Here is a 288,358-nt window from a genome sequence, read left to right as displayed (position 1 = left end):
TCCTGTGCCAATGAATTCAAGGGTATTCCCCACTTTTTCTTCTAAGCAGTTTAGTGTGTCTAGTTTTATGTTGAGGTCTTTGATCCACTTGGACTTTAGTTTTGTGCAGGGTGATAAGTATGGATCTATTTTCATTTTTCTACATGTAGACTTCCAGCACCATTTGTTGAAGATGCTGTCTTTTTTCCATTGAATGGATTTGTCACCTTTGTCAAATCAGGTGTCCATGAGTGTGTAGATTTATTTCAGGGTCTTCTATTCGATTCCATTGATCCACAAGTCTGTTTCTATGCCAGTACCATGCAGTTTTTAGTATTGTTGCTCTATAGTACAGCTTGAGATCAGGGATGGAAATACCTCCTGAAGATCTTTTAATGTAGAGAATTCTTTTAGCAATTCTGGGTTTCTTGTTGTTCCATATGAAGGTAAGAATTTTTCTTTCAAGGTCTATAAAGAATTGTGTTGGTAATTTGAATGAATGGATGCACAAATTGTGGTATATCTACACAATCGAATATTACTCAGCAATAAAAAATAAGGAAATCATGAAATTTGCAGGTAAATAGTGGGATCTGGAAAAAGTCATCCTGAGTGAGCTATCCCAGAAGCAGAAAGATGTACACAGTATATACTCACTCATATAGACATATAATATAGGATAAACCTACTAAAATCTGTACACCTAAAGAAACTAATCAAGAGGGAGGACTCTTGCTAAAATGCTCAATTTCTATCCAGAAAGGCAAAGAGGCTGGACATCAGAAGAAGGTGAAAAGAGGGAGCAAGTTAGGAGCCTGACACACAGGACCTCTGAAAAGCTCTGTCCTGCAGACTATCAATGTACATACCAAGACTTATGGGCAACCTTTGGACAGAGTACAGGGAATCTTAGAAAAGAAGTGGAAAACAGTAAGATCTGGAGAGGACAGGAACTCCATAAAGAGAGCAACAGAACCAAAAAATCTGAGCACAGGGGTCTTTCCTGAGACTGATACTTCAACCAAGGACTATGCATGGAGATAACCTAAGACCCCTGCACTGATGTAGCCCATGGCAGTTCAGTATCCAAGTGGGTTCCATTGTAATAGGAACAGGGACTGTCTCTGACATGAACTGATTGGCCTGCTCTTTAATTACCTCCCCCTGAGGGGGAAGGAGCATTACCAGGCCACAGAGGAGGACAAGGTAGCCATTCCTGATGAGTCCTAATTGAGTAGGATCAGAAGGAAGGAAAAGAAGTCCTCCCCTATCAGTGGACTTGGGGAGGGGCATGCATGCAGAGAGTGGAGGAAGGGACGGGACGGGAGGAGGGAGGAAACCACGGAGGGGGGGGATACAAAGTGAGTAAAGTGTAATTAATAAAGAAAAATAGAGGCAGGGACAAGATGGCTGCGCCAGGAGAACAGGGCATCTGAGGAGCAGGAAAACTTTTCCTGTACAGCGACCAAGAGACTGAACCCTTCGCCCTAAAACAACAGCGATCGTGTTTTTCAGGTGAGAGGAAACCCCCACGGCATGGGAATCGGTCTGTACCACTCTCAGGTACCCCAGCCAGAACCCGGAAGAGATCCCTGGTCGTGCAGGCACTAGGTCTCCAGACCAGAGCCACACGCCTATGCATCCTGATCAGATTCCCAGGCTGATCGGTGGGCACAAAAACACCAGAGACTGGGAGTCCCAGTTGCGAGAGACTCCACAGGGAAGGAAGGAAGCTGTACTGACTTAAATCACCCACTCCTTCCCTGGAAAAAGTCTCGCAGACAGGCAGGTCCGAGCCGACATCACTGAGCTGTGGTCCAGACACAGGCAGTTTCTGCGCACCAGCTAGCTGGCAGAGACTGAGCAGTGCGCCCCAAGGCAAAAAAGAGACTGGGAGTCCCTGTCTCTAGAGAATCCACAGGGAAGGACGGAAACTATACTGACTCAAATCACCCAGTCCTTCCCTGGAAAAAGTCTCGAAGACTGGCGGGGCCAAGCCGACAACACTGAGCTGTGCTCCAGACACAGGCACAAACAGTTGCTGCGCACCAGAGATCCAACTGTGTCACTACATCAGATCATTAAACTCACAGCAAGAAACCCAGAAACAGGGCAGCTGTCTTCAGGACTTCCCTGGGTGAGAGGAGAACCCTCTCAACAAACAAAAACCACAGTTACCACTCAGGTCTCTATCCCTGAGGTGAGCAGCAGCAACTCCTGAAAAAATGCCAGCCATCCAGGGACTATACGCAAAAGGCTGAGAAGACTTCCTACAAGAAAAACCAGCTTTCTGCCAAAGGGATTCTCTCCACCACAGGATCCCCAGAAAACACCAAAAGATAACCCCAAACACCAAAGACAGCCCAATGGGTAGAAGCCAGCGTAAAAGCTCAAGCAACAATAGACAGAGCAATATGGCATCTCCAGAACCCAGTAACCAAGGGGCAAGTAGTGCTGTACACCCCAGCATAACTGAAATCCAAGAAGATGACCTAACAACTATGCCCATGAAGATGATAACAGAGGAAACAAATCAGATACGTAAAGACATAGAGGAAGATAAACTCAAAGAGATTATTGCCATCTGTAAAGAAATAGAGGAAGTTGCAGCCAAACAGGTTTCAGCCTTTAGAAAGGAAATGCTTAAAGCACTGAATGAAATAAAAGAAACAAAGGTTGGTTCAAACAAACAGCTAAAAGAAATGATGGAAAAACAGGAAAATACAGTCAGACAGGGGAAGGAAATCAACAAAACTGATCAAGATCTGGAGATAGAATTGGAAAAATTAAAGAAAACACAAATGGAGGAAACTGCAGAGAGAAAGAACTTAGGGAAGAAAACAGGAACTACAGAGGTAAGCATAACCAATAGATTACAAGAGATGGAAGAAAGAATCTCAGGTGTGGAGGATACAATGGAAGAAATAGATGTATCTGTCAAAGAAAATGTTAAATCCAAAAAATTCTTAACACAGACCGCCCAAGAAATCCAAGACAATATGGAAAGACAAAACCTAAGAATAATAGGTATAAAGGAAAAAGAAGACTCCCTTCTCCAAGGCGCAGAAAATATTTTCAACAAAATCATTGAAGAAAATTTCCCCAAGTTAAAGAAGAGGCCAATAAGAATACATGAGGCCTACAGAACACCCAACAAATTTGACCAGAAAAGAAAATCCTCCTGCTACATAATAATCAAAACAGTAAGTATACAGAACAAAGAAAAAATACTAAAAGCTGCAACAGAAAAAGGCAAAGTAACATATAATGGCAAACCCATTAGAATCACACCTCAATTTTCAACAGAGACTATGAAAGCCAGAAGGGCCTATACAGAGATCATGCAGACCTTAAGAGAACACAGATGTAAGCCCAGGCTAATATACCCTGTAAAACTCTCAGTCCTCATAGACGGATAAATCAAGATATTCAATAACAAAAACAAATTTCAATACCTATACACAAATCCAGCATTACAGAAGATACTAGAACAGAAAATACAACCCAAAAAAATAGCTACTTTCAAAAAACACAGGAAATAATTAACCCTACTACATTAAAACAAAAAGCAACCAAGCACACAACCTTATGACCACAACCAACATCAAAATAAAAGGATCTAACAGCCACTGGTCATTAATCTCTCTCAACATCAATGGACTCACGTCTCCAATAAAAAAGACACAGACTAACAGAATGGATGCATAAACAAAACGCAGCAATCTGTTGCATACAAGAAACACACCTAAGGCACAAAGATAAACATTACCTGAGAGTAAAGGGTTGGAAGACGACTTTCCAAGCAAACAGACCCAAGAAGCAAGCAGGAGTAGCCATTCTAATATCTGATAAAATAGACTTTCAACCAAAATTAATTAAAAGAGATGAGGAAGGACACTTCATACTCATCAAGGGAAAATTCCACTAGGAAGACATCATAATCCTGAACATCTATGCCCCAAATACAAGAGCACCCACATTTGTGAAAGAAACATTGATAAAATTGAATGACATATAGATTCCCACACATGAATACTGGGAGACTTCAACACCCCACTCTCAAGAAAGGACAGGTAAACAAAACAGAAATTAAACAAAGAAACAATGTCTCTAACAGAGGTCATGAATCAAATGGACTTAACAGACATTTACAGATCTTTACACCCAAACACAAAAGAATTTACCTTCTTCTCAGCACATCATGGAACCTTCTCCAAAATAGACCATATAATTGGTCACAAAGCAAGCCTCAACAGATACAAGAAGATTGAAATAATCCCTTGTATCTTGTTTGATCAGCATGGAATAAAGCTGGACCTCAACAACAACAGAAATATCAAAAAGCCTACACACACATGGAAACTGAACAACTTGTTACTAAATGACAGCTGGGTCAGGGAAGAAAAAAAAGAAAGAAATTAAAGTCTTCCTAGAACTAAATGAAAATGAAGACAAAACATACCCAAACTTGTGGGACACAATGAAGGCAGTGCTAAGAGGAAATTTCATAGCACTAAGAGCTTTCAAGAAGAAATTCGAGACAGCTCATTGAAGCAACTTAATGGCTTACTTAAAAATGCTAGAAAAAGAAGAAGCAGACACACCAAAAAGGAGTAGACAGCTGGAAATAATCAAACTCAGGGCTAAAATCAATCAATTACAAAGAAATCAAACAATTCAAAGAATCAATGAAACTAAGAGCTGGTTCTTTGAGAAAATCAACAAGATAGACAAACCCATAGCCAAGCCAACTAAAAGGCAGAGAGACACCACCCAAATCAACAAAATCAGAAATGAAAAGGGGGACATAACTACAGACACTGAGGAAATCCAAACAATCATCAGGACTTACTTCAAAAGTCTATATGCCACAAAATTTGAAAATCTAAATGAAATGAAAAATTTCATGACAGATTCGACTTACCAAAGCTGAATCAGGACCAGGTAAATCAACTAAATAGTCCTATATCCCCCAAAGAAATAGAAGCAGTCATTGAAAGTCTCCCATCCAAAAAAAGCCCAGGACCAGATGGCTTCAGCGCAGACCTTCAAAGAAGAGCTAACTCCAGACCTTCAAAGAAGAGCTAACTCCAATTCTCTAAACTATTTGACAAAATAGAAACAGAAGGAACATTACCAAATTCATTCTATGAAGCCACAGTCACCTTGGTACCTAAACCTCACAAAGACCCAACAAAAAAAGGGAACTTCAGGCCAATCTCCCTTATGAACATTGATGCAAAAATACTCAACAAAATACTTGTAAACCGAATACAAGAACACATCAAAGATATCATCCACTATTCCCAAATGGGCTTCATCCCAGGTATGCAGGGGTGGTTCAATATACGGAAATCCATCAATGTGATCCACCACATAAACAAACTGAAGGAGAAACACCACATGATCATCTCCTTAGATGCTGAAAAAGCATTTGACAAAATCCAACATCCATTCATGTTTGAAGTATTGGAGAGATCAGGGATACATGGCACATATCTAAACATAGTAAATGCGATATACAGCAAGCATATAGCCAACATCAAACTGAACGGACAGAAACTTAAATCAATCACACTGAAATAAGAGACAAGACAAGGCTGCCCACTCTCTCCATATCTCTTCAACATAGTGCTGGAAGTCCTTCTTAGAGCAATAAGACAGTTGAAGGAGATCAAGGGGATACAGATTGGAAAGGAAGAAGTCAAATTATCACTATTTGCAGATGATATGATAGTATACATGAGTGACCCCAAAAATTCTACCAGGGAACACCTACAGATGATAAATACCTTCAGCAAAGTGGCCAGATACAAAATTAACTCAAAAAAAATCAGTAGCACTCCTGTATACAAAAGGCAAAAGGGCTGAGAAAGAAATTAGGCAAACAACACCCTTCACAATACCCACAAATGATATAAGGTACCTCGGAGTAACCCTAACCAAGGAAGTCAAAGACTTGTATGAAAAAAATTTCAAGTCTCTGAAGAAAGAATTAGAAGAAGATATCAGAAGATGGAAAGATCTCCCATGCTCATGGTTTGGCAGTATTAACATAGTAAAAATGGCCATTTTACTAAAAGCAATCTACAGATTTAATGCAATTCCCATCAAATTGCCAACACAATTCTTTACAAACATGGAAAGAAAAATTCTCAACTTCGTATGGAATAACAAGAAACCCAGAATTGCTAAAACAATCCTCTACAATAAAAGATCTTCTGGAGGTCTCTCCATCCCTGAACTTAAGCTGTACTATAGAGCAACATTAAGAAAAACTGCATGGTACTGACATAGAAACAGAATGGTGGATCAATGGACCCAAACAGAGGACCCAGAAATAAACCCACACACTTATGGCTACCTGAACTTTGATAAAGATGCCAAAACCATACAATGAAGAAAAGATAGCATCTTCAACAAATGGTGTTGGTTTAACTAGATGTCTACATGTAGAAAAATGAAAATAGATCCATACTTATCACCCTGCACAAAACTAAAGTCCAAGTGGATCAAAGACCTCAACATAAAACCAGACAAATTAAATCAGTTAGAAAAAAAAAAGTGAGGAATACCCTTGAACTCATTGGCACAGGAGCCAACTTCCTGAACAGAACAACAACAGCACAGGCTCTAAGAACAACAATCAATAAATGGGACCTCATGAAACTGAAAAGCTTCTGTAAAGCAAAGGACACCATCATCAAAACAAAACGACTGCCTACAGATTGGGAAAGAATCTTCACCAACCCTTTATCTGACAGAGGGCTAATATCCAGTATATATAAAGAAGTAAAGAATCTGAAAACCAGCAAACTAAGTAATCCAACAACCCTGAGATTTCACCTTACACCCATCAGAATGGCCAAGATGAAAACCTCAAGTGACAACACATGCTGAAGAGGTTGTCGAAAAAGGGGAACCCTTCTCCACTGCTGGTGGACATGCAAACTCCTACAACCACTCTGGAAATCAATCTGGCACTTTCTCAGAAAACTAGGAATAGTGCTTCCTCAAGATCCAGCCATACCATTCCTAGGCATATATCCAAAAGCGGCTCACATACACAATAAGGACATTTGTTCAACCATATTTTTAGCAACTTTATTTGTAATAGCCAGAAGCTGGAAACAGCCCAGATGCCCCTCAACTGAAGAATGAATGCAGAAATTGTGGTACATCTACACAATGGAGTATTACTCAGCAATGAAAAATAAGGAAATCATGAAATTTTCAGGTAAATGGTGGGACATGGAAAGGATCACCCTGAGTAAGCTGTTCCAGAGGCAGAAAGACACAAATGGAATATACTCACTCATATAGACATATAACATAGCATAAACCTACTAAAACCTGTACATCTAACGAAACTAATCAAGAGAGAGGACCCTGACTAAAATGCTCATTCCCCATCACAAATAGCAAAGAGGATGGACATCAGAAGAAGAAAATAGGAAACAACCTAGGAACCTGCCACAGAGGACCTCTGAAAGGCTCTATGCTGCAGACTATCAAAGCGGATGCTGAGACTTATAGCCAACTGTATGGCAAAGTGCAGGGAATCTTATATAAGAAGTAGGAAATAGTAAGAGCTGGAGAGGACAGGAACCCCACAAGGAGAGCAACAGAACCAGAAAATTTGAACACAGGGTTCTTCCCAGAGACTCATACTCCAACCAAGTACCAGGTATGGAGATAACGTAGAACCCCTGCACAGATGTAGTCCATGGCAGTTTAGTGTCCAAGTGGGTTACATTGTAATGGGAAGAAGGACTGCCTATGACATGATCTGATTGGCCTGATCTTTGATCACCTCCCCCTGAGGGGAGAGCAGCCTTACCAGGCCACAGAAGATGACAATGCAGCCATTCCTGATGTGATCTGATAGACTAAGATCAGAAAGAAGGAGAGAAGGACCTCCCCTATCAGTGGACTTGGGGAGGGTCATGCGTGAAGAAGGGGGAGTGAGAATGGGACCGAGAGGGGAGAAAGGAGGGCCTTATGGGGGGATACAAAGTGAATAAACTGTAATTAATAAAAAAATAAATTAAAAATAAATTAATTAATTAAAAAAGAAAAAATATGACCATAAAATTAAATGACAGTACTTAAAATGTTGCTATCTTGTAAAATATACAATGGAGAATCAGTCTTATTCATAATATTTGATGTAATAATTCTACTTTTTCATCTGTAAGGTAAAATATCCATTATTAAAATTTAGCAGCTTTCAATTTTGATTGATACAACATAGTATTATGTAAAACTAAACTTACCAAATACAAAACTAATTCAAGAAATTAGTGAAATAGCATGAAATGACTAAAATCGATAGTTACAAAGAATTCAATAAAAACAATTTAAATGTCCATTTAAATGAGAAAAGATTAACAGAATATGGTTTGTTGTATGAAAGTCATAATAAATTAAATAGCATTATGTGATAAAGAACACTGTGATTAACTCTTTGTGGTAACATTATTAAATTAAAACTGATTGCCCAAGAATAGAACACTCATAAAATCACAATTTCTGTCAGGCTCAACTTTAATAGCCTCAGATAAAATGAGTGCCACAAATAAACTGTTTGCCACTAACAAAATAAAATATATTTTAAACTCATTCGTAAAAAAATAAATTTTAATAAATATTTGTTATATTAATGTGCTATATGTTCCTTTTCTTTCCTCTTTAAGTTTTTCTAAATCATATTAATTTACTGTTGATAAATGCTTAGAATTCATCAAAAATTGTTATCTAAAACAATGGGTCTATATATGAATAAAATTTTATAAGCATGAAAAAAATAAATTAAACAAACTAAAGTTGACTTGCCTGTCAGAAAGCTCTTGACCATTCTTTGTAGCTGGAAGAAATATAGTGTCCATGCTGGGTTTAAACTTGCAATTCTGCTGCCTCACAATCCCCTGTGCCAAGATCACAGGTGTGCACCATCATGTCCGGTTTCCCCTATCTTTACTGATTGAAAAATTAAAAGAAAGTATTTTGTTACAGGATCATTCATAATTTCTTGTTAATCAGATTTTATACTCAAAAGTTTTGGGTTTAGTTTCTTTGAGAGCTTTTGTTTTTCAAGGCTCTGCTTGTCAACAATAGGCATAAATGACCAGATGAAGCACAGGCCAAGTCATAAAACAAAATTTGCTGAGTTTATACCCAGCAAGATATTAAAGTAGATGCTGAGACTCATAACCAAACTTTGGGCAGAGTGCAGGGAATCTTATGAAAGAAGGGGGAGATAGTAAGATCTGGAGGGGGCAGGAGCTCCATAAGAAGAGCAACAGAACCAAAAAATCTGGGCACAGGGGTCATTTCTAAGACTGATACTCCAACCAAGGACCATTCATGCAGATAACCTAGAACCCCTGCTCAGATATAGCCCATGGCAGCTCAGTCTCCAAGTGGGTACCCTAGTAAGGGGAACAGGGACTGTCTATGACATGAACTCCATGGCTAGCTCTATGACAGCCTACCCCTGAGAGGGGAGCAGCCTTGCCAGGCCACAGAGGAGGACAGTGGAACCAGTCCTGATGAGACCTGATAGGCTAGGGTCAGATGGAAGGGGAGGAGGACCTCCCCTATCAGTGGACTGGGAAAGGAGCATGGGAGGAGAAGAGTGTGGGAGGGTGGGATTCGGACGGAATGAGGGAGGGGGCTACAACTTGGATAGAAAGTGAATAAATTGTAATAAATAAAAAAATTAAAATAAAAATTTCTGAGTTTAAATCGTCACATTAGAAAAATGACATAAATTTTCCAAACTTCATTTTCCTAACACATGGTTAGAAAGAAAAAGGCAGTCTCTTTATTTAACAAATAAATGTCTATTTAAATAAGGAAAACTTTTTATTCTCATATATACATATATATATAGCGTCATACACATATATACACACATATATATGTGTATATGTGTGTGTGTGTGTGTGTGTGTGTGTGTGTGTACTAGAGTATTGAATTTGGAGCTGAAATCTCCCCCTGACCACCATGTAGCACTGTTTACACCATGTAGCCCTCTCACAATGTAGCACTTTGTTTACAGCATGGAGCACTCTGTACACACCTCTGTTTATACCATGTAGCACTCTCACAATGTAGCACTTTGTTTATTTGGAAGCACTAAATAAAGGTTGTAGTTGTTCTTATTTTCCCAACAAAGAGAGTACACATTTGGGCTTAGGCACTGAGCCAAGGCAGTGAAAGGTTTCTTCCAACAGTCAGACCACATGTATCTAGGTGTCTGTATGCACACTGACATAAATATATACAGATAGGTGTGAGTTTCAAGATACACCGTGTCACAAAAGGAAAAAGAAACAACAAAAGTGAGTGCTGACATTAGAACACATCTTACTTCATTTCTGCAAATCATGTTTCAAAAGACGAATTGTTTTGAAACTTTAAAACACTCAGTTAATTCATGTTTATGTGAAATAAATAAGTGGAAAGAAAAAAGAAAAAAAACCATACTCTTACCACATGAAGCACTATTGGCCATATTTCCAATATAACTGCTATCAGCATTTTATTGAGTATTTTTCTAGGATTTTTTTTTTCAGAAACTTAAATGAAACAAATTCATCTTTAAAGCAGAATGAGAGTAGATAGTTGTTTTACTAACTGGTTTAATCCTTTAGTCATGTGTCATCTGCATACCAGGACATGCACAGATTAAGCCTGTGATTTGATAATAGGATAATTTTACAAGTACCAAGCTCAAGGGAGATATTGGGTCAGAAATGGGTCATTAGGCAGTGTTGTCATGTGATCACCATAGGGATACTTATACAACTAAGACATTGCTGGGAGAGGCAACAGTGGAGACCACTCATCAGTCTCACTATGTCAGTGGCATGTCACTGACTCAACAATCACTTTGCAACACATCGATATTTGGCTGACCATTTGTTCCTAAGTTTTCAGATATTCTAAGTGATATTCCAATGTTCGTTCACATCTTCATCTTTAGGAATTTATATGATAAATGAGAAAAAATGCTTGGAAACTGAATTTAGGAGACAAAACATTCTATCTTTTAAATTTTTGAAACATTTCTGCTTCTTGTAAACAATGTTAGGTGCATAGTTTAGTCTCTACCATTCTGGCCATTTTTATCTTTACCTCTATTTGTTTCTTTATGTGTTGTGTTTCTGCGTGTGTAAATTCCCTTAGATGTCAGAAAAGATTGTCAGCTACCTTGGAACAGAGTTACAGGCTTTTGTAATCTTCTAAACATGGGTGCTGAGAACAGAACCATGTTCAGAAATAGCAATAAACCATATTACCTAACTAATCCCTAAGCCATCTCTCTAGCCCCTCATTTTTTTTTTTCTGAGACAAGTTTTCTCTGTGTAATCTTGGCTGGCCTGGACTCACTTAGTAGACCAGGCTGGCCTCGAGCTCCCAGTGATCCACTAGCTTCTGCCTCACAGATTGCTGGGATTACAGGCTTGTGACACCATGCCCAGTTTACTCCAACCCCTCTTTGATAGATTATAATTGATGAGATCACAAATAGTCTAGTGACTATGATTATGTTTTATTGTATTTTATAGATTTTTAATCAAAGACTGTTTCTTATATTTTAATTTGCTTATGAACATACCATAGCTATAATGACTTGTTTACTGTTATATTGATGTGAAGAGACATAGTGATCAAGGCAACTCTTATAAAAGAAAGCATTTAATTGGAGATTTGATTACAGTTTCAGAGGTTTAATCCATAACCATCATGGTATAGAACATTATGCCATACACTGTGTTAGAAAATTAATTGAGAGCATCCTGATTCAGAGGCAGAAAGAGAGACAGAAACAGACAGACAGACAGAGATCTGAAACCTCAGAGCTCACTTTCAGTGACACACTTCCTCCATCAAGGCCATGCTTCCTAAAGCTTCTCAAAGAGTGACACAGCTCCTCCATGAAAGCCATGCTTCCTAATGCTTCTCAAATAGTGTCATTCCTTGCTGACTAAGCATTCAAATATATGAGTATATGGGTTGGAGGCATTCTTATTCAGGCCACAACAGAAACATTTAATTGGGTACTTATTTAGAGTTTGAGAGAGTTAGCACATGACCATCATGACAAGGAATATGGCAGCAGACTGGCAAGAATGACCCTAAAGCAGTAGCTAAGAGCTTACATGCTGATCTGGAAGAGGCAGGCAAAAAAGAAAAAAAGAGAGATTGGGCCTGCCACGGAGCTTTGAAAGCTCAAATGTCACCTCTAGTGCCATACCTTCTCCACCAAGTTCCTATCTTCTCCAACAAAGCCCCACCTCTAATTCTTCCCAAACAATTCTACCAATTGAGAACAAAACCTTCAAACATGATCTTAGGAGAGGTATTCTCATTCAAACCAGCGCAACTAAATTTAACAACTTAATAATTTGATAATTTATATCTTGTACTTAGTTTACTATATTTATTTCAATGAAAATTTGTAAGATTTTTACATTCATAACACATTCTCTGTCACACATATTTATATTTTTATTTGTTTTTTTCACTTAATTGCATTTTCCTCACAAAAATGTCTTCACATATTTATTCTATTACTACTTTATTTTTGCCTTGTGTTTCTTAATATACTTCACTATTTTTTTACTAATATTTAATTCATTTGTAGAATTTATTTTATATTAAGATAGGTTAAAATCTAAATTTATTCTTCACAGGTTTAAATGATTGCCCCATCATTTGCTTTGGAAGAATGAAATTGCATATTTTCTGACTGATTTTAAGTGTTCTTGTTTATATACTGCACTCTGGACACTGTTATTGCATTTCTATTCATCTTTCTACTTTGGCACAACTTCGATGTATTTTGGTCTTTGAAGCATCATAATTTGTTTCAAACGTTTAACAAGTTACAATCCTTTGTTTCAAATCTTTCTTGACTCACTGACATATTTTTGATTTACCAGCTTAATTTTAAGAACATTTTGTTAAATTCAAAAAATGTTTTAAAAAAACAATAGCAGTTACCTTAGACTTTCAGGCCACATGACTTTTTAAGAAGAGTCAAAGAGATAAAGGACATAGAATTAAAATGGAACCTGTTGGAGAGAGGGGTCCAGTAAGAGGGATTAAGCAATAGGAAAGGTGAGAGGAGCATGAATAAGAACAAAGTATGAATGAAAACATGCAATGAAGCACATTATATATAAAAAAAAAAAAAAACAGTTAAAGACAGGCAGTGGTGGTGCACTCCATTAATCTCAGAACTCAGGAAGCAGAATCAAGTGGATCTCTGTGAATTCAAAGCCACCATGTCTATAAAGTGAGTTCCAAGAAAGCCAGGGCTACACAGAGAAACACTGTCTCAAAAAAACAAAACAAAACAAACAAACAAAAAAAAAAACAGGGCGGGGAGGAGATGAGAGAAGGAGGGAGGGATTAGAAGGGAATGAGGAAGAGCGCTACAGCTGGGATACAAAGTAAATAAATTGTAATTAATATAAAAAATAAAAATTTAATTAAAAAACATAAATGGAAGAGTAAACTGGGTCTTTCAAAACTATATTAGTTTTCTCTACACAAAGATATTATCTTTAACATCTCTTGAGAAAATGCGGTACATCAAAATATTTTATATACAGTTTGTATGACACTTTGTAGGGGCTTTTCCTTTTACATTCACTTGTTTATCCAATAATTGATATATTATAAAGTAGGGTTGGAGTCAGTCTGGTACTTTAGAGACACCAATGGCTAAGGATCACTGTCCAATAAAAATACCATGTGAACTAAATTTGTAACTCTAGTATCTACCCTAAAGATATAAAAGAAACATGGAATTGATTTTAATAAGGTATTTTATTTACTCAATATTTCAAGTCATTTTAATATATAATCTATTTAAAATGATTGAGGCAATTTGTAGTCTTTTATCTATGTCTTGTAAATTCAGTATGTACTTTATGACTATACAAATCTTAATTTATGCCATCCATATTCCAAGTACTTAAAAGCCATATGTAGCTAATGGCTTTGCTATTGAACCTTGTAGGACTAGGAAACTTTTCTCATCACTAACAATGTAATAGTTGAAGATTTTCTGGTGGAGTTGGCCAAAGTAGAGCTATATATCAATATATAATATAATCTTATAGCAGAATTTTTAAAATAATGAATTAGAAAATACTCTGCCCCTCAGGAAAATTAAAAAGTAAAACAAAGGACCCTGAAAAAAAAAGGACTATGAAAGACTGGTTTAAGATAGGATGGAGAAAAGAGAAATCTGAAATTTAGAAGCTAAAAGGAGAGTGGAAAAAGCACAGTGTTGCTTACAGAATTGTGTTTCTTTAATATTATTTAAAAAATATTTTTTTTAAAAATTATTATTGTATGTCTCTGACTGTTTGCCTACATGTATGTCTGTGCAGCCAGAGGAGGGCATTGGATATCCTGGACCTGGAGTTAGAGAGGTAAACATTTCTGTGCTGCTGGGAATTAAACCTCAGCCTTCCAGAAGAGGAACCAATGGGACCTCATGAAACTGAAAGCTTCTGTAAAGCAAAAGACACTGTTGTCAGAAAAAAAAAAAAAACGACAACCTATAGACTGGGAAAGGATCTTCACCAAACCCATATCTGACAGAGGGCTGATATCCAGAATATATAAAGAACTAAAGAAGTTAAAAAAAAACAATAAATCAAGAAATCCAATTAAAGAATGGGGTACAGAGCTAAACAGAATTATCTGTAGAGGAATATAGAATTGCAGAGAAACACTTCAAGAGATGCTCAATGTCCTTAGTCATCATGGAAATGCAAATCAAAAAGACCCTGAGATTTCACCTTACATGATCAGAATGGCTAATGTCAAAAACTCAAGAGACAACACATGCTGGAGAGGTTGCAGAGAAAGGGGAACCCCCCTCCACTGCTAGTGGGATTGTAAACTTGTACAAACACTCTGGAAATCAATCTGGTGATTTCTCAGACGATTAGGAATAGTGCTTCCTCAACATACAGCTATAACACTCCTAGGCATATATCCAAAGTTGCTCACGTGCACAACAAGGACATTGGCTCAGCCCTGCTTGTAGCAGCTTTATTTGTAATAGCCAGAACCTGGAAACAACCCAGATGTCCATCAATGGAGGAATGGATACAGAAATTGTGGTACCTTTACACAATGGAATACTACTCAGCAATTAAGAACAAGGAAATCATGAAATTTGCAAGCAAATGGTAGGATCTAAAAATGATCATTCTGAGTGAGGTATCCCAGAAGGAGAAAGACACGTGCACATTATATACTCATTTATAAGTGGGTACTAGGTCTATAAGATAAGATAAACACACTGAAATCTGTACACCTGAAGAAGATAAATAAGAAAGAGGACCCTGGGTAAGATGATCAACCCTCACTTAGAAAGACAAATGGCATGGACATTGGATGTAGGAGAAAACAAATAATAGAACAGGAGCCTACCACAGAGGGCCTCTAAAAGACTCTACCTAACAATGTATCAAAGCAGATACTGAGACTCATAACCAAACCTTGGGCAGAGTGCAGGGAATCTTATGAAAGAAGGGGGAGTTAGTATGACCTGGAGAGGACAGGAGCTCCACAGGGACCAAATATATCTGTGCACAGGGGTCTTTTATGAGACTGTATCTCTAACCAAGGACCATGTATGGATATAACCTAGAACCCCTGCTTGGATGTAGCCCATGGTAGGTCAGTATCCAAGTGTGTAAGGGGAACAGGGACTGTCTCTGAGATGAACTCACTGGCTGGCTCTTTGACCTCCCCCATCCCCTGTAGGAGGAGCAGCCTTGCTAGGCCACAGAGGAGGACTTTGCTGCCAGGCCTGGAAGATACCTGATAAGCTAAGGTCAGATGAAAGGGGAGGAGGTCCTCCCCTATCAGTGGACTTGGAAAGGGGCAGAGAGAAGGCAAGGGAGGAAAGGAGGGTGGGATTGGGAGAGAACGAGGGAGCAGGATACAGGTGGGATACAAAGTTAATAAACTGTAACTAATATTAAAAAATAAAAATTTAATTAAATAAAATAGAGTAATTGATATCTCCAGAAATATTTTCTATCACCAGAATTTCCAGTAACATTTTAACAATCCCAGTATCTTCACATTTAAAAGCCCTTTCAGATCTCATTTTCTGAACCCATAATCTATTGCTTATGGTGAATTCATAAGCATTGAATTCATTTCCTGACTTTGTGTGGACCCCATGCAGTATTCCACTCCAAGACAAAGTGATCATTTCACAAAATCAGTCAGTTCTTGTCAGTTTTCTGCTGAAAGCCTATGAAAGACTTACCATCCTTTCCCTTTTTCTTCTTTTCCTCCTCCTTTTTCTTCCTCCTCTTTCTCCTTCTCTTTCTCTTCTTTATTATAAAATAATTTCACATATAAAACCTTTTAATTATATTTTCTCCTTCTCAGATACTTCCCACATCTCTACCCAAATTTAAATTGTTCTCTCTTTCTTTCTCTCTTTCAAAAAGAATAAAACAAAACAAAAATACACAGCAATATACAACCATCAAAAATAAAAAAATGAAATTCAAAAGAAACAAGCAAAAAAATAAATAAGATAAATACATTTTCAAATAAGACAAGATGAAACAAAAAGTCTTCAAATACTGAATTTGTTTTGGGTGGACCAGCTTCTCCTGGGCATGGGGCTTGACCTGAACTGTGACAGATATACCCAGTGAGACTGAATTAAAAAAAAAAAAGAAAAAGAAAAAAAAAACATATCCACTCTTCCTTTCAGAACTGGGACTCCATCTTGCTTACAGCTGTGTGCGCTTAATGTCTCGGTGACTTCATGTGTGCATAAATCCTGTTGTATCTGTTTGCTTGGAGTCACCCAACACCTCCAGCTGTTACAGTCTCTTGGTCTCCTCTTCCAAATAGATTCCCAAGCCCTGAAGGGAGGGCCTTGATAAATAAATTCCATTTATGACTGAGCCTTCCTGATGGGTCATTGGACATAACTTGCCAGTTTTTATTTCTGAGCTTCTCCCTCACATTTTTCAAGTCTTAGCTCACACATCCATTTTTCTAAAAGACTTAACGGGCCTAATATTTCAAGCAGCTCCCTTTCTTCATCTCAAGTGAGTTTTCTTCATGGTACTTCCTCCCTTTAACCTGCTTTTCTTCCTTCCCTAGCTCTCCCTGTGCATGCCCTCTCCCCACTCTCCCTCCTTCTTATTCCATCTCCCATCTTTCAGTCATTTCTACTATACACAAGCTCCATGAGTGCAACAGATTGCTTTTACTCAGTATTTATTTTAGTTATTTTTGTAATGCAGAAAAAACACACCTGAAATAAACACAAGGAAGGAAAGATTCATTTTGGTTAGTGGTTTCAGAGACTTCGTTTATGGTTATTTTGGCCAGTGTGCTTGAACAGAATATCAGAGTCCAGAGAGTAAGGCAGAGGAGATTCAATACCTCATAGCAGAAAGAAGCAGGGAAGGAGCCAGGAGCTAGCCAAGGACAAGATACCTACAAGGACATACTTCTAGCTAGGTCTTATCTTTTAAAAATTTCAAAACCTTCCAGAAAAGCATCACCAATGGGGAATGAAGAATTAACTAAAGTTAGTCCAGTTCCTGTTTAAACTGTATCACTGAAATCTCAGAGCTCAAAATAGAGACTGGCATTATGGAGATGTTATGGCAAGATTTGCTTGAGTCCCAGCTCCACTTCTTTTTAGCTAAGCTTCATTGACATGCATAAATGCACCCACATCACACACACAATGGAGTACATATTATAAGACAATTGTGGCAACTTCTAGTCATATACTAATCTTTTTTCTTCACTTGTGGACCTATTACTCATATTTTCTGCCCCTATGTTTGCAACTTATGTTTTATTTCTCCCTATTTCATATTACCCTACAAAGAAACAAAGTTGAAGGTAAAAGAAAATAATGCAGTACAGGATCCCTGGAGAGATCAAAGTTTTGAAAGCAAGTTTCTTGTGCCCAGAGTAAAGCTATTTAGGGGATGGGGCTCTAAATCTGAGAGTGAATCCAATTTCACAAATGCTCAGTTTGTAATTCATTGAGTTAATAAAAAAAAAAAATCAGGTCCTTAAATGTTTGACTTCCTCAGGTAAATCTGATTCAAACTCTGTCCTTGCATTTTTTTATTAAGAACATAATTCAGTAATTTTTCCTCAAAATATTTGTATATTTTCTATATTACATTTGGCAAAACCACTGGAATGATAACATATGCTGTAATGACTGCTATCACAACTTTAGCTACTTCTGTAACCTGTATGTGATATGTTAATTGTCCTATTTGATTGTGATCTTCACACAATTAGGTCTTCCAGTCTTTAGTAATTCCCTGAAGAGGTAAGAACAACAATCAGCAAACATTTGTATGTACGTGTGTGTGTGTGTGTGTGTGTGTGCATATGTGTGTTCGTGTATGAGCATATGTGCACGTGTATGTATGTAAATGCAACAATGAAACAAGATTACTCAGAATGTCATCTCTCTTTCAAATACCATTTTTAAATATTATCTGTTTCCTAAAAGTAAATTTCAATAACGAAAAGATTATCTTCCCTATTTAAATTACTTGATATGATTTCTTCAGTAAGGTGATTTCTCATTTGCCATGATCTCAGGCATGCTTACTAGCTGTTCACAGTCTAAATGTCTTCTCCCAAACTCCAAGAGCAATCAGGACTAGCTATTCAATTTAACTGGGCAAAATCTTTTTTAAGGATAAAACATAAAAGAGTGATATGGCATAATTCTTCCTCAACTCTGCCCTGAGTATTCCATTCCAATATTCAATGGAATATTGTCAATGCATATCACAGAAACAGAAAGTGACATCTAATGGATTGCCCCAACTGTACTGAGCTGGCCAGACTGGCAAAAAGTTGGACTCTGAAACCTTTTTAGGCAGAAATAATCAGTAAGAAAGTATGTTCTCATATGAACCCAGAAAAGCATGTAGTGTTTACAAAGTGGGGTGGAAGAAAGGTGATGGAAAATCTTGTTCAGGGTATATTTGCAGATCCTCTGTTAACTAGACATGGATCTTAAAGCTATGTTTGCAACCTTTGTTTCTCCCTAATCTCTTCAAAAATTATTTCGCTTTTTTTTTTTCAGACAAATTTCAGGGTATCAGTTTGAGGCAAAGAACTCATGAAATTTTACATTTTTTTTCTTCTTTTCAATATTAAAGGATTTGATTTTTTGAGAATAGAGGTAGTAAATATGAAAAAATTAAAATATGTAACCAGAATTTATTATAATAGAAGCTAGTGCTTTCTATTTTCGAGCGTAAGTATACACTCTAGAGAAATTACTATATTCTACTTTTTCTTACTATTATTTCCTTTTTGTAAGAAAGTATCACCATGAAAATAGTCCTTAAAGTCATCATATTTTTGTAAAGTATAATTGAAATTAACTAAACGAAAAGCAATTCATTGTTTTTGTCATTTGTAAATTTTTTTTCTTTTTCTGAAATTGAAATTAAATACTGTCAAGACCCCCAGAGAATCATTCCTATATACAATTGTGTAGAAAGCAGAAGATGAAGGGGTAGATAAAGAGGCTTTCTAGGTTCCCTGCTTTATTTTTTTAATGTGTGTCACCTAGTAAAAATTCTGTATCTTAACTTTAAAAGAAAGGCATTGATGCAAGATTTAGAGTGGATTGGGGAAAAAGAATGAGAAAGAAACAGGAATTGAGAGAAATTTATGGCTGAAACTGATTCTGAGTGAAAATTTAGAGTACATGGCTAGCATGTTTGTGCTTCCTTTCTTCCAGGGGGGAAGGACACTTTACATTCCCAGGGATGCTGAAACCACATGCAAAAAAAAAAAAAAAAGGATGGGCAAATTTGTCATTCAGAATTTATGAAGGATATTTTTTCTTCTCACTGACTAAAAAGAACAAATCAAACACTGGGTTTCCAATTCTGAAAATTAGTAGACTCTGGAGAGCCAATTAAACATTATTCCCCTATCTCGACTGTGTTTTAACATCCTTCTTTATTGCAGACTGTTTCTTTCGCTCACAGGCAGGTAGATGGTTTTATCAGGCTAATTTAGGGACAGTTATCATTATAATGTAATTTTTTGCAATTATGTGGTAGACCAGGTGGCAAGACAGCATGGCTTTGCATTGCCAAGGTGCAAAACAAATTCAGTGTTCAATCAGCCTGAGAGAGAAAGGACAATTCTCATTTGCATAAACATGTAGCCACGGAAACGAGATGCACGGAGGTATAAGGGGAAAGAGACCTATTTTACATGATGTGCATAGAATATTTGACAGTTTAGATTGGAGGCGTCATTGATGTGGGTTGGAATGGTACGGTTGGTTACCATGGATATGGTTTTCCCTACTGGCAGTGCAGAGATTGGCAGGGATGGATACTGAAAAAAAGAAAAAGAAAAAAAAGAAAGAAAGAAAGAAAGAAAAAAGCCTAAACCGCTGCAACAATCTGGCAGCCTCATTCTTTTCTTTTGTTGAAAAGCTATGTATCGTTTCTGCACTAATGACAGCTCATCAAGTATGCAGTGTAATCTAGAAACACTGTTATTTTTGTAATAAATCATTCATGTAGAAGATATGCATTTATAGATTCTATGCACATATATATGTAGCAATCTACATGTATATATTTGGAATAACATGTATGCAGATTAATAAAAGATTAGATTCAGAAGAAAAATATTTACTCTTCTATTTAATATTAATTTGATAAATCCTTAGATATTAATATTTCTTGAATAAAATAAACAATATATAAACAAACTGAATTATTATTTTAGTTAGGGAAAGAGGACTGCACAATATGCTTTTGTGGATGAGGCAAACAATGAAAGGAAAAAGGAGTGGCTTGTACCTGCAGCCCAGTCTCTGGTTATTTGGCCCTTATTTGACTGTATTGCTGCATTATAACGAGGAAAATGGTGTTCATCCATGAAAAAACAAGGCCGTTTGTATTTCCTTTGCAGGGCTTAGCACAACATTTACCATAATATAAAGCCAAACAGACTGTTTTTGCTGCGTTTCAGAAGAGCTGAAGGTACTTTGATTTCCTTTTATAAAAGCTCACTCATTCATTATCCTGCTTTCATACACTTATTGAGAACCCTGACTTAATTAAAGATTTCAGGGGTGTCTTTAGTCTTTACGAATTCATTCAGTAACATATTATGTGAGAAGGGTCTGAAGGCACTTAGGCTGCCCAGTCCTGCAGGGTGAGAACTAAGGACCTTTGTTTGTGCTAATGGGCAGCACATACAGCCATACTCTGTACTCAGGAGACTTGAATTCCATTACACATGTTTCTGTGACCTTGTGGATTTCCCCTTACCATCTTCTAGCCTGTGAAGGAATGATGGGTGGCCTGGCACTTGTGGAAATATCTTCCTGTGAGATAACTGGAAATTGAGGAAAGAGAAAGAGAGCAGCAGCTACTGTGCAAACACAGCATCCCTTCTGAAACATGTCTTCTGTATAATGTTTATCTTTTCTGTTCAGAGCCAAATTATGATAAATACTTATAACCAACTAATGTCTATTTGTGCATATTATAAAAATATGTCGCAGAAAGAGCAGTTAAGACAGAGCAGTTGTTCTTCAACAAAGTCTTTTAGACAGAAAGAAGAGAGCCACATACTGAGAAGTAGGTTGGTCACACAAATTACAAGCTAAACTGACTATAAAGTGACATTCTATACTAAAAGAAAGAAAAAAGTCGAATAAAAAATTCTGTTTCAATATGTAACTTTCTTTTTCTTTGCATTTTTAAATTTTGTATCAATTACAGTTTATTCACTTTGTATTCCTCCTGTACCTCCCTCCCTCATCCCCTCCCCATCCCACTCTCACTCTTCCCCACCTTGTCTCTCTCTCAGTGCACTGAAATGGGAGGTCCTCCTCCCCCTTCCCTCTGTTCCTACTCTATCAGGTCTCATCAGGAGTGGCTGCATTGTCTTCTTCTGTGGCCTGGTAAAGCTGCTACCCTCTCAGGGGGAGGTGATCAAAGAGCAGGCCAATCAGTTCCTGTTAGAGACAGTCCCTGTCCCCATCACTTGGACACTGAACTGCCATAGTCAATCTCTATGCAGGGGTTCCAGGCCATCTCCATGAGTAGTCCTTGGCTGAACTATCAGTTTCAGAAAAGAACCCTGTGTCCAGACTTTTAGGATCTGTGGCTGTCCTTGTGGAGCTCCTGTACTCTCCAGGTCTTACTATCTCCCACTTCTTTCATAAGATTCCCTGTACTCTGCCCAAAGTATGGCTATGAGTCTCAACATCTGCCTCGATACCCTGCAGGGTAGACTCTTTCAGAGGCCCTCTGTGGTAGGCTCCTGTCCTGTTCCATTTTCTCCCTACTCTGATGTCCATCCTCTTTGCCTTTCTAAATGGGGACTGAGAATCTTAGCGAGAGTCGTCCTTCCTGATTAGCTTCCTTAGGTATATATATTTTAGTATGTTTATACTATATTATATGTCTAATATCCACTTAGGAGTGAGTATATACTCTGTGTCTTTCTGCTTCTGGGATATGCTCACTCGGGATGATCTTTTCCAGTTCCCACCATTTACCTGCAAATTTCATGATTTCCTTGTTGTTTTTTTTTTTATCGCTGAGTAATATTCCATTGGATAGATGTACCACAATTTCTGTATCCATTCCTCATATGAGGAACATCTGGGCTGTTTCCAGCTTCTGGCTATTACAAATAAAGCTGCTACAAACATGGTTGAGCAGATGTCCTTGTTATATACTTGAGTGTCTTTTGCTTTATGCCTATGAGTGGTATAGCTGGATCTTGAGGAAGCGCTATTCCTAGTTGTCTGAGAAAGCACCAGATTGATTTCCAAAGTAGTTGTACAAGTTTACATTCCCACCAGCAGTGGAAGAGGGTTCCCCTTTCTCCACAACCTCTCCAGCATGTGTTGTCACTTGAGTTATTCATCTTAGCCATTCTGATGGATGTAAGGTAAAATCTCAGGGTCTTTTTGATTTGCATTTCCCTGATGACTAAGGATGTTGAACATTTCTTTAAGTGTTTCTCTGTCATTCTATATTCCTCTATTGAAAATTCTCTGTTTAACTCTGTACCCCATTTTTTAATTGGATCACTTGATTTGTTGCTGCTTAATTTCTTGAGTTCTTTTTAAATACTGGATATTAGCCCTCTGTCAGATAGAGGGTTGGTGAAGATCCTTTCCCAATCTGTAGGCATTCACTTTGTTTTGATGACAGTGGTAACTTTCTTTTATTTTACATCTTTGTTAAACATTGACTTTTTATTGCTAAAGCTATGAAAAGCACTAGTTACTTTAGTTAATTCTTCTCTATACTATAAGGCACACTAGAGTTTCAGCTCCTGCTCACAATCCATGGTCCTACAACACACTGTGCCATGAGTGCTCTCAAGTATTCATTACAGCTCACTATATGAGTGATCAGTGTCATGTCTATGATAAACTAGTCAGTGACCCTGATCAGGATACCAGCTACAGGCCCACTGTGTTTATTTGTGCAGTGTCCTTAGTTCTGAGTTTGCTTCTTTCTGTGTTCCCTTGAAGTGATAGGTTCTTATTTATTACTCAGAGTCACTTGGTTCCATTTGTGCAAGACAGTCATTAATAAATATTTGTTGAGAACAAGTAAAGGAGAAAAAAAGAGCTTCTTTAACTTTTGTGTTTCATTAAATATTAAGTTTTAAGACAAAATAAGAACTTTATGTTTCCTCAGATATGTGAATTTATTATCTAAGGCCAACTTGTAAATAACGAGATTCGGAACAAATTCAGACAAGTTTAGTGAGTTCAAATCTTCATATAGAAGTCAAGACAATGTGGAAGGTCAGTGCAGGTTCACCACTCTGTCAATGGTGTCTCCTTCAGCATAGGCATTCTTTTTTATTTATACTTTATTGTAATCTGGCATTTTACTTAGTATGCTCTATTCTATTTTCTTTTGTTTGTTTTGAGACAGAGTATCTCTGCTTTGGCTAAGTTGGTTTCACACCTGTGATCTTCTTGCTGCCCCAGCCTCACAAGTACTAGAATTGCATGTGAGCCTATAATGCCACTTTATTACTTTTGATTTTTATTTTCTACATTTCTTCTTCCAGTGTGTGTCCTAGTCCTTGCACTGAAGAAAAGTTAAGTTATGGTTGAAGCACATTCGCCATTGCCTATCCCTCTTGTGACTACTGCAAGATAAAAGCAAGCTCCTTTGTCATGTATTAAATACTGGGGTGCTGTAGTACTGAGCATCTCAAATGTAATTACAGAAATAGTAATGAAGAGCCACGATGTATCATACAAAGAAACAAAAGGTTTACATTTTGGAAGTAAAAATGCTTGCTTGCATTAAAAATTGACATTTTAATCCTGAGGAAATAAAGAAATAAGAGAGTGGTTATTTTATGAGCAGAGACTTGATTATTTCATGCTGTGAGTGTGATTCTTCAGTGGTCAGAAGGAGAGTTCTGGAGAGCTCTACTTTGCTTGGGCAAGTGAGCACTTGCCTCAGTCTCACTCATAAGCCAGAAGAGAGTCACATGTTCTGGGCCTTAAATGTGTTCATTTCAAATCAAGCATGAAACCTGACTCAGACCCACATTTCTCCAGATTAGCGTCTCCACATCTGTATGCGTATACATGCAGATGCTTCCATTTCTGACACTGTGATGGTTTCAATACTATGTTCTGTTTAAGAATTTGTTTTTGCTGATTTTTCATGTTATTAAGATATATTATCTTTTGAATTTTAGTTCAGTGAACTAATAAAATACAAATTTACACCATGTCACCTTTCCTCTCTGAAAAGTGATTTTTTTTTTCCCCTTGAAATACAGGCACTGTTCCTTCCTTGAAGGGGAAATGAGGCAGCTAGCTGGTGTTTGTTGTGATCAAACTTATTAAAACAGGACAAAAGCCAGAGTTTGCAGAGATTTGCCATTAAGTGATCCAAGAGGCATAATTTCTCTTTCTTTATTATGTTCCACACTTGCATAATTATGTGCTATAACCTTCATCAGCACACCTTGGCTCAGGGACTCAGTAAGGCTTTCAGACTTTACCAGTTACAGAATGGGTTTTCCTCTGTGTACATTGTCTTCAGGCTCTGTCGTGGTAGGTATGCTTACTTGGTCATAATGGAACTCCTCTCCTGACACAGGTAGTAGCAGGGCAAGCCAATGGCCAAAGAGCATCATGGCTAGAAGTTGCTGCCTTAGACTGGATGGGGTCAATGCCTCATCATTCTCATCTTAGGATTTCACATAAGAAAAAAGGCTCCACCCAAGAGGGGATTGAAGCAGATCCAGAGACTTACAGACAAATTTTGGGCAGAGTGCAGGGACTCTTATGGAAAAAGGGGGGATAGAAAGGTCCAGAGGGGACAGGAGCTCCACAAGGAGACCAATGAAGCAGAAAAATCTGGGCCCAGGGATCCCTGCAGAGACTGATGTGCCAACCAAGGCCCATGCATGGAGAGGACCTTTACCCTGCTCAAATATAGTCCATGGACAGCTCAGTCTCCATGTGGGTTCCCGAATAAAGGGAGCAGAGGCTGTCTCTGACACGAACTCAGTGGCTGGCTCTTTGATCACCTCCTCCTGGAGACAAGGCCTTGCCAGGCCACAGAGGAAGAGGATCCAGGCAGTCCTGGTGAGACTTGATAAGGTAGGGTCAGATGTCAGGGGAAGAAGTCTACTCCTTTCAGTGGACTAGAGGAAAAGGATAGAGGGGCAGAGGAAAAAAGGGTGGGACTGTGTGGAGATGAGGGAGGGGACTACAATCAAGATATAAAATGAATAAATTGTTAAAAAATAAAGCAAAGAATCTTATGAAATAAGGTGGAGATAGTAAGATATGGAGAGGACAGGAACTCCACAAGAGCAACAGAACCAAAAAAATCTGGGGACAGGGGTCTTTTCTGAGACCATTCATGGAGATAACCTAGAACCCCTGCACAGATGTAGCCCATGGCAGTTCAGTGTCCACAGTTCAGAGTTCCACAGTAATGGGAACAGGGATTGTCCCTGACATGAACTCAGTGGCCTGCTCTTTGATCACCTCCCCTGAGGGGGGATCAGCCTTACCAGGCCACAGAGGAAGACAATGCAGCCACTCCTGATGAGACCTGCTAGACTAGGATCAGAAAGAAGGAGAGGAAGACATCCCCTATCAGTGGACTTGGGGAGGGACATGGGTGGAAAAGGAGGAGGGAGGATAGTATTGGGAGGGGAGAGGGGAGGGAGCTACAGAGAGGATACAAAGTGAATGAACTGTAATTAATAAAAATTAAAATTAAAAATACAAATAAATAAATAAATAAGGCAATAAGTACTGTCTTCTATTTGGAAGGAACCGTAATTTCCAATGAAGATGTCATGTCATTATAATGGCTTTTATTTCATTCTGGTAAAATCTTACTGTCTTTAAATTCCTAGTCACAAACTGGTCACCTGATTCCTACAACTAGCATGATCCCATGTCCTTGCCATCAAATTTGCTTTCCTTTTAGACAACTTCTAGGAGAAAGAAAGAAAAACAGCTTTACATTTAAGAATCATTAAACAGTGTTAATGTTTGGTTTGGTTTGGGTCTCCTGTTTGAGAAAGAAAATTAGCCCCCCCACACCTTTATTTATTTATTTATTTTTCATGGACAACCTCAAATTTTCATTTCCCAAGACTTCAAAATTCCACATGTAATTTTCTACTGCATTACTGTTCCATATCACTCACAACGACATCAAACCATGTGCCAATATGAACTTACCCTTATCTAGTCTGCTTTATAAGATGATACCCTTCACCATTCAAATTAAATCTGAACCTGTGTCACTGCTCCTAAGCTGCTATTCATCAATGTTCTTCATGTTGTCATGCAGCCATGCTGTGGCTTCTTCTAATGTCCTTATCTTGATCATTAATTTTACCTTCTGAAAGAGCAGTACTGAATGATATGATTTACAACTTAATAAAATGAGTTTTTAGAACATTAGATAAACTAGTAAATCAATTTTCATAAGAGTAGCACTCTGGCATTCCAAAGGTAGACTTAATTGACCTCCTTTGCCTGATTTCATCTCAGGTGAGCTGATGGCACTGGAGGATGCAGGGCACAGTAAATAGTGCAGTCATGCATAATACATAGCAGTTGAATTCAATTTTGATGGTTCTCCTAAAGGTGTCCAGGAGAGACAGGGTGGGAGTCGAAACCTTGATAGGTGTGTTCAGGCATCTCTTTGACTTTGAAATCTGTTTCATACTCTCTTTTGACCTTTCTGCCTAAGAATAAAATGTTTCTCAATGGTCACAAATCCTAAAGGGAAAGTAGGATTTTTATTTCTTGTAATACACAAATTTTTAAAAGAGCATACTCAGATAAACTAAAATAATTAAGTTAAGATAATAAAGGATATTAGTAGATAATTTTATCCTGTTTTCTGCTTTTAGGTAGGTACTTAGCCAAATTACTTAAGGCAGGTGTTTACAACAGTCTAAGATACTTGTGTTCTGAGTACAAAAATAATTAATTTGTTTTTCTTTTTCATCTAGGTACCCATGTAAGGTACTAAGTTATTTTCAGGTTTCCCTAAATAAATCAGTTTGGCTGTGTGAATCTATGTATAATGGTAGATTCCAAGGAAACAAATAAAACACAGTCTATTAAGAGTTGCATGTTTCTCTAGGCGTGTAACAGGTTGGTGTATTTTCCTTAAAATTCAATACAAAATTAATCATCTTGAAGACTTTTTGCTTCTATCTGGGCAGAAGAAATAGCACTGAGGGTTTTTCTTGTTGTTTGTGGGTGGGAAGGTGTTGCTGTTTAATCAACCAGCTGTGTTGCTCAGGACTGCTTCACTCAGACTCAAGCGGTCCTCCTGTCTCAGTCTTCTGAGTAGCCAGGCTTATAAGCATAAGCACAAAGCTCGAAAAGAAGAACTAAAAGTAGCCTAATAGTCATGGTGGAGGGAACCCCCCATTTGCCACCCCATGCTGCATGTACTTTTTCTTTTCTTAATTTTCAAAGTCCACACAGAAACATGAAATTCAAGTAGGCACACATTGTTCAGGTAAAAATAAAGAGAAGCAACAAATAATCTGTGCATTAAACAAGAGCTTGTGACCATTGTTCTAGCAGTGAAAAATGATGGAAGCTGTGTTTATAAGGGCTGTGTGCTAAGAAGACACAGGGAGAGAAGCTGAGAAGCTGGCGTCACTCTAAGTTCCTGCACCAACATTTTTAATTAATTACAGTATGTTCATTTTGTATTCCAACTGTAGCTCTTCCAAGTCCCCTCCCAATTCCACCCACCCTTCCTTATCTCCTCCATACCCCTCCTCCAGTTCACTCATAGGGGAGGTCTCCTCCCCTTCCCTCTGACCCTATTCTATCAGGCTTCATCAGGACTCGCTGCATTGTCTTCCTCTGTGGCCTGGTAAGGCTGCTCCCCCCTTAGGGGGAGTTGAACAAAGAGCCAACCACTGAGTTCATGTCAGAGACAGTTCCTGTTCCCATTACTAGGGAACCCACTTGGAAACTGAGCACCAATTGTGCCATGGACACCAATTGTGTGAATCAGAGGCAACAATTTCAACATTGCTTGCAGGATCAAAAACAAAAAAATTACTGAGTCTTAATAAGAACCCCGCTGGTAATTGCATAAAGAAAATAGGACCAAATTAATGGTCCATCTACATTTAGACTTTTTTTGTATACTGTATTTTGGGATGTGAAAAACCAAAATCTTGCATAGATAATACTATTTTTTTTTAATTTTGAAAAATTCAAATCTTAGTGTCACCATGACAATTATATTTATGACATATTTATATTAATTATTCATAAAAATAAAGGTATGTTTGTCACATAAGCCTACCAGAGAGTGTTCTAGTGAATGCAAACTAATTGTCTCATCAGATCCTGATATAACAGAAAAATTCAATGTCATTAAAATGTGAAGAACTTAATCTCAGTCTGGATCAGCACAGCAGCTTATTACTATCATCTGTGTCCAGAAAACGCTCTTGATGGCATATCACATAAGGTGTGACTCACAGAACCAAGTACAGTGGTCCACAGGCACTGAAATTTAGGTCAGTTAAGAAGTCTCAATGCCTGTACCTCAAGATACCAACCAACTTGGTACATTTTATATTATTCTTATTTTAGGACAAAATAGTACATACTATGCCTTCCCATTACGTTCCTACTATTAGGTTTTGGTATATTAACATAGTTCAAGTTCTACAGAGTCAAGCAGTAAATTATGTAATTTTGCTCCGTGAATTATTTTACACATTTAATTACACATAAGACATTTATTGTTGCTAGTAAATTTAGGTATGCCCTGGTTACTCGCATGCCTCACTGCGTGCCTGTGCCCGTTGATGCCCCTCACGCTATGACTCTCTTCAGACAGAAAAGGGATCTTGGAACTACAGCCACCATTGTTACTACCATCTCATTGGCGGCTGTTGAAGCTACCACCGGGGCATTAGCCATGAGTCATACTGGGCAGACTGCTCAGACCCTGAACAATCATTTAGCCAATGTAGCTCATGCCTTAATTGTACATAAAGGAATTAATGCTCAACTAAAAGGAAGCTTGATGGTGTTCAATCAGAGGATTGACCTCGTGCAGGAGCAAATTGATACCCTATGGCAAATCGCTCAACTTGGCTGTCAATGAAAATATGCTGGACTTTGAGTCACTAGCACATAACATGAGAATTTTTCCTGTGCTGCAAATCTGTCTAAACAATTGTTGAGCTATATTTTAGGTAATTGGACTGGAGAATTCGATACTACGATGGAGCAGCTGAGAGTGGCCATTGTCACAGTAAATTCTACCAGAGTGGACGCAGGACTAGCCACAGGATTATCATCATGGATTGCTGCAGCCATGAATCATCTGAAGGAGTGGGCGGGCATGGGAGCGTTAGCAGGCCTTCTGGTGTTGGTCTCCTTGGTTTACCTGTGGTATATATGCAAGATTAGAGTCTCACAACAGTGTGATGCAGCCACGATCATTCAGGCCTTTACAGCCATTGAAGCAGGACATTCTCCCCAAGCATGGTTGGATACCATAAAAAGCTAAAATGTTATGCTCAGGATGCAAGGCTAAGCACTGCACTCAGGGTCAGCCGCTTTGGACCCAGAGAAGAGCATGTCTGGTTGCATGCGGGTTGATGCCCCAGGTCCCGCCTCTGAGAAAAAGGTATCTGATGGGTCTGATGCTCTTTGGGTGGATGACACCTAAACGAAAATCGGTACAAAGTCCCAATTTATTTCTAATATCAGAGATCAGACCTCTACTCTTGCCTGATGCGTCTAAAACAAAAAGGGGGAACTGTAGAGAGCTGCGGAATGCTATGCCTTAAAGATGGAGCTGGTTTCCACCTTCCACCTTCCCGATGGTGAATGCTCTCTGTCAGGAACAATTCCACATTTGGCTAAGGCTGAGGATCTGGCTTGCTTCCATGTATGTGGACCTATCTGCATTGCCCACGTGGCACGCCTGGGTTGGCTACCCAGAGGCTATTTAAGCTGTGGGCTGGCTTTCCCCAGGGTCCGAGGATTGTTCAAGGTTCCTGAATAAACTGCATTGAAAAAAAAAAAAAAAAGACCCACTGAGGACTAAGCAAACATTTACTTTGGTGAGATGAAATCTTTGATGCTGCTTCTTAGAATTGACTCTGTCTTGAAGCTGTCAATGTTTTTAAGAAATGTTTCTTTCAATAGTGGCAAAAAAAAATGGTTACGTTGTAATCAGAAATTATATTTAATTCAATAAAATATATAAATATATCCATATGTTGTTGAGAATGATCCAATATAAAAGAGTATTGTGCTAATGAGAAAAAGAGCATAACTTCTAAAATGAATTGATTTATTAGAAGAGAAGATAGTGGAGGTTAACTTAATAAACTGCTTAGAGGGGAACAAGAAAAAAATCATCCTGTTATATTAAGGATGGAAACATAATATATTGGTAATAACATAAAGAAAATTACAGACTTTTAGCTTTACTTATTTAGTTCTACACTTAACATTCCAATTGTGGTTTCTATTCTCCTCTTCTACTGGTCCCACCCTCCCTCTCTCTTTCGCTCCCTCCACCTCCCCTCCTCTTCAGGAAATCCCCCCCAACCCACCCAGCACTTCAAGTTGGCTCATGACTGAACATATTCTCTTTCATGGTGGCCTGGTAATGTCCCCATCCACCCACTAGGGGGGAGGTGTTGAAAAGCATGCAACAGAGTCCAGAAACAGCCCTGATCCCCCTACTAGGGCACCCAAAAGAAGACCAAGTAACCCAAAAAAAAAAGACATTTATTGTTTTTCTGATTCTCTTTTTTTTTTTAAGAAATTGTATTCTTTTTATTCAGAAAACTCTGGATTTAAAAAAGAACACACAATTTATAGGAATACTATGAAATTGCAACTGAAGTTTAAAAAAAAAAGCCAAGACTTGATCTGTTTTGAAAAATATAAAATTTGGAATGACAATCAAGAGTGTAGTTGGCCCATCTAACTTGTCTATATATGGTTTTTAGTAATGACTGTTTTTTTAGGCATTTAGCCTAGGCGATACTTATAGGCATATACACAAGAATAAATCATTAAAATATATACAAGTACTAATAATACCTATAGAAAATAACTGCAAATCCTTCAACAGCATATAATCTGATAATCCCCCTTACCTAACATTGTTCTGATATTGGATTTGTCTGTAAGAGCTCCATGCTTACTGTGAAAAAAATTGACTGGAAATTAATAGTATAAACTGAGGCACTTTGGTCTAGGTCCACCCTGTCTTTTTCAGGCTAAAGTATATTTTCTAAAGGCTTACTTTCAAGCAATAAATAAACGTAAGTATTCTAAGTTTTATTTATAGCACTCTGTCCATGTCCAGGATCAAGTTTTTCATGAATGTCAGTGATAGAGCTCTCAAGTCTGTAATTAGGATAACTGTTCACGCTACTTTCTGTCCAGCCTACCGCAGAGTCTCACAGTACTCTTAGAGGGTTTTTGAAGCTTCATAATTAGCTACTTAGGACCATAATGACAAAGAGAAAGCTTGAAGGTGAACGTTCCAATAGAATGAAATTCATAAAAGTTCCTTTTTTTTCTATCATCAGTTTGCTGCTGTCCTCCACTGTGAACATTTGACAAGAGTAGCCCTCAGAATTTCATGAGTTCTCACCCATGACATTTTGGTTAAATTTAATTAAAATAAAAATTTTGATGCAGAAGTTTTGAGACCAGCCTCAAATTTTAGTTTTCTGATAAGAGCAATTACCAAGAGCACATAGGCCAAAAGGCTTGTGCAACCCTGAAAACTTAGTAATTTTTAGCTCACTGTGCTGACTGGTACAGGAGTAAGGGATTTCTGTCAAAATGCCTTGTTCTGTGGACAGTCCTCAAAAATCAACACAGCTAGAGAAGCATTTGTTTGAAAGAACAGGTTAGGTGGGTTGTTTGTTGTTGTTGTTGTTATCATTTTTGCTTTGTTTTGTTTTTTTTCAGATAACTTGCTGATAATTTATATGTTTTCATATAAAAATCTAATTTGTGCCAGCTAACTCTGATAGTGTTAATTTTTTTCATTCCGTGTAAACAGTTCCATGACCATAACTTCCTTTGCAACAGACCACTCATTAGCTATAGCCCAGAGCAGTTAATTTCTTGCTACTCTCTCCCAGCACTTCACTTATTTGTTTAGCTGACAGACTTTTGAAGCAAGCCTGCTAAAGTCTGCAAGAATTCCTGGTTTTTCTCCCCTTTAATTCTTGTTATTATTAGAAATATGGACAAGGTGCTAGTGTATATATTCCATCTGAAAACTGTGCAGGATTTTCTATCTCTTGGGAAAGAATAAAATTGCTTCTTATTCGTCCAGGACTCAATTCTGTAACTATTCATAGGCAAAATTCTTGTTAGTGCCAAGGGGATTTTGCCCTCATTTAAGGTTACAGGATCAAGTGGTAAAGGTATTTATAGCTACCTCATTCTCTCCAGGAAAATAATTTAAACGTGATATATGGAAATGGCTAAATATGCTTTAGACATCTTTCTGTTTGCTTGAACAGTTTCTCCTAAAATAATTCAATGAAAAGATTCACAGAGAAGAAAAAGTAACTGGTGATGGTAACTCACAGATGTTTTCCTCCCCATTTTACCTAGTACAACATACATTTCCCTTGCAGGGCACAAAAAAATATAAAATGTACCAGATTTCACAGCTGAATGAAGAGGCCATATTTTCATGATTTTTCTCTCCTAAAATCATGACTCTTTGGAAAACTAGAAATGTTATTAGACCTTTGAGAGTCAGGCCCAATCCAACAAACCTAGTTTAAAATCTACTGTCCTTAATATTATGAAAACTTAGATCCTTTTATGGTAGTTTCTGACTTTCTCAGTATGTTTTCCCTCCTCCATTTTTCCATCCAAAAAGCATGTAAAATAGTAGAAACATCAAAGTTCAAGGCAGACCCACATAAAGATCAGACTCTAGTGGGTAGGTACATAGGAAAGAAAAATAGTTTAAAAAAATTGGAATAGTTCTATTCCAATTTTATAACTATCCCTCTGTGAAAAGTGTTTGGCCCTCTGCTTTTAATTTTATCATTTATAACTGAGTGCAGTGAATTGGTTATTCTTCGGTTTCTTCTAGATAAAAATTCCTATGATGCACACAGACTAAATTTTATGTAAACATTAAATTTTATTTGCATAATAGTGAAACTAAGAAGATTAAAGGCAATCGGTATATTTTCATTTTCTATACAACTCTATGGACTTGCTTATGATTTTTCCCTAGTTAAATAACTAGTTCAGCCCCAAGAAGAAAGATTTTTGTATTAGCTTATTGGCTTTGTAGTATGATGCTGGGCAAGTGATTTCATCTCAAGACAGAAATTTATACTAGACTTATCAATAAAATAGAAATATTATTCTCTCTATTGAAAGACTGCTGAAACAATAAAGCAAGTATGACTTCCTATGCCTCCTATAAAACAACAAAAGAAATGGTAGTTATGTAGGTTATATTGAGCTCTCTAAATATAGACGACATTAAAAAACATTAACAGTGATTTGGATCTTGGGAGACTTGGGTACTCCACCTGCACCCTGTCTTGTCAGTAGCCTATGCTCCTTCTAGCCATAAGTTTTCGGTTTTGGTAGGTTCAAGAATGTGATGCTGGGTTTTTGTCACCTAATATACAAATATTCTTTCCTTAAAAGTTTTAATAAACCTGATAGTTTTCAGAAATTTATTACAATAGTTCTTGCATACTTTATTAATAACTAGACTACCTTTTCCTCTGGTGTCTGCATTCAATGTACTTATAATTAATTTAGTTTTTTTTCAGGAACAAACAAATTGACCTACAGGAAAGAACTAGACCCTTCCATTTTATAGCACAAAAGCCATTAAAATGATAAAGTATGACTTTGGTGTTAATATTCAAATCTATCTCTTTGTAATTTGACTAAAGAAAATCACAAGAAATGAATTTTAAAAGACCTCAGTGGAGTAATAACTATTTACACACAGAAATTTCCCTTGGATTAAGAGTACTGTGTGTTCTTTTCCTATTCAAAATGTGTCTGCAATAAATAAGCTTAACTGGATTTTTATTTCAGTGTTGTTTTAAAGAGAATCACAAATTATATTATCAAGCTCAAACTATTTTTCTTCCCTATGTACCCACTAGGGTCTGATCTTCATGTGGCTCTTGGTCCCTTCTATCACAGGAGAGCCCAATAGGAGAGATAACTGTTTGTGCTAATAGTGATCCCTTGAGTTAAGGTTCAACAACCTAATCCTTTTAATGAGTGACGGTTTATACCTCATGCATTTCTTCAAAATACATAGTTACCCAGAAGTACCTGTGTTTTCATAGATGAATTTTACAGAAACAAAGATTGCAGGGCTTATACAGTGCTAAAAAGATTATAAGAAATTTTACTTTTGAAACGACCAAACCATCAATGATAGATTAATGTCCAGGTCTATTTGTTTCTTTATCTCTGGAAGAGATAAATCTCCCCCCAGAAAGAATGCTTTGAAATTTATAACAATTTTAGAGAAAAAAATACCATTAAATTATCAATGAACTTTTCAAGAGTACATGAATAAGAAGGGTATTGATTGGTGCATGACCTTAAAATAACAATGGAAGATTTAAGATTAAATATATTATATAATGAATTTATATATTTATTCCTAAAGGTATCTTAAACTACCATCAAATTTTATTTGTGTTGATTTTTATCTTAAATAAGGATTGCAAATCAAAATGCTTCCAGGCCCTAAGCAAGTATCATAACTGTATAAAGTCAGAAACGAAGAAAAAAAATGGTGTTGCAATCCTGACTTATAGAATAGCATATGTTTTATCTAAAATCCTTCACTAACATTAAAAGCAATCATTTATATAAAAAATAATAAAGTTAAACAGAGAACTTGTAGAAGTCTCATAAACCAATAAAGATGTCAGATTCATACAAGTGATTTGGAGCTGCTGTGTTTCTGCTTTCACTGAGAGATAGTCATAGAAACAGAATACATGGGAAAGTTAATTGAGAAGTGAGGATGGACTAGGGCTGAATAGACAGTGACTTAAATTCATTCAGATGTCAAGGGTCTCCCAGGGGATAGACATGACACTTTCCGAGCAAAGGAAAAGGAATTTGGGGCACTAGTGGTCATGTCTTGATCTTTGGCTCTAATAAAAAAATCCTAACAACGAAGTCTCCTGGGAGAATGATGCCAGTTTTAAAGGTTTTCCATGTCTCAGTGTAGGGTCTTCAGTGGAGAACGAACAATGAGAAAGTAAGCTAGAAAAAAAAAGAGACAAAGGGCAAGATGGAGACATGCTTTTTGTCTGTTTCTTGTTGTCTTGGTGGTTTTGTTTTGCATTGTATTTTGTCACCATAGATATAACAGACAAATATGGAAGATAAATTTGGTCAGCATTCTGAACAAGTAGTGATAAAAGCGAGTGTTCAAAATGTCCTCTTGCCTACATGCTCTCATCCAGCATACTCATTCATTTTAACGTCCAGAAACAAAGTTATTCTCCTGATTTCTAATCAGGAAATCTGCCTAAACCCCTTAACCTCATCTTAATTGGTTATTCTAAGTAGTGTTTTTCATATGAGAGGTGGTCTCATCTTAATCTCTTTTCCATTTGTGCTTTTTTCTTATTTTGCTGAGTTTTATGTGGCTACGTGTTAACTGGATGAGATTCTAAAGAAAAGAACTCAACACACCTTTTCCAAGAGCTCTGAGGCAATCTGGAGATATATTTCAGATCCTGCCTCACCTTTCTCTAGCTTAAAGACCTTAGCAGACCTACTTGATCTCTCTGAGTTGTAATCTCTTGGTCTTCAAAATGCACTTGAGCACAGTTCTTTTCAGGTGTTGTTGAGATTACACTAATATTGCTCTAAGACCTAAAAGAACTGTGGCCTGTAGAGTACTGAGATCCCCATAAGTGCATGAGCCTTTCCACATTCCTTTCACCAGCTACCAACAATTACACTTTCACTACATCTCTTTGATTACTGGTATCAATGTACCTGGTTTCAGAAATAAAAGGTGCTTAACAAAGAGTATTTAAGTTAATGACTTATAGGAATTTGTCTGTTCAGAAATAAAAGGTGCTTAACAAAGAGTATTTAAGTTAATGACTTATAGGAATTTGAGAAATGAACAGAAACATGAATAATATTTCTTAAAAATATGAAGACTATGTTTGATCTGAGCAGTCCTTCTTGGTAGCAGATAAGCAAGCTCTATAGAGCAGAAATGCTTTCCTGAAGGAAGTCAAGGTTGAGGTTTTGGCTATAGCTTAGAGGAGGAAGGCTACAACTTTCTAATGAGCGAGTCTTTCCAAGATAGGCTTGGCAACTAACTGTAAGGTTGCCTTTGGTTACCAATCATAGAGCTGGTCCTAAAATATGCTTAACACATTTAATTTCAATCAGTAATCATCACACTGTTAAATTTTATGATCAGAAATACCAAAAGACCTTTGATATCCCAGTCAAGTGAGTAAATGCTGGCAAATTACCAAAATCTGAACTTAATAAAATTATATTAGTTACCTTGCAAGGTGTCATCTCAGAGTTATGTTGAGATCAAATGCACAATCTGAATATGCAAAGCCAATTGCAAGACACAAGTGGTTCTGAGTCAAAAAGAGTTGACTAGCATAATGCTTTATGGAATTTTGTTGCTCTAAAAGAAAAATGTGTATTTGCCTTTATGAGTCAAGGCCCAGGCATATCCTTCTTCTATAGTCTGATCTCTCAGGTTCTGACCTATATTTTGTGCTTATACACAATCATCAATAAGCAACCCAGTAAATGTTTTAGGTTACAGATTAAGCAAAATCTTTGAGAACACTGATCAGGTAACCAATAGAGAGCAAAATAATAATAATAACAATATAATAAATTAATTCAATTCATGACACATCAAAAAATCTCTGGCCTCATAGTTGAAATAATAAAAAAATTACTTATTATTATCTAGATAGCAAGATAGCTTTAAAGACATGAATTGCCCAATGCATGATGCATCCTGTAAAACACTATATAAATTAAATATTTATTAAAGACTAGTTATTATAAGTATGCAATGTTACAAGTGCTTTTTGGGGCTTCTTAAGTAAATCAAAGAGGAGAAATGGAATAATTTTGTGCTCTTGAGGCTGTAGAAATGGCTCAGTCATTAAGTGCACTTATACTCTTAAACAGGATCTAGACTGAGTTCCCAGATTCTTCCTAGCAGCTTCCCAAAACTATAACTCCAGTTCCAGAAGATCTGACATCTGACTTCTACTGGTTCCTGTAGAAGAATATCATGCATATTCTTATACTCAAGGATACACACATACACATAAAATAAAACAACAACAACAAAAAAAAACTAAATCCAAAACCACTTTTAAATTAAAAAACCAAAACCAAACTGTTTTCTAATGAAACTGTCATGTCAGCAAAGGAGATGACAACAGGAAGTAAAACAAAAGGACAAAAGTAAGTAAACTTAAATGCCTCTAATATATGCTAAAGCATATAGAGGTAATGAAAAAAAAATAGGGCCCTGTAAAAATGCTGCAACTGGGAAGAACATTGGGAAGTGAACCAAGGATGTCAGGTAGGGCTGATCTTTTTGAGAGTGTTGATATTTGAGCAATGACTGAAAGGCAACAAAGATATGCCAGAGGAAGTGCTGCAGGTCCAAGGGGCAGTCCTAAGGTAGAAACAAATAATAGAGTTTAGACATTTTGAGGGTTATTTTGAAAACTTTATAAACTGTTATTCTAAAATTAGAATGAAATGGCAATGGATGAACAAGGCAGAACCAGGCAGAAGATGATACTTACCACTTGGTCCAGGATAACAGCAGTACAGGTACTTAGAAGTAATAATTTCTGAGGTTTATCTGATAGCACAGTCAACAGGATTTTCTAGCATGTTGATTATGGAGTGTAAAGAGAAAAAGAGAGAGAGAGAGAAACCAAGATGACTTGAAGGGTTATGGCTTGATTTTTTGAGAGAGGGTATGAATTCAGGGCATGGAAGGCTGAGTTTGGATGTGCCAAATTAAGATCTCTATCACACCTCCAACTAGAAATGTTGAGTAGTCAATTAACTGTGTGAAACTTACTATGTGATATGGAGATCAGAAGAGTATAGAAATTTAAACTTGATAGCAACATTTAATAGCATTTAAGGACATGAGACTAGAACAGATAAATCTCATGGAGTTAAGTAAAATAAGGAACTGATCTGTAGGTAGTGCTGACATTTAGTTAGAGTTTCTGAGGAACCAGCAGTGAATATGAAGGAAGAACAACCACATGACCTGAAAGAAAATCAGGAGATGTCTAATACTGGGAGTCAAGTGAAGAACAAAGTTAAAAATGTGCTCAAAGTCTTAGTAAGATATGAATGGAAGACTGGCTAGTGGATTTAATAACAAAGAGATCATGGAAAGTTAACAAAATCATATCTTTTTATGGTTTAAATAGAGTCTGAGTATGTCTCTCCAAGTTTCCTGTGATAGAAGGTTGGTCCATGCTGTGACAATACATAAAAGCAATTGAACCTTTAAGATGTAGGTCTTAGTGGGAGTTCGCTGGACAAGAAAACATTGTTTGGTTTGTGGTTAAATGTGGTAGCAAAGAGTGAATTAATTCTTGAAAGGGCAGTTTGCTGCAAAGCCAGCCAGCTTCTACAGTCAGCCATTTCTTCTGCTCCTCTACCATGCTATGATAAGAAGCCCACTGCCAGAGCTGGTGTAAACTCTTCAACCTTCAAAATTATAAGCCAAATAAAACTCTTTAATTGTGTGTTTTATTTTGTGTTTGGTATTTAATTAACAAAGATTTCTCTGGAGATAAGGCAAGGATTATCATAAACTTCATAACTCTTCATTGTCCTCTATAATGGAACTGAGGACTTCTCAAAAAACTACATATAATTTCTAATGTTTGTGATCTATTAACAGGGGCTGAAGCCCTTAGAGATAGTGCAGTTTCAAAAAGATGGAAGGCATCGCTTCAAAGAATATGTTAAGGAGGTACCCGCAGGAGAAATAAGTATGTGTCAGCCTTCCACACAAGACACATTTCATTCAGCCTCAGAGTAACAGTGGAGGAGAATTAGCCATCTCCATCATAAACAAATGATATCCTTGACTATTGTCTTTCACATTTCTATCGAGCCTGATACCTGTGTAAGAATTTTCATGGTTGTTTTTCTTGTAAATTTGCATGCTTACAATGGATTATATTCTGTTAGAAAACATATTTTGTAAGAGTTACTGTATGTTTTTCTAAAGTAGCTACTATAAAGCCTGACTTTTAATGTTCATTGATTGGAGGGTTTATCAGTTCAATCTTTTTCATTCAGTAACTGTGGGTGTTTACTCTGTCTACATTTTCTCTTCTTTGTCCAAGTTGGGTGATAGAATCTAATTTTATTTTCATCTTTAACTTATCATACAAGCAGTGGAAAAGGTTTTTTCCATGATAGCTTTACTACTTATAAACTTTGGATATGTAATACTTTTATTTGAGTTATTGAATATGGCTTAATATTTTAGCAATTTACTCCAATTTAGTCATTCAACCAAATCATTAAAAGCCCTACGCAGTGATTAAGAAGTTCTGAAGTTAGACAGCCTTAATTTAGAATCTTGTTTTCACAAATGTGAACTATGTAAATTTAGGCAAATGTCTGACTCTTCGAAGATTAGGCATCTTCGTGGATTACACATGAATAATAATGCCAACTTCACAGGATTCCTGAAAGTATTAAGATAAACACTGTGAAATCCTAAAGCACAGAGCCTAAAGAACATGCATTTCACTAAATGTTAACTAGTATTACTATTATTATAATTTATTATTTAATTCAAAGCATAGTGGACAAAAGAAAAAATAAATGTGACCTGTTCCCTAAACAGCAAGAGGCATGTGTGTCCTTGAGGAAATGCACACATAAAGCTACAGTGGGCAATATTTACTTAAACACAATCTAGGTCTGTTAGGGTCCAGAAGATGCTGGAAGAAGGACCCTAAGCTCAAGTAGCATGTAAGCAAGGAAACGCCTTTCTTTACTCTGCAGACCAGCAAGCTGGGACTGCCATCCAGGCAAAATGGAGACTCTAGACAAAGGTGCACAGGTCTTCTTATAGGGAACGTTGGGAATTTCAGGGACAGGTAGGTGGGAAATTCAGGGACAGGTAGGTCAACCTTATTGTGATTAGAGCAGCTCAAAGGCAAGGGTAAGAGTGCGTCTATGATTGGCGAGTGCCTAGCTAGGCTTAATGAGGGGTTGGGTGGTCTCTTAAACTGGTCCAAACCAGCCCAAACTGGTGGCTGGCAGGGAAGTCACTAGGATTAATTCCTGACTGGCTTAAGTCTGGATGTCAGAGGGCTACATTCTTGTAAGAATGTTCTACTACAAGATAAGATAAGGCTGTCCAGAACTGAAGTCCCTTCCCATTTTTGTGATTATCTCCAGGCTGTTGCTTGGGTGGGAGATTTTATGATCTTGTTCCTGGAATTGAAGGTTTGGTCCTCTCAGGTCAAGAGCAGGGGAGGAGGAAATCCCTAAACAATGAGGTAAAGTTTGGGATGAGGTGTGCGGTTCGTTCATAGTTCTTAAGCTAAATAATAGCCAAAAGCTGAGCGTCAATAAAAGTAAATCTAGCAATTATAGGATGACTTACTGTAACAGCAGCTACCCAGTCCAGGAACAGAGCTGTGACAATCTAGGGGAGAACTGTGGCTTCACAAAAAAACGTTAAAGTGGTTTGAAAGAATCAAAGCTAAGGAACGAAGTCAGATGAAGAGCCTGAGAAGCAAGCTAAGGTGTCAATAGGTACAGCTTTAAAGAGAGGGACTCGTGTTTAGCCCTGTGAGTCCTTGCCTCACTGTACTTCTGAAGGAATTCAGGGGAGCTTCCCTGTCTTAGTAATCCTCGCCTCAACTCCCTAGCCCTACCCCTGTAGCGTTTGGGGAATTCCACAGGAGACGAAGAAAGGGAGTTGGAAAAGCATGAAGGAAAATGGTCTTTCTTTTTTGAAGAAATCTGGGATTCGGAGAAGAATGTAAATCCTTTGTGCAAAGTAAGATGATTTGAATCAAAATGAGAATTTGAAGATCACTGTGCAGTGTGACTTAAATTGTATTTTGGAGTTGGTAAACACTGGTTTGTGTTTTCTTAGCCTCCGTGCCCATTAGATGTGGTTATTTTTGCCTTGGAGTCATTAAAGTACTGGCAGGGTACAGGCTCTAGCTTCTCTTGAAAGTGTTGTGCGGTAATATAAAAGTAAGGCTCTGTCAGCGCTCTGAGCTCTGAAATGGACCTCCATTACTTTAGCCCTGAGAATGTCACCATTGTGCAGGAGTTCTGACAGCAATGACAGGGAAACCCACAGGTGGGGCTTCATCCATTTGTTCTCATCTTGAAGAATGTAGAACACAGTAATAGTAGCTGGAAGCTCTCCCAAAGACAGCAAATGCTCTTAGAATTGAAGTTTTATTTCAAACCACAAAGACAGCTGATTAGAAAAGCCCATTTAAGATTAGGGGCAGGCTTGCCTTCTGGTTAAAGCAAAGGAGTGAGACCAGCCTAGACTGGATGAATTCCAAGTCAGGGAAGCCAGCTGGACACTAAACCTTAGCTTTGCACTTGTAAGGGAAAGCTGCTGGCATGATTCTGATTTGTCTCTCCTTGTAGCCTAAGGTTTACAAGTTTAAATGATGCTTATATATAGTAGAGAAATCTGAAGGGAGTTCCACTTAGGAAACCCAAAAGACTGAAATCATTAAGGCAAGAACATCAGTGAAAAAAGACATCAACCTATTTAGGCAAAAGCAGTGTAGATTAGGGGAAAGGTGGGTCCTTAATCAGTTGGAGGCAAATTTCTGTTATTATTTAAAATGATAGAGAGAATTAATTGTTTGGCTGCAATATATTTTGAATGAGAGTGCAGCAGCAGCTTCTCAGATATGTCAATTTATTCATAAGACACAATAATATGAGGCGATTTATTTTTCAGGCACTTAACGCTTTCAGACATCCAATATTTATCAGCCCTTCACAGTACAAGTAGTAAAAAGCACATTAAAACAAATAAGAAACAAGAGCTGAGAAATAATGAGTCTCTCGGCCCTCCCCCATGACCAAAATTAAAACTCCAGTGTGATATTAGTTTTCTATAGGCTTTAATTCCAAGGAATCTGTATCTCTGTCCTCCATCCAGCTTTCCATTTACCTTTGGTGCCAGATGTAATTTTTTTCCCTCATGTGTTTATTATGAGATTTTCCTTTTAATCACTGGAGTGCAGCCCTCCTGTTTAGCCACAGAAGATGTCAGATACTAGTATTAATTATCAGTATTTTCGAGTGAAATTTAGACTGTGATTCATGTAAAACAATGGAATCGATTATATTTTTCTCCTTACAAACAATGCCATTTCTGTGCTTTCTTACTTTCTTGGAGTTGAGTATTTTTTAGAGTTTAATGATAAAATATTGTGATAGATGGCAGTTCTCTTCTCCTAAATGCACAAAAAGCAAAACATTTATTCCTAAGGAATAGTTGTGGCTTATACAAATTCAATGCTTTTTTTTTTTCTTTTCAGTGTAGAGTAAGTCATTCTCCATTTAAAGGATCAGCCCGTGTGCAATCACAGTCCCTGGTAGCCTGCCAAACACAATAGGGCATTAATTAACATGTGCTTGGGGACTCATCAACATGCACAGTGGTAGCATGCAATTGGAGCCTTTTTCCCCTCCCCTTTTCCACTCTGCGCTGACAGCATTCATGAAAGATCTACTCCAGTATGTAAATCAGTTCTTGCTAAACTCCTTGTAATGGAGTCCCTTTATTTTTCAAAGCTGTTGTCAGAGCTACTCCCATATCTTAAAAAGACACTCACTCTGTCTCTTTCTCTTGTTTAAAAATCCAACTACAGTGGGCAAAAATAACATTTGTTTACTTGTCAGTAGACTGCACTGTAAATAAATCATGTGATAAATTACTTCCCCAATATGAGCAGAATGAGATTCATTTCCCTTAATTTTGTACCAATAGGAATGACAGAATTACTTTCCCTGTTAGCTCAGGGTGACTGTGTGCTGGCCTGCAGTGTTATGACATCCGGCTTTTGCCACCTAGTGCAAGCAGGTGAACAGCAAAACGAACAGAAGTGAATTGAATTTCAGCTCCTTCTCAGGTGTTCTTTGTGCTTCTCACTTTGCTGAGCCTTGTTCACTGATTCATCACCTTCTGCGTGTTCTTTGGTGTAGGTTCACTTTAGATCTGGGTGAACCAGGCTTTGGACAATAGGAAATCTTGAAATAACAGATAGAAGGAAAGAAACAGAAAGTAGTGTCCTTATCGTCACTTTAAAAATAGAACATGTGTTTCAATTTTATCTGAGTTCTAGATAGTAAAATTTATGGCTACTTTTTTTGGGTAAAATAATATGTGAAAAGTGCTTAGCAAAGTACTGAAATAAATGGCAGAAGAAATCATTCTAGAGAGTAGAGTTACAGGTATTATTGTTATTATTATCATTTATTGTCTTTTATAGCCCAGAAATTATAGGTGTTATAAAAAGAACAATGTAATTTTTATATTTTAATCATTTCTGAAATATATCAATAAAACTCTTATTTGGGCAAGCAGAAAAGATGTATAAGTTGAAGGCTTAGTCTGATCCTCCCAGCTGTTCTGTAAGCGTGTACCTTTCATGTCATTGCTTTAAAAAGAGCAGCTTAGAGATTCAAATATCATGTTCTTCCTTCCAATCCTATTCTACTGTCATGTGTCCTTGAGAAAATTATGTAACTGCTAAAAGACTCTGTTTCCTTTTTGGAAAATGGGAGATGACTCCCAGAATACAATGAGATGATATATAAAACATTTGACAACATGCTACCTGCAGAAATGATTGAACGGTAGATACACTTTTGTGCCCGATAATCGCCATACCCCAAAAGACCACCACCAGAAGCCGAGGCCATTGCAAATCACATGAGGATCTTTTTATTACAAATTCAAGCTGCAGCTTGGGCTCACACCCCCAACCACTGAAGCGGTGAAAGCTGAGAGCCCTGTGCTCAGGTTAGTTGGGTGATTTAAAGATTCTGGTCCATCCCAGCATGCCCAAGGCAGGGGCAATTCCTGCCTGGCAAGCATCTATTGGTCAAAATGCTACATTTTTGAATTGATTGACTATAGGAAGGTTCCCAGACCTTAATGACCTGGTGTCCCTCCCTAGGGAGATGGGCCAGTTTCCTAGCAACTGTATCTCTAGTGGGTGGGGAAAGAATGCAGTAAGGTGGTCCTTCTCCTCAGGGCATTACTAGTCTTCTCTACCCATCTACTTCAGGCCTTAATTAATAATAGCTGCTAAGTTTTAATCTTTTTGGTCTCTCAACACAACCAATATGCTCCAGACCTCCTTTCTGTGGAGTGATCTTCAGTCTAGTTTGGGGGCAAGACTATCTCCTTTTCCCTTTGTCCCACTTACTGGTGCTCTGAGAAGCTCAAGAGCAAACTGTTGAGCCTTACTGCGGTCACTTTCCTGCCTTGCTTCCCTTATTACCACTCTCTCATGAATAGTAAGAGCCAGGTGCTTCCAACTGGCTTCACTGAAAATGGCCTAAATGATGGCTTTTAATACATAAAATATTATAACATTTAAAATTTAAATGTTAAATGAAAATATCTCCCTATAAATATACATTTTTCACTTACTAAAGGTTTCTTGGAAAATATTTCCATTTTGTCAACATTCTTTCTATCAACATTCTCTCAGAATTATTTTTTAAAATCTCGCTTGAAATAATAAATTTGAGAAAATGTTCATACAGTAATTTCTTTAAATATAAAAACATTAGTTCTAATGCCATACAAATTGTTTTTCACTGAGAATACTTCTTTGGCTATTGGTAGATGTTTTGATGTATCCATGAATTAATTTGCTTTCCCTATAGCTCTATTTATATCATACTTGAATTTTGATGTACTAAATAAGTTTTACCTAAGATTTATTTTTACTCATCACAAGAAATTATAGGATGATTTTACTATTAAATTAAATATACTACACTATATGTCTAAGCTTGAGCTTCATGTGGGAGTGAGGTTAGTCAGTGTGTTCTGCAGCCTTAGCCACCACCCTGGGCTACAGAAGGCAAAGTCAGCTCTATAGGAACTCAGAGGAAGGGCAGAGGAAGACTGTCATTCTTTTTTGAGAAAAAAGAACATCTCTTGTTCTTTACATTTGTTGCTACACTTTTTTAAAAAGGTCTCTCCTCAGCCTGAAGGAGGTGTGTTCTCCATGGACACAGACCAGATGAGGCAATACAGAAATCTGGCCATGAACGACTTCACCTTTGTTTTTTTTTTTTTTTTTTTTTTTTTTTATGGTCTTAATTTAGAACACATAAGACATCTAGCTGTGTAGATTTGCTGAAATGGCAATTCTACTGTTAACTGAAGCGATGATATGTGGTGACAACAGAGCTGTTCCTATCTAGTTTTGGAGAAGCACTAGGGAGGTTACTGTCCCTGTGCACATGGAGTTAGACAGAAATGGGCCAGAAGAAAGCCAGAGCAGAGGAACTGGGACTTTGGTCTGTCCATTGATGTTTCCTTAAGAAAGATGGGTGCAGGTATCTATACGAATTACAGTCCTATAGCACCAGTGTCTTCTGGGAACATTTGTTAGAAATACTAGTATGGAGAATTATGTGCTACAGCCTTCCTAATCATCATATAGCTGATAACTTAATTTTCAAAACAACCCCATGAATCATGCACTGACGTTTTTATCTCCATTTTACAGATGCCTGAAGAGAAACACTGAATATTTAATTTCATTGCCCAGAATCTCCTAGCTGAGGAGTACAACAATACTAAACAAATTTTATTCTAGTTTGGATACCCCCTCTGCACCTATGAAACAGACTGTCCAGTAAAACTGTAAGTCTGACAGAAAGGATGTCTTACAGAGAATGTTTCTGGCATCCTATCAGGCCCAAAGTGAAGCAAGGATTGATTACAGAAGACCCTTATTAAATCAACTAACACCAAGCCACAATCCATCAACATTAATTAACTAATGAGATTAAATTCCTTCCATTTTTTTTCTGTATTTTGTTAAAGAATGCATAACATTTAATCAGTTAAGAATACCAGTGACTTTGAATTACATATTATGTTGAATAAATTAGCATTAGTAGAACAAAATTTAAAGTAATTGCTAATCTCAATAAGTCTGTAGATATTTTTTCTTTAAATCACTATTGATACCAGTTGACTTTCATTGTAGGTCCAATATTTGAAACCATTTTTATTTTTTCCAAATGCATATGGATTTTATTTATTTATAATCAAATGCATATAGTAAGAACAGTTATGAAACAATCAGGAAAGCCATATGTAAAAGTTAAATTCAAAATGTTTAGCTCATTTGTATTTGGCAACCTTGACAAAAACTATTTAGGTGAGTCTAAAACTTTGTATCTAAATCATTTTTTATCATATCTTATATTTATCAAATAAAAAAAAACTTTCTAAAACATTTTCATAATAGCCAGAACCCAGAAACAACCCAGATGTCTCTCAATGGAGGAATGGATACAGAAACTTTGGCACATTTACACAATGGAATACTACTCAGCAATTAAAAACAAGGAAATCATGAAATTTGCAGGCAAATGGTGGGATCTAGAAAAGATCATCCTGAGTGAGGTATCCCAAAAACAGAAAGACACACACGGTATACACTCACTTATAAGTGGATAATAGACCTATAAGATAAGATAAACATACTAAAATCTGTACACAAAAGAAGAGGTTCCAGGGTAAGATGATCAATCCTCACTTAGAAAGACAAATGGGATGGACATTGGAAGTAGGAGAAAACAAGAAATAGGACAGGAGCCTACCATAGAGGGCCTCTGAAAGACTATACCTCGCAGTGTATGAAAGCAGATGCTGAGACTCATAACCAAACCTTGGGCAGAGTGCAGGGAATTATATGAAAGAAGGGGGAGTTAGTAAGACCTGGAGAGCATGGGCGTGCCACAAGGACCAACTATATCAGGGCACAGGGGTCTTTTCTGAGACTGATTCTCCAACCAAGGACCATGCATGGATATAACCTAGAACCCCTGCTCAGATGTAACCCATGGTAGCTCAGTATCCAAGTGGGTTACCCTAGTAAGTAAGCTCAGTCAGAGCTTTTAGATACCCGCCTCCCCCGAGGGAAGAACAGCCTTGCTAGGCCACAGAGAAGGACATTGCAACCAGTCCTGATGTGCCCTGATAAACTAGGGTCAGATAGAAGGGGAGGAGGACCTCCCCTATCAGTGGGGCAATTAGAGAGGGGCAATTAAAAACAAGGAAGGAGTTGAGGGAGAGAGGGTAGGATTGGAAGGGAATGAGGGAGGGGGCTACAGCTGGGATACAAAGTAAATAACCTATAATTAATATAAAAAATAAAAATTATAAATAAAAAAGGAAAAAACATTTTCTTAAATCCTAAATAACGTAAATAACTTGAATAACTTAATAACTTAAATAACTAAGTAACTTAGTTACTGTAAATAACTTAAATAACTTAAGCTAAGTAACTTGGTTACTCTAAATAACTTAAATCCTAAGTAACTTAGTTACTGTAAAACAATAACTATCTAGTCTTCAGCCTTCAGAGACTTGAGAAGGAATTAAATAATTACTTAAGTATCAAGTGCAGGCAAGTGGCTTCCAAAACTAAGAAATGACATAGACAGTTTAATTTAAGGCCTTTTAGACTTGAGACATGTCAGTTCCTGGCAATAGCCAGGATGAGCATTATAAAATCTTCTTTAGGAAATAGGTTCATTAATGGCACATTAGCCTCTAAGCAAAATATCCCAACTCTCTCGACAGACAATATGCTGTCCAAAATGGAAGACTTGGCTCAGGCTGAGTTGACTGCAAAGCTCTGCCATGACAGGGTAAGCAAGTCCTTCGTATTTCCTGTTTCATAATTATGTCTGCCAGATATACTTGGCCAGAAGGCTGAATATGATACTCCAACATTAGAGAGAGAGAGTGAGTGAGTGACCAGATACCAGTTGATTTTTAACATGGCTATGATTTTAAGCAATTAATAAGATTCTCCAGTTCTCAGTCTTGGAAGAAAAAAAAAAATGCTGCATGGCCATATTTGCTTCTTATTGAGTTAGGAGGTCAGTTCCAGTTCTTTCTTCCCAAGGATTATAAAAGAATGAAAAGGGAGGGACTAACATTAGGAAAGTTATTCTCATCTGAAAATATTCCCCATGGCTACTATGCATATTGATGGCCGTTGCAGGCTTATGTATGATATGCACAAGGATAACATGGTGTTTGGGTATCTGTATGTGTAAAAGAATCTTGCTTGCTTGCTTGCCACAGGTGAGAAACACTACCTCCTTTCCTCCTCCTCCATCTTACTCACACAGGTGTATGTGCACACATACCTGTACACACAGTCACTTGTAGAGGCTATATCTATAAATCACGGCTTTCTGTCAAATACTGAAGGTATGTTAGTTAAATTAATAACTTTGTTTATTCTGATGAATTGCTTCAACTAACATAGAGAGGGAGATTAGACAAGGTCATGGTTTAAATTCCATAGACTAATAAGTAACAAGAAAGTTTTAAAGTCACAAAATTTTTAAGAAGAATGACTATACACTAGGTGTTCCCAGCCTGGTCACATGTTTTGGAGATTTAAGTAAAAATTAAAAAAATTAGTAGAACTATATTTCTTAGAAAACAAAATTAATTTAGATTTTATATAGATTTATAAATGCTTAGTTTACATTTAAGAATGCTGAACACCAGAATAAAACAGATCAGGAGATCTGAAGCACAATTGATTATCTAACCTTTTTGCTGATTGCAATACCTGTCATATTACAATCACAAGGGTCTCCAATATTTCCCTTGGTAGATTGTTTTGTTGTTGTTGTTGTAGCAATTTCAATACAATAGAAATTATATTTTTGGGTGCTGAAGCCAACAGTCTGAGGCCAAGGTGCAACAACTAAACTAATGGCATTACTCTCAGGTTTAACAAAACTAAAATGTTTTCCTAGTATTTTTAATACTAAAGACTATTTTTAATACTAGTGACAGAGACTAGTGCCATGTATGCTTGTATATGGAAGCATCTCTACTATTGGATATGAATGAAAGATATAAATTTATCATCCTGTTTTCTTCCCTCTTCTCCATTGTGTCTGAGTTTGAGCATGGACATGATTTTTCATGTCAGATTGTTGTAACTGTCATAATGGCTAACTAACAGGCAATTTATTGAATAAAATTTATGTGGTATTAAATGAATAGAATTAATTAGGTCTGTTATTCACCTGTGTACACTACACACAACTGACCTGTTTATCCATCATGATAACTTGGGCTTATTTTCTGATTGTTTTAATATTATGCACAATAATCTGTTTTGTTCAAAAACTCGCTTTGAGATGAAATTCACTGTTGATGTTGCTTTTATCCTATTTCAAAAGAGCCACTCAAAAATAGAATTGCTTTTACCTGTAACAAATAGCAAGATTTCTATGGGGCCACATATCTTTGTTTTCATTCATCACAGATTCAGTTTGTAAAACAGTTTTATTAGCTGTTGAGTATGCTAGAGAGGAAATTCATTTGAACTGGTCAGTGAAACCCACAGAATGCTTCATTTGAGGACTGCTCATTCCTCATGAACTAAAGCAATCATTTTAGTTTTTAGAACATTGCCAAACATCAACATCTAGAAATTAATTATATATAATTTTGGTAGGCTTATAAAAGGCCAAGAAACATTTTTCCAAAACTTCTGTTGTAGAATACGAACAAGACATGTTTCTGCTTTCAAGTGAAGTAAAATTTCTTCTGGATTCCCAAACAGTTCATAAATATTTCTAAGTATTTTTATAATATAACATTATGCAATTTCTACTAAACTTAGAGTCACAGAATCATTTTTGTTACCATGGAGTTTCTTAACAATTTAGACCAGTTCCCAAATGGATATGAATAATTGTATGTACAATGTCATTGTATTGTCTTTGATTTCTGGATTCTTCTGATTTAGTTCTGACAGGAGAAAAGATACAGAATTAAAGTTCAAGAAAAACCTTTAGTAGTATAGGAAAAATCAGATAAATTATACATGAGAAGAAAGGAGCAATATTTTATAAGCCATACAAATAACAATTCTTATAGACACTCTCTGGCTCAGAAATTCCTTGTAGCCTGTAGAATCACAACCAAACTACTAGCAAAGCCTTCAAGTGTTGGGACACATGCACACTTTTACACTTTTGATTTCCATATCTTTCTCTAGCAAGCTAGGTTATACCCAGTCCCGCAATTTTCTATCACACAAAAGCCCACTATTTTCTTACTTTGATGTTTTTTTCTCTCTCTTGCCATCTTCGTGTCTAAAATGAATCATTTCTATCAGATTATTCCTCCCCATCTTTCGCTGCTATCACCAAAGAATTCCTCTTTTTCAAGTGGTGTTTAATCATGTTCTTCTCCATGGTCTTCACTCATGCCATGCCAAAGAAGTCTCACTAATATATTTTGACACCATTGATTCCTCACTATTTCTACCTCCTCATTATGGGCTGGGATTCTTATGTTACCCCAAGATGGTGGAAATGTTAAATATAAAGAAGAAGTTTTATCATTTTTATACCTTTTCATAATCCTGATGTAATTCCTTCCTAACAGTAGGATATCAGGAAATATTTGGTACATTCAATTGAATTGAAATGGCATTATCTCCACAGGGAATCTAATAACCAAGGTTAAATGCTTTATTGTATTTATTTAATAGACTTTTTTTTCTTCTCTTCTTTGAAGTGGATTTGTGAATACAAAACTACTAAGCAAAGCTGAGAGGTTTTAAAAATTAGCCATGACCATATTTCAAATAATTGTGATCAAATGTTGAAGGAGTTGATAGGTGAACCAAACTGGAGTCAGCATTTTGTTCTTATAAGAATACACATTCAAAATGATTGTGAAAAAATGCCAAGTGGATGGCTTTGAGGCTAATGATTTCACAAGTTATTTAAATTGTCTATTCTTTGCAAGTCATACACCTTCATGTTCCACCTTGACTGAACTTGAAGCTCTTGTCAAAAGCAGCCCTCTGATATAAAGAGACAAAGTTGTATAACTTCTTTAATAACCACCTTGTACCTCTCAGTGAGCTGTGTTCTTCCACCGGGACAAATGCCTTCTAATATTTTATATATTCCTGGTCAGTGACTTAAAAAAAAAAAAAAACTTAGCCAATTGCAATCTACCATTCAAAAGGAATATTTCTGCAAAGAAAAAGATGTGAAAATGTAGGCATTCAAGTGAAAATTCAATCCTTCACAGTACAGAGCCTCTGTGAAGTCTTTTAAATGACCCTTTTTATCATGGTGCCATGTCTGTACCTTTCTGAATAGTGAGACCTGTAAGAAAAATAGATGTAAGTATACAAGTGGTTGAGTAATGTATTACTCATATGTACTTTGTTCTTTTTGGCAAACTGACCTTATCAAAGAAAAGAAAACTATACATTGTGACAAGCTGAGCCTTACCAGAAAGTTTGAATTAGAAGAGTGAATGCTGTTATCTGGATTAAAATGTGATTAGAACAATCATCATCATCATCACCACCATCATCATTAGAATAGAGGAAGGCAAATAAAAGCAACAGGGGTGGTGTTGGTGGTGGGGGTATGTGTTGTGGGTGGGGGTCAGTGGCTCAGGAATGAAGGCCATGTACAGCCAGTAGGAACCAGTAGACTGGCTGATTGGGAAGTCTGAGGAGATGCTGGATTCCCTCATTCAGTAACACTAATGTCATTTTATTCTGTAAAATTAGAATTGAAGCATTTTCTTTATTTTAAGGTAATTGTAAGGGCCAAATAAAGAGTAAAAACTATTTCTAATGAATAAGGAATCAATATTATTAATATTAAGGACTGGGTATCGTTCCATTGTCAGTATTCTAAAGTAGAAATCTTTTTATAATGGATCAGTTTATTTTCACTTACTTTTCCCTTGAAAAGCCTCTTGAAAAGTTCAGATACAGGGAAATTGAGCTCTGTTTAAATTAAAACCTAAGGTCTTATTTTGCATAGATTTAACCACTTTAATAGTTACCTTATAAAACAGTAATTAGAACAAAAACTCCCCCCTTTAAATGTTTCTTCTTTGATATTTAAATAAACAGTTATAAGCTTTTTATTTTTGTATTTTATAATAACTGTTACAAGAGGATGATGATCTAATATTCATCACTTTATTGAAAGAAAGTACTATCTTATTTTGTTTCTATTTGTTACAAAATTAAATTATCATATTAATGTTGTGCAATTATTAGAAGGCATGGGTAGCTGCTTAATGAATAAATCCCTTAGAACTTGTCTTTTTAAAAAGACACTCTCTTTATGTTGATTTAAATCATTTTGGTGTGATTATCAAATCTTTTCAAAAACTAGCTAATCAAAGGGGTAAGAAGTAGACACAGAGACCAAAATCACCAATCTCTAAATGTTTTGTGACAGACAACTTCTTTTCAGATATGTTCATGAAGATTAATAAAACCATCCTGAATGAATAAAGCGGGGTAAATGAGTAAAACGGGAAGGGGAAGAGGTACTGCCTTACACTGCACACAGGTATGTCAAAATAAAGGTCTGTGATTTTTGGGAAAAGAGTGTACATGTTTCTTTTGCCTAGTTACTGTGCAAGCAGATTCACCACCTCTAGATGCATTTGCCCAATTAATTACTCTGCTGTTCACTAATTATGGATAATGGTCCAAGCCACTTTCTCCACCTCTAGACATAGATAGAGCTCTTTCACACAGAATGCCTTCTCTGCAGAAAATGATACCAACAAACTCTATAATTACTTTTTCTTTTGAAATAAAGGCATCAATCCAACTGTATGTTGAAAAAGTTTGTCTGAGAATATATGGTATAAATGTCTCTACATTTGGAGAAACCTGGAAAATGGGTTTCTCTACACCGTTCTTGCTATTAACCAATTTCAATTTTAAAAAATAATTGCTGATCAAAACTGTTCATCATTATCCTTAATTAGTCTGTTGGTTTGCAATAGTTATCTTTATTAAGACAGATGAAGATGTGTTCTTCCACATTCAATTATGCATGCTATCCCACCATGGTGAGCAGATCAAACAAAGAACCCTAGTGCGGGAACTCACATCAGTCCAGGTAAACTGGCCTAATAAAAATTGTAATTACCTCATGTGAAGACTAAAACAAAGCAGAGCAGTCCGGGAATCACTAGGAAAGGAAGCCTGGTGCCCCCCCTCCAACACACACAGACACACACACACACGCACCCACACCTAGTGTGCTTTGTCTGTAACTCAAGGAAGAGCCCAGTCCCAACTCTCTTCCCAATTCCCTAGTTCCTCAACCTTGTGGTGCCAAGTTCATGCCCAGGCCTAGGAGTTAAAAGACGGGTAAGGTTTGCATGACTGCCATTGCGACATTAGGATTTTAGTAGAATATAGCCTCATTTGCAAACATGGGAAGTGGAAGGGGAAGGCAGGCATGGGCTTCCTTTAGCACCACTGTGTTTGCTTAGTTTGTGTAAATGTTAAATGTTAATTCACATACTTCTGCTCATAGGCTTCCATCAACACCATTTATAAAACACAAGTCCCTGGGTGGAGCCCACATGCTTAAAGGCGTTTCTTTAGAACTTTATATGTAATCATTAAGGCTTCTTGCTATTTGATATAGAATTCGGTCTAATTTTAACCAGTTCCAAAGCTTTATCCAGAAGAGATGACATCAAACATTAGTGAACATCCAAGGGAAAATAACCAGTCAGGGGAAAAGTAAGTGAAATAAGCTGATCCATTATAAAAAGATTTCTACTTTAGAAGACTGACAATGGAACGATACCCAGTCCTTAATATTAATAATATTGATTCCTTATTCATTAGAAAGAGTTTTTATTCTTTATTTGGCCCTTACAATTACCTTAAAATAAAGAAAATGCTTCAATTCTAATTTTACAGAATAAAATGACATTAGTGTTACTGAATGAGGGAATCCAGCATCTCCTCAGACTTCCCAATCAGCCAGTCTACTGGTTCCTACTGGCTGTACATGGCCTTCACTCCTGAGCCACTGACCCCCACCCCCAACACCCCCCCACCACCACCAACACCACCCCTGTTGCTTTTATTAGCCTTCCTCTATTCTAAATGCAGTTGTTATTTTTTTTTATTTTTTTTTCTTATTAGTTACATTTTATTAACTCTCTATCCCAGCTGTATCCCACTCCCTCATCTCCACCCTGCCCCTTTCCAAGTCCACTGATGGGAGGCCTCTTCCCCATTCATCTGACCCTGTTTTATCAGGTCCGCAAAGTCCTCCTCTGTGGCCTAACAGGACTGCTCCTCCCTTGGAGGGTGGGGAGGTCAAAGAGCCAGCCACTGAGTTCCTGTTAGAAATAGTCCTTGTTCCCCTTACTATGGGAAACCAATTGGTTACTGAGCTACCATGGGCTACATCCGAGCAGAGGTTCTAGGTTATATCTATACATGGTCCTTGGTTGAATGTCAGTCTCAGAAAAGACCCTGTGCCCAGATATATTTGGTCCTTGTGGAGCTCCTATCCTTTCCCCATCATACTGACTCCCCTTCTTTCATATGATTCCCTGTACTCTGCCGAAGGTTTGATTATGAGTCTTAGTGTCTGCTTTGAAACACTGCTAGGTAGAGTCTTTCAGATGCCTTCTGCGGTAGACTCCTGTCATACGTTCAATGCACATCCCATGTGTCTTTCTTTCTTGTTTTTTTTTTTCAATGCAGTTTATTCAGGAACCTTGAACAATCATCTGACCCTGGGGAAAGCCAGCCCACAGCTTAAATAGCCTCTGGGTAGCCAACCCCAGCGTGCTACGTGGGCAATGCCGATAGGACCACATACAAGGAAGCAAGCCAGATCCTCAGCCTTAGCCAAATATGGAGTTGTTTGTGACAGAGAGCACTCACCATCAGGAAGGTGGAAGGCGGAAACCAGCTCCATCTTTAAGGCGCGGTATTATGCAGCTCTCTACAGTTCCCCCTTTTTGTTTTAGATGCATCAGGCAAGAGTAGAGGTCTGATCTCTGATATTAGAAATAAATTGGGACTTTGTACCGATGTTCATTTAGGTGTCATCCACCCAAAGAGCATTTATCTTTTTCTCAGAGGCGGGACCTGGGGCATCAACCTGCATGCCATCAGACATGCTCTTCTCTGGGTCGAAAGCGGCTGACAGTTGTTATTTTTTAACTTAAACTCTTTTGTTCAGTTAAATTATTTTGTGGCCAAGTTCTTTGTTATCTTTGGACTCAAATGAGAATATCACATATCAATCACTGAAACAAAACTGTAAATGAAAACAAACAAAAAACATTTTTAAATACTGATTAAAACCTTTATAGAAGGCAATAAGTTAATAGTGTCAATCCAAATCTTAGGCAAATTGTTATAGTAGTATGTAAAGTGATAGCTCAGAATTATCACATTGTTTTTTGATGAGACTAGGGTTTTCTAGGGCTTTTAGACACAGCAATGCCACTTTCTAGTGCTGATGTCAATTTATCTTTAGAGGAATTAAATTCCACAGTGAGTATTGCTACAACTTTTAAAAGGCACATCCATATAATTAAGAATCTCAAAAGACAAGTGATGCTATTACACTGTTGCCTTTCAGAACTGCTAGTGAAAACTTGGTAAATAGTTACAAAATGTTATTTTGTGAGGTTCCTTAAAAGTCTAATTGGTGTTCTGTTCAGGAAGTTTTCCCCTGTACCAATGAGTTCTAGGGTATTTCCCACTTTTTTTTCAAGCCGATTTAATGTGTCTGGTTTTATGTTGAGGTCTTTGATCCATTTGGACTTCAGTTTTGTGCAGGGTGACAAGTATGGATCTATTTTCATTTTTCTACATGTAGACATCCAGTTAGACCAGCACCATTTGTTGAAGATGCTATCTTTTTTCCATTGTATGGTTTTGGCGTCTTTGTCAAAGATCAGGTGTCCATAAGTGTGTGGGTTTATTTCTGGGTCCTCTGTTCGGTTCAAACTCAAGTGACAACACATGCTGGAGAGGTTGTGGAGAAAGGGGAACCCTTCTCCACTGCTGGTGGGAATGTAAACTTGTACAACCACTCTGGAAATCAATCTGGCGCTTTCTCAGACAACTAGGAATAGCGCTTCCTCAAGATCCAGCCATACCACTACTGGGCATATATCCAAAAGAGGCTCAAGTACACAAAAAGGACATTTGCTCAACCATGTTTGTAGCAGCTTTATTTGTAATAGCCAGAAGCTGGAAACAACCCAGATGCCCCTCAACTGAAGAATGGATGCAGAAATTGTGGTACATCTACACAATGGAATATTACTCAGCAATGAAAAATAAGGAAATCATGAAATTTGCAGGTAAATGGTGGGATCTGGAAAGGATCATCCTGAGTGAGTTGTCCCAGAAGCAAAAAGACACACATGGTATATACTCACTCATATAGACATACAACATAAGACAAACCCACTAAAACCTGTGCATCTAAAGAAACTAAGCAAGAGAGAGGACCCTAACTAAAACGTCCAATCCCCATCCAGAAAGGCAAAGAGGATGGACATCAGAAGAAGAAGAAAACAGGAAACAACCTAGGAACCTACCACAGAGGACCTCTGAAAGCCCCTGCCCTTCTGACTATCAAAGCAGATGCTGAGCCGGATGGGCAACTGTTGGGCAGGTGAATGGAATTTTAGGTAAGAACTGGGAAATAGTAAGAGCTGGAGAGGACAGGGTCTCCACAAGGAGAGCAACAGAACAAGAAAATTTGAACATAGGGAACTTCCCAGAGACTCATACTCCAACCAAGGACTATTCATGGAGATAACCCAGAACCCCTGCACAGATGTAGCCCAGGGCAGTTCAGAGTCCAATTGGGTTACATAGTAATGTGAAGAGGGACTGCCTCTGACATAATCTGATTGGCCTGCTCTTTGATCACCTCCCTCTGGGGGGGGGAGCAGCCTTACCAGGCCACAGTAGAGGACAATACAGCCACTTTTGATGTGAACTGACAGACTAAGATCAGAAAGGAGAGGAGAACCTCCCCTATTAGTGGACTTGGGGAGTGGCATGCAAGCAGAGGGAGGAGGGAGGGTGGGATTGGGAAGGGAGGGAGGGGCTTATGGGGGGATGCAGAATGAATAAAGTGTAATTGATGAAAAATTTAAGAAAAAAAAAGTCTAATTGGATGCCTAGAAAATGGTTTTATTACCAGCAGAACCTTAGGTTCATATCCTGTTATATATAGACAGTTTTAAACAAAAATATAATCAGCATTCACTTGGTGAGTGTCACAGAAGTAAGTGTAAAGCAGCTTGCCTAAACATACAGCTCCTGATAAAGGAACCACGGGGAAATGTTTGGAACAGCCACTGGAAATGAGAAAAGCGATAGAAGGAAAACACAGATTTTTTTGCCTATTGTTTCTCTCTGCTTCTTATGGAAAGGATAAAAAAACATCAATGTAGGGTGTCTGGGCTCCCATTTAGCATTTAGTCTGATATAGAAACGGCTGAGCTAAAGGATGAATCAGTGGTGCATGAAAGTGTGATTGATAATGCAGACTCCATATTTCTCTCCCCAGTCTTTAGATTTTAGTGTGTGAAAAACAGAGAAGAGAAAATTTCCAAACCGATTTATTTTAAATTTCAAACTGGAAATGTTCTTAAGTAGCTTTTATTAAGTGATCTTTAAATTTACTACAAGAGTCACACACAAGTTTCAAAACAGGAAAGCAGACTGTGGTCTGGCAGTGTGGAGCTAAATATGATATCCTACGCTTACTAGCCACACATGAAGGGAGCATGGACACGCTGGCTAAGTGAAGTCACACTTATTTTCAGGAAAAAATAATGTAGATCAAAGACAGATGATTCCAGTAATCTATGGGGCATACTAAATTTGCAAATTTTACAAATTATTAATAAAACCAAGTCACAATATTTTGTAAGTAAGGTGACTAACTCATTTTTTATGCATTATTTGGTTTTCATTATTGTTTTTATCCCCTTCCTTTTCAAGGCAAGGCTTCTAGGATCCCTTGAAAGTGCATTTCTCCCTGAACACACTCAGTTGTTCACACCTTAACCATTTGTAAGTCGCCTCCCAGCTCTCTTCCCTCTTTTATTCCCACGCATTCCACACAGCAGATGTTAGTGACTTTTAGACTAGCCATAAAAAGTCTTCATCATATTTAAAAACTACTAATAAATACAAAACTGATGATCTTCACTGCACTTCAGGATCAAGTTTAGACTTCTAGTTGTAGAACTGAAATGCATCTTCCTGGATTTTGCTTCTGAAAACACCTGAGGTTTATAATGACATATTTATGCCGAGAACTGTGCTACGTTAAAAAAAAAAATCCTCACATACTCTACCAAACAGCCCAGTGAAATCTGTCCTGTTACCATCATAACCAAAGTGTACTTTACTAGACTTCAGGGTTAAGATATTTGGCTAGATGTAGGAAGCCTCTAAGTGTCAGCTTAGAACTCAAACCTATGCAACTTAACCCTGCAAGTCTCTGCAGCAATGATGATGCTGCATCTGCTTTATTAGTGCATTTCCTCCTGCAATTAGGATTCCCACTTTGAAACAAAGCACATTTCTGATCCCAAGCTTATTTCTTACTCTGTTCTCCCCACTTCTCTGAGGCTGACTGAAATCTCACCTCTTTTGTAATCTATTCATTAGCTCTTCTATCTTGGAACCCTAAGACCTACAGCATTCACTCAAACACATCCCTGTGTTGCTCAGCTACAATTTTGCTTTATGATTTTTCTCTAATTGGACAGGAAGACACTGGTGGGCAGGGCTTTGATCTTACACTTTCGTTCTCTCATCTTTAACACATAGTTCAATGACTTTCATTAAGTTTGCATTCATAAAATACTTATTGAGGGAATGAATTAACATGAACTCTACAGAGTGTCATGTTTGAAAAATGATACTATAATTAGTTCTCTAGCATTCTATTATGTCTTGATAAGAGCTTCTGTAGATGGTAGCAGGTGGGCTTATGAGATATTGTACCCTTACTGAAACTGACTCTATGTTTTTTCACTTTCTCAGAGGTAAATCTGATAGACAACAAGAAACTGTGTGTGTGCACCCATGTGTGTGTACATGGGTGCATGTGTGGGTCTGTGTGTAGAGAGACACACAGAGAATGTGATTATGGACGGCTAAAAATTCTGTTTTGAAAAATTAAAAAAAAATTATCCAAAATGTGTTGTCATTCTTTTGAGTAAATATCTGCAGAACTAGGGTAGTTGATTGGTGTGTTTCTGATTCCCCACAGTTGGGATTACACTTTAAGTTCTCTAGTACCCTGCTTTTATAAAACTATTTGTCTATATTTTTATTTTATATGTTTAAGTGATTGCCTGCATGTTATGTATGGACTCCACCTGTGTGACTAGTGATCATGGAAGCCAGAAGACAAATTCCCTGTAAGCCCCTGAACTGAAGTTACAGACAGTGTGAACAACCATGTGTTGGTGCTTAGAACTGAACCTAGGCCCTCTGCAAGAGAAGAAAGTGCTCTTAAGCTTTGACTCACCTCTCTGCCTCCATTAGTCTCATTTTTTTATCAAGCTTACAAGGAAAGCATTTGACACACTGGGCCTTCTTCCAAGCCCCAGCTCAATATTTATTTTTTTGTTTCAGACATGGTCTCACTAGTCCAGCTGTTCTGGAATTCCTTGTGTAGACCAGACTGGTCAGGAACTCATAGCCTCTACCACCTCAGTGCTAGAATCAAAAGCTTGTGTCTCCATGCCTGGCCCTCCTAAGTTCATTCTCAAAAAAAGGTGCTAATTAGTGATGAAAGACTTTTTGATCCAGAGACAGAACTGTGTTTAAAGTAAGCTCAGAGGCCCTTGGCTCTATGTTATATTTCAGTTATTGGATACAGTAAGATCTCATTCTTTTCCATGCTTTTTCAGGTCCCTATCTGTTTGGCTTACTGTCTGATAGACTCATCTCTATTGTCTCAGGGGTTGGCCCTTTCTCATACTAGGCACCCTGATACCACCAGACAAAAAAATAATAGCAGAGGATGAGCTCTAGGACATGATTCAAAAGCCAGTGCTCTCAGCAGCCAGAACCTTCCACAAGAAAACTCTGCTTTTTCTCTTCTATACACAGAGCACCTTGTATTGCTTTAAAACATGCACTATCTTCCTACCTATTCAATCTTTAGGAAAAAAAATTGTGATATGGAAGAAATGTTGTATAAGAAACCATGCTGTAGCCATTTTGAATAATTATATTATGTGCAGTTGTGCCTGTAATTTATAACAGAATGGTTTTTCAATCTTAAAAACTGCTTTGAAATATCTGAAAGTAACTTACTTTAGAGCAGTTTATCACTCACTTATCATAACCAGGGCTTAGGTGCATGGCTGTAAATGACTCAGCTTTCATTTTAATAGCTTAAAATGCAAGGTTTAGATTAAGTCAGGAACACTTAAATGCTTACAGATAGAAGGCAGATAATGAATGCCTGAAGTGGGTTTGGTGGAAATCTCTCTGAGAAGTAACAAGGACTTAGATACTGGGCCAAATTGGAGGAAATATGTTCTATCTGAAGAGAAAAGCCATATGTCAATCCCAGGTAAATTTAGAATGCAAGAAAGAAGATGCAGTATAAAAAAAAAATACAGTTCTACATAAAAGGCTTTTCATATGTGTGTGTACGTGTAAGTAAGTTTTTTGCTTTTGTTTTTGTTTTTTTAGTATAAAGGACTAGCATGTGGAGTATGAGATCTTGCATAGCTCTACACCAATCCAGAAAATGTTAACAAACAGCATTTTGTAAAAGTTTAGTGCTGGCCTGACCATCTTCAGCAATATTGTGGTGATTAATAACAGAGTGGAGTGTTCCTGCATTCTAAGACAGGAAAATGGACTTGAAGAGTTGCCAACCACCTTGCTCATTCCTGGATTATGAATCAGGAAGGGGTCTATGCTTAGAAGCATCCACCAAATACCCTGGAAGGACTTTAGAGGAATGTTAATGGATGTGGAAAGAGATTATAGTAATAAAAGGAAATGAAAAGGTTCCACCTTAAAGCCTTCGATGTGAGTGAAGAGAAGAAGCATGTGTATGAAATGAAATGAAGCTGTTTGTAAAAACTGGTGTATGGGAATTCATGCTGAACAGTACTAAGACAAAGAAGGACCAAGTCGAGTGAGGCCACAAACTTAAGAGGTGAGTGTTGTACTAGACCTTGAAGAAAGTGTGAGGCCAGACAATACAGAAATAAAAGAGCTCTGCTAGGCATCTGCATCTTGTTGTTGATGTAGCAAGTAGGAAGCGATAGTCCAAGATAGTCCAAGAACATCCAGGTAAACAAGATAAATGACAGCATGTGAACAAGGGAAACTGGGAGCCTCACAGTTCATAAAATGGAATAGGGAGAAAATGAAAAGTCACCAAAAGCTATATATCTGATCTGGTTTGTTAGATTGGTGAACCTTATTTTTAACAAAACTTGTGTTTTACTTACATATTTGGTTAAGTGCAGTAAGTAAATCACTATTAACAATTTAACATGCCACCTAATAAAAGAAACATTCAGGAAAAGAATCACAGGTTCAATAATCAAATAGCACAGGTAGAAAGCACAGAGTGAATTTTGATTACTATTAGTAATCAGCAAGACACTAAGAAGACAAGAAGACAGAGATCTACATTTATTTTTTTGCCATTTGATAGTCCAGTAACCAGAGCAAGTGACACCGACAAGTTGTCGAAATTTTATAAGTCTCAGTTTCTTTACATATGAAGTATACATGGCTCGTATTTTGTGGATTTGTTCTAAATATCAGCAGTAACAATGGTGAGAGAGAGAGAGAGAGTAGGTAGCATTAACTATTATTAAAATCATCATAATAAGGCCAATGACAATTATAGCTTCCCTTGTAAAATTCATAAACACTCTTCCAATGAATCAATTCCTCATGCAACCAGAATATTTTTACTGGAACCCTGAGACCTAGAATTGTAAGTAGAGACATTTCCTGAGGTTTTTTTTTCCCCCTTAATCTTAATTTAGACATTGACTGGTAGAGAGTCTTAACTGCCACTTTCCCTGTGTGCTTGTGTGTGTATAAACAAATAATTGCAATGATTTAAATTACTATGTTTATTCAAATAAAAAAATAGACAACTTCTCCTAAGATTCTTGGAAAAAGTTAATGTGCTAATTTTAAAACCACCCTGTTTTTCAAGAATGCCTTGCTGAATCTTGAGAAGGTATATTGTTTTAAATACAGTAGCTGCGGCTCTGTGCAGCGTGGTTCTCCCTCTACCCTTCACTTCAGACAGAATAGGGTAGTGCGATAGCCTTGCTTGAAGCCTAAAAAGGGAGCTCAGCTCAGGAAAAGGGAAAGAAAGAAACCCACGACCTGTAATGCTTGCCTCCAAGTACAGCTTTAACTGAAGTACATTGGACCAAGGTCATTAAGAGACTTCTGTTCACCAAACACACTCCTACTGAAGAAGGGAGGCAAGGGCACTATTGATTTGTGTTTATGAAACTGCAAGTCATTCTTCCATAAAATACAGAAAGTCCTCCCTCCAGCATGTTAATATAAATGTCAAGAGTTAATTAATTGCATTAAAAACTCCAGATTAAAAACTCAAAAATTGACAAATCTGTATCTATGTTAGAATTGTATCTATCATCTATCTATCTTCTTGATATAAACTCATCATAAATTGGGTAAAAAGAAATATAAAATGTAACATTTGCATAAAATTGTTTTCATCTGGATTGAATTCTAGCACCTAAAAAATAAACTAAAAATTTCATCTGTGAAAAGGTGAGGTTAAATTATCAATATATCAATATTTACTTTCTTTATCAAAAATAGTTCAATCATTTTCAAAGTATCCATTTTTTCAATGTGATCGAAGAAGATTCTTTGTTGACTTCACTTCATACAGAAAGAATAAAAAAGGAAAAGGACACTACGTATATAAGCTTAGTAATCTGAAATGTATATACTTGTGGTTGTTGTAAGTGATTTTTACTTGCTTTATGATACTTGTGAATTTCCTGCTTTTCAATAATTTTGAGTATCAAATATATCTTTTAAATGAGCCAAGAAACTTACTGCTTTGAAAATTATCATCTATACATACTCTCCATCACTATTTTTCCTATCAGAAAGCTGGAAACATCTGCACTGATTACAATTAAAAACAGTGTAAAAAGATTATCACTCCAATTATAGTCTTCTGTTCTAATCAAAATTCAGCCCTGTTCCCAGACAGCAACGGGTGTGATGCCCACATGCGTTTTTCTCTGCACTGGAACCTTCTCCTTTTTCTTTAATCAATAATATGTATAGTTGTCCTGAATTTGTCTTTATCAGAAAGTAGCATTTTTTTTGTATATAAAATTCCAAAGTTCTTGGAACCCTATTTTTTTCTTTTGATTTATAGGAACTCTTTTGGAGGAATTTCGAAAGAAAAACAGTATTATTTTAAGAATCTTTGCTATTTGATTTACATATAACTGTTGTAATATTGTTCTCTCCAAAGCAGGTAGAAAACCTGATATATTTAAAATATGCTTACATTAAATCAATACTTATTACATAGAAATAGAGCTTATAATTTTAATTAATTTTAGTGTACAAACTAACTTGTCTCATTGTGACAATTTCTTGCACATCACTTACCCACTGCCCCCCTCCCCGGTTCCTCCTCACTGTCTATTTGTCTGATGCTAGAAGTAAGTTCTTTTTACATATGGAAATAAAGCAGAAGAGCATATTTATCAATTATTTAAAAATGTCAAATATGAATATGCTTCTAAAACTATCAGTTTCCATGAGAAAGTTATATTTAAAAGTAAGCTTTACAAAAATATCAGCCATTTGAGATAACATAATCAGTAAACATTTCTTGTACATATATATATATGTAGAATATATAGTTGTATATATAAACAGTGAATACTTTGTGGTTAACATTATTTTGTAATTCAATAAAAGAAGAAAATCACATTTTGCATGATATAAATTTTCCTCTATAGTCTTTTTAAAGGTGCAAATTTAGACTTGCTATCTTTATATGCATGTTTATACTATATTTACATATATACTAAATTTGGTATATTGTTTGAGAAGCAAAAAATTTTAGTTTTGAAGTGTACCTGTACTTTAAAATATGTGTGCCTTTGTCTAAGTTACAAGATGAAAATATACACATTCAAAAAGAATATAACCAAGACAAATGCATCAGATCAATGTTAAGTTCTTGCTTTAAATTTCTAATAATGGAACCATTGAAATGGAATTTCCTAAGGTGTGTGTGTGTGTGTGTGTGTGTGTGTGTGTGTGTTTCTGAGCACTGCATGAGGACACACATGGGGGCGTACATCAAAAGTGAGGAAAATAACCAATAAATTTATATCCTGTTGCAATATTACCTGAAATATTGTCTTCTTATGTAAACGTTTTTGTTTTAATTCAAAGCCTGGACCAGCATCTGTATTACTTACCATTACAAAATCTGTATGATTCTTATGTCATGAAGCTTTTTTTCTTTAATAGAAGAGAAAAAGCTGAGGCTTATCCCATAGAATCGCCCCTATCCAATAACATAAAAACACTAGTTGCTGACTGAAACCATGCAGAGGTTTATTTTACAAAATACGAAATCAACTTTCTTTGTCCTCAAAAGACATCTTGGTGAAACAGATGTAATTTTCCAAGAATATCGTATTCTTAGAAACTATATAAAATATTAAAAGGTATAAATCAACGACATAAAAAAATTTCTGAGCTTTTGAAATAAATCTCAACTAGAAAAAATCAAGTGTTGTGCCAGTTGTTGAGGATGACTCATTAGGTGAACTGTAAGCAGCACCTGTACACGTGATGCGTACAATAACATGTTAAAGTTATTTTGCAGCTTGAAAAAAATACTTTAGCTTTTAACCAAGTCATAGGGCAATACCATGTGCTGCTTACAGGGCACCATGTCTGAGAGCCTACATCAGAAGAGAATTCGAGTGCATAAATATTTTAGGTAATGTGTGTTTCCAAGAATCAGGAAGTTATTTCTTTTATTGTGTTGCTTCTCAATATCTCATTTGGGTGCTGGGGAGACGGTACATTTTAAAAAAAGAAAGTCTTAGAATACCCAAGGAAACAAAGGTGTGGAAACAAGCCACATTTTAAGTCAAATCTTTCAGGAACTGAATCAAAACATGGATTTTTTTAAAAAAGAAGGAGTGCAAACTAAAGGAAAGTAAATAGAAAACAAAAAGAAACTTGAAAAGGAGTTGAGGGGAGAAAAAAGAAGAGTAAAGGGCTGAAAGAGAGGGCCAGCGAAAAAGACTAATTCCACTTAAACTAAAACAGAACCAACATTGTAGTGAAACTAATGAGATATTTTACCCTAAAAATAGTCATATTTTTCAAGCAAAATAAACATCTTTCTTTCTTTCTTTCTTTCTTTCTCTCTCTCTCTCTCTCTCTCTCTCTCTCTCTCTCTCTCTCTCTCTCTCTCTCTCTCTCTCTTCTTTCTTTCTTTCTTTCTTTCTTTCTTTCTCTTTCGTTGAGTATGGGTGACTACTCCTCTCTACCAGTTACACTAAATCCAAACAGTAATAGCTGAATGGCTGCTTGAGATACTCTGGTCTGGGGGAGACTTCTCAGATGACCACTAGATGGCATGAAAGCACTGTATTGGACCTGCTTAGCTGCCTTGCACAGAGAGACATTGAGGGGTTTTATTCTTCTCAAGCTGGGAGCTCAGTGTTAATCATGTAAGATGCCTTTTCTGTGAGAAAGATCTTTCTGTGTCGCATGACACTTTCCAGGACACAAAGGGAGTATTCTGCCCTCCCTCCACACACACTCAGAAAATGTCGGATTAAATTTGGAATACTAAAAATCATGTCAGGATTTGCTGGGGTTCCCTGAGAACTTTACTGTCTGCTCTTTGGGGGATAGTGTGCTATTTCTTAAGCAGTCTTCCTTAATATGTGGACAAAGCCTTCAGCATTACATCTGCACTCACACAACTGCAAAGTTTGCATATTCTCAGCCATATTTCTTTTCCTTTAGTCTTTTTTCATCAAAAATTCTCTTTGTTTTTCTTCATCTCTTCTTATTGGGGTCTCTCACTAAGGACTGTAAGATGAAATGCTGGATTTTAGACTGCTGTCACAAAAGAGACAATCCCCCTTTAATATCCTCTACCAGCAAAGCAAAGCAAAGCATATGTCTTTGTTCTTGCTTCACAAATGCAATGTTTAAAGTTTTTGCTTTGTCACTAGTCTTTTTCTAGTCCTCCCCTCCACACCTGCAGACACACTTTTATATGTGGTGCATTTTTTGTTTCCCAAGATACATATCAAGCATATCATTCTCTATACCTCCACAACAGTAGCAATTACCATATCCCTTCAGATGTTATCACTATCTGCCTTTACAAAATGACCATTGTAAATGATGTTTTGATCTTTGGATAAGTGCCTTAATTTAAAGTAATGGCAAAAGGGTAAATTAGACCTCCATGCTCATCAGTGCATGAATGACAAATCTGTTATAGTTGGGATATATTTTTGATATTCCTTTCAAAGTCTTACAGTACATTTATATAGGATCAAAAATGGTATCACACATTGGCAAACTGAAGTACATAATCTATTTTATGTGCTACTGATATAGCTATATTTATACATCTAATAGCTTTATAATTTTCATAGATAGATGTGAAATCATACCAGTTCAAAATCTTAATGATTTCTGAAATTTTTTTTAATTTCCCTGTGTAGAGCTTTCATCCCTTGTATGTGTCTCAGAGTAAGATGTATTGTTTGAAGTATTTTCTTAGCTCTGATTTTCATAAATTTATCAAAACTAGAGTTTCTATCAAGACAACCAGTTAAAACTGTTAGCAAAACAAGGATCTAATAATGTAATCATCCCTTTTTCAGATGCAGATATTTGGAACTCACAGGGCACTGTCATGGCAAAACTTGCTCCACGGGCACTCTAATGTGTACTTTCAACCCTGTATGGCTCTGGTTTGAGAAAACAGGAGTTAATTTGTGGTGTTAACATATGGCATGGTTAATAAGTTATGTTTTCAATTTTTCTTATATTTGATTACATTTTCACTTTAGTTACAACCTGCAACATTCTTATGATTATTGTAATACAGTGAGTTGCAACTGCTCAAAATAAAGATTGCTAGGATAAGACAAAAATCAGGAAACAGGACCCCTGTGCATACACAATTGAGTTTTCCCTCTTAGATTCTGTTAATTTGAGAGACATAAAACAAGACTGATACTATAACACAACAAAGCAATGGCTTGATGTGTGGTTAGAGCTTCTTTTAAAAGACCATGGGCTTTTCTTTGTTTGGCTTTTGCTTAGTTTTGTTTGTATTTGCTGTTAAAACAGCAGTGGTGGTGATGAGCATAAAGTTACTCTGTGCTTGGGGAGGTACTGGGAGAGCTTGTACGTTGCAGAATGGCTCACTTAGTTCTGTCTGAGCTCTTGCAGAAAAGTAATTGCTTTTTATGGGTTTGAGGGGGTCTTTGCTCCACAGTGAGTCAAAATTATTCTAGAGGGAAATATTTTTGAAAACATATCAAAAAATTCTTGAACTCTGCCTGGAGAGTGCAGGAGAGTGCAGTGGCAGCTTCCTTGCCTAAGCAATCTGTAGGCTCTTGGTTTGACCTCAGTCCTGTAAAATAAAATCAAAAAAGTTTTTAACTCCTATGTGAATGAATGATTATAAATATTCCACAAAATGGAAAGCAGGGACACTTCTAAGTGTTCATAGATGAGAGGTAGCTACAATGACACAGTTTAATCTCAGAGCTGGATATAATTTGTTGTATTTTATGCAAAACAACAGAGATAGAGATAAGAAAGCAATTTTGTAAGTACTTTTGTATCTAAATGCATAAAAGTTCAAATTCAAATATATTTGGAAGAACATTGAACAGCCTTAACTATGCTATGCATTCTGTTCTCATGTATCAATTCATTTTCTGTAACATTAATTAGTCATTGTATAAATACGTTCTTAAAAATTTATTAACAGGGCACTCCCTTTATTATCAAAAATTTGGTTTTCAAAATATGTTCTGTTTTGATTTTCTGAAACATGCTTTTTTTTCTTCAAAATAGGTTTGGCCTTTTGAGCAGTTAGTTGAATATAAAACATTTAATAATTGAATTTTCAAATTGAATAGCATAGTCACCTACATGACTTTAAACAGTAAACAATAAATAGCACAGTTATGATTGTACAGAACTAAGCCCCCAAACTTCTAGCAGTTGGTTTTTATTATAACTCATGAGGACACCATTACAATCTTTAAGCTTGACTAACAGGAAACTAACAATAATTTTCTAACTATTAATAAAAACAATGTGTTTCTTTGAAAAAAAAAACTTTGCATTGTCCTTTTGATACCATAAATTTGAATTTCATTTTTACAATAGAATCTTCAATTGGAACATGTTAGGAATAAATTTTTAAAGAAGGGCATAGAAAGCATATATGCAAAGGAAACACAGCTGCTAGTTTTGGATGACTGAAATACTTATCTTTAGTTTATGAAACACACAAAAAAATGGTTTTTAAAAGATTTCATCATTGACTCAGGGAAGGAATCCTAACTTTTTGCTGGTAACATGATTCAATTTCTTCACAGAAACTTAAGTCAATTTTTCCCCAAATTAAGAAAATTGGTTTATCAGTATGTGAATACTGCTTTCGAAATTTTCTCATAAAATGTCTTCTTACAGTCCACTGTGTCATCATATCATTAGCATCCAGATCAAACTGAGTGACCACCAAAGCAAACTGAGAGCCCACACCACCTTCTCTGGCAGTCCCTTCCGCCTGAGAACACCCAGCTTCCCAGAAACTATAGGACTGCCTTTCCTACCCATGCATAGACCAGTGTCCAACAGTGTCTAACCAGGCCCCAAACACTGGAGGAGAATGAGTATCTGCCTCCCCACTACTTTGTTATCCTAACACGGAGGCATTTTGCTTTTCTAATTTTCACTTTGAGTGAATGGTTTATAAATGTGTAACATTCTCCAGAAAAGAACAGGGAAGAGAAAAGAGGTGAGGTGAAAGGAGGGAGGGGGAAGAGACAAGGATATAATCCAGGTATCTGGAACCCAGACATCTTGCAAAAACCATAGTATGAAGGCCTGTCTTCCCTTTAAAAGCCAGCTGGAATTAATAATAATTCAACCCTATAAAATTTTTTTATGCCTTCATTTCTTTCCCTTTCTCTCACATGGACATATGTCATACAAATACACTCACACAGGCCTGTGCTCCAACCTGCAGTGAAAGGTTCCTGTATGTGACTAGTCCTTAAGAAGGACCACTTGCACCTGGCACTGGTACTGACAACAAAACCCACCCATTTTATGTAGGCTCTATTTGTCATTACAGTTGATGAAAATGACCCATACAGGAGGCTTAAATGACACAAATTATGCTCTGTTCTGGAGAGAACGAGAATCCCTTGCCTTAGTTTCATGTGTGGACGCATGCACTAGCAAGAGTACATGTGTGTATGCATGTATACATGCATGCATGTGTGAATTCATGCACTCATGCACATATGAATGTAAATTGTTTCAGATGGACTCACACTCAGGAAACATGATGGAAGAATGGGATAAAACATAAACAAGGTATGAAATACAGTATGAGCAATTAATTGGACTGAATAGTTGAAAAAAAAGTATCAAATGTGCTTCCAATTCTTTTACCAGTCTTCCAGATTTCAATATTCACTGAATGATCACATGAGGTGTATGCCTCATGTACATAACTCATGAGTATAATTTTGGGAGGCAAAATGAAATAAAAAGGAAATCTCCTAACAGCATCCTCAAGGGTCCAATGCCTTAGGTAGAAACAGAATTTAAGATATCAAAATCCTCAATACCCTATTAATCCTTTAACCACTAGAAAACTTATTGAGAATGGTTAATAGAAACAACATTGCCCCTTTTGTACAGCTGTAGATGCCCTATTGATCTGTATCACATAGCACTTAACACAGGGTGATTTGCTTAGGAAAAGCAATGTTCACTGTTCCGGCAAATCAGACAACAATGCTCAGACAACAATAGAACCAGGAAAATAGCATAGGAGATAGGGAAACAAACAACCCAGGAGAATAAACCTCATCTGCATGTTTTCACTCTACAAGAAAGCAACATGGTTGAGTGCAACTGTGTTAAAAGTCAAACTATTTCTGCCTCAGGCAGATGTGCATCCTGGGAATGGAAACCTAATAAACCAATAGCTGAAGGCCACATATTGGGTCCCTTCTCCTTCATTCATTTAGAAAATGACATTTTTTTCTTTACAGTGTTTCCCCCCTCTTCTCTCTTTAGTGGCAGTAATGCTGAATGCTCTTGACATAATTCTTCGCTCACCCCTGACAGTCATGTTTTTGAATACAATCTCAGCAATAAAACACCTGACCTCCAGTCTTTCAAATGACCATTGGCTTGGGTTACCCCAATTAGCTGGACTCATTTGGAAGTATCCAGAGAAGTCAGGCGATTCACTCCTGACTAAAAGCAGCATTATGCTGAACACATGGTTTATTCAGGTCAGTCTTATTGGGGGGGGGGGGGGGTTCTTTATTTCCCTATGATTGGAGCATTGGAAAAACAAACAGGTTTAAAAATTAATCTACAAAGACCTAGAAATACCAAATATTACCACTTAGAAGTCATATGAGGCTACATTTCTAGTTCATTGAGACTTAGAATTATCACTTTTCAGTGTTTACAGATTACTGAGGAAATCATAATGAAATAGCATACATACACAGAGAAATTATTTTATCTACATATTCGGTAGCTACATGTCTGCAGTGAAAATGCACATACAAAGGTGCCCAGATATGCATCAGTGACATTTCAACTTCTACATCAAAACATTTTGTGATTACAGATATCCCCAATTAACAGTTCAAAATAAAAATCCTTTTAGAGAAGGAAATATACATCTCTGCATATAAAAGTGTGCTTTTCACATGTGTGTATGTAACCATACAGGGACTGTGTTCCATGAATGACATTTGTGTTACTGAAAATAAAGACCAACTGAGGATCCTGAAACAACTTTAGTAATAGATTATGGACATAGCATCTTTAACATAAATATAAGAGAAATTAAAAATATTTAGAAGAAATATTTTCATTTGAAATGATTCTGAACTAAATTCATATTTACATATCTCCATTTCCTATATTTTGCATTTATATTTTTCAATAGTCACTGCATTTCTTAATAATGGGGTAATTTTCTTCACAAATCTCTTAGAAATTGTGCTTTGCAGTTTTATTATGGTCCATGTTTTTATTCTCTCCTCAAAAGGCTAAACCACAAGATCTCTTGATAGAGAAAACTACAAATAAAATATGAATTCCATCCAATTAGAAGTGGACAAGTAACATAGGGCGACATGAGCAGTCCTCAGAAGAATACAAGGATTCTCTTGACATTTAAGCAGTGATTGCATAAAGGGAGAGAGAAGTTGAATTTAGCTAATGAAACTGAAATTAAAACTAAATTCGTTGTCACATCAAAATCATGCTAACTATGTAAATGTTTTCTGTTTATGAAACTATATTTTTAAGTGCATAATACTGTAAAAAATTTTTTACAATATTGAAAATAGAAATTTAAAATACAGATTGTGAAACTGTTTAAAATTGTTTCACTTAACCATGTTATGGTTAAGGAATGAATCATGAACCCTGTGCACATGGAGCAACTGTGATAACCACACACATACATGCATGCATATGTCAATCCAAACACATGCTTTGCTGGCGAGGCAGGATCCCATTACATCATTGCTTCAAACGCATTCATTCTCTTCAATATTGTTGGCTGTTTCAGGTTAACTACCAAAATCATTTGCCTGAGAAGCGAGATTTAATTGTCTTACAACTACCTCTGTGCAGTACAATAGGGATTACAAGTACCCATTGATTATGCTATTGGGCAGAACAAGGGACTCTTATTCTTGCATTTCTCATTCATTTTGTCATTGCATTCTCTTTGAAAGAGACCAAATGGGTCCCAGCAGGTGAAAGCAAAGAAACCTGAAAGGCCCCCTTTGATGAATGACAATACCACAACCACCCTGTCGCCCCCCCTACACTTTTGGAGATTATAAAACCTTATTAAATCATGCCCTGTTAGATATTGATTGAGAGGGGGCTAAACTAAACCCAACAATAGCAGCATGGATCAGAGAACACTGCTTTCATCAGTGGGCACTAAACACAGCTAAGCTTTCCAATCCTTTTTTTTTTTTTTGAGGGGGGGTGGTTTTTTTTTTTTTTTTACTATTTATTTTTGTTTAAACCATTATCCCAGAAAGTCATACAATTATAGTTGCTTTGTCAGTCAAGAATAGATCTTAGCTGCCTAGCACTTCATCTTTTTGAATGTAGCAGTGTATTGCACAAACAATATTGTACTTGGTTAAGATTCAGTACTATGATGATTATTTGGGGGGTGCAATTCTAGATAATTATCACAATTATTCTTGACTCTCCGGCCCCTTTGATGACAAGACTGCTTTAAAGTAAACCACTTGGACATAACAACCTAAGATATTTGAAAAGCGATTGCTGCCAGAATCAGAGTTGAAAACTCACCCATATTTTAAGGCTATCTTGATTATCAGGCTGTTTGCGTTCCTAGGCTGTCTTTTCTGCCATCTGTGAGCACCACAGCAAACAACCCCTTGATGACAATCACTTCAGTAGAACTTGAATATGTCTGCTTTAGAGGAGACTTCTGTAATAAGACTCAGTGCTAATTAACTGTCAGCCTTTAAAAAAAATAATAAGCCAGCAGACTGCATTTTAGAAAAACACTCTACTAAAAAATTCCCAAACAAGAATTAAACTTCTGTGCCAGGCTATAACTTCTGCTCCTTGTCGACAGGCCTTACCCACACTAAAACGGTTTACTTTAAATACACTGCATGTGATAAAGGTTTTCATTTTTCTTAACTGCAGGTAAGAACATTTGCTCTGCCCTCTGGGTAGCTACTTGATTCAATAATTTTATACTCCTCCCTAAAGTAATGAAGACAACAACAAAAAAAAAAAAGGTGGGAGGGGGAGGAAAGAAGAAAAAACATTCAGGTGAAAAAAAAAAAACAAAACTAAAACACCTTTTGTGCAAGAAATTGTCATTATACGGTTACCACAAAAAGAAAATAGAAAATCTAAAAGGAAGTGTCACAACTGAAAAATCATCTTAGGTGAAAATTTTTCCAATATGAAATCTTTATAGTTTAATATCAAGGATAAATAGTATTCAATCAAAAAAATTTTGGAGTAGCATCATGACACTTGCAGAAACAGCAGTTAATATCTACAGAGACTCTAATAGTACTAAAAGATGACAGAGATAAAGCTTGCATGAAATGAAAATAGAACTTTAAACATCATATTCAGCTCTCTGAACTCTCTCATTTTTTTATTTTGTAGAAAGAATATTACCCCTTTGTTTTTTGATCAAAATATTTTCCAAAAAAATGTAAACACTAAAGCTCTGTTGTATTGTATTTAAGATCTGTCTCAGAATTTCAGTTCTTCTAAATATTCAGAGAAAATAAGTTTTTAAGTTCAGTACAGTAACCACAGAAAGTAAGAAACAAACAAAATTAGTTTGTTTTAAGAAAAATTTCCTTCTACATTTTATTTTTCCTCAATTAAGTTTTCATTGTATCTATGTGTTAGAGTTTAATTTTTAATTACATAGGACTTTCTGAAACCTGTCTTACTGCTTATCAATGTTTTCCATTCATGGGTTTCCTGAAATTGTGAGTTTAACTTTTGAAGTTAGGCATTATATATTTTTAGCAGCTTTAAACATTTGGCATAAAGTTATGATTTATAAATCTTTACTTTTCTGTTTTGACTTCCATATCTTCCTAATACTATAAGTGAAAAGTAAGCATTTTTTAAAGTTAAAGCTCTATTAAAGTCAGTATATCCAATTACTATATTATAATATATTGAGTTGCAAAACAGTCTCCAAGCCATGTGTTAGATGGTAATTATTTTTTAAAGTATGACTCTTTACATACATTTCTGTAAATGCTGCCAGCAATTCAAAATCTCTCAATCTTTCCTAAGTTACTTGATACAAGGTACATATAGTTAGGTGACTAATCTTATTTTCACTCTATTTAATGCCTTCAAATATGTTTTTTTGAAAATACTCCTCTTAATTCATTTAGTTTCTTTGTTGACTTGTAAATGAAACTCAGCAGCTACTTCTTAAAATGAACCATTTAAAATTCCTCATCTCCTGAAGATACCTGATAAAACAGGGCCAGATGAAAGGGGAGGAGGTCCTCCCCAATCTTGGAAAGGGGCAGGAAGGAGCTGAGGGAGGGAGGGTGGGATTGGGAGGGAATAAGGGAGCAGGATACAGCTGGGATACAGAGTTAATAAAATGTAACTAATAATAATAAATAAATAAATAAATAAAATTCCTTATCATATTATACTTTTAGATGGCCTTGTCTTTGTCAAGGAGGCACAATGTAAAATAACGAAAAATTTGATGTTTTTCAATTATATCTTCTAAAAATAAATCCTCTTAATTTTCTACCTCAAAAAATGTTGTAATTTTTAATTCTTCTAAGGTTAGTGAGAAAGTGAAGTTAAAATAATTGAACTTATGGAGGACTTACCTCAATGACAAATTTATTAACACCTTTCAGTACCCTTCTTTACATGTGGATGTGCACTGTCTTCGTGCTTCTGTGTATTCGGAGAGATGCCACCTGAATACATTTTCATCTATTACATTTAAAAACTTCAGTGATGTCAGAAATTATTTTGGTTTCAACATCAAATTATAATGAAAATTCCAGTCCCCGTTACCATCCTTAATATTGAAACTTTATTTTGCCTTGCTATTGTTCTGTATAGGCCTTTGTGATCAAATTACATACAATACAAAGCAGATCTGCTAGTCACTACTGGTCTTTAGCTTCCAGGTGCTTACATTATAACAGTTGTCCACTCTGATTAAACTGTAACTTATTTTTCACTTTTAAACATACTATAAAATTATTCCAGTATGAAACAAAACTTAGTGACAAAAATGAAACTTGCTTCTTATTTTACTCAATTATTATAAACTGAAGCGAACACAGAGATCAGCCTATTTTATTGTGTTTCTTTCTCTTTCCATGGCTGTGTGAAGCTTATTTTCGTTTATATGACTCATTGATCAAAGTGTTAAAAAATAGATTTTCTCTTTTAGAAGGCCAACTTGCAGGGTTATAGTGATGTCTATTTATAAAACATTATTTTCTTCTCTTAGGGAGATAATTACCTTAAAGTTTGCTGTGCATCTGATATCAAATTAAAAAAATTGAATAATTGTTTCAAATTGAATAATAAAATCATAAATCTGTAACTGCTATTAGTATCTGGTCCACAAATAGTTTCTGTTGAATTAAGTACAATTTTCCCCAGTGGTAACTGTCAAGTTAATATTAGAGTATAGGGAGAGCTAATTCTCACTTAATTTGAAACAATATTGTTATAAAGATAAATTATTGTTAAATGAGGTAAACATTAGATTTTTTTCTTTTTGGTTGATGGTAATATGTTACTCATCTCTCTTCTAACGTTTCTAATTCATAAAACTGTTTGTTAATGTGTGGTAGAGGCAGTGGTGATAGGTTTCAATAGTCATTTCTGAAGTTGATAGATGGCCAACATAGAGCTGTCTTCATGTGAAGGTTATCTTCCGAAACTTGCCTTTTCTCTCTATCCTATTCTTTGTTACAGATAAGAACATTTAATTTCTAGGAAAGAATATGTAGGAGTTTGTTTCACTTAGATTTGGAGATTGCTTCCTCTTTGGAGTCTTTAGATGGAAATATTTGGAGTTGCAGATAGTTTCTCAAAGAATCTTTAGGATGGAAGTAAGCTGTGACTCTGACAGTTTCATCAGAACTATTAAGAACTGTTTGGATAGAAGCTAAAGCTTTTCTTTTGACCTGATAAGACCCTCCATTTCATGATCAAAGTATATTTACAAAATACACATATTAATTTTCTCTTTAAGCACAGGTAAATTAGAAATATCTATTAGGACAATTCTTAGATGTAGCCCTTTTCTTAAAGGAAATACTTGAGCAGTTAAACAGCCTTTAACCCTGTATGCTAGAGTCCTAGGTCCCACTGGGGAATCTAATAATAAATCTAGTCACCAAGAACTTTTCTTTGTCACTTTTTCCCCCAAATTATTGACCCCACATTAATGAATTTTTAAAGAGTCACTATTCTGTGTGTTTTATTTAGTTTTATGTCTTATCCTTAGTTCATTGTTCAAAAAAGTTATCCAAATCTTTTGAAATTGCTTTCAAAGCCAGTTTATTCAATACTAAATACATTTTTAAATTTTTTTATATTAATCACAGGTTATTTACTTTGTATCCCAGCCATAGCTCCCTCCCTTTATCCCTCCCAATTCCACCTTCCCTCCCTCATCTTCTCCCTGCCCCTTTCCAAGTCCACTAGTAGTGCCTCCTACTCCCCTTCCATCTGACCCTAGCTTATCAGGTATCTTCAGGACTGGCTGCAATGTCCTCTTCTGTGGCTTAGCAAGACTGCTCCTCCCTCAGGGGGAGGAGGAGGTCAAAGAGCCAGCCATTGAGTTCACATCAGAAGTAGTCCCTGTTCCCCTTACAGGGGTACCCACTTGGATACTGAGCTAGCATGGTCTACATCCGAGCAGGGGTTCTAGGACCATCCACACATGGTCCTTGGTTGGAGAAACAGTCTCATAAAAGACCCCTGTGCCCTGAGCTCCTTTTGGAGCTCCTGCCCTCTTCAGGCCATACTAACCCCTCTTCTTTCATGAGATACCCTGCACTCTACTGAAGGTTTGGTTATGAGTCTCAGCATCTGCTTTGATACACTGCTAGGTAGAGTCTTTCAGAGGAGCTCTGTGGTAAGCTCCTGTCCTGTTTCTTGTTTTCTCCTACTTCAAATGTCCATCCCATTTGTCTTTCTAAGTGAGGATTGATCATCCTATCCCGGCTCCACTTTCTTGCTTATCTTCTTTAGGTGTACAGATTTTAGTATGTTTATCCTATCTTATAGGTCTAGTACCCACTTATAAATGAGTATATACTGTATGTGTCTTTCTACTCCTGGGATACCTCACTCAGGATGATCTTTTCAAGATCCCACCATTTGCCTGCAAATTTCATGATTTCCTTGTTTTTAATTGCTGAATAGTATTCCATTATGTAAAAGCACCACAATTTCTGTATCCATTCCTCCACTGATGGACATCTGGGTTGTTTCCAGATTCTGGCTATTACTAATAAAGTTGCTACTATTTTATAGACATACATAATTTTGAAATCTAGGGCTGAAGTATCTGTGTTTACCAAATTATGTATGCTTCCCCAAATTGGGTTTTCCTCTGCTGGACAAAGATTTTATGACTATAAAAATGCTCATAAGAATGGGTGGTAGCTTCAGAAGACAGTTATAAGAAGAGGACACCCAGGCCTGCTTTAAACAATGGTAACATCTTTGAAGTGAGTACACGCTGCATAGCAAGATAGCCACTGGAAGTACTTGATTTTCATGATTAGTGTGTTACCACTCAATTATAATCAGTTACACACACTGTTCTGTTATCACATGATGAGCATCCTTTCTAAGACCACAGTCCATCTTTTGTAGCTCTGCATGGATCAAAATTTGGAATCTTGTAATAAATAGCCACACTCCATTTGGTGAAAAATAAATCTTTGTTTATATGCACAAGCAAAGTTCCTGATCAAGATTAACATGTGAACAATAGCTGATATCCATCAGGTGACAATGAATCAACACACATAAATCATATTGTTAATTTAGGTTATCTCAAACTTTAAGAAATGTTGGGTCTCCAACCATACAAATTTGCACTATAAAAATAGAACACACACACACAGACAAATTCAAAATCTTAAAACAAAACAAAAACCCCAAACTGTATAGTCTAGAGTCATAGCTCCGTGGAAGAATGCTTACCTAGAATGGGCAAAGTCCTGATTCTGACCCCCCCCCCATATCTAAATAAGTAAATAAACCACAGACAGAAATAAATATCCATACTAGTGTTCTCCTTTGGTCAGCAAAATATATTTTAAAATAGATTAATAAAATCAGTTAGTTTTAATGGTAGTTTATATAAGTATTTTTCTCTGAAATTGGGTTAACATTTATAATGAAGTAGAATTATTTGCTTTTGACAATTTGTACCTAGTTTCCTTATTCTTTCTAATAAATTTGTCTATTATGAATAGAGACCAAATGAAATATATTTTCCTTTCTGAAGCTATGTTATTGTTTGCTGAGTTGTAATCTATCACAGTGAGATAGATTCTTGATAAGTTTGGTATGTATGCTTCCTAATTAGACCTGACAGTGGAAGCTTGCCGACATGGGAACCTTTACACATACCATGGTGAGTCTGATCACAGTGATCTTATTACAGGATAAAAGACAAAGGTGAACTCATTTCTCTTAGTTTAACAGTGATAGTGCCTAAGAGCATTAGCCTTAGTGCAATTTCTTAACATTCCTAAACATCAGAAGATGCCCAAGGTGAAATAGTAAACCCATGACCATGAGACTGCTGAACACATGCCAAGAACCCCGTGGCTTTCTAGTTGATGGATGAATGCATTGTCTTTGGTGTGGGAGCTGATTTTTCACTTATGTATAACATTGTGTTATTGAAGGTTTTAAAGATCAACTATGGGTTCTTGTTCAACTGCTTATATTTCTCTAACAGGAAAAATTAAATTTTGCTGCTCTGAAGCTTTTCTTTGTGATTGTTCTTTAGTCAGTCATTTTATGTCTTAGATCTTAGAGATTAGTTTTTCAGCTTTGATTCTTAAATAAACAACTTTCTTTACTTAGTTCTTCCTAATCCTTTTATTGAAGAAACTAATCCAGTCCCTGGGGTCACTTTAATCCCTTTTACCTTGGATAAGAATCCACTGGGGTTGTCTCTGACTCTTTTGCCCGCTTTGGGGGCCCTTTTTCTCCTACTGGACTATCTCAGACAGCCTCAGTGTGAGGCTAGTCTTACTTGTTGCCTAGTCCTACTGAAACTTGATATGCTATGTTTGGTTGATATCCATGGGAGGCTGGCCCTTTTCTGAAGGGAAATGGAGGGAAGCACATAGGGGTAGGTAGGGGAGGACACTGGGAGGAGAGGAGGAAGGGAAAATTGCAGTCAGGATGTAATATATGAGAGAAGAATAAATTTAAAAAAGGTTCAAAAAAGAAAAAAAAAAACTCTAATAGATGCTGGCTTCATTAAAGCACTTGAGCTACTACAGAGGATCCATTTCAGTTCCCAGCACCATCAGGGTGCTTTACAACCATCTGTACCTTTTGTTCTGGGGATCCAATGCCTGGTACACCTGCATTCTCACATATGAAAATAAATACATTTAACAAAACCAAAAGGAATCCCTTGGTGAATCATTTGAATGGTTCATGGTGGGAAACAACCCATAAAACTTTGATTTCTAATCAAAGTTGATGTGCTTCAGTACCAACTTACATCCTTGAAAGAATGCTAAACCACTGAGCAAGTTTAAGCAGCAAACAGAGAGATCTACACCTACTTTCCTAAAATGCTGAAGCAGCTGACTCACTTGGTGATCAGGAGAAAATCTGAGAAAGTCTACTGATTTGAAGAAGGACTTTTCTTGGGTCGCCTAACCACGTAGTGGTTACCCAGCCCTGCCAATGGTAGCTTACCCACTCAGGTTTCCTTTGCTAGTCCAATAAATGCCCTGTGCATCTCACTGGTAAGCCCTAAAGTTTTTCAGACTTCCTTCTTTTTATTTTCTTTACATTTCCTTATTATTTGTTTGTTTATTTTTACAATAACTTATCACCTGGTAATCATTGCTGTATTTACTATATGGATTCATTGTGACAAAGCACTTCATGCCAGACCTGACAACCTGAGTTTAATCCACAGAAAAGAATTGGCTCCTGAAAGTTGTCTTTTGAGATAAAATCAAATATGTTTACAGTATCTTATACACAAGTGGAAGGGGAGCTCTCAAAGGACCAAATTAAACTGTCCTTCTGATAACAGAACTGTCATTCGATATTCCTCTACAAGAGTTCTCTGTTTAGCTCTGTTCCCCATTTTTTAAGTGGATTACTTGGTTTGCTGCTTTTCAGCTTCATTAGTTCTTTATATATACTGGATATGATTCCTCTGTCAGATAAAGGGTTAGTGAAGATTCTTTCCCAATCTGTAGGCAGTCGCTTTGTTTTGATGACAGTGTCCTTTGCTTTACAGAAGCTTTTCAGTTTCATGAGGTCCCATTTATTGATTGTTGCTCTTAGAGCCTGTGGTGTTGGTGTTCTGTTCAGGAAGTTTTCTCCTGTACCAATGAGTTCTAGGGCATTCCCCACTTTTTTTTTCTAGCCGATTTAATGTGTCTGGTTTTATGTTGAGTTCTTTGATTCACTTAGACTTCAGTTTTGTGCAGGGTGATAAGTATGGATCTATTTTCATTTTTCTACATGTAGACATCCAGTTGGAGCAGCACCATTTGTTGAAGATGCTATCTTTTTTCCATTGTATGGTTTTGGCATCTTTGTCAAAGCAAATTATTATTGTGGTGCTGTGGAGATTGGCAAAAATCTTTTTTGTTTATATGTGTGTGTGTGCAGAGGATCATGTTTCCTCTCATTCCACCTTTAGGCTTCAGGGAATAAACACAAGTCATCAGACTTGGTGCCAAGTTCTTTTATCAGCTGGGCTTTCACAATGGTCCCTCAAAAGAGACATTTTTAGCTTAAAAGTCTAATATCTGTGGTAGCTTGTGACTTCTATACAGCAAGGATCCTTACATTTGTGTTTCCTTTTAATTATCACTACTTTCTAATGAAATTTATTTTGGACAAAGTAGGTGCTGAAGAAACTATTGGAAATCTTGTTTGACACTAAAGCTGTCTAGGAAGTAATACTTGAGTGGTCTGAGAAATGTTAGTTGGACACATTCCTTTTTCTGGCAGTCAGTTGGTGAAAACTTTTCTCATTCCACCAGCAGTGAGCTTTGGAACATATTGTTACATATCTGAATTGTTGCTCTTTCAGTAAAGTGTTACTGGACTGTGCTCATGCTTCTTAATCTAAACTATACGTTCTACTAACAGGAAACGGGAAGGGGACTTCCTCCAGGAGTCCTCCTTACCCTTATTAGCTCTGATCATTAACCTCTACTTAATCAAGTGACTTCTACCTTGCTTCTTGGATCTGGCCAGCCATTTTTGTCTTTGTCCATAACAGTTCTGCCAGAATGATTCTCTCTCTTGCTCTTATTAAAACTATTTGGGACTACACTGGACTGAGAGTAAGTGTCAAACCCAGTATGGATGGATATATACACATTCTGGCTAAATGTCAAGAGGCAGAAATGTCTCATAGAGATCTCTATGTGCTGTCAGAGAACACTTGCTGCTGAATTCTTCACTCTGCTGTCCTTTATAGACACACACCCATTTTCACTTGATGGCCACATTTCCAGAGAATACAGCTTCCACATTTGTATCAGTCAGTGCTCCCCAACCCAACATTTGCTAATGATAGAGTCGTAGTTGTCGTGTTCCCCTGAACCTACCTAGATGGTTAATTATTTGCTGCTTGTACTAAATTTAAGACGAATAAACTTTAGCTTAGAAAACTCAGTCTAGGGTCAGGCACAAAGGGATCAAGAGGCTACTGACAAAAAGTCTTCTTCCTCTCTTAAGAAGAGAATCCCATCACCATAATGCTGCAGGAAGATTTGAGAACTATTCTCAGGTGTCTAGGTATAATTTCTAAGTATGTTATAACCATTCTGAGTAAAACAAGTGGTAAACTCTTCTCCCCTTATGCTTTCATGTAAAATAATGTTGGAAGAGTGGGTGCTATATTTTTGAAGAAATGAGGCAAAGAACATTTGTCTACATGCCATTCATTATATTACCAACAGTAACCTAGGTACCTGAACACTTAAGAGTAAGTTACAGCACCTCGTTCTATTGTGCAGGATCATTTCCCATCTGCAGGGTGCAGAATGATGTTTCTAGTTAATACTAGCTCATGTGTGAGCTATAAAGGGACAATAAAAAAGATATTGTTTGTGAATGGTCTGTTTCTTGACTATATATGAATAGTGGTGCCATTACTTTGTACTCTTTTGAAATGATCAATAGAGAACGGAACATTTCCCTACTTATAATTGGCAGCAAGGCCAATGATGGTTATTATTATTTCTGTTTGGAAACAAAACCCTTTTCTATGATTTTGGTTTTCTATGCCATCAAATACTCTCAATCACAATACATCTTATGTTGTCTCAAATGAACATTTCATTCAATCTAATCTAGACTATGAGACAATGTTTGAGTAAGGACATCACAGAAATTCTCTGCAATAAAAACTCTTAGTAGGACAAAGTGGTGCATACCTGTAATCCCAGCACTTGGGTAAGCAGAAGCAGGTGGATCTCTATAAGTTCAAGGCCAGCCTGGTCCACAAAGCAAGTCTAGAATGGCCAAGGCTACACAGAAAAACTCTATCACAAAAACCAATCAAACAAAAAACAAAACAAAACAAACAACAAGAAAAAATACCTCTTACATAAGTGACCAGATATTAAATCATTAATAGTTCAAACAGTAATTTTTATCAACTGAACACTAGTTGTATTTGACTCTCTATACCTATGAGTGGCATCTGAAATGCCATCTGAAATATAGAGAATGTTATGGTATTGAGCTCCACATGAATATCTTTTGAGCTTGAGAGTGAAGAGCAGCCTTGGATCCATAGTCTCACTCATGCTTATTCCTTTCAGAATTACATTTTTTCCACATGGTGAAGAGCCTGAAAGCTAGTGTCCATCTGCTTTGCTTCTAGGTTAATTCATTTCAACAGATATACATCTTAAACAATTAACCTGCTTGATTTATAATATTCTACTTTTTACTTAAAAAAATTAAAGTGTGTGTGTGTGTGTGGTGTGTGTGTGTGTGTGTGTGTGTGTGATGTACTAATGCTTACATATGCATGCCTCAGCATGCTTGTGGAGGTACATTTTCTTCTTTCACTGTGTGATCCCATGGGAAATAAAACCTCAGTTCTTAAGTCTTAATAGAAGTTGCCTTTATCTTCATCTCACTTACTTACATTCTGTGTTTTATTCACAAATGTGACAGTTCTCATTGTCACATCTCTGGCACCCACACTCCACCAGCAGCAGCAGGTAGGGATCAACACAGCATTTCACTAAATCCTGATCGCCATCATGTGCTCAGACTCACTGTAGATTCTCAGTCCAACTCATCCTCATGGGAAAGACAGAAAGAAAGAAGGGGTAGAGGAACGGAGAAAGAAAGAAGGAGGAAGGGAGGGAAGAAGGGAGAAGAGACAGTCAGAGAGACAGAAAATGAGAGGGAAGACAGAGACAGAGAGACAGAGATCACTTTACTCTAAATAGCTTATTGCCCAAATACGAAGTTAAGAATAGTGAGGGTCCTCAGTTCACTTTGTGATTTATGGAGAAGAAATAGTTCCCATAGGAAAATCACATGCGACTGTGTTTTTGTATTGCATATTGAAAACAAAGAGGCTAGGCTCATCATCTATGTTAAGGACAGCTAACACTCTTGCTGCTACTGTTTACTTCTAATTTCTGTATTTTTCTTTCCAGACATTTTTATTCCTTGGAAAATCAATTTATTAGCAAATAGAAGTTAGGATGATTTTATTCCATTTTAAAACTTCTTTGGAATATAGACTTAATTACTGGACATTAAAATTCATCTAGAAAAATCCTGTAAAATATAAGTTATCAAATCAAGCTATTTAATGAATTTTCCTAAGAATTAATTGTGTATAGAAAAAAGTCTTTTACTTTATATTTTTTATCAGTCATTAACACAGCTGCCATGCTGTGATTTTTCTCCTTGATGACTTTCTTTAAATAAATGTACCAAAAGAAGTGCTGTGTGAGTCAGTCTCAAGCCATATTGCTTGTTCTGTAATTAATGCCACTATTAAAGAGAGAAAAATACCTACTTTAGGAATTTGCACTTAAGAAAAAAAAAAGAGCCTTCATTTGAACAAAATACAATCAATGCAAAAAATTGGCAGTTTGAGATTTTATTACATGGATGATGTCTGAATTTTCATTTAATTTTCTTAGTGAAAAACTAGATTTCCCCCCCCATTGGTTTACTTTGAGATTCTGAATAAAACATCACCTGTTTTACTTTCCTAATCTCTAAATAAAGGCAGCACTTACATAGACTATTTTGAGGAACAAAATGTTAATGATGTTAAATTATTTTAATTAAAGTATGACAGCTTTCCAAAATAAAGATATTAAAATATCAATTGCTTTGTGCTTCAAATCATGCATTAGTCTAGCCTTTCAATTATTTGCTCTATTTTTTAAAAAATTAAGGGTTCACTATGACTTACGAGTTATGAAGTGCAAATAACTTATCTCGCTTTGTAATTTAATAGAAATGCTGGGGTTCTATTACACTTGCAGGAAGTATCTTAGGTGTATAATTTAAAAATTTTATTACATTTTTAGTTAAAAGTTCATTAAATTAAAACTTACAAATATTTAAGTGTGAAACCAAACTCAGTAACACCACAAAAGATAATTGTCCTTAATAGGAAAATCTAATCCAGTGGGAGTTTTGTATTTTCCAGTTTCCTGTCCTACATCCAAGATTTTCAAGTTTATCCTCATCTATCTTTGCCCTCCATATACTAAACCTTATCATTGGGCAGCTATTCAATAGTGGTTCTACATTATCCCTTCAACAGGGAGCTGAGATACTTTGTTCAATTTAAAAATATAATTCTGTGTCTCTCCTACCTGCCCTGACTGGGTCATCAAAACAACATGAGCCACTTTCTAGTTTAGTTTCTCAGGATTTTTTTTTTCTTAATTAAAAAAAAATATGGATATGTGTATGTTGGTGTGTGAGCTTATACATATGAGTACAGGTGCCCTTAAAGGATCAGATGCTCGGATTCTCCTAGAGCTGGAGTTATAGACTGATTGTATGTCTTGGGACCTAAACTCTGGTCCTCTGAAAGAGAAATAACACTCTTAATCACTGGGTCATTTCTCCCTCTTTGACTTCTATTCAAAGTTAGAAGAGGCAAAGAATAAAAAGGAGGTGACCTAAAAACAAATTTTGTGAAAATGAATGAAATCAGAAATAAAAGTTTCTCTACCTCTACTGCTCTCTCTCCCGCTGTATTCCCACCCCTGCCTCTACCACTTCTTTCTCTCACTTCTCCCTTTTTCTTGTCCTTGCAGGTTGCTCAGCCAGAGCTAGAACTTACAGAGCTTACTTACAGTCTCCTGCCTCAGCTGCTAGAGAGGTGGTATGTTTTATGCTCAACTGAGAGGCCATTTTTTAAGTGGTCCTTGTCACCTAAAATGTGAGGAATGGATTAGTACAACAAACAAAAGGATCAATAAATGAAATCCTTTGAATAGCAGGGACTTCACAACACTCGAACAAATTCCATGGCTTCCAAGCCTATCTTTCCCACTTCAGCTGTGTCACCTTGAACAAATTGTTAAATCTTATCTGTGAAAAGGGGACAATATAGTCCACACCACAATAGGAATTAAATGAGATAATTCAATTTCTAGTAATAACTTACCAGAAAAGAGACTGGTTCCAGCATTAAAAGTCAAACAACAACAAAAACAAAAACAAAAAAACAAAAAACAAAAAACAAGGCTTAGAGAAGGTCTCACCAACAAAATACAAGAGACGGAAAAGAGAATCTTAGGCATTGAAGACAAAATAAATTAAATGGACACCTAAGTCAAAAAATGTTAAATCTAAAAAGAGAAAAATATACATAAAACATTCAGGAAGTGTAGGACAGTATGGCTAATAGCAATATAAAAAAGAAAAGAAACCACATCAAAGGCACAGAAAATATTTTCAAGCTAATCCTAGAAGAATATTTCCCTAATCTCAAGAAAGAAGTATTAAGAAGCATGCAGAATATGAAGAGAAATTTTCTATGACACATTAAGACACTAAACATAAAGGACAAAGAAAGAGTATTAAAAGCTGGAAGGGGAAAAAAGCAAGTAACATGTAGAGTAGCATTAGAGTAACATCAGACTACTCAATGCAAACTCTAAAAGCCAGATGAGCCTGGATGGGTAGTCTACAAACTCTAAGGACTACAGATGCCATATACTATACTATACCCACATACATATGTGTCTGTGTGTATACTATATATCCTATTCTTATATATACACTTATATACATACATAGCACTATATAGTGTACTATATATAATATTTAAACATATACATGTTATATATATATATATCCATGTATGTGGATATATACACAGACATATGTAGTACACTATATAGTGCTATAGTATATAATATATTATACTATTCCTTCTGGTCAGCAACTAATACCTACAAATAAATTTGACTGGAGACCTCAGTGGATCCTCAGTAAATATATATGAGCCTCCTACTACAGGCTTTTATCCAAAATGGTTTTTAAGATTCTATATTAGCCCCAAATCCAGAGGATTTAGTTGTGGAAACCTCATAGGTGAAACCTTTGTCATAGGTGAAGGGTTAGTCATAAAATCTTTGTCATAGGTGAAGGAATTAACACATCTCACCACAGGTATACAAAGGTACAGTGTAGACACCTTATTTGCTTGTTTTGGACATATTAAAGTACAGCTAATATAATTCAATCCATAATTATTATTTGAGGGAAAGAGGATTTTTTTCACACTTGCCACTTGCCTGCTTTTTATCATTCAGCAAGCATTATGACTGTTAATCATATCATCATGACGTTGAAATCAATTATGTCACAATTTGTATATTTTTTAGTTAATTGCAGCAATGACTCAAGAATTGTGTTTTGTAATCTACTTTATATTCAAGAATCCTTAAAATCTTTGGTTCAATTTTTTTTTCAAAATAATTTCCCTTGTTTTCCTCTTTAAAAGCAGAAAAAAATTTCCCACATGTTCAAATAAAATCAAAATTGTATGCTCCAGGCAATTAAAACATATTCTAAACTCAGCAAAACTTATTTCACTGTTATTGAAGTGGCCATGTAAAATACATTCATTGACAGGCACAGTGATTTAAGTCATACATACATTTTTGTTATTATATTATTTTTGTATACAAGTTTAAGGACACTGATTAAAAAGTTTTTACATGGGGGAAGGGCAAGATGGCGGCGGCGCCGGGAGAACACTGTGTCTGAGAAGCGGGACAACACACTCAGTGCAGCGACCAGGAGACTGAACTCTGGGCCCTAAAAACAATAGCTATCGTGTTTCCCAGGTGAGGGGAGGCTCCCCCGGCGTGGGAATCAGTCGGGTCCACTCTCGGCTGCCCAGCCAGAACCCGGAAGAAATCCCGTGTAACGTGGGCTTTGAGTCTCTGGGCTGGAACTGCAAACCTGTATGTTCCGATCACTTTCCCAGGCTGATCGGTGGGCACAAAGGTGCCTGAGGCTGGGAGTTCCAGTCGCAAGAAAACCCCACGGGGAAGCAAAGTTGCGAGACTGATCATGGGTCACCCAGTCTTTCCCTGGAAGGTCTCGCTGACCTCGGGTACCGCCGCCATCACAACTGAGCTCCTGCTGCTCTCGGAGTGCAGCTGCACGCCCAGCTCAAAATCCCTACTCCCTCTTCAGAGGAGGCAGGAGGCGGCCGGCAGAATCTGCCACAGACCACATTGTCTGTACCCCAACCCGAGATCAGGGCTGAGAAAACCCAATCCTTTCGGGCACTCCCCCAAACGCCACCATAACCCTGCGCAGCGGAGCAGAAGGATAAAGAGACGCACAGCGGCTTCACAGCGCCCGAACTCCAGTGCTGCCGGCTGCTCCTAGCAAACAAACTTCAGCTCGGGATCTGGGACTGTGGTCATTCTACACATCCTGAGATTCTCCTGGGTCCAGCACAATAAGGTCTAGCAGCAAGTTCTATCACCGGCGCTCCTCCCCCGACCCCTGGCAGAGAAACCCCGGCTCAGGATCGGACTGAGAAGCCCCAATCCCTTCTGGCACTCCCCTGAGAGCACCTCCATAAGCTTGTCCTAGTGGAGGGGAAGGACAGAGAGGAAGCCTGCCAAGAACACAGCATCCTCTCTCCAGCTCACCCAGTGGCCCCTAGTAGAGAAACCCAAGCTCTGGATCTGAGGACACTCAACCCTACCTGGTACTCTCTCGGGATCAGCAAACATAGGTTCTACTGCCAGGCTGCTTCTGGCAGAGAGACCTGGGCCAGGGATCTGGGATTGAGAACACTGGACCTAACTCTTTCCCATGTCACCCCAGGACCAGTCAACCCCTCCTGGCAGAGGGAAAGGACAAAGAGGAAGCATACAGGAAAGGTGGACACTGAGTCCTGCGGCCACAGTGTCACAGAGCTGACTGTTAGCCAACCCGTGCACTCACCGCAGCAGGACCAAATCAGAGAGTAGTGAGCAAGGGGAATCCCTGTGCATTCCAACTGGTCTTGCAAGAGAGTGAGTGAGCCTTCTAGAGAGAGTTTGCCCCAGACCCAGGGCCTCTCCACAGAAGCAACCAGACGAGATCCCTGCCACCCACACCCCTAGTGTGGGCATCATAGAGATTCTTAGGATAGTGACCCCAACATTGAAGCCTCTGCCTTGCGGGTCCACCAGTGTAATCCAGGCAAACAATCCCTTGGATCTCAGACAGAACTACATAATAGTGGCTTGCAGGCCACTGCAATAGTCAGAGAATCTGCACATGTACACTGCGCCCACTAAAGGCGCATGCAAATAGCGCCAGCATCACATTCCTTACTTAGGCAAAACTGAAACCACAGTGCACACTCCCAAACCAGTGAACCTCTCTCATCTTCCTGAAAAAACAGACCAGAAAACAGAAAGAGAGGATCATAGCCCGAACTACAATCTCGAGGAACAAACAGCGAGGATTATAAATAACCAGATGGCTAGAGGCAGACATAAGAACACTCCCAACAAAAATCAGGACATAATGACCTCACCAGCAACCTTACAAAACAATGGACACTTCAATTCACTACATATACAAGAAAACAACCTCAAAACTATGTTTCTCCAGCTATTAGGGGCCCATAAATATGAAATGAACAAAGCCCTCAGAGAAATAGCCAAAGAAATCGAGACTAACCAAGAGGAAACAAATCGTGCTCTCAGAGAAATGACCATGAAAATTGAGGCAAACAAAGAAGAAATGCACAAAGCTCTCAAAGAAATGTCCACACAAATGAAGGCAAATAAAGAAGAAATAAACAAAGCTCTCACAGAAATACAGGCAATTATACCCAAAGAAGTAGAGGCACAATTAGTGATACATAGAGAGGAAACAGACAAAAAAAATAGAAGCTGTCATTGAAAAGCAGGACTCCACATTCAAACAGATGAAGGAAATGGTGCAAGACATGAAAACAGAATTAGAATCAATAAAGAAAACACAAATAGAGAAAAACCGGGAGCTGGAGAACATAGAGAAAAGATCAGGAACGACAAAGGTAAGCATCACCAACAGAATACAAGAGATCTCAGGAGCTGAAGATACACTTGCGGAAATTGACACGTCTCTCAAAGAAAAAATAAAATCAGAAAAGTTCCAAACACAAAACATCCAAGAAATCAAGGACACCATGAAAAGACAAAACCTATGAATAATAGGAGTAGAAGAAAAAGAAGACATCAGGCTCAAAGGTCCAGAAAATATTTTCAATAAAATTATAGAAGAAAACTTTCTCAACTTAAAGAAGGAGATGGCCATGAACATACAAGAGGCCTACAGAACACCAAGTAGACTAGACCAGAAAAGAAATTCTTCATGTCACATCATAGTCAAAACACTGAAACTACAGAACAAAGAAATTCTAAAAGCAGCAAGGGAAAAAGGCCAAGTAACATATGAAGGTAGACCTATCAGAATCACATCATATTTCTCAACAGAAACTATGAAAGTCAGAAAGGCCTGGACAGAAATCATACAGTCCTTAAGGGACCACAGATTCCAACCCAGACTACTATACTCAGCAAAACTTTCAATCAATATAGACGGAGAATTCAAAATATTCCAATAAAAACCAAATTTAAACAATATCTACATAGTAACCCAGCTCTACAGAAGTTACTAGAAGGGAAACTCCAAACCAAAGAAAACAACTACATCTAAGGAAACAGAGGAAATAGATAACTACACAACAACAACAACAAAAAAAAAATCAAAAGAATACAAGCAATGAAACTCAGTGACACCACCAACCCCACATCTAAAGTAAGTAACAATTGTTGGTCACTAGTTCCTATCAACATCAACGGACTCAACTCCCCAATAAAAAGACACAGACTAACAGAATTATTGCGGAAACAGGATCCATCATTCTGTTGCATCCAAGAAACACACCTATGCAACAAAGGTAAACACTACCTCAGAGTAAAGGGCTGGAAAAATGTCTTTCAAGCAAATGGTTCCAGAAAACAAGCTGGAGTAGCCATCCTAATATCTAATAAAATAGACTTTCAACCCAAGTTAATAAAAAAGATAAGGAGGGCCACTATATTCTCATCAAAGGAAAAATCCACCAAGAGGACATCACAATTTTGAATATCTATGCCCCAAATACAAGAGCACCTACATTCGTAAATGAAACAATATTAAAGCTTAAATCACACATTGATCCTAATACCGTAATAGTGGGAGACTTCAACATTCCACTCTCAAGAAGGGACAGACCAACTAGACAGAAAACAAATAGGGAAATAAAAACACTTACAGAGACCCTAAATCAAATGGACCTAATAGAAGTCTACAGATTTTTTCATCCAAACTCAAAAGAGTATACCTTCTTTTCAGCACTGCATGGAACCTTCTCCAAAATAGACCATATAGTTGGTCATAAAGCAAGCCTCAACAGATACAAGAAGATTGAAATAATCCCTTTTATTCTATCTGATCACCATGGAATAAAGCTGGACCTCAACAACAACAGAAATAATAAAAGGCTGACACGCACATGGAAACTGAACAACTTGTTACTCAATGACAGCTTGGTTAAGGAAGAAATAAAGAAAGAAATTAAAGACTTCCTAGAATTCAATGAAAATGAAGACACAACATACCCAAATTTATGGGACACATTAAAAGCAGTGCTCAGAGGAAAAGTTATAGCACTAAGTGCCTTCAAGAAGAAATTTGTAACATCACATACAAGCACCTTAATGGCCCTACTGAAAAACCTAGAAAAAAAAGAAGCAGATACACCCAAGAGGAGCAGATGGCTGGAAATAATCAAAGTCAGGGCTGAAATCAATCAATTAGAAACAAATAAAACTATTCAAAGAATCAATGAAACAAAAAGCTGGTTCTTTGAGAAAATCAACAAGATAGACAAACCCTTAGCCAAACTAACTAAAAAGCAGAGAGAATCTATCCAAATCAACAAAATCAGAGATGAAAAGGGTGACATTACAGACACTGAGGAAATTCAAACAATCATTAGGTCATACTACAAAAGACTATATGCCACAAAATTTGAAAACCTAAATGAAATGGACAATTTTCTTGATACATTCCATCTTCCAACGTTAAGTCAAGATCAGGTAGAAAGACTGAATAGCCCTATATCCCGCAAGGAAATTGAAGCAGTCATTAACAGTCTCCCCTCCAAAAAAAACCCTGGACCAGATGGCTTCAGCACAGAATTCTACCAGACCTTCAAAGAAGTGCTAACACCAATTCTCCTCAAACTATTCCACAAAATAGAAACAGAACGTACATTACCAAATTCATTCTATGAAGTGACAGTCACCCTGATACCTAAACCACACAAAGACCCAACAAAAAAAGAGAACTTCAGACCTATCTCTCTTATGAACATTGACGCAAAAATACTCAATAAAATACTTGCAAACCGAATCCAAGAATACATCAAAGATATCATCCACCATAACCAAGTAGGCTTCATCCCAGGCATGCAAGGGTGGTTCAACATACAGAAATCCATCAATGTAATCCACCACATAAACAAACTGAAGGAGAAAAACCACATGATCATCTCCTTAGATGCTGAAAAAGCATTTGACAAAGTCCAACACCCATTCATGTTTAAAGTCTTGGAGAGATCAGGAATACAAGGCACATATCTAAACATAGTAAAGGCAATATACAGCAAGCCTATAGCCAACATCAAACTCAATGGAGAGAAACTTAAATCAATCCCACTGAAATCAGGGACAAGACAAGGCTGCCCACTCTCTCCATACCTCTTTAACATAGTACTTGAAGTCCTAGCCAGAGCAATAAGACAACTAAAGGATATCAAGGGGATACAAATCAGAAAGGAAGAGGTCAAAGAATCACTATTTGCAGATGATATGATAGTATATATGAGCGACCCAAAAAATTCAATCAGAGAACTCCTCCAGCTGATGAACACCTTCAGCAAAGTGGCAGGATACAAAATCAACTCAAAAAAATCAGAAGCCCTCCTGTATACCAAAGACAATAGGGCCGAGAAAGAAATTAGGGAAACAACACCCTTCACAATAGCCACTAATAACATAAAGTACCTTGGGGTGATACTAACCAAGCAAGTGAAAGACCTGTTTGAGAAAAACTTCAAGTCTCTGAAGAAAGAAATTGAAGAAGATATCAGAAGATGGAAAGATCTCCCGTGCTCATTGATTGGTAGAATTAACATTGTGAAAATGGCCATCCTGCCAAAAGCAATCTACAGATTCAATGCAATTCCCATCAAAATACCAACTCAATTCTTTACAGACCTTGAAAAAAAGATTCTCAGCTTCATATGGAGAAACAAAAAACCCAGAATCTCCAAAACAATCCTGTACAACAACAGATCATCTGGAGGTATCTCCATCCCTGATCTCAGGTTGTACTACAGAGCAATAGTAATAAAAACTGCATGGTATTGGCATAAAAACAGAGAGGAGGATCAATGGAACCGCATAGAAGACCCAGAAAGAAACCAACACACCTATGAATACTCGATTTTTGACAAAGAAGCCAAAACCATTCAATGGAAAAAAAGACAGTATCTTCAACAAATGGTGCTGGTCCAATTGGATGTCCACATGCAGAAAAATGAAAATAGATCTATATTTATCACCCTGCACAAAATTAAAGTCCAAGTGGATCAAAGACCTCAGCATAAAACCAGATACTCTAAATCTGTTAGAAGAAAAAGTGGGGAACAGCCTAGAACTCATTGGCACAGGAGACAACTTCCTGAACAGAACACCAACAGCACAGGCTCTAAGAACAACAATCAATAAATGGGACCTCATGAAACTGAAAAGCTTCTGTAAAGCAAAGGACACCACCATCAAAACAAAACGACTACCTACAAATTGGGAAAGAATCTTCACTAACCCTTTATCTGACAGTTGACTAATATCCAGTATATACAAAGAACTAAAGAAGCTGAAAAGCAGCAAACCAAGTAATCCAATTAAAAAATGGGGAACAGAGCTAAACAGAGAATTCTCAACAGAGGAATATCGAATGGCAGAGAAACACTTAAAGAAATGCTCATCCTCATTAGCCATCAGGGAAATGCAAATCAAAACGACCCTGAGATATCACCTTACACCCATCAGAATGGCCAAGATGAAAAACTCAAGTGACAACACATACTGGAGAGGTTGTGGAGAAAGGGGAACTCTCCTCCACTGCTGGTGGGAATGTAAACTTGTACAACCACTCTGGAAAGCAATCTGGGGCTTTCTAAGACAATTAGGAATAGTGCTTCCTCAAGACCCAGCTATAACACTGCTAGGTATATAACCAAACTTAGCTCAAGTACACAAAAGGGATACTTGCTCAACCATGTTTATAGCAGCTTTATTTGTAATAGCCAGAACCTGGAAACAACCCAGATGTCCATCAATGGAGGAATGGGTACAGAAATTGTGGTATTTTTACACAATGGAATACTACTCAGCAATCAAAAAGGAGGAAATCATGAAATTTGCAGGCAAATGGTGGGATCTAGAAAAGATCATTCTGAGTGAAATATCCCAGAAGGAGAAAGACAAACATGGGATATCCTCACTTATATAGACCTATAAGATATGATAAACATAATGAAATCTATACACCTAAAAAAGATAATCAATTGAGCGGACATGGGGTAAGATGATCAATCCTCATTTAGAAAGACAGATGGGATGTGCATTGAACATATGACAGGAGTCTACTGAGCGCATCTGAAAGACTCTAACTAGCAGTGTTTTCAAAGCAAAGATTCATGACCAAACCTTTGGCAGAGTACAGGGAATCATATGAAAGAATGGGAGTTAGTCTGATGGGGAAAGGATAGGAGCTCTACAAGGACCAAATATATCTGGGCACAGGGTCTTTTCTGAGACTGACATTCAACCAAGGACCATGTATGGATATAACCTAGAACCTCCGCTCAGATGTAGCCTGTGGTAGCTCAGTAACCAATTGGTTTCCCAAAGTGAGGGGAACAAGGACTATTTTTAACAGGAACTCAATGACTGGCTCTTTGGCCTCCCCACTCCCCAAGGGAGGAGCAGTCCAGTTAGGCCACAGAGGAGGGCTTTGCAGCCAGTCCTGAAGATACCTGATAAAACAGGATCAGATGAATGGGAAGGAGGTCCCCCCCTATCAGTGGACTTGGAAAGGGGCATGGTGGAGATGAGGGAGGGAGGGACTGGGAGGTTATGAGGGATCGGGACATGGCTGGGATACAGAGTTCATAAAATGTAACTGATAAAAAAATTAAATTAAAAAAAAGTTTTTATATGTTTTAAAATAACACATAGACCATTAAGAGTACATGTTTGTAATATATTTTTTTCTAAAATGCACACATGCACAAAAGCACTATCTTGAGTATGTATATTTCTACCACAAAAGAGCTTTACCTAAAGATGAAAGAAATGTGCAGTTTCTGGGTTCAACAAAGCATGTGACATGTAGATTTCCACGACCCAGGTTATAAATTGAAAATATGAACTGACAGCTGGAGTTGGACTAATCTTATTTACATCTCCTGTCTCTATGACCAGAGCATGCTGTCTAGGGGTCAGTTTGGTTTCATTGACCTGAACTCACATATACCTCCCAAAAAAGGAATCATTTTATTACTGGCAAAGTGGTTTGTAGACCTGAATTTTAGTATAATCATCTGAATTATAAAATTTCAATTCTTTAAAATGCAAAAACTGCTGCAGTCAATTCTGTATTCATTTTGTTACTAATAGCACTCAGCATGATAAGAAGTACACTACACCAATTTCCTCTTTAGCTTTTACTGTTCCTTCTATCCTGGCAGTTATTTAAACACATAGACCTACAAGGAAATGACTATCAAATCCACCATTGTACAGGGAAGACCTCTCCACAGGTCTGATGTTGAATGTATTTGAGGTGCACAGAACCACCCCTGCAGGAAGAAACACAAGTCCACTTATGAACCGGCTAGCGGGTGTTTATTATGCCTTAATCCTACCATTCACATTTAGTAACTTAGCACTCACATTTGTAGGGAGAAAAAACTGAACTTATAAAACACACTAAATAATCTACTAAAAATATTATTTCTCAAAAAACAAAGTGAATATTTTTTTAAAAGTAGTTCTTACTTATTGGGTAAAGTCAGAGCAGGTATATATAATTTCTTTAACATAAAATGGTTTTCTATATGTTTTCCTTGAAAACATATGGTTTGTTTCCCTTTTTCTTTATTAGCAATGTTTTTTTGTATCTGTACCATTTAAATCAATCTATTTGTTTTCAGGTATCATAGCTGGAGTGTGACTAAAATGTGCAGACATATTTACTGTTTGCCAGTAATACAATTAATTAGACATCTGACACAGAATTTTTTGCATGCTATAAATCACTTTTGAGTTTAATAACTGTTGCTACCCATCTCTTAGCAAACTAAATGCTATTTTTTTTATAACTGCAAAATAATTTAAAAAAGAAAGACCTATGTAAATGGTGAGGAAAAATACCTAACATCAGTGTTATCAGAATGAATGCTATTTTGAAAATAAAACACATTCCACGTTTTCAAGCTAGTACAATCATGTTCTTATCTCCTTTTCCAGAAATCATGTCCCTGTCCATTCTATACGTATACATAATTTACAAAGTAAATGTTCTTTTGATGCCTTGATTCCATCAAATGATTTTTCCTTTAATTATGTAGCTTGCTATTTGGACATAAAACAATTGATTCTACATGTCATTAAGCAACTCCACACATGACACTATACAATATCACAAATTTGGTAGGTGCCTGGGGTGGGTTGATACTAATAATAAATCTATCATTGAAAATTATAAGCACAAATTACTCTATTTTCAATTTTAAACATCACATCCTTTGCATGACTTACTCAACAATATAATTTTGAGTACAGAATATTTTTTATATCTGTAATAGAGTTAATATTATGAAATGCTTATGCGAGGTAGACCTAAGGCACTGCCAAAGAATTTTAAGCTTTGAATTTACTTTCTAATTTACTGTACATTTTAGGGAGATGATACTCTTTTTTGTTGAGATTCTCACCACATCTCATTACAAAGTAGTGTCTCATATGTTCTAAGATATTAATGCATTCTGAAGGAGGAGCCATTGAAAATGAAATCAACGACCAGATTCACATATTATAAGACAACCATAAAGAAATATAGGAAAGCCTGGAGAGATGGCTCAGAGGCTGATTTTTTTTTCCAAAGGTCATGAGTTCAATTCCCATGACCACCTGGTGGCTCATATTCTTCTATAGTGAGATCTGGTGCCCTCTTCTGGTGTGAAGGCAGAATTGCTGTATAAATAATAAATAAATCTTTAAAATAATAGAAGGAATATGTTTTTAAAAAAAGAAATTACGTGTTTTTAATTGCTGAGTAGTATTCCATTGTGTAAATGTGCTACAATGTCTGTATCCATCTTTCTGTTGAGGAACATTTGGGTTGTTTCCAGGTTCTGGCTATTATGAATAAAGCTGCTACGAATATGGTTGAACAAATGTCCTTATTGTGTACTTGAGTGCCCCGACCCGCGGGACCTAGTTATTCGTGGGGGCGAAGGGGGTCAATCCTGGAAAAGATGGGCGAGAGAGAGAAAGGACACAAGCAGATGGTTGCAGGTCAAGTGTCAGCTTTATTGAGCTTCAGTGTTTCTTTTAAAGCACGGTTCTGGCAGGGCAGGGGAGAGGGGCGAGAAAAGGGGAGTAGTAGTGGAAAAATACCAAGGCCCTTGGTGGGGAGGTGGGAAGTTCCCAAGGCTAAGAAGGTGGGTTAAAGAGTTACAAGGCCCAAAGATAATATCTGTGGTCACAGATGTGTCCCAAAGCAAACAGTTTCGGGTCGTAAGAAGCTATGGCCTGCTGACCTCCGGTGCTTATCTGGCGGGCCAGGCTCTTAGGAAGGGTCCCAGGGCTTAGTTCCCAACATCTCCTCCCTTTTTATCTCTTTAAAATGAGGGGGCCCTTTAGGATTCTCAATGAGCATAAAAAAGGCATTTTGGAAGAGCCAATTTGTAAAGCCTACTCGGGGTTATCCACACAAGCAAGTTTTGGAGGCCGCGTTCCCCAAAGCAGGACGTCACCACCATTGTCGACAGTCTATGCCACTTCTGGTGCAATGGGACAAAACCCTCAGAGTGCTAGGGCCATAGACAGCGTATATCAACAAGTATGGCGGGCATAAGTCCTCATTATGATTAGGGGCACAAACGGAGTCTGAGCCTGGTGGAAGGCAATGCTTGGCCGTTACCCGTCATTGGAGCAACCTCCTCTTATTGTGAGGCTGTCCTGTCTTAGGTGGGCGAAGACTGACTTGCACACAACCGTCACTGACTTACCAGACCGCGCAGTTTGTGAAACTGTAACGCATTAACTCTCCTCAGAAAGAATGAGGGCCAACCCCGAGTTAAGAGCTACAAGACATTTGTTAAATATGTTTGAATTAATTTTAACGAAATTGGTCAGCCAATTGTGAGAATCGTAAAGAGTCCAGATCTAGTTGGGAGAGCGGCCCCACAACTTCCATGTTGGGCCAGGGGATATTAGGGTGGAGAAATCGAGGGGGCGGGAAGCTGGGGCATCAGGTGGAAGCTCTACGGCAGATTCTTCTTCTCCAGCCAGGCGATGGTAATGGACTCCGATGGATGTCCATTATGATGCGGAGCTTACCTGGTTCTTAACAAAGTTTGTGAGACGATTAAAGGCCAAGGGCCAAAAGAGAGGAGCAAGAATAGGCCCATGAGGGGGCCCAAGAGACTGGGAAGGAGGGTGGAAAGCCACGGAGAGGTGGCGAACCAATTTTGATACCAGGATTCTTGTTGTTCTCGAGCCTGTTTGCGTTCTTCTAGGCTCTTTTTGACCTTATCTAAGCTGTTTTGTACCAATCCAGTCTTAACAGAATAAAAACAGCATTCCTCTTTAAGGGCGGCACAAAGGCCTCCCTCTTTTAGAAAAACTAAATCAAGGCCTCGCCGGTTTTGAAGAACTACTTCAGAAAGGGAAGCCACAGAATCTTTAAGATTTTGAACTCCCTCTCGGAGTTCACTCAAGTCTTTGTCAATAGTCAATTGGAGCTGGGAGAAATGTTGTTGAGAGGTGACCATAGAGGCAATACCAGTTGCCCAGAAGTACCGTAAGGGTAATAGCAGCTAGGGGCTCTCTTTTTTTTATAGGTATGCCATTATCATAGAAAAATAAAAAATTATCGGGGTCATGGACAAAAAATCGGGGAAGAATAACAACAACAACACAATAGTCTTTTTTATCTATAAAATCCTTATTAATAATATAGGTAGTAAGTCCTGTGGCACAAGCAAGGTAAGTATTATTTGGGGCTTTTGTATAAGAAAATGTTTGATTGACAACAATTGTCTGATTACAGACCGATTGTAATGGTCGCAGGGGAGCATGTTGGGCCCAACAAGGCAGTAGCCGAATCCCAAAACCGAACTAAGGGTAAGGCCTCCCTCAGGGGGGGCCTGCCAAAGTAAGTCAGCAGTTTCATTGGTGGGGACAGGGCTATTTATCATGGCTATCCCCTCATAGAATGGTGAAGTAGTAGAAAAACAGATCCAACATTCATCATAGGCAGGGTTACTAAGTGACTAGAAATCACAGGATGGCCCACCAAGATGTGTTAATAATGGTAATTTGGAAGGTTCCTCAGAAGAGTTACTTAGGAAGCCCTGAGGGAGATTAGGATTTAAGGTATTTCAGGAAGATGATCTTATCGAAAGCTCCAGGTCAGCCAGGAATGCACTATTGTATCCGGGCAGTAGTCCGGTCAAGCAAGATGCCAAAATTTAGGGGGCAGCAAGGTGCCAGAAGGTCCCCTTTATTTTACTTTTACAAGGCCATAATCCCAAGGGAACCATGCCTGTCTTAGGTGGCAATCTGGGGTCTTCAACCCTTGCTAAGCTCGTCATTGGATACATCAGCAGCGATTGGCTGAGCTCCTGTCTTAGGTGGCAAAAAAAAAGGGGGGGAACAGAAGACCACTGTGGATTCTCTTACCCGTCACTGGCTAACCGGTTCAGCTCACTGGGATGATTAGCATTAGGCCTATTCATAGTCTTGGCTGACCATCTCTAGCCTTTGATAGTGCACCTGGATGGGGTGTACCTTTAGGGCCTCAATCTGCTGTTTAATAGAAGCCATAATTGTATTGAAAAGAACAGGTCCTATTGAAAGAATTATCAATAAGATAAGCAGGGGACCAAGGAAAGGAAGGAGATAGGGAAGGAGCCTATTCCTGTGCTGCTTAAGTCCACCATGAACATATATCAGCTGGAGGCAAAGGATCACAGTCCATGGAAACAGTTGTTTTTCTTCCATCATTTCTGTAAAGAGATATAAAAGGAATATGGTCTCAGGGTAATTCTTTTACCCTGGACTGATGAGTGTTATTATTATTATCTATATGCTTTACTAATCATTCTGGCAACCATCTGGCTGCATCTATCTCTTTAAAATTGATGCAAACTGCTTCTCTGCCCCGTATCAGGACAGGACCTGGACCATGCCATTTGTTGTCAAAAGGATCTTTTCATAGGACAGTAGCAAACTGTCTTTCTGTATCCATATGCCAGAAACATTCCTCAGCTGAATGTCCATATTTTCGAGTTTCAGGCACTTGTTAATTAAAGTGTTAATTAAAGCCTCACAGTACTTTTCCAGAGTACGGAAGAATGTAACCGCCCCGGACCCTGGTCCTCTGCTCGGGCAGAGATAAGGAAGTGAGCAAGCAAAGACCTCCACTCTGCAAAGAAGAATGACCAGATCTATGCTTGAGAGATAACATCACCTAGCAATCAACCCAAATGGACTCAATTCTTCTCCTGAAGAGCCCCTGACCTTCTCTCAGGCTCGCTCATCAGAGAAGACACAGGTTGAAGCTAATTGCTCTTCCATCTTTGGCTGTAGCCACATCCCCACTAGCAGGAGATTCTGAACGTGAATTAAAGATCAGATATTCCTCAGGTGTCTGGCCAGGACTGACCAGACCTGAAAGTCAGCTACCTAATCCCTCATCCAATTATGAGTAGCCAGGACAGCAACCCCTGAACTTCCCTGTGCCTCATCCCCTAACAACCTGAGGCTTATGTCTCTGGGGGCCTGCTCTTAAAATTTTGAAAACATATTTTTAACATAGCCAGGGCCATTATCTGTTTTAAGTTGTGTTGGAAGTTTTAATATAGCAATTGCTGACAACGTATGAGCAATAATATTTTTTCAAGCTTTACCAGTTTGGAGTGTGGAAAATATAAACCCACTATAAGTGTCAACAAAAACATGAACATATTTTAAATTACCAAATTTAGGAATATGTGTAACATCCACTTGCCAAATAACATTAGGTACAAGGCCACAGGGATTGACCCCAAGATGGGAAGTAGGCAAAAGGACAACACAAAGAAGGACATTGTTTAAACAAGTCAGCTTTATAATTACCTTAGTTAAAGGTCCTGGAAGGTTAGAATGAGCTTGTAAATGTCCAATGTAAAAGGAAAAGGTTTTTTTTGTTTGTTTGTTTGTTTTTGTATCAAATTTTGAATTTGTAAAAATAATTTTAGCAGGAGAAGATGTCTATATTTAATTTGCAGTCTCTAACCTAGGCAAAGACTAAGCTATATAGGCACTATCTGTAAAAATGTTTAAAGACTGTTTATTAAAACTTTAAAACACAGCCAATACTGCAGGTAACTCTGTTATTTGCACAGATGTGCTAGACACTTGAAAAGATGCATCAACAGGTTGGACTTTGTCATAATAAGCTTACATATGTTAAAATGCCATATTTAGATCTCTGACAAGCTTGAGGGCCAGCGTATCTGAGTTACTGTTTTTATCATCTGTTCTAAACTATGTCCTATAAAAGAGAATGCTACCTAGAACTATATTTTAAATAGATTTATAAAGGCAACTTTAGTTACCCATCCTAGGCTTAACCTTAAAAAAACTAGACAAAGACACTAGGTATAGCTCAACATCTTAACCAACTGTAGCTGTTAGCATAACTTTAAATCTGCTCTTTTTGAACTAAAATTAAAGCAAACCTTTTAATCAGATACAGTTTATAGAGAGGCTAGTAAATCTTTCTGCTCCTACCACTTGTATTGAAATTGAACAGTAAAGCTTGGCATTTAGCACTAATCAGATGACTGAACATACCTCAGACCTAAAAAAAAAATGATCGTAAATTCATGGCTTTACCCTCTTTATCTCCGGAACAGCATGGCGGCTGGCCACGTGTAACTGAACTCAGCTGTAAACACCGAACAAATATGGCAGCAAAACTACAGCTCCATACACTCTCTATCCCTGAACGATCATGGCGGCTAGCCACGTGTACAATTCCCCACAACCAAAAGTTCAGGGTCATCTTTGGCTATATATGGAGCTCAAATAAGTTTTAGAACCAACTGCATAACAGAACAGTACAGAACAATCTTAAACTGTATAAATTATTTTAGCCATACCAAACCTATTAGCCAGAATTTTTTCCCCTTGAAAGAGCATAAGAAAACATTTTGCAATGAGGAATCGCCAGCCTTTTAAATGAATTATAACAATACAGTTTTTGTCCTCTGGTTACATACATTTATTAACCTTTTGCAACGTTCTATATACCTTCAGGTTCCTAGCTTTCTCTTTCTGGCTTAACCAAACATGCTTACTTTCTTGCTTTTCAGACAACATAAAAATTCTCATCAAAATCCTTTTCATCCTAACATGGTCCTGCTGGAGCCCAGCGTCCACAGTTTGCTTTTTATAGGCAAAGCAAAAACAAATTACATTAATACAAAGAGGAGTTCTGAAACTGCCAAATTCTTTTTAAAATAACTTCCCTGTAGCTGACAAGAGGGTCCAAGGTCACATAAACTCTAAGGAACTTAGAACAAGTTTTAAGGAACTTGGTGAAACTTCCTCTTTTCTTTGTCTCAAGGTAAAGAACAGGGTGGAAACGTTTTTCCATAAAGCAGCTTAACAAACAGCTCTCCATACGATACATTTTAAAAACTGCAATTTTTTCAATTAGCACAAACAATACGGCAGGGTTTCATTTAGTAAAATTGATAAAATAAATACCCAAAATCATTGTCATACCCAAATGCCTGATAAACTTTAAACATTTTATTATAGCCTTAAATATTTAAACATTTTTTTAAAACCCTTTTTTGCAATATCAAAATAAAGTACCGCTTTTATAGGAGAGAAGTCACAAAACATAACCATTATCTTAAAAGTCAAAACCAGATTTTAAAACCAGAATTTACCAGTACAAACAATTTAATTTTTAAAACCAATACCAATTTAAAATAACTCATCCTTTTAACCTAGAAGGAAATGAAAATTATCTGACTAAGGTTTCTTTTTTTTTCATACTTTGTAATGAGATGAGGTCTATCTCTTCTTTAGGAGGCTTTTTGGTACCAGCTCTTTTTTATGTACTATCTCTTAACATTTGCTTGCACTGCCAAGTGTAGGCGGCCAATCAGGGTTATGGTATACCTGGAAGCCTCTTCTTTCAAATCACTCTCCTCTGAGGGGTCTAATTGGTCAGGGCCTTCTTTGGGAAAAACGGGGAAAGCTAGGGAATTAACAGTAATAACAGGGGGATAATTATTATCTTTATCTCGACCTCTTTCTCTAAGGTCCTCGAGAGGGCAGGCTCCAACCTGATCCCACTTTTCGGCCTATCTCTGGCCCATCAATAGCAAACCATGGACAAATGTCCGACACAAAGACAAAGAACTTAATTAAACCCTTTTTCTTTTAACCCGTATTCCTCTCTCTCTGAGAGAGGCCTTTAATTCCTTAACGAATGATGCCTCCTTAGACAAAGAGTGGCCCATCTCCATAGGACGGAAATGTAAAGCTTACCAGGTCGTGTAGTCTCTCCGGGTCAGAGGGAGCTGATCACGCTTGTGTGGTTTCTAAGGCCTTCTTCCTCGCTTCAGGGTCCGTCAGGAGAGACCTGTACTTCGAGGCCCACATTGGGCGCCACTCTGCCCCAATCCACGGGACCTAGTTATTCGTGGGGGTGAAGGAGGTCAATCCTGGAAAAGATGGGCGAGAGAGAGAAAGGACACAAGCAGATGGTTGCCGGTCAAGTGTCAGCTTTATTGAGCTTCAGTGTTTCTTTTAAAGCACGGTTCTGGCAGGGCGGGGGAGAGGGGCGAGAAAAGGGGAGTAGTAGTGGAAAAATACCAAGGCCCTTGGTGGGGAGGTGGGAAGTTCCCAAGGCTAAGAAGGTGGGTTAAAGAGTTACAAGGCCCAAAGATAATATCTGTGGTCACGGATGTGTCCCAAAGCAAACAGTTTTGGGAACAATGGGTAGTAAGAAACTATGGCCTGCTGACCTCCGGTGCTTATCTGGCAGGCCAGGCTCTTAGGAAGGGTCCCAGGGCTTAGTTCCCAACACTTGAGCATATTTTGGATATATGCCTAGGAGTGGTATAACTGTATCTTGAGGAAGCATCATGGAATTTGCAGGCAAATGGTGGGATCTATAAGAGAGCATTCTGAGTGAGGTGTCCCAAAAGCAGAAAGGCACACTGTATACACCCACTTATAAGTGGATACTAGACATACAATACAAGATAAATCTACGCAAATCTGTATACCTAAAGAAACCAATCAAAAAGGAGGACCCTGGGTAAGAAAATCAATCCTCACTCAGAAAGACAAACAGGATGGACATTGGAAGAAGGAGAAAACAGGAAACAGGACAGGAGCCTACCACAAAGGGCCTCTGAAAGACTCTGCCCAGCAGTGTATAGATGCTGAGAATCATGACCAAACTTTGGGCAGAGTGTAGGGAATCTTATGAAAGAAGCGAGAGATTTTAAGATCTGGAGAGGACAGGAGCTCCATGAAGAGAGCAACAGTACCAAAATATCTGGGCACAGGGGTATTTTCTGAGATACTCTGACCAGTCCCTGCTCAGATGTAGTCCATGGCAGTTCAGTCTCCAAGTGAGTACCCTAGTAATGGGAACAGGCACTGTCTCTGACATGAACTCAGTGGCTGGCTCTTTGACCACCTTCCCCTGAAGGGGGAGCAGCCTTGCTAGGCCACAGAGGAGGAAAACACAGCCAGTCTGGATGAGACCTGATAAGCTAGAGTCAGGGGGAAAGGGAGGATGACCTCCCTTATCTGTGGGCTTGGAGTAGGATATGGGAGGAGATGAGGAAGAGAGGGTGGGATTGAGAGGGAATAAGGGAGGGAGCTACAGCTGAGATACAAAGTGAATAAACTGTATTTAATATAAAAATAAATTAAAAAAGAAATATAGGAGAGCTCTTTGTGATATAGTTTACAGCAGACACTGTTTTAGACAGTGTTAGAAAGCCTAAATTTCACTGTTAGACAGTTTTACTCTTGGTCTTGATCTGATTTTTAGTTCATCATGACATTTTCTCACTCCAACTACTGACTATATTACCAGGTACCTTAGTTTGCCTGAGGCATTTTTGAAGAATTGTGGGGCAATGCACTAGGATTCCCAGTAATTAGAACTTGTCTAATTTGAACCTTCTCAGATTTCTTATTTTGCAGTCTGGCTTCACCCAAAAAGTTTACAGTAAAAGAAACAGCAACCAGAGATGTTTAAATTTTGATAAAAACTACAAACCTGAAAATTTAAGAACCCTTGGTATATCCCAAGAAACACAAAATCACACCAGGACAATCATACTTAAAGTGTACAAAATCAGTAAAAAAGAGCCAGAGAGAAAGGACCCTTCACTCATAGAATAAAAACAATAATGATAGATTTCTGGTCAGAAACAAGGCAAATTAAAAAAAAATAGAGAGATATCTTGGAAATATTGAGATAATTTTTTCTTTCAATCTTAGAGTCTTTACCCAGAAAAACCATTTTTCAAAATTGAAGGTGAACAAAAAGTATTTTCAGACATACAGAAAGAGGCAAACATCAGCACAAGAAGTATGTATATGAAAAAAAAAAGTTGGAGCAAAACTTTGAATGAAGTAAAAGGGTTTCAGGATACAGAAACAAACCACCAACCTATAAGAAAACACACTAATCCAAAACAAAATTAGAAATTTAAACTCTTCATTCTTCAGGATTACGATTGTAGGCCTAGAAAACCATTGTCACCCAACTTACTAGATATTTATAAAGCATTTCACTCCACAACAGCATAATATACGTCAGTTGTGAATTAGACTAGAAGATTTACTGAGGCCATTTTCAATGATATAAATCAAGTCTCTCTAAATTTAAAATAATTAGTTTAAAAGCTTGTCTGCTGGCTACAGTAGAATAAAATTAGATATTAATAAGTAACCTATAGCTATAACCACTAAAACTAAATAAGAAAACAATTCATTGTAGAACAACCCAAGAGGGAAGAAAATATTTCTAAGCGAACAAAAATATAAACACATCAACTAAATCTTTTCTTGAAATAGGAATCAGTAAGTCTGACTGTCTTGCTGTTTCTGTGAAGAAATTTCATTAATCACTGCTACACTCACAAGGTACCACAGAGCAACAGAGTCAGCAATTGCTTTCGATAATGTAGGAAGTGCAGTGCCCACCAGACTTCCTGTTTGTTTTTTACAGAAGGTATTCCCCTGTATCGTCAAGAAATTCAAAGAATTAAATTAGAAAAATAGAAAAACTTTCCAATCAGTAAGAATCTTTGAATATTATAAAAGTCCAATAAATAAGACTTAAAGTGTGTAGATAAAACGACTTTTTAAAATCAGAGAAAAAGAAATGTAAAAAATGTAACAAGAAAAAATAAAAGTATTGAAATCATTTCCCCTCTTCCTGGCCTGCCTTCTAACCATCCCACGTTTGCCTCAAATTCATGGCCTCCTCTTCATTGTTGGCTGCATGTATATATTTCTAGGGCTGCTCACTTGGTGTTGGATACACGACAAAGAAACTGACGTCTGGGAAGACTAATTCTTTTCTCAGCAATTGTTAACTGTTTGTAGCTCTTGATCTGGGTGACGGGATGGGGCATGATATGTCTTCCATTTATGCTTGGATGGAAAGTGCTATTGGAATTGTTTGTGTCAAGTGTAGGCAGCCATATTGTTGATATTTTATGGATGTAGCTCAGATAAATTTCTCTACAGTAAATTCCTAGTTCATATTCAAATATGTGTGTGTGTGTGTGTGTGTGTGGTTAGGCATCTTTTAAATCATTTTTGTTAATTTTTAAGATTTTTTATTTTAATTACATTTCTTCTTTTACCATTTTTTCCTTCCAAACCCTCCCATTTATCCCTTCTTACTTGTCTTCAAACTCATGGTCTCTTTTTTCATCAACTATTGTTCAATGCATATACGTATTTGTTTATACATTTACATTTCTAAATATAACCTGTTTAGTTCATATAATGTTATTTGTATGTATGCTTTCAGGGATGAACATTTAATACTGGGCAGCTGACCGTGTGCTTCCCTAGTGAGAGCCACATCTTCCACTCCCAGCTTTACGCTGTTAACTATAATTTTTGTGTAGGCATGCAGCCTCCTGGGCTTTCCCTAATCCATCTTGGCATATTCATTGGTGTGATCCTTGATAATCTCACAACTGTGCAGTTATGTTGGTGAAACGTTAACAAATATCAATTCTGATATCACTAGGAGATATAATCTCACAGCAAAGTCCCCGATATTCTAGCTTTACAATCTTTCTTCCAGCTCTTCTGCAATGTTCTCTGAGCCTTAGGTTTGGGAATGTTTTGTAGATGTTCCTGTTGGGACCGGGCTCCATAACTCTTCATATTAGTTTCTTATAGTGATTTTTGTCTGTTTAAAGAAGAATTTTCCTTCATGAGGGAATAAGATTAAAATTGTCTGTGGGCATAAGGACAAATGCTTATACACTGTTGTTAGGGATTGTGATATATCAGTAAATTAGCAGTTGTAGAGTTTTCTGTAATAACCAGAACCTCACTATCACTGATAATTGGCTGGGTTTCCAGTACCAGGCATGGGCTCCCTCTGGTTGTGTGGCTCTTAAGTCCAATTAGAAAGCTATTGATTACTGCCAGGGCATATGTGCCACTACTGCCCCCATAGAGTTACTGTGTCATGGTGGTCGATGATGTAGTTAAGAGGCATCATAGCTGTGTATGACTGTTTGTTGCCTCCTTTCTTTGGAAGCTTACTATGGATTCTTCTGGTATCATGAAAGCTAATTTTGAGTGAGAGGACATTCAGGTTTGTTCCAGCTCAGGAGCCTATTTCTGAAGTACCTGTTTCTGAAATGCATGGTGTCTTCACCAATAGGGACTTACCTTCCACTTCTCAGCAGTGTGTGTTTAAACATCTTAAACTGCCCCTCTGGATATATAATTTTAAATTCTCTCTAGAAGTGTATGAAAAAGCCTCTTGGGAGGACTCATAAAACTGTGTATTATGTATGCTCTTTTCTTTTAAATGCATGTCAATTTTCTAGTGAGAAATGTGGTCTCATTTTAAATGGTTTTCATTTGAATACTATTGGGATTTATCTTTTGGTTCATAAAATTGGTATGGATACTCACATTACTTGGCTGATTTTCTCTATAAAAATGTTTGTTTTCTCTATATCTTTTCTTCCTGACTTTTAATAGTTATCTGTCTTAGATACTGATAGCACAAATGTTTTTTTCCTTGTATTTTAGTTTACTTTTCAAAATGGACCATAATCTGTCACAAATTTCTTCTTTCAGTAGTCACAACTATCAAAAAAGATAAAAACACAAAGTCTCTGCTATTCATAAAAGTTTCCTCTTGGTACCTTTAAAATTTCCTCTTTGATGAAGATAGAAGTAGGATTATGTAATTATCATTTGTTTAAATTCTAAAACAGTGAAGAAGTATTTCAAAATTTCTGCACCATTTTGCATTAACTAATATCAACAATATATGAGAGTTCCAGTTGCCTGCACCTTCACCAACACTTTTAACATAATTTAATTTAGTTTTGGACATTTTGGTGGAAGTATAAAGTATCTTATATGTTATACTAAAGTGCATAGTTTTCATATGCACTTCCCAGATACCAGCTGTTAAAGCTTTGTTGTAGGAAGAGTTTTTTTCCTCCTGTCCAAGCTCCTTATGAGACTCAATTATTATTTACAGTTACCTAGGATATATAGTTAGGCTCCTCTGACTAGATCATAACTTAAAATAACCCATTTATTCTAATTTACATCCTACTATGTGGCTGACTACCTAAGCTCAGGTACCATGCATCTATAGTCTTCACATATTGGTGGCTGAATATTGCATGCCTACCTCAATCCCAGAATCCCTTCTGCCTGCTGGATGTCCTTCTATTTCCTGCCTCAGCTATAGGCCACAAGTTTTTCAATCACAGGTATTGCATTCAAACAATACACAAAAGATTCCTTCTATAATTTTTTTTTCTGCTGGTCACTCACCTTTTATTTGATAAGGATGTCTTTACACACACACACACACGCACAAACAAACATACACACGTGTACATTAGGTATGTTTTTATAATATTGAGAATTCTTATATAGTTGAATACAAATAAAACTTGTGTGTTACAAGTGTTCTCCTAGAATGTGGATAGAGTTTTCCTTTTATTTCCAATCGATTGATTACTACCATAATTAAAATATACAGCATCTCTACACCTTTAAAAATTCTTTCTTTTTCTTCTCCAAATCAAAAAGCAGTAGCTTTAGAAAATTTAAAAAAATTAATTCTGATAAGTAACAATTTTTTTTTCTCATTTTGATTTTGAAATGTTACAAGTTAAGTGCCAGGCCCTGTGTGTGGTGGATAAACACTCTACTACTCAGTTACATCAGCTCACATTTTAATTTTTTTACATATTTTATACCATGTATAAGAAATCATGAAGCCTCTTTTTAATGTTTTCTTCTAGATGTTTGTACTTAAGATTTTTGTTATCAAGCCCATTTTTATTCAATTTATGCCTCACATGTGAAGCAAGAGTTGAGGTTTTCATATCCAGTTATTCAGTTGTGTTAGCATGATTTGTTGAGTATATTTCTCACACAGAAAGTCTTCAGCATCTTTGATGCAAATAAAATGACAGTTGATATTAGTTTGGGGTTAGTTCAATTTTTTTCTTTATATGGTTATTTTGTTACTATAGCTTAACACTAAGGCTTGAAATTAGTATAGATTATGTTTTTAAACACTTCTGAATAAACAAAATTCTTTGGAATCCATTACACATTTTAGAATCAGATGACTATTAAAAAATTAAAATTAAAATAAAAGAAAATGAAAAAAGCAAAAAAATATAGAAAGCAAGAGGATAGGGATGAATAATATAAAAACTCTCCAATATTGCGGTTATAAGTGTGCAATATCTATGGTTATGGCACAGTATCTGTTCAAGATTAATATCTTTAACAGCATTTACTCCTGGGAGTTTATGAAGCCCTGATAATGGCATTTAATAGTAATGAGGGGAGGAAAATACATTTTCTTCAGTGTCATAGCCCAGATAAACACACCTATGCCAGAAAACAGCCCTGTTCTTATAACCATGCTCTTATAAACAACACAAACAACTATAATTATTTGACTATGATAACAATGACTGTATAAAAGGAATTTAGAAAATGTTCATATTCAATTTCATAATTGAATTCATATTTAAATTTTTCAATTTGAGAAATCTGTTTAGCAAGTATGTATTGATTTTTTAAGAAATAGATTTTTCTTTTTATTTATTATTCTCTCATATATTGTACCCAAACTGTAGTATTTCCTCCTTCCCCTAGCCCCAGTCACTTCCCATCACCTCTCTTTTCCTTTGAATCCCCACCCACTTCACCTCCCCTCAGAAAAGAGCAAGGCTTCAGGGACATCAACCAAATTCAGTGTAACAAGTTACAATATGACCAGGCACATACTCTCACATAAAGGCTGAACAAGGCAATCCAGTAGGAGGAAAAGGGTTACAAAGGTAGGCAAAAGAGTCAGAGACAGCCCTGGCTCTTACTGCTAGGAACTTCACAAGAACAGCAAACTACCTAACCTTAACATATATGCAGAGGACCTACATTAGACCCATACAGGTTCCTGATCTTTATGAGTCCACTCAGTCCAGTTCATTTGAATCTGTAGGCCTTGTTCTCATGGTGTCCTTGATTCCTCTGTAGTTCGAGGGTTTGTGGCTGGGTTGGTGTCCCAGTCCCTTCACTTGAGGCCTTGCCTGATTACAGAGGATGGGCAGATTAGGCTCTGTGTTCTCTGTTACTAGGAGTTTTTACTAGTGTTATGCTTATAGATTCCATGGAGTTTCCTCTGCACTATCCTCTATCTTGTTCCTGGAATCTTCCCAATTTCAGTCATCTTTCCCAGTATTCTCTTCCTCCATTCCCAATTTAATCCCTCCTCTTCCCATTCCCATCCACTCCCAGTCAACCTATGAAAGGACCAGACTTGAATCCCTCCCCTTAAAAGTCATTAGTCCCAGGAACTAGGCTATAGCTCACTAATCCCAGGAATAAGAAATCTATGAATTTACTCAAGGAATAGGCTGGCAGTAACCACAAGAATGGGAAGATATCTTATCTCAGGGTGGGGCATCAGTGCTGGGCAGCCCACCAACCTAACATTCCTGATATTAGTTAGCCAATCACTTTGTAACAAGTTTGCCCTTGCTGAATATCATCCAATCATGTAACTGCTAAGCTGGGAATTCTGGGTTCTTTCTCAAGCTCCAAATAAAATCCCTGCCATGTAGCTTCTCAGAGCTCTCCTTTCTGATCCACCATGTTGGTAACGGTGGAGAGACCAAGCTTAAGCCTGAATAAAGCTCTTTGCTTTTGCATATGTGGTCTGACTCCTGGTGGTCTTTGGGAACCTTAAGATCTGGGCGCAACATCCACAACATCTATTTTATTTCTACTTTCCAGGAAGATCCTTGAGTTCCCCCCTTTTAAGCCCTGCTTGTTACTTAGTCTCTCTGGGTCTGTGGATTGAACCATGATTATATTATACTTTACAGCTAATATCCACTTATAAATTAGAACATACCATGTTCACATTTCTAAGTCTGGGTTACCTTACTCAGAATGAGTTTCTCTAGTTCCATCCATTTGCCTGCAAATTTTATGATGTCATCTTTTTTTATTTAACTTTATTAATTACACTTTATTCATTTTGTATCGCCCCATAAGCCCCTCCCTCCTCCCCTCCTGGCCCCCCCACCCTCCTTTCTGCATACATGCCCCTCCCCATGTCCACTGATTGAGGAGATCTTTTTTTAACAGCTGAGTTGTATTGTTTAACAGCTATATTGTATTGTTTCCAGTTTCTAGCTATTATGAATAAAATGGCTATGAACATAGTTGAGCAAGTGTCTTTGTGGAAGGATGGAGCATCTTTTGGGTATATGTCCAGGAATGGTATGGTTGGGTTTTGAGGAAGACTAATTACCAATTTTCTGAGAAAGCTTCATACTGATTTCCAAAGTGGCTGTACAAGTCTGTACTTCCACCAGCAATAGAGCAATGTTCCCCTTGCTCCACATTCTTGCCAGCAGGTACTGTCACTTGAGTTTTGGACCTTAGCCGTTCTGAAAGGTATAAGATGGAATCTCAGAGTTATTTTGATTTACATTATCCTAATGACTAAGAATTTTGAACATTTCTTTAAGTACTTGTTGGTCATTAGAGATTCTTCTGTTCCAAACTCTGTTTAGATCTGTATTCCATTCAGTTATTTGGTTTTGAGAGACCAAAGAATTAAAAAATAGTTTTTTGAGTTATTGGTTTAAAGTTTAAAGCACAAGCCTAAACAAAGGTCAGACAGTGATGACATGTCCAGCGACATGAGGGGAAGAACCAGCCTTGCTGCATTCTTTCCTGCTCTCTAGAGATATAGTTGCTAGGAAACTGGCCCATATCATGCCTCTTCCCTAGGACAGCCAACCAAGCCAGGCCGTTAATGGTTTTGGAGCCTCCCTACAGCCAATCAGATCAAAACGCAACATCTTCTTTTGTGTTTCAGCCAATAGACGCTTGCCAGGCAGGAATTCCCCTGCTTTCGGTGTACTGGGAAGGACTAGTATCTTTAAAATCACCCACCTACCCTGAGCAAGAGGCTCTTTGCTCTCAATCACTGTGTTGGTGAGGGTGTGGGCCTAAGCTATAGCTTGTAATAAAAAGATCCTCATGTGTTTTGCAATGGACTCAACTCCTGGTGGTCTCTTGTGGGTCATGAGATCTAGGCATAACATTTTGGTGATGTTTAGTTTCTTCAGTTCTTTATGTATTTTGAATATCAGTCCCCTGTCAGATGTAGAGTGGTGAAACATTTTTTTTCTCATTTTGTAGGTTGCAATTTTGTCCTATTGATGGTGTCCTTTGCCTTACAGAGTTTTTCAGTTTCATGAGGTCCTATTTAATAATTGTGCCTACACTGTAGTTCCAGAAAATTTTCTCCTGTGCCAGTGCATTCAAAGCTGTTCCCCAATTTCTCTTATATTTGGTTCAGTGTATCTGTTTTTATGTTGAGGTCTGTGATCCACTTGGAATTGAGTTTTTTGCAAGGTGATAGATATGAATCTATTTGCCTTCTGCTACATACCAACATCCAGTTATACCAGCACCATTTGTTGAAGATGCTTTCTTTCTTCCATTGTATATTTTTGGCTTCTTTATCAGAACTTAAGTGTCTATATGTGTGGCTCTCATTACCCCCTGGAGATAGTGTTATGTCTGAATTGTGATACCCCAAAAGACCACCACCAGGAGTCAAGTCCTTTGCAAAACACATGAGGAGCTTTTTATTACAAGTTATTACAAGCTGCAACTTGGGCTCACACTGTCACTGCTGAAGTGGTGAGAGCCCAGAGCCTTGTGCTCCAGTTAGTTGGGTGATTTAAAGATTCTGGTCCTTCCCAGCATGCCCAAAGCAGGGGGATTCTTGCCTGGCAAGCATCTATTGGTCGAGACACAAAAGGGATGTTGCATTTTGAATTGATTGGCTATAAGAAGGCCTCCAAGCCATTAATGGTCTGGTGTCCTCCTCCTAGGGGAATGGGCTGGTTTCCTAGCAACTTTATCTCTAGTGAGTGGGGAAAAGAATGCAGTAAGGCTAGTTCTTTCCCTCAGGGCATTAAGGTTAGCCCTTCCCCAAAGGTGGCTGGACATGTCTTCTCCTGGCTGGCCTTAGTTCAGGCCAGCTTTAAACTTTAAAATAATAGCCACTGATTTTTAATCTTTTGTTCTCTCAATTGTTGGCTGATAACAGTTTAGGAGGGAAAGGGGAGCAGAGGTGATGACCGGGAAGTTCAACTGGCTTCAGAGTATAAAGAAAATGACAAACTTATGGACAATGAGTAGTTCCATATCATTTGGGGTGAACAAGAGATATAGAACTGTGAAGAAAGGGTAAGGATATCTAGGGTGTATCATTCAGTAGGGACTGGAATGCTTCATTTGTATGGAGAGGCATTCTAGGAATCCCAGGCTTTTTTGTCAGAAGAAAAACACCCCTAAGGGCTTTGTGACATTCCCCAGGTAGAGAATATGGAATTGGCTCTCCAGCAGAGAAGAGGAAGCCCTGCTGAGCTCAGAGCTTTCCAGTCCTGGTGGATTGCAACCTTAGCAGCAGGATTTCCTGATACATAGGAATGTGGATTTATGTCTGGGCTTTGATTCAGTTCCATTGATCAACCTGTCTGTTTTTATGCCAATACATGCAGTTGTTATTACTGCATGTATTTTTTTTTCTGTAGCATAGCTTCAAATCAGAAATGGTGATATTTCTAGAAATTTTTATAGGATTGTTTTAGCTATCCTGAGGGTTTTTTTGTTTTGTTTTGTTTTCTTTTCTTTTCTTTTCTTTGTTTTTTTTTTTCCCATATGAATCTCAATATTTTTTTCAAGGTTTATACAGAGTTGTGTTGGGTTTTTGATAGGAACAGCATTGAATCTGTAGAGTACTTTTAGTATAGTATAGCCACTTTTATATGTTGAGCCTATTGATCCATTAACATGGAATATCTTTTTATCTTCTGATATCTTATTCAATTTCCTTGAAAGACTTGAAGTTTTTACCATATAGCTCTTTAGCTTGCTTTGTTAGCATTTATCCAAGATATTTTATATTATTTGTGTCTTTTGTGAAGGGTGCTATTTCCATCATTTATTTCTCATCTCCTTTATCATTTAGAATTTTTGGAGTCACTTACATATATGATCATATCTGTAAATAGCAATACTTCGACTTTTTTTAATTTGTATCCAGTTGATCACTTTCATCTGTGTTATTGCTCTTATTGCTGTAGTATTATATTGAATAGATAGAGAAAGAGTGTGGAAAGCCAAGTCTTGTTCCTGATTCTAATCGAATTGCTATAAGTTTCTCTTAGTGTAATTTGATGTTTGCTATAAGCTTGCTGTAAATTTTATATTTTATGTTTATGTTTAGTTATGTCCCTTGTATCTCTGATCTCTCCAAGACTTTTATTATGAAGCAATGCTGGATTTTCTGAAAGGCTTTTTAATATCTAATGAGATGATATTTTTTTCCTTCAGTTTGTTTATAGTGTGGATTACATTGACAGATGTCTATACATTGAATCATTTCTGGAATGAAGCCTACTTGATATGGTGGATGATCATTTTGATGTGTTCTTTGATTCAGTTTACAACTATTTTATGAGTATTTTTGCATTTATGTTTATGTAAGAAATTGTTCTGTAATTTTTTTCTTTGTTGTGTCTTTGTGTGGTTTGAATATCATGGTGACTCAGGTCTCATAAAATGAATTTCTCAATGTTCCTCCTGTTTCTATTTTGTAGAATAATTTGAGGAATGTTGGTGTTATCTCTGTTTGAAAGTCTGCAGTAAAACCACGTGGCCCCAGGCTTCTTTTTTTGTTTGTGTTTTTTTGTTCCTTCATTTGTTTTAAGATGGGGGGCTGCTTTTATTTCCTTGAGGGTTTTAGGTCTATTTAAATTGTTTAACTAATTTTGGCTTAATTTAGGTAAGTTGAATCAAGTGAGAAAATTACCAATTTCTTTTAGAATTTCCAATTTTGTGAATTATAGGTTTTTGAAGTAGGACCTTTGAATTTCTTTGGTCTCTGTTGTTATTGAGAGGAACAGGCCTGAGCTCCCCCAACCCCTCCCCCCAAAAAAATGTATCAGGAACTAGGGCATAGGTTTCCTATTCCAAGAAGAGGACATAAAATCTCCCACCCAAGAAACACCTTAGGGATAACTACAAAAATGGGAAGGGACATCTGTTTTGGGCAGCCTTATCTTATATTATAGCGGAACATTCTTAACACAAGAATGCAGCCCACTGACTACCCAGATGCAAGCCAGTTAGGAGTTAACCCTTGTGGCTTACACGACTTTGGGCTGCTTAGTGCCAGTTTAGAGAGCCCCTAACCCCTAATCAAGACCTAACTAGCCCTAGCCAATCATAGATGCACTTGAACCCTTGCTTTTGACCTGCGCCAATCACAATAAAGATGACCTACCTGTCCCTGAAATTCCCCTAGTTTCCTATCAAAAGACCTGCACACCTTTGTCGAGGGTCACCATTTTGCATGGGTGGTAGCCCTAGAATGCTGGTCCTCTGCAGAGTAAACACCTTTTGTTGTTTGCATGCTGCTTGAGTCTGGGGTTATTCATTCAACGTCTTCTGGACCCTAATACTTATGTCTCCCCACTTTGTTTCTGATTTTGTTAATATGGATATTCAATCTGTGGTGGTTTAGTTAGTGTGAATAAGGGTTTGTCTATTTTCTTAAAGAACACATTTTTTGTTTCATTGTTCTTGTTTCTATTTTTACTGATTTCAACCCTCATTTTGATTATTTCCTGCTGTTTCCTTCTCTTGGGTGTGTTTGGTATTTTTTGTTCTAGAGCTTTCAGGTGTGCTGTTAAGTTGCTAGCATGAGATCTCTCCAATTTCTTTATGAGAGAACTTAGTGCTATGAACTTTCCTTTTGGCTCAGCTTTCACTGTGTCTCATAAGTTTGGTGTGTTGAACATTTATTTTCATTAAATTCTAGGAAGTATTTATTTTCTTTATGTCTGCCTTAACCCAGTAGTTATTCAATATATAGAGTTGTTTAGTTTCCATGAGTTTGTATTGTTTCTGTCATTGTTCAAATCCAGCTTTAAATCCATAGTGGTCTGATAGAATTCAGGAGCTAATTTCAATTTTCTTTTATTGAGACCTTTGTGTGACCAAATATATGGTTAATTTTGGAAAATGTTCCATGAACTGATGAGTGTGTTTGGATGAAATGTTCTGTAGATATTTGTTAGGTCCATTTGGTTCATAAGGCTATTTGGCTAAATTATTTTTCTGATTAGTTTGTCTAGGTAACCTATCCACTAGTGAGAGTAGGATATTGAAGTCTCCCACTATTAATGTATAAATGTAGATGTGTGACTTACGTTTCAGTAATGTTTCTTTTATAAATGTGGGTGCCCTTGTATTGAGGTTATTTCTTTTATGAGTATCCAGTATCTTTCCTTTTTGCTTTTGGATAATTTTTATTTGAGTTCAATTTTGTTAGATATTCAAATAGCTACAACAGCTTGTTTTTTTGGGTCTATTTGCTTGGAAACTTTTTTTCCAACCTTTCACTCTGAGGTAATGCCTATCTTCAATGTTTCTTGTATGCAGAACAATTATGGATCCTGTTTTTGCATTCATTCTGTTATTCTGTGACTTTATTGGGGAATTCAGTCTATTGATATTGAGACATATCAGTGACCAATGAACATTAATTCTTTTTATTTTGTTGTAGTTTGTGGTTATTGTGGTAGTATGTGTTTGTGTTATGCTGATGTGAGACTATTGCCTGTGTTTTCCTGGATGTAGTTAACCTTCATGGGTTGGAACTATCCTTCTAGTACCTTCTGTAGGGCTGGATTAATGGATACATATTGTTTAAATTTGATTTTGTCATGGAATGTCTTGTTTCCTCTATTTATGGTGATTGAAAGTTTTTCTGAGTATAATAGTCTAGGCTGACATCTGTAGTCTCTTAATAGTCTCCAAGACATCTATCAGGCTCTTATGGCTTTTAGAGTGTCTATTGAGAAATTGGGTATAATTCTAATAGGTTTGCCTTTCTATGTTACTTGGTTTTTTTCCTTTTCAGCTTTTATTATTTTATTTGTTCTGTACATTTTGTATTTTGATTATTATTTGGCAGGAATGTAGGTATGTGTGGGTGGGTGGCAGGATGATGGAGAGTAGAAGTGTGGGTAGATCTGGTTGTGAGTGGGGGGTGGGGAGACATGCAGGTTTTTGCAGTCTAGCTTTCTTGAAACCTGCTTTGTCCCAGATCTTCAGTCCTCATTTTATGGGATCTGGCTTAATGATGCTAAGGTTTGCAAATCTTAGAAACAGATATTCTTAATATTCTGTGTGATTTTGTTTTGTATCAACAAGTCTGAGGCTAGGCATTGATAATTATTGGAATAAACAATGCTTCTATTCTTTCTGATTCTAAAGACTTTTGAATGTAAACGCAATGAAAAAAATTGAAGATTCTAGACTACTTCTAATCAGTCTGTAATGTGAACAGCTGCTGATGATTAGAATGAAGTAAGATTCATTTCAAATTAAGAAATAATTATTGAAATAATGAAAATAAGAGTCCTTAATATCAAGTGGTTAATGTTTGCAGCAATAAGATAGGAGCCCACTCTCCTCTGCTATAAAATTCTTAAGAATATTAACATTTTTTCACTACTTCCTTCAGGGAAAAAGTAGGAAAAAAGAGATGAACTTATTCGGAATTCTATGTACTTTGCCCTTTCAAACTAGGCAATGTTACTGAAAGTAATATGGATCCCAGCACATTACAATATATAAATATCAGAACCTGCATACCAATGTGCAATACATCTTTGGCCTTTGGAATATTAAAATCCTTGATGAACCATGGACACACATTAAGTTAAAAAAAGAAAAGAATAGTTCTTCTAAGTTATGTTTTAAACCACACAGGAAGAACAACTTATTTGATGTCATCTACAGCAGTTTGTACATGTTGAAGTTCAACAGCTATTCAAGAAAACCACTGACCAATTTCCATTATTATTAAATAAGTTGTGATGAAGTTAACACTTCAATGACAAGTAATAGATATTTGACAGGGAAGCACATACAGCTTTCACACCACAGACTAGTTTACATATTTCTTCCATAATTTGCCTGGACCATGTTGTCCTTTCACATCAATAGAAAAGCAATTAAAACATATACAAGTTTAGTTGCTCAATTTTTAAATTTCCACTGTGTACAAAACACTTCCTTGGCAGATCAAATAGAAGCTATCTACTATTTTCTTATAACTGTCTTCACATCTTTACTCTGCTCTTTAATTATTTAAAATGTTTTCATTAAATGTGTATTCTGCTTTTTCCTAATGATAACTCTTTTCTTAGGCTAAGAAAACTCTGTATTGACAAGTTTAACACATGGCTGCCATATCTTGATTGTATGCCATATTTTCTTCTTTATCCCCCAGCTGTGTCTCTATGTCCTGCTCAGACCTGCTTTATTTTTCATGCCAGTCCTCACAACTGAGATTCTCATAGGGTAGGAGTCTATCTCTTTCTGATTTCCTAAAAATTCTCATTGTACTGGTTACCACCAGCTTACTTTCAAGCAAACTTCTTTAACCTGGAGAACTAAAGTTTGTATAACAATGGCATTAATGTAACCTGATTCACTATTACTGAGAGCTTACTCTGTATAGAACATTGTCATGATCTGACAAGGCCAAGAGAAAAAAAAATGTGATGTTCGACAGTTCGTGGTGATTAGAGAAGGAATGAAAAACAATGCTACATTTGGCTAAGGCTGAGGATCTGGCTTGCTTCCATGTATGTGGACCTATCTGCATTGCCCACGTGGCACGCCTGGGTTGGCTACCCAGAGGCTATTTAAGCTGTGGGCTGGCTTTCCCTAGGGTCAGATGATTGTTCAAGGTTCCTGAATAAACTGCATTGAAAAAAAAAAACAATGCTACAGAGCACAGGCTGAGTCTAAGCTAATAGACTAGGAGATGGTCATGACAAACTAATCACTGTGACTCAGGACACATTATAAGTCACTTGTTTTCTACTTCAGTATGTTTCAACGTTTCTATGCTTGTTGCTGTTTTTAACAGGGCCTTAGTACATAGTCCTGGTTGTCCAGGAACTTACTACATAGACCACGTAGGCCTTGAATACAAAGACATTTTGTGGTCTCTGTCTCTTGACTGCAGAGATTAATACATGTGCTATTTTCACTTATTACAGTTCTCTTAAAAAACAAAAACCAAACTTCTACTGAATTACCATAACTAGGTCTTTCCTGATTGAACAGTGGAAAAGGGCAATTTGAAGGCATTACTATGCAGATATGGAGGCTTTTTCTTTTTCTTTTTTTTTTCTTTCTTTTCCTCAGTGATGTCTATTCAGACAAGATTTTTCAATTGCATAGCAATAAGAGAATGACTCAGTTTCATATGAATTTATGGATATACAACCACATTACTTCTGGCTTGGATGACTTTGCTGCCCTGATGGGCAATGCTTAATATTTGATTTTGGGAAACTAAGACATCTTCTCTGATAAACTTGCACCTAATGACAAGACTGAAACCTGAGACACATAAATGTCTTCTTGTTTTCTTTTCTGGATAATAGACTCTAAATTTACAAAAATGGTTGTTTAGTTGTGAGATGATCTTTGCATAGGCATATTAACTTAATATCAGATAACTTGTATGTATCCTAACATGTTAGGACATTCTGAATAGCTATGAAAAGTAGAACACACAGGGTAAATGAAAATAATTTGGTTCTTGTCTTATGGAATTAAAAGAAAGAAGTAACAAGATCCCAGATGTTTCATTATGGAAGGCCTCTCCATGGCAGGGACAAGAGTACCCAGATAGGAGCCAACAATCCCATTAGTGTTGCCTTTCCTTGTCAAAGAGCAATCTATTTGCAGTGGATTATGGTTAAGGCATTTATAAGTGGTGAAAGTGTTGAGTATGAGTAATTATTGAGTGATTAAGATACAGACTTTCTAAATAATCTCCTTCAATGCTCAGTAAACATCACAGAAGAAGGGTGCCATAAAAATGTAGGAGCCGGAGGATGCAGAGGAGTGTATGAAACACTGTCTTCTGAACATGACATGTTCATAGCACTCATGTACTCCCTGCAGCAGTGGCTAGAGTCACAAGAATGGGCCCATCACATTCCTTTATGGATGAGGCTCCTGTCAGCATTTAGTGGGTGCTAGGGAACGATGTAGACATCAGTGGTTTAGACACTGGAAAGTTCTCTTTGCTCAAGCAAGCAAAGCCAGTTAAATGCAGTGGGCCACACAAAGGGACATTAATTCCAAGGAAGCCTTTGAAATAAAATGAATTTTAGTGGGAGAAGAAGGAAATGAGAGGATAACAAGGAAGAATATGATCAAAATATTTTATAAATGAAATTGCAAAATGATAGGTGAACTTAAAAATAAATACAATAAACTAAGAAAAATGTGACTTTAGTTAAGGTCATGCTACACTCTGTTACTGAGGTTGGATTTATTTCTAAATACCATTATTCCAACAAGAAATGATATTTCCCAGTACAAAAAGGAAAGTAAAGTTCAGTGCTCACAACTATGAATTACAGAATAGAGAGTCTGAAGTGACAGGAAAAGGGAGGTGTGTCACCTCAGCAGGACACAGGAGGTGCTCCACCTCAGAAGGACACAGGAGGTGCTCCATCTCAGCAGGACACAGGGAGGTGCATCAATTCAGCAGGACACAGGGATGTGTTCCACTTCAGCAAAAGACAAGTAGGTGCTCCACCTCAGTAGGACACAGGGATGTGTTCCACTTTAGCAGAAGACCAGTAGGTGCTCCATCTCAGCTGGACACAGAGAAGTACTCTGACTTACAAGGACCCATCAATTGAATGAATCAATGAACGATTGAATAAATGAATGAATAGAATATATAAATAACAAAATTCTACTCAAAATTTTAAAAAGATTTTATTAAGGAATTGAGCTTTAAATTTAGTAAACACAGAAAAAAATCGAGAAACACTAATAAATTCAGACCCATACTAAAGAGTTATGCCATGTCCCACATAGAAACTGCTCATTTTGTGTTTCAGGTTCTTTGGATGAGGGCTTGGGTGGCTTCATTGCTAAGGGTGGTAGGCTCTGTGCTACCAATTGACACATGCAACCTGCTGAAGCTACTGGAAGAGGCAACTGCCCTGCTCAGTACTGGCACCAATCACTTCCTGGCCCAATCAGTTGCTGAGAAGGTAGGCAGTATGGAGGGAAAAAAAAAAAAAACACTCAAACTGACAGCAACCTAGCCTTGAGATGTCCAAGTATCTAGTAGAGGCTGCCTGTCCTTTCTCCCTCAGCAGACAATGAATTAGTACACCAAGTTAATTTCCTTGGGTATACTTCTGATTACACTGTGCTGTGATTTATTTTTGATGCTCAGAAAAACTGATTGACATTTTACAATTGTTCCAAACCTCTCAAAACCACTCACTCTAGAGCAAAATATTCCTGTTAGCTCAGTTCTTCAAAGGAGACACAAAACTCTTCACTCTCACCACACAATTTCCCCACCCTCCTGCTTGCTTGCTACCACCCCACCCACCCACGCAGAACACACCAGTGAAAACTGCAAACACAAGGAACATATCATTGGCCTGATGGCAAGGCGGGATAATGATACCTCCCTCCAGCTTTCTTCAGGAGGATGTTGTTGACAGTGAAAACACTACTGTTTGTAGAGTACTGTGGGTTTCTCAGAGACAGTCCCTGTATAAATACAAGGTATTATTACTATTATCACCATGGTTAACATTTGGCTAATAGTAGGAACATTCTTTCATAACCCTAGCAGTAAACTATAACTGTAAATTTTCCCCTTCTTCTTTAAAGCTGTTCCACAGGCTTTGAACAATGATACTGAAGTAACAATTCAAGTGCATCACTGTGCCTAATGAATAAGCTCTCTTGATTAATGGCACTTGTTCAACATCACACTGACAGGACTTTGCCTTGTTAAAAAAAGTGGAGTTTCTGCCTACTGTGATTTTTTTTTCTCCATTTGTGAAAAAGTAGGCATCATCAGAGCTCATTTTTTTAAGCTGTTTTTTTTTTTTTTTATTACCTTTTGCTCTATTCAACTGTTGCTGAATTTTTCATTGGACAAGTTATGCTTTTGTTTCAGGCTGGTGTTGGCTACCAGATTGTTATTGCTCAAGAGATCTGCTGTAGCACCTCGCAATCAGAAAGGTCACTGCTGTCCTAACACAAAACCTCTGTCCAGGTAGGAAAAGAGAAGGGTTATAGGGAGGGCAAACTTTGCTGAAAGGCACATGCAGGTCACAGCTGACAAAAACCCAGCCAGGTGCTGGGGTATCTGTCACAAACCATTGGTGAATTGCAGGTGACTGCAGGCATACCTCACGCTGTTGTTTCAAGAGTTTACGTTTTACTAACCTTATTTCACTGGGTTGAAGCTGTAGTTTTATATGCCCCTCCCCCAACTTTCTACTAGTTGGAAATAAATTCCACTTTGGCTATATATGAGAGAATGACACTGGCTGTTGGCCCATCTCTCTGGGTAAATGCACTGTCTGTATTTCTTTTTCTTTCATCTCAGGGATAGTGTGCCAGGGGTGTTTCTATATGACATGCGAAGCAGGAAAAGGCTTGCAGTTCAAGGTGATGGAAGCAATGTCCCTCTGAAATGCTGGCTACAGCCTCTTGTTACATCCCAGTCTTGCAAATTGATCAATCCGGTGATGTGAATGGTTAGCTGTGTTGTCAGCTATCTCTGTCCTCCAGCTTTTTTCTCTCCTGGCAGGAACATCACAGACACAGACTTTACAAACAGTAATAATAACCCTACTTTAGCTTTCACATTTTTTGCAGTTGTTATTATGTCATCATGGTAAATGACCATAATTGACCCCTACAATGAAATGTTGCCAGCATTCATATAAGTAGCAACTGCAATCTCACAAGCTAGCAGGCATGTGCTTTGCAAATAAAATTTTTGCTGAATTGCTAAATCTCAGGTTCGTTTAGGGACCTGGGTATTCTGAATTATAATGGAAAACGATTTGTTTCTGAAAGAGAAGAGTGCTCAATGTAGGAAGGTAAACAGGGTGGGTAGGGAGAAGTCTTAAACATAGTTTTCCAGGATTTTTAGGTTCCCATATATCCTTGGGGTTAAAGTAAATGCAGGATAATGGGTTGTGAGACTTTTCACCTGGGCACAGAGAGCTTGTATGTATATTTTTTCTAAAGAACACACACACACACACAGAGAGAAATAGATATGCATACTCACACAAATAAACATTCACATGCACACTCTCACACACATACATGTACTCACACATATTCACTGTGTGTGTGTCTTTATCTTTCTCTGTTTCTCTCTGTCTCTTTCTCCCTCCCTCTCTCTGGTACCTTCACCGTTTTAAAGGTAGCATTGACATTTCTTAACATTCAATAAAGACCTAGCAGGACAGAGATAACAGAAGTGAAAATGCCAAACACAAGTCAATTCTCATTGTACATGCTAATATAGTACTCAGAAGGAAACTACCTAAATTAGACTCCACAATTTTAATTTGATTGTTTGAGAAAGCAGTATAATTTCAAGATGGGTGTTTCAGTGGAAAAAAGAAAATGAGTGAACAATTAAAGAGAATCTTTTTCTCCTATTTACTGAGGAACCTGCTCTGTTACACAATGTTTTTTTTGCTTTTTTTAAAAACTAATTATTATTATTATTATTATTATTATTATTACTTTTTAACAGATTGAGTGTCCTACTTTAAACACAAAAGCCCAATAAAGAAAGTGCAGCTCTTACCATTGGCTTTGTACAGATTCATACAATCTGTCAAAGTCCTACCGTTTAAGCCATTATTGTCCAGATCTAGTCTCACTCAGGATTTTGAGTACAGCTTCAAAGCCTTCTAATTCCTCCTCATATTCTAGAAGCAAGCTTCTGTCCAGTTGTTTCTATGCTCATCAAAGATGCCTTTGCGGAGAGTAACCAACAGTGTTGCATCATAATTGATGATGCAGATATTATGGAAAATCATTTAATTTTCACTATAGGTAACTTATAGTGGAAAGGATTTATTTATTTCTAGGATTCCTGACTGTAGAGAAACTGAGAAAGCTCCTTGTCTAGCTTGTCTTCACAATTACAGATGCAAGCTTTCTGTGCCCCCCAAATGTATATACACACAAAGGCTTGGGAAACCACAATGTAGCCGTGATTGCTTTGATCTACTGGCTCTTCTTGAAAGCCTCCTCCTATTGCCTAACTCTCCTTATTGACAAGTGGCAACAGGTCACTGATGACTCAGTCAGCAGCTCAGTGGAGCTTTAGCCACTTGTCACCAACCCACCCAGTCATGTTTGTTCCCCAAGTAGCTGTAATTCTCCTATAAACTTCTACAATGAAAAAAATTATTTATTAACCCAAATAGATATTTTTAAAGTCCCTACCTGCTGCAGGGCATGGCTGCCATACCCTGCCCTCCACTATATAAGCAGACATTTTGGTTCCTGTAGCCTTTAGCCCCCTTTTAGCCCTTGCTTACCCCCTTTCTTCCCCCCCTTCATGTCCAACCCCCCCCCACAGCTCACACTCCCTTTCCCCTTCCCTCTCTCTCATTGCTCTCAGTAAACCTGCATTTATATAATATATCTTTGTCTTTGTATTAGCTCATTCTACTTTACTTAATCACTCAGATATTATTTGACCAATGGCCACAAATTAGATACATTGGCCAGGGAGATCACATCTACAGAGTTTGCTCCTGATTCCACTCTGTGTGGTTGAAATCCCAAATTAAAGCATCTAAACCTCTGTTATGGTTTTACTCATATGCTAATTTGAAACAAACCAAGGGTAAAAGTAAAATCATAACACATTTTAAAACTACATTTATATTTTGCTCTATTTCTTCTTGGTTTTACCAGACTAGAAAGGTACGTGCTGGCTTAGGGCCTGACTTACTGCTTTCCAAGCAAGGCTGGCTTACCCTTCATAGATCAGAGCCTCTTACACCGTATTTACGTAATAACACTACAATTTAAGAATACACAAAAACTAAACATTTTATTTGATATTTGAAGGTGCCTATTAGCCCAAATTCTTAGTCACTTTCAATTCATTAATCATACTTCTTAAAAACATACTTTATAAGGTATATATCTATAAAGAAACAATATTTCCTTATCTTCAAATTTAACATTATCTTTCATTTCAAAGTGGTGTGCCATTGGCACACAATGACCTTTACAATTGTTTTTATTTTACCTTGAAGTATCCTAAGATAACACTATGGTTATAACACTATAGGAAGGTAAAAAGGAAGAAGAATGTTCCAGTTTCTTGTTTTATAATCTGGATTTTAAAAGGATTGAAAGGTGGCAGGTCAGAAAAATTCTAGCCTATATTGATTAGTTAATGAGACATACTCATATGGCAGATGGTCAGTTATTGCTCAATTGTTCCAATTTAAATTCTAGAATCTTCATGACCAATTCTTCTGAGCCTGGAGCCTCTGATGGTTCATTATTTTAGTATCCCACCCTCCCATCACTAAAACGTACAATGCTTGCTGGTATGTTTTATGACAACATGAAAAAATCTGTGGTTTTACCTCCTGTCTATTTAAAGACACATACTTTCAAGACTACATATATGACTCAGTGGTTAAGAGCACTCACTAATCTTTTGTACCTGAGTACAGTTCTTCCACATTGTGGAGCACAGCTGCCTAGGACTCCAGTTCCCGATGATCTGATACTCTCTTTTGGCCTCTCCAGGCACCTGCATACACATAGGCACTTGCATGATACATACAACATAATATGTATAACATTATATATATATATAATACATATAACAATGCAAATATATATATGTATATATATATGACACCTGCATAATACATATAAACTAAGACGATAGATGAACATACACATAAAAATTAATAACTAGATAGGTAGATAATAAATAAATGAACAGACTTTCCATTTTTTTGTATGGGTGGAAGATGTTCTGAGATAAATGAGAGATAAGGATGAGGCAAGAGATGTTGGTAATGTATATCTAGACAGCAATGGTAAATGGCTATTAGACTGATGGGTAGGGTTTGAATCAACTTACAGTTAGATGATATTTTGAAGTTTGATGTTTTGAAGTTACAGTATAAGGAATGGAAATGAAAGATCACTATAAAGCTAAATAGTTAATAGATAGATAATAAGTTAAATTGATAGGACAAATGGGAAAATAGTAGAAACAGATATAAAAAGAAAAGTCAGTTATCCAGGCTTGAACAATACTGCTTTTCTTGTAAGGTCAATTTCTTGAGAAATATAGATTGAAACACAAGTATTTACAGTAATAGCAACAATGGCAAAATGGTTTGGATAGTTCAAGTTCCCAACATAATTCTAGACGTAAATTCCTAGTTAGAAAATATATTTTGGTTGCACATAGACATGCCATGTTGCCAAACTGGAGCTGATGAGATGTAAGTAGAAATGATTTATGTAAATTCGGAGTCATCTCCAACATGAAGATAATTTGCTTCTCTTGGACATTGACTTGTGTGGCTATAAGCAAGATGATTTAGCTGACAACCCAGACTTCATCTTTGCAGATAATGGTTAGGTTAGAGCATGAAAAGAACACAAATCCAGTAAATTAGTGTGGAACACTGATTCTTGCCGTTTACATTCTAAAATGTTTAGTTACATTAGAAAAAAACAATCTAATCATTAAAATTATTTTGTATCTTTTTGCTAGTCTTATGAATATATAGTGTCCTGAGATATGTTAGTAATATAATCCACAAAGTGTAGACTTTTTTGTATCATTTATAAATATAAACGTGCAAATTCTTTAACTGCACTTTGGCAGCTCTTCGGATCTTACTTCTAACCATCTGTCTCCACTGCTACCCAAGTTGTAAAACAGGCAATGTTCAAGGGCATGTGATCAGGGCTGATCCAATGGACGACACATTATAATCCAACATATGGAATTAGCAGCACTGTTGGATTCTGTCTCATCACTCAGTTTCCAAAGCAAAGCAACATTTCCCAATTTTTGATTCTGTGTCTCTTGGCCTGAGTATGAAGAATGAGTTATAGTTTGTCATTTAGCTCTTAAAACACTAACCAGTAAAGGATTTTTGCTTCATTAGACACAGGATTTTTTTTTCCTATGTGTTCATCATGAGCTATATTGAAAAGAACAACCTGTAATAAGTTGCTCCCACTTCACAACCAAAAATAAAATCTTCTTTTTAAAATCAAATACTTTCATTTCAACTGTGATAATGCCAAATTTGGTGCAAAACTATGATAATTTAATTTTCATTCTCAAAATCCCCTAAACACTGGATTAAAGAGGACATCTAATATCCAAGATATGTTTTGTTGTCGTTGTTGTTGTTGTTTTAGGGAAGATATACATATAGTTAGGAAGGTCTTAACCATTAGAGATGTAGAACCCAGCTTCCTGTTTCCACCACTACTGTCATACTCCAAACCTAACTGAGCTTTCTCGCTTTCAACCCTTGGCCTATCCATGATTTTATGCTGCTTCTTTGAAACTTAGCATGTGATTAATGATATAGAATATAGATCCATCTTCCCATTAAACATGTAAGACTTATCATCATACATAGCTCACCTCCTGGCACAGTTGCTGCGTTGCATGGATGCAGTGTGCTCAGCAGGGCTGCGCCAATGATGATCTATATGTAACATGTTCATCTCATGTAAACCCAGTATTTCCAAGAAACAAAGTTATGGATAGGAATGTAAAATAAAACACATTTCCTCATTAAAAACACCACTCATAAGCACTTGTCTGCATCTTCCCATGGTGATATTAAACAGAGTAAAAAAGGGGCAGAATATTTTTTTCTCTATAGTACAGCTTGAGATCAGGGATGGTGCTACATGCAGAAGATCTTTTATTGTAGAAGATTGTTTTAGCAATTCTGAGTTTCTTGTTATTCCATATAAAGTCGAAAATTTTTCTTTCCAGGTGTGTAAAGAATTGTGTTGGCAATTTGATGGGAATTGCATTGAATCTGTAGATTGCTTTTGGTAAGATGGCCATTTTTACTATGTTAATACTGCCAAGCCATGAGCATGGGAAATATTTCCATCTTCTCATATCTTCTTCTAATTCTTTCTTTAGAGACTTAAAATTTTTCACACAAGTCTTCGACTTGCTTGGTTAGGGTTATGTCTTTTGTGGCTATTGTGAAGGGTGTTGTTTCCCTAATTTCTTTCTTAGCCCTTTTGTCTTTTGTATAGAGGAGGGCTACTGATTTTTATTTTAGTTTATTTTGTATTCTGCCACGTTGCTGAAGGTGTTTTGCAGTTGTAGAAATTCCCTGGTAGAATTTTTGGGGTCACTGAGGTATACTATCATATCATCTACAAATACTGATACTTTGACTTTTTCCTTTCCGATTTGTATCTCCCTGATGTCCTTCAATTGTCTTATTGCTCTAGCAAGGACTTCCAGAACTATGTTGAAGAGATATGGAGAGAGTGTGTAGCCTTGCCTTGTCCCTGATTTCAGTGGGATTGATTTAAGTTTCTCTCCATTTAGTTTGATATTGGCTATAGGCTTGCTGTATATTGTCTTTGCTATGTTTAGATATGTGCATTGTATCCCTGATCTCTCCAATACTTTAAACATTAATGGATGTTGGATTTTGTCAAATGCTTTTTCAGCAGCTAGGGAGATTATCATGTTTTTTTTTTTTCTTTCAGTTGGCTAATATGGTGGATCACATTGATGGATTTCTGTATATTGAACCACCCCTGCATACTGGGATGAAGCCTACTTGGTCATAGTGGATGATATCTTTGATGTGTTCATGTATTCTGTTTGCAAGTATTTTGTTGAGTATTTTTCCATCAGTGTTCATATGGGAGATTGTCCTGAAATTCTCTTTCTTTGTTGGGTCTTTGTGAGGTTTAGGTACCAAGGTGACTGTGACTTCATAGAATGAGTTTGGTAATGTTCCTTCTGTTTCTATTTTGTGGAATAGTTTGAAGATATCTGGAATTAGGTCTTCTTTTAAGGTCTGGTAGAATTCTGTGCTGAAACCATCAGGTCCTGGGCTTTTTTTTGGATGGGAGACTTTCAATAACTGCTTCTATTTCCTTAGGGGATATAGGACTATTTAGTTGATTTACCTGGTCTTGATTCAGCTTTGTTAAGTGGAATATTATAAGAAAATTGTCCATTTCATTGAGATTTTCAAATTTTGTGGCATATAGATTGTTTGTATTTCCTCAGTGTCTATTGTTATGTTCCCCTTTTCATTTCTGATTTTGTTAATTTGGATAGTTTCTCTTTGCTGTTTAGTTTGGCTAAGGGTTTGTCTATCTTGTTGATTTTTTCAAAGAACCAGCTCTTGGTTTCATTGATTCTTTGAATTGTTTTATTTGTTTTTAATAATTGATTTCAGCCCTGAGTTTGATTATTTCTAGCTGTCTACTCTTCTTTGGTGTGCTTGCTTCTTTTTTTCTAGGGCTTTTAGGTGAGCCATTAAGTTGCTTGATTGAGCTGTCTTGAATTTCTTCTTGAAGGCACTTAGTGCTATAAACTTTCCTCTTAGCACTGCCTTCATTGTGTCCCACAAGTTTGGGTATGTTGTGCCTTCATTTTCATTGAATTCTAGGAATACTTTGATTTCTTTCTTCATTTCTTCCTTGATCCACCTGTCATTGACTAGCAAGTTGTTCAGTTTCCATGTGTGTGTAGGCTTTTTGTTATTTTTGTTGTTAAGATCCAGCTTTAGTCCATGTTGGTCAGATAGGATACATGGGATTATTTAAATCTTTTTGTATTTGTTGACTTGTTTTATGACCAACTCTATAGTTCTTTGTGGAGAAGGTTCCATGAGGTGCTGAGAAGAAGGTAAATTATTTTGTGTTTGGATGAAAGGTTCTGTAGACATCTGTAGGTCCATTTGATACATGATAGCTGTTAGAGACATTGTTTCTTTGTTTAATTTCTGTTTTGTTGACCTGTCCTTTTTTGAGAGTAGGGTGTTGAAGTCTCCCACTCTTATTGTGCTGGGATGTATGTGTGGTGTCAGTTTTATTAATGTTTCTTTTACAAATGTGGATGTTCTTGTGTTTGGGGCATAGATGTTCAGAATTGTGGTATCTTCTTGGTGTAGTTTTCCTTTGATGAGTATGAAATGACCTTCTCCATCTCTTTTTATTAATTTTGGTTGAAAGTCTATTTTATGAGATAGCATGATGGTTACTCCTGTTTGCTTTGTGGGTCCATTTGCTTGGAAAACTGTCTTCTAGCCCTTTACTCTCAGGTAATGTCCATCTTTGTGACTTAGGTGTGTTTCTTGTATGCAACAGATTGTTGGGTCTCATTTACATCTCCATTATGTTAATCTGTGTCTTTTTATTGGAGAGTTGAGTCCATTGATGTTAAGGGAGATTAATGACCAATGGCTGTTAGATGCTTTGATTTTGCTGTTGGGTATGGTACTGTGTTTGTGTGCTTGTCTACTTTTGGTTTTGCTGTAGTAAGATTATTTGTTTATTGTGTTTTCCTGAATATAGTTAGTTTTTCTGGGTTCTATTTTTCCTTCTAGTATCTTCTGTAATGCTGGATTTGTGGGTTTGTGTTGTTTGAATTTGTTTTTGTCACTGAATATCTTGTTTTCTCCAGCTGTGATGACTGAGAGTTTGGCTGGATATATTAGCCTGGGCTGACATCTATATTCTCTTAGGGTCTGCATTATATCAGTCCAGGCTCTTCTTGCTTTCATTGTCTCTGCTGAGAAATCTGGTGTGATTTTGATGGGTTTGCCATTATATGTTACTTGGCCTTTTTCCCTTGCAGCTTTCAGTATTTTTTCTTTGTTCTGTATACTTACTGTTTTGATTATTATGTGGTGGGAGGATTTTCCTTTCTGGTCTAATTTATTAGGTGTTCTGTAGTCCTCTTGTATTCTTATAGGCCTTGCCTTTAAGTTGGGGACATTTTCTTCTATGATTTTGTTGAAGATATTTTTCTGGGACTTGGAGGAGGGAATCTTCTTTTCCTTCTATTCCTATTATTCTTAGGTTTTGTCTTTTTATGTTGTCTTGGATTTCTTGTATGGTCTGTGTCAGGAATTTTTTGGATTTAACATTTTCTTTGATGGATACATTGATTTCTTCCATTGTATCTTCTACACCTGGGATTCTTTCTTCCATGTCTTGTAGTCTGTTGGTTATGCATACCTCTGTAGTTCCTGTTTTCTTCCCTAAATTCTTCCTCTCCATCATTTCCTCCGTTTGTGTATTCTTTAATTTTCCAATTCTATCTTTAGATCTTGAGTTGTTTTGTTTATTTCCTTCACCTGTCTCATTGTATTTTCCTGTTTTTCTTTTAGTTCTTTCAACTGTTTGTTTGAACATTACTCTGTTTCTTTTATTACTTTCAGTCATTTAATTATTTTTTTCTATGAAGGCTACAAACTGTTTGGCTGCATCTTCCAGTATTTCTTCACACATGGCCATAATCTGTTTGGTTTTGTCTTCTTCTAATTCTTTACGTATTTTATTTGTTTCCTCTATTATCCTCTTCATCAGCATAGATGTAAGTTCATTTTCTTGCATTTCAATTATGCTGGGGAGTCCAGGGCTGCTTGTCCCTGGATGGCTGAGTTCTGGAGATGCCATATTGTTCTGTCTTTTGTTGGTTGAGGTTTTACACTGACCTCTACCCACTGGGCTGTTTTAGGTGTTGGCTGTTAGTTTCTGGTGTTGCCTGGAATCCAAGAATCCTCTTGGAAGGACGATGATTTTTTTCCTGAAGGAGACCCCCTCCACTTTTTGGGTATGGTCACTGTATAGTCAGTGTTTCTCAGAAATTGCCACTGTTCACCTCAGGTATATAGAGCTGAGTAGTAGCTGTGGTCTTTGTTAGTCAGGGGGCTCTCCTCTCACCTGTAGAAGTCCTTGAGACAGCTTCTTTGCTGCTGGTTCTCTTGTTCTGAATTTAGTGAGCTGCTGTTGTTGTTACACTGTTTTCCAGGTACAGCCCTCTTGAAGAACCTGCTGATTCCCTAGCTGTGCGGTTTTCTCCCAACAGGGAAATTCAGTCTGGTACCCGGTGCACACAGTTCTGTCTGGGAAGGTGAGAGGGGCACCCAGCAATTTTCTGGGCCAGAGCCTGAGAGCTCTGCTCTGGGCCGGGAGACTGTGTGCCCAAGATGTTTGAGATGGCAGCTGTGGGCTCCGCTCTGCCCTCCGATCTGGGCTGGCAGTCTGTGTCCCCTTCTGGGCCAGAGGCTGTGCATACCTCTCTGGGCTAGCAACTAAGGTTTCTGCTCTGGGTTGGAGGCTTGGTGCCTCACTCTGCGCTAAAGGCTGTGCGCCGCCCCCCCCCCCACCATCTGAGATGTTGGCTGAGGTTGCCAGTCTGAGCCTGAGGCTGTGCACTCTGCTCTGGACCGGCAATTGAGGGCTCCACTCTGGTCCATTTTTTTATTTATTAATGATCAGATTTACTGTTATTTACATTCAGTGTTTCTTGTTTGTTTACTTTGTCAAAAGTCTGCCTTGCTGTATTCATCACCGTGAAAAATACAGTGAAAGACAATATCATAATAGTTCTCAAGGCCTGGACAGGGCATGTACCAACATGACATTCCTAACAGATGTCAATTCTATAAATATCCAAGGCAAGGGTCAGGATAACTCAGGCAAAACAAAGGTAAGTGTGCAAACAAACATTCATTTGAAGAACTTTCTCCCTTTCAGAGCAGTGTCATTATAACTCATTTCATAAGTCACCACAAAGACAGTGTAGTAAATAGGTTAGAGAAGTAGGCTTCTTAACCAAACTGCCTGGAACTCAATCCAAGATCTGTTACTTATAAGTGGCTAAAAACAAGAGCATGTGTGCTTCCATTTCTATTAGACAAAGGGAGAACAGCTTCATCTACACAGGGTGATTCTGAGGTTGTGGAATGGAGCTAGGAGCATGAGACCTGGCACACGGTAAAAGTGCGTAGATAGATAGATAGATAGATAGATAGATAGATAGATAGATAGATAGATAGATAATGTATGTACAGGCATACATATGCATATACATATGTATACATATAAATGCCCTTCTCTGGTGATGAACTATGTAGATGGCAATTCATATGGATGCATGAACTGCTGAAAACTCTTCTTTATTAGTTTCCTGATGAGAGAGCATACACCAATATGCTTTTCATGTTTGAAAACTTAATTACCTCTTGTCATCTATAGGTGAGTTCTATTTTATAACGCAAATAGCTTCAGTAAATAAAAATACTACTGAAAGACAAACAAAAAAGTAGGAATGACTCTTGGTTTTAATAAAAGGAGCAACAGTTTAAAAAACATTTGTATCAAATACCACTTTATATTGTCAATACCTTCATAGTTTTTAATAAAATCAAATAAGGGTAACTTGTGGTTAAATGTAAAATGGAAAAGAGTCTTAGCTCCACTGTAGTGTCATATACCTTTCCTTAGAAGTCTAATTTTATTGTCTTAGAGGCCACTTGAATTTGTGGAATGCCTACTACAATGTTAATTCAGTGTTACATCTCTTCAAGTATTGTCATAGTAATAGAAAATACTCAAAAGTCAAAATACAAAGCTAGCTTAATGAGGGCTCCTGTTTTGCTCACTTACCATGTATTACATTTCTTCATGTATCTCATGCCCCTTTTTTATCTTGAGATGAAGCTGAATGAGATGAGCCAGAGAAGCATTAGTAGTCATGGTTACTTCCTGCTAAATTACCAGGAGACAGGAAGGGTGATGCTGGTATACAGAGTACAGGTGGAGTCTGGGAAGTGTCACAATACTGTTTCCACAGAAACTTTTGCTTTTCAGGTAGTGGGCAAGAGTCTGTGAAGGGAGGATCACAAACACATTTTTCTGTCTTCTCACTGCATGAAGCTTCCCTTACACTCAAGTCCTGGGAGAATGTTTTTACCCTGTTTTCAGCTTCCTTCTGAACAGACATTTGGGCCAGATATTCTAAAGCTACTGTTCTTAGGCATCTTTGGATGAACTTCCCAAAGGTGCATCCAGTTGGGATCTTTTCTAAAGCCCAAGCTTCTCCCTCCATTTGCATATATTTCTTGGACAGCACAGTGTGGGAACCTGTTCCATTCTCTGGCATGTACAGTATGGAATCTAAGCAATTAATGCTAATGAGTCACAGATGAGAGCCAGTGGCTAAAGGCTTTCCAGGTTTGTACTCAGGAATATTGCATAACAATTAGCTAATCTCAAGGAGTTTAGGCTCCAGCCATTTAATCTCCTGGTATAAGCTAGGATGACCACATAATGACTGCCTTGCATTGGATTTCTCTCCTTTCTTGATTCCTTTCCCTGCCTTGAATGACTATTCTCTGGAATCATCTTCTTAAAAAAACTCTGAAAACCTTTATGTTAGGCTCTAGTTTTGAAAGAAACAAGTTTCTTTCAATTTTGATTTCATTATAACCAGTTGTAAATGACATTATTTCTAGTGTGAACTAAGTTACTCTGAGCTTGGAAAAATTAATTAGTGTCTTCCTTAGTTTATTTATGTATTGACACACTGGGCTGTTTCTAAAATTTAGTCAGTGTCTAGCAGTCTGTGACTTGAAAATCAAATCACTAGGTTGCAATGAAGAGGCCATGTATCTCTAGTCTATCAGTACCCATGTACTTAAGGGGTGTCATTTCAGTGTCTTAGAGGTCATTCAGACTTATGGAATGCCCATGAAGATGTTAAATTGATGCTACTCTACTACTCCACCAGCAAAGTCAGCCCCAATTTTGGTGTGTCTCTTAATTCTTAATACCAGACAGTCAATAATGGTGATGGTTTTACCTGAGATTAGCTAATAAGTTAATTTCCTACCATATCTGACTCTACCATTTCCAAAGAGGGATTGGATTCCAATTGGTCAAACTTAATTATATTCACATGAAAAATGTCAGAAATTTTGTGATATTATGGAAATCCTTTTTGCCTGTAAAAACTCAGGTTTCATATGACTCTGTAAGGTTCATTCAACTCCTATTGGTTTTAAGGTCCTAGAGCTTAGGATTTTTCCTTCCATTTTTTCCCCTTGTATTCTCTTACATCACTCATCAAGCTCAGTTTAGAGGGCAATGAATAAGTACATCCATTCTTTGGCAAAACTATAAGCTTCCAAATGTTGCACTGTAGACCAGCATCTGACCTTCTCCTCCTTTGTGAAGACTAGATGAATTTCCAATACTTTCTGCTTGAACACTTTTCCTAAGATATAATGGTGCCAAGTAAAGTACAGAGTTTAAACAACTAGATGGCATAAAAAAATAAAGTAAAATAAATATTTTTTAAAATTTGGTAATGGTGAAAAATAGTGTTCTAAGAATTTAAAATAATTGGAGATATTAATGAAAGAAATGGTTAATATTTGGGGACATCTTGAAGAATGAGTGTATTCATCATGCATTGATCATCAACACAGAAAAATCACAGCAAGGAAAGAGGACAGAGTGGAGGATGTATTTTTCTCCACCTAATGCAGAAGAAAGGGGAGATTGTGGAGCCTGGATAATGAGACAGAGAAAGATGTGAAGAGTAAAGGGTGTGAGGATAATAAAAATCTTATGTATATTAGTTTTGCTTTTTGTGTGAATACATGCATATAAGTGAAAGTACCCTCAAATACCTGCAGGTTGGATTAGCTGGATTCCAGAATTACAAGTGGTTGCTTAAGAACTTTCTCACATGGGTTTTGAGAAACAAACTGAGGAAGAACAGTTTGTATTTTTAACCACTGAGCTATTTCTTCTGCTAAATCAAAGTCTTCAGATAACAATAATTCCCGAATTCTCTGCTTGTTCCACCTAAGATTACAGCGCTTATAGTCTTTTCTACTAGGAATCAGTGAAAGGATTATTTGTGGCAAACATTTTTTAGAGGTGTTTATATTTTAAAAACTTACACTGCTAAATTTTTCATCAATTTGTGTAATAAAAAATAACCCCAGCTAAACAGATATGCTTTAGAAACTAAACAAAATAGACATGAAAAACTTTTTGCAAAGCATGTATCTTCTCACATTTTTTTTAATGGCCTTTGGATTTAAATCAAAAGAAACTATACTACTGTTGGGTTCAGCTAGTGCTGGTTTGCCCAACAACAGGCCAACCACAGGCTTAGCATCTCAGATGCTTAGGAGAATGGAGACTGAATATTTTAATAGAGGGTTCTGTTATGATGAACTTACTCATCATTTTCCAAAGGGTAAAAAAAGCACCAGAAAAACTATCTGCATTTGCAATTTATTCAGTATCTAACCTTCTTTTAAATTTGCTATGTGGATACATTCAGTTATTCAGTTTATTTTCCCGATACCATCTGTGAAACAGGTTCCAGGACCTACATGGAATTGGAATCCAATGGGTATCATGGAGGTTTGTAAATTAGAGAGACAATGGAATCAAAATAAATCCAATCTTTTCTCTCTAAGCTAGCACAGACTGTAAAAAAAAAAAAGCACATTCTATCATCAGACTTGATAGTTTACAGCAGATGATGAAAATGAGAAGACATGTTCTTTTGTGATATTCCTGGATTAAAGAACAAAAAAGAAATGATTCTTACATCTAAGAGTAATCAGTGACCTGATCATTCCTTGTGCTAATCTTCACAGCTATAGAACCTTAATACTGTTTAATTTTGAAAACTTCTAAATTTAGTGAGTATGCTTTTTAGTTTTTCCTTACATAAAAATGTTACAAACAACTCTTTCCTTTTAAGGAAAGAGAAAAAATCATTGGTGGAATATATCCCGAAGTACATTTATTTTTCTATAAAATATTAGGCATTTCCCTTCCAGGGAAAGAATAGTGGGCTGAGGCATCCAATCCAGTATAATTAATCCTATGTCCTCTTGTTGCTGAATTTAGCTCCCAAGAAATCCTTTTATGTGATAGTTTGGAGAAGCCTGAGTATCTCATTTCTCTTAGTGATTGCTCTCTTGACTTCCTGTTAAGTTACACATTGTCTCTAAATTGTCCCTTACCAGAATGGCAATCTTTACAAGCAAGAATGTTCCTTTAAATGATTGAAATAATTATAAGAAGTGGTTAAAATTATTCATAACATTTCAGAGGAGTTTACAACATGTGCTCTACAAAACAAATGGTCACTCCAAAGGCCAAAAGATTGAGTACTAAAATTGTAGTGACATTTGGTGCTCAGCTAAATCCCCTTAGGAACCAAAGACTGGCTTATTCCATAGCCCACAAAGTTGATCACATTCCAGGGTGTAAAGCAAGGCAGAGAACTTTATTTTCTATATTATATTTTTCAGTAAACATCTTGGTGTCCCTAAAAGGATATTAGCTTTAGAAGCCCCAAATACTTTGAATTCTGGAAGACTTTTACATTTCAAGGTAATTGCAGGTTGCCTGTAGATGCAGAACAAAAAACTACGTTTTCTGAATAGTTTAAAATGTACTATTTTACCAGTTTCCCAGATTTAAATGAACAATATTCATATAACATTTATATAGATGTTATAACACTATAGCCATATCTCTTTCTTAATAATTCTTATTAGGAAGAAAAGAAGGATGTAAAAAGTAAGAAATGGGACTCCACTTGAAAAAAATATTTAACTAAAATAAGCTTCCAAATTTTATTTATTTTACAGGCTCCCACACCCCTACTTAAGTGTCAGTTCAGAATCTTAGCTGTAAGGATGCTGTGAAATATATATATATATATAAAAAACAATTCTGATTTTTTTCTAAAACTCCTGCTGACATTGTTCACCAGTCAATTTGAATCTTGTTTGACATGATTTCAGAAGAGAGAGAGAGAGAGAGAGAGTGTGTGTGTGTGTGTGTATGTGTGTGTTGTGTGTGTGAGAGAGAGGGGGGAAGAGAGAGAGAGAGAGAGAGAGAGAGAGAGAGAGAGAGAGAGAATATCTCTCAGTTTCTCTATTCTTTGCTGGGTAAAGGAAGGGAACAGCCACAGGACTTCTTTTGCCATTCAGAATTGAGGTGGGACCACCTGGGATTTCCAGTTTTAGAATACAACACTTTGGGCAATTAGCAAAAATTTCAGCATCTGTCTCCCATGGCATTTAGGCAAATTAATAGTTTTAAGCATTTCTAAAATAAGAAGTGGGTTAGAAGATATGCCAATATACCATGATCTTAATTTGTTCACTTACTGTTTCCCAAAGGAGTCTCATCAAGGTACCATCCTACAGCAGTGAATGTTCATGCTCTCATAGCCATAGAATACTATTCTAAACAGCAGAACTTCATTAGCATACACTCTTATTTAACTCCAATTCCCAAGACAATGATTTGTTTGAATGTTCTAGTCTACACTTTCTGCAGCAATATTTTTTTCAAGGATTAAATTCATTCATGATGCTATTGAATTCTCCAGTCAATTTGGCAGTTAAGAAACTATATTCTTTGACAGCTGAAGCTGTACATCTTGCTACATGCAGTCCAAACAGGATTAAATAATAAAATAAAACTGTTACATGTGGCCTTTGGGATTATTAGACAATTTTAACTAAAATCAACAGGTGCTTTGCCCCAGAGGTTCTTGTATTTCTTCTGAGTTTTTCACAAAGAATGAAAGAACCTTGTTAAAGTTTTCACATTTCAGATAAAACTCCTTTCATCTATGTTTGATAAGAATTTCAGTTCCTAGAAGATGAAGTTATTTATTCATCCTTTTGAGGCCTTATGCTTCTCACTATGTTCTGTTACAACCCAAATGATATGGACCAGAAATCCTAAAATTTTTTCCTGGAAGTGATCAGATAACCTTGTGCTTATCTGCTGATGTAATAAAATAAGATGTGATTAGAATGGCTTTGGATTTGAATCTCAAATCATTAATTACAAACTGTCCCAGGAAAAAATTTCTCATGTGAAAAATGGGGTACTATTATCTCATTCCCAAGGCTTCTATGGGGATTGAAGATCTGGGCAGTCATTGTTGCTATATATCTGGAATTCATTACTCATTTCCTTTTCCAGTGTAATGATTTCCATTTAGGCCCTGCACTTGCTCCAAGGAACAAGTTATTCTTGGATATCTGAACAAAGCTTAACAGTTGGTCTATGTCCCTGTCCATAGATAGTTTCACAGGTTGACTGTCAAACGTTGAATATTGGGGTTCCTGTTGAATATGCTAAGACAAAGTAACTCTTTTCAGTTAGACAAGATATGAAAACTGAGTACTTTTGACAACTACCTTTGGACCATATGGGAACCTACAGATTGCTTAATTCACCAGGTCCCCTGACGTCAATACATCATCCCCTAGATTATTCAGGTACTCCTTAGATGTCCTTTGTTTAAGTCAATGTATAGATAATTTTCTTTTAGATTCTTTTGTTTTTTTCATGTGTCTTTAGCATATTAGCTAAAGACATAAAATGAAATGTAATTTTATGTTGCTTAGAAGTTTTTATCAAGGGCACTGTATGAAAATCACTCTCATTATAACAAAAACATTTCATATTTATTTTAAGTTATGATGTTTGGTTCTTTTTGAAAATTGCATAACCTCAAAAGTTAAAGGGAATAAGAAATCATTCAGCTTTCGTTCTAAGGAAGACTTCTATTCACCCTGCAATTAGCAAGCCCACCTTCTGCACTCAACTTATGCTTAACCATTGCGCCATCTCTTTTGTGTCACTGGCAACTGAAGAGGGAAAGTCAAAGCAATGAGTAGAATGGCTTTTCTTTGACTGGTACCTATAGTCTGGTATTTCAATTCCCAGTTTGTGGGCCTGACATGTTCAGATTGATTCATTGGTAGATGCATCAGTGGATTCTTTAGAAAGCCATGTTGAACTTTCTGCCACAGCTTCTCTGATATTCAAAGGAAGGATTTTATTTCTTTTAAACTTCTTTGTTTTCCATCAGCACTTTTTGCCACTGGTAATCTTCATCACAGTGAGTAATTCACTATTGGAATTCCTTCATTATGTACTGATAACTTTATTGAATTTATCACACACTGCTTGTTTTCTACAATCACTCTCAAGTATGCAAACTTATAAGAATATAAGCTCATATTAGAGAAATTTTATTTTTAACTGATTTTTTAATCTTTAAAAATCATGAAAATATTCAAACACCTAAGCATGTTTATGTGACCTGAAATTTCATTGAAATGAAAAGAAACAAACATTAAAAAAACAAAAATAAACAAAAAAAGTGCTTATATGAAGAGATTGTTTAGATAATAAAGTGTTTCCTTATTAAGCATAAGGACATAGGTTCAAATCCTACCCCAAGTACCCATACAAAGAAGCTAAATGAGAAAGGTGTGTGTTTGTGATCCCAAAGTTGGGAAGGTGGAAGAAGACAGATTCCTGGACCTCACTGGCCATCTGGCCCAGCCTACTTGGCAGATTTGAGGCCAATGAGAGCCTTTTTCTCAAAAACTAAAAATTTTAGAAAGTGATGGTGCTTGACATCTGGTCTCTATATGTGCATACACACACACACACACACACACACACACACACTAAAACTTGGAAATAGGTAATAAAACCTTCAATACATTACATATGTCAAACTACCTAAAGCCTCATGGAATAGGCAGAGCTCACTTGTCATTTTTATCTAGACTATAGCTTCAGCTGGCTTTGAATTGCCTGAGCTTGGATGTGTGGCGCTCAAGTTTCTCTGTTAGGCTTTCTTAGGTTCATCATGTTCCTTCTGAAACTCTACTTTTTGTTTTCTGATATTTTCTTAGACAATGGTCTTCCTCTGTGCTGTGACTTGGCATGTGTTTATGTAAGCCATAGCTACTCTACAAAGCCCCGTAGCTGTTCAGAACTAGCTCAGCTAAATATTCATTCCATTCACTTTTATATTTCCACACCTTGACAGCTGCATTTTTCCATTATCAATCTCAATATTTTTTGGAGTCTATGTGAGTGTTAGATTGTTCCTAAAGAATATTTGCATCTCTTATTTGGATACCATGACCTCTTTCTGGACAGCAAACATGTGGCACTTTTCTCCCTCATAAATTTTAATTATCTAGCATAATGAATCATAACAGAGGATCAAAATGTCAAACTTTTCTGGAGGCAGGCACACAAAAATGACTTTATTCTTCTTACAATAATGTCCTATAGCAAGAGTATACCTAGAATGGCCATTCCTCTAGCTCCATGTTTTAGTTAATTGAAGTTAGGATAAAATATAGTGCCCTTTTAGAGTCCTCAAGATTAAAACTGTATAGCCATGCAAATCACCAGACAGGAGAAGAGACTGAACCTGAACTTCCCCAGGGACTTTAAAGTCTCAAGAACACTCTTGCTAAAAGTCCCATTATCACCATGTAACTTGAAAGGCCACCTAGGGCCTCTAACTGTTGGTCCCCATCTCACTAAGAGACGCTGTTCAAAAAAATAGCAGTTGAGTCCATGGGTATTCTGAAGCTATACCTCTCTCTCCCTGCTTCCTGAGCATCAACATCTGCTATTCTCTGGCAGATTTCACAAAGGGCTGCACACCAGGAGAAGAAAGGTAATGATGTGTGTTTGTCTTACCAGTGCACTCACATTTCAAACTTGTCTACAATTCCAATAAATGAAAGGAGTTGTTAAACCATAACAAGAGCTAAATAAAAAGAAATGTTAAACTATAAAATGGATGAGAAACTGTCATTAGGTGTAACCTAAACGGTCTGTGTGTAGCTTCACAGAATGACAGGTAAACAATAAACACTAAGCGTTGTCAAGTAGCTTCAACATGAACTGTTTCCAAGCATGTGCAAATGGGGAGATGTGCTGCTGCCAGCTCCAAATCACATAAGCTTTTTTGGGCAGGGAGTAGAAAGCCTTCCACTTGCAAGAGTGGCCCTTTTCCGTCAGGGTGACTAAAATACTTCCTGCCTAATTAAATATCCTGCGGTCCTTTACTGTCTTTTTCCCCCTTCTTCTTTTTTGCTGCTTATTTAAACATTTGAAGGAATTGTTGTGAAAATCGGCCCCTTTTAGATTATGTTACTGGCAGAACATTCTGAAATCTTGAACTGCAACACAGGCGTTCCTGGTATTTACTTATGATAAAAAAGAGTGCTTGCTGTGCACTGTACAGTTTGGTCTTGCAAAAATAAATAGCCAGGTTGTTTACCCCCTTTGACCAGAAGCCTTAGATTCCAGTGGCCTCTCAGGAATAAAGGAGGTCAGATGGGTATAAGTTAACACAGAGTGTGGAGAGGTGGGCCTTTGGAAGAGTAGAGCATGCACATTCTTCTAGAAATTACATCTGTCGTCTAACTTTCAGTGCTCAAGGCTAACCCAAATAATGCATATTACCAGACTGATTCTGCCCATAGGTTATATTTGGAAGGTAATTTTTTATTGTGACAAGTTAAAATTAACAAGAGGATATGACAACTGATATTCTACCAATCAGAATGAATTAAAAGACTATGCTATGTATACACTAAAGGAAATAGAGATCTTCCTACTCTTTAGCCTGGCACATTGGCTCATGCTTGCAATCCTAGCATTCAAGAGAGTGAAGTAGGAAGAATACTGTGAGTTTGAGACTAGTTTAGTGAGTTACATATATGCATGGACTATAGATGACCAAACAGACAAACAAACAAACAAAAATTTACTTTCTTCTCTACCTCATGTAAACATACACTAATCACCCATAAAAAAATCACTAAATGTTTTACTAATAAAGATAATACATAGGGATCCAAGATGATGGTGCTGGGAGGACATTGTGTCTAATGAGCAGGATGCCAGTGACTGCACAGCAACCAACAGACAGAACTCTGAGCCCTAAATCACCAGCGACTGATTCCCAGGTGAGAGGAAACTCCATGGTGTGGGAAGCACTTGGGTTCAGGTCACCCAGCTAAACTCTGGAAGAGTTCCCAGGTCCTAGCAGGTGCTCAGTTGCCAGCCAAGAGCCACATGCCTGTGTGCTCTAATCACCATTCCAGACTGAACTGTGGGCCCCACAATACCAGAGACTGAGATTTCCAGTTGAGAGAAAACCCCATAGTGAAGGAAGCAAACGGGACCAAACTCAGGTCACCCAGACAATCCCTGGAAAAGGACCCTGAGACCTGCCTGCACACCTGACTTACCATCCCAGACTGAAGTGTGGATCCCCAAACACCACAGACTGGGTCTCCCTGTTGGGAGGAAACACCACAGTGGAGGAAACATCAAGTCCGACCTCAGGACACCCAGCTTCAGAAAAGTTTCTGGGCTTTGGCAGGCTCTAGGCTCTAGCCTCTGGCTGCATGCATGAGTGCTATTGCACTCACTTCCTACTGATTACCACTCAGTAATAATAAGGTAATAAGGCTCAGAACTCCAAGATCAGACCTACAAAGGCCCGGGACCCATGGAATCAACCCCAGACACTGCACCAAGGTGTGACCTGTCGCCCTAGCTAAACTGAACAAACTGCAGGGCTCCCTAGTTCTTCAAGAGGGCTGCACCCAGTAAACACAGGGTAAGAGCAGCAGCAGCAGCTCCCTAAAATTAGAGTAAGAAACCCAGCAGCAGGGCAGCTGTCTCTAGGACTTCTCCTGGTGAGAGGAGAGCCTCTCTAACAACCAACAACCACAGTTACCACACATGTCCATAAGCCTGAGGTGAGCTGTGGCAATTCCTGAGAAACACTACCATTCGGTAGACCATGACCAAAAAGGAGAGGCCTCCTTCAGGAACAACCATCTTCCTGCCGAGGGGATTCTCCCCCACCACCAGGATTGCAGGAGGTACCAAAAACTAACAGCAAACACCTGAAACATATACTTGGGTAGAAGCCAGCATAAAAGCACAACTGACAAAAGCCAAAACAATATGGCATCTCCAGAATCCAGTTATCCAGGGGCAAAAACCCTAGAAACACTATCATAAGTGAAATCCAAGAAGATGACCTTATATCTATGCTTATAAAGAGATTAATGGAAGAAACAAATAAATTATGTAAAGAATTAGAGGAAGATAAAGTGAAACAGATTACAGTCATCCATAAAGAAATGTAGGAAGATGCAGCAGTTTGTAGCCTATAGAGAGGAAATAATTAAGTCACTGGAAGAAATAAAAGAAACAGAGGAATGTTCAAACAAACAGCTGAAGGAATTGAAGGAAAAACAGGAAAATACAGTCAGACAGGTGAAGGAAATCCACAAAACAGTTCAAGATCTGAAAATAGAATTGGAAAAATTGAAGAACACAAATCATGGAGAGGAATAACATAGGGAAGAAAACAAAAACTACTGAGGTAAGGATAACCAATAGACTAAAAGACATGGAAGAAAGAATTTCAGGAGTAGAAGATACAATGGAAGAAATCCATGTATCCATCAAAGAAAATGTTAAATCTAAAAAATTCCTGAGACAAACACGGAAAGAAAAACAAGACGACATAAAAAGACAAATTTAAGAATAGGAATAGAAAGAAAAAAAATCCATCTCCAAGTATCAGAAAATATTTTCAAGAAAATCATAGAAAAAAATTTCCTCAACTTAAAGGAGAGGCCTATAAGAATACAAGAGGCCTACAGAACACCCAGTGAATTAGACCAGAAAAGAAAATCCTCTTGTCACATAATAATCAAAACCGTAAGTATACAGAACAAAGAAAAAACACTAAAAGCTGCAAAGGAAAAAGGGCAAGTAACATATAATGGCAAACCCATCAGAATCACACCTGACTTCTCAACAGAGAGTATGAAAGCCAGAAGGGACTGGACAGATATCACACAGACCTTAAGAGAGCACAGATGTTACCCCAGGCTACTATACCCAGCAAAATGCTCAGTCATCACAGATGGAGAAAACAAGATATTCAATGTCAAAAACAAATTTAAATAATTCATACGCACAATTCCAGCATTACAGAAGATAGTAGAAGATAAAATATAACCCAGGAAAGCTAGGTACAGTCAGGAAAACACAAGAAATAAATAACTTCACTACAGCAAAACTAAAAGTAACCAAGCACACAAACATACTACTACAACCAACAGCAAAATCAAAGGATCTAACAGCCACTGGTCATTCATCTCTCTCAACATTAGTGGGCTCAACTCTCCAATAAAAAGACACAGACTAACAGAATGGATGGGTAAACAAGACCCAACATTTTGTTGCATACAAGAAACACATCTAAGTAAAAAAGATAGACATTACCTGAGAGTAAAGGGCTAGAAGATGGTTTTCCAAGCAAATGGAGCCAAGAAGCAAACAGGAGTAGCCTTTCTAATAACTAATAAAATAGATTTTCAATGAAAATTAATTGAAAGAGAAGGGAAAGGACACTTCATATTCATCAAAGGAAAATTCCATCAACAAGACATCACAATTCTGAACCTCTATGACCCAAATACAAGGACACCCATATTTGTAAAAGAAACATTGATAAAACTTAAACCACACATAGATCCCCACACATTAACAGTGGGAGACTTCAACACCCCACTCTCAACAAAGGACAGTTCAACAAAACAGAAATTAAACAAAGAAACAATGTCTCTAACAGAGGTCATGAATCAAATGGACCTAACAGGCATTTACAGAATCTTACATCCAAACACAAAAGAATTTACCTTCTTCTCAGCACCTCATGGAACATTCTCCAAAATAGACGATATAGTTGGTAACAAGTAAGCCTCAACAGATACAAGAAGATTGAAATAATCCATTGTATCCTTTCTGATCACCATGGAGCTCAACAACAACAGAAATAGCAAAAAGCCTACACATATATGAAAACTGAACAACTTGCTAATAAATGACTGCTGGGTCAGGGAAGAAATAAAGAAAGAAATTAAAGTATTCCTAGAACTCAACGAAAATGAAGACACAACATACCCAAACTTGTGGGAAACAATGAAAGCAGTGCTAAGAGGAAAGTTCATAGCACTAAGTGCCTTCAAGAAGAAATTGGAGACAGCTCATTCAAGCAACCTAATGGCTCACCATTAAAGCCCTAGAAAAAAAGAAGCAGACACACCAAAGAAGAATAAATGGCTGGAAACAATCAAACTCAGGGCTGAAATCAATCAATTAGAAACAAATAAAACAGTTCAAAAAATCAATGAAACTAAGAGTTGGTTCTTTGAGAAAATCAACAAGATCCACAAACCCCTAGCCAAGTTAACTAAAAGGCAGAGAGACACCATCCAAATCAACCAAATCAGAAATGAAAAGTGGACATAACAACAAACACTGAGGAAATCCAAACAATCATTAGGACTTACTTCAAAAGTCTATATGCCACAAAATTTGAAAATCTCAATGAAATGGACAATTTTCTTGTAATATTCCACTTACCAAAGTTGAATCAAGACCAGGTAAATCAATTAAATAGTCCTATATATCCTAAGGAATAGAAGCGGTAATCAAAAGTCTCCCATCCAAAAAAAAAGCCCAGGACCAGATGGTTTCAGCACAGAATTCTACCAGACCTTCAAAGAAGAGCTAATTCCAGATCTCTTCAAACTATTCCACAAAATAGAAACAGAAGGAACATTACCAAACTCATTCTATGAAGTCACAGTCACCTTGGTACCTAAACCTCACAAAGACCCAACAAAAAAAGAGAACTTCAGACCTATCTCTCTTATGAACATTGACGCAAAAATACTCAATAAAATACTTGCAAACCGAATCCAAGAATACATCAAAGATATCATCCACCATGACCAAGTAGGCTTCATCCCAGGCATGCAAGGGTGGTTCAACATACAGAAATCCATCAATGTAATCCACCACATAAACAAACTGAAAGAAAAAAACACATGATAATCTCCTTAGATTCTGAAAAACATTTTATAAAAGCCAATAGTCATTTATGTATAAAGTCCTGGATAGATCAGGGATGCAAGGCACTTACTGAAACATAGTAAAGGCAATACACAGCAAGTATATAGCCAACATCAAACTAAATGGAGAGAAACTTGAATCAATCCCACTGAAATCAGGGACAAGACAAGGTGTCCACTTTCTCAATATCTCTTCAACATAGTCGTTGTTAGAGCAATAAGGCAATTAAAGGAGATCAAAGGAAGAGTCAAAGTATAAGTATTTGGAGATGATATGATAGTATACCTGAGTGACCCCAAAAATTCTCCCAGGGAACTCCTATAGCTGATAAACACCTTCAGCAAAGTGGCTGGATACAAAAATTAACTAAAAAAAAATCAGTAGCCCTCCTGTATAAAAAGACAAATAGGCTGAGAAAGAAATTAGGAAAGCAACACTCTTCACAATAGCCACAAAGGACTCTAACCAAACAAGTCAAGTCTTGTATGAAAAATACTTTCAGTGTCTGAAGAAAGAATTAGAAGAAGATATCAGAAGATGGAAAGATCTCCCATGCTCATGACTTGGCAGGATTAACATAGTAAAAATGGCCATCTTACTAAAAGCAATCTACAGATTCAATGAAATTACCATCAAATTACCAATACAACTTTTACAGATCTTGAATGAAAAATTTTCTACTTCATATGGAAAAACAGGAAACCTAGAATTGATAAAACAATCCTCTATAATGAAAGATCTTCTGGAAGTATCTCCATCCCTGATCTTAAGCTATATTATGGAGCAACAGCAATAAAAACTGCATGGTACTGGCATAGGGCCAGGCTGGTGGATCAATGGAATTAAATAGAAGACCCAGAAATAAACTCACACACTTATGGACACCTGATCTTTGACAAAGATGCCAAAACCATACATTAGAAAAAAGACAGCATCTTCAATAATGGTGCTGTTCTAATTGGATGTCTACATCTAAAAAAAAAAAATGCAAATAGATCCATACCTATTCCCCTGCACAAAACTGAAGTTCAAGTGGATCAAAGTCCTCAATATAAAACCAGGCACACTAAACCATTTAGAAGAAAAAGTGGGGAAGAACATTGAACTCATGGAACAGGAGACCACTTTCTGAACTGAACACCAACAGCATAGGTTCTAAGATCAACAATCAATAAATGGGACCTCATGAAACTGAAAAGCTTCTGTAAAGCAACAGACATTCTTTTCAGAGCAAAATGAGAGCCTACAGATTGGGAAAGGATCTTCACCGATCTTATGTCTGACAAAGAGCTAATATCCAGAATATATAAAGAACTCAAGAAGTTAAACAGCAACAAAGCAAATATCCAATTTAAAAATGGGGTACAGAACTAAACAGACAATTCTAAATAGAGGAATTAACTCAAAGAGAAACATTTAAAGAAATGCTCAGCATCCTTAAGTATCAGGGAAATCCTGAGTTTTAGTATCAAGAATGGTAGATACTCACTTACAAGTGGATATTAGACATATAAATATAGGATAAACATACTACAATCTGTACAGCTAAAGAACTTAAGCAAGAAGGAGTACCTTGGGTAAATGTTCAATCCTCATTCAGAAAGCCAAAGGGAATGAACATCAAAAGAGGAAGAAAACAGGAAACATGACAGGAGCCTACCACAGAGAGACCCTGAAAGACTATCCAGCAGGGTTTCAAAGCAGTTGCTGAGACTCATAGCCAAACTTTGGGTAGAGTGCAGTGAATCTTATAATAGAAGCGAGAGATAGAATGATCCAGAGGGTACAGGAGCTCCACAAGGAAAGGAAAACAATCTGGCCCAGGGGTTCTTTCTGAGACTGATACTCCAACCAAGGACCATTCATGGAGATAACCTAGAACTCCTGCATAGATGTAACCTGTGGCAGCTCAGTGTCCAAGTAGGTTCCCTAGTATGGGAACCTACTGACATGAACTCAGTGGCCTGCTCTTTGATCACCTCCCCCTGAAGGGAGTGCAGCCTTACCAGACCACAGAAGAAGACAATGCAGCCATCTCTGATGAGAACTGATAGACTAGGAACAGAGGGAAGGGGAAGAGGACCTCCCCTATCAGTGGACTTGAGGAGGGATATGGGTGGAGAAGAGAGAGGGAGGGTGGGATTGGGAGGGGAGGAAGGAGGGGGCTATAGCTCAGATACAAAGTGAATAAACTGTAATTAATACAACAATAAATAAATTAAAAAATAATACTTGACCAATTATGTTCCTCATTTATTTGTGGACCTTTGAAATAAATTTCATCATATTGTATTTACCTCCTGTGCATTGGTCTTTTTGATTTATAATATACCCTCACAGAAGAAATTGGTAACAATAATACATGTAGTATATGTGTTGTCTACATGCACTAGTACATGCATTGTGTATGTGTAACATTTTCCACTGACTTCATGCTGCAGCCAATCTAATATTCATTCTCTGGGAATCAAGTCTCCAATAACATCTATGTCAAAAGCTAAGTTGGCTGCATTGACTTAACTCTTTGCACTGATCTTAGCACCAAATATCTAGCAAATATAACCTTAGTGTCTGGTTCTAAAAACATATATTTTCCAAATGAAGAGGTATCATGAGCTAGTTTGCTGTAAGTCACCACAAAAGATTATTGCTACACATTACTGCCATCATTGTGATGATTTGGTTATTGTGATTCTTTGAAGATGTGACATTGACAAGACACTGAAGCTCAGGAGATCTGATGATTTATAGGAGAAAGGTTCTAAACTTCTACAATAGCCATACAGATGGTTACTTTCCTTAAATTTTTGTTAAGAACAATAATGCATTTATGGCATTTTCATTAATTTTATTCATAAATACATCATTGTGGTCACCATCTACAGCAAGTCCAGATTTATAGAAAAACTCACAGCAAATTATCATCCTCTTGCTTATTTCTTCAAGCTTTAATTATATAGTAACAAGTGAGTCAAGAGACAAATGAGCTGTTTCCTTGTGTCCCTTTTCACAAACTGGCAATTGTGGAAGAAAGAAATATTAAGCCTGTTCTCAGCTGAAGAATTATTACAGGCTGTGTTGATTAGTGGGAAAAGATAATCAGCAAACAAGCTTTCTCTTTTGGGGATTCAAGCGAATAAGAAAGGGAAAAACTTCTGCTCTGAATTCTTGTCTTCAAAATGCTTACATTTTTGCTGGTGGCATAAGAAAAATGTAATCATTCTCAAGAAGAACTCAGAAAGCACTTAATTCAGTGGAAAATTTTGGCTACAATGTCATGCACAGAAAAAAAGGTAAACTAAGACCTCTAAAATGTATTTATTTCCCTTTGTGTTGCTTCTTCTTTTTTTTTTTTTTTTTTACTTTTTCACGTATCTGGTTCAAATTATGTGTTTTGTTTTATATTGTTATAATATGAATTTTAGTTCCATTTCTTCTATATCATTTCATCTAAATTTATTTTTTGCCTAGTTTAAGACCTTTATTAGTGTTGGAAGACAGGTTTTTTTCTCCAGCCAAGGACCACTCATGGAGATGGCATGGAACCCCTGCACAGAGGTAGCCTATGGCAGTTCAATATCCAAGTGGCCTCCATAGTAATGGGGACAGGGACTGTCTCTGACAGGAACTGATTGGCCTGCTCTTTGATCACCTCCCCTTGAGAGGGGAGCAGCTTTACCAGGCCACAGAAGAAGACAATGCAGTGACTCCTGATGAGACCTGATAGACTAGGGTCAGAGGAAAGGGGAGAAGGGTTTCCCTTTTCAGTGGACTGGTAGAGGGACACCGGTGGGAAAGAGGGACGGTGGGATTGGGAGGCGAAGAAGGAGGGAGGTACAGGGGGGAATACAAAGTGAATAAACTATAATTAATAAAAATAAGAAAAACTCTCAAGTACAATGTCTTCTAAAATTTCTTAAATCAGCACCAATTTTCATGGGCTAAAATAAAAGTTTTTTAGTAACATCAGCTTTGATAGCATTTTTGACTCTGGGTCCTAGTTCTTGCTGCTTAATAGGCATATAACTGCTAAATAAGTACCAAAATATTTTGGTTTTCTTCTCTAATGTGGTGGTATAAGCTCTTAAAATTTTGACTCTGGGATGAGGCAATAGCTCAATGGTAGAGAGCTTTCCTAGCAAGTAGCAAGCCCCATGTCAATCCCTAGTACAGTGCAATAAAAATAAAATAAAATAAAAACATAGAATGTGGCATTCTAAATGAATGCTAGACACAGATGACTATGACACATGTTATTGTTTCTGTTAATATCTATGTATGTAAGTTACTTTATGTAAGTTACTCATACTTTCTAAGATTTTATTTTTTATCTGAAATTTTAAATGAAATATTGTGTTCATGGGTATGTTATTAATTCCAACAGATGCAATCTATTTTAAGTATATTCCTCTAAACAGTAAAATCAAGAAATACCAACCACAGACCTTGGCCCTATTTCCAAGCATCTTTGTCTCCTTCTTACTTCATCCTTGTTCCTGAAACCATCTCTCTTGTCAACAGTAATAGGGAAGAGTCAGTAAGGTTTTATAATTTGCCCTTTCCACTCTAACTACATATTTCTATGTCCTGCCATTGTTGAAGTTAGCAAAACCCTAATCTTGGGTCCTATTATCAGCTTTCTTCTTTTCACATCTGGGCAACCAATAGCTGCATGGAGATGCCCTACAGTAGCAAGAACTTGTATCACCAAAAAAATAGTAATTTCCAGCAGTTAATATTAACAGTCATTGGTAATTTTTTAAATGTATATTTACAGTTTCCTACTCTCCTGTGCCCTTTTCACATAAGTTTCAGTGGCTGTTCAGGCTGTCTCTTCTCTTTTTTTTTTTTTTTTCAATGCTGTTTATTCAGGAACCTTGAACAATCATCTGACTCTGGGGAAAGCCAGCCCACAGCTTAAATAGCCTCTGGGTAGCCAACCCAGGCATGCCACGTGGGCAATGCAGATAGGTCCACATACATGGAAGCAAGCCAGATCCTCAGCCTTAGCCAAATGTGGAATTGTTCGTGACAGAGAGCACTCACCATCGGGAAGGTGGAAGGCGGAAACCAGCTCCATCTTTAAGGCACAGCATTCCCCAGCTCTCTACAGTTCCCCCTTTTTGTTTTAGATGCATCAGGCAAGAGTAGAGGTCTGATCTCTGATATTAGAAATAAATTGGGACTTTGTACAGATGTTCATTTAGGTGTCATCCACCCAAAGAGCATCAGACCCGTCAGATACCTTTTTCTCAGAGGCGGGACCTGGGGCATCAACCCGCATGCAACCAGACATGCTCTTCTCTGGGTCCAAAGCGGCTGACCCTGAGTGCAGTGCTTAGCCTCGCATCCTGAGCATAACATTTTAGCTTTTTATGGTATCCAACCATGCTTGGGGAGAATGTCCTGCTTCAATGGCTGTAAAGGCCTGAATGATCGTGGTTGCATCACACTGTTGTGAGACTCTAATCTTGCATATATACCACAGGCAAACCAAGGAGACCAACACCAGAAGGCCTGCTAACGCTCCCATGCCCGCCCATTCCTTCAGATGATTCATGGCTGCAGCAATCCATGATGATAATCCTGTGGCTAGTCCTGCGTCCACTCTGGTAGAATTTACTGTGACAATGGCCACTCTCAGCTGCTCCATCGTAGTATCGAATTCTCCAGTCCAACTCTTGTCAGGCCTCACTGTGTTGCTCTTAGAGCACCATGCATTTAACAAAGACAGATGGTTCCATGCAAATGCTCTACAAGTATGAATGCTGCTAAAACAAGCAGGCACTCAAGTAGTTTTTCAGTGATATATCCATCTTGTTCTGTGCTTGTCTTTCCCTTCCTGAGGGCCTTGAATGTAAGAGTCTGGGTTTCTTTTAAGTCTCAAATGTGCACTCAGTGCCTGCTTGTCATAGAGGACATGCCTCTCATCTGAGATAAAGAACACTACTCTCAGTGCCCTATCTTAGTGATTCCTCTCTCTTCTTAAGTGCCTTCTTTGACTATTTCCCTCTCTCTATGACTGATCCTTTCAACAACAATGGAAACAAGCTGAAGGCTCTCTGACAGTAACAGAAGAAAAATCCCTCTTTTTCAAACTAAAGATTACAACAAATTATGCTCCTTCATGAGTTTCCAAATTATATTAAGTCCTATTAATTCTATGCCATTCGTAGCTCTAGCGATCAATCCGGTCTTTTCATCTTTATTATAACTGCATCACTTCATCACCTCTACCCAAACTACCAGTTGATATTGCATCCAAAATTATCTCTGAATCCAGATTTACCTAACATATCTAGATGTCCTATGAAAATATTTTTAATGCAAAATATGGTCATATGGCAAGGTGTGAGGTCACATCTTTAATTCCATCATTCGGGAGGAAGAGGTATGAAGATCTGTGTGAGTTCAGGGCTACCAGGGCTATTTAATGAATATATATCTATATATATTGAGATATATATAGTCATAGCTGATATAGTCATTTCATTTTTTATCTGAAAAATATTTTCTGTTTGCCTGCTAATATACAGTTCAAAAACCTCAACATGCAATTTGTATAAAGGAGAGCTACTGGAGATCCAAGATGGCAAGATGGCTCCAACTACACAGGGTATCTGAACCATAGCTCAGCAGTGAGAGAAGAGTAATCAGTAGGCCTTACTGTGGACACCCAAACTCCAATGTCTGTGTTTCTGAAGTGAGAGGAGAACCCATGGGGAAATGTGTGGGTCCATCTTCAGACCACCCAGCTAATACAGGGAAAAATTTCTGGGCTCCTACCCAGCACTGCCACAGCCCTAGGCCACCCACCCAAGCCCACCATCTGTGAATACCTTCCTGGTACCAGCCACTCACACCTCTGACTTTGGGCTCTCACTCTCCATGGAGTGGATACCTTCCAGAAAATGGTGAAGCTCCAAATCTGGCTGTCACCTCACCATCTTATGGACACCTTGTGGTACTAGTGGCTCCATATTCCAAACCCTAGGTCCACTCTCACCATCCGGGGCAGGCAAGAGGCTCTACTCATAGGCCCCCTGACACTTGGAAATCAAGGAATCAACCCAAGATATTACTCCAAGGCTCAACCTGTCCCCCTAAAGAGACCAAAAGGACCTCTGAACTCACATGTTCTCTAAATGCCTGAGCCCAGAAAACACAGTGTCTAAGCAAAGTTCCTGGGCTCATTAACCTCAGAACAAGAGGCTCAATCCCTATTCAGAAAGGCAAAGAGGATAGATATCTGAGGAGGGAGAAAACAGGGAACAGGACAGGACCCTATCACAGAGGGCCTCTGAAAGGGTCTACCCTGCAGGGTATCAAGGCGGATGCTGAGACTCACAGCCAAACTTTGGGCAGAGTACAGGGAATCTTATGAAAGAAGTGGAAGATAGTAAGACCTGGAATGGACAGGAGCTCCGCACAGAGAGCAAAAAACACAAAAAGTCTAAAACTGATATCCACCCTAGACCACTCATGGAGATGGCCTGGAACCCTCTGTACAGAGATAGCCTATGGCAGGTCAGTATCCAAATGGCCTCCATAGTAATGGGGACAGGGATTGTCTCTGACAGGAACTGATTGGCCTGCTCTTTGATCACCTCTCCCTGATTGGGGAGCAGCCTTATCAGGCCACAGAAGAAGACAATGCAGTGACTCCAGATGAGACCTGATAGACTAAGATCGGAGGGAAAGGGAGGAGGACCTCCCTTATCAGTGGACTGCGAGAGGAACACTGGTGGGGAAGAGGGAGGGTGGGATTAAGAGTGGAGGAGGGAGGGAAGTACAGGGATCATACAAAATGAATAAACAGTAATTAATAAAACTAAAAATAAATAAAAATAAAAGGAACTAACAGTTACTGGTTACTAATATCTCTCAACATTAGTGGACTCAACTCTCCAATAAAAAGACACAGACTAACAGAATGGATGAATAAACATATTCCATCATTCTATAGCATGCAAGAAACATACTTCGGATTTCAGACGGAGGGGCAAGATGGTAGCACCAGAACACTGCGTCTGAGGAGCAGGACAACATTTTCTGTACAAAGACCGAGAGACTGACCTCTGGGCCCTAAAACAACAGCGATTGTGTTTCCCAGGTGAGAGGAAACCCCCATGGCGTGGGAATCAGTCGGGTCTACTCTAGGGTCCCCCAGCCAGAACCCAGAAGAGATCCCAGGTTGCACAGGCACTAGGTTGCCAGACCAGAGCCACACGCCTGCATGTCCTGATCACCTTCCCAGGCGGAACGGTGGGCACAAAAACACCAGAAACTGGGAGTCCCAGTCAGGAGAAACACCGCAAGGATGGAAGGAAACAGGATTGGCCTTGGGTCACCCAGTCTTTCCCTGGAAAAGGTCTTGCCGAATGGTGGGTACGAGCCACCATCACTGAACTGGGCTCCAGCAGCGAGCACAGAGACTACTGCATGCCCAGCTCTCCGTCACAGACATTGCTGTGTGCCCCAGGGCACCAGAGATTGGGAGTCCCTGTTGGGAGAAGGGAAGAAAGCAAATGCGGACCCAATTAGTTCATCCAGTATATTCCTGGAAAAGGTACCATAGACTAGTGGGCTTGAGCGCCGCCAGCCCAGAATCCTGCTGTGCACCAACTATTCGCAACAGACAGAACTGTGAGCCCCAAGGCACCAGAGACTTGGAGTCCCAGTCGGGAGAAATTCCCCACAGGGAAGGAAGCAAACAGGGGTAGACTTAGGCCACCCAATATATCCCTGGAAAAGGTCCTGCAGACTGGCCCAACCCAGAGACCTGCTGTGCACCAGCTAACTTGCTGCTACCAGGAGAGCGGTACTCACCTGCCACAGATTACCTCTTGGGTACTGGGGCACAGAGCCCTAACCGCAGATCTACAGAAGCCTGGGATCCCGGTGATCAACCCCCAGATACTGCTTCAAGGGGCAACCAGTTATCCCTAACAAAACTGACCAAACCACCACGGGACACATAGGTTATAGCAGCAGCTCACTAAATTTACAGCAAGAAACCCAGAAGCAGGGCAGCTGTCTCCAGGTGAGAGGAGAGGCTTCTCGACTAACAAGGACCACAGTTAACACTCAGGTCTCTATGCCTGAGGTGAGCTGTGGCAACTCCTGAAAAACACCGGACATACAGTGACCATATGCAAAAAGCTGAGGAGACTTCCTTCAGGAAAAACCATCTTCCTGCCAAGGGGATTCTCACCACCACAGGATTTCAGGAAGCACCAGAAACTAACACCCAACACCTAAGATAGCCCAATGGGTAGAGGCCAGCGGAAAAGCTCAAACAAAGAAAGACAGAGCAATATAGCATCTCCAGAACTCAGTTATCCAGGGGCAAGCAGCTCTGGACACCCCAGCAGAATTGAAATTCAAGAAGATGACCTAACATCTATGGTCATGAAAAGGATAACAGAGGAAACAAATAAAATGCATAAAGACCTAGAGGAAGATAAACTCAAACAGATTATGGCCATCCATAAAGAAATATAGGAAGATAAAAAAAAAAAAAAACAGATAATGGCCATCCATAAAGAAATAGAAGAAGGTAAAGAAAAACAGATTATGGCCATCCATGAAGAAATACAGGAAGTTGCAGCTAAACAGTTTGTGGCCTTTAGAGAGGAAATACTTAAATCACTGAAAGAAATAAAAGAAACAAAGGTGTTGGGAGCCGTGACTCAGCGGCCTGCTTTGATATTTAAATCTTAGCGGAGAGATGGCTTTTAGGAGGCCTTTACTAATGGCAGAGGAGAACTTGCAAGTCCATCTCCTTTTGTTTGTGACAACAGGTGGGATAGCTTGTGAGGGTTACACCTCTTCCTCAGGCTCCTTGTGCAAATTAACCTATTCTGAGAAGTTTTACTGTCTAAAAGTAACTCCTCAAAAAATAAAGTGGTCAGAAGGCTGGAGGCAGAGGAGGAGGCAGAGACTTGAAACTTGCTACTGGCACTGCTTGCTGCAAGCAGCCTGCCTTTTGCTGTGGCTATCGAGTCTGGACCTTTAAAAAGTTTCCTGTGTGCTGTGTGTTTATTTTATTAATTTTAATCCTCACTCCCAACTCAAGAACCGTTCGACTCTGCCCGGCTGGCTCCGGCACAAAGGATTGTTCAAACAAACAGCTGAAGGAATTGAAGGAAAATACACTCAAGATCTGAAGATAGAATTGGAAAAATTAAAGAAAAGGTGCATACTTTATTGAGAATAGGAACTGAATGGGTGCTATGGTTCAATAGTCAAAGATGCCTGTTGCCAAACATGACAACCTGAGTTAATCCCCAAATCCTGCATGGTGAAAGAAGAGAACATACCTCCTCAATCTCTCTTCTAACTACTGTGTGTCTGCGTGTATGTCTAAGAGTAGACAAATATCAATTCAGTCATAGACAAGTCTTAAAGTTAAGAAGTCTGTGCACTTGCACAAGGCTGTACCTATTCAGGAACAATCACAGAAAAACTGGTATATAATTTTCAATCTTCTCTAGGTCCACACATACCAGATTTAGTGAAATGAATAGGTAAAATTTGCAACATCAATTATAAAATGAGCTTGAATCACTGTACTATCAGACAAAATAGAATTAAACAAAGCAAAAAAAAATTATCCAAGTTTAATAGAGGTGTTTCAAAATAATAAACAAGGATAGTATTAAAGAAGATATGACAACACAAATGTCTACTGAACCCAATAAATGAAAGGAAAGAAAGGAAGGATTTGACAAAACAGCAGTAATAACTAGAAACATCAATACTTGATATTCAGACAGAAGCCTACCACAGAGAACCTCTGAAAAACTCTACTCAGCAGGGTATTAAAGCAGATACTGAGACTTATAGCCAAACTTTGGGCAAAGTGCAGAGAATCTTATGAAAGTAGGGGAAGATAGAAAGACTTGGAGGGGACAGAAGCTCCACAAGGAGAGCAACAGTACCAAAAATATCTGGGCCCATGGGTCTTTTTCTAAGATTGATACTCCAACCAAGGACCGTTCATGGAGATAACCCCAACACTGATGCAGCCCGTGGCATCTCAGTCTCCAAGTGGGTACCCTAGTAAGGGGAACAGGGACAGTCTCTGACACAAACTCAGTGGCTGGCTCTTTGATCACCTCCACCTGAGGGGGAACCAGCCTAACCAGGTCACAAAGGAAGACAATGTAGCCAGTCCTGATGAGATTTGATAGGCTAGGGTCAGAAGGAATGGGAGGAAGACCTCCCCTATCAGTGGACTGGAGAAAGGACATGGGAGGAGATGAGGGAGGAAGGGAGGATTGAGAGGAGCCGATGGAGAGGGGCTACAGCTGAAATACAAAGTGAATAAATTGTAATAAATAAAAAAATAAATTAAAAAATAGAAAAGAAAGAAGTAGTAACTGAAAGCTAGCAAAAACTTGAGAATTTTGAAAAATACTGGAAAACAGAAATAGCTAACTGGCATCTATCTATATAATATTCTACTTACTACCAACAGAATGCACATTCATTTTAGTGCAAATGTACTACCCTCCATGGTAGAGAGCATGCTAGACCACTAGACCGTAACAGTCTTGGTAAATTTAAAAGGAATAAAATAATGTGATATTGCTGGAATGGAGTTAGAAGTCGAAGACGGTTTGGGGAAAAATATGTAGAAAATAAGCAATGCACTTCTAAGTAAACAATACATTGAATAAGAAATTAAAATGGAAATTTAGCTGAACTATAGTTAAGTATTCAGAAAAAAACTGTGAAAAACTGAAAAATGGGATGTCTCTAAAGGTTTTTCATTTGCATTGTTTTTATTTATTTTATTCAGGCTATTGTGAATGGCATTGTTTCCCTGGTTTCTTTTGCAATCTACTTGTCTTTGGTATATAGAAAGGCTACTAGTTTTGATATGTTAATTTTGTAACTCATAAACTCATAGCAGCAGTGGTAAGTTACCTGCACAAGGACAGACCAATAAAGATTCTAATGCAAGCAGTGGACTCATTAAGCCATTACCAAGGATCTATGGACAGGTGAGGGCTTCCGGGGGAGGAAGTGTCAGTGGTTCCTGGTAGCTGCTCAGTGACTCAACATCAGTGAGTATATAGAAAGTACAAACTAGGCTAAGTGGGTTATTTAAGGGAAAAAAAATACATAAATTTAGGGGTAGCAGGGAAATGAAAGGTGGATTTAGGAGGAGCTAGGCTAAGAATGGAAGCTAAAAATGATCAAAATATTGTATTAACTTCTCAAAGAATTAATAAAAATATTATACTTAAAAATTATCTAAAATCAACAACCTCAGCTTTCCCCTTAAAATATTTGAAAAGGAAGACTTTGATGAACACAAAACAAGTAATAAAAATTAAAAAAATAAAAGGAAAGGACGGGACAAGAAAAGAAAGGAAAGGGAAAGGAAAGGAAAGGAAAGGAAAGGAAAGGAAAGGAAAGGAAAGGAAAGGAAAGGAAAGGAAAGGAAAAAGGAAAGGAAAGGAAAGGAAAGGAAAGGAAAGGAAAAAGGAAAGGAAAGGAAAGGAAAGGAAAGGAAAGGAAAGGAAAGGAAAGGAAAGGAAAAAGGAAAGGAAAGAAAAGGAAAAAGGAAAGGAGAGGGAGAGGAGAGGGGAGGGGAGGGGAGGGGAGGGGAGGGGAGGGGAGGGGAGGAAAATACTGTGGAGAGCTGAGACTCAGACATCATCTACTGGCGCTGACATCCGCCCTCAAAACTGTAAAGAACCTCCAGTACGCATGTGCGGGTTGCATAAGCACGCTAAGCACACCAAGCCCGAGCCGTCAGACGGGGTAAAGAGTGAGCAGCCAATCAGGGTATTGACACGTCACTTAGGTGCGACCAGGGCTTATATAAACAGCGCCACATGGGGGCTCTCTCTCCTCCTTTCATTGCTTGACTGTAATAAAAGGCTTGTTGCAGAAGGATTCTTGTGTTCGCATGCATTCTTGCTGGCGAGACGATCACGCGGCTTTCAACAAAATACAGACACCAAAGTAGAACTAAATGAAATAACTTAAAGAAAACCATGAAAACCAAACTGGTTATAGGCAAAGACAAACAAGACTGATGAACTGTAACTATATTTATTACAAAAAAGAAGCCTTAAATTACTAAACTGGGAATGCAAAGGAAATATAATTGTCATACTTACAGAAGCAAAAACCATTACAAAGAACTCAATGGGCAATTTAATGTCAACAGAGTAGAGGAAGGAGGCAAATTCCTAGAAAGATGACAATTACTGTAATATGCTAAATAAAAAATTGTGGCAGCCTTTTTGGAGTTAATGGCAAATTTGGAGTTAATGGCATCTGAGCAGTGGAATTCAGCCTCTTAGCTTTGGCTATTTTCCAAAGTCCAGTTTCTCATGAACTGACCTTGGTGGTCCTACAGCAGACTGCTCTGACCCTGAGAAACTCTGTGCAACCATAGTAACCAGACAGCAGGCTCTGTGTAACCTTGAGTGAGCTCTCCTATGTTTTGACCAAGTAAAGCTCCTACATGAGAAACTGCTTGCACTTTTTTGCCTACTTAAGTGTTAACCTGACATCCATTAAATCGACACCTGGATCAGCATGTAGACTTGGTGTCCTTCTCTGTGTCACCTTGTCTCTCTCTCTCCCAGCCCTCTCTCAGGTGGTATTCAGGTGTCACTGCTGGTCGGTGATAGATGGAGCCGAAACCCCAGGAACCTGAGACGGAGGACCAGCTGAGGCAAGTTATAGGGACCACAGGAGCTTGCGCAAAGCAACTGACTAAGGTAAAGTCGGGTGGCCGTCAGGGGCAGGGAACTAGTAAGATGGGATCTATCAGATCCCTTAAATAGGTTTTTAAGACACAAAGAATTAGAATAAAACTCCTTAATCCCTTTACTTTGTAAAATTAGAGAGTTGCTTGGAAAAATTAAAGCAGCCAAACAGGAAGAAAAAGGTACTTCTAAGGTTATTTCAAATGTTCATAAAGGAGCTCAAACAGATTTGTGTAATTTGAGAGCAGAAAATAACTTAGGAGCTAGATAGTGAAGATGAAATGGAGTCAAAGAAAAACCTGCCAAGTCTCATAATTCAGACTGGCCTCCTGCACCTTCCCCTCCACCCCCATGGTTGTGGGTGGCAGAGGATCACTGCAGGAAGATATAACTGTTCTCTGAGAGAAAAATCCAGTTAAAAAGAGAACAGGTTCAATTATTAAATATTTATAATAATAATAGTAATAAATAATAATAATTTTAATGTAACACAAAAGGAGTATTCACTCAGAGTGGACTTACTTTTGTGCAACAGTTGGCATTTGAGAATGTTAATTCAGTCTGTAAAACAGCTATCAGGCCCTATCGAACTAAAGCAAGCTTAACTGGTTATATTATACTTTGTGCTGATATTGGGCCGCTCTTGGCTATCATACTTAAAATTATGGCTAAATCCAGTAAAAAGAGTTTTATTTGTCTATTTAAATATATGGTCATCTTAAACAGTTAATATATATCTAGGTTATAGATCAAAAGTAATTAAATATATTTTAAAGTTATATTCAAACTGTTGTTTAGAATATATATATATATATATATATATATGCGTATATGTTTATAAGGTCTGTAAACACATATGTTTAAAAGGCAACCATATGATATAATTCTGTCTTCTTTGCTATATGATATGGGTTAAAAAATTATTATAAAACCTCTTAGTTAACATAAAATTTGTTTCCTTTTAGACTGAAAAGACAAGTCTCATTTTAAATTGGTGTTGGTTTTAAAAAATTGGATTGTTTGCACTGGTAAATTTTAAAGTTTGGTTTTGTCTTTTAAAATTATTATCATGCTTTATGATTTCACTCCTAAAGAGGATGCTTTGTTTTAATATTGCAAAAACAAGTTTTAAAAATTATTTAAATGTTTAAAAAGCAGGTACTGTGGTTGTTTCTTGTCTTTGTCTTTGTTTTGTTGTTTTTGTTTTTGTCTGCCGGCTGCGTCTTTTGGTTTCTGGTTTTAGTTTGCTCGCGAGGTCTGGGGAAGCTCAGAAAGTTTCCAATTTGGTTGAGGGAATCTGGAGGACGCTCCAGTTCCCAGGGAGGGGGCCCATGAGGGGGTCGACTCCTTCTGGAATCTGTGGGACTTGTGTCCAGTAGGGGCTGGTCAAGTCCTGGTATTTGGGTATTCTGGTTACTTCAAGGTGGCAATGGCAGATTTCTATGTTCCTTATGTATGTGTATGTGTGTATGTTTATCTGTGTATGTATGTTTATCTGTAGACTTGGACTAACGATACTAATATTTTTGGACATGAGACAGTTTAAATCAGCACCTCTGAGTTTGGTCCTGGACCATCAGAGTTAAATTTTATAAAACATTTTAAAATTTATCAGGTATTTTAAAATAATAACCATTGGGCAGTCTAACAAAGAACTTAAAACAGTTTCTCAACCCTTTGGGGGAGGTCAAAAGACCTTGGTATTTATTTTATTAATTTTGTAAAATAAAATCAAGCCATACTGTTTGAGCCAATTAAAAAAACTGCAGTTATTACAATGTATCATATCAGAAAAAAATACTATAAAATACGTTGCTCTTCATTTTAAAAAGCTGGAGATTCTTCAATGCAAAATGTTTGCTTATACTCTTTTAAAGGAAAAAAAGGACTGCAGCTCCATATTAGCCCAGGATTATACAGGGTTATATTCAGATCATTGTTAACCATTATAGGGCATATAGTTCCCTCTAACTCACCATGGAACACACCCATATTTATAATTTAAAAAAAAAATCTAACAAATTTAGATTATTACAAGATTTTTAAAAAATGAGACTATAATAATTATGAAAACATTGCAACTAAGACTCCCATCACCTAGTGGGATTCCTCAAAACACTTATAAGATTATTTTAGATTTAAAAGACTGCTTTTTTTTTTCCATTCCTTTGCATCCTGAGGATTGCCATAGATTTGCTTTTAGTCTCCCTTCTATTATTTTAAGAAACCTATGAAACGTTATCATTGAAATATGCTGCTACAGGGCATGGCAAATAGTTATACTTTATGTCAACAATTTGTAGTTAATGTCATTAGTCCAATACAAAAAAAATGGCCTTCTATTTATATCATTCATTATATGGATGATATTTTATTAGCCTCTCCCATAGCTCAAGATGTTATGGCTTGCTATACAGATCTATTTAAGGCTTTGTCCCAAGCAGGATTAAAATTTACTCCAAAAAAGGTACAAAGTAGAGATCCTTATAGTTATTTAGGTTTTTAGGTTTTAATTTATTTCCTCTGGCTATTAAACATCAAAAAGTACAAATAAAAAAAATTTAAAGACTCTTAATGATTTTTAAAAATTATTGGGAGATATAAATTGGCTTAGGCCACATCTAAAATTAACCACTGGACAACTTATGCCATTGTTTAATGTTCTTAATGGGGATTTAGCTCCTACCTCCTCCCAAAAATTGACTCCAGAGGTTCAAAATACATTATTAATAATAATAAAGGCTTTAAAAAATCAATTTCTAACACATTGGGATCCAGATAGTCCTCTCCTATTACTTGTATTTCAAACACAGTCAACTCCTACTGGATTGTTATGACAATCTAATCCTCTATTGTGGATCCAGCTAGTCCCAATAAAGTTATTTTGCCTTATGAGGCTATTGTCCAAGTCATTGTGTTGGGATGCACCCAGGCAAGGGCTTACTTTGGAATTGAGCCTTCTAAGATTATTATACCATATAGTAAAGCTCAGACTTATTGGCTTTACTCCAATTCAGATAAATGGTTACTTTCTTTGGCTACAACTAAATAATCATTAACCTTCCAATAAGATTATTCAATTTTTTACTTTACATAGTGTTGTTTTTCCTATCATAGTTAAAAATAAACCTTTAAAATGCTTGTTCTATTTTTTTCTGATGGTAATGCTGAAGAAAAAGCTGGCTATACTGTTAATAGACAAAAAGTTATTTTTCAAGTTCCAGGGTTATCTGCTCAACGTGCAAAATTGATGACTATCCATGCAGTTTTACAACATTTTTCGGAGCCTTTTAATTTGTTTACTGATAGTGCTTATATTGCTCAAGCTATTCCTAAGCTAAAACAGCAAGCCAGATTTTTTCTACCACTTGGGCTTGTCAAATGTTTGCTCAGATTCAAGGACTTATTCAGGTCCGTCATAATCTTTTTGCTATTATTTATGTTAGAGCCCATTCTGGTCATCCTGGACCTCTTGCTTTAGGTAACCAGACTATTGATAAAGCCTTAATAACCTTAGCTCAAGAAACACCTATACAAAAATCTCAAATGGCTCATAAATTATATCATCTTAATAGTCACTCCTTACGTTTAACTTATGGCCTAACCAAAAAACAAGCCAAAAAAATTGTTAAAAAATTATAACAATTATGATGTTTTCTGTCCAGTACCCCATCTTGGGGTTAACCCACCTAGAGCTGACCCCAGGTGAGCTATAGCAAGTGGATGTGACTCATTTTATAAAATTTAAAAAATTAAAATTTATTCATGTAACAATTAATACCTGTACAAGATTTAGTTTTGCTACCTTGCATTCTAGAGAAGCTGCACGCCATATTATAGATCATTGTTTGGCTCCATTTGTTATTCTTGGCATGCCACACCAAATTAAGACTGATAATGGAACAGCTTATACCAATAAGCCCTTTCAATTTTTTTTGTAAAAAAATTAAATATTAAGCATATAACAGGTATTCCTTATAATCCCATGGGCCAACGCATGGTTATACATGCCCATGCCACCATTAAGATATATTTACAAAAGACAAAAAAGGGGGAATTATGTCCTCCTTGTTCATGCAGAGCTCAATTTAAATTTTTTAACTTTGGACAAACATGGAAAATCTGCAGCTAAACATTTTTGGCACCCTAAAACCTCCATGGTTAAATGGAGAGACCCCTTGAATAATACATGTCATAGACCCAACCCCATTTTAATTTGGGGATGAGGATATGTTTGTGTGTTTTTGCAGGTTAAAGATGCTGCTTGGTGGCTGCCAGAGAGACTGGTGCAACAAGTGGATTACTTCAAGGAACAAGATCATTCTCCAAGTGACAATATTGCTGATCCTGCTGCAGCTGATTCATCCAGTGAAGGCTAAATTACACTTTTAGGCCTTAGTACCCAATCCCCCTCTTGGTCTCCCTGTACATGTTTGCACACCTTTGTTTAGCTGGTCTGGTACTATTCATCTTTGTCATTGCCAGAGGTGTCCACTTAGCTCAACAGCACCAAGCTAGATTTATTGCCATTGAAACAGTAGCATGCTATGTCTCCCTCGCCCCAGGTAGGGGCTTAGCTTGCCCAGCTCAAACTTCAGCTTTAACCTCTTCTTTCCTGTGTGATGGCCCGGTTAGTCAATGACAGGTTCTGGGTGATCAGATATTTATCAACCTAAGACACGGAAATCCCCCATAAGCGGGATTCTCCCATGATGGGTCAGATATTTATTGGGAATCACTCCCACCTAAGACAGGCATGGTCACTTTGTTTTAATTCGAAAGGGAGGAATTATGGCAGCCTTTTTGGAGTTAATGGCAAATTTGGAGTTAATGGCATCTGAGCAGTGGAATTCAGCCTCTTAGCTTTGGCTATTTTCCAAAGTCCAGTTTCTCATGAACTGACCTTGTTGGTCCTACAGCAGACTGCTCTGACCCTGAGAAACTCTGTGCAACCATAGTAATCAGACAGCAGGTTCTGTGTAACCTTGAGTGAGCTCTCCTATGTTTTGACCAAGTAAAGCTCCTACATGAGAAACTGCTTGCACTTTTTTGCCTACTTAAGTGTTAACCTGACATCCATTAAATCGACACCTGGATCAGCATGTAGACTTGGTGTCCTTCTCTGTGTCACCTTGTCTCTCTCTTTCCCAGCCCTCTCTCAGGTGGTATTCAGGTGTCACTGCTAGTCGGTGATAAAAAAGAAAGGTTAAAATTGGCTTAAACCAAGGAAAGAGGCTGAATGAGACATTTAAACCCTCCCCCCCACAAAGAAAGGATCATGACAGCTGGTGAGTTTTACGAAATATTAATGGAATAATTAATGTCAATCATTCAAAAATTCTTCCAAAGAAAGCAGTCTTTCTTTAGCATCCAAAAATCAAATAATGCAATATTACATGATTGCCTTGGCTGATGCAGAAAACTGACAGAATCCAAAATCCATTTCTAATTAAAAAAATAAAATAAAATGAAGGTTAACTTTCCTATTGTGTGATAAAAAGCACCCACAAATTTCCACTATTGACTTTATGATGAAAATCTAGACATTTTTCTTCAAAATCAGTATCAATAACAACACAGCAATGATACTCATACTCTTCAAAAATCACAGTAGATGCTCTACCTGAGTAATCCAGTAGGAAAAAACTAAAAGCAATTTATTTATTTATTACAATTTATTCACTTTGTATCTCCTCTGCAGGGCCCTGCCTCTTTTCTCCCTGTCCCACCCACCCTTCCTCTTCTCCCTCTATGTCCTTTCTGTAGTTCCCTGATAGGGGAGGACCCTTCTAACTGATCCTAGCTTATCAGGTCTCAACAAGGCTGGCTTCATCATCTTCCTTTGTGGCCTGGAAAGGCTACATCACCCAGGAGGGAGGTGATTAAAGAGCCAACCACTGAGTTCATGTCAGAGACAGCTCCTCTACCCCTTATTAGGGAACCCGCTTGGGAACTGAGCAACCAATGGACTTCCTTTGAACAGGGGGTCTAGGTCTTCTCCATGCATGGTCCTTACTTGGAGTATGGGTCTCTGCAGGGCCCCTGGGCCCAGATATTTTGGCTCTGTTGTTCTCCTTGTAGAGTTCCTGTCCCCTCCAGATCTTTCTATCTCTTTCTTCTTCTATAAGGATTCTGTCACTCTGTTCAACATTTGGCTATGAATCTCTGTATCTCCTTCAATACTCTGGTACGTAGAGTCTTTCAGAGGTCTCCTGTGGAATGCTCCTGTTCTGTTCCTTGTCTTTTCCTACTTCTGAAATCTATCCTGTTTTGCCTTCTGAATGAGGATTAAGCATCTTCCCTAGGGTCCTCCTTGGAGTTTAGCTTCTTTAGGACTATAGATTTTAGTATGTTTATCCTATATTTATCCTATATTTTAGTATGTTTATCCTATATTAATATCCACTTATAAGTGAGTATATACTATATGTGTGTTTCTGCTGCTTGCTTACCTACTCAGGATGATCTTTTCTAGTTCCCACCATTTGCCTGAATATTTCATGGTTTCCTTGTTTTTATAGTAACAAACTATAGCATTTATATTTATTGTGTGTATTCCTTAAACTGATATAAAATAAAACAATAAAATACTTTCATTACTGTAGCATCTCCTATTAACCAGGGAATGACTAGAATTTTAAAAAGCATTTGCAAAGTAAATTGAGCCACTATAGGATATAAATGGGAAAATCAAGTCATTGACAGTACCCTTTAGAGAAGATAAATATGTATATTTCATGATTTGGAACCAATTTGGCATAATTTTTAAGTAAAGTTAATATAAAGCTAATTTGTATCAAATTTTACTTACTAGTTTGTAATTACTGTCCTTAGAAACACTTAAAGGAATAGAACTATTTGAAAAAGATACTGTTTGTGAAAATACACTTTGAGAGCCAAAATCTTTGAGTTATTAAGCAGAGCTAATAGAACAAAGAAAGACACTTTAGCAAAACAGCTTTTAATTATTATTATTTTATTTGTAATTATGTGTGTCTGTGTTCTCAAAGTCCAGAAAAGGGTTTGAGATCCCCAGATTCTGGAGCTACAGGTAGTCAAGCTTGCATTTTGGGAACTGAGTTCAGGTCCTCTGCCAGAGCTGTATGATCCTTGCCCACTGAACCATTGACCCGGTGGTCCCTTAACTGCATATTTTAATATCTGTTTATCTTTAATCCAAAACTTAATTTTAAAGTGAATTTGTTTTACATACTGGATAAAATTTTATCATTTAAAAAGTTAAGTTTATGGTTCTGATAAATATATTCTTACTTTTTATCATCCCAAGATCATGTAAATTTATGAATGTGAACTAGTGTTGCTATGATGCATAGTTTTACAACTAAAAGTGGTAAACATAATAAGATATATGTTTGTGATGTACACGACATATCATTTTGATAAATTGTTCTCTTCATTGATGTCTACTGGTCTTCTTTGTCTCTTCTGACCAGTTTGGCTTGAAGTTTGCTATTTCAGATGTGAGAATATCTATCAGTTTTTGATTATAGTTTCCATTTGCTTGATCAATTGATTTACAACCTTTGACTCAATACAAAGGTGTATCAGCAAATAAGAACTAGAGCTTCTACATCATCCAGATATATCACTGTGATCCTCAAAGTCACCACATTACAGAGGCCTTTTACACCCATGCTTTTTGCAGGACTATTCATTTATGGAATATGCCATGAAAGTAGAAGGGAAACTAGGAACAAGAATATGAAAGGAAAAAACAATAGTGGGAGGGAAAAACATAGATAAAGGGGAAGGAGAAAAAGAAGAAATGGGAGGGATGGAGTAAATGTGTTCCAAACATACAGTATACTTGAAAGAAGTTATTTATAAAACCCAACATTATGCACAATGAATATGTATCAGTAAAAATATCTTAAATCTTGCCTACACTGCTAAAACACAAATCTAGCAAGGTAAACATTGTACATATCATAGAGAACTCTATGAATGAAAAAAAAATAACTGTTTTAGGATTAATATGGTATTCTAGAGATGTGCTGAAAAAAACATTTTGTGTTGAAAGTGACTATTAATATTTACTATGGATTTATCTTCTGGTAAAGCTTGCTGTTAATCCTAAACAGCTGTATAACCAAATCACCACACAGAGACTGAGTTTATTTAGTTACCTAGAACACAATGCTGGGTAATAGTTACTCCCTCCTAAACCTCCAAGCCCTCATAGTTTCCTAACATTTAGATTTCCCATTATACTTGCTTTTTTGTGAAATACTATGTCCAGTCCATCTCCACGTAGTTCCAAGATCTCACCTCCAGCCCTCTCTCCTCACACTCATTTCCTGCCCTCTAGCTCCTCCCCTCTTTCCTGTCCTCTGGCTCCTCCCAGCTCAACATTGTGTCTAGTTGCTTTATTTTGGCCTGTTTATACAGAGTTGAGACAGTATGCTCAGAATGAGTATCACAATGCAGTATCCTGACTGAAACCAGAGAGTTGGGGGGGTGGGGAAATCAGCATTTGAATGAACAAGGGTAAGGTGTATACATTTCAAAAGAACATTATACCAACACTTTTGACTTTCTGATTATTACAATTTTATGTCAGCATGCATATTTGTTTCTTCTAGAATCATTTATATGTAAATACATATGTATACACACATTTTTTTCTCTTTTCCTCCCTCCTTCCCACCCTTCCTCCCTCTCTCCTTTTTTTCTTACACCCAGATACCATTTCTGCTTTCTCATCTCCTCCCAGTCTCTCCCCACTACTTTGCTTTCCCACTGTCACAGATCCACTGCTCTGTTTCTTTTCAGAAAAGAGCAGGTCTCCTGTGGATACCAAGCATGGCATATCAAATTGTGGTAAGACTAGGCACCTCATTTGTGTTGAGGCAGGATGAGGAATCCCAGTAGGAGGGAAGGGTCCCAAAAGCAGGCAAAAGAGTCAAAGAAAGACAATCCCTGCTTCCACTGTTTTGAGTCCCACAAAAGGACCAAGTTACACACTGTAATATATTCAGAGGGCCAAGGTCAGTCCTTTGCAGGGTCTCCAGTTGTTGGTTCAATTTCTGTGATTCTCTATGAACCCATGTTGGTTAATTCTGTGGGGTTTGTGTGTGTGTGTGTGTGTGTGTGTGTTTGACCCCTCTGGCTCTTAAATCCCTCCTTCCATCTTCTGCAGATTACCCTGAGCTTTGTCTAATGTTTGGCTGTTTGGAAGCATCTGTTTCCACCAGTTGACTGGTGAAACCTCTCTGATGACAACTGGGCTATGATCCAATCTATGAGTATAGCAGAATATCACTAGGAATACTTTTCTATCCTAGGTCTCTGGGCTATCTAGACTCTGTCCTGGACCTCCAGGAAGTGTCAGGCATGTGTTCCATCTCATTGCATGGGTCTTAAGATGAACCAGTCACTGGTTGTCCACTCCACCATTTTCTGCACTATCTTTACCTCAGCACATCTTTCTAGCAGGACAAATTTTAGGACAAATTGTATGGTTGGGTTGATGTCCCAACCCCTCCACTAGAGTCTTGCCTGTTTACAGGAGATGGCCATTTTAGGCTCCCTGTCTTCATTGCTGGGATTCTTAGGTAGGGTCACTCTTATGTACCTGGGAGTCTCCCTTGCATTAGGTTTCCAGCTCATCCCAGAGATGCCCTCCTCATTCCTGTTGTCTCGCCCAGCACTCGCTTACTCTCTCCTCCCCTCAACTGATTCCTCCTGTTCCCAACTCCATCCACTCCCAGTCGACCCTCAAAATCTATTCTATTTCCTCTTTCCAGGAAAATCCTTGTGTTCCCCCTTTAAGCATTCCTTATTACTTAGCTTCTTTGGGTCTGTGGACTGTAACATGATTGTCTTTTACTTCCAGCTAATACCCACTTATAAGGCAGTATGTACCATATTTGACTTTCTGGATCTGGATTGCCTAACTTCAGATGATTTTTTTTCTAGTTCCATCTTTTTGCCTAAACATTTCATGATGTCACTTAAAATTTTTATTAATTACACTTTATTCACATTGTATCCCTCCTGTAGCACCCTCCCCTCTCCCCTCTCAGTCCTGTCCTTCCTCCACCCTCTGCATGCAAGCCCCTCACCAAATCCACTGATAGGGGAGGTCTTCTTTTCCTTCCTTCTGATCCTAGTCTATTAGGTCTCATCAGGAGTGGCTGCATTGTCTTCCTCTGTGGCCTGGCAAGGCTGCTCCCCCCTCAGAGGGAGGTGATCAAAGAGCAGGGAAATCAGTCCATGTCAGAGATAGTCCCTGTTCCCATTACTATGGAACCCACTTGGATGCTGAACTTTCATGAGGTACAACTGTGCAGGAGTTCTAGGTTATCTCCATGTATGCTACTTGGTTAGAGTATCAGTCTCAGGAAAGATGCCTGTGCTCAGATTTTTTGGTTCTGTTGCTCTCCTTGTGGGGCTTCTGTCCTCTCTAGGTCTGACTATTTCCCACTTCTTTCATAAGATTCACTGCATTCTGCCCAAAAGTCTCCGCATCTGCTTTGATAGTCTGCAGGGCAGAGCCTTTCAGAGGCCCTCTGTGGCAGGCTCCTAATTTGTTTCCTGTTTTCTCCTTCTTCTGATGTGTATTGCCTTTACTATGTTTAGATATGTGCCTTGTACCCCTGATCTTTCCAATACTTTAAACATGAATGGATGTTGGATTTTGTTAAATGCTTTTTCAGAACTTAAGGAGATTATCATGTGGTTTTTTTTCTTTCAGTTTGCTGATATGGTGGATCACATTGATGGATTTCTGTATATTGAACAACCCCTGCATACTGGGATGAAGCTTCCTTGGTCATAGTGGATGATATCTTTGATGTGTGCTTAGATTCGGTTTGCAAGTATTTTCTTGAGTATTTTTGCATCAATGTTCATGAGGGAGATTGTCCTGAAAGTCTCTTTCTTTGTTGGGTCTTTGTGAGGTTAAGGTACCAAGGTGACTGTGGCTTCATAGAATGAGTTTGGTAGTGTTTCTTCTGTTTCTATTTTGCCAAATAGTTTGAACAGTATTGGTGTTAACTCTTTTGAAGTTTTGGTAGAATTCTGTGCTGAAACCATCTGGCCCTGGGCTTTTTTTTTTTTTTTGCATGGGAGACTTTTGATGACAGCTTCTATTTCCTTAGGTGATATAGGACTATATAATTGGTTTACCTGGTCTTGATTCAGCTTTGGCATGTAGAATCAGTCAAAAACATTGTTCATTTCATTTAGATTTTCTAATTTTCTGGCATATAGACATTATGTCCCCCATTATGTCCTCCTTGTTCATCCAGAACTCAATTTAAAAATTTTAACTTTGGACAAACATGGCAAGTCTGCAGCTAATCATTTTTTGCACCCTAAAACCTCCATGGTTAAATGGAGGGACCCCTTGACTAATACATGTCATGGACCGACCCCATTTTAATTTGGGGACAAGGTTATGTTTGTGTTTTTTTGCAGGTTAAAGATTCGCTTGATGGTTCCGCCTTCCACCTTCCTGATGGTGAGTGCTCTCTGTCACAAACAACTCCACATTTGGCTAAGGCTGAGGATCTGGCTTGCTTCCATGTATGTGGACCTATCTGCATTGCCCATGTGGCACCCTGGGGATGGCTACCCAGAGGCTATTTAAGCTGTGGGCTGGCTTTCCCCAGGGTCAGATGATTGTTCAAGGTTCCTGAATAAACAGCATTGAAAAAAAAAAGAACATGAATGTGTGCAATGAAGAACTGAGGCTTTGTTCTCATCATTCCTTTCTTTCCTGGACTAACCATAGTCAACCTTCTAGAGGGCTTACCCATGTGATATCTACCTTCTGAAGTATTGCTATTGCCAGGTGTAAAGGTGTGCATGTGTGTATGCCCATGCCACCATTAAGATATATTTACAAAAGACAAAAAAGGGGGAATTATGTCCTCCTTGTTCATGCAGAGCTCAATTTAAATTTTTTAACTTTGGACAAACATGGAAAATCTGCAGCTAAACATTTTTGGCACCCTAAAACCTCCATGGTTAAATGGAGAGACCCCTTGAATAATACATGTCATAGACCCAACCCCATTTTAATTTGGGGATGAGGATATGTTTGTGTGTTTTTGCAGGTTAAAGATGCTGCTTGGTGGCTGCCAGAGAGACTGGTGCAACAAGTGGATTACTTCAAGGAACAAGATCATTCTCCAAGTGACAATATTGCTGATCCTGCTGCAGCTGATTCATCCAGTGAAGGCTAAATTACACTTTTAGGCCTTAGTACCCAATCCCCCTCTTGGTCTCCCTGTACATGTTAGCACAATTTTGTTTGGCTGGTCCGGTACTATTCATCTTTGTCATTGCCAGAGGTGTCCACTTAGCTCAACAGCACCAAGCTAGATTTATTGCCATTGAAACAGTAGCATGCTATGTCTCCCTCGCCCCAGGTAGGGGCTTAGCTTGCCCAGCTCAAACTTCAGCTTTAACCTCTTCTTTCCTGTGTGATGGCCCGGTTAGTCAATGACAGGTTCTGGGTGATCAGATATTTATCAACCTAAGACACGGAAATCCCCCATAAGCGGGATTCTCCCATGATGGGTCAGATATTTATTGGGAATCACTCCCACCTAAGACAGGCATGGTCACTTTGTTTTAATTCGAAAGGGAGGAATTATGGCAGCCTTTTTGGAGTTAATGGCAAATTTGGAGTTGATGGCATCTGAGTGGTAGAATTCGGCCTCTTGGCTTTGGCTATTTTCCAAAGTCCAGTTTCTCATAAACTAACCTTGTTGGTCCTACAGCAGACTGCTCTGACCCTGAGAAACTCTGTGCAACCACAGTAACCAGACAGTAGGTTCTGTGTAACCTTGAGTGAGCTCTCCTATGTTTTGACCAAGTAAAGCTCCTACATGAGAAACTGCTTGCACTTTTTTGCCTACTTAAGTGTTAACCTGACGTCCATCAAATAGACACCTGGATCAGCATGTAGACTTGGTGTCCTCTGTCTCTGTCTCTGTCTCTGTCTCTCTCTCTCTGTCTCTCTCTCTCTTTCTCTATTTCTCTCTCTCTCTCTCTCTCTCTCTCTCTCTCTCTCTCTCTCTCTCTCCCTCCCAGCCCTCTCTCAGGTGGTATTCAGGTGTCACTGCTGGCTGGTGACAGTTTCTGATTTTGTTGATGTGAATAGTTACTCTCTGGCTTTTACTTAGTTTGGCTAAGGGTTTGTCTATCTTTTTGATTTTCTCAAAGAACCAGCTCTTGATTTCATTGATTCTTTGCATTGTTTTATTTGTTTCTAATTTATTGATTTCAGCCCTGAGTTTGATTATTTCCAGCCATCTACTCCTCTTTGGTGTGTCTGCTTCTTCTTTTTCTAGGGCTTTTAAGTGAGCCATCAAGTTGTTTGCATGAGATGTTTTGAATTTCTTCTTGAAGGGACTTAGTGCTATAAACTTTCCTCTTAGCACTGCTTTCATTGCGTCCCACAAGTTTGGGTATGTTTTACCTTCATTTTCATTGAATTCTAGGAAGTCTTGATTTTCTTTCTTTATTTCTTTATACTCAGCTGTCATTGAGTTGTAAGTTTTTCAGTTTCCTTGTATGTGTAAGCTTTTTGTTATTTCTGTTGTCTTTGAGATCCAACTTTAGTCCATGTTGGTCAGATAGGATACATGGGATTATTTAAATCTTTTTGTATCTGTTGACTTGGTTTGTGACCAACTATATGGTCTATTTTGGAGAAGGTTCCATGAGGTTCTGAGAAGAAGGTAAATTCTTTTGTGTTTGGGTGAAAGGTTCTGCAGACATCTGTTAGGCCCATTTGATTCATGACCCCTGTTAGAGTCATTGTTTCTTTGTTTAATTTATGTTTTGTTGACCTGTCCTTTTTTGAAAGTGGGGTGTTGTAGTCTCCCACTCTTAATGTGCTGGGATCTATGTGTGGTTTCATTTTTATTAATGTTTCTTTTACAAATGTGAGTGCTCTTGTGTTTGGGGCATAGATGTTCAGAATTGTGGTGTCTTCTTGGTGTAGTTTTCCTTTGATGAGTATGAAATGACCTTCTCCATCTCTTTTGATTAATTTTGGATGAAAATCTATTTTATTAGATGTTAGAGTGGCTATTCCTGCTTGCTTCTTGGGTCCATTTGCTTGAAAAGCCATCTTCCAGCCCTTTACTCTCAGGTAATGTCTATCTTTGTGACTTAGGTGCGTTTCTTGTATGCAATAGATTGTTGGGTCTCATTCACGTCTCCATTATGTTAGTCTGTATCTTTTTACTGGAGAGTTGATTCCATTGATGTTAAGGGAGATTAATGACCAGTGGCTGTTAGATGCTTTGATTTTGCTGTTGGCTATGGTAGTGTGTTTGTATGCTTGGCTAATTTTAGTTTTGCTCTAGTGAGGTTAATTGTTTACTGTGTTTTCTTGAATGTAGTTAGTTTTCCTGGGTTCTATTTTTCCTTCTAGTATCTTCTATAATGCTGTATTTGTGGGTAGGTATTGTTTGGATTTGTTTTTGTCATTGAATATCTTGTTTTCTCCATCTATGATGACTGAGAGTTTTGCTGGATATATTAGGCTCGGCTGACATCTGTGTTCTCTTAGGGTCTGCATGATATGTGTCCAGGTTCTTTTGACTTTCATAGTCTCTGTTGAGAAGTCAGGTGTGATTCTGATGGGTTTGCCAGTTTATTTTACTTGACCTTTTTCCTCTGCTGCTTTTAGTATTTTTTTCTTTGTTCTGTATACTTACTGTTTTGATTATTATGTGGTGGGAGGATTTTCTTTTCTGGTATAATTTATTAGGTGTTCTGTAGGCCTCTTGTATTCTTGTAGGCCTCGCCTTTAAGTTGGGAATATTTTCTTCAATGATTTTGTTGAAGATATTTTCTGGGCCTTGCAGGAGTGAATATTCCTTTTCCTCTATTCCTCTTATTCTTAGGTTTTCTCTCTTCATATTGTCTTAGATTTCTTGGATGATCTGTGTCAAGAATTTTTTTGTATTTAACATTTTCTTTAATAGATACATCAATGTCTTCCATTGTATCTTCTGTACCTGGCATTCTTTCTTCCATCTCTTGTAGTCTGTTGGTTATGCCTACCTCTGTAGTTCCTGTTTTCTTCCCTAAATTCTTCCTCTCCATGATTTCCTCCATTTGTGTTTAATTTAATTTTTTCAATTCTATCTTCAGATCTTGAGTTTTGTTTATTTCCTTCACATGTCTGATTGTATTTTCCCATTTTTCCTTTAGGTCCCTTGACTATTTGTTTGAACATTCCTCTGTTTCTTTTATTTCTTTCAATGACTTAGTTATTTCTTCTCTGAAATCCACAATCGGTTTGGATGCATCTTCCCATATTTCTTCATGGATGGCCATAATCTTTTTTATTTTATCTTCCTCTAATTCTTTATGTATTTTATTTGTTTCCTGTATTATCCTCTTCATCAGCATAGATGTAAATTCATCTTTTTGAATTTCAATTATGCTGGGGAGTCCAGGGCTGCTTGCCCCTGGATGGCTGGGTTCTGGGGATGCCATATTGCTCTGTCTTTTGTTGGTTGAGCTTTTACACTGACCTCTACCTGTTGGGCTATTTTAGCTGTTGGTTCTTAGTTTCTGGTGCTTCCTGGAATCCTGGGGTAAGGAGAATCCTCTTGGCAGGAAGATGATTTTTCCTGAAGGTGGCCTCCTTTGCTTTTTGTGTATGGTCACTGTATGGACAGTGTTTTTCAGAAATTGCCACTGTTCACCTCATGCGTATAGCTGTGGTCTTTGTTAGTCATGGAGGCTCTCCTCTTACTCGTAGAAGTCTTAGAGATAGCTGCGCTGCTGCTGAGTTTCTCGTTCTGAATTTAGTGAGCTGCTGCCATTGTTATACTGTTTTCCTGGTACAGCCCTCTCGAAGAGCCTGCCAATTTCTTAGCTGTTGGGTTTTCCCCCAACAGGGAAACTCAGTCTGGTACCTTGGGGCACACAGTTTTGTCTGGGAAGGTGAGTCGAGCACACAACAAGTCTCTGGGTCAGAGGCTGGGTACTCTTCTCTGCTCTGGGCCTGAGACTGTGTGCCCAGGTCTGGATGGCTGGGGGTCCCATTCTGATCTGGATGCTGTGTGCCCCATACTGGGCAGGTTTCTGTGAGCCCCATTCTGGGCCAAAGGCTGTGCATTCCTCTTTGTGGTGGCAACCAAGGGCTCTGCTTTGGGTCAGAGACTGGGAGTCTGCTCTGGGCTGGAAACTGTGTCCTGGTTCTAGGATGGTGGCTGGGGGGCCACTCTGGTATGAGGTTCTGTGCCCCTCTCTGGGCTAGCAACTAAAGGCTACTCTCTGGCCAGAGGCTGTGCACCCAGGTCTGGGATGGTGGTTTGGGGTGCAGCTCTGGGCCCGAGGCTGTATGCTCTGATCTGAGCCAGTGGCTGTGCACCCTCCAGTCCCCAGGACCTTTTCCAGGGATAGACTGGATGACCTGAGGTCAGTCCCAATTGAATTCCACACCGTAGGATTTCCTCTCAACTGGCAATCACAAACGCTGTTATTTTAGGTCCCGGAGTCTCTTGATCGCTGTGCTGACACTGCTGTCCTCCTCCTCAGACACAGTGTCCTCCCAGTGCCGCCATCTTGTTTCTTCCATGATGTCATTTTTTAAACTGCTGAGTAATACTCCATTGTGTAAGTGTACCTTATTTTTTTTATTTATTCTTTGGTTGAGAAATATCAAGGTTGTTTCCAGTTTCTGCTGATTATAAAAAAAACGTGCTGTGAACAACCAAGTAAGTATCTTTTGGTAGCATGTAGCATCCTTTGTTTATACAGCCAGGAGAGGAATCTTGATGTAGATGAATTTATATATATATATATATATATATATATATATATATATATATATATATATTTAGAATCTGCTATATTGATTTGCAAAGTAGCTGTCCTAGTTTGTGTTCCCACCAACAGTGGAGGAGTGTTACCCTTGCTCCACATCCTTGCCAGCATGTGCTATCACTTGTGGTTTTTATCTTAACCATTCCAACAGTGTAAGATGGTATCTCAGAGTATTTTAATTTGTATTTCCCAGATGGTTAAAGATGTTGAACATTTCTTTAGTGTTTCTCAGCCCTTTGAGATTCCTCTATTGAGAGTTTTTAGATCAGTACTCCATTTTTTAATTGGATTATTTGGTTTCTTGACCTCTAGTTTCTTGATTTCTTTATATACATTTGGGTATTAGCCCTCTGTCACATGTGGAGTTGGTGAAAGTCTTTTACCATACTGTATACTTCCATTTTGTCCTATTGATGGTGTTCTTTTCAGTACAGAAGCTTTGAATTTCATTAATTAATTGTTGATCTTAGTTCCTGGACTATTGGCGTGCTGTTCAGTAAGTTGTCTCCTGTGTCAATGAGTTCAAGACTATTCCCCACTTTCTTTATTAGATTTAGTGTATCTGGTTTTATGTTGAGCTTTTTGATCTACTTGAACTGAAGTTTTGTGCAGGGTGATATTTCCATTCTTCTACATGCAGACATCCAGTTAGAACACCGCCATTTGTTGAAGGTGCTTTCTTTCTTTTTTTTTCCCATTGTGTAATTTTTATCTCATTGTCAAAAACCAAGTGTCCAGAGGCCTTCTGTGGTAGGCTCCTGTCCTGTTACTTGTTTTCTTCTACTTCCAATGTCCATCCCATTTGTCTTTCTAAGAAAGACTCTACCTAGTAGTGTATCAAAGCAGATGCTGAGACTCATAACCAAACCTTTGGCAGAGTACAGGGAATCATATGAAAGAAGGGGGAGTTTGTATGACCTGGAGAGGACAGGAACTTCACAAGTACCAAAAAATCTGGGCACAGGGGTCTTTTATGGGACTGTATCTTCAACCAAGGACCATGTATGGATATAACCTAGAACCCCTGTTCAGATATAGCCCATGGTAGCTCAGTATCCATGTGGGTTACCCTAGAAAGGGGAACAGGGATTATTTCTGACATGAACTCAATGGCTGGCTCTTTGACCTTCCCACCTCACCCAAGGGAGGAATGGCCTTGCTAGGCCACAGAGGAGGACATTAACCCAGTCTTGAAGATACCTGATATGCTAGGGTCAGATGGAAGGGGAGAAGGACCCCCTTGAAAAGGGGCAGGAAGGAGATGAGGGAGGGAGGGTGAGATTGGGAGGAAATGAGGGAGTGGGCTACAGCTGGGATACAAAGTTAACAAAATGTAAGTAATATTAAAAAAAGAAAGAAAAGAATAAAGAAAACATTTTAAGGATTAAAAAAAAAGTGTCCATAGGTGTGTGCAATTACGTCTGGGTCTTTGATTGCATTCCATTCCATTGATCAACCTGTCTGTTTTTATGCCAATGCCATGATTTTATTACTATTACTCTGTAGTACAGCTTGAAATTAGGGATGCTGATACCTCCAGAAGTTATTCTATTGTACAGAACTGTTTTAGCTTGAGGTTTTTGTTCTTTCACATGAAGTTGCGTATTGTTCTTTCAAGGTCTGTAAAGAATTGTGTTGGAATTTTGATGGGTGTTATATTGAACCTGCAGATTGCTTTTAAAAACATCTTAAGATGAACATTTTAGTATGTTAATTTTAATGATCTTTGCGTGTGGAATATCTTTCTATCTTATGATATCTCCTCCAATTTCTTCAAAGACTTGAAGTTCTTTTCATACAAGTCTTTCACTTGCTTGGTTAGAATTACATCAAGATCTTTTATATTATTTGTGGCTGTTGTGAATGGTGTTATTATTATTATTCTTTTCTCAGTTCATTTATCATTTCTATATAGGAGGGCTACTGATTTTTATTTTTTAGTTAATTTTTCATCCTGCCACTTCACTGAAGGTGTTTATCAGATGTAGGATTTCTCTTGTAGAATTTTGGGGGTTGTTTGATTATAATATTATATCATCTGCAAATAGTGATACTTTGACTTCTCCCTTTCCAATTTATATCCCTTTGATCTCCTTTAGTTTTCTTAGTGCTCCAGCTAGAACTTCAGGTACTATATCATATAGATACATAAAGAGTGGACAGCCTTGTCTTGTTCCCGATACTAATGGAATTAATTTGGGTTTATTTCCATTTAATTTGGTGTTGTATACAGGCATACTGTATATTGCCTGTATTATATTCGGGTATGCTCCTTGTGTCCCTGAGCTCTTTTATATAAAGGGGTGTTGGATTTGTCAATGGCTTTTTCACCATTTAATAAGATGTTGTTTTGTTTTTTCCCTTTCAGTTTGTCTACATGGTGGATTACATTGACAGATTTCTGTATATTGAACTAGCCCTGCATCTCTGGGATGAAGCCTACTTGATCATTGTGGATGATCTTTCTCATATGTTCTTGGATTCAGTTTGTAAGTATTTTATTGGGTATTTTTGCGTCTATGTTCATGAAGGGAATTTTTGTGTAGTTTCCTCTCTTTATTGAGTTTTTGTGTGGTTTGGATTAGTGTGACTGTGATCTCATAAAATAAATTTGGCAATGTTCTCTCTGCTTCTACTTTGTGAATAATTTGAGGAGTGTTGGTATTAGTTTTGCTTGAAAGTCTTGTAGAATTCTGTGCTAAAACTCTATGGCTCTGTGCTTTTTATGTTTGGGAGATATTAATGACTGCTTCTATATCCTTAGGGGTTATAGGGCTATTTAAATTGTTTATCTGATCTTAATTAACTTTGTAAATAGTGTCTATCAAGAACATTGTACATTTTTTTTAGATTTTCCAGTTTTATGGAGTATAGGTTTTTGAACTATCATCTAATGATTCTTTGGATTTCCTCTGTGCCTGTTTTTAAGTCCCCCATTTCACTTTTTAATTTGTTTATATGAATACTGTCTTTCTGCCTTTAGTTAGTTTGACTATGGGTTTGTTTATCTTGTTGACTTTCCCACAGATTTTCATTGATTATTTGTATTGTTCTTTGTTTCTATTTTGTTGGTTTCAGTCCTGTTTGATTGTTTCCTGCCATTTATTCTTGGGTGTGTCTGCTTCTTTTTATTCTAGAGCTTTCATTAGTAGCTAGTATGAGAGCTCTCCAATTTTTTATGAAGGCATTTAGTGCTATAAAATTTTCTCTTAGCATAGCTTTGATTGTGTCCCGTTAGTTTGGGTATGTTGTATATTCATTTTCATCGAATTCTAGGAAGTCATTAATTTCTTTCTTATTTTTTCCACCCAGGGGAGTGTTCATTACAGTAGAGAATTGTTCAGTTTCCTTGAGTTTGTAGACTTTTTATTATATCTTTTTTGTTGTTGAAATAGAGTTTTAATCCATGGTGGTCTGACAAGATACATGGGGTTATTTACTTTTTCTAGTGTATGTTGAGACTTGCCTTGTGAACAGGTATGTGTTGGTTCCAAGAAGTGCTGAAAAGAAGGTGTGTGTGTGTGTGTGTGTGTGTGTGTGTGTGTTTGGGTGAAATGTTCTATAGATATCTTTTAGGTTTATTTATCATTATTTATCTGTTCAATTTCTGTCTGGATTACTTGTCCATTGATGAGTGTGGGTGCTGAATTCTTCCACTATGAATGTGTGGGGTTCGAATCATTATTTAAACTTTATTATGCTTCTTTTATAAATGTTGGTGCCCTTGCATTTGGGGTATGGACGTTTAGAATTGAGATGTCATTTGGTGGAATTTTCCTTTGGTAAGTATAAACTATCTTTCTTTTGGTTTATTTTGTTTTGAAGTCTGTTTTGTTAGATATAAAAATAGTTATACCACCTTGCTTCTTGAGTCCATTTGCTTGGAAAATTTCTTCAGCCCTCTTTTCTGAGGCAATGTTTATCTTTGATGTTGATGTGTGATTCTTGTATACAACATAATGATGGATCTTGTTTTAGCATCCATTCTGTTACCCTGTGTCTTTTTATTGAGGAATTAAGTCCATTGATGTTGAGAGATATTAATAAACAATGCTTATTAATTTCTGTTATTTTGATGTTGTGGTGGTGATTGTGTATTTTTGTGTATATGTGCATGTGTGTGTATGCTTCCCTTCTTCTGTTTTTGCTACTGTAAAATTATTTATTGTCTGTGTTTTCTTGGGTCTAATTAACCTGTTTGGGTTTGATTACCTTCTGTAGAGCTGGATTTGTGGCTAAACATTGCTTAAATTTAATTTTGTCATAGAATATCTTATTTTTTTCATCTATGGTGACTGAAAATTTTGCTGGGTATGATAGTCTGGGCTGGCATGTGTGGTCTCTTAGAGTCTGATATCCTGTCTCTTCTGGCTATTAACTCTCTGTTGTGAAGTCGAATGTAAGTCTCATTGGTCTGCCTTTAAATATTATTTGGCCTTTTTCCTTGCAGTTTTTAGTATTCTTTTATTCTGTATGTTTAGTGTTTTGAATATTGGGGGTGGGGACTTTATTTTCTGGTCAAATCTATATGCTGCTTTGTAAGGTCCTTGTACTTTCTAGGCATCTCTTTTTAATTTTTTTATTTATTCACTTTACATCCTGATTTCAGCCCCTACCCCCTCCTCTCAGTCCCACTCCTTGCACACCCTTCCCTGATTATCCCCTCTCCTTCTTCTCAGAGAAGAGGGAAGTCCCCAGTGGTTACTAACCTACCCTGGCACATTAAGTTGATGCAGAACAAGGCACATCCTCTCCCACTGAGGCCAGACAAGGCAGTTAGGGAAAGAGATCCAAAGGCAGGCAACAGAGTAAGAGAGGGCCCCACTCCAGTTGTTGGGGTATACACATGAAGACCAAGCTGCTCATCTGCTATGTATGTGCAGGAGGCCTAGAATCAGTCCATGCATGCTCTTTGGTTATCGGTTCAGTCACCGTGAGCCCACATGGACCTAGGTTAGTTGACACTGTAGGTCTTCTTATTGAGTCTTCTTATTGACCTATCTGGCTCCCACAGTCGTCCCCCCAAGTCTTCCATAGGACTCCTGGAGCTCAGTTTAACGTATGGCTGTGGTTCTCTGCATCTGTTTCCATCTAGGGAAGGCTCTCAGAGGGGTATGCTAGGCTCCTGTCTATAAGCATAGCAGAGTAACATTGATAGTGTCATGGACTGGTTCTCTCCCATGGGATGGGTCTCAAGTAGGGCCAGTCTTTGGTTGACCATTCCCTCAATCTTTGCTCCATCTTTGTTCCTGCACATCTTGTAAGCAGGGCCAATTTTGGGTCAAAGGTTTTGTGGGCGGGTTGGTGGCCTTAGTCCTCCATAGAAAATTGGAAAGAGTTTTACATCAAGATCCAGCTATACTACTCCTGGGAATATACCCAAACGATGCTCCTCCATACCATAACAAGGACACTTGTTCATCACAGCCTTATTTGTAATAGCCAGAAACTGGAAACAACCCAGAGGTCCCTCAACTAAAGAATGAGTAAAGAAAACGTGGTACATTTACACAATGGAATACTACTCAGCCATTAATAGCAAGGGTTTCTTGAAATTTCCAGGAAATGGATGGAACTAGAAAAAAATTTTACTGAGTGAGGTAACATAAACCCCAGAAGACATGAAGATATTACTCATTTATAAGTGTATATTAGCCATAAAGTTCAGGATAACCATTATACAATCTACAGAACCAAAAAAAGCTAAGGTACAAGGAGGACCCAAGGGAGAATGCTTGAATCTCACTCAACAAGGGAAATGAAATAGGCATTAGAGATGGATGGAGAGAGAACTGGTTAGGTGAGGGGATAAGGAGTGGAGCAGAGGTGTGGATTAGGAGTAAAGAGAGTGAGGGAGAGAAGGCCTGCTGAGAGAATGGAAATTGGCTAGAGACCTGGGATAGAAGATGCCCCAGTAAGCCTGTGGGGTTCACCCTAGCTGAGACTCCTTGCAGCAGGGGATATGGAGCCTTAAATGGCCACCTTGTATAGCCAAGCATGTCCCTTTTTCTTTTAGGATTTTTGCTAAAAATATTTTTTGGGCCTATGAGCTGGGAATCTTCTTCTTTTTCTATTATTCTTAAGTTTGGTCTTTTCATGGTGTCCCAGATTTCCTGGATATTTTGTATTAGGAACTTTTTAGATTTTACATTTTCTTTTAATGAAGTGTTTCTTTTATTGTATCTTCTATTCCTGAGGTTCTCTTTTTCATCTCCTGTATTCTGTTGGTGATGATTGCCTCTGTACTTCCTGTTTATTTACCTAGATTTTCCATCTCCAGGATTCCCTCAGCTTATGTTTTCTTTATTGCTTTTATTTCTATTTTTTGGAAAGAATTGTTGTATTCATTTCCTTCATCTGTCTCTATATTTTTCTGGATTTCTTTATGGAATTTAATAATCTTCTCTTTAAGGGCCTCTATTACTGTCATAAGATTGAATTTAAGGACATTTTATTGTGCTTCAGCTGTGTTGAAATTCCAGCGTTTTTTATAATAGTATAGTTGGGTTCTGGTGGTGCTATATTGCCTGGGCTGTTGTTGATTGTATTGTTATGCTGACCTCTGGTCATCCTTAGTTCCTAGTATATTGTGGCCGCTGGTAAAATAGAAGACTTTTGTCTGAGTTATGGACCACCCAGGTTATGAAACCCAGTGTTATTGGTGGGAGTGCTATTGAGGACTGTTGGACAGGCTTTATTGAGAGGCCAAGTCATATCTTATATGGGCTACCTACTACTAGAGTGGCTTCTGATAAAGCAGCCGTCTCCTGCTAGAGTTGTGGTTGGCCAGGATATGAAGCCCAGGGGCAAATACATGAGTGACCCCAAAAATTCTACCAGGGAACTCCTACAGCTGATTAGCACCTTCAGCAAAGTGGCTGGATACAAAATCAACTCAAAAAAGTCAGTAGCCCTTCTGGATACAAAAGAAAAAAGGGCTGAGAAAAAAATTAGGGAAACAACACCCTTCACAATAGCCACAAAGGACACAAAGTACCTTGGTATGAACCTAACCAAGCAAGTCAAAGACTTGTATGAAAAAAATTTCCAGTCTCTAAAGAAAGAATTAGAAGAAGATATCAGAAGATGGAAAGATCTCCCATGCTCATGGCTTGGCAGGATTAATATAGTAAACATGGCCATCTTACCAAAAGCAATCTACAGATTCAATGCAATTCCCATCAAATTACCAACACAATTCTTTACAGACCTTGAAATAAAAATTCTGACCTTCATATGGAACAACAAGAAACCCAGAATTGCTAAAACAAGGCTCTGAAGTAAAAGATCTTCAGAAGGTATCTCCATCCCTGGTCTCAAGCTGTACTATAGAGAAACAATACTAAAAAATGCATGGTACTGGCATAGAAACAGAATGGTGGATCAATAGAATTGAATAAAAGACCCTGACATAAATCCACACACTTATGGACACCTGATTTTTGACAAAGATGCCAAATCCATTCAATAGAAAAAAGACAGCATCTTCAACAAATGGTGCTGGTCTAACTGGAAGTCTACATGTAGAAAAATGCAAATAGATCCATACTTATCACCCTGCACAAAACTAAAGTCCAAGTGGATCAAAGACCTCAACATAAAACCAGACACACTAAACTGCTTAGAAGAAAAAGTGGGGAATACCCTTGAACTCATTGGCACAGGAGACAACTTCCTGAACAGAACACCAACAGCACAAGCTCTAAGAGCAACAATCAATAAATGAGACCTCATGAAACTGAAAAGCTTCTATAAAGCAAAGGACACTGTCCTCAGAAAAACAACAGCCTACAGATTGCGAAAAGATCTTTACCAACCCTATATCTGACAGAGGGATAATATCCAGTATATATAAAGAACTAAAGAAGATAAACAGCAAAAAGTCAAGTAATCCAATTAAAAAATGGAGTACAGAGCTAAACAGAGAATTCTCTGCAGAGGAATATCGAATGGCAGAGAAACACTTAAAGAAATGCTTAACCTCATTAGCCATTAGGGAAATGCAAATCAAAACAACCCTAAGATTTCACCTTACACCCATCACAATGGCTAAGATCAAAAACTCAAGAGACAACACATGCTGGAGAGGTTGTGGAGAAAGGGGAACTCTCCTCCACTGCTGGTGGGAATGTAAACTTGTACAACCACTCTGGAAAGCAATCTGGCGCTTTCTCAGACAACTAGGAATAGCGCTTCCTCAAGATCCAGCTATACCACTCCTAGGCATATATCCAAAAGAGTCTCAAGTACACAATAAGGACATTTGCTCAACCATGTGTGTAGCAGTTTTATTTGTAATAGCCAGAAGCTGAAAACAGCCCAGATACCCCTCAACTGAAGAATAGATGCACAAATTGTGTTATATCTACACAAAGGAATATTACTCAGCAATAAAAAGCAAGGAAATCATGAAATTTGCAGGTAAATGGTAGGATTTGGAAAAGATCATCCTGAGTGAGCTGTCCCAGAAGCAGAAAGATGCACACATATGTCTATACTCACTCATATAGACATATAATATAGGATAAACCTACTAAAATCTGTACACCTAAAAAAACTAATCAAGAGGGAGGACTCTTGCTAAAATGCTCAATTTCTATCCAGAAAGGCAAAGAGCCTGGACATCAGAAGAAGGAGAAAAGAGGAAACAAGTCAGGAGCCTGACACAGAGGACCTCTGAAAGGCTCTGCCCTGCAGACTATCTGGAGAGGACAGGAACTCCACAAGGAGAGCAACAGAACCAAAAAATCTGAGCACCGGCATCTTTCTTGAGACTGATACTCCAACCAAGGACTATGCATGGAGATAACCTAAGACCCCTGCACAGATGTAGCCCATGGCAGTTCAGTCTCCAGTGGGTTCCATTGTAATAGGAACAGGGACCATCTCTGACATGAACTGATTGGCCTGCTCTTTATTTACCTCCTTCTGAGGGGGAAGCAGCATTACCAGGCCACAGAAGAAGACAATGCAGTCACTCCTGATGAGACCTAATTGAGTAGGGTCAGAAAGAAGGAAAAGAAGACCTCCCCTATCAGTGGACTTGAGGAGGCACATGCATGTAGAGGGTGGTGAGAGGGAAGGATTGGGACGGGAGGAGGGAGGGAACCACAGGGGGTTACAAAGGGAATAAAGTGTAATTAATAAAGAAAAAAATGTAAAAATAAATAAATAAATGAAGTTTTAATAAGGTTTTATAGTAATTGGAAAGCTTATATATGTTGATAGAAGTACAAAATAATGCGACTGTTTTTGATAATAACATGGTATACAGTTATACCAAAATTCAGTAACTTATCTTCTAAATATCTACTTAAGGGAACCAAAAACATAAAATGGCACAAAAACTTGTACAGAGGTGTTTACATCATAGGAACATAGTTTATGGATGAAAAGTGAAAACAACTTGAGCTTTTACTAACTGTTAGCTGAAAACCAAACATGTATCTTATGTAAAGAGAAAGTCTTAAGTGCAAAGAGTGTGAAACATGGGTGTACATTAAAATTATCATGTTAAATAAAAGAAGCCAAGTAGCTGACTCACAGGGTGAGGGGTTGAGGGGTTGACCAGTAATGTATATGAGGTTTCTCTTAGGTGGTTGAAGATTTTCTAAAATTAGAAGTCATTTTTAGCCAGGACTATATTTACCTGCAATCTCTACACTTAAGAAAATAAATATCTGGGTATGGTCACTAGGTTCAGAAGGAAGGAGAGGTAGACCTCCCCTATCAGCGGACTTTGGGAGGGGCATGCGTGGAAAAGGGGGAGGGAAGCTGGGATTGAGAGGGGAGGAGGGTGGGGTTTATGGGGGGATACAAAGTGAATAAAATGTAATTAATAAAAATTAAGATAAAGTTAAAAAATAAAAAGTCAGAGAAAAATAAAAAATGAATAAACTGTAATTAATAAAAAAATTAATTAATTAAAAAAGAAAATAAACATTAAAAAATAACATTAAGAAAATAAAGCAGTCTCAGAAAAGACCCTAGGATCCTGATTTCTTGGTTCTGTTGTTCTCCTTGTAGCGCTCCTGTCAGCCCCAGGTCTTTCTATCTTCCCCTCCTTTCATAAGATTCCCTGTACTCTGCCCAATATTTGGCTATGAGCCTCAGCATCTGCTTTGATACAGTGCTAGATAGACTCTTTCAGAGATCCTCCGTGGTACTCTCCTGTCCTGTTTTTCCTGTTTTCTCCCTCTTCCGATGTCCATCCCATTTGCCTTTCTGAGTGAGGAATGATCATCTTACCTTGGGTCCTCCTTCTTGCTTAGCTTCTTTAAGTATATAGATTTTAATGTATTTATCCTATATTATATCTAATATCCACTTATAAGTGAGCATATACCATGTGTGTCTTTCTGCTTCTGGGATACCTCAGAATGATCTTTTCTAGATCCCACCATTTGCCTGTAAATTTCATGATTTCTCTGTTTTTAATTGGTGAGTAGTATTCCATTGTGTAAATGTACCACAATTTCTGGAGATGCTGATTTCCTAATGAATGAGGAAAATAGTAAGGAAATTAGAGGGAGATGATCTCAGGGCATGAAAAATCTATTGCAGAATGCATTAGATTTTGGATGTAATGATGTCATCCAAGAAGGGCTTAGCAGGCATTTGGAGGTGCTCATTGTAATTTCGGAGGCTGAAGTGAAAATTTCAGATCCATCTACTAGATTTATAATTTGAAATCACTAGAAGACTCAAGATAAAATGTGAAGCATTACGTATAAAATACAATGGAGCATTACATATAAAATAGAATGGAGAGCTAGGGTTCAGAAAACAAACAATGGAAGACATGAAAGGGGAATCTCAACAGTATGTAATCCAAAACTTTAAAGGAACAGAGATTTTCACATATCGAGAAAAATCAATAAATCCAACTAAAGAGACTACTGTGTGTATTTTTGTAAGAAGTCTAATTTACTTCAAACTTCATATAATTCAGGGGTCAAACAGGCAGCTATAATCTAAACAAACCATAAAATATACAGATATAGTTACTAAGGCTGGTGTTGTTAGATGATTTTACTAAAATCAAAATGATAGTGGCTGTACTTAAGTGCTCTCTGATAAATATGCTGAGATTCTGATACATTAGCTAAGGGTAACAACTATATAACAAATAAAATGTTCACAGGTTTATTATAAATTTGGCATATTTGGTGTAAAATTGTTTTGTCCCTTTCTAAAGCTCTTTCCTTTTATCTATTACAACTATTATTGTAGAAAAGATTAAAAAGTGAAAAAGATCTGAGTTTGTGAAATTCTACTCAACACAATTTACTGAGTATTGACTTCATGCTCAACTCCACATAAGATAAAGAACAATTAACTTGCCCAGGAATGTATAATCCACAGTTCCCTGTGAGCAATTAAAATTGATCTATGATTAAAACACAAAAATGCCAAGTCAGTTCAATATAGTTTATCTTTAAAATTTAAGTAAACTTGAAGAAGTCTAGAAGGCACTATAGAGAAACTTTGCATATCTTTGAAAAACTGAATAGACGGATTGAAGCAAAAAGACTCCCATGTGCTGAAAGACAGCCTAGGCTACAAAGGAGTGGCATTGCTGTTTGTATCAATAATAAACAAACAAACAAATAGATGCATACGTAAATAAGGGGATAAAGCCTAAGATTTTAATAAACAAGAGTGAACTGTACCAGTCCACAGAGGAAGACAAAAAGCCAGTCCTGATGAGATCTGATAGACTAGGGTCAGATGGAAGGGAAGGAGGACCTCCCTTATCAGTGAACTGTGGGAGGAACATAGGAGAAGAAGAGGGAGGGAGGGTAGGATTCAGAGGGGGTGGGGGAGGGGACTACAGCTGGGATACAAAGTGAATAAACTGTAATTAATTTTAAAAAATGTGAGTAAGAGTGAAAGACACAAAGGTTAAAAAGTCTTAAATGTAACACACTTTGGGCTGGAATATCCCACACATTCTTATTTTTTCCTTTATTATTATTATCCTTTATTTCAGTTTATTCAATTTGTATCCCCACTGTGGCCCCCTTCCCTCATCTCATCCCAATCCCACCCTCCTTTCCTGTTCACCTCCTGTGCCCTTCTCCTAGTCCACTGATCCTCCCCTTTTATTTGAGCCTAGATTTTCAGGTCTCAACAGGACTGGTTGCATTGTCTTCCTCTGTGGACTGGCAAGGCTGCCCCACTAAGGGGAGGTGATCAGAGTGCCTGCCACTGAGTTCATGCCAGAGAGAGTCCCTGCTCCCCTTACTAGGGTACCCACTTGGAGGCTGAGCCTATGGGCTACATCTGAGTCCGGGTTTTAAGTACTCTCCATGCATTGTCCTTGGTTGGGGTATAATTCTCTTCAGGACCCCCAGCGCTCAGTTTTTAATGGCACTGTTGTTCTCCTTTTGGAGGCCCTGTCCCCTACAGGTCTTTCTATCTTCCTGTTCATACGATTCCATGCACTCTGCCTAAAGTTTGGTTATGAGTCTCAGCCTCTGCTTCAATACCTTGAACAATAGAGTCTTTCAGAGGCCCTCTGTGGTAGGCTCCTGTCCTGTTCAGTGTCTTCTCCTGCTTCTGATGTCTATCCCACTTGTCCTTCTGAATGAAGATTGAGCATCTTCTGTAGAGTCTTCCATGTTGTTTAGCTTCTTTAGGAGTATAGATTCTAATATTTTTATCCTATATTATGTGGCTAATGTCCAATTATAAGTTAGGATATTCCATGTGTATCTTTCTGCTTCTGGGAAACCTCATCCAAGATGATCCTTTCTCGTTCCCACCATTTGACTGCAATTTTCAGGATTTCCTTGTTTTTAATAGCTGAATAGTATTCCATTGTGTAAATGTACTGCAATCTCTGTATCCATTCCTTAGTTGAGGGGTATCTCGATTGTTTCTAGTTTCTGGCTATTATGAATAGAGCTGCTAAGAACATGGTTGAGCAAAGTCTTTGTGGTATAGTTGAGCGTTTTTTGAGCATAGATGACTAGCAGTGGTATAGTGAGGCCTTGAGATAGCACTATTCCTAATTGTCTGAGAAAGTGACAGATTGATTTCCAAAGTGGTTATACAAGTTTATATTCCCACCAGAAATAAAGGAGGATTCCCCTTTCTCCATATCCTCTCCAGCATGTGGCATCATTTGAGATTTTTATCTTAGCCATTCTGATTAGTTTAAGGTGAAATGTCAGGGTCGTTTTGATTTGTATATCCCTGATAACTAAAGGACGTTGAGTATTTCTTTAAGTGTTTCTCTGCCATTCAATTTTCCTCTATTGATAATTTTATGTTTAGCTCTGTGCCCCATTTTTTTAATTGAGTTACTTGAGTTCTTTATATATTCTGGATATTAGCCCTCTATCAGATATACTGTTGATGAAGATCCTTTCCAAGTCTGCAGGCTGTCGTTTTGTTCTGATGATGCTTTTCAGTTTCATGAGGTCCCATTTATTGATTGTTGCTCTTAAAGCCTGTGCTGTTGGTGTTCTGTTCAGGAAGTTGTCTCCTGTGCCAATGAGTTCCAGGCTCTTCCCCACTTTTCTCTTCTAACAGGTATAGTGTGATAGTGTGACTGGTTTTATGTTGAGGTCTTTGATCCACTTGTACTTCAGTTTTGTGCAGGGTGATAAATATAAATCTATTTGCATTTTTCTGCATGTAGACATCCAGTAAGACCAGCACCATTTGTTGAAGATTCTGTCATTTTTCCACTGTATGGTTCTGGTTTCTTCAGTCATCAAAATCAACTGTATGGGTTTATTTCTGGGTTTTCTATTCGGTTCCATTGGTCCACCATTCTGTTTCTATGCCAGTTCCATGCAGTTTTTATTACTATTGCTTTGAAGTACAGCTTGAGATAGGGGATGGAGATAACTCCAGACAATATATTGTTGTACAGGATTGTTGTAGCAATTCTGTTTGTTGTTTTTCCTTATGAAGGTGAGAATTTTTCTTTTAAGGTCTGTAAAGAATTGTGTTGGTATTTTGATGAGAATTCCATTAAATCTCTAGATTTCTTTTGGCAGGATGGCCATTTGCAATATGCTAATCCTACTGATATATGAACACGGGAGATCTTTCCATCTTGTGATATTTTCTTCAATTTCTTTCTTCAGAAATTTGAAGTTTTTTTTCAAACAGGTCTTTCACATGCTTCGTTAGAGTTATACAAAGGTACTTTATGTTATGAGTGGCTATCGTGAAGGGTGTTGTTTCCCTAATTTCTCTCTAAGGCCTTTTGTCTTTTGTATACAAGAAGGCTACTGAGGTTTTTTGTTTTTTTTTTTTTTTGAGTTAATTTTGTATCTAGTCACTTTGTTGACAGTGCTCAACAGCTGAAGGAGTTCTCTGGTTGAATTTTTGGGTTCACTCGTGTATACTATAATACCATCTGCAAATAGTGGCACTTGGACTTCTTCCTTTCCCAATTGTATCTCCTTGACCTCCTTTAGTTGTCTTATTGGTCTAGTTAAGATTTCAAATACCATGTTAAAAAGATACAGATAGAGTGGGCAGTCTTGCCCTGTCCCTGAGTTCAGTGGAATCGATTTAGGTTTCTCTCTGTTTAGTTTAATGTTGGCTCTAGACTTTCTGTAGATTGTCTTTACTATGTTTAGGTATGTGCCTTGTATCCCTGATTTCTCCAAGACTTTAAACATGAAAGGGTGTTGCTTTTTTGGCATATAAGGAGATGATCATGTGTTTTTTTCTCCTTCAGTTTGTTTATATGGTGGATTACATTAATGGATTTCCATATATTGAACCACCCCTGCATGCCTGGGATGAAACCTACTTGGTCAATACGGATGATATCTTTGATGTGTTCTGGGATTTGGTTTGCAAATATTTTATTGAATATTTTTGAATCAATGTTCCTAAGAGAGATAGGTCTGAAGTTCTCCATTTTTGTTGGGTAATTGTGTGGTTTAGGTATCAAGTTTACTCTGACCTCATAGAATGAGTTTGGTAATGTTTCTTCTGTTTCTGTTTTGTGGAATAGTTCAAAGATAATTGAAGTTAACTATTCTTTGATGGTTTGGTAGGATTTTGCACTGAAACGATCTGGCCCTGGGCTTTTTTTGGCAGGGAGATTTTGATGACTGCTATTATTTCCTTTGGGAGATATAGTACTGTTTAGTTTATTTTACCTGGCTTTAGCATTGATAAATGGAATCTATCAAGAAAATTGTCCATTTCATTTTGATTTTCAAATGTTGTGGTATATAGGCTTTTGAAGTAATACTTAATGATTCTTTGAATTTCCTCAGTGTCTGTCATTATGTCCCCCTTTTGTTTCTGATTTGCTGATTTGGATAGTTTCTCTCTGCCTTTTAGTTAGTTTGGCTACAGGTTTGTAGCTACCTGAAAGATACACACTCCAACCTGTTGAGTTGCCTGAACTCAGGTGAGCTCTAGAGGTCTAAGTTTCCTGTGCTGGGGTGGGCTTTGGTGAGTCATCTATCATTTTTGGAACTCTAAGTAACCCCTCACACATATTCTTACTGTAACCCCAGTGAAACCTTTGGTGGAAACCTCACTTTGATGTGTGATTGTTCTTTGTCTGGATTCAGTAGACATGTTCATTTCTCGACAGGAATAGTTTCACACAACGAAAAAAACACCTATCCCAAATGCAATCTTAAGAAAATGTGAGGTTTAATTTTTAAGAACTCATGATATTTAAAAACAAGCTAATATCAATGCTTTTGGTGCTTTCTGAGATATTGAATAAATTGGTAGATACTCATCAAAATTCTCAAAATGAAAACTTCACTGTAAGTTTCCAGGGAGTAATTTCTTATCTAATGACTCTACCATATCTCTAGTCACCAACACATACCTGCATACAATGAATCAAATAAAACACTTTAGAAAGGAGCCTGTGTAGGATCATGATCATCTCTCTGTAAACCAGTCTTTGTGGAGATTTAGAAGAGGGAGAGGGGAGAAGAGACAGCATGTATTCCTCAGAAAGGCACATTTTTAGGAGTCAAATCTACAGTTCAGGTTACTGTGCAAAGCGGATGGGTATCCGGATCTTCTTGGGATGCCTGTGCTTACTTGGTTGTACAAAGCTTTTATTAGGCTGTGATATCTCTTCTCACATTCGTTGAGCACCTGCTGTTTTTCAGACAAGACAAACACAGGTATAGGAACAAAAAATTTTACCTTCAAGTCTCCAAAATACAAAGTTTGTCAGAGAAAAGGGGAGGTTTTCCAAACAGCAACTTTAAAAAACATGGTGTCACTATTTTATCATTGCCAAATATGTGACCAGTCCAGAGTCATCTGGAACAAGGGAAAAGTATGGCTTCTTAGCATTGGTCTGAAAGAATTGCTTTAATTGCAAAAGAGAAGATAGAGTAAGAAAATATATATAGTAGTACTTTATTATCCATTTAAAAACAGTATAAAACACTTTGCAGCCCAGGCTGGCTTCAAATTCCTGGTAATTCTCCTGCCTCAGCTTCCTGGGTATTGAGATTATAGGCCTAAGTAACCATGTGTGGATTCTACACTATGTTTGAGAGAGAATTTAAATTAGCCTGGATAATCAGAAGCAAGATTTTAAATTTAATTTCAAAAAGAAAATTGTGGCTTGCATCTTTACTCTCTCAACAGAGTATATATACCATCTAATTGTAAGGGAGGCATTTATTAAGGTCAGATCCTCGAAGCTAAAATAAAGTGACTGTTTAATGAATCTTAAGACATTTGAAGGTCTGTTGATATATGTGAACAACCTCAACTGCACAAAAGCTTACTGACACTAAATACGCAAAAGTTTAGGGAAAATGATAACATTGATCTTGCTTTACAATATTTGTCATGTTTATACTGGTGACTCCCTTTGACACCAGGTTTTCATAAATATATCCACCATCCTTTAACACCATGTTTGCATAAATTGTTCATTGCATTTCAAATCATCAATACAGAAACTCATTTATTAAAAGAAAAAGCAACTCAATTTTGAAAAGTTGTTTTAAAATTAATGATTGACCCTTTACACACACACACACACACACACACACACACACACACACACACACACTGAAGTAATATTTAGTACATCTTATTCTGATTGAGAGAATATCATGTGGTATTTTGCATTTCTTCTGTTTTGATGAACATGTTGTTAAATTCATACCCAGTGCCACCATGAGCCTGATTGAAGTCTGTGGCTGGAGAGCCAATGGGCTCTGTTTGGTTAAAGGGACATGTCATCAAATCACCTCCTAAATATTGTTCCTAGCCTTGATCAGAGCAATAAAGAGTAGTGAAGGCAGAGACACATGACAGCCCACGATGCTGAGAATAAATGACTGTTTAGTGTTCAGCCCTAAGTGGGACAGCTATACACCCCCTCCAAGGTCTAGGGAACATTTCATAAAATGATAAGGAAACAATATAAAGGCCAAATGATAGAGAGAAGGATACTGACATATTATCTTCTGGACAAGATATGGTCATTATACTCTTGATATCATAACAGGTGTGATTGTCCATGCTGGGCCTGTCAAACCTCAGTCATGTCTGGGAAAAGCCCCACCCCTCCTTGAGGAACTTTGGGCTGTGAATTGCTGCTGGGGGAGCAGAATCATTGTCTTCAGCTGTGTGGCTCCTGGTGAGTCTCCCTACTCCAACGGATGCTCCACATCCAGATGGCTCTGGACAGAAAACAAAAAAGAAAATGTCATGGAAGTGTTATCGGGATTTGTATGGAGAAAGGGGAGAGACATGAAGGTTGAAGGGGGATAAGAGTAAGTAGGAGTGTATGATCAAAACGCACTTTATACATGTATGAAATGATCAACTAGTAAGTTTGTTTCAAAAATACCAAAACATTATTTAACTTGATTAGTATTATTAATTCAGCTCCATGTGGTATTTCCAAGCATGCATGCAGTGAGCATAGGTTAGATCCAATCTATGTTTATCTGTTTTTCCCCTACGTTTACACACCTCCCTGTCTGTTAATTATTACTCAATATTCAGATCAAGTTTTGTTTTAACTTACAGAAGTAAGACAGGACATATAATTCTTTGGCTTTTTGTTTCTAATTTATTTCAGCTAACATAATGTTCTGTATTTTCATCTATGTTTCTGAAATTCCAGGATTTTATTCCTCTTTAAAGGATGTATAATATTCCTTAGTGTATATAATGTATTTTATTTATCAAGACATCTGCTGTTTGGCACCCAGGATAGTTCTATATTTAAGTTATTCTGAATAGTTCTACAATAAACATGGTTATGTAGGCATCTTTTTGGTTTAATTTCATTTCTTTGGTATATGTGCCCAGAAGTGGAATTACTGGAGTTTGTGACACACACAGTTTTTGATATTATAAGAAACTTTCATATTGTTCTCTATATTTGCTGTAGTATCTTACTTTTCTCACCCACAGTGGGAAGTTGCTTTTCCTCTGTGTCTTCATTAGCACTTGTTATTGTGTGTTTTTAAAACTGTATGGGATAGAGATTGGAAGTAGGAAAAAAAAGAAACAGGATAGGACCCTACCATAGAGGGCCTCTGAAAGACTCTACCTTTCAGTGTATCAAAGCAGATGCTGAGACTCATAACCAAGCTTTGGGCAGAGTGCAGGGAACCATATGAAAGAAGGGAGAGTTAGTATTACCTGGAGAGGACAGGAGCTCCACAGGGACCAAATATATATGGGCACAGGGGTCTTGTCTGAGATTGATTTTCCAAACAAGGACCATGCATGGATATAACCTAGAACCCTGGCTCCGATGTAGCCCATGGCAGCTCAGTATCCAAATGGGTTACCCTAGTAAGGGGAACAGGGACTTTCTCTGACATGTGGCTAGCTTTTTGACCTCCCCGCCCCATGGGAGGAACAACCTTGCTAGGCCACAGAGGAAGACAATGCAGCCAGTCCTGGTGAGACCTCATAAACTAGGGTCAGATGGAAGGGGAGGAGGACCTCCTCTATCATTGGACTTAGAGAGGGCAGGGAGAAGACAAGGGAAGGAAGTTGGGATTGGGAGGGAATGAGGTAGGGGGCTACAACTGGGATGCAAAGTGAATAAATTGTAATTAATATAAAAATAATTAAATTAAATTAAATTAAAGAATTGTGGAAAAAAACTACATTTGCTGTTTTTCAATGCTATCTCTTCTACTGAGATGGGGTGAGCTATCTCCTTATAGCTTTGATTTAGAATCAAAGCTTAGAACCAATGATATTGACCATTTTCCCCGTGTCTCTGTGTGTGTGTGTGTGTGTGTGTGTGTGATCTCTTTAGATCATTTGCCTATTTTAAAATTTAGGTTCTAATTTTGTTTTTATCTTTATTTTTTCTAGTTCTCCATAGAATCCGGTTTATAAACTTTTGTCAAGTGTACAGTTTCTCCCATTCTGTGTGCTGTCCCTTCACTGTGCTGTTTCCCTTTTGATGAGGATGACTTTGAGTTTGTCATCATCACTTCTGTCAAATTTTGCTTTGGTTTCTTGTACTTTCTGGGATCACAATAAAACTGCTAACAGCCTGGAATGATGCCACAATGTTTTATTCCAGAGTGTCTAACCTTTCGTGAAGGATTTTTCTTTTTCTTTTTCTTTTCTTTTTTTTTTTTTTATCTATTTTGAGTTTATTTTTAGACATAGTGAAAGACAATGGTCAAATTTCAATGATCTTCACATGGATGACTACTTTCCAAGCACTGTTCATTGAAGACATTATGCTTTCTCTGGTATCTGTTGTACTTTTGTTGAAAATCAATTGGCTGTAAGTGTTTACTTCTGAGTATTTCTTTGACTGCATTGGCATGTCTTTATCTTCTTTATAAGAAACAGGCTGTTTGAACTACTATAGCTATGCAATATGTTTTAAATTCTGCCATCATGTTATTTCCAGCTTCAGTGTTGCTGCTCAAAATTGTATTTGTCATCTTTTGTATTTATATGAATTTTAGAATTATTTTTTAATTTTTTCTGAAAAATATTAAGGACGTTTTTTATGTTCTTTTTGGGAAAAAGAAGAATGTAGTTGAAGAATGTAATACTGATAATCTCAAGTTGCCAATGCAGTCTGTAAGTGCAAGGAGAGAGCCTCAACACTGCTCCAGGCATACTCATACCAGCAAGCCAGATTTGCCTGAAGCTCTCACTGAGTTCCAATTCCCATCATGAGTGCCAGATGAAAAAGCTGAGATTCAAATACAAATCACCCCTATATCGCAGCCTCAAAAAATCCAACAACAGAATCCTATGTCAACATCAGTTGGAAACATAATCTGAAGTAAGGTGACTCCAAACTTGAGAACTTGGAAATTAAAATATTAGCAGTACGTATTAATGACCATTATATAGAAATGAAATTCATATTTGACAAAGTTATGTGGCAGCAAACAACCAAAATCTGTTCAAAAGTCCTTAAAATTTCTTTCCATAAAAAATGGGACCATTTACATTCTTTTCATGTCTCTCACCTATTAGTTCAACTTTAGGCGTGGTTTTGAAAACTTAAAATGATCTTAACCTAAGAATGGATGAGTCTGGTTTACTGGCATGTGTGATGACATCTGGTTAATGGCGCTTATGAAAAATGGACTTCCCTAGATTTGTGGGTCACACACACTTCACCTGTTTTTTGTCTACCATAAATCAAAGAGTTTTTTATTTGATTCTATCATTGTTTTGCAGCCTAAGTACACTTGAAGTCTCAACTTTCACCAGTACTTCCAGGACCAACTTTGAGAAGGAAGAATTATTACTAAATTCTCTATAGAGTCTTGTGAAATAAAAAGCCAGAAAAAGGTATTGGTTCATTCTTCATCATTCAGCATTGCAAATAAGATGGCATTCACAGACTGTATGTGGCAGACAAATAATTGGGGAAACCATTAGAATTATTTAGATAATATATGGACTCTGGTTTTAATAAAGAAAAACATCAGTATTATACAACAGGAAGTATTTGTTTTAAGTATCCTTCAAGTATATTTTGGAATATTCTCCCTTCTGTAGCACAACTCTAATCTATACTTACATGACTGGTTACTAGATGTTTAAGTTTCCTTCAATGTTTGCGATTCAAAGTTACAAATGCAGTCTTATCATGCTTGGATTAAAGTAGCTTCTTTGTAATCTAGAAAAGATTCAGATTATTAACCTATTATTCATTCTGTTCTTCCTGCTCAATGTCCACTGAAGAGTGTCCTAGCCACCATTGTGGATAAAACGTTCATCCTGACAACACCCAAATATGCCTAAAATTGCAGATGACAGTTGTGAGCTTTTCAGCCTGCTTATCTGTCTGCCTTCGATGTGACCCTAAATTAAGCATCAGAAGGTATAGTGTGTAATACAGATTCCAGGCACAATATACCTTCTCGCAATTAGTTGAAAGTGCTGTTTTGTAATTAAAGGGTGAAGTGGGGCATGATGAACATATGGAAAAGGAGACCCTTAATAAGTGATGGAGCCTTCAAAAGAAATTGCTAATTAGTATGCATTTGATGTGCACTATACCAATTTTAAGACTTTGCCTTGAATAAATTGCTATGTTGGGTGTTCGAAGGAGTGGTGAGATTAGCATTTACAAAGGGGGCAATTTTCTGTCTTCTTGACTCTGTTAAATGGAGGAAATAACTTCCAAGACTGGAGCAGTAGTTAGCCCATCAATCATTCTCACAGCTGGAAACTGGGGTCCCAAACGCAGAGATCAGTTAATCCGTCAGCTAATAAGTTCATAGTGGCACCATATGGCGCAGGGCCACTCCACACTGGGAGAAGGACAGAACTGTTTACACAGGCGTGCTGCGTTCTCAGGTAGCTCCCTGCTGACAGAACCCTTTGTTCTGAAGGATCAATTTACTTTGCACAGTAAATTGACTGAATTGATCAGTTCAGAGCATATAATTGTTGGCTAATCCTGTGGAATCGTGTCCCATCCATGTGAGAGAGACAAAGGGGTGCTGCCCATGGCTTGGTCTGGGGCTCCATCCTGGGGTTATTCTCATCGGACAGACTGGACACTGATTAAAGAACCAGTGTTGGGTAGAGATGTAGTTGGCGTTGACTTCAAAGGGAAGAGAAACTGTGCAGTGTCCAGAAGGCCATCTCTAGCTGTCTTTACTCAACTGTTATCATGGCATAATCAAACAAAAATAGTAAGTCCAAGCAATTTAGAAGCATTTTGAAAAAAACCATCTTAAATGAAAAGTTAACTGTTCTTTCTCCAAAGCTAAGTTACACTATTTGCTTACACTCCCAAACTTACTTTTTGTTTTCACAACGAAAGGGTAAAAGATGCTTAAGGTGTGTTCCAGAAAAGCATGGACACTGGAGTGGAAATGAATAGTGATGGAGGCATCCACTGTTCTGCCTGTGCATAGGGTATGGGAAAATTCATTAGAGCTTTTCAGAGCAAATTGGAGCGAAAGCTTCCCATCCCTGGCACACTGGTGGGAATCCTGGTGCTTTGTTCCATAGATGTGTTTGATCTGACTTTGTTTTTTCCTTCTCACATACAAAATAAAAAAAGAATAAATAAGATGAAAAAATTCCACCAATAGAGATAAATGTTAGACATAGTTCCCTTCAACTAAAGGTTTTCTTCAAAAGCTAGTGTCAATAGAATCATTTCACATCAATGGTTTGAAAAGAGAATTGTGTTCAATAGGAACTGAAGCTATTTTGTGTTTTGAAGCAGACATTTGCTTATTGAATGTCTGAACACTAATGAACTTTATATACCCAACCCAAGAGTTTCTACCAATTAGAGGACTTTTGATTTCTTTACCTATTTTATGGAGAATAAATGTCTGAGATTTGTTTCATAAAGACAAATTGCAGCAGGTTTGACAACATACCGACTTCCCTAAAAGTGATTTAATTTTTTCTCGTTATGTAAAGCAATGTGTGCTTGGTGGTGTTCTATCATAGAGAGGCATAAGTTGAATGGTTGATAATTCCAAACTACCTAATGTTAATTATCTTTACGTACTCTCAGTGTATCTTTCCAAATTTCTATGTACCTAATTTTTTTTTCTTTTATGGACTTTTCTTCTATTATGACATCCACAGGTCACAGGATTCCATAGTTTTTTAAAACTGCAAAACCAGGAAATACATATAGTGCTTTATTTTAATAACCATTGTAATGAAAATAAGATAAAGTGTAAGTAGTTATTAAACACACTTGTATTTTAAACTTGTGAGGTGAAAAAAAATAGAACATTCTATACTGCAAAGATTATGAGCAAGAGTCTCATGTGAAAGCAGGCACTCTACCAATGAACTCTTTTCAAAGAGGAAAATAAGTCTTTTGTGTATTTTCATAAAATTTTCTCTCTCAATTATTACCAGTTTGAAGGGTCCTTCTTTGTACAGAGCATATGAGGTGAGCTTTAACTCTTTGGGTGTAATTTGTCTATTCTTTAACTAACTTAAATGTACACCCTGAAGTCAACCAGAATTTCCAAGTACTTAAAAAACAGCATAAAATGGATTCCTAGGCCTGTTCGAAACTCACCAAATTCCTATCTCATTCCCATCTCAACATTTGCTTCATTTCAGAAGTCTTTACAAAATTTACAATCAAAGACAGAACTTACTGTCATTGAGATAAATATGTTACCTATTTGTGGAAATAACTATTTTAGAGTTAAAGTAAGCAAAGCTTCATAAATATAGTGTTTTATACTAATTATTTTAAAAATATAAGGAATAACTTTGGAGAGGTTGCCAAAAGTACATTTTACCAAAATATTTTCCCAAACTTTGTAACCATTTCTCTACTTTATGTACATTTATATCTTTCTTCAACCCTCTTGATAATTCATAATAGTTTCCTAGAAACTTACGGGAATTTCTTTAGTCACAAAATGAAGGGTATATGTCACAATTTTTAGTAACCTGTCCCAACATTTAAGAGCAATTCTTAAAGTCTTTACATGAAATCTCCAACAAGTTTAGCCTTTCTAATTTTTTTTAATTAGCCAAGAAGAAAGATCCAAGGGAAAATATAGGCTTGCTTCTCCCTTTTGTTACTGCTGACCTGCTTGTCCCTGGCCCTTTCTCCAGAACACAAAGAAAACTTGTCTCCCACCTCATTATATATTGTCCCCTTCACACTCTATCTCTTACATGCATCATTAATGTGTTTTCTTTCATCTTTAGCCTCAGACTAAAGATATGACTATTCAAGAGCTTCAGAGTTTTGTTTTTCAGAACTAGCTTTGGGTACATGGGTTGATCAGTAAACTTCTTCATAGACTAAGAAAAGGCAGAGATCAAGACCCAGGGTGCTCACTCTTCAGTGTGACTGTAGCATGTCTGTCTGCGCACCTAAAATGGTATTCCCACATTTGTAATTTGTACTTATCCACTTCTTTTTATATCAGCAGCCAAGATATTTATTCATCATATTAGTGTAATCTGCTTGTTCTTCCCAATCCCCAAACAAAAGTTCGTGATAGTATAATAGAGAATTTTACCTGATTTGTTCACTTCTGTGTCACAGAATCTTGAGTATCACCAAGAACATAAGAAATATTGTTTAGGTCCCTGTACAAACCGCAACTGCAAAATGGAACCTCGTATACTATACCAGTGAAAATGTACCCTAGACTATTGTAAAATATTATTATTTCAAATCTTTTGTTGACTTATTTGATGACTGATTCTACAGAAGTTTAGTTTAAGAATAAAGATTACCAGGGAGTTGAAGACACTGCTGTGAATAAGAATAGAAACAATCAGATTATGAATTATAGGTGACCTGGTAGAAGCTGCTATGCATATGAATAGAAACAAGGAAAGTAACAAAAGTTAAATCCTTTTTTTTTTGATTTTTTGAAGGTTTAGTTAAATATCTCATGTGACTAAAAAATATAATATTAATAATAGTCGTATAACCTTAGTTGCATGTTACTGTAACAAAATACCTGAGGAAATCAACTTCAAAGAGGAAAGATTTATTTGGGCTCACAATTTTAATGGCTTTGGTTCATGGTCAGCTGACTGTATTACTATCAATCTAAAGTGAGGTAGGTAGAACATCATGGCATCAGGAGTGAAAGGAGCATGTCTCAGAATGGATGGGAGCCACAAAGAGAGGAAGGAGGCATATCCTTCAAAGGAGACTTCCCACTCACCTACCTCCATCTAGAATCAGTATTCCACTAGCCATTCATCAGTGCTTTATTGATGTAGTTAATTACTTTCTCATCTAATTTCCTCTCAGTGATGCTACTAGCTACAGAAAAATCCTTCAACATACAAGCTCTTGGAGGAACAACTGATATCCAAGTCATAACAATCCTTATAATATTTTATGGTTTCTAGAAAACTGATCAGTTTAGGATATAAAAAGCTTAAGATATTAAGTGTCTGATTTTTCCTAAGCATCTTATAACAAATTTATCATACATAAAAACTACAGTTCAGGTAGTTATACCAAAAAGCTACATAAAATCATTTTCCTGTAACAGCTTATGTTCTGAAGTGACTGGAGCGAATGCTTCTACCAGTGAAAACTGATTTTGTTCATGGCTTCCAATCCCCTCACCCCCATTTAGTGATATCAGATTAGTAGTTTGAATTTTGCCCTCGTGGAAAGATTACAAAACTTGGTAATTGCCACAAATGAGAGTTTTTACACTTTGGCTCACAAGCTACTAATCTTATCTGCACCTAATGAAAAATAAGAGCTAGTGAGTGTGCAACTGAATGAAAAGGAGATACAATTTCCCAATACAACACAACCAGCATTGACTTTGTACTAAACTGGAAAACACTAGAAAGAATTAAAACTCTCTTCCCACTTCTATCCCTATCTGCCTCTTTTCCATCAAGCCATGAAAAATATACTCAAGTATAACCATTCAGATGAAGAGGTTTGCCATGGCAACTACTGATTTTTTTCAGTGTCTAATCCATATTGACGATATGATGCATGGCGATAGAATGCAGGTGATAAATCTTAACCCAAAGGCAAGCAGAAAGGCTGTGCTAATACCCTATTAAAACACAGGATATCAGTATGTATGGAGTATTTTGTTCCACTCCCTTCTTCCTGTTACTTGTACATTATTGTTCAGAAATGAACAGAGAAACAGGAAGTTGCTTCTGATTCATTTGCAGTAGTGGTCTGTGTAATTCGTGTGTGTAAAGAGGAAACCAGTGACTTTGGTGGGGTTTTTTGTTTTGTTTTGTTTTTCGCTATATAGTAGTGCAAAGAAAGCTGGAGTACTTGAATAAGACATACATATCTTAATTTTTGTGTTTTACTTACTTAAAGGAATTACATAATTCCTTGAATAAGTACTTTAACTTCGTTGGGTTTTACTGATTTTTTAATTTGGATTGTTAGAACAAAATGCAATTTTGTAGCACATTCATTTCTCATATTTTTGAATGCTGTGAATGTCCAGAATCTAAAACTGGAATATTTCAAGTCTGGAGAAGATCCTTCTAGGTAACAGATGGCTGCCTTCACTGTTTGGTGAAATGGCATTGACTGAGTGGGATCAGCTCTCTTTCTGTTCTTTTAAGGGTGCCCATCTTGTCATGGAAACTGTACTCTCACAACACATGTAAATGTAATTACCGTCTAAAGCCCCACCTGCAAACACTGTGCATTAGACCTCAACATATGACTATAAAAAGATAAATATTTAAGTTATTGTACTTATAGACAGCCCCATTTTAACATGTTTTCTGTCTCAAAATGCCTTTGTATGTTGAGTTCTTAGATAGAAAAAATGTATTTTTTATTTCCTAGATAAAGGATACATTTTTCACATTTTATGGTTAAAAAATATAAACAGTAATATTTGAAAAAGTAAATATATACAGTAAAATCAAAGCATATTTTCCATCTTTGTTTAAAAATCAATTGCATTTCACATAGTTTTTTTTTTTAAGATAGGGAAAAGCAATACACCAATATGTAGATGATGCAATGCTTATTGTGTCCTCATATTCAAGATGTTCTAAGCATGAAGTGACTTAGTTTATTTTAGTATTAAGTATTCATACAGTGAATGTCTTAAACAGCCCTACTAGGACATTGGTATTATGACAGAGAAACTTATTTATCTGAGTAAGAACAATGATTTTGCTTGTAGAGGGAAAGGAGACATATATTATAAACTGTAATGTGTCTAATTTCAATGCCCACCTAATCTTGAGGACCATTTGTGGGTGGTGATGGTTCAACTCATATTTCCACCATACTTTTAAATCATTTTATAAATTTGATTTTTATTAAAAAATTCATTGATATATTTTGATCACATTCTTTCTTCTCCTTCAATATTCCTACACCCTCCTCACTTCTCTATCCACCAATTTTATGGTCTCTCTAGCTCTTTCTCTCTCTCTCAAAAAAAGTAAAGAAAACCAAAAGAAGCCTAAAAACAGTAAGTCAAAAGGCAAACAAAAAAACAAACAAAAACATGGAGTTTGTTTTGTATTGACCAACTACTCACAGGCTTGGGGCCTGCCCTAGAAAATGTTGTTATAACCAGTGACACTCCATTGGAGAAAACTGATCTTGCCTTTTCCCATAAGTATCAGCTGTAAACTGTTTCTTGGGTGGGTGTGAGACTTTGTATCTGCTTCCACTTCTCAGTACTAGGATTTTGTCAGGATTGAACTTGTGTACGTCTGTTGTGTACTGTCACAGTCTCTCTGAGTTCATATGTATATTAGCCCTGTTTTGTCTGAATGTCCCTGTTTGGTTGGATCATCCACCACAAATGGCTCCTACAATCTTTTTACTTTCTTTTCTATATAAATCCTGGAATCTTAAGGAGAGAGATTTCCAAAAGCATGGGAGGTAGCTAGCCCACAACCAAAATTAATTTGAAATCTTGAAGAAGGTTTACAGCACTAGAAGGAAGATAAATCAGCCACTGCAATGACTTTTCTGGAAAGCAGAGGCAGAGTTTTTATCTAAATCCAAAGTAGGGGACAATTATCTATAGAAGCCCTCTTTGCAGAGAGAAAAACTCCCACTCCCTGTCCCTGCACTCAGAGTGACCAACAACAAACTCCCTGTGTTACTGGCCCTTGCTATTAACAGCCCACATCACCACTTGTAGCTGAAAATGCCAATATTGCAGCAAAGTACCTCCTGAGAAGATTCCCTCCATCCTAAGCTTACAGCACTAGCTAATACTGGAGGTCCAACCAGATGGAGGAACAGTGCAGGGGAAGTAAGCATATGCAGTGTGTACAGCTACTTCTAGAGTTGCGATGACAATCTAGATCCACTAGCTGACATCCTTAAACAACCTCCCTGATCCTAAACAGTCCTAATGTGCTCTCGTCAACTTTTTAAAACACAATAGTCCAAACTTGTATTTCAAAAAAAGTGATGAGTAAGATAGTAACAAAAAGATGAAGATTATAAAATATTTTTTTCATTTTCTCCGATTTCATTTTAATTTTTCTCTTCTACCATGATAAAAAAAAACAGTCACTATTTTGAGATACTTAATATCAATTTCCCCTTCTTGCTAGCAGAATTTTTTTTTAATTTTTCACTGCAGAATGAATGAATAAAATATTTTTATAAACATTACTGTGTGAAAGATATGAGACGCGAATATTTTGAGTGACCATAGAGAAAAGTTCATAGCAAAGAAAAGTATTTAATGAAAACAGAGATGCAAATTATCTCCACTAGGTATGAGAAGGACTAAATAAAACTTTTTGAGGCTGTACATAAACTATGAGTTTGTGTGACTCTCTACTAATTGCAAGTCTATTTTTTAATAGCTGCATGCTACTGGAATTCATAAGACAGCCACTGTGAAATATATATTCATATATACATACATATATATGCATCTACCTACTAGGCTATCATAGAATTTTAGCACTGCCAAAGACATAGAAGTTACTTTACTACTATTAAATATTAATTAACATAGTGAATTCATGTTAACAATTACAACCTCAAAGCCCTATGTTGATTCCATATTTCACATATCCCATTATTTCAAGATTTTTCCAATGCTCTCTCTCTCTCTCTCTTTCTCTCTCTCTCCCTCCCTCTTTCTCTCTCTCTCTCTCTCTCTGTGTGTGTGTGTGTGTGTGTTGATTAAGGATGAAACCTCATCCCTCAGGCAAGCTATAAAAACTATCAATGAATCCTACTAACAGGAGCACATCTGATTCTTTTTTTTCTTAGACAATATCTTTAATTTTTAAAAAAGTACATACACTTAGAGGCAAGAAGTATTTACCAAATTTTTCCTGCACACATTCTGACCTTTCCTATGCTATTTATGTAATGTTTAGTTAATCTTTTTTTAATTTTTATTTTTTCTTCACAATTTATTCATTACGTATCCCAATTAAAGTCCCCTTCCTCAACTCCCCCAGTCCTACCTTCCCTTTCTCTTCCCCTTATCCCTTTCCTCTACTCCACTGAAAGGGGTCAGTGGGGTATACATCAGCAGAAATTTCTCAACAGAGGGTTACAGAATGGCGGAGAAACATTCAAAGAAATGCTCAACATCCTTAGACATCAGGGAAATGCAAATCAAAACAACCTGGAGATTCCATCTTACACCTATCAGAGTAGCTAAGATCAAAAATTCAAGTGAGAACAGAGTCTGGAGAGGATGTAGGGAAAGGGAAACCCTCCTCCACTGCTGGTGGGAATGTACAACCACTTTGGAAATTAATCTGGCACTTTTTCAGAAAATTGGGAATATCACTACCTCAAGATTCAGCTACCCACTCCTGGGCAAATAACCAAAAGATACCCCACCAATCACTAAGGACATTTGCTCAATCAAGTTCATGGCAGCTTTGTCATATTCAGAAACTGGAAACTACCAAGATGTCCCTCAGTTGAAGGAATGGATACAGAAATTGTGCTACATCTACACAATGGAATACTACTCAGCTTTTTTTGTTTTTGTCTTATATATTTTTTTAATTTTTTATTAAATTACACTTTATTCACTTTGTATCCCCCATAAGCCCCTCCCCCTCACTCCTAGTCCCACCCTTCCAACCCTTCTTCACACATGCCCCTCCCCAAGTCCATTGATATGGGAGGTCCTCCTCTCCTTCCTTCTGATCTTAGTCTCTCAGATCTCACAGGAGTAGCTGCATTGTCATCTTCTGTGGCTTGGTAAGGCTGCTCCCCCCTCAGGGAGAGGTGATCAAAGAGCAGTCCAATCAGATTATGTCAGAGGCAGTCTCTCTTCCCATTACTATGGAACTCACTTGGACACTAAACTGCCATGGGCTACATCTGTGCAGAGGTTCTAGGTTACCTCCATGCATGGTACTTGGTTGGAGTATGAGTCTTTGGGAAGACCCCTGTGTTCAAGTTTCTAGTTCTGTTGCTCTCTTTGTGGAGTTCCTGTCCTCTGCAGATCTTACTATTTCCCACTTCTTACATAAGATTCCATGCACACTGCCCAACAGTTAGCCATGAGTCTCTTCATCGGCTTTGATAGTATGCAGGGAAGAGCATTTCAGAGGCCCTCCGTGTCGGGTTTCTAGGTTGTTTCCTGTTTTCTTCTTCTTCTGATGTCCATCCTCTTTACCTTTCAGGATGGGGATGGAGCATTTTACTCATGGTCCTCTCTCTTGATTAGTTTCTTTAGATGTACAGATTTTAGTAGGTTTATCCTATGTTATATGACTATATGGGTGAGTATATACTATGTGTGTGTCTTTCAGCTTCTGGGACAACTAATTATCTCTACATATTTATTTCTGTTAGTTATGGATACTGCCAGGCTTTTTCTATGGAAGGCCTACTATAAAAATGATTATTCAAAAGTTTCAAAGAGTGACTCAAAATTATTGTATTTTTCTTTATATTTCAAATTTAAAGAATTAAGTAGAAAATATTCATGATAGTGAAGGAATAGTGTTTACCATCTAACTAGGATTTGGTAGGGTAATTCTGATTGAATTCTTAAATTAGTCTCATTAGGATCTCAAAAATGATAAATATATCATTATAGGGATAGAGGCCAATATCACATTTGACTGACTGGAAAAAAAAAGCCAATGGCTATTTAATTCCTGAAAATGGCTGCATCTCATGTTTCTTTGCATGCTGGAGTCTCTAGAGGGCAACAGATACACAGAGAAGGAGTAGTGACTAGCTGTGTTGCCATCTTGAGGAGTGTTCATAATAATGGAGCTCTGGATGAACCATGGATTGATTAAAAAGACTTCAAACTGCCTTCCCAAAACTTTATTTATAGCATTTTTTTTTATGTTTCAAAGTGAGCTATTCTAAACTAAGATAAAACCCATACAATGGGAATCAGCCCTGCATCTTTCATCTTCCACATTGTTACATACCTGTCAACCTCCCTCCAAAATAAAATCTGCCATTGGTACTTGGAAGGAAAAAGTCTCCTGCTTCATGCATTTCCCTGTAGATTTTTGTTTTGTTTTGTTTTGTTTTCCCCTTTTGCCAAGTCTAGCCTTCAAAGAACAGCTCCTTTCCTAAACAAAGAAGGTCCTTAGATGGTACAGCATAGCTGGACTGTGACTCACTGACAGCTTGAAAAACTCCAAATCTGCAATGAGACAACAATAGGGACTGCGACCTTTAGCATGACTTAGAGTCCTCTGACCCATTCCTTTGTGTCTCTCACTTTTAGTTTTGGATATTGTTCCTATAGCTTTTTCAAAGACCCAATGTCACTTTATTACACTTTTGTAAAAGTTATATTCCTATTCTCAGGTCCTCTTGGTTAAAGTTAGCTTACTTAAAAAAATACTCTTTCATCCATATGAAGACTCACATATACACAGTTGAAATGCAATCTTTGATTTCTGAGAATGTGTCTCTAGCTGAATATCCTCAATTCCTTCAAGCTGAAATAGAAAAAAAAATATTACGAAGCCATTCTGACAAGCTAACTAAAAAATTCTCAGTTTGCATAGTACATAGCAACAAGTGACCTGTTAAATGATGACAAATCCTCCAGATTATGGCTTTAGACCTTTAACCTTTTGACTTTGGGCTGTATCCAGGGAGCAGTCAGAGAGGAAGAATGCAATAAACTGCTTGTAATCTAGTGGTCTCAAAAGAAATTACATCAAAACCAGCTGTTACACCACTAGTCATTAAAGACTGACAACATGTTAACTAAAATACGGCCATTATATTGAAAACGACTTTCTCCCCCACCCACTGCCAAACTGCTAGCGGTCTTTTGCCTCACTTAACAAGGCCAGGGAACATGGGTGCAATGAAGCAAGTGCATAGTTAAACTCGGAGAAAGTGAGTTACATTAGATTGAGACATGACCTCTTTATTTTTAGCATGTCTGAGGGATGTAGCCAATTTTGAACATTGTGCTTTACACTTCTTGGCAGCTAGAATAACTTCCCTTTAGATTGCTTTAAAAAAATAATGTGTGTATTTGTGTAAGATTGCACCTGTCTTTTTCTTCCCTGCTTCTGATATGAAGAAAGCTGATGTGGGGATTTTAATCATAAAGTACAATTCCCCAGGTATCATTTTCCTGCCTGCTTCAACTTGAAATGTTGAAGAACTGAGTTGGAAGTCACACTGGTCTATGTCTGACAACCAATGACATGTCAAATTCATGGTATAAAAGCTTGAAACACATCTTTCTGGAGATTGTCATCCAGCCACACTGGCATTTAAAATACAGCAAACAGTGCTGGTAGGCTTCAAAGGTGAAAGTCAAAATCAGTGTGGGAAGCACATAGGTGAGGTTGAAAAACAGGAGGTGGAAAACATGTTGCTAAGTGAGTGTTAAAAAACACAGCCTGTATAAAAGATGAGGCAAGGGCATCCCAATAAGAGGAGGTGCCTGTCTGTACCTGGGAAACCATTGCATTTCAGCAAGAAGAGCCTATACCCACATGGACCTTCTGACTGCTGGCATTTCTAATGGAGACCATAAAATAGCAGTTGGTAAATAAAAATGTTAGTTCCTTTTAATGGTTATATGTCCCTTTTTTTTGGTGGTTATAGTAGTAATACACATAGTACTCTCAAAGAATTTTTCTCACTGATTATTTTTAATTCACATGTTATTTTTATAAACAAGAAAATGTCATTGATCTTCTACCTGCTTTCCCATTTTTAATCCACACACATGCTAAAACAGGTTCCAGTGATTTATTTATACGCCTAAAGTCAAACTTTATACCATTTAATCAATAGACATCTTTTGCCAGGAAAATTTCCACTTTGATATTTTTTATTTGGATTATTGTTTAGGAAGATTTTACACTGAAAATAGTGTACAAGTAACTATAGTATACCTTTTATTTTCATTCATTCATTCTGCTCAACTCATGGAGATGCTTAAGTTGTCTCAAAATGGCTTTCTACAACTTGGAAATAAGCCTGTGTAACCAGTTTCATAGTCCATGACCATGCCTGATAGAACACATGGCCTCAGATAAAAAATGTAGAATGAGCTATTAACCTAATTATTAAAATTTAATAACGTAAGGATCAGGATTAAGCACTGTCACATTATGTCTGCATATTTAAAACCTATTACCAATAAACTCATATATTACATTGTTTTTCTCCACCAAACTACAAGTCAGAAAAGATAGGAGTCAAACTTTGCATTTTCTGATCCATTTATGACATCTTAAGTCTGGCAAGGAAAATAGAGAGACTATTTAATTGAGAATAATTGATCAACATTTTTATAAACCTGTTGTAATAACTAACATTCAATTGAAAATTTTCTGCAAGACTTCCTGATATGAAATTAATTTTACTAAAGATTCATATTTTTAGGGTATGTTTTTGTGATCATTGGGTTGGACCAGATGATCACCAAATTTTTGTTACACCATTGTCAGAGTTCATCTTTGTGTTAATAATAACAACAAAAACTGCACATACATTCACATATGCACACACAGTGTCTCAAAACACTGACCCAGAGAAGCAATGAAACTTATCTCAGTCTCAGTGTCTTCAAACAATTATCTTATACCAGGGTTGGAGCAAATAACTTATGATATGACCTGTTATTTCTCATAACAAATATTTAAAAAATATGACAGTATGTCACAGAACAGAGAAGTCTATGTGAAAATGCTCCCACTTTCCAAAATCCGAGAAAATCTGTGAACCGAGATAATTAAAAAAATAAAGATTTATAATCCAAAACAATAATCAATAAATTAATTAGGCAGACATATAACCAGTATTAAATGCCAATTATCAAATAACAAAATGTGCAACAAGTGCTGAAAAAAGGAAATGAACATTTATAATCTTCATAGTAAAATTCATGTCAGACAAAATTCATCTAAAATTGTTCAACTTTAGAGAAAATTTTAACAAATAGAAATATGTTTATTTTTATCTCAAAAATTATATCACAAAAAACTTTTAAAAACTATTCATTTGATTTATTATTGAGGGTAGGTACACATGTACCACAGTGCACATGAGGAAATCAGAGGTCAACTTGCTTTGTTTCTCTCTTGCTACCATGAGGGTTTCAGGGATTGAATGAAGGTCAACAGGCTTAGCTGTAGTCACCTTTACCACTGATCCATCTCACCAGTCTCACAGATTCCCTTTTAATAACAAGGAAACAAAAAAACAGCAAGTAGAAGATAAAAAAAAAAAAAACCTCTTTGACATATGATTAAAAATTCTGGACAGAGGACTCATATTCCAGTATATATAAAGAACTAAAGAAGCTGAAAAGCAGCAAACCAAATAATCCACTTAAAAAATGGGGAACAGAGCTAAATAGAGAATTCTCTGTAGAGGAATACCGAATGGCAGAGAAACACTTAAAGAAATGCTCAACCTCACTAGCCATTAGGGAAATGCAAATCAAAACAACCCTGAGATTTCACCTTACACCCATGAGAATGGCCAAGATCAAAAACTCAAGTGACAACACATGCTGGAGAGGTTGTGGAGAAAGGGGAACCCTTCTCCACTGCTGGTGGGAATGTAAACTGGTACAACCATTCTGGAAATCAATCTGGCGCTTTCTCAGACAACTAGGAATAGCACTTCCTCAAGATCCAGCCATACCACTACTGGGCATACATCCAAAAGAGGCTCAAGTACACAAAAAGGACATTTGCTCAACCATGTTTGTAGCAGCTTTATTTGTAATAACCAGAAGCTGGAAACAACCCAAATGCCCCTCAACTGAAGAATGGATGCAGAAATTGTGGTACATCTACACAATGGAATATTACTCAGCAATGAAAAATAAGGAAATCATGAAATTTGCAGGTAAATGGTGGGATCTGGAAAGGATCATCCTGAGTGAGTTGTCCCAGAAGCAAAAAGACACACATGGTATATACTCACTCATATAGACATACAATATCAGACAAACCCACTAAAACCTGTGCATCTAAAGAAACTAAGCAAGAGAGAGGACCCTAACTAAAATGTCCAATCCCCATCCGGAAAGGCAAAGAGGATGGACATCAGAAGAAGAAGAAAACAGGAAACAACCTAGGAACCTACCACAGAGGGCCTCTGAAAGCCTCTGCCCTTCAGACTATCAAAGCAGATGCTGAGCCTGATGGGCAGGTGAATGGAATTTTAGGTAAGAACTGGGAAATAGTAAGAGCTGGAGAGGACAGGGTCTCCACAAGGAGAGCAACAGAACAAGAAAATTTGAACACAGGGAACTTCCCAGAGACTCATACTCCAACCAAGGACTATTCATGGAGATAACCCAGAAACCCTGCACAGATGTAGCCCAGGGCAGTTCAGAGTCCAATTGGGTTACATAGTAATGTGAAGAGGGACTGCCTCTGACATAATCTCATTGGCCTGCTCTTTGATCACCTCCCTCTGGAGGGGAGCAGCCTTACCAGGCCATAGTAGAGGACAATGCAGCCACTTTTGATGTGAACTGACAGACTAAGATCAGAAAGGAGAGGAGAACCTCCCCTATTAGTGGACTTGGGGAGTGGCATGCAAGCAGAGGGGGGAGGGAGGGTGGGACTGGGAGGGGAGGAGGGAGGGGCTTATGGGGGGATGCAGAATGAATAAAGTGTAATTGATGAAAAAAATAAATAAATAAATAAAATTTTAAAAAAAATTCTGTCACCAACACGGACAAACAAGCACCACACATCCCAAATATTGTTACCTGGGAAGAAAAAGTAACAAAGGTATCATTTCACAAGGAATAAATAAATAAAAATTATATCCAAGGTTTCTCATAACAAATATTTAAAAAATATGACAGTATGTCACAGAACAGAGAAGTCTATATATTATAGACTTTATATTTTTTTTATATCCAAGGTTTCATGAAGAAAGAAACCAATAAACACAAGGTGACTGTCTTAGTCAGTGTTCTATTGTTTTATAGAGATACCATGACACAACTTTTATAAACTAAAGCAGTTATTCAAGACATGCTCACATTTCAGAGGTTTAGTCCATTATCATCCCAACAGGGAACATGGTGGCACACAAAGCAATCCAGGCTTCACTTTACAATGTCACACAATTGCCTGTCTTGAGCTACATGCAGGAACACCCCAAACATGTGCCGGGTCTCAGTAGATTTTCCTAGCCAAGGAGGTAGGTTCCAGGACCCATTTTTTGTATTCTTGACTCTAAAGCTGGAACCACATGATCAGAGCTGCCAGGTCCTGCCAGGGCTGGAACACAGTCCCCTTGTTCAAATCCACTTTCATTAGCTTTCTGTTTTCTATGGTTTCCTTAACTGTCTAAGCATGGCTGTCCTGGAACTTGCTCTGTAGACCAGGCTGGGCTTAGGCTTAGAGATCTACCTATGTCTGCCTCCCAAGAGCTGGCTTTAAAAGTGCATGCTACGATACCCAACTCTTATTTTTTTTTTTAATTCATTTCACAAGTTGGAAACTTAGCAGGCTGGGATCTATTCCTTTTATTCCATTTAGGATCAGGCTTTTCTTTATTAGCTCCATTTTATTTTCTGGTGCCCCGTTTCTCCTCAGACTCTCCATTTTGTATTCTTCTTGCTTAGCTTGCTCCTTTTCATTATAGATCTGCACAAGACTGGACACTAATAACAACAACACAGTCATACTAGGCTGCCTTGAAGTCTCTTCTGCCAAAGCCATTAATCCAAAACTCTTCAGTTTAGCCTCAGGCAGATTTTTTGAACAAGGGCAACAGAAATAAGCCATATTCTTTACCAAAATATCGAAAGAGCAGTTGCTAGTCTACTTCTTCTTATCTGAAACCTACTGAGCTGGGCCATCATAATCCACATAATTCTCAGCACCACTGCCTTCCAGGATCCTACTAGTATGATCCATTAAGCACATCTTAAAGTGTTCAACTGCTTTCCTAATCCAAAATTCCAAAGTCTACATTCTTCCAACAAGCAACATGCTCAGGCCTGTCACAGCAATACCCAACTCCTGGTACCAATTTCTGTCTTTAGTGTTCTATTGCTGTAAGGAGATACCACGATCACAACAACTCTTATAAAAGAAAGAATTTAATTGGAGCTGGCTTACAGTTTCAGAGGTTTACTCCTTTATCATGGCAGAGAGCCTGGTGGCACACAGGCAGGCGTGGTGCTGCAAAAGGAGCTGAGAATTCTACTCCCGTATCTGCAAACAGCAGGAAGAGAATGACACTCGGCCCACTTGAACATTTGAAACCCCAAAGCCCAACCACAGTGATACACTTTCTCCAAAAAGTCATACCTACTGCAACACTACTATACCACTAAGGATTGACACTCCCTAATGACTAAGCCTTCAAACATATGAGCTTATGGGGTCTATTCTTATTCAAACTATGACACTGAGAAATGTCCAACTTTCAGTGCCAAGTGGAGGGTTAGTTACCAGTGTTCTGAACTATTACTAGTAATAACAGTTTCTAGAGAGGCTAACGCTGAAAGATCACAAGTCCAAGGACTCTCTGGGCAACTTAGTGACATCCTGTCTCAAAATAAAAAGTAAAATTAAGGCTGGAGATGCTGTTTGTAGCATGCTTGTTCACTATACTGCAAGATACTAGGTTCTCTTCCTAATATTAGAAAATATTAATTTACAAGGGTTCAAAAAATTATAAATTAAAGAAGACTTTTTAAAAAAAATCCACAAAAAAATAAATGCATTATCTGATCTGGATCCTGTACTGAAAGAAAAAAAGTCTATAATGGGTTGATTTTTAGAACTGTAAAATAAACTAACTGTTTATTATTAGTACTACTTTAATTAAGTAATACTAAAAATCTATTAAATAACATTGATTGTTACACTGTTAATATTTAAGGGTGAATACCTATTAAGAAAAACATATTGAAATAATTATTGCTAAAGAGCTATGTGGTATATATGTAACCCTCCTTTGACATGTGTAGGTAGGTACATAGGTAGTTCAGTACATGGGGGATGGATAGACAGATGGTAGATGATAAATAGATAGATAGATAAAATTATAAAACAACCTAGAAAATGTTTGCACAGGTGATTCTGGACAAAACTTTTACGAGTGTCCTTTTAATTATTTTATTTTATTTTTTAATAATTACACTTTATTCACTTTGTATCTCCCCATAAGCCCCTCCCTCCTTCCCTCCCGATCCCACCCTTCCTCCCCCTTCTTCATGTATGCCCCTCCCCAAGTCCACTGATAGGGGAGGTCCTCTTCTCCTTCCTTCTGATCTTAGTCTATCAGATCACATCAGGAGTGGCTGCATTGTCATCTTCTGTGGTCTGGTAAGGCTGCTCTCCCCTCAGGGAAAGTGATCAAACAGAACCAGAAAACTTGAACACAGGGAACTTCCCAGAGACTTGTACTCCAACCAAGGAGATAACCTAGAACCCCTGCACAGAAGTAGCACATGGCAGTTCAGCACCCAAGTGGGTTACATAGTAATGGGAAGAGGGACTGCCTCTGACATAATCTGATTGGCCTGTTCTTTGAATTATTTTTATTCCATTTTCCATATGTTTGAAACGATTTCCAAATAACAAAATATGTTATTAAAAATAATATGTTTTTTAATATGTTGTAGAACAGACTACATCTATAAAATGTATATTCATGCATATCTTAAAGTACTAAAAGTATTAACCCATACTGTGAAAATATGTCATATCTAAATAAAATTTAAAATATTAGATAAATAAGCAATGTTCTCTGTTGAAGATCGTTAGTCTCTAAGAAAGGCCTGTAGCTTGAAGTATTCCCAAATAGTCCTAGGAATTGATCCCTTTTCTCATTGTCTGAAGAACTGGAGCCACAAAAAACAAGTTATCTAAGTTAGTTAAGTTTTGATCAAGGGCATATAACAACCTGTAAATAAAAGCCTACAGTATCTAATTAATATACAACCAACGATACTTGTTGGTGTCAATTTTAATGCATTTTCATCATAACTCTATAAAGAAGAGGCTACATTTAATACGTAGGTCAGAGAAGCCGTGTTAACCATTTAAAGTCATATATCTTACATTAGGAGGGTGGCTGAATCCAGCCTGCTTGACTCTGAAGCTGGAAGTGTCTGCATCAGACTGTCAGATCAATTTAAGGCCAAAACCTTGAAACTTCTTAAACTAGACCTCTTCCTTGCATGGAGTCACTAAATAAAATGACCTAATTTACTTCCTGTGTTCATTATCAGAGTCACTTAAAGAGTTAAAGAACCTGCTAATTACTGTGGTGTTCTTTTTAGCTGTTCCTCTATTTTTTTCTATTTTACAATAAAATAAGCTTATTATATTTCCCAGTAAACACACACAACAATCATCTCAGTGAAGGCTAAATGTACAGTTTACTTTACATAATTTTAATTTTTTATTGTATGCATATTGTCTCAAGTTTCTAAAATAGCACATTAGCTGTCTACTTCTGAAGATTTTAGAGTGTTATTACTATTATTAAGTAGCATGTGCACAGCACTTTATATTTCCAAGTGTTTTGCAATCAGACATTTCTCTCTGGGCTCTCCTAATGTAGAACAAGAGTTGGCTAAATTTTCTGAATACACCATAAATGAAAATGATTCTCAATAAGTATAGTGGAACTCTGTCTAACTTTGAAGATCACTCTTCCAGGTGCTACAATTAGCAACGCCTGCCAAGGGCAAAATCCAAAATAAAAACATGAAAAGCAAAATCACTACTAGTTCAGAAATGTTGACAGAGCTAGGGAAGTAGGCTGCTGAATCATGTCTATGCACAAGGGAAAACTGTATCTAACAGCATTTCTGCTGATTAGTTTCTGAAGTTAGTTGCACATCAGCCTAATTTTCTTTCCACTTGTAATTTTCAAGTATCTTACTGAGGCCAGTCTTCTAATTCCTATTTTAATGGAAATTCTAAGCAGCTCCTTACTTTGATATGTATTGCAATAACATTCCACAGGAAAGAATGTGGATCTGCTATTTTTAATGAAGAATTATGGTCCATATGGCAATGCTTGTCTTAGCGACCACTGATGTAGAAATTGACAGCCCTCAGGCAGCATTCTCCTCTGTCCATCTTATGGTAACTGCTCCACTGAAATGACAGTTTGCCAGAATGTAAAGCGACTAGACATGCGCAACTAACTGTCTACAAGAACAACACTGTGGATCTCAGCCACGCTTTATTTTACTAGCTTATCAATCAAAATATAGTAGGATCAGAGTGGTACAGAATCCAGTTAGAAACAGGTGGAATCAGACATCTGCTGCCTGTTCATGAAAGTAAGACCAAGAGAAGACATACCCTTAATGTCTAACTTATAAAACCTCAACGTGATGGACCAAAATTATAACTGAGTTCCAGCAATTAGAACTGTGTCAAACAGGGCATCGAAACAAAATTCTAGTGATGGAAGCATTTTGCTTCTCTTCAACCTGCTCATTCAACCTCACTTTTAATCACATCAAGCCCCATCAGTTCTTGTCTCCATAGTTTTTCCAAACTTAATTCTTTCTTATATCTTGTTCTCTTGTTTTCTTCTCCCAAAAATGCTGCCTCCTTGCCTTCCTATACTCTTAATCTTTGCCTATCTTGCATAAGTTCTCCTGGATTTCCAGCTTCTATCCTACAGACATAGGTTGTTAATGTTTGCTGAATATGCTTTTGTTTCTTTCATTTTAGTGTTGCTGCATATGTCCATTTATTTATAATGATCACTTACAGGTGTATGTCATCCACTAAACTTTGAGCACCTGGAAAGTAGATAGATATACCAAATGCTAGCTATCGTCTGAGGGCCTACCAGTGCACTGAGGCATAGTAGGCCATCTATAAACAGTTAATGATCTGTTCCACTTTAGCTCCATTTTGGAGATTTAATGGCTAGCCAGTAAGAATGTGTAGTGTATTAATATATCAATAAATGTCATGCCTTATTTTATAGCATTATCTTTTAAACAATCTATTGACATTTTTAAAGTATTAAATAATAGAAAAACAGTGTAAAAATTGCCAAGTTTTCATACACATAAGAGTCCAGGTAAGTGTAAAATTAAATGTACTTATAGACATAAATACACAAATGTTTACAATGATGTCATTTTACATAAGCTCTTATGTAATGTTATTTTTGAAACTCAATTGTATTCCAAAGCTACTTTTCTGTGTTGAAAAGTTTCATCCCACTGACAGTGTAGTCATTCATAACATGAACAAAATATAAAATATATTTTCTTATATTGATAGATATTTGGGTGGATTTCATTGCCCCAGATATTTTTGCCTCTATGATGTGTGCTAGAAATGTACAAGCTAAAGCCCTTGGAAATATAAAGTGTTGCAGCCAGAATGGAAGATAGCATTTTGGTTTCTTAAAATAGAATTCTTACGTTATGTAACTCTACTTCTGGGTACGCAAATAAAAGGATTGGAAGAAGAATATGAAAGAAATGTTTATATGTTTATGTTCATAGAAGCACTACTCATCTGTTAGCTGAAATGGCAAAGCAATCCAAACATGCATTAATCCAACAAATTAATGCATAAGTGAAATGTATCATGCATGTGTACAGAAATATTAGTCTTATGAAGGAAGAAAATTCTGGCATATGAAACAATACAGATGAACTTTGAGGGCATTATGCTAAATGAAAGAAACTAGGCAAACAAAAAGAGACAAACCTTGTGTTGTTCCACTTAAAATAAGACCTTAAATGTAGCCAAAACTGTAGAGGCAGAAAGTAAAATGAAATGCAAATTCTAGAGGCTGAGGAAAAAGAAAGCTTTCTGCTCAATGAGTAGAGTTTCAGTTTACCGGGTGAAAACAATTAAGATGGATGGTGCTGATTATTGCACACACAGACATAGACTGGCTTTTTTGTCTTTTTAAATAATTAACTTGCATATTTTAAAATGGGAAGCATGACCCAATAAATTTTGCATGTATATTTATTCTTATTTAAAAGCAAACCATCTTATAAGTTACAATCAGTAGTAAGGTAGATCATCTCCCCATGTGTACTGCTTGTCTGTATGCCTTCTGTTATAACTTACTAAATACCCTGTGTTTCTGGTGCTCTGACAGATGTGTCACAAAGGGTGGTCAATGTCCTTAACACAAAGAAGTGACTAATGTTAGAACTTCCTGTAAGGATTCAAGACAGAGAACAAGACTGTTCTTGAGCTAGAGAAATGGCTAAATGGTTGAAAGTACTTACTGCTTAACCAATGGACCATGGTTCAGTTCTCAGCACTTATAACCATGTGTAATTCCAGTTGGAGGGTATCTGGTGCCCCCTTCTGGCTTTTGCAGGCACAAAGCACACAAATGTTGCACACGCACACAAGCAAAACATTCATTTATATAAAGTAAAAATAAATAAAACCAAAGGTATTTTTAAAAGAATCTTTGTTGTTATTATTTTAAACAGCACATTTTTAAATGTCTGTCAGAGTGCAAACCTTCCTGAGCTCTTTCCTGATCCATGGTGATAGCAGGTGATATGTTTATGCCACAGAAACTGAGCTTTGCACTTTCATCGTGAGATAGTTTGGAAGATCAAAGCATTAGACACCCTTTTCTTTGCACTTCAGAGTTAACCCTCAGCACATTCATTGAAAAAATAATTCTGACTCATTTGATTTACTGTGTAAAAGGTTTTATTTATATTCTTCATGTAACTATGTGATCTTTTTCACATACAAATTTTAAGCCCATGTTTCAATGCAATTTAATTTATAATCATAATTTAAAATACTACTTAACCAAAATACTTGTCACAATTTATTCCCCAAAACACACTTTCTTCCTAGAGCTTTTTGATTCTACAAGCTAACACAACTTCCAGGATAGTCTCAGCACACCCTGCACATCCTTGTGCAACAATTCATGGTTTTGTTGATCTCAAAGGTACTAAAATAAACTTGATTTTCCCGCTATGAACACCATTATTCTGAGCTATGGAAAGATTAGTAGGTGAGAGCCTGGGTAATGTTGTTTGTAAGCAAAAAGTGGAAAAGCAAAGTTTCAGGATCAATTTTTTGTCAGATATGTGAACACCCGTTCTATAGAATTCAGCTCCTGTTTTGACAGCTTATTGAATACTTTCTCAACTTTCCCCACCTGGTAATGTCTCCCACTAATTAATACCCATTCTCTACTCACAGTTTTGATAGAACAGCAGTAGTTGTTAACACAACACTCATAATCACAATTGTTCAGGTATTAATTGTCTGTGTTAAATATAAGCCCTGAATGTTATCGATGGCCTAATGGGAAAAACCAAATGGAACTTTAAAAAAAAATCTAAGTTTTTTAACAGGGTAAAAATTCTATTTACATTTCGTTTTTCTCTTCCCTTATAATGGTATCAAATTTTATAAAGTTATAATTCATATTTTTGTATGAATAAGACTGATGAATATTGGATATTTACCAAGCAGCATTTGCATGGAATTCAGGAATTTTCTACAATGATGCAAATAAAGAGATGTCACATATTCAAAAATGGCTTTTCCCTTTGGGACTTACTGGTAAACCATATGAATATTCCCAAAGCTTGGAAGATACTTGTCCAGTATGGTTCCAAAGAACTAACATGTATAGAAGTATTAAAACCCTCAGAAGTACTACAATGTTCATGGAGAAATTGAGACTAGGAGATAATATATTTGTTTAAATATGTCTCAAATAGTTATTTACACACTGATAAAAAGTTTTATGGGAAAACACACGTAATAGTATAACAATTTTATGGTTTTCTTCACAGTGTTTTTATTTTTTCCTATACATGCATTTTTCTAGATTGAATAATGGTGACATCATATCCTCACCACGTCTTTCATGTTATAACATCTTTGTCAAACCATTGTTCATTGTCAAAAGAACATGCACATTAAACACTTAAACTTTGCTTGGACTTTTTCCTATAATCATGTGTTTGCTTATTGTAGTTCTAAAATACAAGGAATACTAGGTGAAATATTTAAATTCCTATGGTTTACCCTAAATTAAGAATTACAAAAATAAGTCAAATTTCTAACAGTGCAAGTATTTGTTCAAATATATAAATATATGTTTACGGGGGCTGGAGAAATGGCTCAGAGGTTAAGAACACTGGTTGCTCTTCCAGAGGTCCTGAGTTCAATTCCCGGCAACCACATGGTGGCTCACAACCATCTACAATGAGATTTGGTACCCTCTTCTGGCTTGCACACATACATTCAGGCAGAATACTGTATACATAATAAATAAATAAATCTTTAAAAAAATAAATAAATAAATAAATATATGTTTACATAACTGCGTATGAACATACATGTGTTCTTATAAAGAAAAATATGTATAGTTTTACAGCATATTGTTGCATATATACATATGTTGCATATATACATATGTGTTCAAGGTCAGGAAAGAAAATGGAATCAATCTGCTCTCCTGCCAGAAACATTTAAACTTTCATGGAACCGCTGTAAATATTCTGTGGGTTTTTATTTTTCTCATCTTGTTTATCTGGCTAAAACTGGAGTGCTCTCAAACTGTTGTTTTAAAATTCTTTTGGGTTTTATATTAAGCTTGTGGATTGTTGCCCTTTATGCTATTGATTGACTAAGAAATCAAGATTCCATACACACACACACACACACAAAAAAAAAAAACAATAACATCAGTAGCTTTTAAAGAAAGCAATATAAAACTCTGAGTTTAGTGTTTCTGAATTATTAAAGCACAGAAAAAAAAGAATGTTTATGAAGAGATTTGCAGCACGTCTTTTAGTATAATCTTTAATTTGGTATCATGATCATTTAAGAAAACGGATAGTAGTGGGAAGAAAGACAGAGTTTAAAAAAAAAGCCAAGTCATGCATATTGTCATGTAGTTGCAAATGTGTAGTCACTGAACTTAAGAGCCAGAAGCTGGAAGATTGTGTGTTTGAAGTTGGCCTGGACAAAATTAAGTGAGGTTCAGTTGGTCTTGAAATACTAAGTAAACAACAAGACAAGAAGCCCATTAATACAGTGATTAAAAATTTAAACTAAGACATGAAGTGGACAGGGAAAATTTGAGATGAAGGAGTTCAATGAGTGAAAGAGGTGGGAGGAAAGTGGGTAATGAATGGGAGAACATTATATATATATATATATATATATATATATATATAATGTTTCATAATTAAATTCATTATTTTATACAATAAATACTCTAATTATAAAAAATTGTGCAATGAATATTCTTTAACTATTAAAAAAATCTTCACTTTATAATAAATGAAAAAATGAAAAAGACATGTGGTTGGGCCCCATGTTATCATGAACCGTAGTCTGCTCTTGTGACCGCTGCTGTCCAATGCTAACTTGGGCTCAAAAGCCTCATGACATAAAACCACCACAAAGTTTTCATGCATGTATTGGGAGAGAACATTTCAACAATGGGTTAATTAATTAAGGTAAAACTTTCTGTTCAGGAATGAAGCTGAGAGAACAAAGAGGAGAGGGGTTCCTGGTATTGTTTCAAATTTATATTGGATTAGCTGCTAAAATTCCATCATTAACATCTGGTCTGCAATCAGTGCACTTAACATGGTCTTTGACAGAGCTAGGCCCTAGGTCAGTATTGCCTAAAATAAAAGGAAAAAATACATTTCTACCTGTTTGGAAGCACAATGAAGCACAAATTCATTTTATTTTTATTTTCTATCTTCAAATATTTTTTACAGAGTATGTTTTTTCTGTGTTCAAAGGAATTCACCAGAAAGCCCTCATTTTTCTGATATTAACATGGCATGCCATTCTTGGCAGGGAACTCTAGGTGCTGCTGCAGCTACATTGCTAGGAAAGCTATGCTAGGCTGCAGTTCTGTGGCTTATTGCAGTACTATTTTAGCCCTGTCCTCTCCCTCCCACTCAAATTCTGTCCTCTCATGTGTGTGAATATGCTGCACCCTCCAGGTTTTCACACTAAATATACTCTCAGCGAGGAGAAGCAGAACTTGCAGATGAGTCACTATCTCTCCAGACTCATCTCTGTTGCTCATGGCCTGAAATAGTTCCAGTGGGACAGAGGATTAAAGGGAACAGGAGTTAGTCCACTGTGTTCTGCAGAGGCAGCCAAGGCAGAGCAGCAGTGGGAGGTTTCAGAGCACACTGAGGCAGATGCACATATTATGCTTAATAAATTTTGGTGAAGGGGCATGTCCTCTAAGATTATATTTGTAACTCAGAAATTGTATTCATGGCTTGTGTAAGAGGTCAGTCTCTTTGTTTTCTTTCGTGTTGGGGTTGTTATCCTTTGACCAGTTCTCTGAGCATAATTTGTTTCCAGCCCTTTTGTTCTTTGAATGAAAAGGTCAAGGCCTTTTGACATGGCATGAGCATTCAGTGTACCAGAGGAAACTTCACTAGCAGTGCTGGATTTAAAACAACTTCTGAGCAAGCAGAGTCAAACACAGGAAGTTTTGTTCCAACCCCCAGAGGATATTGGCTTTGTTGATGAGCCAACTTACATCTTGTTGAATTGCTAAGTGCTGCTATCTTGAATGCGCAGATATGGCAATGACTCCAGACCCAGATGAGGAATTTGTAGGCATGAGATAGCACCATCATTCTCCTGAAGTGTCCCCTACAGGAATCTAAACACAGAGTGGCTATTTCCTTAAATAGGAAAAGTTCCATCTCAGGTCCCCATAGTCCAATCGATGCTAAACGATTCTACAGATGAACAAATGCTGCTTTGATGAGACAGTAAAATTAGTGAGAGAAATAATCAACCAGAAATGCAGGAGAAAAAAAATGTAACTTTTTAATAAACAGTCTAATCAAGAAGTGAATTACACATTCAATTTTGTACATACAAGACTGTTTATTGTTACTAAGTTAATTCAGGAAATACTGACCTCTTCAAAATACCATTGGAAACATTTTTATTTATGTAGTCTATGTAAATTTCTAAAGATACTATAAATTGTTACTTTACTCATATGAAACAATGTTCAAATTTTGTTTCACATGTTGAGAGAGAAATATTAACTGTTTTGTTTAAGGTCATTCAGGAAATTTAAAACAATACCACTTTGAATTTCTTAAATTGAGAGCTTTCTGTATATTTTAAATGAGTGGGTCTGTTTGTTTCTAAGAATACTGGAGAAGATCTGAGGCTCAAAGACATAATCGTTTTATACAGCTGTTCTCCTTGTGAAAATAGGACTGGGGAGAAAACACACACAAAACTCTTCTTTTTTCTTTACTTTTAGGGTTTTTGTTGTTGTTTTTGCTTTATATATGTAGCCTTCCTAATAGCCTAGAACTCACAATGTAGATTAGGTGGGCCTTCAACTGTTAGAGATCTACCTGTCTGCCTCTGTCTCCTAGGTGCTAATATTAAAGGAATATGCCACTATGCAAAACAAGACCAACCATTTCTATACCATCAAAAATAATACAAAACAGATAAAAAAATTACAGCAGTCCAGAGAAAAGTTTCAAATAAGCTTGCAGAGAGCAAGTTCCTTGCTTTCAGAAAGTTGCGATATTTGGATTCTGGTCCCATCCCTGCTTATTTGTGACTTTACTCAACTGTAAGGGGATATGATAAGATCTGCCTTCACTCAGGAATGTCACGAACATCAAGAGCTCCTGAAGCATTCTGTAAATTGTAAGGTGCTGCCTGGATTCCGTTAGAGATTGTTGTTGTAGGACTATCGTGCCCATGAGAGAGGATGGAAGGAAGCCAAAGAATCTGTTGCTGTCATAAATTTAGTCTCCCAATTTCTATTACCAGCCTCAATGAAAAGCATGAACTTTGTGTTCAGAAGAGTTTGTATTGGGAAACTTAACCAAATTTTCATAGATTGACAGGCCTCTTGAAGCGTATGCCTTCTGAGAACTCACAATAAGAATGCTTGTAGGAGAAACGAAATGTAGGTAAGTGTAAGGAAAGCATAGGAACCAAAGACTACAATGGTTATGTTAGTGAGCTCAGCAAGCAGCTGCTCAGAAGAGAGCAAACAGCCAGTTAAAGGAGAAAAAAGTGGACTGGATTCTGGTTAAGAAACTATCAATATGTCTTTGTTTAGGAGAGGCAGAAAGTATCTATCTGTTCATGAAGGTTCTGGGCAGACTTTCATTGGTTGAGTGAAGTTTCAGAAAAGTTCATAAAAGAGAGACCAAGAAGTGAGAATGTGCTGAGGGTTGGAGGTGAGGTGAAGATATTGTTCAGAAGTCATTGTGGGCTGCAGTCTTTGAAGTTACTGATAACTAATAGATGTAGGGTTTCACTCCCAGGTTTTATTCCTGTATTCCATGCTGGAAAAGCTTATTGGCAATACATGAGAGAAAATAGAAACCCTGGTCATCAAAAACTCCTATTAGTGCCATTCTGCAGCTGAGTTAGTTCTGAACTTGATGCTTATGCACTCTCTGTGAACACTTCTTACCCACAGCTGAGTCTGTCTTCATTTATTCCTTCTATACCTATAGTGACAACCTGAGTCTTAGACATGACTTCAGACTTGTGCAAAGCAGCCCTGTATGCCGCTCATGAGTCTCTGCATGTGTTCATATCAGCTCCACCATTTGGGCTCTTATGTTGTATGATTTATGTATGATATATCCTGGTAACTTCTTCATTATTACTCTGCAGCTTCCCAGATCTCATCACCAACATGTCAGGAGAGACTGTTCAAGTTCTTACTCATTACTTATTAACGCCACTCCTGTTGATTTCTAATTTGACGAGAAAGAACAGACATTTGCTGAGAAATGGTTGCTCTGTGAAATTTTGAAATTTCTAACCTATGTAATAATGGTGAATAGTTGGAAATCTTCCTATTGATGTCATGAATAATCTCTGAGTAGAAAATCCCCCTCAAAAAGGCCTCTTGCAGTTTGCAGTATTTTAAATTGCTATGAACTATGTAAACTTTCTAAATTCAAAGTAGTCAGTAGCTGACGGATATTGAATTATTTAAAAAATTTATTGTGTGTATGTGTTTATATGTATATATGTATATGCACATGAGAGTGGAGGTGCCCTTGAAGGTCAGAAGAAGGTATGAAGCCTCTGAAGCTGGAGCTACAGATGGTTGTGAGCCATGCGAGTGCTGGGAAATGAACTGGGATCCTCTGGAAGAGCACTATGGAGCCATATTTTCAGCCTATAAATTGAATTCTTAGCTGCTGGACTGTCTTATATAACGAAGTTCCACTTGGTGCCTTTCTTTCTAAGAGCAAGTGTGCATACATGCACACAAATGCCTTTTATTTTTATTCCACCTTGAAATATGACCTTCACCCTAGTGCTTCCTGAAGGCTGAGATTTCCTGGATTTTGTAGCCCAGGCAAAATCTATAACTGTGTATTCTATTGCATAATACAAGACTTGGTGTTATTCTGTTCTTTCCAGCACTCACCCACTAATAATTCTTAACTGGGAGGTAGAAATATAAGTTTGAAGAGGGAATTGGAAAAGTGTAATTAATAAGTCAACCCAGACACCCCTGACTCTGCTGTACTTCTCTGAGTGCTAGAAATGGCAATCTCTTTTAAGAATCATAAATATATTATGTGCAGTTCTGAAAGAAGAACTTCCTTTTGAAAACAAACTATGAGAACCTCAGCAAAACGTCCCAGTAATTTATATATGCTTCCTTAGATTGGTTAAGATTGCACAAAGAATCTAGCTCTTAATAGACATGTTATTCTACTATCTGAAGAGGCAACAATCATTTCACATGCGATCCAAAACAGTTTGTGGAGAGCTGTTGCTTTATAGATTTTCTACATAGGAAATAATCTATAACATTTCATTTAATACTTATTTATGCACTCAATCCAGCTCACTACTTTTTACTCTATTATGTAATACTTTGATATAAAGTTTAAGTCACTAAAAATAAGAACCACCTAGTTGATTTACACGTCTTTAAATAAGCTTTATATTAGTGAAATAAATCTTACATTCTTATTAACAAATAATATTAGTTAGCAATTTTAAAATTTACTTCTAGAAAATTTGTAAATAATTAGCTAAAATTTAACAACAAAACCCCACAAATCTGGAGAAGGCTTATATGGCTTCCAACATAGATAAAGAACTGCAGGCAAGCATGGAATGTATGCTCAGGGTAGAAGAAATGGTGTGCCCCAGGGAGGAGGCATCAGTTGGCTGGCCAAGACCCAGTGGTCAGCTCTGAAGACATGTACTTGCAAGTGACATTATCTGGACTGAGCAGGTGTATTTGTATATTTAAGAATATACATATATCACCAATTAAAAAGAGGGAGCCCATTGAAACTGACAGAGAGCAAAGGATGCACAGAGGCAGAGAGAGGAAAATGGATATAATTAAATATAATCTCAAAAAAACATTGAAATGATAAAAAGTTTAAAAACCCAAGTTCACCTTAAGAGATTAGAAATCTTAAATATACATATTATGTTAAAGAGGCATAAGAAATAGGTTTCTAGGGCTAGCAATTTTGCATGAATTATGGATAGTTAGCAAGTAATGCAACTTTATCATGATGTGACTATTACATTCTCAGACTCAAAACTAGATGATAGTTCTTTTGGCAACAGTTTCAATTATCACTGATTTATTGTGAGTGAACTTGAAAAACAAAACAAAACAAAACAAAAAACAGAATACAATGTGCTCAGAACTTCCATCTGCCATCCACAGTACAGGCCAAATAATGAAAACTGAATGACTAGTCTGTGGCTGGTTGCACTTTATTGAGAGGGTCTTGAAACTTTAGGACATGGACCTCCCTGGAGGAAGTAGGTCACTGAAATGTGCCCCTGATATTGTACCTGATCCTGGGCCACATTGAGCTTTTGGCTTCATGTAAGTCTTGAAGTGAAAAATCTCTGCTTCCCTGTTTCTGTCACCTTGATGTTCACCAAGCAACATGGGATGAACTCTGAAACCATGAAAAAAATCAACTTCCTCATTTAGGATCACAATGATGAACCAGAAATAATTTCTGCCTAGATTATTATGAAAACATAACAAATAAACACATGATAGTAATAATCTTTGATAATAAGTGCTCTTACTTAGAAGAGTATTGAATGGTTAATTATGCTTAGTGTAGGTGAGAGGAAATGATAAGACAGCCTCAAAAAGGGAAGCTATTTAGCATAACCTTGAAAAATCAGTATTATTATATGAGATAATTATGTTTTCATTTAAATGCCATTTTAGGTGGATATTCTATTATCTCCAGTTCAAAACTTCCCCAGAGAAGTTCTCAGCAGTTGCAGTTTCTACTTTTCTTTTTGTAGGTCAAAATTGTTCAGTATTAGCTGGTCCATGTGTTTCAACATAAGAGCTAATGTAAGGAGACTGGGATATTTTAATATCAGAATGATTTTTGAAGGATTTATGAGGGTCCCACAGTGAGAAAGAAGTTCCACTAGAAGAATATTATAATAGTTGAGTTTGGAGTTAATCTAAATCAAGGGAAGAGCAACAAGAATGCTACAGCATACAAGCACATGTGGGAGAAATATAAAATCTATAAAACTTGTTTGCTCGCTAACTTACCAAGATTGCAACAGCAGAGGGAAAGAGATACACCAGGTATGTTTCACTAAACACTTATAGTACTGTCAAGTATAATTGATTGTTCTCTTTTCGTTTCTTTGTTTTAATATGTTTTAATTGAAATATTTAATTGAAATAATCCCCCCCTTTTCAGGTACAATCATGCCCCCAATCTCAAGTTGACAGCCTCTTTTTCTTTGTGATTGTAACATACATCTGTATGCATGCTTGTATGTATGTATGTATGTATGCACAAATATATATGTAAACATACACTGAGAAATGTCTTTTTTGTTTGTGTATATATGAGTTCAAGGCTGTCCACTCTTTTTAGTTAGACAACTAAAAAGAGGACTTGCTCATACCTGGGAGAAGTTAATTTTCCTTTTATCAACAGTCATTAGTTGCCTATAGTTCTTTGTGTAAGGGTAGGAAAGTTTCCTCTTTCCACATCCACAAGTCCAGTGATATTGCCATTGTTCCTGTCTTGTTTGTGCAGTCTTTTCTAGGGAAGGATTTTTTACAGCAGAATTCCTTGTTATTATGGCTCTTACTACCTTCTTCTGTAGTATAAATGTCTGCTGGGGCTGGACTCACCATGATCTAATGATATGTACACACCAGATAGAGGATTAATATTCAAGATACACAAAAGAGTCAAGGAAAAAAATGACCCAATTAAAAAAATGAACTAGCCTCTTCAAATTTTTAATACAATTCTTTACAGACCTTGAAAGATAAAAAATTCAAGTAACAGCACATGCTGGCAAGGATTCGACATTGGAAGTAGAAGAAAACAAGTAACAGGACAGGAGCCTACCACAGAGGGCATCTGAAAGACTCTACCTAGCAGTGTATCAAAGCAGATGCTGAGACTCATAACCAAACCTTTGCCAGAATGCAGGGAATCACATGAAAGAAGGAGGAGTTAGTATGACCTAGAGGGGACAGGAGAGCTACAAGGACCAAATATAGCAGGGCACAGGGGTCTTCTATGAGACTGTTTCTCCAACCAAAGACTAATCATGGATATAACCTAAAACCCCTGCTCGGATATAGCCCATGGTAGCTCAGCATCCAAGTGGGTTCCCTAGTAAGAGAGACAAGGATTATTTCTGACATGAACTCAATGACTGGCTCATTGAGCTTCACACTCCCTCCCCCCCCCCGGGGGGGGGAGGAGCAGCCTTGCTAGGCCACAGAGGAAGACATTGCAGTCAGTCCTGAAGATACCTGATAAGCTAGGGTTAGATGGAAGGAAAGGAGGACCTCCTCTATCAGTGGACTTGAAAGGGGGCAGGGAGGAGATGTGGAAGGGAGGGTAAGATTGAGAGGGAAAGAGGGAGCGGGCTACAGCTGGGATACAAGTGAATGACCTGTGATTGAAATAAAAAATAAAAAATAAATGTAGTTTTAGAAAAAAAAGAATGGCATAATAAATTTTGAAGATATTGTAGCCAAGGATTTATTGGCCATGTATTGTTGAAGTTCTAGCTCGAGACACTTTTTATGTCTTAGTCAATTTCAGAGTTATTCCCATGTAAAGACATCAGCAATTTATGTCACCTGTTTTGTTTAGTTTTCTTGATTCCTCTCTTCCTATGTGTGGCCAAGATCTTCAGGTGGTCTTCCTCTGTCATTGTGATTTTTATTAATTTTGATGGAACCCATAATTTCTCTTCTCTATGAATATATGCAAAACCTCTTCCCCAGTGTAAAACATTTTCTGTTCTCCATTTTGAAATTAGGACCTTTATATGCTGCTCTAATTCAGCAGTTCTTTTTAAAATCTACTGTGTCTTAACAGGTGTGCTATTTATCTCATTTAAACATTTTAAAATTGATAAGTGATTATTTAACCTATTTTGGGGAGATTTATTTCCCTTCTGTTTTATGACCTATGTTTTAAAAATTACTGTTAGATATTTTCATAACTGTTTGACCTGTCGCTTTATAAGTTATATCTGTAACAGGTTCCATGTCATAATGTCTAAAATATTGTTGCATTCCAATGGATATACATGCTGAAGCACGATCAGCTCCAATTTGCAAGGGCATCTCCAAAACCTTCACCATCTCTAACAAACATGTAATCTTAGACTCATGCTCTCCAGAATTTAAGGCAAAATACTACTGGAATTCTGAATATAATTCTATGGCATGGTACATGTTCTTTAAAATCTGTAAAATGAAGCCCAGCAGCCATTGTATGACCTTGTTCTAAGACAACTCTAAATAGGATCTGAATTTCTACTTTACCATATAGATCTTTATTCAGTAATTGAACCTTGATGGTACACATATAATATCTAGTCTGACCGAGGTGTCCTATAGGGGAAGACTTTCTCTCCAGAATTTCAATGAGCTGTCATTTTGTAATATCTTCTAGCCTGTGTGGGCTTTTCTAACCAGGAACTACCTCTTTTGGTGTAATTGTAAAGTTCATATTGGATTTCTCTGAAGTCTCTCTATTTTGATTCAAAGATTCCTTTAATTTTGCATGTTTTCTCAGTCTCTTCTTTATCCATTTCTGTCTTATCTTTCCCAAATCATCAGTGAAAATATTATTTGTATGCAAAGAAAAACAAATTCAAATGGTACCCAGAAGCACTGTGTCATTGCGTCTTCCTCCATTTTCAACACAGAAATTTATCTTTGTTAATCTCAAAAACTTTCCCTAAGGACTTTACTTTCTTAGACTCAGGTCCCCTTCTAGACCTTACCAGATCAGATGCTTGAGGCTTCTCTGTCTGTCTCTGGCTCCTGCTTCCAAAGAGAGGTATTTTCTTCTTGCTCCTTCACTGGATTCTGACCCTTTCTCACTCTGGGAAGTTAATGGTCCACAGATGTTTGCTCCTCAGATCAGCAAGAACCCCTTCTCAAAGGGATTTTGCTTCCTGCCTTGGCTAGCAAAGTCAGGCTTTTAGAAGCTTCCTTGTTAAAGAACTCCTTTTTTTCCCTCTTTTCCTAAAAAAAAAAAAGAAAAAAATAATAATACTGCCTCTCTGGGGTTTGTATGTATCACTTTTTGTTTTTCTGCAGCCTGCTGAAGTCTTGCTGCTCTGCAGGGCTTCTGTCTAATCAGAAATCTGTGAGGTCCTAGTTTAGGAAGTAACTGTTTGTTTTTAAAGACAGAACTAAAAAACTGCTCTATATGAATAAAGCTGATAGAAACATGGTTGAACAAATGTCCTTGCTGTGTACTTGAGCATATTTTAGATATATGCTAAGGTGTGGTATAGCTGGATCTTGAGGAAACAGTATTCCTAATTGTCTAAGAAAGCACCAAGCTGATTTCCAAAGTGGTTGTGCAAGTTTACATTCCCATCAGCAATGGAAGAGGGCTCCCCTTTCCACACTCTCTCCAGCATGTGGTAACATGAGTTTTTTATCTTAGCCATTCTGATGGGTGTAAGGAGATTTGGATCTCCCTGATGACTAAGGTCATTGAGCATTTCTTTAAGTGTTTCTCTCCCATTATATGATCTCTACAGAGAATTCTGTTTAGCTCTGTACCTCATTTTTTAAACGATTGCTTGGTTTGTTGCTTTTTGTTCTTTTATTATTATTATTATTATTATTATTATTATTATTATTATTTACATTTTATTAACTCTGTATCCCAGCTGTATCCTGCTCCCTTATTCCCTCCCAATCCCACCCTCCATCCCTCAGCTCCTCCATGCCCCTCTACAAGTCCCGGGATTGGGGAGGACCTCCTCCCCTTTTGTCTGGCCCTGTTTTATCAGGTATCTTCAATACTGGCTGCAAAGTCCTCCTCTGTGGCCTAGCAGGACTGCTCCTCCCTTGGGGGGTGGGGAGGTCAAAGAGCCTGCCATTGAGTTCCTGTCAGAAATAGTCCCTGTTCCCCTTACTATGGGAAAACACTTGGTTATTGAGTTACCACGAGCTTCATCCGAGCAAAGGTTATAGGTTATATGCATACATGGTCCTTGGTTGCATAAACAGTTTCAGAAAAAAACCCTGTGCCCAGATATATTTGGTCCTTGTGGAGCTCCCATCCTTTCCACATCATACTAACTCCCCTTCTGCCGAAGGTTTGATTATGAGTCTTAGTATCTGTTTTGAAGCACTGTTAGGTAGTCTTTCAGATGCCTTCTGCAGTAGACTCCTGTCATATGTCCAATGCACATCCCATTTGTCTTTCTAAGTGAGGATTGATCATCTTACCTGTGTCCTCTTTCTTGTTTATCTTCTTTAAGTGTATAGACTTCATTATGTTTATCATATCTTGTAGGTCTATATAAGCCAGTATATACCATGTTTGTCTTTCTCCTTCTGGGATACTTCACTCAGATTGATCTTTGCTGGATCCCGCCATTTGCCTGCAAATTTCATGATTTCCTCCTTTTTGATTGCTGAGTAGTATTCCATTGTGTAAAAATACCACAATTCCTGTATCCATTTCTCCATTGATGGACATCTGGCTTGTTTCCAGGTTCTGGCTATTACAAATAAAGCTGCTATAAACATGGTTGAGCAAGTATTCCTTTTGTGTACTTGAACGAACTTTGGGTATATACCTAGCAGTGGTATAGCTGGATCTTGAGGAAGCGCTATTCCTAATTGTCTTAGAAAGCACCAGATAGCTTTCCAGAGTGGTTGTACCAGTTTACATTCCCATCAGCAGTGGAGGAGGGTTCCCCTTTCTCCACAACCTCTCCAGCATCTGTTGTCACTTGAGCTTTTGATCTTGGCCATTCTGATGGGAGTAAGGTGAAATCTCAGGGTTGTTTTGATTTGCATTTCCCTAATGGCTAATGAAGTTGAGCATTTCTTTAAGTGTTTCTCTGCCATTCGATATTCCTCTGCAGAGAATTCTCTGTTTAGCTCTGTTCACCATTGGATTACTTGTTTTGTTGCTTTTCAGCTTCTTTCATTCTTTATATATACTGGATATTAGCCCTCTGTCAGATAAAGGGTTGTTGCAGATTTTTTCCCAATCTGTAGGCAGTCGTTTTGTTTTGATGATGGTGTCCTTTGCTTTACAGAAGCTTTTCAGCTTCATGAGGTCCCATTTATTGATTGTTGCTCTTAGAGCCTTTGGTATTGGTGTCTGTTCAGGAAGTTGTCTCCTGTGCCAATGAGTTCTAGGCTGTTCCCCACTTTTTTTTTCTAACCGATTTAGAGTATCTGGTTTTATGTTGAGGTCTTTGATCCACTTGGACTTTAGTTTTGTGGAAGTGATAAATATGTATATATTTGCATTTTTCTGCATGTAGACATCCATTTGGGCCAGGACCATTTGTTGAAGATGCTGTCTTTTTTCCATTGAATGGTTTTGGCTGCTTTGTCAAATATCAAGTATTCACAGGTGTCTGGATTTATTTCTGGGTCTTCTATTCGGTTCCATTGATCCTCCTTTCTGTTTCTATGCCAATCGCATGCAGTTGTTATTACTATTGCTCTGTAGCACTGGTTGAGATCAAGGATGAAGATACCTCCAGATGATCTGTTGTTGTACAAGATCATTTTGGAGATTCTGGGTTTTTTGTTTCTCCATCTGAACCTGAGAATCTTTTTTTCAAGGTCTGTAAAGAATTGAGTTGGTATTTTGATGGGAATTGCATTGAATCTGTAGATTGATTTTGGCAGAATGGCCATTTTCACAATGTTAATCCTACCAATCCATGAGCATGGGAGATCTTTCCATCTTCTGATATCTTCTTCAATTTCTTTCTTCAGAGACTTGAAGTTTTTCTCAAACAGGTCTTTCATTTGCTTGGTTAGTGTCACCCCAAGGTACTTTATGTGATTAGTGGCTATTGTGAAGGGTGTTGTTTCCCTTATTTCTTTCTCAGCCCTATTGTCTTTGGTATACAGGAGGGCTTCTGATTTTTTTTTTTGAGTTGATTTTGTGTCCTGCCACTTTGCTGAAGGTGTTTATCAGCTGGAGGAGTTCTCTGGTTGAATTTTGGGTTCACTCATATCACTATCATATCATCTGCAAATAGTGACACTTTGACCTCTTCCTTTCTGATTTGTATCCCCTTTATCTTCTTTAGTTGTCTTATTGCTCTGGCTAGGACTTCAAGTACTATGTTGAAGAGATATGGAGAGAGTGAGCAGCCTTGTCTTGTCCCTGATTTCAGTGGGAATGATTTAAGTTTCTCTCCATTGAGTTTGATGTTAGCTATAGGCTTGCTGTATATTGCCTTTACTATGTTTAGGTATGTGCCTTATACGCCTGATCTCTTCAAGACTTTAAACATGAATGGTTGCTGGGTTTTGTCAAATGCTTTTTCTGCATCTAAGGAGATGACCATGTGGTTTTCTCCTTCATTATGTTTATATGGTGCATTACATTGATGGATTTCTGTATATTGAACCACCCTTGCATGCCTGGGGTGAAGTGTACTTGGTTATGGTGGATGATATCTTTGATGTGTTCTTGGATTAGGTTTGCAAGTATTTTATTGAGTATCTTTGCATTAATGTTAATAAGAGAGATAGGTCTGAAATTCTCTTTTTTTGTTGGGTCTTTGCGTGGTTTAGGTATCAAGGTGACTGTGGCTTTATAGAATGAGTTTGGTAATGTTCCTTCTATTTCTATTTTGTGGAATAGTTTGAAGAGAATTGGCATTAACAGTTCTCTGAAGGTCTGGTAGAATTCTGTGCTGAAACAATCTGGCCCTGGGCTTTTTTTGAAGGAAGACTATAGATGACTGCTTATGTTTCACTGGGGGATATGGACTATTCAATCTTTCTACCTGATCTTGGTTTAATTTTGGTAAATGAATTCTATCAAGAAAAATGTCCATTTCCTTTAGATTTTCAAATTTTCTGGCATATAGACTTTTGTAGTAAGACCTAATGATCGTTTGGATTTCCTCAGTGTCTGTTGTTATGTCCCCCTTTTCATTTCTGACTTTTCTGATTTGGATAGTTTCTCTCTGCTTTTTAGTTAGTTTGGCTAAGGGTTTGTCTATCTTGTTGATTTTCTCAAAGAACCAGCTCTTGGTTTTATTGATTTTTTGAATAGTTTTATTTGATTGTAATTTATTGATTTTAGCCCTGAGTTTGATTATTTTCTGTCATCTACTCCTTCTAGATGTCCCTCAAGGAAGAATGTATACAGAAACTGTGGTACATTTACATAATGGAATACTATTCAACAATTAAAAACAAGGAAATCATGACATTTGCAGACAAATGGTAGGAACTACAAAAGATCAATCTTTTTCTGTTATCAGAGAAACAGAAAGATACACATGGTATATACTCACTTACAAGTAGATACTAGACATATAATGTAGGATAGACCTACAAAAATCAGAACACCTAAAGAAGGTAAGCTAGAAGGATAACCCTGGGCAATATGATCAATCCTCACTCAGAAAAGCAAATGGGATGGACATTAGAAGAAGGAGAAAACAGGAAACAGAACAGGAGCTTACCATAGAGGAAGTCTGAAAAACTCTACCCAGTATTGTATAAAAGCAGAAAATGAGAGTCATAAACAAACTTTGGGCAGAGTGCAGGGAATCTTAGAAAACAAGGGGGAGATAGTAAGACCTGGAGAGGACAGGAGCTCTACAAGGGTAGCAACAGAACCAAAATATCTGGGCACAGGGGTCTTTTCTGAGAGTGATACTCCAACCAAGCACCATTCATGGAGATAACCTAGAACCCATGCTCAGATGTTAGCTCAGTATCCAAGTGAGTACCCTAGTAAGGAGAACAGGGACTGTCTCTGACCTGAACTCAGTGACTAGCTCTTTGACCACCTCCCCTGAATGGGGGAGCTTCATTGCCAGGCCACAATGCAGCCAGTTCAGATTAGACTGGATAAGCCAGGGTCATATGGAAGGAGAGGAAGACCTCCCTTCTCCGTGGACTTGAAGAGGGACATAGGAGGAGATATGGGTGAGAGAGTGGGTTTGGGAAGGAGGGAGGAGGCTACAGTTGTGATACAAAGTGAATAAACTGTAATTAATATAAAAAATAAAAAATTTTTAAAAACTGCCTTATAGTTTTACTTTCTATGTAAGGTCTTGCTAAATTACTGTAAATTCTGCCCCATGTTGGTATGCCATTTGTTGTTAATGTATTATTGATTTATCTTTTAAACAGCAGTTATTCCTAAACCAGCTGTATACCCAAATCACCACAGAGAGACTAAGATTTATTTAATTAATCTAGAGCACAATGCTGGGCAAAAATTACTCCATCCTAAACCTCCAAACCTCCATAATTTCCTCCCCTACTGATTTCCCACATTATACTTGCATTTAGTCATATCTTAGATCTGTTTCATCTCTCCTCGTGGTTCCAAGTCCTCTCCTGCAAATCTCTCCTTTCCCCTTCTTTTTTTTCTCCTCTCCTCCAGACAAGGATGTCCCACCATATTCTCTCCATTGCTCAGCACTGGCTGGTTGTTTTATTGACAATACAGAGAACAAATGGTGGCATGTTTACACAAACTTGAGACAGGTGATGCTTAGAATGAACATCTCAATGCAGTGTCAGGATTGAAACCAGATAGTGGGGTAGAGAAATCAGCATTTGGATGGGCAAGGGTAAATTGTATATATTTCACAAGAATATTATGCCAGCAGTGAATATTAGCCATAGAGTACAGGATAACCATTCTACAATCCACAGGCCCAAAAAAGCTAAGTAACAAGGAGGACCCAAAGGAGCATGCTTAACTCTCACTCAGAAGGGAAAATAATATAGACATCTGAAGTAGATAGAGGAAGGAAAATGGATGAGAGAAGGGATGCAGAGGAAAATGGAGGTGGATATCAGGTGTGAGAAAAGGTGGGAGCACTGGGAGAAAGAACTGAAATCATGGCGGGAGGATCTGTGCAATGGAAGAGGCTCCAGGGAATTCTACAGTGGTGTCCATAGCTGAGTCTTCTAACAAAACAAGGGGAAAACTGAACTTAAAGTGCCCACCTCCTGTATGCACAGGAGACTTCCAGTAGAACGAGGTAGATACCAACTCACATAGAAAACCTTTGACCCAGCTAATCAGTGACTGGCCCAATCTGAGTCACATGCCATGAGAGAAAGAGCCCACCATTGACACTATTAACAATATTCTGATTTTCCTTTGGTTTTTAATTTTTCAAGACAGGGTTTCTTGGTGTAGCCTGGAGCTCATTTTGTAGAACCAGGCTTACTTCAAATTCCCAGAGATCTATCTAACTCTGCCTCCCAAGTGCTGGAATTAAAAGAATGTGCCACCACGGGGCTATTCTGCTATTCTTACAGACATAACAGTCATCTGAGTGGCTTTACCTACAATCTGATGAAAACAAATGCAAAGACCCACAGCCAAATATTAGGCAGACCTCTGGGGAATCTTATGGAAGAGGGCTTATTAATGAGAGCCAGAGAGGTCAAGGATGCCACAAGAAAAGCCTGGACCCATAGTGTCTAATACAGACTGAACCGCCAACCAGAGAGAATGTATGGGATGGTGCCAGCCTCCCCATATGTAACAGATGTACAGCTTGGTCCTCATGTGGTACCTCTAAGAGCAGGAGTGAGGGCTATCTCTAACTCTGTTGGCTGCAGTTGGATCCCTTTCCCCTAACTGAACAGCCTTTCCTAGCCTCAATTGAAAAAGACAAGCACAGGCCTACTTGATATGCTTATGGGGTAGATACCTGTGGGAAGTCCCCACTTTTATCAGAAGAAAGAGGGAGGGGCCCAAGGGGAGGAGAAAGAAGATGGGAGGGAGTGGGAAGAGAGGAGGAGAAGGGAAAGGAATGAAATAGGGAAGGGAATGAGGGATCGGGACACGGCTGGGATACAGAGTTAATAAAATGTAACTGATAAAAAAATAATAATAATAAAATAAAAAAAGAGATTCTTAAGAGACTTTAGACATTTGATTTTTGACCAGTGTCGGGAGATTATCTAAATAGGAGACTATAGGAGCTTTTGAAGTTGGGCTAAATGAATTTTGCATAATGAGATGGCAAAGAATCAATTGGATACGGGAAAGATATTGTGGTCTCAATGAGAGATGTCCCAATGTATTAGTCTCATGTATTTATACCCTGGCTCTACGGTTGTGGGCACTGGTTGGAAGAGGTTGAGGGACTGACATGGAGCCTGGCTGGAAGAAACACATCACTGGCAGCAGGCCTTGGCAGTTTATAACCCTTCCTGTTATAACCCTTCCTGTTCCACTTTCTGTTCTCTCTCTGATTCCTGCATGTAGATGAAGCTAACTTCCTGTTTCGATTACCATGTCATGCCTTTTCTTCCACGGTGGACTGAAAAGCATAAACTAAAATAAAGCATAATTTCTTTTCTTAAAAAAAAAAAAGAAAAGACAAATAGGGAAGGGAGGGGGGACTTCCTACCAGGATGTAAAGTAAACAAATCAATTAAGTAATAAAAAAAAATGGGTTAGGGATCTAAACAAAATTCTCAATAAAAGATATAAAAGTGTCTAAGAAATCCTCAAAAAAGTGTTTTTCATCCTTACCAACTAGGGAAATGCAAAGTAAAAAACAACAACAAAAAAAAAATTTAAGATTTCATCTCACTCCAGTCAGAATGGCAAAGTTCAGCAAAACAATTGACAACTAATGCTGATGAGGCTGTAGAGAAAGAGGATCCTCATTCACTGATGACAGGAATGCAAACTGATGCAGCTACTCTGGAAATCACCACCAATAACAAAGTAACTCAAAAACTAAAAACAACTCCACTGCATGATCCAGATCTGTCCCTCCTTGGTAAATGTCTAAAGAACTTCCCAACATCCTTCACAGATCCTTGTTCAGCCATGTTAACTGCTCCTCACTTTACAATAGCCAGTAAACAGAAACAACCTAAATGCCCTTCAACAGATGAATGGAGAGTGAAGATGTGGTACTCATATGAAAGGAAATACTATTCAGCTGGAGCAATAAATGAAAACATGAAATTTTCAGGTAAGTGGATAGACCCAGAAAACATATTGAGTGAGGTAATCCAGATCTAGAAAGACAAATGCCACATTTTTTCTCTTATCTGTGTCTCCTAGGTCCAAATCCTTACATGTGGAGAATAATTATAAAACTGAGTAACCACAGAAACCAGGAAAGTATAAAGGGATGATAGGTGTATAGAGGATTAGGAGGGAAGTCACATTATATAGATGATATGAAGTAGGAGGAATAGAGTCAATACAGAAGATGGAGGAGGAAGGGACAAATAACCCCAAGGTGGCTTGATAAATCCTCAAGGAATTAAAGCATATGCACACACACACACACACACACACACACACACACACACACACAGTTAAGCTGCTTAGTTTGACAATGCTCCCCACAAGAACTATAAACTAACACACTCCCAGTACCACCCACAAGAAACATCCCTTTAAATGGTTGGTCAGGGTAGTCCTGTGACTCCCCAAACAGTCTAGATTATAGATGGTAGGCCTTGGTTGCCTCTCTAGCAATTAAACAGTCCTACCCAGGTGCAATACCTATGAACTACAACAGTTCCCAGCATGGCAAGATGTGCAGGAAGGTACAGTAAGTTCACTCACACGTTGGTGTTAACAACAGGTTGTCCAATTGGAATTAAAGCTCATTCAACAGGAGGAAAATCATGGCTGGTACCAGAGATCTAGCTGGTTTCTTGGGGCTAGTGAGGTTATGAACCTTAGAAAAGAACCCCTACTACCACTTTTCTAGACCAGAATGATTCCTTACTACATTCAAAATTGCATCCTTACGCCCACAGTTAAGCATAGCTATCATCCCTCACCAAAGAAGCCAATCTTTACAGCAAATAGAGACCATCCCATAAAACCACAACTGGATGTAATGCAGAGAAGTTTTCTGATTTTTAACTTAGGGCACTAATTGTTCCTCACAAATCTTGCCCTTCCACCTTTACTTAACTCCCTTTACCTACCCTTACAAGGTTCTTTGGAAAGCATTGTCTACACAACACATTTTGTTGCTCATAAACAATGTGTTGATCTTGTTTTTATTTACATGAAAATTGCATATCCAAACCCATCACTTGACCAGTGGATACACCAGCTTTTCATAAACAGTACACATCTGAGCCATCTATACCTTGACTATAGCTATAATACCTAAAAGGATGTACAACCAAAAGAAAGCAAAATTGACTTCAGTTATAACAGTAGATTAAATACTTCCTTGTGTAAAATTGCAGATATATGTTTTAAAGTGCTAGTTAATTTTTTTCTTTTTTATTAAATTTTTAGTTTTTACATCAGTTACATTTTATTAGCTTTGTATCCCAGCTGTAGCCCCTCCCCCATTCCCTCCCAATCCCACCCTTCCTCCCTCATCTCCTCCCATGCCCCTAAGTCCACTGATAGGGGAGGTCCTCCTCCCCTTCCCTTAGCTTAGCAGGTCTCATCAGGATTGGCTGCAGTGTCCTCCTCTGTGGCCTGGCAAGGCTGCATCTCCCTTGGTGGGGGGTGTCAAAGAGCCAGCCACTGAGTTCATGTCAGAGACAGTCCCTATTCCCCTTACTAGGGTACCCACTTGGATACTGAACTGCCATGGCCTACATTGAATCAGGGGTTCTAGGTTATACCGATGAATGGATCTTGGTTGGAGTATCAGTCTCAGAAAAGACCCCTGGGCCCAGATTTTTTGGTTCTGTTGCATCTGCTTTGATACACTGCTAGGTAGAGTCTCAGAGGCCCTCTGTGGTAGGCTCCTGTCCTTTTTTTGTTTTTCTCCTTCTTCCAGTGTTCATCCCATTTGTCTTTCTAAGTGATGATTGATCCTCTTACCCCGGGTCCTCCTCCTTGTTTAGCTTCTTTTTTTTTTAATTCTTTATTAATTACACTTTATTTACTTTGTATCCCCCCACCCCCGTGGTTTCCTCCCTCCTGCTGTCCCAATACCTCCCTTCCTCCACCCTCTGCATGCATGCCCCTCCCCAAGTCCACTGATAGGGGAGGTCTTCATTTCCTTCCTTCTGATCCTAGTCAATTAGGTCTCATCAGGAGTGGCTGCAGTGTCTTCTTCTGTGGCCTGGTAATGCTGCTTCCCCCTCCCCCGCCCCCGAGGAGGTAATTAAAGAGCAGGCCAATCAGTTCACGTCAGAGACAGTCCCTGTTCCTATTACAATGGAACCCACTTGGATACTGAACTGCCATGGGCTACATCTGTGCAGGGGTCTTAGGTTATCTCTATGCCTAGTCCTTGGTTGGAGTATCAGTCTCAGGAAAGACCCCTGTGCTCAGATTTTTTGGTTCTGTTGCTCTCCTTGTGGAGTTCCTGTCCTCTCCAGATCTTACTCTTTCCCTCTTATTCATAAGATTCCCTGCACTCTGCCCAAAGGTTGCCCATAAGTCTCAGCATTTGCATTAATAGTCTGCAGGGCAGAGCCTTTCAGAGGTCCTCTGTGTCAGGCTCCTGACTTGTTCCGTCTTTTCTCCTTCTTCTGATGTCCAGCCTCTTTGTCTTTCTGGATAGAAATTGAGCATTTTAGCAAGAGCCCTCCCTCTTGATTAGTTTCTTTAGGTGTACAGATTTTAGTAGGTTTATCCTATATTATATGTCTATATGAGTGAGTATATACTGTGTTCATCTTTCTGCTTCTGGGATAGCTCACTCAGGATGATCTTTTCCAGATCTCATCATTTACCTGCAAATTTCATGATTTCCTTGTTTTTTACTGCTGAGTAATATTCCATTGTGTAGACATGCCACAATTTGTGCATCCCTTCCTCCACTGAGGGGCATCTGGGCTGTTAATTTTAAGACAAGAGGATAGCTATAACATCCCATACTTAGCTGTCTAGACACTTCAACTCACAAGTTATATAACTGTCCTTCACTCCTCACAGGGAATTAGACATTTGCCTTGTCTCTACAATCCTTAGTGCTAGTCTACTTGGAAAATAATTACAGAAACTTCAAGTTTGATATATGCTACAAATTTTAAACAACTTACTGTCTATGTTAATAAATCTGAAAGTAAAAATAATATAGAAATTTTAATTTGAAGGATTAATAGAAGCAAAGTTTTTTGCATGTCAAGAACTGTAGGAATGAAAATAGCATCATCATCCATCTGGCTTTGAACATCATTGTAATATATCTATGTGCAATTGAAGACATCTGTTTTAGTGATATATTATTTGGTTCTCAGATCCTTAATAAAAAGACATTTTTTTAAGATAAGAAAAAAGTATACTCTATTTAATATTGTCACACCATTTAACATATGTTGCTTTTGGTTACTTATTCATGCTTTTTGCTGAATAATTTTATGTAACTTACAGAAAGTATAACAGCTAAATAGTACTTTATTTTCAGACTTAAATAGTACAGAATTTTCTTTGTGCAGGTGGAGAAGAAAGACAAATCTACCACCATAAAGACCTTTCAATAGTTCTTGTGATGTCTGCCATTATAATTTTAACATTTTGATGCAGTCTTGTCTATATTGCATATGAAACTACAAAATTTGAAAGGTGAAATGATCTATTCAAATTATCTGCTATTATACAAACAGGTTAATAACTGTAATTAAAAGAATAATTATACAACTGCATGCCACTCAAAAGAATCATTTAAATTATGCAAATCAAGCATAAGGTCATGTAATGCTAAGAGAAATGAACTAAAAAATGCAAAGTAGTGTGCATTCTGCTGGTGGTACCAATATGAGAAGTGTTCATGTCGCAAGCACAAAGCATGTCCCTCATTTTCAATCTCTGTACCATAAAATCAAATTAATTTTTCTTACCTTATTGAGTACTCTGAAATTTGTGTAGTATATAATTTTACAGATGAGCTAGTTTCATGCATAGAGAAGAATGTTAGTTGTTACTTGTTTTTTAAACAGGTTTATTTTACTCATTATGGAAACACAGTTTTAAAAATTATTTGGAAAACCCACAAAAGTGTAAATAATTAGATAACTTAAAGCTACCTATTTCATAAACTTGAAATAAACATAAATTCACTTTTGAGTCATTTCTCTCCTTGTCTAGAGTGGCTATTTTCCTCATATTCAAATTGTGCCCTCTGTCATATTTGCTTTTATATTTATTTGATATTATCATGAATATTTCTTGAAATATGAATGCTTAATGATATCAAAAACATTTTTACTTGTGTGTGTAATATTTAAATATTTGTTTTTATGCTCCTGTCATTGACCATTTTTATACTTTAATTCATGCTATAATTAACATTTATATTAAATTGTATTGAGAAATACTGATTATTGTATTTGAATAGATTATTAGAAGATTTGAAAAATTGTTCCATAGCTATGAACAGATTTAGATTTTGATTCAGTGAAAGGATTAGGAAAGGAACTTAAAATTGAATCCCCTTGGCTAAGTTCTGAATGAGGTCTCCTCAACTTTTTGGTTATGGTCAACCTAATGGCGGTGCCTCTCAGGAATTGCCACAGTTCAACTCAGGCTTATAGACCTGTGTGGTAACTGCAGTCATTGGTAGTCAGGGGGGCTCTTCTCTCACCAGGAGAAGTCCTGGAGACTTCTTTAGTGAGCTGCTGCTACTTCTCTTATGCTGTGTTTGCTGGCCATAGCCTTCTTGAAGAACCAGGGAGCCCCGCGGTTTAGTCAGTTTAGCTAGGGATAACTAATTGCACCTTAGAGCAGTATCTGGTGGCTGATCCAATGGCTCCCAGGCTTCTGTAGGTCTGACCTTGGAGCTGTGTGCCGCAGTATCCTAGGGGTAATCAGTGGCTAGTGAGCACAGCACTCATTCATGCAGCAGGGGGTTACAGTCTGGAGTCTGAGTGAACCCAGAAACTTTTCTGGAGCTGGGTGTCCTGAGGTTGGACCTGATGTTTCCCCCACCATGGGGTTTCCTTAAAACAGGAAGACCCCGTCTGTTGTGGTTTGGGGTCCACAGTTCCATCTAAGATGAGGAGTAGAGCAGGCAGGCGTAGGTGAGTGGCTCTCTCTCCCTAGTGCCTGGGTACCTGGGCACCTGGGCACCTGGGCACCTGCAGGAACCAGGGAACTTTTCCTGAGAACTTTTTGGTGTGGGGTAGTGGGTGGCTGAGTGCCCTGAGGTCAGACCTGCTGTTTCCCTCACACTGGAGTTTCCTCCCAAGAGAGAAACCCAGTCTATGGTGCCCTAGGGCCCGCAGTTCTCTCTGGAATGGTGACTACAGGTCTCTGGGCTACCTGCTGAGTACCTGCTGGATCCTAGAACATTTTACAGGGATTGTCTGGGTGACCTGAGGTGGGTCCTGATTGCTTACTTCACTGTGGAGTTTTCTCTGGATGGGAAATCTCAGTCTCTGTTGTTATGGGGCCCACAGTTCAGTCTGGGATGGTGATTAAAGTGTGCAGGTATGTGGCTCTGGGCTGGTGACTGAGTACCTGCAATGATCCAGAAACTCTTTCAGAGTTTAGCTGGCTGACCTGAACCAGATTGATTCCCACACCATGGAGTTTCCTCTCACCTGGAGCCCAGAATTCCATCTGTTGGTCACTGGGCAGTCCCTGCTGTCCTGCTGGTCAGAAACAGTATCCTCCCTTCTTGGCCATCTAGGATCCTTATGCCTTTCTTTACCCTTCCCTAGTCTCCCCTTTTGATCACCCTATTCTCTGAATGTACTCCATTTTCAAAACATTACTTTGAATTCATAGTTGGAATCTATATATGACGGGGAACATATGGTGCTGTCATTAGGGCTTGCATTACTTTTTTTTTCATTTCATTCATATATTTCCCAGTTCCTTTCATTTTCTTGCAAATTTTATTATTTCATTTTTCTTTACTTCTGAATACAATTCTATTGTGTATGTGTACCACATTTCATTATCCTTTGATCAACTGATATATACCTAGGCTGGCTTTATTGTCTGGCTACTGTGAATAGCACAACAATGAACAAAGTTATTCAAGTGTCTCTGAAATAAGCTATAAAGTGTTTGATATATATGAGCAGAAGTGGTATAGCTAGATCATATGATAGTTTTATTTTTAGCCTTTTGAGGAACTATCACACTGATTTCCATAGTGGTTGCACAAGTTTACACTGCTACCAGTAGTGATGAAAGTTCTCTCTTCCCTAAATCCTCATCAACATTTACTTTCTTGCTATTCTAACTGGATCTCATGGAGGTTGAAGGTTCCTTCTTTTTCAATTGTTTTGTAGGTTACATTAGGTTATGTAGGTTGTAATCTTCAATAATTTCAATTACATTGTCTCAAGTCATTCTTTGTTTCTACGCTCTCTCAAACTGAAAAGTTGCAGGTTATTCTGAGAATCCTGCCTTTATATGTGATTTAGCTCTTCTCTTTTGTGGCCTTCAAGGTACGTTTTTTTCTTCTGTAGATTAAGTGTTTTAAAGTGCAATGTGTTGTGGAGAATTATTTGTCTTGTACTGTATGATTGATCTTCTGTGTGCCTCTTGTATCTGGTAGGTTTCTCTTTCCCTAGAATTGAGAATTTTTCTTCTATGATTTTATTAAAAATATTTTATCCCTTTCACATGAGATTCTTCTCATTCTTTGTCCACATTTCATAAATTTGCCTTCTATGGTAGTCCAATGCTCATGTATGCATAGAGTGACGCCATGATATTTGATGAAGTGTTGCTTTTGTGTATGTTTCTGTGGGTACTTCCAGAAGAGTTGGTAGACCAAGTAATAACCACTCTCATTGTGAGTACATGTTCATCGTCTGGAGACAGGTTGAACAAACAAGTGAGGATGGAAGGATTCTCTTTCTCTGCTTATACTAGGCATCCTTCTTGTCCACCCTGGGACATCAGAACTCCAAGTTCTTCAGCCTTTAAGCTCTGGGACTTGTACCAACATTCTCCTGGGCTCAACAGGCCTTCATCCACAGTCTAATGATGCTTCTGACACTGAGGCTTTTGAATTTGAACTGAGCCATGTTATTCATATCTTACTGTCTTCATATCACAAAATCTCCTAAAAGATTTTTCAACCTTCATAGCTGCCTAAGCCAATTGTTGTAGTAAAAAGCACACAGAAGAGAAAGAGAGAAAGAGAAAGGGAACATGGAGGGTTGGGAGTATGAGATCTCTTGATCTACGATGATTTAACTTTTCTTTGTTTCATGACAGGTCTTTTTAGATATCAAATATGTCTATGACTTGTTCTTTTTAAAATTTAAAGTTGAGGTTTCAAATTATAATCTCCTTCATACTGAAAGAGTAAAGGCTCATCTGCCTCTATGTTATGTATCTATGCTCTCGCTCTCTGCTCTCTCTCTCCATTCAGCCTTCCAAACATTCAATTGGCTTCATGTCTCTGAGAAATTCATAAATAAAAGATCTAATCATCTCTGTTTCCCCACACTCACACATTTACTGCATAATCACAAGGTGGAATAAGAACACCTTCACACATGTCAACGTGTTCCACCAGCAACCACAAACAGCACATGCTTAACAGGTTGCAGGAGACCACTGGGTAGCCACAATCCACAAAAGCTATTTTTTGTTGTTATTGTTGCAGAGCTATAGAAGGTAAAGAAATGTGCTCTCATCCCTTTTGATGATATTAATTTTAACTCTATTTTTTAATAAGGAAAATATGAATCCTTTAAAATTCAAGATTGAGAATTATTAAAGCTGTTCAACCATGTTATAAAAAACTGGAGCTCCAAATCTCTGAAACAAATAAGGAGATATTGTCACTCAAATTTAGCTGTAAACATCTTCTCATGTGGGCATCTTGTTTACTTTCACTGAATACATAATTTCAGTTTGATGATCACTCAGCTAAGACCATGCTTTCATAAAGAGAGTTATACCTAGGAAAGGACTACCCAGTTTTGTTTATATTTCCCAAAAGGCAAGCGCTTCTGTCACCAACGTGAACACAATGACACGTGTCACTTTGTGGTTTACATACTATTGTTGTGTGGTTATCTTATGTGGGTGCATGATGAGTGGGAAAGGGTGAGTGTGCACAGCCTGCATGTGGAGCTCAAATGACAACTTTGCAAAGTCACTTTTCTCCTGTTACCTTTACATGTTTTGCTGATTGAATTAAGGTCGCTGAGCTTGGGCTGAGGCCATCCTGTCAGCCTACTTTGTGGTTTAAACAGCAAAGAGCAGTTGCATCTACTCCTTAATGCTCTATTTTACCATGTCCACACAGGTGATCTTTGAAGCCTTATGCTAGAAAGTCAAAGCTTCTAAGTTCTTGAAGTTTTGGAATAGTTGCAAGAATTCAACTTATCTTCAACCCCCCATCACACACACACATAGCATGATACCAGTTTCAAGCACCTGCACTGTAATGTAAAGAACAGAATTTTTGTTTTGCTAAGTAATTCGGCTTGGGGGAGGAGCTTGTTCATGGTAACAGCTAGCATCACCATAATCAAAATAACTTTAAATCTACCTTGGAACCTTTCCTATAAAGAAAGTTTCATAAATATAGAATAAATTAATCTGTATGATGAGAGAGCATAATTTTCATCTATGTTGGAAGTTAAATAATACAGAAGAATATGTCTAGGAAAAGTTTTAAGCTCAAACTAGTACCTTCACTGCTATTAGTTTTACTTCCAGAAGAAAAGGCAACAGAACATCAAAACATATGTAGAAACTTGAGAAGCTATTTTTCTTCATAGAAGAGAAACTACACTAAGATTGGCAGCAGGTAATAATCACCTACTCAGTGGCATTTACTCAAGTGTTCCCAAAAAGTGACTATAGAGAACAAACTGAGTTTATCCAGAGCCTGGGAGCTTGGTGAAAAAGAGGACAGCAGGATAAAGCAGAGACACAGCATTGTGTTCTACACATCTGACATTGGCAAAGAGCTAGAGACAGATCTGGCAAAGCTGCATGCTAAAGACATTTTGACTGATGCCAAATTATTCTCTACACTTTAGTGAGAACTTATGGGGCTCTGTGAACAGGTTATACAGACATTAGCTAAAGAAAGAGAGGCTAAGAAAGAATATTAAGTTTGGAAAATTTAGGGTTACATTTCAAGATAATAAAGCTACAATTCTCAACTTTGAAAAATTTAAACAACAAATAAGCAGAAAAGCAAAAACCATAGTCAAAACAATACAAAAGTTTCTACTTATGTAAAATTAAATTATTCTTTGGCATCAGGAAGCAACGGGAACTTGGTTAAAAAATCAAGCAACTCTGTTGTTTTTCATCTTGTAATCCTATGAACTTTACATGTTGACCCTCTTTAATTTAGGTTCAAAACAATTCACTGTTGACTCCCATTCAAAACTGAGAAGTGTGAAACAGAATGATGTCTCTGCCAACAAATAACAGAGCATTACTAATGATTTAGCTCCTAAGGTGTCTTACCACACTCCCTACAACAAGGGGCAGCATTTGTGGCACGTGTAGACTACCAGGCAGTGGAGCAATGAAAGTAGATGAAGACATAAAATTAAAATTACTGTGTCAGGCATGATGTCAACTCTTCTGAATTCCATAACAGGAAGAAATAGGTTTAATTTTAGAATTAACTAATTAATTAATCAAAATGGTGAAAATGAATACAAAGCATATTGAGGACAAAACCAGTTCTAACTTCCTAATATTAACTATGACAGATAATAGTAAAAATCTACCAGTGGGTGAAAATGAACAACTATAACACAAAAGACTGCATGATCAAATTTTATTTTTTTAATATTTTTTATTTTTATAATAACTACAGTTCATTTACTTTGTATCCCAGCTGTAGCCCCCTCCCTCATTCCCTCACAATCCTACCCTCCCTCCCTCATTTCATCCCTGCCTCTCTCTAAGTCCACTGATAGGGGAGATCCTCCTCCCTTTCCATCTGATCTAGCTTATCAAGTCTCACATGGATTGGCTGCAATGTCCTCCTCTGCGCTATAGCCAGGCTGCTCCTCCTACGGGGAGTGGGGGGAGGTCAAAGAGCTAGTCACAGAGTTCATGACAGAGATAGTCTGTGTTCTCTTTACTAGGGAATCTACTTGAATACTGAGCATCCATGGGCTACGTCAAGCAGGGGTTCTAGGTTATATCCATGCATGGTCCCTGGTTGGAGAACCAGTGTCAGACAAGCCCCTGTGCCCAGATATATTTGGTCCTTGTGGAGCTCCTATTCACTCCAGGTCTTACTAACTCTCTCTTTTTTCATATGAGTCTCAGCATCTGCTTTGATACACTGCTATGTAGAGTCTTTCAGAGGCCCTTTATAGTAGGTTCCTATCCTGCTTCTTGTTTTCTCCTACTTCCAAAGTCCATCCCATTTGTCTTTATAAGTAAGAAATGATCTTCTTACCCTGGATCCTTCTTCTTATTTGTCTACTGTAGGTGTACAGATTTTAGAATGTTTATCCTATCTTATAGGTCTAGTATCCACTTATAAGTGAGTATATAGCATGTGTGTCTTTCTGCTGCTGGGATACCTCACACAGGATAATATTTTCTAGGTCCCACTAATTGCTTGCAAATTTCATGATTTCCTTGTTTTTCATTGCTGAGAAGTATTCCATTGTGTAAATGTACCACAATTTCTGTATCCATTCCTCCGTTGATGGACATCTGGGTTGTTTCCAGGTCTGGCTATTACAATATAAAGCTCCTACAAACATGGTTGAACAAATGTCCATATTGTGTACTTACGCATCTTTCGGATATATGCCAAGGAGTGATATAGCTGGATCTTGAGGAAACACTATTCCTAATTGTATGAGAAAGCTCCAAATTGATTTCCAAAGTGGTTGTACAATTTTATATTCCCACCAGCAATGGAGGAAGGTTCCTCACAACACAACAGCATGTGTTGTCACTTGAGCTTTTTATCTTAGCCATTCTGATGGGTGTAAGGTGAAATCTCAGAGTCGTTTTGATTTCCATCTCTCTGATAGCTAAAGACCTTGAGCATTTCTTTAAATGTTTTTCTGCCATTCTACATTTCTCTACAGAGAGTTCTCTGTTTAGCTCCATACCCCATTTTTTAACTGGATTACTTGTTTCTTTTTAACTTCTTTAGTTCTTTATAAATACTGGATATTAGCCCTCTGTCAGATACAGGGTTGGTTAAGATCATTTCCCAGTCTGTAGGCTTTCGTTTTGTTTTGATGACTGTATCTTTTGCTTTACAGAAGCTTTTCAGTTTCCTGAAGTCCCATTTATTGATTGTTGCTCTTAGAGCCTGTGGTGTTGGTGTTCTGTTGAGGAAGTTGTCTCCTGTGCCAATGAGTTCTAGGCTGTTCCCCACTTTTTCTTCTAACTGATTTAGTTTATCTGTTTTTATGTTGAGATCCACTTGGACTTTAGTTTTGTGCAGGGTGATGGATTCTATTTGCATTTTTTTCTGCATGTAGACATCCAGTTGGACCTGCACCATTTGTTGAAGATGCTGTGTTTTTTCCATTGTATGGTTTTGGCTTCTTTGTCAAAAATCAAGTATCCATAGGTGTCTGGATTTATTTCTGGGTCTTCTATTCGGTTCCATTGATCCACCTTTCTGTTTCTATGCCAATACCACGCAGTTTTTATTGCTCTGTAGCACTGCTTGAGAGCAAGGATGGAGATACCTCCAGATGATCTGTTGTTGTACAGGATTGTTTTGGAAATTCTGTTTTCTTTGTTTTTCCATATGAAGTGGAAAATTTTTTTTCAAGGTCTGTAAAGAATTTTGTTGGTATTTTGATGCGAACTGCATTGAATCTGTAGATCGCTTTTGGCAGAATAGCCATTTTCACTATGTTAATCTTACCAATCCATGAGCACGGGAGATCTTTCTATCTTCTGATATCTTCATCAATTTCTTTCTTCAGAGGCTTTTTCTCAAACAGGTCTTTCACTTACTTGGTTAGAGTCACACCAAGATACTTTTGTTTATATGGCATTACATTGATGGATTTCTGTATATTGAATCACCCTTGCATGCCTGGGGTGAAGCCTATTTGGTCATAGTGGATGATATCTTTTATGTGTTCTTGGATTCAGTTTGCAAGTATTTCATTCAGTATTTTTGCATCAATGTTCATAAGAGAGATAGGTCTGAGGTTCTTTTTTTTTTGTTGGGTCTTTGCGTGGTTTAGGTGTCAAGGTGACTGTGGCTTTATAGAATGAGTTTGGTAATGTTCCTTCTGTTTCTGTTTTGTGGAATAGTTCTCTGAAGGTCTGGTAGAATTCTGTGCTGAAACAATCTGACCCTGGGCTGTTTTTGGAAGAAAGACTATAGATGACTGCTTATGTTTCACTGGGGGATATGGGACTATTCAATTTTTCTACCTGATCCTGGTTTAATTTTGGTAAGTGAATTCTATCAAGAAAATTATCCATTTCCTTTAGATTTTCAAATTTTCAGGCATATAGACTTTTCTAGTAAGACCTAATGATTGTTTGGATTTCCTCAGTGTCTGTAGTTATGTCCCCCTTTTCACTTCTGATTTTTTTGATTTGGATAGTTTCTCTCTGCCTTTTAATTAGTTTGGCTAAGTGTTTGTCTATCTTGTTGATTTTCTCAAAGAACCAGCTCTTGTTTTATTGATTCTTTGAATAGTTTTATTTGTTTCTAATTGATTGATTTTAGCCCTGAGTTTGATTATTTTCAGCTGTCTGCTTCTCTTCGGTGTATCTGCTTTGGTTTTTTTTTTTTTTTTCTAGGGCTTTCAATTGGGCCATTAAGTTGCTTGTATGAGATGTTTCAAATTTCTTCTTAAAGGGACTTAGTGCTATGAGCTTTTTCTCTTAGCACTGCTTTCATTGTGTCCCATTAGTTTGGATTTGCTGTGACTTCATTTTCATTGAATTCTAGGAAGTCTTTAATTTCTTTATTTCTTCCTTAACCCAGCTGTCATTGAGTAGCAAGTTGTTCAGTTTCCATGTATGTGCAGGTTTTTTGCTGTTTCTGTTGTTGTTGAGGTCCAGCTTTAGACCATGATATGATGGTCAGAGAGGATACAAGAGATTATTTCAGTCTTCTTGTGTCTTCTGAGGCTTGCTTTGTGATCAACTCTATGGTCTATTTTGGAGAAGGTTCCATGAGGTGCTGAAAAGTTGGTATACTCTTTTGAGTTTGAGCGAAAAGTTCCGTAGACATCTATTAGGTATATTTGATTTAGGGCCTCTGTAATTGCCCTTATTTCCCTGTTTTGCTTCTGACTATCTATCCCTTCTTTTGATCTATCCCTTGGTGAGAGTGGAGTGTTGAAGTCTCCTACTATTAAGGTGCTGGGATCAATGTGTGATTTCAGCTTTAATAATGTTTCATTTACAAATGTAGGTGGTCTTGTATTTTGGGCATCGATGTTCTAATTTGTGATGTCTGCCTGTTGGAATTTTCTTTTGATGAGAATGTAGTGTCCCTTTTTTGATTAATTTTGGTTGAAAGTCTATTTTATTAGATATTAGGATAGTGACCCCAGCTTGTCCGTTTGCTTGACAGACATTTTTCCAGCCCTTTACTCTGAGGTAGTGTTTATCTTTGTTGCCGAGGTGCATTGCTTGGATGCAGCAGAATATTGGATCCTGTTTCAGCACCCATTCTGTTAGTCTGTGTCTTTTTATTGGAGAGTTGAGTCCATTGCTGTTGATAGATAATAGTAACCAATGACTGCTAGTTCCTTTTATTGTGGAGTTGGTGGTCTTGCTGTGATTCATTGCTTGTTTTCTTTTAATATTTTGTTGGGAAATTATCTGTATCCTATATTTTCTTTGATGTAGTTGTTTTTATTGGATTTAAGTTTTCCTTCTAGTATCTTCTGTAGGGCTGGGTTGCTGTGTAGATTTTACTTAAATTTAGCTTTGTTTTCTCCATCTATGTTTACTGAAAGCTTTGCTGGGTATAGTAGTCTAGGTTGCCATCTGTGTTCCCTTAAAGTCTGTATGACATCTGCCCAGGCCCTTCTGGCTTTCATAGTATCTGATGGGAAGTCTGGTGAGATTCTGATTGGTCTACTTTCATATGTTACTTGACCTTTTTCCCTTGCTGCCTTTTATATTTTTTCTTTTTTCTGTAGGTTTAGTGTTTTGACTATGATGTGACATGAAGAATTTCTTCTCTCATCTAGTCTATTTGGTGTTCTGTAGATTTCTTGTATATTTTTTGACATCTCTTTCTTTAAGTTGGGAAAATTTTCTTGAATGATTTTCTTTAAAATATTTTCTGGACTTTGGAGCCTGGAATCTTCTTATTCACCTATTCCTATTATTGTTAGATTTTGTCTTTTCATGTTGCCCTTGATTTCTTGGATGTTTTGTGCTTGGGACTTTTTCAATTTTACTTTTTCTTTGAGAGAGGTATCAGTTTCAGCAAGTGTATCTTCAACACCTGAAATTCTCTTTTCCATCTCTAGTATTCTATTGGTGATACTTATCTTTGTGGTTCCTAATCTTTTCTCTAAGTTCTCCAGCTCCATGGTTTTTTCTGTTTCTTTTTTCTTTATAAATTCTAATTCTGCTTTCATGCTTTGCACCATTTCCTTCATCTGTTTGAATGTGGATTCTTGTCTTTTACAATGGCTTCTACTTTTTTGTTTGTTTCCTCTCTATATGCCTACAATTGTTCCTCTACTTGGGCAGTTACATTTTTCTGTATTTCTTTGAAAGCTCTGTTCATTTCCTTTTTGTTTGTCCTCTTTTCCACTAATAACTGCATAACTATAGCTTTAAATTCATTTTCTTGTGTTTCTGCTGAATTAAAATATCCATTGATTTTGGGGTTGCTGGTAGAGCTATGATGTCCTGATTTTTGTTGAGTGTGTTCTTAGGCTGACCTCTGGCCATTTGCTTATCTGTAACCTTCACTGATTGTTCCTGGAGTTTGTACTTCAGACTGGAGCCATCTTTCTCTGGTGTCTGGAGTAGTCTTCAGAAAGATTAGAGAGGTCAAGTGGTTTGATAGTGTGAGTTGTGGCTTCAGCTGTACCTGAGGGAGAAAAAGGCACTGGCCCAGAATCACTATTGTGGGGGAGTAAGCTTGTGTGTGTGTGTGTGTGTGTGTGTGTGTGTGTGTATGTATGTGTGTGCATGGAAGTGTGTCTTGAAAAAGAGAATGCTAGAGAGTGTAGGTGCTTGGGATATGGGGGTTGGGAGGTAGCACAGGAGGTGATGTGGATGCTAGCACTGTTCGCAAGTACAGATTGTGGGCACAAAGAGCCTGTGAAGGTTTCTTGAATACCCAGTGGTCTACAGTCTATGGTGGCCTCTGTAGGCTGGACTTTGAAGCCTGTAGCTAACGCTGTGGGCAGGACACATACACTGTTTTGGGCTCTGTGTGCCTGGCCCCTGTGCTCTGTGCTAGAAGCAGTCTGCACAAGCAGGTTGGGCTTTGTTCTCTGAGTTGGAAAGCACTATGTGCTTCCTCTGCTACTTCCCCTCAGGCAAAGATGGAGATTGGAGGTCGTGGGGGGAAATGCCGGAGGCGGGGGTGGGGTGGGGAGGGTGTTAATGTTCTCAGTCTCAAATCTCAAAAAGGGAGATCTGTGCTTGGAGCAGGCAGCACTCTTGCTATTTGCAAGTTGCTGTATGCACTGCGGGCTGCCTCCGCTGCTGACTGCAGTACTTCAGCCTCTGCTTCTGCTCTTTATGGGGAAGTGCTCGGAAATTAATTCCCCAGGAGAAGTCCACGAAGATGTCCGAGGTTGACTTGTGCCCGATTGGACTCAGATCGGGGTTTGTTCCCCTTCTCCCCGGAAGCCTCAGTACTGTTGTTTTGAGTTCCATTGCCCCTCCACTCACCAATTCAGAGTTTCAGCTCCTCTGACCCTCAAATACGGTGCACGCTGGTTGCCGCCATCTTGGATCACCCCGTGATCAAATTTTAAAGTTAATAATTATTTTTAAAAGGAGTAAATGAAAGTCTAGGCTGTAAGTAATTGTAGAATTAATGCTTAAGTAGTTGTCTATGAGTCAGTGCAATCAAGACTTGAGGAATGGAAATATGAGGATATTTTACTTTAGCATACTGGCATAAGCAGAATTTTAGAACGATAACCAGAAAAAAGTTACATACCTAACCAAAAAGTAAATCTCCCCCACAACATGAATTGGCAAAAAATGACTCTATTGTCCTTGTTTTTGTTCTTATGATTAAAAACATTGTTTTTAGGTTAATTCACAGGGAAAAAAGTGAATGGAAATGTTGCACTTGTAGTGGATATTCTTAGTTGTCAACTGTCTGGAATTACCTAAAACCCAAGCTGCCAGGTACATCTTTATAGATTTTTCTTGATTGGATCATTTGATATGGGAAGACCCACTTTAAATCTAGATTAGACATTCTGATGGCAGCTTATATAAAGGCTATGGGAAAAGGAAGAAGCTCCTGCTCTCTCTACCTACTTATCCCCACTCTTACTGAAAAGCCAATCCCTTCACCTGTGTTAGAGTCTTCTTCAGTATTTCAATGTACACTGGAAATGACGAGTCTTAAGGACCAAACAACCATTGAGTTCTTGGACTATCTGTTGGAAGATAGCTATTGTTGGAATAGTAAGACCACAGCCTGTTAGCCATTCTAAAATATCCCATTTAGATAGATATATTTACTTATGGAGAAAGATAGATAGATAGATAGATAGATAGATAGATAGATAGATAGATAGATATACATGCATATAAAGACAGATAGATGATAGATAGATACATAGATAGATACATAGAAACATAGATGGAGGATGATCGCTAAATGATAAATAAATAAATACATAGATGATAGATATAAATACATATAAAGGTAGAAAGAAAGAAGATATATGATAGATAGATTCATTCTATCACTTCTGTTTCTCTAGAGCTCCCCAAATAAACCACCAGTTCTTTCTACTCTTCCCAAATTAGAAACAATCCTGTGAGAGAAACCTATGCCTCCAAGTCAGAGCTGCTACCTTTTAGAGCTCTTCTCCAGGCTTGAGTGTAGTTCTGGAACAAAGCATTTGCTGAGCATAATGCTGCAAAGTCTTGAGACCAACCTTCAACATCTTAATTGAATTAGCTTTGCAATAAAAGAAGTCTACTAGTGCCTAACAAGATGACAGAAATCCATCCATTTTCTTTATAAAGGATCATAAAGGATGTGAGTGTCTTTAAAAAGATCTTAGGGAGAGAGCCACATGCCTGCATGTCCTGATCACCTTCCCAGGCTGATAGGTGGGCACAAAAAACACCAGAGACTGGGAGTCCCTGTAGCAAGAGAACTCCACAGGGAAGGAAGGCAATGGTACTGACTTGGGTCACTCAGTCTTTCCCTGGAAAAAGTCTCCCAGACCAACAGGTACAAGCCACCATCACTGAACTGGACTCCAGCCACAGGCACAGTCAGCTGCTGCTAGCAAGCTCTCTAGCTGTGTGCCCCAGGGCAACAGAGACTGGGAGTCACTGTCAAGAGAAATCCTCACAGAGAATGAAGCAAAGAGAACAGACTTAGGCCACCCAGTATATCCCTGGAATAGGTCCCGCAGACCTGCCCAACCCAGGGACCTGCTGTGCACCAAATAGCCTGCTGTTACCAGGAGGGTGGTACAGATTACCACTTGGGTACTGGGAAATAGAGCCAAAACCTCAGATGGAGAAAAGCCCAGAATCCCCGAGATCAACCCCAAGATACTGCTCCAAGGGGCAACCAGTTATCCCTAACAAAACTGACCAAACCACAAGACACACAAGTTACAGCAGCAGATCACTAAATCTACAGAAAGAAACCCAGAAGCAGGACAGCTGTGTTCAGGACCTCCCCGGGCGAGAGGAGAACCCTCTCAACTAACAAGGACTACAGTTAGCACTCAGGTCTCTATCCCTGAAGTGAGCAGCGGCAACTCCTGAAAAACACCAGCCATCCAGGGACTATATCCAAAAAGCTGAGAAGGCATCCTTCAGGAAAAACCATCTTCCTGCCAAGGAGATTCTCTCCACCAAAGATCCCCAGGAACCACCAGAAACTAACCCCAAACACCTAATATAGCCCAATGGGTAGAGGCCAGAGTAAAAGCTCAACCAACAAAAGACAGAGCAATATGGCATCTCCAGAACCCAGTTATCAAGGGGCAAGTAGTCCTGGACACCCCAGCATAACTGAAATCCAAGAAGATGACCTAACAACTATGCTCATGAAGAGGATAAATAGAGGAAACAAATAAAAGACCTAGAGGGAGATAAACTCAAACAGATTATGGCCATCCGTAAAGAAATAGAGGAAGTTGCAGACAAACAGGTTGTGGCCTTTAGAGAGGAAATGCTTAAATCACTGAATGAAATAAAAGAAACAGAGGATTGTTGAAACAAACAGCTGAAAGAATTGATGGAAAAACAGGTAAACACAGTCAGACAGGTGAAGGAAATCAACAAAATGCCAAAAGATCTGAAGATAAAATTGGAAAAATTAAAGAAAACACAAATGGAGGAAAATGTGGAGAGAAAGAACTTAGGGAAAAAAACAGGAACTACAGAGGTTAGCATAACCAACAGACTACAAGAGATGGAAGGAAAAATCTCAGGTGTGGAAGATACAATGGAAGAAATAGATGTATCTGTCAAAGAAATACTAAATCTAAAAAATTCCTGACACAGACCATCCAAGAAATTCAAGACAACATAAAAAGACAAAACCTAAGAATAATAGGAATAGAGGAAAAAGAAGATTCCCTGCTCCAAAGCTGAGAAAATATTTTCAACAAAATCATTGAAGAAAATTTCTCCAACTTAAAGGAGAGGCAGATAAGAATACAAGAGGCCTACAGAACATCCGATAAATTAGACCAGAAAAGAAAATCTTCCTGCCACATAATAATCAAAACAGTAAGTATACAGAACAAAGAAAAATACTAAAAGCTGCAAGGGAAAAAGGCCATGTAACATATAATTGCAAACCCATTAGAATCACACCTGACTTTTCAACAAAAGGGCCTGGACAGATATCATGCAGACCCTAAGAGAACACAGATGTCAGCCCAGGCTATTATACACCGCAAAATTCTCAGTCCTCATAGATGGAGAAAAGGTATTAAATGACAAAAACAAATTTGAACAGTACCATCACACAAATCAAGCATTACAGAAGACACTAGAAGGGAAAATACAACCCAAGAAAACTAGCTACTTTTAAGAAAACACAGGAAATAATTAACCTCACTACAGTAAAACAAAAAGCAACCAAGCACACAAACTTATGACCACAGCCGACATCAAAATTAAAGGATCTAACAACCACAGGTCATTAATCTCTCTCATCATCAATGGACTCATGTCTCCAATAAAAAGACACAGACTAACAGAATGGATAAGTAAAGAAAACCCACCAATCTGTTGCATACAAGAAACACACCTAAGACACAAAAATAGACATTACCTGAGGATAAAGGGTTGAAACACAGCTTTCTAAGCAAATGGACCCAAGAAGCAAGCAGGAGTAGCCATTCTAATATCTGATAAAAGAGACTTTCAACCAAACTTAATCAAAAGAGATGGGGAAGGACACTTCATACTCATCAAGGGAAAATTCCATCAGGAAGACATCACAATCCTGAACATCTAAGCCCCAAATACAAGGGCACTCACATTTATAAAAGAAACATGATAAAACTTAAGCCACATATAGATCCCCACATATTAATAATGGGAGACTTCAACACCCCACTCTCAACAAAGGACAGGTCAACAAAACAGAAATTAAACAAAGAAACAATGTCTCTAACAGAGGTCATGAATAAAATGGACCTAACAGACATTTACAGAATCTTACACCCAAACACAAAAGAATTTACCTTCTTCTCAGCACTTCATGGAACCTTCTCCAAAATAGACCACATAGTTGGTCACAAAGCGAGCCTCAACAGATACAAGAAGATTGAAATAATCCCTTGTATCCTGTCTGATCAACATGGAATAAAGCTGAACCTCAACAACAACAGAAACAGTAAAAAGCCTACACACACATTGAAACTGAACAACTTGCTTCTATATGACAGCTGAGTCAGGGAAGAAATAAAGAAAGAAATCAAAGTCTTCCTAGAATTCAATGAAAATGAAGACACAACATACCCAAACTTGTGGAACACACTGCTAAGAGGAAAGTTCATAGCACTAAGTGCCTTCAAGAAGAAATTCGAGACAGCTCATTCAAGCAACTTAATGGCTCACCTGAAAACCCTGGAAAAAAAAGAAGCAGACACACCAAAAAGGAGTAGAAGGCTGGAAATAATCAAACTCAGGGCTGAAATCAATCAATTAGAAACAAATAAAACAATTCAAAGAATCAATGAAACCAAGAGGTTTTTTTTTTTTTTTGAGAAAATCAACAAGATAGACAAACCCTTAGCCAAGCTAACTAAAAGGCAGAGAGACACCATCTAAATCAACAAAATCAGAAATGAAAAGGGGGACATAACTACAGACACTGAGGAAATCCAAACAATCATTAGGACTTACTTCAAAAGTCTATATGCCACAAAATTTGAAAATCTCAATGAAATGGACAATTTTCTTGATTGATTCAGCTTACTGAAGCTGAATCAGGACCAGGTAAATCAATTAAATAGTCCTATATCCCCCAGGGAAATAGAAGCAGTCATCGAAATTCTCCCATCCAAAGAAAGCCCAAGACCAGATGGTTTCAGCACAGAATTCTACTAGACCTTCAAAGAAGAGCTAACTCCAGTTCTCTTCAAACTGTTCCACAAAATAGAAACTGAATTAACACTACCAAACTCATTCTATGAAGCCACAGTCACCTTGGTACCTAAACCTCACAAAGACCTAACAAAGGAAGAGAAATTCAGGCCAATCTCCCTGATGAACATTGATGCAAAAATACTCAACAAAATACTTGCAAACTGAATCCAAGAACACATCAAAGATATCATCCACTATGACCAAGTAAGCTTCATCCCAGTATGTAGGGGTCATTCAATATACGGAAATCCATCAATGTGATCCACCATATTAACAAACTGAAAGAAAAAAACACATGATAATCTCCCTAGATGCTGAAAAAGCATTTGACAAAATCCAGCATCTATTCATGTTTAAAGTATTGGAGAGATCAGGGATACAAGGCACATATCTAAACATAGTAAAGGCGATATACAGCAAACCTATAGCCAACATCAAACAGAATGTAGAGAAACTTAAAGCAATCCCACTGAAATCAGGGACAAGACAAGGCTTCCCATTCTCTCCATATCTCTTCAACATAGTGCTGGAAGTACTTGCTAGAGCAATAAGACACTTGAAGGAGATCAAGGGGATACAAATTGGAAAGGAAGAAGTCAAAGAATCACTATTTGCAGATGATATGATAGTATACGTGAGTGAGCCCAAAATCTCTATCAGGGAACTCCTACTGCTGTTAACCCCTTTCAGCAAAGTGGCCAGATACAAAATTAACTCAAAAAAACTCAGTAGCCCTCTTGTATATAAAAGACAAAAGGGCTGAGAAAGAAATTAGGGAAACAACACCCTTCACAATAGCCACAAATGACATAAGGTACCTAGGAGTAATCCTAACCAAGGAAGTGAAAGACTTGTATGAAAAAAATTTCAAGTCTCTGAAAAAAAGATTTAGAAGAAGATATCAGAAGATGGAAAGATCTCCCATGCTTATGGTTTGGCAGGATTAACATAGTAAAAACGGCCATTTTACCAAAAGCAATCTAAGATTCAATGCAATTCCAATCAAATTACCAACACAATTCTTTACAGACCTGGAAAGAAAAATTCTCAGCTTCATATGGAATAACAAGAAACCCAGAATTGCTAAAACAATCCTCTACAATAAAAGATCTTCTGGAGGTATCTCCATCCCTGATGTCAAGCTGTACTATAGAGCCACAGTAATAAAAACTGCATGGTACTGGCATAGAAACAGAATGGTAGATCAGTGGAACCTGAACAGAGGCCCCAGAAATAAACCCACAAAATTATGGACACCTGATCTTTGACAAAGATGCCAAAACCATACAATGGAGAAAATATAGCATCTTCAACAAATGGTTCTGGTCTAACTGGATATCGACATGTAGAAAAATGAAATTTGATTCATACTTATCACCCTGCACAAAACTGAAGTCCAAGTGGATCAAAGACCTCAACATAAAACCAGACATATTAAATCAGTTAGAATAAAAGTGGGGAATACCCGTGAACTCATTGGCACAGGAGACAACTTCCTGAACAGAACACCAACAGCACAGATTCTAAGAGCACCAATCAATAAATGGGACTTCAGGAAACTGAAAAGCTTCTGTAAAGCAAAAGATACAGTCATCAAGCAAAGGACACCATCATCAAAACAAAACGACTGCCTACAGATTGGGAAAGAATCTTCACCAACCCTTTATCTGACAGAGGGCTAATATCCAGTATATATAAGGAACTAAAGAAGCTGAAAAGAAGCAAACCAAATAATCCAATAAAAAAATGGGGTACAGAGCTAAACAGAGAACTCTCTGTAGAGGAATATTGAGTGGCAGAGAAACACTTAAAGAAATGCCCAATGTCATTAGCCATCAGGAAAACGCAAACCAAAATGACCCTGAGATTTCACCTTACACCCATCAGAATGGCCAAGATGAAAAACTTATGTGACAGCACATGATGGAGAGGTTGTAGAGAAAGGAGAACCCTTCTCCACTGCTGGTAGGAAAGCAAACTCGTACAACCACTCTGGAAATCAATCTGGCGCTTTCTCAGACAGCTAGGAATAGTTTCCTCAAGATCCAGCCATACCATTCCTAGGCATATATCCAAAAGATTCTCAAGTACACAATAAGGACATTTGCTCAACCATGTTTGTAGCAGTTTTATTTGTAATAGCCAGAAGCTGGAAACAGCCCAGATACCCCTTAACTGAAGAAGGGATGCAGAAATTGTGGTACATCTACACAGTGGAATATTACTCAACAATGAAAAACAAGGAAATCATGGAATTTGCAGGTAAATGGTGAGAACTGGAAAGGATCATCCTGAGTGAGTTATCCCAGAAGCAGAAAGACACACATAGTATATACTCACTCATATAGACTTATAACATAAGATAAACCTACTAAAACCTGTACATCTAAAGAAACTAATCAAGAGAGAGGACCCTGACTAAATGCTCAATCCCCATCATGAAAGGCAAAGAGGATGGACATCAGAAGTAGAAGAAAACAGGAAACAACCTAGTACCTGCCACAGAGGCCCCCTGAAAGGCTCCATCCTGCAGACTATCAAAGCAGATGCTGAGTCTTATGGCCAACTCTTGTGCAATGTGCAGGGAATCTTATGTAAGAAGTGGGAAATAGTAAGATCTTGAGAGGATAGGATCTCCACAAGGAGAGCAGCAGAGCCAGAAAATTTTCACACAGGGGTCTTCCCAGAGACTCATACTCCAACCAATTACTAGGTATGGAGATAACGTCGAACCCCTGCACAGATATAGTCCATGGCAGCTTTGTGTCCAAGTCAGTTACATAGTAATGGGAAGAGGGACTGCCTCTGACATAATCTGATTGGTCTGTTCTTTGATCACCTTCCCCTGAGGGGAGAGCAGCCTTACCAGACCACAGAAGATGACAATGCAGCCATTCTTGATGTGATCTGATAGACTAAGATCAGAAGGAAAGAGAGGAGGACCTCCACTATCAGTGGTCTTGGGGAGGGAGAGGGAAGGATGGGAACGGAGGTTAGGAGGGAAGGGATACAAAGTGAATAAACTGTAATTAATAAAAATAAATAAATTTTTAAAAATATGGAAAAAAAAAGATCTTGAGAGCCTTCCTTGATATTGCCATATGTGAACAATCTCTAAGCCGATTCCTGTAGGTAAGCAATGAGTGGCACAGGCTGTGGAAAACGTGTCCAACTTTGTTTAATTTTAATTTTTCTTCTTTATATTAGTTACAATTTTTTCACTTTGCATCTCAGCTGTAGCCCCTTCCCTCATTCCCTCCCAGTCCACAGAGGAAGACAGTGCAGCCAGTCCTGATGAGGCCTCATAGGCTAGGGTCAGATGGAAGGGGAGGAGCACCTCCCCTAGCAGTGGACTGGAGAGGGCCGTAGGGGGAGAAGAGGGCAGACTTTAATCCTAAATCCTATTTTGTCAAATACTAGTAGCTGATTATAATGGGTCAGTTAATTTGCTAAGACTTTTGTAATGTGAAAACATATGGATGTCTTTAAAGAGAATAATGTAATTTGATTTCTTTAACCCTGGAGGAAGCAATATTTTTTCTCTTAGTAACAACCATATATCACAACAAAAGTTGCAGCACAGTTAGACAGTACTGTCCACCTTTTCTGAACTCACCAAGTAGACTAGGCTGGTTCACCAGTGAATCTGGTGGAACTCCATTTCCCTGTCTTTGCAGTGCTCAGATCATAAGAATGCACCACTCTACTTATGGTTCTGAGCATTGAACTTGGATTTTATTATAGGCTTTTCTCTTCTGATTAATAACTCCATAAATGGACATGGTAGGACTATAATAAAACAGCTCCTAGGAATATACAACCATGAACAGATTGACCTGGAAATAAGTTAAGAGTACTATGTATGTTATTGCCAGAAGCTTCACTCCTATTACATTCTATCACTACTCCAATAATTCCTGGTTTCATGGAAGATAATAAAACTTACCCTGAATAGAAGCTGGCAAAACCTCCTGGTTTCTCAATGTAACACTGGATCATGATATCCTTATGGTTCCTTTATCAATGATATCATGGGTATTCCTACTCCTTGCATCCACAGTGTGTATTATCTTTAATGTCTGCTTTTTCATTAAGTGCATTTGAATCTGCTGGCATAAAACTGGTTGGGTGCACTCATTTAGTAGACATGTATTTCCTGAGTATTTACCTCATAGCAGACACTGAGTGAGATACCCAGAATAAATAAGTCTACTTCTGTTGTTCAGGGAGCCTATTTTGGGAAGAGACAGAAAATAGGCAAAAGAATTAAGTGAAAACAATCACAGGCATTATCACTGTTGAATGTTCGTTCAAACTAGCAAAGGGGAAGAAAAAGGAGAGGTGGTAGAGAAAAGAGAGACAGAGAGAAATTTAAAAATTAAAGAAATCTACCTGCCATTCTTTTTATTGATAAGACATCCTGAGGTAAACATGATCCACAAAATTTGAAGTCTCAGTTACCACCTGCCAATCACAGTGTGAGCATCTCACCACTGAATGATTGAGTGTTTTATATATATATGACAACTGAACACAAACCATTATCTGCATCTTATTCTCACCTGAATTAATAGCAGTCTGAAAGACAAACAGTTTGTGCTGGGTTAGTTAAAGGTAATAACTATATGTTCCAATGTGATGCCCCTGTAATAGGACTTTCTCTGTCCCATTTACAAGAATGTATAATCTGGTCTTGTTCCTTATTTTCATCTTCTTCTGACAGGAGCCTACAGAGAGCCTCTGAAAGACTCTACCCAGCAGGGTATTAAAGCACATGCTAAGACTCATAACCAAACTTTGGGCAGACTGCAGGGAATCTTATGAAAGAAAGGGGAGCTAGAAAGACCTGGAAGGGTCTGGAGCTCCACAAGGAGAGCAACAGAACTAAAAAAAAAAAAATCTGGGCCTAGGGGTCTTTTCTGAGGTTGATGTTACAACCAAGGGCCATTCATGGAGATAACCTGGACCCCCTACAGGTAGGTAGCCCATGGCAGCTCAGTCTCCAAATGGGCTTCCTAATAAGGGGAGTAGGGGCTGACTCTTATATGAACTCTGTGGTTGGCTCTTTGGTCACATTCCTCTGAGGGGGGAGCAGCTTGACCAGTTCACAGAGGAAGACTATGAAAGACAGTCCTGATGAGATCTGATAGGCTAAGGGTCAGATGGAAGGGGAGGAGGACCTCCCCTATCAGTGGACTGGGGAAGAGGCATGGGAGGAGAGAAAGAAGAGAGGGAGGGCAGGATTGGGAGGGAATGAGCATGGGACTACAGCTGGGATACAAAATGAATATAGTGTAAAAAATAAAAAAATATATTTAAAAAAAGAATGTATAATCCTTGTGTCCACTGGAAAATTGTCTGTTGGAAAGGAAGTTTAAGCATTCAGGTGTCCAAATTATTGTTTGATTTCATAGGCCACCAGATATACATAGGCAATTTTAGTAGAATATGTCATCTGCCAGGCACTATACAGTTAATTCTCCATTCTTTTAAATAGGCTTACTAAGTACTGTGCTACCATTAATGTGCAAAGCAATTTTGAAAATATCGAAGCATTTTGCCATTAAGTCAGATCTTTTCTTGCCATATGTAAGGAGGATCCAAAAGAACCTTGACATATGTAAGGAGGATCCAAAAGAACCTTCTGTCAGTGTCTTCTCTATTCAGTTTTATCTGTAGACTATCAGGCATTTGAGTATTTCCTTCTAGCTTGTTTTCTTGCTGAACATGGCCAACAACTCTGTACAAATAAACTGGGTTAAAGAAAAGTCTTAGGATGAATTTGTTCTCTGTAATGAAAGAGAATCTTTGCATAGATGAAAGCAATTGCCTGCATAATTCAAGGCAGAGCTCACCTTTATCTCAATTATCTGGATCTTGGAGTAGGAGAAATGGAGTAAATTACTAAGATAATTGTATTATTTCTTCAACTCATTGCACATTTATCTCAACTGCAAAGAGTCTCTTATTTTCTTTTTGCAAACAACTTAGCTTCTAAACTACATTGAAATAACTAACAAAACTAATAAAAGTATTATCATTCAAATAAAGGTTTGATGACCCAGAGAAATATATTGGCCCAATAGCAAAATGATGGCAGTTAACTTTTACATTGCTGTTGCATCACAACATCATTTAATTGATATTCAAGAGCATGAAAACCCATACAACTTCCTCATAAACTGAAGTGAAAAATGCTGAAGTGGAGAAGAAAAACCAAAATGCATAAATAAAATATGAAAACTTTTGTCATGTTTTATTAGGAGTTTTCATGTTAGCATCCTATTACAATAATATTTGTTTTCACTAATATAGTATGGAAATTGCTGCAATGATTACGTGGTCATATCTTGTTAGGCAACTCAAATCCTTAAATTATATGATTCTAATATAAAATGAAAGAAAATAGTTAAATTATAAGAAATTTCTAATGGGATGTGAAGGCCCAGATGGAAAAAAAAAGTTTAAATATTTTGGTGTGATTTCTTCAAAGTATTTTCTTTATAGGAACCAGGTGGTTACAAAGAAAGAGAAATTGGGCTTTAGAGTGTGTTCTAAAAGGTAAGTATCACAAATATTTGTGACTCACTCAATATTATGAAAACTAGCCACTTTGAGATAGGTAGCTGTTGTTTTTCTGGCTTTCTATAAGACACTGTGTGTAACATTTCTTTTCAAAATGTTCTCAAGTGAAAGTTACTTTTAATGTGTGTTTTAAAGAACTGGCAGTCAGAAGTTTTACTGAATTTACTGCTGAACAACTTCTTTAGCATAGACTTCATGGTGACAAATGTAGAACTTGTTTAGGTTAAAGGAAGAGGTCCTCAGAAAAATGCTTTTTAACTTTAAGTATTATTAATGTGCTAAAATGACACTCAGTAATCTACTTTATCAATATACTGTGGATTCAGCCAGAAGGTCATTTCCATTCTGGAGAGGTAAGTGTTCTTGGAGTATGAGGAGTGGTGCTGTCCCAAGTGCACTTTTGAAGTCAAGTAGACTTCTTTATCAAAAATGCGTTTCATCTTCTGGAATCCTAAGAAAAGAATCAAGTTGAGAGATGAAAGAAATGGGGAAAAAAATTACAAAAGATGTTTTTTGCCATTTTAAAAATAATGATTTCCAGCTTCTGGCTATTACAAATAAAGCTGCTACAAACATGGTTGAGCAAATGTCCTTATTGTGTACTTGAGCCCCTTTTGGATATATGCCTAGGAATGGTATGGCTGGATCTTGAGGAAGCGCTATTCCTAGTTGTCTGAGAAAGCACCAGATTGATTTCCAGAGTGGTTGTACAAGTTTACATTCCCACCAGCAGTGGAGGAGGGTTCCCCTTTCTCCACAACCTTTCCAGCATGTGTTGTCACTTGAGTTTTTGATCTTGGCCATTCTCATGGGTGTAAAGTGAAATCTCTGTGTCATTTTGATTTGCATTTCCCTGATGGCTAATGAGGTTGAGCATTTCTTTAAGTGTTTCTCTGCTATTCAATATTCCTCTACAGAGAATTCTCTGTTTAGCTCTGTTCCCATTTTTTAATTTGATTACTTGGTTTGTTGCTTTTCAGCTTCTTTAGTTCTTTATTTGTAGCAGCTTTATTTGTAATAGCCAGAAGCTGGAAACAACCCAGGTGCCCCTCAACTGAAGAATGGATGCAGAAATAGTGGTACATTTACACAATGGAATATTACTCAGCAATGAAAAACAAGGAAATCATGAAATTTGCAGGTAAGTGTTGGGAACTGGAAAAGATCATCCTGAGTGAGCTATCCCAGAAGCAGAAAGACACACACGGTATATACTCACTCATATAGACATATAATATAGGATAAACCTACTAAAATCTGTACATCTAAAGAAACTAATCAAGAGGGAGGGCTCTGACTAAAATGTTCAATCCCCATTCCGAAAGGCAAAGAGGATGGACATCAGAAGTAGAAGAAAACAGGAAACAAGTTAGGAACCTACCACAGAGGGCCTCTGAAAGGTTCTGCCCTACTGACTATCAAAGCAGATTCTAAGACTTATGGCCAACTCTTGGGCAGTGTGCATGGAATCTTATGAAAGAAGTGGGAAATAGTAAGATCTGGAGAGGACAGGAACTCCACAGGGAGAGCAACAGAACCAGAAAATTTGAACACAGAGTCTTTCCAGAGACTCATAATCCAACCAAGTAACATACATGGAGATAACCTAGAACCCCTGCATAGATGTAGCAGTTTAGTGTCCAAGAGGGTTCCACAGTAATGGGAAGAGGGGACTGCCTCTGACATAAACTGATTGGCCTGCTCTTTGATCACCTCCCCATGAAGGGGGAGAAGCCTTACCAGGTCACAGAAGATGACAATGCAGCCACTCCTGATGAGATCTGATAGACTAAAATTAGAAGGAAGGAGAGGGGGACCTCCCCTATCAGTGGACTTGGGGAGGGGCATGCATGAAGATGGGAGAGGAAAGATGGGATTAAGAGGGTAAGGAGGGAGGGCCTTATGGGAGGATACAAAGTGAATAAACTGTAATTAATAAAAAAATAAAAATTAAAAAAAAACGATTTCAAAATTCTGTAAGTTCTCTTAAAATACTACATTTGGGAAGGTATATTCACGTTTCAATATGTACCTTAATATAACAATTTATACACTTTTTTATCCCAAAGATAATAGTATCAGTAGTTTACAAGATGATGGTCATTACTTAGACCTTTGTTTAGACAATCTAGTTCTGACATCTAGTACTTTTACATAAATATAAACTTATCTCAATTGGTTCTTCATTGAAGATGAAAAGGGAAAGCATTTACTATTAGCTGCCAGACATAAAAATCATATTAGTTTAACAAAAATATGTTTTACAAAAAACAAACTAATAAACTTGGCTTTGGGGCAGAGCAACTTATTTTTTAATCTTAAGTATGGTACAAGTTTCTCAGAGCCAAGCTTCTTCTACTTTTCTCACTTGATCCTCCAACTCCAGGGGTCTCAGACCCATGTTCTGATTCCTCAATGGGTTTGTGGAAACTATTTTAATATAGATATCTGCAAGACCATTGGAGCTCTGTGCAGAAGCACTAAAATAAATTAACAAAAGTAGCATATGGATTAATCACTAGAATATTTAAAATACCACACATTACGTTCAGTGCATATGAACTTAATCATATGCTATCCCACTTTTACCAGGCAGTTCTGTGGTACTTTCATTTTTTTTTTTGTCCCAAGAAAAACAACTGCAATGTTTCTGAGGCTAGTAAGAAGAGTTACCCATTTCCATAACACTGATCAAGAGATTAGATTCATCTTGAGTTAATAAAGTCAGTGTTTCCCATCAGTGCAGGGAAGCAACATCAATGGTTGCCGATGACTGTATCTTTCACACAAGATAGACTTCACCATTTCTACACCACTGCTGTTCTTCACTGCTATGACCTTTTTCCTTACCAATGATTTAATTATCACAGACAACATATTCCATCCTGAATTTACGCTTTAGCCTGAGTGACTTTTCTAATGTTTTCATTAACTGTCTTTAAATTCTCCACATAGTGACGATAGAATGAGTTGCCAGGACCCTTATCTTTATTCCAACCTAGTAGTAGTAGAAGCCACAAAACTTGCACTGTATTATCTCCTGCAATGAGAACACAGTCCAAACCAAAAGCTTTTCTTTCCTCAAAACCTCAGCCGTGCTTCCCTCCCCTCATAAATTAGCTATGTTTAGAAGAAGCTTGGCCACATTTTATAGATTATCTTGAGGAAAGGCCCATCATCCATAATACATTTGGGTTCTTTCTAGTGGAAGATTTATATATTTTTTTATTGATGGGTTATGAATATTGACACAGGAGATATTCATTGTTTATTGAAGGCTTGTTTACATAAAAGATCTTCACAGGCTACCCCCTAAGTCTAGAGGTCCTACACCAGTGTCAGGGAGCTGTCTGGGTATTTTTTCCCACGTATTGCACTGCCATTCTATCAACAATAGAGGCCCATTAACGTTTGGCCCTTCAAGTTACTGCAGCCCAAGCCTCAGTGGCAGGACGTCTGCCCAATATGTAAAATAATGGGATGAATGGATTCCTTGGAAACAATGATAACAAGACCTGGCTGAGCTAACTGTGACAGCATGTGGTAATTTTCCAGCCCGCTGGCCCTGTAAAGGAAACTGGAACACAAAGCATACACTGCAGGGCGGGCCAGCCTGAATAGCTGCAAACAAGTGCAGAATATCTGATGATGTCATACGCACAGTTTGACAGATGGGGCTGGACAATTTTCCCCCCTTCAAATGTGTTCTTAACTGTTTGTATTCCATTGGCTTTCTCACTTGAGAAGTTCAATTCTGTAATCACCTGCTTGAAAAACTAAACAAACCTTAACTGTCATGTGCTTGATTCAAGTACTCCCAGTTTTATGAAGAAAAATGATATCTATTATTAGTGGCTGAATGCTAAGGGGAACAGTGGGGGAGAGGGTGTTGCTTTGGATTAATGCATCATCTCTGCTTTCAGCTGTGGGCCAGGTTTTCAGTCTAGCTCTGACTGAATCCTGCCATACACTATGAATAGCATAATGAAGTATTGTTATTGCGCCAGTCTAGTCATTACATCAGGGAAACAGACATCTAAAGTTATCAAAACTGATTACTAGCTGAGCTTTTGTGTCTATAAAGTAAATGCACTAAAAAGAAGGGTTTTTCCCCCTCTCAGTCTTACGGTGTTCTACCAGAGTCGGATGTTTTAATGTTTATAGCATTATGTGTCACTGTGTATAAATTGGTGAGGGTATATGGACAGACCATACTCTCCCCAAATGTGTTGATATGTAGATCTGCATGTGTGTGTGTGTCTGTGTTTAGGTTGGTATGTGGAAGACAGAGAAAATGAAGATTGACAACATTTATAAAAATAAGACACAGCTCAATTAAAATTTACCTAAAAGAGTAAATGAACTGGGGTACTCAATTTAATTGTAAGGACTGACTTTTTTCCACCCTTTGAGTAGGTAGCGGCTTTGGATCTCAAATGTCCTCACCACTTTATTCATGTAGCTCTTATTTACTTTTCAAGGAATTTATGTAAATATATGTAGGCTACAGAATAGGTCTCAGATCCAGCTCTATTCTTTAATCTTTTCATCATATAGCTGACTAAAGAGAAATAGCCAAAGGACTCTGCTTATGGAGAAGTAATGTAAGTTCCACAAAAAAGTTTGGCACACTGCTGAGCACACTGAAAAGAGAATGGAAATAGAATTAATGTTTAAGATTTACAGAATATCTTCTCAAACTAGGAAAGCTTCTCACACAAAACTACTCTTTCAGAGATTTCCAGATAATAGCAACATCACAGAAAAATGATCCCAAATTTAACACTTCCCTCTTAGCTAACAGATTCCAGGTAGGGGGAGGGAAAAGTTGTTAGATGTAAGCAAATAAAATTCTTACTATCAATATTGAAAATACGTTATATCAAACTTACCTCTATCCTGAACTTATATTCTTACCTTTTAGACATGAACAGGAAAATATACCAGATACCTTTGACATTATTGGTCAATACAACCAGACACAATTGGGTATATTTTAGCTGTATTTCATACATTCATTCAATTATTATCATTCACTATATACTTAATGCTAGAGTATCAATTTATTTTATTCAGATACTGAGACCAGGATTGTATAATTTATTTAAAGTTAGCTTAATTCCTAAAACAATGCACACTTGTAGGAAGAAGTCCTTCTCTGGGTAGCTTTGTGATTCCTAAGCTCCTACCATCTATTGCTGGGCCATGCTTAGGTTTGAGGGCCTACACAGCTGTTACAAACTGTGATGATTAGCAAGCTCATCCCAGGTCACATTGCTTGTGGGGAGCAGTGCATCCCTGCCTCCACATTCCCCACTAACTAGCACCAAGAGCATCCCTCTACATATTTACACCAGATGGAAGCCCCATCTGCTACAAAAAGCCAAATTGTTTTATTAGTAGCTATGGTGCTTACACCTCTACAGGAGACTAAGGTGGGGGAAGGAAACAAAAGGTGGGCACAGGAAATAAGAGCCCTTCGCACTCACAAACCATAAACTGAAGCTATCCACAAGCTGTTCCTTGACACTTAACTTCTGATATATCTATGTCAACAACTTAGGTGGAACTCCCTGGGGCCATAGCCGTGGAGTCTGGTTGAGTAGGCCAAAAAAAAAAAAAAAGCAGAAACCAAGTTCTCACCATTAACACCATGTTACAATTGTGTTAACACATTAACTTTCCCAAAATCATCTCATGTAAAAGAAAAGGTAGAGAGGGGGACCCTAAAAAATAAGTCAGTGAGGTTAGACAAATTAAAGTTAGCTAAAACAGCAATCAATACAGTATTTTTAATAAGTATAACTTATTATGAAAGTGCTGATTCTGAACTTTGGTTAAAATGTGACTTAGTCCTTTGAGCCTTCATTGTCCAACAGTGAGTCCAAATTATTTCTTACAGTTTATCTGCCTTGGAAAACATCTCTCAACTCTAAATTTTCAGTGGCTATTCTCTGAACATGTTTGAATTTCAAGACTTGCATTCTCACTTTCCTTAAGTGTTTTAAAATACAAATAGACTTTTGCACTTGGTCATTTGAAAAACAGAAAACTTTGTTAATTGTTACACCTAAATCTAAAATATGTAAACTAAAATATATATAATTGAAATTAAGTAAAAATGTCTACTGCTAGTAGAAAGCAGTTCAAGAAAAAAGAAAATCTGGTAAAAAAAAAAAAACCTTAAAGACACAGAGCTTTACTTAGCTCTTGTTAGCTGTTCAGATCAGCATTTGAGGAGGCGATAGCTATCATAATACCTAAGTTTCCTTTTAACCCTTTGTGTGGCAATAGGTAATGTGGGTCAGAACTATTACATGTGTTAAAGAGGCCCAAGGGGCCTGGAGAGCAGCAGATCTGTTTATGTGGTTTTCTAAGTATGTTTCAAGACTCACTATTGTATTCTGCATCTAGTTTACTTATAGAAAATAAATAACATCAATATCACAAAGTTCTTATTGCAATAACTAGAATGTGCTAAACTTAACCAATTTTATAACCTGTTATTAACAACAATAAAGATAATAAAACTTTTTCTTTCCTCAACTGTAAAATAAGACATCTCCTTTAAAAAATTTCTCTTACCTATGAAGTGCAGTTTTTATAAAGGTGCAATATGCAAACAGAACAGTGCCATTTTTGCTTATTTATCTAAAATATCAATAACTTGAAAGGTAAAGTTAAGGCATGGGTGGAACTATGGGGTGGCTTTCATACTGCCAGCCTCATGTTCAGCTCCAGATCTGTTCTTTGCTCACTTAGTGCCTTCCAATAAGGCAAAGAGCTATGTTGAAGCTACCCACAGAAAGGAATGACTAAGGCTTTCCTCAGTGTTAAAGCCTCTGTGACTTCAAAGTATTACAACATTACTAGTCATTGTTATCTTGAAAGACTTTATTTGAGCTTTCTGTATAACACCACAAGTTTCAATAGAAATATTTCAGCATTTTATGGCCATTAAAATCAAAGTCAAAAGTCATTAAAAATCAACTTCTAAAGTATTTTCTTCAAATAACTTAGCCAATTTTTACAGAACTATCCAAAATCTCTTAGAAATTCCTTTTTGAAGAATTAATCTATAGTTTTTACTATCTCATCTTACTAATCCATGTAATATGTGACATTTGCATCCTGAGTATACATATTGATGTCACTGCATATTTATACATACTTTCCAGACAAATTAGAACTATGGAGCAATTCTACCTCAGTTTATAATCTTTATTAAAAGTATTATTGAAATCTATTGACCAATATTTACTATGTCATTTCCAAAGATAAATACTGAAACAATGCTACATGATCACAACCTCTTGAGTCTGCAAAACAGTGACCTTAAAAGAGGCATACAAATGACCAGTACAGAGGACAGCATAGACTCTAATTGAGAAACAAAAGCAAAGTTTTATGAGGTAAAGGAAAAAAAATATACTTCACCTGGAGAATAACTCCGTTTGCAAATAGAATAATTCTCTTCAGGATGAGTCTACCAATAACCTGCAAATTAAAGACCTGGACAGTGCAGCATGAACTATTTAAAAAACTTCCATTTCATATGATGTGGTTTCAATATAATACAATGAAAAATATGTAGCGCAAGTGCATATGAATGCTTTCTTTAGAAGGATAAAAAAGAATTTTAGTACTTTTTTGATGACTCAATATAATAGAATCATTGTCACTTTTTTTAAATGTAAGATAAGATAAATACAAGATATATTTCTGTTAGCTGAAAGCAATGTAAGGTTCCTGTAGCATTTTGGCAGGTGTGTTAACTCAACTATCAGGGCCCCTCAGGTTCATGCGGACCTCCAGGGAAGGACATAACTCCTAAAGAGCCTCCTTCCCAGGATACCATTCTTTAGCATCTTAGTGGACCTCTTTAAAGGATAAAGTCCCACACCCATACCCCTCTTTCCTCCCTAGTCTATGTCTGGGCACCATTAGTGCACTGGAGCAGTAATTTCACTAAATTGTACCTTACTGGCCCCCTATTACGAAAGGAAGTGTGAATGCTGCCAAAGCCCTTTCCTAACTGGCAATGGAATCACAGGTCAGAAAACATCTTTAGCAAGCATAAATTATTAGGCTTACTATAAAAGAGAGCTGACAGATGAAACAGGCATTTCCATGAGTGAACAATACAGCTTCAGTTCAAAGACTGCTGATTGGGTGTTCAGCCTTCCAGCATAAACAGCTATTCAAATTTTAAACTGTAACCAAGTGAATAAAGAGAAGGAATGCCACGGCCACCTCGGGTTCTTCAGAACAATTCAACAAGAGATGTGATATAAATAAAATGTCAACCCATAGGTTGAGTATTTCTTCTTCCCAAGGGTGCTTCATAGCCCATGAAACAGAAGGCCAGTGTTTTAGACCATAGGCCACCCCAGGATCATGGGGAGCTGAGTTCCCCTAATAGTCTCCCCAGAGCTTTGCTAGGAGATGGTCACTGAGCACATCAGCCTCCCTCTTCTCCCACCCTCTCTGTCTGAGCCATTCCCAGTGTCCCTTTTTGTAATACGTTATCTGTATTCATAGTGCGAGGCTGTTAGGGATGAAGTCACAAACATGTAATTATAAACCTCAGAACAATGTGGCACATTCTACTCATAAGAAGAGTAGACATTATCGGCTTCTTGTGGAGACACCACAAAGGAAGAGCGTCTCCCTCAGATAATATATGGTGCAGCTAAGAGAACGGCACCACGTTTATCTGTTTTGCTGAAAGACTTCAATCCTGGGGGTTTTAAAGCCTTCCAGCATTCGTTGAGAAACTGTAATGAGAACCTAAAACCATGCAGTCTTTAGTTTTTTGTAAATCTCTGACTCAGTTGCAGGCATTGGCTGTCTGCATAGTGACAGGAGAGGTCACTATGTCTAGTGACATAGTGACACAGTGTCTAGAACATGCTAAGAGAAAATGCTTTACTCTCTCACAAACAGGGCACATTATTTAATAGCTGAGATATTAAACATGTTGACTCCTTGAGTTTGAGAAGATCTGAAAAGCAATTTTAAGTTCAAATAACAAAGTTACCTATTGTTTCTGACTTGAAGGACCTTGGGTCTGTGCCTTCTCAAAGACCTACATGCCAAGCCTTGTCAAGTCTGTCAAGTCCCACAGCTCTGTCCTTTAGGCACCAGTTTGTGTCTCATTTTCTATACAGAAGGAAACCTGTCACCACAGAACTTTTGCTTTTCAATGGATGCTTCTGGGTTAATTTTTCAGTATTTGACACTGAGAAGTCTTCCAACACTAATGACATCCACCCCTATAGCTCCCAGATCTGTGGAGACACGATTGTCTTTGATGAACAAAGTCCACAAACAATTCTTTTACACTTAATATCTAGTCAGGGGCATTAAATCATAGCATGTTTTCTTCTCATCTTAATGTGTTTGCCTCATATAATTGTGAAAAAAAAAACTTTAGAAGTGAATAGCTTGAATTTGAAAAATCAGCTTTCAAACATTTCTCTACATTAATCCACATTAGAAATACAAGTATGTCTCTGCTATAAAGTACAGCTTTCTAACTTCCATGCCTCCTCAAGTAGGTTGGTTACACTGTTTTTTATATGCTAAGAATAAAATCAGCTATGTATTCATAAGCAAAGAGTCCTGCTGATGAGAACTGCTGTGAAATATGACCCTGAAAGAGGAGTAATTTTAAGGAGAAAACTGAGTGCATGTGCGATTAGATATGCTTTTGATGACCTGTAATCTCAGGGTGAGCATCTTCATTCAGTTCCTTGCCCATAAGTACAGCTGATCTAAGAGTCTACATGACTTAAGGAGTAGCTCCACAGCCACCATTGAGCCATATTGGAAAGAACTCACATTGTGTTTGAGTCCCTTGTTAGTAAAAATACTTTCAGGCATTGGTTACTGATAATGCTGCCTAAAATCCAACCTGCACCTAGCCAGAAAAGGCTGAGTCTAATGACAATTTCAATCCAGTTATTGACATATGGTCATTTTGATGAGAAATTAGGAATTTTTGCAATGACTTTCCATGATTCAAGTAGACAAAATTTTTTAATACAGTGATTTTTGTCATAATCCAAGAGCATGAAGAAAAATCTTCTTTCCTTACCTTAGTAGAGGTAGCTCTATTAATTTTTTTCTGCTATATATACCCATGAAAATCAAATATATACATATTCTTATGTAGAAGATTTTTCAGGAAAAAAATATGTACAGTATTTTTTGTCTGAACAGTGATTTTTTATGCAAGACAATAATATAGTACATCTTTATAACAAAAATATAATTTAACTCCTTAATAAAATAACTTTCAATCAGCTTCATTTTCTCTGTCCTAAAATATTTGCATTTAGTCTACATATGCTTGCCTATAATGCGCCAAACTTTCATTGTACTGAGTATACTACTTTGCATAATCGTCATCAGCTTTGGATTAGAGGTACTCAGTATATTTTCCCCTTTCTCAGTAATTCTTAATTCTGAGCAATGGAGGTACATATACATAATCCATGTTTCGGGGGGGGGGGGGTGAAACAGTAGAATTGCAAGTTTGAAGCCAGCCTGAGATACAAGACAAACCTGTGATGAAAATGTTTTGTTTTGTTTTGTTTTTTAATTTGTAGTTTGAAAAGCACCTGCCCCCAAGCCAATAACACTAAAGCTCTCTGTGTCACATGAGTGCTGGAGGTGTAAAGATGGATGCTACATTATTGTTGCTTTTTTTAAACTTTCAACTTTTAAAGGGCAGCTAGATAATGGTAGTTCCCCCGTTCTTTGCTCTACTGTAAACAGAACTCTCCTTCACTTTCTTTACATGTAGAACAACAGTACCTCAAATTAATATTGAATAAATAAGTGATTGAAATAAATAAGAGTACTGTTGTCATGTACAGCATATGGATTTGCCAACAGAAATCACACAGGAATTTCAGAAACCTCCTTTGTTTGAAGTTAGCCCTGGACAATTGGTCTCTTAATTTTGTTTACAATACAGCAGAAGTAGGTGAAAGTGTGGAATCAGTTGAGCCTTTTAGATAGGACTTGCAAAACAACTCCTGAAATCCTTTATCACCTTTTCATTCCTGGGTGCACTCAGAGGCCATTAAGCTGATGTGACCCACTATCTTCTTTGGTCAAGTAAACCAAGTTGTTCCTAGATAAAGCTTATCTCACTAGCAAGGAAATGTTGACCTTTGAATTGGCTAATATCAAAACGTGATAAAACATGAAACTATTCCCTAGTTACAGTACAAAGAACATTTCAGTATCTATAGGTAGTATTATTTCAATTGCTGATCTGGCTCTAGTAGAAGCACAAAAGGAGAAGTTATGAAGACCAACACCAGCCTATTTTAATTTGCAATCAAGGATCACACATGTGAATATAACAACTTTCAAAAAATCTGTTTATTACTTAGAACCCCTGTACAGAAGTAGCCCATGGCATCTCAGTATCCAAGAGGGTTCCCCAATAATAGGAACAGGGACAATCTCTGACATGAACTCATGGGCTGACTCTTTGATCACCACCACCTGAGAGGGGAGCAGCCTTACTAGTCCACAGAGGAAGACAAAAAAGCCAGTTCTGATGAGACCTAATAGACTAGGGTCAGATGGAAGGAGAAGAGGACCTCTCTATCATTGGAATCGGGGAGGGGCATAGGAGAAGAGGGAGGGTGGGTAGGATTGGGAAAGGATGGGGGAGGGAGCTAAAGCTGGGATACAAAATGAATAAACTGTAATTAATAAAAATTTTAAAATTTTTTAAAAATAAAATAAAATTAAAAAATCTGTTTATATATCAGTGGTAATCACATTGAATTATTGCAGTGTTTACATGTCTACTTCCCTCCTTTTCCAGGCTTTAAGGCAATTTTCTTTCAGTTAGACAGAGTTCACAGATGTTGGTACTTTCTCAATAGGAGCTATTGATGATGATAGTACTAGCTTCAGTCATGTGCCTTTTCTTCATCTTTTCCAAGTTGAAACCAAGATTTTCAACCTGCTCTAAGAGGACAAGACACCCAGCCTTCTGATCCTTTAATTTTTTTCTCTAGAAGTCTACTCTGTTAGGGTTTAGAATCCGTAGACAGCTTAAGTGGTTTCTTGCAGCTGCCTACTTTTTCACCATCTCCTTTTCCTGCTAATAAACCTTTGGTTCTAAGCATAAATGTATTTAAGCAGCTCCTGTTTCTTTCTTCCCAGCCTTTTTGTTTCTCCTTGAATTTTCTGGACATCCATATCTTTAAGGTAAGACTTTTGCTGATTTCTCAAAGTTATTGTACTTTCAGGCTGTTTCTCTCTCTTTCTGTCTCACTCATTCTCTCTCTCTCTCTCTCTCTCTCTCTCTCTCTCTCATTCTCTTGATCACTAAAGCCCTTTTTACTTCTTTAGTTTCTTGGTAAATGTCTCCCAACCCTTCTTTTTCTTCCCACTACTTCCTAAAGGAATTAATAAATATCTACACACTCCCATTCTTAGTCCTCCATCATTGTAGAGCCTACTCTTCAGCCCAGCCACAGTTACACAGTTCCTGAAGTAAATTGAATTACTCACTGCATCCAGTTGTCATTGACAGACATTCAAGTTCATATCCCCTCAAGCCTGTTTTAATATATTAGCTTGAATTTCAACTTTCAGAATTTCATTTGACAAGCCACTATTTAAATTCTTATGGATAATAATAATCCTAGCAATAATTCCTGCTAAACGTATATTTTATTTGTGAAGTATAAATATTATCTAAATAGAAAGCATGTTAATTTCTGTTATGGACCACACAAAAACATGATTATTCCCATTCTGTATATAAAGTCATTGAGGTAAGATAATGAATACTTTTCTTGTGGCAAAATAAGAACAGGAAAGAATTAAATGTCTAACTCTCAGTTATTTGCTAAACTGTGATAAAAGAGAAAAGTTCTTAAATTCAAGAAATTCAGTAGCTCTTTTATGCTAGTGACTTAGCACTGCCTTCCTTAAAATGATTATAGTGAATATTTATTCAAGAGATTCTAAGATAGCTCATGTATGTCATGCTACCCAAAGAAGGAAATGTCAAATGACAGAGAATAAGAGAAATGCCATGAAGAACATGACCCACAGAGGTGATTAAAATGCAGTTTATCCATTTAGATATAAAATTTAAATGGAAATTTTTGACTTAATGCAACCTGGGGCTGAAGACTCCCTGGAGATGCTTCTAAGGTCTGACCAGTGCTTTTCAGGAGCACAGAGACCTGAATGAACTTTCTCTCACCTCTGTCCTCACAGAGCTCGTCCTGTGTTGAGAGGTTATATCACACAAGGAGAAAAGAAAACAAGAATAAAAACCAAATACTCATGTTTCATTTGGGAATGTACAGGTGGAGTAGTTGGCAGAGATTCTTGGTTACATGTATTACAACACAAGTAAAGGAAGTGTGAACTCAGCAGAAAAAAAACAAGAATAAATACAAACAGAACTTTTTAGCTAGAAATAGTTTATGGCCATTACAGCACTCAGCATTTTGCAAGACACCTGTAGAATCAATTCTTCTTGTAGTACTAATCGATATTTGCCTTGGTTTCATGCTTGCTTAACCACTTGAAAGACATTAAACAAATTTGCATGTGTTTTCACAGCCTTCTCCAGATATGGTCTCCTCCTGCTAAGATTTCCTCATTTTCAGACACCGTGTCAAGCCTCCTATTTGCTTAAGTTCCCACTCATAAATAGGTAATCTGCCCATACTGACTCAATGGTAATTCTTATTTTTCCTCTTCTCTTCCTCCTCCTTCTTCACATTGGTATGTCACTGAAATCATGGAAGTCTTATTTCTTTCTTGAGTCCAGTAGGCATTCACCCCATCTTTAGTCTTCTTTTGTTTTGTTTTTGATACTATATCATATTCAAATTTTGTGAAATAGTAAAGAAAATTTGAAAACCCATTTTCCCATGTTGCTTACACTTCTTGTGTAAGTCAACATGTAATTCTCTTGCGTGCCTCTGAATACACTTGAGAAGACTCAGTATTAAAAATAAGTAAAAATTCTGGAAGTTAGGAAGATTGCTCAGTAGGTAAAGTGCTTCCCACACAAATATAAGGAGCAAAACTTGAATATCCATCAATCACATGAAAGCAGATCTGGGGCACTGTGAATCTGTAACCTCAGTACTGCAGGCAGACACAGACAGATCCCAGTTAGGACTTTGAAGTCATCTAGTCTAACCAAAATAGCATACTTCAAATTCAGTAAGATATCTCACTTAAAAAATAAGCTAGACAATAACAGAGGAAGACACCTGGGGTTAACCTCTGCCCACTACCCATATTGAGATATGTGTGTACACCACACACACATACACACACGCAAACACACACATACAAGAACACACACAAACACACATACACACACATCAAACATACAGAAACACTCCCACAAGTACACATTATATTAAAATAGTGTCTGTTCTAACCTTGTTCTTGAGTGTCTTGAGATCACTAAGAACTCTTTGATGTAAGGAGGGCAGCAATTTTTGACATTTCCATTAAAAAATTAACAGCAGAAATAAAATTTCCACCAGAACCCAATAAGAACATTAGGACAAATCACTAAGAATAGGGTCAAAGAAATTGTCTTGAAGTTGTATAAATCTGGGGTGGGGGGAAGGAACCCTGTTTTTTCTAAATCCCTTGCTGCTCTATAAAAACAAAACAAAACAAAAACAACTAAACCAAACAAACAAAAAAGCCAGACAAAGACAAGATCATTCTCAGCCTTGAGATGTAAGTGATTGTACATATTTGGAATATTTGGAAAGTTTTTTGTGTGTTTGTTTTTCTAGCGGGAATTACATAAATAAAAACTTTGTACAAAAAACAGATGTTTTAATTACATCCTCAATATTTGCGATAATCTAGATTAAAAATGTTAGGGCAGGACACAGAAGAAACTAAGCATTACTGGGAAATAGTGAGCACTTAGTTTGGTTAGAATGTTATGAAACCAAAAAACAAAAGACGTAAAGAAGAGGTAATTGCATTCACCCATCCATCACTTCCCTTCACTTTTTTCTTGCTTGCATTTATTTTTTTTATTATCATTTATCACAATTTATTCAATTTGTATCCTGGCTATGGCCCTTCCCAAGCCCACCTTCCCTATTTCTTCTTCCCCCACTGATAGAGGAGGTCCTCCTCCCCTTCTATTTGACCCTAGTCTATCAGGTCTCATCAAGACTGGTTGCACTGTCCTCTTCAGTGGCCTGGCAAGGTTACACCCTCCAGGGAAAGGTGATCAGAGACCCTGTCACTGAGTTCATGCCAGAGAAAGCCCCTGCTCCCCTTACTAAAGACCAAAAGAGACCAACAGAGCCAAAAAAACTGAGCCTTGGGAGGCCTGCTGAGACTGATAACCCAACCAAGGACAATGTGTGGAAAGGACATAAAACTCCAGCTTAGATGTAGTCCACAGATTCAGTACACTTCATTTTTTAAAAAATAAACTTCCTTGAATAAAAATACAGGTAAGGTTATATCATAACTTGAAACTATTCATACATGGGCCCCACCACTGCCTTTTTTAGGCATTTATTAAAATTAAGATGAGTCGGATTAATAGTAGTAGTAGCGGAGAGGAGGGGCAAGATGGCAGCACTGGGAGGACTCTCATTCTGAGCAGCAGCAGCAGGATCAGCACAGTGACCAGTAATCAGAACTCGCGGCCATAAAACACAGTCATTGTGTTTCCCAGGTGAGAGGATACCCCACGGTGGGAGATTCAATCAGCTTTTAACTCACCTGGCTAAACCGCAGAAGAGATCCCAGTTCCACCAGACGCTTGGCTGCTAGCCGCCAGCCCCAGCCCCAGCCCAGAGCCACTAGCCAGTATCTCTGGTCACCGTCCCAGACTGAACCTTGCACACCACACTATCAGAGACTGGAATTTTCAGTCAAGAGATAACCCCAGGGTACAGGAAACGACTGGGACCGGCCTTAGGTCACCCAGACATCCCCTGGAAAAGACTCGGGTGGGTTCCACGGGCATCCCAGGAGCCAGCCCGGAGCCAGAGAAGGGAACCCAGGCTCTGGCAACACAGAGCTCTGCCTGCCTGCTCATCCTGATTCACCGCCTGAGATAGAACTGTAGGCATCAGGGCACCAGCGAATGAGTTTCACCATCTAGTGCAAACACACAGGGAGTGAAACGGCTGGTCTGATCTCAGAGCACTCAGCCGACACCCCCAGCCTGAAAAGGTCCCCGGAAAATTACCCAGCTTAGGGAGGCACCCAGGCTCCCAAAGGCTGCAAAGGCAGACACAGGTAGTTTCTGCAGCCAGCCAGGTGGCGGACACTGAGCAGTGTGCACCAGGGAAAAAAAAAAGACACTGGGAGTCCATGTCTCCAGAGAATACACAGGGAAGGAAGGAAACTGTACTGACTTAAATCACCCAATCCTTCCCTAGAAAAAGTCTAGCAGACCAGTAGGGCCAAGACGCCATCACTCAGCTGTGCTCCAGACACAGGCACAAACAGTTGCTGCGCACCTGATGTCCAACTGGGTCACAGCAGATGATCATTAAATTTACAACAAGAAACCCAGAAACAGGGCAGCTGCCCTCAGGACTTCCCTGGGTGAGAGGAAAACCTTCTCGAATAAAAGACCACAGTTACCACTCAGGTCTATATCCCTGAGGTGAGCAACTCCTGAAAAAACACCAGCCATCTAGGGACTATACCCAAAAAGCTGAGACGATATCCGTCAGGAAAAACCAGCTTTCTGCAAAGGGGATTTTCTCCACCACAGGAACCCCAGGAACCACCAAAAAATAACCCCAAACACCTAAGATAGCACAATGGGTAGAGGCCAGCATAAAAGCTCAAGCAACAAAAGACAGAGCAATATGGCATCCCCAGAACCCAGTTACCCAGGGGCAAGTAGCCCTGGACACCCCAGCATAACTGAAATCCAAGAAGATGACCTAACAACTATTCTCATGAAGATGATAATAGAGGAAACAAATAAGATACGTAAAGACATAGAGGAAGATAAACTCAAACAGAATATTGCCATCCGTAAAGAAATAGAGGAAGCTGCAGCCAAACAGTTTATGGCCTTTAGAAAGGAAATGCTTAAAGCACTGAATGAAATAAAAGAAACAGAGTTGAAGGAACTAAAAGAAAAACAGGAAAGTACAATCAGACAAGTGAAGGAAGTATACAAAACAACTCAAGACCTGAAGATAGAATTGGAAAAATTAAAGAAAACACAAATGGAAGAAATAATGGAAAGGAAGAATCTAGGGAAGAAAACAGGGACTACAGCGGTAAGCATAACCAACAGACAACAAGAGATGGAAGAAAGAATCTCAGATATAGAAGATACAATAGAAGAAATCGATGTATCTGTTAAAGAAAATGTTAAAACCGAAAAATGCCTGACACAGACCGTCCAAGAAATGCAAGACAATATGAAAAGACAAAACCTAAGAATAATAGGTATAGAGGAAAAAGAGACTCCCTTCTTCAAGGCCCAGAAAATATTTTCAACAAAATCATTGAAGAAAATTTCCCCAAGCTAAAGGAGAGGCCAAGTAGAATACATGAGGCCTACAGAACACCCAACAAATTTGACCAGAAAAGAAAATCCTCCTGCCAAATAATAATCAAAACAGTAAGTATACAGAACAAAGAAAAAATACTAAAAGCTGCAAGGGAAAAAGGCCAAGTAACATATAATGGCAAACCCATTAGAATCACACCTGACTTTTCAACAGAGACTATGAAAGCCAGAAGGGCCTGGACGGATATCATGCAGACCCTAAGAGAACACAGATGTAAGCTCAGACTACCATACCCCACAAAACTCTCAATCCTCATAGATGGAGAAAACGAGATATTCAATGACAAAAACAAATTTCAACAATACCTACAAACAAATCCAGCATTACAGAAGACACTAGAAGGGAAAATACAACCCAGGAAAACTAGCTACATTCAAGAAAACACAGGAAATAAATAACCTCACTTCAGTAAAACAAAAAGCAACCAAGCACACAACCTGATGACCACAGCCAATATCAAAATCAAGGGATCTAACAGCCACTGGTCATTAATCTCTCTCAACATCAATGGACTCAACTCTCCAATAAAAAGACACAGATTAATAGAATGGATACGAAAACTAAAACCAGCAATCTGTTGCATACAAGAAACACACCTAAGACACAAAAATAGACATTACCTGAGGGTAAAGGGTTGGAAGATGACTTTCCAAGCAAACGGACCCAAGAAGCAAGCAGGAGTAGCCATTCTAATATCTGATAAAATAGAATTTCAACCAAAATTAATAAAAAGAGATGGGGAAGGACACTTCATACTCATCAAGGGAAAATTCCACCAGGAAGACATCACAATCCTGAACATCTATGCCCCAAATACAAGGGCACCCATATTTGTGAAAGAAACATTGAGAAAATTTAAAGCGCATATAGATCCCCACACATTAATAGTGGGAGACTTCAACACCCCACTCTCAACAAAGGACAGGTCAACAAAACAGAAAATAAACAAAGAAACAATAACTCTGACAGAGGTCATGAATCAAATGGACCTAACAGACATTTACAGAACTTTACACCCAAACACAAATAAATTTACCTTCTTCTCAGCACCTCATGGAACCTTCTCCAAAATAGACTATATAGTGGGTCACAAAGCAAGCCTCAACAGATACAAGAAGATTGAAATAATCCCTTGTATCTTGTCTGATCACCATGAAATAAAGCTGGACCTCAACAATAATAGAAATAGCAAAAAGCCTACACACACGTGGAAACTGAACAACTTCCTACTAAATGACAGCTGGGTCAGGGAAGAAATAAAGAAAGAAATTTAAGTCTTTCTAGAAATCAATGACAATGAAGACACAACATACCCAAACTTGTGGGACACAATGAAAGCAGTGCTAAGAGGAAAGTTCATAGCACTAAGTGCCTTCAAGAAGAAATTCGAGACAGCTCATTCTAGCACCTTAATGGCTCATTTAAAAACCCTAGAAAAAGAAGAAGCAGACACACCAAGAAGGAGTAGATGGCTGGAAATAATCAAACTCAGGGCTGAAATCAATCAATTGGAAACAAATAAAACAATTCAAAGAATCAATGAAACCAAAAGCTGGTTCTTTGAGAAAATCAACAAGATCGACAAACCCTTAGCCAATCTAACTAAAAGGCAGAGAGACACCACCCAAATCAACAAACTCAGAAATGTAAAGGGGTATACAGACACTGAGGAAATCCAAACAATCATTAGGACTTACTTC

General features: G+C 37.6%; 1 long non-coding RNA gene across 2 annotated transcripts; it reads left to right on the top strand.

Moving 5' to 3' along the window:
- Positions 1-61,846: 61,846 nt before the first annotated feature.
- On the top strand, positions 61,847-175,417 carry LOC132654209 (uncharacterized). 2 transcript variants are annotated; one of them, XR_009591855.1, is made up of 5 exons: positions 61,847-61,960; positions 162,038-162,172; positions 166,411-167,448; positions 173,603-173,645; positions 174,244-175,417. It is a non-coding gene; the product is annotated as an uncharacterized LOC132654209 (long non-coding RNA). The 2 variants fall into 2 exon arrangements; XR_009591854.1 differs by lacking the exon at positions 61,847-61,960 and having other exon boundaries at positions 161,814-162,172.
- Positions 175,418-288,358: the final 112,941 nt, after the last annotated feature.

The sequence above is a fragment of the Meriones unguiculatus genome, chromosome 5 (assembly GCF_030254825.1).
Source record: "Meriones unguiculatus strain TT.TT164.6M chromosome 5, Bangor_MerUng_6.1, whole genome shotgun sequence".
Taxonomy (NCBI): Eukaryota; Metazoa; Chordata; class Mammalia; order Rodentia; family Muridae; genus Meriones; species Meriones unguiculatus.
The sequence above is the reverse complement of the archived record's forward strand: the minus strand, read 5'-3'. Positions and strand labels throughout refer to the sequence as shown.